This window comes from Lissotriton helveticus, chromosome 2_1, assembly GCF_964261635.1.
Source record: "Lissotriton helveticus chromosome 2_1, aLisHel1.1, whole genome shotgun sequence".
Classification (NCBI taxonomy): Eukaryota; Metazoa; Chordata; class Amphibia; order Caudata; family Salamandridae; genus Lissotriton; species Lissotriton helveticus.
This window is the reverse complement of record NC_136059.1, coordinates 1,164,743,203-1,165,031,560: the sequence shown is the minus strand read 5'-3', so window position 1 is coordinate 1,165,031,560 and position 288,358 is coordinate 1,164,743,203. Positions and strand designations below refer to the sequence as shown.

General features: G+C 45.1%; 1 protein-coding gene across 1 annotated transcript; it reads left to right on the top strand.

Annotated features, from left to right (window-relative positions):
* The first annotated feature begins 63,155 nt into the window (after positions 1 to 63,155).
* NPFFR2 (neuropeptide FF receptor 2) lies at positions 63,156 to 244,790 on the top strand. The gene is made up of 5 exons (XM_078677821.1): positions 63,156 to 63,257; positions 64,930 to 65,170; positions 68,406 to 68,738; positions 178,250 to 178,349; positions 243,848 to 244,790. The coding sequence occupies exons 1-5, from the start codon at positions 63,156 to 63,158 to the stop codon at positions 244,701 to 244,703; spliced, it is 1,632 nt and encodes a 543-aa protein (XP_078533947.1). The 3' UTR covers positions 244,704 to 244,790.
* The last annotated feature ends 43,568 nt before the right edge of the window (positions 244,791 to 288,358 follow it).

The following is a 288,358-nucleotide window of genomic DNA, read 5'->3' as shown; positions in this document are numbered from 1 at the left end:
GCTCTCCCATCTCCCTCTTTTACATGGGCTCACCCCGCCATACCTCTCTCTGAGTGTATCTCTCTGCCTCCCTCTAGCTCACTATTTACCACATCTTGCTCTATCAACCAGGATCTCTTCTCTACTTCTCTCCTCCTCTCGTTCAACCTCTCCTGTCTCTACAATACTTCTCTCACTTTATGTCTGTCTTGTTATACCTCATCTCTACCTCACCAATCATTAAATCTCCATACTTCTCTATATCTTACTTCTTTATCTGTTTACCTCATGTCTACTTCTGTCATCTCTCTCCACAACTCTCACCCTCTCTTTCTCTTTCTCATCCTCATATATCTTTATCTTATTCCCCTATCTACTTCACCTCACTTGTTTTACTTTGCCTTCTCTTTCTTCCTCTCTCTGCCTATCACTACACTTCTCCCTAACTAACATATCCCTTTATACTAACTCTCCATTTTGAACATTTGTATACCTCAACTATTTCTCACAAATAGACTTATCTGTACTTCATCTCCTACAACCTCACCACAACCGTATCTCTATATCCCTATGTATCTAGTACTTCTCTTTCTACTTCAACTATCTCTACCCAGCATGTTTCTGCCTTACCTGTATCTCTCAAGTGCACCTGTCGCTACCCCACCCTTCATGATCTAATCTCTCTAATACATTCTGTTCTTACTTCTCTGTGAGAAAGACATCCTTTTTGCCCTGATCACCCCCATTTGTTGACTGATCCTGGTGGTTACTGACTCTGACTGTGCCCTGGGCTTTGCTAATCATGTCCAGGGCCAGTTCTCTGTTTAAAACGTATATGATAATTAGGTTTAATTACTATTGTTACTGATAGCCTACCTTTATCTCACTAGCATATGGTAGGGCATGTAGGTTTAGAGGTCCAGTAGATTTAAAGCACTTAAGTGTGTACTGTTGTGGTGACTGCTGACATTTTAAAAGTAAGCCCTGCCTTGCGGGCTGGTTTTGAAATAAAACTAAGATCAAATTCAACTTTGGAATAAAGGTACTTCCGAAATATTAAAGTACCTTATTTTTACATATGTTACTCCTATGATCTGTCCTAGGTGCCCCAAGGGTAAGGTGCCATGTTCAAATAAGCAGGGAAATTACAAAATATGTTTTATATGCCCTGGGGAGCAAACAAACTGCCAAATTAATTTCCGCCAATTATAGTACATTAGCTCCATAAGCTAATATGGGATAACTTCATTTAACATTAATGAAGTGTATCTTTTGACAGGAGTGAGCTAAAATATCATTCAAAGTATCAAATTGATAGTTGCACTGAATCCAACAACTTGCCATGCTTGGATGTATTATAACTCCTATAGGAAAGCAGTACTAGAACTGCCTTCCTAAAGTTACCCAATTCAGCCGTGTAGCAACCTCTTCTTATTGACCAGAATGAGGTGTGAAGGGCCTCGGCTGGGACAAAGGAGACATCTAGTGGGAGGAGTTCTTCCGCAGCAGATGCCAGGACAGGAAAGGGACTAGGTAACCAAACTGGTCTTCAAAGGGAGAAAGACAATGAGGATTGGAACTAGGCCCACCACCCATTCCTGCACCCACAGCCAGGTGAGAGCCCTTGTAATTGAATTAGGAGAGGGGCTGTAAGAGAAGTGTAGGGAAAAGTTAGCCACACCAACGGGTTTGGGTTAGCCAGACCAAAACCTCCTGGAGAGATTGTCTCCATTTAGATTTTTCGGGAATAGTGCTTTTTGGGACAAGAAAATGCCACACGTCAAGGAAAGTGGGCATCACAAATGGTGTTACACCTCACCCAATTGGTCTGGGGTCCCCCCTTTTTGTCGGCCCAGAAACCTGGATACATATGGAAGAGCTGCACAGCAACTCAGATCCTTGCCTGGAAACAAGAAGAAAAAAACTGCTGAACCCATGGTCTACACCAAGAAGGACTGCACTCATAAGGACTGCATCTGCTGCACGCTCTGGGCTTCACAAAAGAGGACTTTGTTTTCCTTAAAAGTTTACGGAGCGGACTCCTTGAAAGTAACAGATACATAGGAGCTTCAAGAAGTCACCTGCATCAACTCCACCAAGGAGAGCCCACATGACCTGCTTCCAGTGGACGTTTAAGGATTTGATCAGGTACATTTAGGGCTTTGTAGTCCCCACTCTCCAAGGAGCAACTCAGAGCTTCTGGAACCGTGTCTGGTGTTGTGGATACTTCAAGCTAACATGGGATAACTTCATTTAACATTAATAAAGTGTATCTTTTGACAGGAGTGAGCTAAAATATCATTCAAAGTATCAAATCGATAGTTGCACTGAATCCAACAACTTGCCATGGTTGGATGTATTATGACTGTTATAGAAAAGCAGTACTAGAACTGGCTTCCTAAAGTTACCCAATTCAGCCGTGTAGCAGCCTCTTCCTATTGACCAGAATGAGGTGTGAAGTGGCCTCGGCTGAGACAAAGGAGACATCTGGTGGGAGGAGTTCTTCAGCAGCAGATGCCAGGACAGGAAAGGGACTAGGTAACCAAACTGGTCTTCAAAGGGGGAAAGACAGTGAGGACTGGAACTAGGCCCACCACCAATTCCTTCACCACCAGCCAGGTGGGAGCCCCCTGTAATTGAATTAGGAGAGGGGCTGTAAGAGAAGTGTAGGGAAAAGTTAGCCACATCTGTGGGTTTGGGTTAGCCAGACCTGAACCTCCTGGAGAGATTGTCTCCATTTAGATTTTTGGGGAATAGTGCTTTTTGGGACAAGAAAATGCCATACGTCAAGGGAAATGGGCATCACAAATGGTGGCACACTGCACCCCATTGGTCAGGAGTCCCCCCTTGTTGTTGGCCCAGAAACCTGGATACATATGGAAGAGCTGCCAAGCAACTCAGATCTTTGCCTGGAAACAAGAAGAAAAAAACTGCTGAACCCATGATCTACACTCATAAGGACTGCATCTGCTGCACACTTTGGGCTTCACAAAAGAGGACTTTGTTTTCCTTAAAAGTTTACGGAGCAGACTCCTTGAAAGTAACAGATACATAGGAGTTTCAAGAAGTCACCTGCATCAACTTCACCAAGGAGAGCCCCCATGTCCAGCTTCCAGTGGACGTTTAAGGATATGATCAGGTACATTTGGGGCTTTGTAGTCCCCACACTCCAAGGAGCAACTCAGAGCTTCTGGAACCGTGGCTGGTGTTGTGGATACTTTAAGACCACAAAAGGATCTTCTGGAAGAAGGTCCAGAAGTTTGGAATCATTTGGAGAATTGTTGTTAAAAAGCTCCATAAGTTGACCTATCTGTTGTCGAGGGTCAAGCCAGCGACGTCTAACTGGGACTTGGCCTGAACTTCAGGTTTGGCCCGCTTAAACCTCTGGAGCTTTTCGCCATCGATGATGAGAAACAAGACTTCCAGGAATCACTGAGGCCTCACGCTGAAGCCAACCGCCATCATCGAACCGCAACCCTGCCTGCTGAGGAGACTCACTCGACATCGAGAGAAAAAGAACTAGAAAAGGGACTTAGTGCAAAGGCATTTTGACCGGCCACCAACCACCCCATTGTATCTGGCCCATGCTTCATCGTGGTTGGTTGAAACTTTGACTAGGTCCCGGTCAAGTGCGACCAGATGTCCTGGGTTGGCGCTTTATTCTTTTTAGCACAAGAAGTACATTTTTACATTTAATCTCTAAAAAATTCCTATTTCCAGGTACCTACATTGGATTTTGGTTGTTTTGGTGTCATTTAATCCTAAAAATATTTCCTATTTTTATAAATTGGTTTTGGATTTTTATTGTGTAGTGTGTCTTACTTATTTACTGTATTGGTATTTTTAAATGCTTTACACAACTGTCTCCTATGTTAAGTCTGACTGCCCATGAGCCAAGATACTAAGGGTTGAGTAAGGATCAATTTATTGAGACTTGACTGGGCCTTATTTGTGATTGTGGTATTATTATTAGCTGCAGGTTCCTACCTTCACCGACTAATAAACCACCTTACAATATTCTCCATCTCTACCTCTCTACCCCACTCTCCACCTCAAATCTCTCCATCTCACATCAGTCATTATCTACAAATCACAGTTCTCTTTCCCTCTGCACTCCCTGTCTCTCCTCCATTACCTGCACCTCTGCCAACTTCGTCTCTTTACATCAACATCATGTCTCTCACTGTTTCTTCTTTTCTGTCTTCTCTCCACCTTTCCCCGACCCTTCTCTGTACTTTACTATTCTCTTTATTTACACCTTGCCCAGTCCAATTTTGCTCTCTAACTCACATCTCTTTCACTCACTGCTTACCCTTTCACTTTACCTTATCACTAATTGTCTACCTTATCTCTCCACTCTTTATATATCTTTACCCTTTGCCTCACCTATATTACTACCGTACTCATTTATTTCTACCACTCACTCTACCTGTTTCTGTTTATTTCAGCCTATAATTATCTCCTGTCTGCCTCATTGTTCTCTGTACCTCCTATGTTTGATTTCACCCTTCCTACCCCATCTCTTTTTCCACCTCTATTCATCTCTGTAACTCATCACTTATTATTTACCTATCTATCTTCGCCTCTAGCTCTAACTCATCTCTTTTTTACCTTACATCTCTCTCTACCTCACACATGTTACCCTATCTCTCCATATATTTTCCTGTTCTTAGCTCTCTACCTCACTTCAAATACTTATACTGGGGAGAAGATATACCCTTACGGCTAGAGCGGTCGACCTCGAAGCTGGTGAACCAGGTTCGAGTCGGGGCAAATCACCTAATCTCCCCATGCCTAACAAAAATTAATGTGTCCTCTTGTAACGAAACTGGTGCTCAGATAAAACGCTCTGATACCTGATGTCTTGGGTCTACTTCGCGCAATATAAAAGTCACATTTCTCTTTTTTACCAATGTCTCACTCTCTTCTTACCTCTTCCTCTTGCACCTCTCAGTGTGTTTCTAAATTCCACAGAAAATATTGTTGCAAAACAAAAAATTTAGCTCTGTGTGAAAAAAAAATACTTTATCAAAGTTTGTTCGAACTTTCTGTTATCACTGTGTGGCTGCCCAAGGGTGGGTTCCTTGAGCTTTCAGGTGATTTTACCTGCCCTGTTTCTTAAAGTTTAAAGTAGAATTCGGTATTTTTTGGCACCACCAGGGCTTGCTTCTGCTAAAAATTATTTACATGTTGAAAGTTGTTCTGTACAGAGGTTGCCCAAAATATGTCTTACCTGGAGCCCAGAAATCCTTAAGATGATACTCCCTTGAGAGTGTTTGTGATTCACAAAAACAAAAGCCACTCTGCTGTCCTAATGTCCCATCGCAAATCCTGAGCGGAGAATTTGTTCATGGCCAAGAGCAGAGTGAAGGAAAAATACATGTTTTGTCTCTATCTTGCGAAAGTAAATTTTTTTTGCAGCTTCTAATCGACAACTCCCTCCTTAGTAAATGCTTTATGCTGAAAACGATGCCAAATGGAGTCTGGTGGACAAAAAGGGTGAAGGCAACAACGTGTTGATGATTTAATATCATGGAAAGACGTTCCCACAGCATGTGCTTACTCTGCCGGCTGGTACAAACAATTTATGACACTGCATGAAATCCTGATGGAAGGAACCCATATGTCCTCTTATGAAGTGTCTTTGTTCTTTAAGGCGTTTTGACAACTAGCCCTCCTCCCGTGCTGTCACAGCATCGACCGAGACATTGGCACTTACCGCTTCCTTGTTTCAGACACTAATACTGGCGGATCTGGAGCTCAGTGTGGGGACACCAGCAGGTCGCAACTAATAACAAAATGTCTTTCTTGCCACTCGTTGTGGAATGCAGCAACAAAACATGAATCTGAAATTGGAATTAATTAACCTGTGCCTGCCTGCACACGAATAGTAACACAGTAACTGTGGCAAATAGGAATAACAGCCAGCATTTCATGTGTAAACATATAAGTAATATTATTTGACTGTAGCCGGGCATATTATCAAGACAGGCGATAAAATTATCGTCACTTTAGCAGCAGAAAACTGCCGCTAAAACGGCGATAATGGGCTTGATAATATGCTCTATGGAATTCCAATTGAAGCTCAGGTTAGATGTCCTTCACATTTAACATGGGCTTCAATTGGAATTCCATAGAGCATATTATCAAGCCCATTATCGCCGTTTTAGTGGCAGTTTTCTGCCGCTAAGGCGGCGATAATTTTATCGCCTGTCTTGATAATACGCCCCTGTAGCATTACTCTACACTTTAGTATTATGCATGTCTAAGAAAAAAGCATCATCAAAAATCAACCAAAAAGTGCATAATGCTGTTGGAAGTTATGGCTAGATATAATACATTGTGGTAATGACCGCAAAACTGTTACTGGAAAAACTGATTCCAGTATACTGTCCAGAAATAGGACCCGTGACAGAAACAGGAAGGCTTAGATTTAATAACGCAAGGTTAGCAAAAAATGCTTCAGTGAGGTGTACAAATCCAATACAAATGCTTCTGTCAGATTTACAAAGTCATGCATCTCGGCATGAGGTGCAAAACGTTACATTTCGCTGTGGTCGGCATTCCAAAGGGTGGAGCGTGGACGTTCCGCGCATCCACCCATGAATTTGACACAACTCCAGATCTACAAAGGGTTGTAATCCTGACACTGCGGGATAGATATGCCTCTCAGAGGATGGCACAACGGGAACAATCTTTTTGTCTCCTCATTATTTCCTTCTCTGTGCGTGATGCATCCTGAATCACTAACAGAAAGAGGAAAATGCCTCTAATGATTGTTTTTGTACGGAAAACTATCTGTTTATGCACGCAACAGAGACCCCCTTCACTATAGGGTAAGGGTGTCTGTGTTGGTGCTTGGCAGAGTGCGTCAGCGCAAAGAGAACAGAAATACTCCTTATCTTCCGTAATCTGAAGCATTTCTGCTTTCTCCCTTTCACGCTACGCAGCCCAGTATGTTATCTTGCTGCCCTGCATTGCATGAAAGCTAAGATGCATTGTGTGCAATAATAGTAAATATGCTCCAAACTGTACCACTGGCTGTCATAACAAATATTTGTGTGTTTGGAAAATGCTCTGCATTTTTCTGGAATATGCTGAATCTGATGGCATCAGATGGCACCAAAAAGGCAGGGGCAGTGGAAGTGACATCACATATCCTTTTACCTTTATGTCATCAAAGGAAGTGATGAGGTGTGAACTTTGGCTCTGAATCTTCCCAGGAAGAGATGTCAATTGACCTTATTGTGGATGACATCACATAATTGCCATTTATGCAGTTCCATAATACCTGTGTGATTAATATAACATAACACAAATATTTGTTTTAAATACACCTGTATTAGGACTAAAACAGGATATTTGAAGGTGGTGGGGTGTGTTAGACCTGGCACCATTGCCTCATGTGTTTTTGCTGGTGTTAGATGATTTGGGCATGGTGCCACTGCTGTCCAATGCCACAGTGCAAGTGCTCCCTACTGTAAATTAATGTATGGATTAGTGATTCCATGATTGACTGATTTGGTTTACTTTTCACCCCCTAGCAGAATAGTGCACTGAGTGTGCCCAGGGCTTGTAAATCCAAATGCTGCTGGTGGGCTTGAAGCACTGATTGTGCCACCCACAGAAGCATCCTTGTAAAATGTGTCTAAGGGCTGTCATTACAGAGCCTGTGTGCAGTCTGGTATTGTCATGCTGACTGGGCAAGTGCACCCACTTGCCAGTCCCTAAACCTTCCTTTTTCTTCATATCGGACACCCCTATGGTAAGCCCAAGGGCAGGGTGCATGGTAAGTATAAGGTTGGACAAGCCCTGATGTGTGTGGCATGTCCTAATAGTGAATTACAGCCATTTTCATTTTTCACTATTGCAAGGCTACCTTTTCTCCATAGGCCAGAATAGGCAGTTAGATTATTACATCTTATAATCCTAACTGATTCAGGGAACATGGAAGGAATTCGAGTTTAGTATGCCTGAACTCAGAATGATAAAATATATCTTTTAGTGAAGTTGGTTTTAACATTCTGTGTTTGAAAATACCACCTTTAGAAAGTAGGTATTTTCTTGTCTAGCTATCCAAAGCCTGCCTCTGCTAGGTTGTGTATTCCTTGTCTGGAGTTTGAGTGACAGGGCTGGGGGATTCCAAGAGACAGAATGAGTCAGCCCAGTGGTGAAGAGAGAGATCTGCATTTAGATGGGTGGGAGGAGTTGCACTTGGGACCTGAATAGGGCTTTGACTGCCTTCCACAATGCTGGCTCCACCTCCTGTGGTCTGGCTGATGTCTCTGCCCTGCATGTGAAAGAAGAGAAGGAATGATGTCAACAAACTGCTCCAGGGCTGTCCTTTCCCTCCACAATGCTGGCCCCACCTCATGTGGGGCGTCTGATGTCTCTGCCCTGCACTGTGAAAGGAAAGAAGGAGTCTTGTAAACAGAGTGCTCCAGAACTGGTTTGGACTGGGCAAAGGCCTCTTGCCCTCAGAGGACAAAGGATTTTGGGGTATAAATATTGGGACCCTGATCCCAAGAATTAAGATCACTTTTGACAACAAAAAGAATCCTCAGCTGAGGAGAGGAACCTGAAGAAACTGAGGAGAGACTATTCCTAAGCTGAAGTGCTGCTTAGGGGATTGGCCTGCAGTGGTTGCCTTACTGCCAAAGATAGGAGAAAGAACTTTGTATGCTTTACTTTCAACTTGCGAAGGATCTCCGAGGGCTTGGAAAAGAGCTTGCCTACTGCTGAAGTCTCAGGGACAACAGACTTCAACCCCCAGCTCCCCAGAGTTCTTTGGAAGTGCCTGCTGCTGTTTTTGGGCCTTCTAAGGGACTACATGTTGCAAAGAGCTGAAAGCGCGACTCAACGAGGAAGAAGCGTGTCACTGTCCCTTCTGCTGCCGTCGCATCTCTGAACAGGGGTATCGCCGCTGTAGCTGTCGTATTGCACCGCATCGAGAGAAGCGTCTCGCAACAAGGAGGAAGCGTGTCGCATCTCTAAAAAAGGGTATCGCCGCTGTAGCAGTCGTATTGCACCACATCGAGAGAAGTGTCTCGCAACGAGGAAGAAGCGTGTCTTCGTTGCTGCTGCCGTCGCATCTCTGAACAAGGGTGTCGCCGCTGTGGCTGTCGTATTGCACCGCATCGTGGATGTTGCCGCTGTAGTTGGCGCATTGTGCGGAAGCTTCTCGCAAACGTCGGAGAAGAGTGTCGCAGCTGAGGCTGTTGCCGTCGCATTGCTGAACAAGGGTGTCGCCACTGCAGTTGACACATCAAACCAAGACTTCTTGCATCATCAGAGAAGTGTGCCACATCTGTAAGATCTTCATGTCTTCATTTCTTTGCACCGGAACTTTGCCGCATTTCCATCGCTGCAACATTGCCTGTTGTGGAAGCGCAACGCATCGTAAGGTACATTGACGCAAAGTGTTGCATCTAAAGAACTGAACTGAACTAAGCTAAAACTACCATTTTTAAGTATAGTATTGTGGATTGTGTGTTTCTGTCCATCTGTAGTGTTGTCACTGGGTTACTGTATGTGGTCACAAATGCTTTACACACTGCCTCTGAGAGAAGCCTGTCTGCTTGTGGCAAGCTACCAAGGGGGTGAGCAGGGGTTATTTTAGGAGTGTACCTCCTTACTCTGACTAGAGGCAAGGGTCCCTATTTGTCACAAGTACCTACCTGTGCCAACTAGAGACCCCCATATCTAACAGGGTGCAATACTATGCTTGCCCCAAATTCTAGCGAGAGAAGCAAGTGAGATAGACTAATCTAGACAGGGTTGTGGGCAGGTTTTCTCCCTAAAAAAATTATGAATAAGGTGGGGTCAAATTTTGCTTTTTAAAGCAAATGTTTCTCAAACATTTGCTAAAAAAATATCATCTGTGAAGACATTTGTTAAATATGCAAGTAATTTAATAGTGTGCCAAGCAAATGACACCTTACACTCTCCAGGAAGTGCCCCCCTTCTTTGAAAAATGTGCTATTGATACCCCTGTATTGCAAAAGTATTCACTATTTTGGAAATCAGTTTTTTGTCATGGGCACCCCATATGCCATTAGTGCCACCTGTGCAAAAAATAACATACAATTTGCCAGTCCCGGAATTTTGCTATTAATTTTGTTTATATAACATCAGTAACCCTTATGTCAAGATTTAGCTCTGATATGCCCTGCATTGTGTCCTGGTTGCACTCCTGCTGTACCTCACAGCTAGATTCCTTATGCTAAGAATCACCTCCATTTTGTTAGGTCCAGCATTTTGCGATGTATGCCTCTTATGCAAAGAATTACCTCTAGTATGCCAGCACCAGAATTTTGCATCGGATGTCCCACATGTCAAGTATTATCTCTAGTATCCTAGTGCCATTTTCTCACTGGTGCCTGTAATGCTAACAATTGCCTCCAGGAAGCCACCGGCAGAATTTTACCATGGGTGGCTATAAAGGCTAAGGATGGCCATAGGTTTGCCAAAGCCAGAGATAGACTTGCAAGCATAACATCACATTCACCCACAAAGTAATTCTTCTTAATACATAACCTTTGCAGGTACAGTTGGCCTGGCAGCTGGGGCGCTCGATCTCGGACCTTGGGATCTGGGTTCGAGTCTCGATGACAATGCTAGACGGCCTGTGATTCTGGGCAAATCACTTAATTTCCCAGTGCCTAACAAATATGAATGTGTGTCCTCATGTAACGTAACTGGTGCTATGTAAAGCACTCTGATACCCGATTAGGATCAAGTTCGTGCTATATAAAACTGTGCAAAAAAACCTTCAAAGAGATTTTTGGACCCTAGGAATATTAGACAGACTGATATGAAACTTTGATAAAAACTGTGTCACGGGTAACCATAGTTTGTCTTGCTTAATAGGCAGTTGAACTGCTGTGTAGTTCCTACAAATACATAGGATCTGCACGTTTAGACAACATAAACTAAGGGATTGGTGTCCAGACTGATTCCAGACACCCCAAAGGATATGTCAGGCTTTAGACCTGCTAGCTCAAAGTGTCACCATAAGCCCCCTAACCTTTCCAAGGAGCGAATAGTTTCTAACAACTATTGAACATGAAAACCCTTGATCCTTCAGGGATCGAGAAAACAGTACAGTTCTTTTCACTTATTGAATCATGCTCACTTGGTCTCAAAGAAATACTCAGAATAAACAATTGGGGACGTTTTCAATAAGCATTTATTGAACCAGCGTCATACTAGTATAAAACGTGTGTGCTGCGACATTATACAGAAACAGATGTATAAAATTACAAGCACCAACAGAGTAAATAAAAGGTAGAATTCTACCATGGTGCTAAAACAGTGAATATATGCAGGCATATAGATACATGAAAGTAATCAAGCGTACTTCTAAGATGCCACCCTACCTAAGTGTACCTAATTGTACCTAGCATGTATATGGGTGTAAAATCACTTATAACCTAGGAAAGAGCCAACCCTGTTACCTCATGGGAGAGAATGAGGACCCCATCTTGGTCTTGAGTTGGACACCCTACAAGTGATGTCAGACTGCTGCGTGTTGTAGCATCTGCAGGTTGGGACCTTAGCATCTAGTGTCAGCATTAAAGCTTGTCCTCCACCTATCTAGTGTTAGTATCAGTCTTTTATACAATAAAGATAGCTCAGAGTTCCTTACACAATAGATATGTTGTGAGTATGATTATGCACATGATCCTAGAACAATACCTCCTATTATGCAAAGCAGTGCTTTCACCCTAGGATTTAAATGACCATGACTTTTTACACAGAGTGAGTTCATGCTGTTATGTACGTCACGTGCAGGGACTTTTCTAAGAATCCTCATGCATAATAAATGAGGCTAGTTTCCAAGAAACATATCTACATTTATTCAGCACATAACTGGGTAAAAGGTCAATGCTAGAACCGTTATGCAGAATAAGCTAGGACAAATGTAGGTAAAAGGTTTTGTAGCTACCTAGGCCTATATTGGGGAACACTGAGGTACATAGTAGAACTACAGTATTATTCTTTCTTTCTATTCGATTCTTCTTACAAAACATTTTCCACTGTGCTTTAAAGAAACCTTCTCTATGTTTCTAATTAGATGTAATGGCATTAGCACAAAGGCTAACTAATATGCCTTTAAATAAACTAATAGACCATGCATCACAAGTGTCATCCTAGAAAATATGTAGAATGGAAAATGCAAATGATTATTCACAGACTTTATTATCTTGAGCCCAAATACTTGACCAAATAAATATAAGATGATAATATGTAAAGAACTCAGGCATCTGGTCTCCTTAAGTAAAAGTTCATGACCAACATTTTTCATGCTGTGAAACTTTCATCCTACATAAAATGACCAGAGTCAAGAACAATCTATTACACATTAAAACTAACAACTGAGTTGTATTTGCAGCTCAGGAAACATATTGAATTTTGATCTAAATGGTATCCTGAGTTGACAATGTACACTTCAAATCATTCTTCCATTGTAGTCAAACTTTTGCTTTAATCTTAGGAATCTTTCGAAGCTTTAAGCAGTTTGTAAATGAAAGATGACTTTTCTTCAAAAATATGTACTGTGCCAATACATTTGGTGCAGTCTCTGTGTCAACGTCTTGAGCTTAATTTATTTCTAAGAATCACTGCATAGGAGCACTAAGGGGAATATGTACAAGGATTGGAAAAAAATATTGCTAACATTAATTAGCAGCAAGTTTTTTTTATTGCAGCGTACCGCTGCAAGCTATTTCCAAATTAGCGAAGTATGTACAAGCTGACGCTACGTGGCAATAGTTTCTCATGTCAGTGGAAATTTTGAACATTAACAACAGCGTCTCGGCAACACAAATCTTGCAGCTAATGTGAAAAAAGTGGTGGCAGGCCAGTCAGCGCGCAGAAACTGCAAGCAAATTAGAGAGACGCCACTTTTTTCAAGTTAGGCTGGAAAAGCAACTACAAAGCCTCCGCAAAGTATCACAAACTGAGAAAAAAAAGTGAAGAACCATGGATGAAGCTGGACCCAGTACTGCAGGAGAAAACAACCCCCCAAATAGCCAGGAGGCCCTGCCAGAGAGCCAGGAGAAGGGCAAAGGGAAGAGGAAGAGGAAAACTAGGTTCAGCCAGCAGGAAAACCAGGTCCTGATTGCAGAGGTGACAGAAAAACAACACCAGGTGTTTGTCAGCTCCACTGTGTCATTGGGGACCAAGTATGCAATATGGCAGTCCATCACAGCCAAGGTGAATGCTGTAGGAGATGTGAGGATGATAGTGACCAACTGCAAGAAGCCCTGGCATGATGCTAAGCACTATACCAAGGAGAAACTGTTGGTCAATTTCAATGGAGCACTGCAGACCGGAGGAGGGAGTCCAGCGCCACAGGAGGAGCTGGATGCATTGGAGGAAAAGGTGTCTGCAGTCATTGGCGAGGAGTCCGTGGTTGGAGTCCAGGGACAGGATACTGATGAATATGACCAGAAACATCAGTAACATGGTGAATAACAACCAGGGACTGGGGGTGGATGGGCCCAATGTCACTCATGCACAATAAAATATCTACCAGTGCACATCCACAATGACTGCAGATCTTATCACAGATACTCTTGTCCCTCGGGGTATAGACACATATCTCCCTAATCATCAAATATATTGCAAGACACCACACATGTTTGGGGTCATAGACTTGGAAACCTGCACAGAAAAGTAATTCTAAACATACCCAAGGATTCATATATGACCACAATATAAGGGCAACATGAAAGAGCAAAGGGGCACATTGCTTGGAGATGCGGCAGGTTGGCAAAATGTCCCTCTTGCAAGTGAGCATGCTACCACTAATGTCAGCACACATGCACCATTGTGCACGTCTGTCTGAGTAGTGTGAAAGAATGTGCATGTGCAGTTAGGTCCCCTTTATGCACATCTACAATCTGCAAATCAAGTCAGACACCCTTGCACTATGGTGCATGTGTGCTGACATCGGTGGTGGCATGCTCACTTGTGCACATAATCTGTCGCATTCACAGTACATCCTCATATTGTCATCATAGAGATGCAGCCCTTTGAAGGCAAATTGTATGTGCATGGTATTGAGGCAAGGGGGACATTTTGCCAGTCGGTCGCATCTCCAGGCAATGTGCCCCTTTCCTAGTTCATTAGATGCAACCCTGTGTACACCAAGAGAGAAAGCATGGAGTGAGTCTGCATACCATGAACACATGCATTGTCACAACATAGTGATCATGCAGCCTTCTGTCTAAAAGGTGCATATCCCACAATGCACCCATTCAGCACAGTTAAGCCAAAATGTTATGTCATACCATAAGCAGGGGGGACATGCCTTCAACAGTACAGTGCATGGACTACGCATATCAGGAATGTGTCACCATAATCTTTTACAATGTGTCTTGCTGTGTACCATTCTCAAAGAAGTAAAACGTCCATGTAAAGAAGTATGACAAGTCAAGTATTACACCAAGCAAGAAAATCAATTTAGCAACAAATAATGTCTAATAGAAAAATGGCACCATCACCCCTTAGCTCAAAAAGCCCTTCTATACTCTCAAGTTCAAACATGTGCCATACCTAAAATTGTACTATACATTATTTCTCATGTGACTTGCCCATTACACATTGATGTGCATGTAAACAAGTATTTTGGGAAAGTCAACAGTGTCAGTGAACACATATGCAGTCATGACTGTTATCATCTGCACACAAACACTAGCAGCAAACATTCTGAAATAGTACAGCATGTATAATCAATGTTTGCATCTGCATGCAATATTCACAAATACACATCACCCTGCCACTCACACATGATGTGGTGGGGGTGTAGGGTGATAGGGCCTGAGCAGCACTAATACGTCTTTTGGAATCCACAGCCCTGAAATCTAGGCCCACTTACAGACTACATGTGGTGTCAGCGTTGAGGGTAATGGGTGTTGTAACTTTCTGTTCAGCCTGCAACAACAATAGAAAGTCACCATGCTCCAGTCTCAAAACGGTTAGGCCAACAGGAGAGCAGCAAGCAATGCATGCATAGAAAAACATGCATGACGCCATGCACACAATAGAAATCACAAAACCCAAAGCTATTTGTATGTACATGTGCACTGCAATGAGCAGCACATAGAGAAAAAGCTAAATCATGGATGAATAATGCATTTCTCCTTGTTTCGCCATCTTAAGAACAGTTTTTACCTGGTCTTAATTTTTGTGTGGCCTCCTATGTGCGCCACCCTGGCTTGTACATACTGGGTAGTGTAAAAATGAATTGGCGTTGTAGTGGAACGCACACCGCAACCCCCACTGCCCACCCCTTATACGCTAAGCATAACATGAAAGAGGGCCACATGTACCAGGCAAAGGTAAGACACGTTAATTGGCTTAATGCTGTGTTGTACATAAGGAGCATCTTATTGCCAACACAACGTCAATATAGGTGACGTTGTTGTGGCGATAGGGGCTTGTGCATATGCCCCTATAAATGTAAATTGTCATGCTATCTTCTTGTACACTAATCCAATGCATGATCATACTATAAAACAAAGAATTGTGATATTGGGGCACACTGATAACTTTAGATATTGGTGATTGAACCAGCGGTCAGCTATCTTGGGTGAAAACGGGATATCTCCCCCTGGCCAATGGGGAGTGTGTTCAACAATGTTTGTAACACTAAGGGCTAATGCTTAGTGTCCCCCTGCTGCACTCCCTTGGGATGGTCCTGATGGACGTAAATGAATTTCACAAATAAATGTATCTTAGTTTTACACAAGTAATCCAGATGTATTAATCCTTGTAGTTCATCATCCTGATACTTCTCATAGATGAATATACATATTCAAACAAAATTCTAATTTCCACATATGGTTGAACTATCCCTTCATTTAATCCCAATGCATTTCGAGTCGTGAGACTCTTCATCAGGGGACAGTAATCCTACAAATGTAATAAGCTCAAGTCAAGATCAAGGCAAAAAGCCTTTAAGCCAGAACAGCATAAACAAAAATAGGATGTTTTCAAAAATACATTAGGTCATCGGGACCATCCCAAGGAAGTGCAACAGGGGGACACTAAGCATTAGCCCTTAGTACTACAAACATACTATGAAACACATATACAAACGCATCCCCCTTTACATTGCAGAGGGAGAAACATCACCTCCTGTACAACAGCCTGTCCCACTCTTCAATAATGAAGAAGCACCGACCACCACAGCTGTCTCCCAGGACCTTTAGGACCCACTTCTGGCATTTCAACGTCGTGTGGTAGAGGTCCAGCAGGAGATGGCTGGTCAGGTGCGGTTGGGGTTTTACTGCTTGGCTGCCAAATTAGATGGGTGGGTGTCTCAGTTCCATTCGGGATCACCTGCAGACCATCACAGACACCCACAGTCTGCTCAATGCTCTCCAGCATTTCATGGCTGACATCGCTGGAGTACTGATTCACAGACAAGAACAACTGTCCAGTCCGCTACATCAAGGTTGGGCACAGATGAATGCTGCTGCTGCTTCAACTTCCACATCTCCGCCCCCTGAAGTGTCAGTGCTTCACAGTGGAACTGACAATCTACCACCACGCACACCGGAGGCACATGACACATCAGAGGACGATGATGTTGCCGATGCTGAAATATTGCTAAGAAGAATGCAGTAGAATTCATCTATGCCAAATGGTCAGTTTTGCCTTGGATCTGTGCTTTGCATCATGCCCCGGAACATCATCTTCCAATGTCCACTGTGACACTTGGACCTCAATATGGACCGCCATAATTTGTGTTGTTCCCAAAGACACTGCAATCAGCCTGCTGACTGAACTCTACCTCTTCCTCTGGACATGTTCCACCCAAAGGACTCTGTCAGGCCCTCCACTGGGCATCTATGAAATGTGGGGGTTGTTTGACCAAGTACTGTGGCAGTCTTCACCAAAGCCAATGCACATGCAAATTAAAACCTTTAATTTACACAGATGTGTGTTTATCATGACCATTCAGGTATAGAAGTCTTCAAAAATGTTTGAGCACCGAATCCATCCAAATGTACACTGAGTGACATATGATAAATGTTCATGTTCAACTGTGTCACAGATCAGCAGTGAGATGACTGGGCATGTGAGATCTAGCTGTGCCCTCATTGATCAAATGTAACCTACTAGCAATATCCCAACATTGCCCTCCATACATGATGGCAATAGGCATGTGTGGTAATAGGTCTAAGTCTGTCGCATGCCACAAGTAGTGTCTCCCTTTAGCATTGAAAACAATTTGCAGATCTACTTACATGCTACGGAGTGGACAGAGATTGTTGTGATGGGGGTCATTGTATGCCATACTCCAAGATTGAGCACACCATATGCACATAGATAACGATTCGTTATGGCACATATCGCCCACCTCCTATTGGAATCACAATGTCTGTTTCAGTGAAGCTGTGTTGGCAATAGGGACTTAGCCTAAAGTGCAAATCCTCAGTCAGACACTTACTGTGGCTTAACAATGCCTTGGAAACAAGTAACCCTCTCCTGCTGTGCTCACTGTCAAAGGAGAGGGCAATGTGTCCAGGGATGTGTAGTGCACTGAACATAGCACATAGTCAGATGCCGTACCACCATTTGAAGTGTGGCATCACTACGAGGCAATGACAAAAGTAACAGCTGGGAAAAGTGGGTATGACACCGGCACTACATGGAGCAATGCTACTGCAGAACTGTGTTCTGCCTTGTGCCATGCACATTTCATCTGTAAATTTACAACATTGTGCATGGGCAGGAGGGGGAGCCTTCAGCCACTGGAACAACCAATTTTCATAATGATGACACACTTGCACTATGCAGCCAGTGTGCCTATGTCTGTGCATGTTAGATGGACTTAGCGCCAGGCTCTTGTGATTTGCATGGTGTGGACGTAATCTGTGGAAAACAGTGCATACATCCATCATCATCATGGACAAGAGTTGCAATGTCAATGTCTGTTCAAGGCCATTTCCTACATTGTGTTGTGAATGTGCAACAACGTGAAGTCCTACCCAGTGAGTCACACATAAGATGTTAAACTTCACAAAAGATTGTCCCTAGCCTAGGCCATAACTCCAACTTGCCACACTGTAATGCATTCAAGTATACTGTGATCAAATCAAAAGGATCCTGACACTATCTGTAAAGCTAAGTAACATGTCATGACCACACATACACATTCAAATGATTGCCCTGAGATTTAATAAGTTGGAAACAAGGTAAAAAGCAACCCTCCACTAAACCACTTCAGACATAAGTGCAAACAGAATTCGAAAACAGTATACATTTATAAAATTTAACAAAATTAACTGCCATAGACAGACACTAAGCACTACTACAATCTTAAATAACTATGACAAAGTGAATAATAACCTAAACTATCTAACATTACTAATACTAAACAAGCAACAACATATCTGAGACATCAACCCCCGTCTCAGCCTTAATGCAAATCAGAAGACAGGACAAATACATCTTATCTAAACATAAACTAACTACATAGATATCAAACACAAATATATATTTTGTTGTAGTTTTTTAATTGTTTTATAGGAACAAATACATCAACCCCACACCCAAAGGAAAAGGAAACTTATCCACAAATACTACAAGATGATAAATAAAAAACTATGCTAAAATCTAACACTATTACTACACTACAACTATACTACCTAACAAATAAAAAACGTACCTATCACTAACTAATATATAAAAATAACATTTGGGGAATGTAGAAAAGGGGTATTGGTCTCCATTGGCCAGTTCAAAATGGGACACCCAGGGCAGCCTTTATGTCCTGCAGGTGGGTGGACTGCTCCAACATCTCACGTTCCAAATGTGCCAACCTGATATTCATGTTCATGATTGTACGACGATGCCGCATAGTGAATGGGACCACCTGATCAGATCCTGCAACTGCCATTGTAGCTTGTCCTTGGGTCTGTGAGGGGGCAACTTATTGTGTTCCAGATCCTGAGGCTGCATCTTGTCTCGGTGTTCTTCCAGGGGGATGTGCAGATCCCTGCTCATGTTGGGACCCAAACCTGTCTCCAAAAGTGCCCGGTCTGGCCTGTGTCTCACTCTGGCTATGTCCTTGGCCTACATTGGGCAACAACTTCTGCCTACCAGCTGCACGGTCAGCTTGATACCTCCTTGACATGTTGCAGTATCCCTTGGCTACCTTGTTTATGTGGAGATACCAGTCCTTCCTGACCTTGAATGCATGGGCCTCCACTGGCACAATGTCTGTCACATAAGAGCAATGACCATATGTGAGTCATGAAGACTATGCCAAATCTCTCCATTTAACACAGAAACACTAGGTCAGTGAAACATGGGAACCTACACTCTAACAAAAGATTGTGAAGTTTAAAATTAACATGTACAATGCAATGTAGAAACAATGATCAGTTACAACATGCTGGCAACACTGACATGATAGTGCAGGGCATGTGACTGTTAGTGCCACAACCCAATGAGACTGTCAGGGGCATATGTACAAGCCCATGCCAATTACATACATAGGCCCACCTTTGCTAGTTGGTGGGTGAACGTGGCATTGAAAGCCTTGGCTTAAAGCGACGCCCTGGTAAATGTTTAAAGCTGTTAAACAGCATACATACAATAGTACTGTGCGGACCTGTGTCTGACACCGCACAGCCAGATAACCACTACCTACTTGTGCATAATATGCCACTCTTGTATAGTCATCTCAGTCAAGGATGTACCCGCATTCTATATCTGGTCATACTCATCACCAACTCCACTCACATGTCTCCTCTCCTGTCTGTTCACTCTGGAATCACCATGCACATGCTGTATTGACAGAGCACATTGATATTTATTGCATGGGTATGACTGACTAGGGATGTGCAAACATACATCAGGAAGACATATGAATTCCTTCATCTTCACTTACAAATTTTTACACCCTTCACAATTCCACAAAACCCTATCACACTGGAGTCAAAGTACATGTGATACACACACATACTGCATAGTACTAAGTACATGATTTGATCCAGACATTCATCACAGCTCACATTGACAACATTTAATGGGTATACTCACCAGTGGCGTGTGGGTCCCTGAAGGCGTTGATATCCCCCTGTGTGATGAGTGGTCTTCCAGCTGTGAGACATAAAACAAAACGTGTGTTGGTCACCAAAAAATTAATTCACACAGGTATCCTATTCATCATCCAATTTATCACCATCAATGTAAATGTTCTTTAACTGTACTTTTGCAGTTTATGTTACATACATGATTGTGTTGAGTTTGCTGTTATTCCCATAAGACATGAAAATGCAGAGTTAGGCCAAACAAGACAATCATGCTTGCACATTCACACATTTTGTACAGACGACTTGTTTGACACATTGCCAAGGCCCTATTTCCTCAACAAACATCATGTTCTCCATGCTCTTTTGACAATAGCATTGATGGAGATTGCACATGGGTGTGTCAAAACTATTGACGGTGTATATCACTTTTTAGATCTCATATGATACATTTTTTAAGTTTCATATCTCATAGAATGTTACTCTAGACAGAGGTACAAGGGCAGGGTACATAGTATGCTGCACCAATATGGAATGTTAGTGAAAAGCTGATCCTATCTCAGCAAAACTCAGAGAAAAGCATTATTCCTCATATTTCTTGCTTTTCACATGATTGGTGCCTTGTGCAGCACACATGTAATGATTAAAATGCATTGTATTGTTTATGTACTGTAGGGTCACACTTCTTGTACATGCACAATATTTTCCCTGCACGCAGACACACTTGCACTATGGTGCAAGTGTGCCTGGGTTGGCACTACATTTCAATTTTTTGCACCAGCGCTGGTGGAAATGCAAACCTGCATCATATGCTTGTAAACATAGTGCAGTGTTGCGTTTCTTCAGTGGAAAAGTTAGGCCTGAAGGCATGATGTAGAACGACTCACTCTGCAAATGTCTTGTACATAAACCCCATTGTTTTACCGACAGCATATTTTATTAGTAACAAAATTGTTCATTCAACTAATTTGATGTTGTACTTACCATCTTGTTGGCCAATGAGGACTCTAAGATGGTCCAACATGTCACCCTCACAGCCAACGCAATCCTGCTATTGATGCTTCCATTGTCGGACAGTCCTATCCACACCAAAGACCTGCTGCATCTGGCTCCCAGCATTCTCCCACCTCAACTTCTTCAAACATACCGCATAGCCCTGCAGGATTCGACCCCCACTTTCAATCATCAATGGCAGTTAGTACTTTACTAGCCAGAGGAAGGCCCCCAATGCCCCTTCCGAAATCCTGCCCTCCCTACCCGTACACACCATCTCCCAGCACACACCTAAACCCACCCCTAAAACATAAAAACCCAAATATATACCCCAACAACTATTAATAATTTAAAATACCCCTTGGACAAACACCCAACAACAAATAGTACTAGACACAAAACACAAGTAAGGACAACTACACAAGACTTCACAGGGACACTAGGGACAAATTATAGGACACAACTATACTCTCAAAACTAAATTCAGCAGCACACAAGACCAAAAACCTCCAACACTCTCCACAATCACTAGAAGTGTGCTGAAAAGTGAAAGTGAAAGTGCACAGTGCTCCTCCAGGCAACAGGATGCATGCTGACATCACTTCCAGTGTGTTTGTGGCCCTTTTTTTGACTTGCAATCATTTTCTGCAAGCAAATTGGCTTTTGCAGTAATATTTTGTGTTTTCACATGTATTTAGCTATATTTTTCTATTGCGGTTATGAAAAAATTATCGCGTTAGCGTCAATGCAGCAAAAATCTTTGCCTCAGATGAACTGTATTTGCTGTAATTTCCTCTCTGACCCCAAAACAATCCCTAAAATTCATCTCTAACCTCAAAACACACCCTAAAATTCATTTCTGAGCCCAGAACACACCCTAAAATTCATGTCTGACCCAAAACACACCCTACAAATCATCACTGACCCCAAAACACACCCTAAAATCCATCTCTGACCCCAAAAGACACCCTAAAGTTAATCTCTGACCCCAAACACATACAATTCAACATCAATACCTGCTCATTGTTTAACTTTCACTTGTTAGATGGATGTACACATGCAGAGTATGAACATGCACACAAGGTTTTTGTGTTGTGATATTTTATTGCAGAAAGTATGCTTATGTGCATTTTGTACAGTCAAGACTAAGAAAGGGTTGTCATATTTTTATTAGGGGTGGGCGGAATTTGAGAAGTCGCGCTACGCAAAGCTGCGCTAAATGGTAAAAAATCTCTGCGAGCATGCAAAAGTTCTGCGAACACACAGAATTTCTTGTTCTGCCCATTCGTGATGCTTTTTTTCCTGTTCGCGAAAGCTGTTTGCGTGCTTGCCGAGAAATATCTCGCAAACACGCATTTTGAAAGCACGAGCAAGCAAAAAATTCTGCGAAGCGTGGAATTTTTGGCAATTGCGCGTTCTCCATGGAACACGAAAATACCCAAATTCCGCGAAGGGAACAGAATTTACCGTCCAGGCCTAATTTTTCTAAGGTATGTGAAGAAATTGTGGATTATTCTGTCCCTTCATGCAGTTCCTGCAGCCATAGCTGGGGTGAGTGCAGCACCAGCCTCTTCTTCTTTGTCATCCTCAGGATTGTCCGGTTCATCCAGATCTTCAATCCATGGTGCATTGGTGCGGACACATATGATGTGCTTTCAGGGCTGTACAGCAGCCTGCCGTCTGAGATGACGAGGCACCTGAACCGTGACTTGAGCATGCAAAATGTTCTCTCCACAATGAGCCTGGTGCGTCCAAGTGCAACCTTGTAACATCTCAATGCCTGGGTATTTGATGTTCTGAGTGGTGTCATCAGCCATGGAAATAGTGCATATCCTTAATCACCTGTAACATAAAATGGAGAGATGTGTCCATTAGTATTTGTGCATGCTGTGTTTGCTGAGTTTCTATTTTTGTGTGTGTGGTTTGTGCTACTTAGGTAATTTAGCTGTGCCATGTGTAGCTTCAGACAATTGTCTAGTATCAATGCAAATTACATTGCCTTCCAGCTGCTTGTCCATCCTCCCTATGCTATGTTATGGTAGCGGCTGTGCATTACTCTGGTGCAACTAAGGCAGACAAAATGCAAGCAAATGTGCGTCCGTCTCTGACCCAACCACAACCAGTACCAGGGACCCTGGATCTCATAACGTCTACCTCTATGATTCATACGCCATCCTCGCACTCAACCCCAGAACGAAGTACAACAGACAACAGGCCACATTGAACACCACCCACGGCCAGTTATCCTGCCTCCACTGCCGCAAGACCTTCACCACCGCCACGGCTGCCAACACCGCCAATGCACTAAGATGCATCCTCATCACCATGCACTCTCTGCACAGACACACCATGGACATCTGGTACCTCCGGGACACACTCTCACCCAACATCACCTAATTATGGACAGCTGGACCACCAACTCCTCTGCCCCTGACATCACCCTCACAATCCCGGACAGACACAAGATCCAGAGAGAACACTGCCCCAAACACCCGGCAGGAGTCCTCACCATTGCACATGAAAAAGTCCCTCTGCCTCTCTACCTCCAGCAACACATTTGCCACCACTGAAGACATGCACTTCCAGGTCCAGTCCAGCCCAAACTTCACACAATGCGGCACACTTGCCTACCGACTCCCCGGACACATGGACCGCTTTGCCAACACCATCAATAACCTCTTCCCTCCCACACCATCACCTCCATGGACTACATACTCATTGGAGACCCGGACTTCCACCTCAACAACACCAACTCCACCAACTCCACTTCCCTCTGGATGAAGAGCTCGCCAACATGTGACTGAAACAACTCTTAACCACACTGACCCACAAGGCAGGACACACCCTTACCCCTTCTACGCAGGAGAATACAGCGTACACTTCAACCACACCACACAGCACCCATGGACCCACCACCACTGCATACACTTCCTCGCAAACAAACCAAGCCAGCCAAACCCGCACCTCATGCCAGGCAAAGGAACTGGAGCTGAGTCACTGATGAGCAAATGAAATCAACCCTCAACTGCAACAGCCCCAACGCTGCAGCAGACGCCAAAGACGCTGCCAGGGAATCCCACACATGGACCTTAAACTGCACAGACAAACTACTACAGACCGCACAGCAGCAAATCAGCATCGTTCACCACCAAACTCAAAGATTCCAGACACACCTCCAACCCCTGGAGAAACTACAAGACACATGTAAACTTCTAGACATACAAGAATACCATGTCCAGATACCACCAACGCATCGGTAACACTGAAAGGAGCTTCATCCATGGCATAATAGTTGCATACACCACCAATTCCAAAGACCTCTTCAACGTCATCCATGAATTCACCAAGACCACCAGATAAGCCACAGACAATGCTAACCTGGACATGTCTCTATCTGGATTTCCAAGCAACTACAGCACCGAGACTGCCCTACTCACTGCCACAGACAACATCCACACCCTCCTGGACCAAGGCCACACCACAGCCTTGACTGCCACAGACAACATCCACACCCTCCTGGACCAAGGCCACGCCACAGCCCTGATTCTACTTGACCTGTCAGCAGCATTCCACACCGTCTCCCACCGCTGACTAGCGGGCAGACTACATGACGCAGGCATAAAAGGAACCACCGTTGACTGTATATGATCATTCATCACTGGCAGAAGCAAAGGGACCAGACTGCCCCCCTTCTTCTCTGAACCCACAAATATTCACATGCGGAGTGCCCCAGGGATCATTGCTCAGCCCAACACTCTTCAATATCCACATGGCCCCCCTCACTGCCATCGTCTAACAGCACATCCTAGTATCCTACACCAAGGACACCCAGCTCATCCTCTCCCTCACCAAGGAGCCTGCCACCACCAGACTCAACTTCCAGGAAGGAATGCAGGAAGTTGCAAATTGGATGAGCAACATCTGCATGAGACTCTACGCAGAGAGGACATAAGTTGCCATCCTTGGAAACACCCCAGCTGCAAGTAACAGCACCTGATGGCACTACGCTCTCAGCAGACCCACAACTCACACAGACCATGCCAGAGACCTGAGCATCGTACTCAAATCATCCCTCTCCATGTACAAACAGGTCACCGCAGTCACATCCATTTATTTCAACACCCTCCGCATCCTCTGTAAGAGCTTGAAATAGATCCCTCCCAAATCCAAGAATACAGTCACCTACGCACTAATATCCATCAATCTGGAATAGAAGACACGCCCTCTGCGCCAGAATGGGACAGTCTCTGCTCCGCAAGCTCTTGACTATGCAGAACAGCGCCACCACACTGGGGCTTGTGTTCACACTATCTCATAGGTCCTGACTTTCTATGACACCTACTTGATTCCCACTTCGCCCAGCATTTGCAGCTGTGTGACAGAGAGGTAGGACCTTGGATAAAAGTTTGTCTACAAGGCTATCCCCCCGAGACCGCATTCCCTTGGGTTCTTGTATATGGTGGGTGGACATATTTCAAGGCATGTTGTATGACATTGTATGACATTTGCTACATGTGCATTCTCATATTTGTGTGCTACATGATTGTGGGCTTGATGTGTATGGTGTGTTCAGTTGGTTTCCAACAAGCAGTCCCTTTTCTTATGTGCCATTCTCAAACCGCTGGTTGATGATGGACTGCTGAAAGATACACACTCCCTGGAAACTTGGCTTTGACATTGGTGAACAAGCCACGGTTATTCATGATTGCCTCCACGTTCATGGAGTGTGTATGCTTCCTGTTCCAGTAAATGTGTGCAGTGTCCGCAGGAGGTACATGTAGGACATGGGTGCAGTCAATTTCCCCAAGCACATTGGGAAAGCCAGCAATGGCATAGATGCCTTGTTTGGTGTCAAGCTGTTCTTGCGTAGTGATGGGGAATCATATGTACTGTGGCATTAGGCTGATGATGGCATCCAAGACATTTGGGAGGAACCTTGAAAGGGATGACAGGGAAACTCCCCCAACTCTGGCAGTGGTTGGTTGGAAGCTACCTGAGGCCAACATGTGCAGCACTGCTAGAAGCTTTGTCTGCGGAGGGGTGTTGGTGCAACGCTGTATTGGTGCCTGCAGCCTGGGGTCTATCTGGGTAAATATGTGGAGGGTGGAGGACCTTTTTAGCCTGTAGTGGGCTATCACATGTTCTGGTGTCAGGTCTATCAGGGTGATGTGTTGTTGATTAGACCCACAGTCTTCTTTGGAGTTGCCTCTGTCGTTGTCCTGGGGCCTGGTATGGTGGTTTTTGAGGTCTTCTTGGTGCTCTGAGCAGCATGAGTAGGTTGTCTAATGTGGTTCTGGGCAAGTCTCCCTTATATCCTGTTTTGTTTTCCCCATTTTTAATACCACCCTTTTTCTGGTCTTAGAAACCAGCCGCTAACGGGCCTTAGCAGCTGTTTTTTTAACATATTGCTAGCCCTGGCGATCATTGTAAATATCGCGAAGTGGGGTTAGCGGCGGTTCTTACACGGAAACGCCTACCTTGCATCTCATTTTCGTTAGCTATTGCTAACAGAAGTGGCAAACGGAAAAATGGACAATATCGCCAGTAAACTGATGCTAACCAGGGTTAGCGGCAACTTGTAAATACAGCGATAAAATAAAAGCTGCCATAGCGTCAGAAAACTGATGCTACGACAGCGGTAACTCCTTGTACATATGACCCTAAGTTTCTTATATGGCTCTTCAAATGTATCTGGGAGATCATATTTTAACTGTAACCTTTGGTGTTCTAGGGCTAGATGTAGGTAATCTGATTTTACCGATTCTTAAATACCGAATTTTACCGATTCGGTATTCAAAAATCGGAAAATGAGATGTAGGGGAAAAATCTGTATTTTTTACTGAATCGGTAAAATTCGGTATCGGAAAATCGGAAATTACCGAATCGGTATTTACCGAATCGGTATTCCCAATGCATTCCTATGGGCCTTTTGGCCCATAGGAATGCATTGGGAATACCGATTCGGTAAATACCGATTCGGTAAATACCGAATCGGACAGCAAGCAAAAGTGAAACTTAACACAACAGCCAATCAGGTGCAACCACCCTCCCCCTTCCTAGCAGGAAGTGGCTACACAGGCAGCTGCAAGCAATTAGAAGGTTCTGGAGAGGCAGTTGGAGCAGAGAGACTGGGAGCAGCAGCAGACAGAGTTTGTGCACTTTCAAATTAAAACATGGCAAGCAGCAAGGACACAGAGCAGGCTGAAAGGAAAAGAAAGCTCAAATTCAGCAGCATGGAGCGACAGGTCCTTGTTGAGGAGGTGGTTAAGGTTCACCACAGACTTTTTGGGAAGCAGTCCTTAACAGTTCAAGAATCAGCAAAAAGGAAGATTTGGCTGGAAATCCTGGAGAAAGTAAATGCAGTGGGAGTGACCACCAGAGTCACTGAAGATTTAAAAAAGAGGTTCTATGACCTAAGGAGTCTCACAAAAAAAGAAATTGGCTGACCACCACAAACAGGCCTCCCAAACAGGTGGTGGAAAGAACACTGCACCCCCCCTCACCGACCTGGAGGAGATGGTAGCCACAACCCTGGAGCATGAAAGTGTCCATGGACTGGGAGAAGTGGACAGTTCGGCGAAAGCTGCAGCAAAAAAAGGTAAGATGCATGCACAGCAATCCCCCCTCACACCCTCATCCATCCCTCACCCCTTGCAGCTAAGTTACCCCAGTCCCAGGGTGTCTGTGCCAAACTGTAGCAATGCATCATGGTACACGTAGTCAGTGAATGAAAGAGCATATCACACAGCAGTGTAACCACAAAGTTATTCAACTGAATGCATACATAATGAAGGGCAGGCAGCATGTACTAAGTGCAATTACATATGTTTAATTGTAGTGGCAGTGAGACATTTGCACCCAGCTAATATGTGCTCATTGTCCACAGGTCACACATCCAGAAGGCAGTCTGAGGAGGCAGAAGGCACGGCACCCGAGAGGGATGACAGTCATGAGCCAGGAGGTCCCAGTGCTTCACAGGACACAGGTGTTCCGAGTGGGCAGGCACCTTCCCAAGAACCTGACGTCAGTGAGGAAATGCCGGCCTTCCCAATACCAACACAGTCCCCACTATTGCTATCATCACCTGAAATGCCAGCATCCCTGGAGGTAGAAACACCTGCTGCACACCCTAGCAGGAGGCATGTTGTTTCCCCACTGCTGGAAATGGAGACAACTGCTGGTGAAATGGTGGGTGAAGACTCACACAACTTGGCTGGAGCTGCCATCTCTGTCACACTGCAGCCCAGCACAGAGCCTGTACCAAGTACCACTAGAAGGCGCACAGTACAAGGAAGGAGTGTAGGTGCACGTGGGGAGGGGACCAGTGTCTTCCAAGGCCTGGAGGGATCCATGGTCAGGATTCAGAGGATGCAGTGCAAGGGCATCATGGCCTGTCAAAGACAAATGAGAAACCTCAACATCAACATAAATTGGCATGGGCATAAAAGAGCTGGTGGAAGTGAACAGGAGCATGGCAACAGGCATACAGCAACTGTGCACAAAACTGGACTCTGAAATTACTTCAAGGCGCAGGGACAAGCAGCGTGCAGAGAGAACTGAGAAATCCATACACCGCCTGGCAACAGCCACATCCCTGCTATGCAGACGTAGCATGAATAGTCAGGAAGTCCTGACTAATAACAGCAATCAGCTCACTAGGGGAATAGCCGGAATGACCGGTGCACTGGAGGCTCTACTCAATGCCCAGAGTGCACAAACTGCTGCCATTGATGTGCCGGACACTGAAGGTAGCACCAGTAGGAGCAGCACGCCAAGCGCCCATGTCGTAGAGACAAGGAGGAGCAGCAGGCGACAGGGTGAGGCTACAGGCCAAACGCCCAGTGAACAGGTTGAGCCACAAACACCTGCTAGTGCAAAGCGTGGCTGTAAATGAACAGTTGATAATATGGCCTACTGCCATTGGACATTCTAATCATGGTTCAAAAAGTTTAAGTTGCACATTTGTGCCATTTAAACCTGCCTAGTGACAATATACAACTGTGGTGGGTGGATTCAACACCTGTGTGTGTGCGTTTGCTCACTGTGAGCATTGCTGTGAAATGCTTACTGTTGCACTTTTGTTCTTTGACATACCTGGAAATATACAAAATTAAACAAAAGCTTGTGCTTTCAATATAGGTTTCAGTGTCATCACTCACTCAGAAATAGTTGCGTGTTATTTCCTCACGTCTGTATCTGCCATCACTTGGTGTTGACACTCCAGCAGGATGTGTTTCAGGCACAGCACTGTCGTCGTCATGATCCTCATAGTCTGACAACTCCACCTCAGTACCCCTCTTTACAGCGAGATTGTGCAACATAGCACAGGCAGCAATGATCTTACAGCAGGTGATGGGGGTATACTGCCTTGCACCTCCACTCTTGTGCAAGCATCTGAACCTGCTTTTCCAGATGCCAAATGTTCTCTCAACAACATTGTGTGTGCTCTTGTGTGCCCGGTTTTATCTCCTTTGGCTGGGTGTTGAGGGGTTGAGGTAGTGGATGAGTATGAAGGAGCGGAGGGCATATGCACTGTCTCCTAAAAGAAAATGGGTATGATTTATTCACATGCATACTTGTACTGCTTACTGCAATAGGTCTTATAGGGGTCGCACAACTGTGTCTTACCTAGGAGGTATCCTTCACCAAATTCACCTGCAGTCAGCCGTGCATAGATGCCACTGTTCTGAAGTATATAGGAGTCATGGGTACTCCCAGGGAATTTCGCCACAAGGTCAGTGATGGCGAACTTTGCATTGCAGATCACCTGCACATTGATGGTGTGGGTGGACTTCCTATTCCTGTAGATGTATTCTGTGGCAGCTGGGGGACAAATAGGAATGTGCGTGCCATCAATGCAGCCAGTGATATTGGGGAAATGTGCCATCTGGTAGAAGTCTGATTTTGTTTGGACCAGTTCAGCATGGGTTGCAGGAAATGATATGTAATGCTCCATCCTCTGTAACATTGCATCAAGGAATTTGTGGAAAAACCTTGACAGGCTGCTCTGGGTCACCCCACCTACCACAGCAACCACACTCTGATAGCTCCCAGAGGCAAGCAGGTGTAGGCTGCACAACACCTGCACATGGGGAGGAATAGCGTGTGCCCTTGGGGTAGTGTGATCCAACAGTGGGTGGAGGTCCCTGATGAGGGGTCAGTGATGGTGTCTGGGGCCAACCTGTACCTCTGGAGTATCGCTGCCTCTGTGAGCATGAACAGGGTTATCCTCTGTCTGTAGACCTGCTCCTCTCTCTGCCATTCCCTCTCCCCTTCCTCCTGTAGCCTTAGCCGTCTTGCAATCACATAAAATGCCGCCATTGGGCAAAAAGAATTGCATTTTGGGTCCATTTTTATAGGTTGCACCTGTTTACCACCTGATTCCAATCTATGGTAAATACCGACTCTTAAATACCGAATTTCAAGCAAATTCGGTATTTCAGAGCTTCCCTACATCTTAATATCCATTTTTACCACTTCTTATTTACCGAATCGGTAATTTACCGATTCCGTAACTTTACCGATTCGGTAAATATTACCGAATCGGTAAATTTACCGATTCGCAAACCTTTGCAATTCGGTAAATTTACCGATTCGGTAATATTTCCGATTCGGTATTTTACCGATTCGGTAACTTTACCGTATCGGTAAATTTACCGATTCCGATGATTTTTGATCTCCTACATGCCGAAAGCTAAATACCGGTCGGTAACGGCCGAAAATACCGATTTTCGTCCGTTACCGACTGGTAAAGGCCTTCCTACATCTGGCCCCAAGTGTGTTGTTGTGAACTAACTGCAATACCCACTATATTTCTGTAGCGCTTCAATATTATTAGTAAAGAACTTTATTCTGAATTTTGATCATGCTGTTGTACCAAGTATGGGTGTATACATACTTTCGGTTTGATAAGTTGTTTGTCACTAAAGGTTGGACTGAGAAGTGAGTGTGTTGAGTAATAGGAGAAAGTAAACACCTGGATTTTGTGTTATGGGTTTAATGTCTTTTGAAGAAATAAGGAAAGTTTAAAGATTTTACATATATAATATTCTTTATTTTATACTTGCTAACTTCTTTGCAGAAAACAATCTCCCAAATCTGCTTTAATCAAACTAATAGGGATGCTTAGTAAAATCTGGGAAACTTCAGCCTCTTAAGTATTTCTGAAAACATCCTTGTTTTAAAAAACAAAATGCTTTATACACATTTTGAGAACGTTCTATCTATTAAAACATTTTTTACAGGAGATATATTAGGCACTCTAAAAAGTTGAAAACTGACAGCTGGGAATAATATAATCTTGATAGTAACTAGTCTTCACCACACGAATACAAATAGAGAATCCCACTTTTTGGCTAATTCTGTGATCTTTAGATTTCATCTACATTGGAGTTCATTGTCCTGGCAGTAGAACTGGTATAACAAACTCCTAGATCTTGGAGCTATTCCATATTAAACCATGCAGTATAAGTTCCTCTTTAATGGAATATTTGCTTTCTGGCACAAATTGAGATTTTTCAACATTCAAATGATATCCCAAGAGAGTGGAAATGGCTTCCAATTTCTTAACAAATGCAGGATGCATATTCTCAGGACTGAAAACATATAAACAAAATGTCACACGAGATAAGATGCATACCTTACCTCGCTATATGCACATTTATAACCAAATATAAAGGTGGATATCTGTAATCTTTCTAATATTGTCTCCCAGACTGGAATAAGCAGCAACAAGTAAGGAGGGCATCCCTGTCTTGTTCCCCTGTTCAATTACTTTATGAAGAAGAGAGATTTACAGAAGGTGATGCTTTGTGAGAACTATATAGCAAATTAATAAGTTTTAAGGGTGTGTCTTCACTTTATTCATATCACTGAAGGTCTTTTATTATAAAATCACACCCACCCCAGTCAAAGGCCTTTTCTGCATTTAACGTAATAGTGACCGAGGAAGAAGTAAGATGCAATGCGATGCACCAGATATAACATTTAGAAGCACCATTTAATTATCTGAGATGTTGCATCTATTCTCATAACCTGACTGCTCTCGACTGAACAGATCTGTTATAAAACTCAATAACATTCAATGTAAGTATTTTTACATATATTATACATTCTAGATTTATAAAAGAGATGTCTGTTTTTTTTTTTTTACAACAGATCTCTTTCTGTATTTGGGTTTATCATGTCAGTGCCTCTGAGACATCAGACAAAGAGCTGGAAATTGTTTGACTGTATCCTTTGAGACATCTTACAAAAAAACACCTGGTGACAAGACAATAGCATTAGTTTCCTCTCCATGGCTGCTGAACATTCCTTAGTCAAGTCTGTAAATTGAAGGAAAATTATCATTATGTCTTTAGAACAAGAGCTCTCACCAGACAGGAAATGGCTATGACCAATACAATGAGCCTTGTTACACTAATATTAGAAGAGTCTAGCAGGTAAATGATTCCTAGTATTTTTGTCTTCTAGTTTGAGATGAAGTCAGAACGGTCACCACTTCTTCAATACCAACAAGTCAAAGCTTGATACTTCTGTTTCTTTTTTCTGAATGCTCAGTTTGACTTTTGAGAAAATCTTAATATTTACTCATGACTTACATATTTCCGATCACATTTGATCATCACCGAGTCTCTGTTCACATTAAAAAATCCTTCTGTCCTAGCTGGATTACATTTTCCAGTCTTTCATACCGTATTATTTATCTCAAATGCAGAGGGCTTAAGTGTTTTAATTTCCTCCACTAAATCTTCTAAAGTCATTGGTGGTTGTAGAATACTTCTGAAGTCTTTTGCCATATAATCTTTATGAAGCACCTCTATTGGAACAGACCCCAGACCCCAGAATTAGGAATCTCTATATCAGCACCAGTATGTGACTGCCCAAAGCAAAAAAAGGAGAATTCTTAGTCATGTTTTGGACCTCTTTCCATGGATAGCGAAAATACAAATCTTCAAGTCAACAATATGTCTGTCCCTCAGATATTTGTGCACATCGGTTTAATCACTATGCTAACATTGCTCTATAGCATCACATCTCCGAGCCAATAACAATTTAATGAAGATAAACCCAATGAAAAACAAAAAATAACCATATATTGCTGGTGAACGAAACAGAGTCATTGTAAAAGATTTGTCTACTTGAATGGCGCTAGACAAGGCTGAATGCATGAAAAGAACAAAATGAGAAAACCTTGAGTTTTCACATTTGTCTCCAATGTATTTCAGAAACACAAAATGGTGGGCTTGTTCAGGTAAGCTTAGAAGGAAACATGTAGTCCCATAATGAACTCTTTGAGTTCACAAACAGAGAAAAAAACATACATCAATTCCCCACAGCCGCTTTGCCGTCGGATCCCTTCTTCAATGGTTTGCGTTGCTTTCCAAATGTATATTTTTCTGAAACCCATTTAAAGATGTAGTTGAAGATGCACATGCATCTACAATGCCCTCTATAAATGGGCTCCAAATGAGATCAAAAATGGGTTAAATATGTCTGATGTGGGTGCCTGTACATTAATGGTGCTATTTTCAAATGCATTTCTAATGTTTTTACAAACTGACTCAAAGATGGCCACTGTCGATGCGTGCACAGCCAAGACAGCGACCTTACACAAAATAACATTGACAAAGCCAACAGGTTTCATTGCAAACCACTTTTGGCTTTGCCAATGCTTGTTACATAGTAGTTTCCGATTCCAGGTCCACTTCACTCTTGGTGGACTTTTTCCATATATTAACTCAACAACTAACTCAGTTGGGCCATGATGTGATAATAATCAAGAATAATGCTCAATTGAATAAACACATTAATATATTATGGAATGCAATAGGAAATAGGCACTCATGCATAAAGCTGTGAAGACATATGTGTAATAGGTACATTGAGGTGGGCCTCAATATTGATCCATCAACTCCTCTGCCAACTGCACAGTACACATCATTATCTTTATTGCTGTTCTCACTTTAGAGTTTCTATTCGAGCCTTAGAGCCCGACGTAGCAGGCTCTACCGGCAATTAAAGTCCTGCTCCAGCGTTAAAGGCCAAAGGTGAGGGCCTTTTAAAAGGGAGCGGACCTTTAATGGCCGGTAGAGCTCGCTACGGTGGGCTGTAGGGCTATTAGAACATTCCGCTCCTACAAGGCAGAATGCTCCGATTTGTAAAACAAAGGCCTCACTGGACCGAGGGGGATGAAATCCCCTTGGGCTTGGTGAGGCCTTTGTTAAACTTAGGAATATTGATGCTTGGGTCTTCTACAGCCATTAGAAGCCTGGAACACTCCACTGTTTTCAATGGAGCGCTCAACATTCCAATGTTCTAGTAGCAGTAGAGCAAGCCTATTTATTGCAACACACATGGTGAGGACGATTGCAATTGCTTGCAAATTTATAAGGGTTAGGGAATGTGGTTAATATGATAATCAAGCTATCACAATGGTAGATTGAACCATCATGTGAGCAATTACCTGGGACATAATAAGTCTCATTTGCAATTCCACAATAACCAATTTGTCTTAATTGTCTGAGTTTGATATGCAAATACCAGAATGTAAGCTATTCCCCTGATAGTGCCTACAAAAGTAGAAGCATAGACATTTCTAATTCATGGAAAAACTGTTCTTCATACTAAGCAGGGGCCAAGCGTCTTTCTTGAAAAACTATTCAATAAATCACTATTGGACAATGCAGTTCCTCTTACTCAGATTCAACAAAATATTTGCATTCCAGAAAAAAATCTTCAGATTAAAGATCTTCCCTTTTGCACTATCATAAATCTTGCTGTGGCTATTGTCTCGGAATAGGATGGACAAAGTAAGTTTCAGACGCTCCCTCAGACGGGCTCTGAGACTGGCCCATTGGCTCATAGTGAGCCATGCCTTAGAATTGCAACCCCAAGTCCTGTGAGACCTTCACATCATCTCTTACCTAAGTGAGTACTCTTTATTGTACAGTTAATTAAAACTCACAATTTTTTAAAACTCACAATATAAAAAGAGTAAAAATAACTTTCAAACTTTAAAATACATAGGTCAGCGTTATCTCACTTTGTGTGGTAGTGAATAAAATTCATGTTTCCAGTTTAGATTAGCGGTGTTATTATGTGAGCCGAAGTCCCAATGTGTTACTCGAGGTGCGCTCTCTGTCTGCTAGTCTATTTCATTTTGCTGATGCTTTAGTCTTCCAGCCACAGTATCAAAATATTTTGAGAGACGGCAGTTTAACTGGGTCTCTTGCGGGTTAAAACACAGTTTGACTGCCTGTCTACAAGTCATGATGCCCTTCTGATTCCATCTGGCTCGTAATAAAGCTCTCCTTTTATCCATTAAGCCTGGGCAAATACAAATTATGTGTATTAGATTTTCAGATCCTGCTCTACAGAGACAACAGGTCTGCTTTTCTTGTTTCCTTTTCCAAGGCGCCAGGTGAGGGAGAATTGGTAAGATACCAACAGCAGCTGAAAAAAAAAATGTATCTTCTGTTTAAAACCCCTGTTGTGGCTCAAGTGCTTTGTAATCATTCAACACTGTCCAGCCGTGTGCCCTCTTTGCTAGTGTTTCCTTGTCTTCTGTTAAGGATATCATTTTCTTTACTTTGGTTACAACCTTTTTAAAACTCTTATGTTCTGCTGGCGATTCCCACAGATCGGCCAGTTCAAGTCTCTCTAGTGATTCCAACAGATACTCTCTGGCTGGTGATTGCTCTCGTTGTAACAGCTCGGTACAAAGGTGGGCATTTAGGGTCCCTCGTTTCTGCGTTTCGGATCTTGTGCCAGCATTTTATGGAGGTGCCACTTCTTTCCGCTTTCCGCTTCTGAAGGCAAAATTCGAGGCGTATTTGGGCAGGTGATACATAGCTGGGTAGCTGAGAAATTGATCTATACGTTCTACTAATCACTTTATCTAGAAACAAGGTGTCTTTTCCGCGTGTTGGTTTGCTCCCATATGACAGCATGGGCTGTAAACGTGCTCTGATTACTTGTAGGAGCGGGTCAATTGTGCAATCTGGCAGAACTTTCTTCAGGGGCTTCTTCGCAAGATAGCTCATGGTGCCCTTTCGATGCAGGGTCTCCAATTGAGGTTTAAACGAGCCTCTGCTGTCGAGTAGTACCCCAAGGTACTTGTAGCTTGTTACCTGATCCAGTTTCCGCCCTTCCAAATACCAAGTGTTTTCCTAGTCTTATTGTAGTTCACGGTCATGGTTTTTGTTTTTGTTAAGTTGATGCTTAGTCCGTTGCGTTGCGAGAACGTGCTGGTAGTATTAAGAAGGTGCTGGAGGCCAACTGAAGTCCATCTTATTAGGACTAGGTCATCAGCATACAGGAGATTGGACAGCAAGATTTCTCCCAGTCGCGGGGCATGTGATTTAGTGTTGTCCAATTCCCCTGGTAGGTCTGCTAAAAAGAGATTAAACAGCATGGGGGCTAGGACGCACCCTTGTTTCAAGCCTTTAGAGGTGTTAATCCGCCTTGAGAGATGCGCCCCGTCTCCCAGCTTGATCTTGGCCCAGGTGTTGGGGTGAAGTGAGATCCGCTGTTTCAAGAGAGGTCTTGGTATCCCCCATTTTACCAGCTTTTGCCATAGTTTGGTCCGATCCACGTGGTCAAACGCTGCTCTGTAGTCTATAAAGCATAAAAATAGCGAGTTCTTTGCTGCTTTTGCCGCGTCTGTCAACAGGGTTAATGCCATGACATTAGTGGTGGTACCCTGTCCTCTACAGAATCCTGTTTGATTTACCGGGAATATTTGTTTTGATGATGCCCAAGATGTCAGTTCCTTCAGTACTAGACCAGCATAGTACTTTGCCTCTATGTCTATTAGGGCGATCAACCGGTAATTGCAAGGGTTACTCCTGTCGCCCTGCTTGTAGATTGGACTTATGATCGAGCCTTTCCAGGATGCCGGGATGCCGGGCTAGTTTCTTGAATGCCCATGAAGACTCCATGTCATGCTTGAACATTATTGGTGGTATCCTATTTGGGCCTGGTGCTCCTTCCGACTTGCCCTTCTGTATTTGTAGTTTTATCCGAGCTGCTGGTATGTTAATATTATTTTCTCTGCTGTTTGATGTTAATTTTGGGCTTGTATTTCCTGCTCCATCTTCGTTCTTTTGTTTATGCCGTTTCACATCCCATTTGATGTCTTTTCTAGTACCTTGTTCGGTCTTTCCTACGTTGATGTCCTTCTGATCCATCTCCGTTTTCCGTGGTTTCTCTTCAGTTGAGTTTCCCTCTTGTTTTTTTTGTTAAAGTGATTCTGTATCCGCTGATATACATATCTATATTTTAATAAAATGTTTTGAAATAAAAAAAGTGATTATGCAGATGATTTGCCCAATCTGCCTCTGCTATGTATGAGCTTATTCCATGGTGGCCTGGCCGTTGGAGACTATGAATTGTCTGCCAGAACTTGGCACTGTTTTTCAGTTTCGAATCGTACATTATTTTTGCCCAGAATTCGTCGTTCATCTGTCTTTTTTTCCCCAGATTACCTTTTTTAGCCCGTCTTTTAAATTACGTAACTCCTCTTGCAGGGCTTCATTTTGTGGTTGTGCTCGAAGTCGTTTTAGAATTTGTTTTATTTTTCGTTTGAGTTTTTTTGCCTCGGGAGTGCTTGTCTTTCCTGGTATGGGCCCCTGAGGTTTACCTTTGAAGGTCTTTGATTTAGTGGCGTGTTTAGTCCCAAGGGCCTTCGTATACTCCTCCCAGGCTTCAATTGGATTTGTGGCCAACTTGTCTTGGTGAACTAATTCCTTCGCACTTACGGATAGTTCTTCAATATTGTCTGGTTTGTACCTTATTCGTGTAAAATCCGAAGTGTATTCGGTCCCAGCACTTACCCTTGTTTCCATGAAGCTCCCTCTGGTTACGCTTAGCATAATTTCTTGTGGTAGATGGTCGCTTTGGTCATTTTCACCCAGACTAAATGATTTGATGATGTCAAACAAGGGGAGAGTTGCAAGTGTATAATCTAAATAAGAAGAGATTGTTTTGGAGTGATAAGTCGATGCTGGTGGGGTGTCCTCTTTGAATCGCCTGTTCAGCACCCTTAGGTTTAATTGCTCTAAATCCTTTAGTAGTTGAGTTGAGCACCTTGTTTGTTTGTTTGGTAGTGCTTGGGCTTGAGTTGGAATTCCCCAGGCTATATTAAGCTCCTGTGCTAGTTCGTCTTCAAGTGCGGTTCCGAAGAGGAAAAGGCCTCCTGCCAGGATCAAGTTCTCAACTTCTCTCTCTTCTATGATTCTTGCTGTTTCCTTGACCAGTTCTTTTGCACCTTTCAGTCTGTGCTTCGGATGTATATATGAATTGATTATAACAAGTGGATGATCCATCTTTCTGATTTTAATTGTTATGGCTATTGCCTGTATAGCACTTGGAGATGAGGTTTTAATCGTAATCTCTTCTGTTGTTCCTATAGTAAGAATTGAGGCAAAAATCATCAGACCGCATGAGCTGTGACCAAAGGTTGAGGTCCTAGTGGCTGGGACTGTTTGTGACGTGTATCCTTCTATGGCTATCTCATGCTCTTCCCAGGTTTCTTATAATAATATCAGGTCGAATGACCCTTAGGTAATTTAATGTTTCTGGATCATCCAGCTTGTTAGTCAGACCGTTGGCATTCCAGATGCATATTCTAAGATTAGTCGGAGCGGTATGTGGTAAGGTCTGAGCAGGTATCCCTTGTCATTGCCCGCCCCCGTTTGTTATTGTTTGCTGTATGTTGGCCATGGTGGGGACAGGTGATTGTGTTATTACCGTTTTGGTGGATGAGAGCCTTCCTTGTGGCCCTGGTGACTGACTAAGAGCGCCTTTTAGAATTGATGTTACTGTGTGAATATGTTCTTTTTTGCTCTCCTCTAAAAGGGGTGTTGGTTAGGCTAATCTCTTTCCTAGTTCTAGTTTTATTCCCCACTGAGAAAATGTATTAACTTCTCCTAGGATCCGATCAACCAACTCATTTGATATCCATGTTGTCTTTGTCGTTTCTGGTTTATGTGGGTCACGTGTAGATTGGAATTCGATTGCGAGCAGGTCTGTTGAGTTGATGGCTTCCAGTCCCTTAATTGAGTGGACAAGTTTTAATATGTTTCCTCTATTTAAGGTATCCACTCTTCCTCTAGATTTGTATTCTGGGACAGATAGTATAATGTCTGTTTCCTTTGTTGCGTTGGCCCTGGTTTCTTGGGCTGGGGTACCTTGTGATGTTCGACCCAGTTGGAGAGTTGGTTGTTGTTATTTTTGATTGTTGCGGCAGTTTCGGCTCCGTTGGATTCTTCGGTGCCTGCTCTAGGGCCGGCTGCTTCCCACTTTGTATCCTTTTCCTTGGCTGACTGTCTGTCCGTCTCCTTTCACTACTGCTTAAATCTTTTTCTGGCTCAGTTCTTTCCCATTGTTGCGTGCGTAGTGCCATTCTACCCCCCTTTTTCCCCGGGCTGTTCGCCTAAGAGATGTTTATGAAGACTTGAATCTTTAGAAAGTGAGGAGCAAAGCTAAAACGGGAGAAATTGCAGTGCTTAATTTGTAAAAATATAAGTGCCAGGGCATTTGTCAGGAGAACATTGAGGCTTGCACCACCCAGCGTTGCCAAAAGACAGCACCAATATAACTATGAACCATCACACCAGTACAATTTTGACGATTCAGATGATTTCAGGCCCATAAAAGCTATAAGAATGGTTTGGGCGGCAGGGATTATTATTGAATTAATAAAAACAACTTTTGTTATGTTCATTTCTAAATCAGACAAACAGCCCCACGATGTGGCTGACTGTCATAGATGCTAGTGATGACAATTAAGTGCTGGTGATGAGTATCAAAAATCACTGCCTCAAATTAAGCACTAGGGAGAATTAAACCACCTAAGAAGCATCAGTGCCGTGCACTTGAGAAATAGTCTTCCACTGATGCAGAATTTAATGAAGCCATATCGTTACTACATATACCTTTGAGTTTAGCATGGAAGTTGCTTCTCCATACGATCTGAAAGGTTAATGACATTTTGACTGTTTTAAACTCCTATCATTTGTGGCCTGAGAGTTATCAAATGTATTCAAGAAAGTAAGATCACTCACTTGGAGCTGATGAACACGTCCCAAGCAATCATCTGCATGAAGACTGAACATTAGGGCATACCTTGTGTACAAAAGCTATATAAGATAGCAGTAAATGGATTTGAGTAGAACATGTATTTCATCTACTGCCCACATTAGGTGCAGAGTCAGACAAAATATTTCCTGCTCCAGCCAGTCTCAGGCGGATAAATAAAATGCAAAAGGCATTAAGTAAGAGGAAATGGTTCCACAAAATACACAAAACAACCAGGAGTCACATTAGATTTGACTGTCATGAAAAATGAGATGGGCATTCGATTTGATTAAACATCATTATATTTCAAGAACTTTGATAATACTAACTCATTGATTGTGTAATTAGAGAGATATATAGCAAACAGTTTCTAGGCTTAGACTTCTGTTTCATTGAAAGGAAATATTCATAATCATATTTTTGATAATCTGTTTTCTGGCACTCTAAAACCCACCCATTATTGATATAGATGTGCTTTTTCAACTTTTTCAACTTTTCTCAAGCGCTTGTCGATTGAAAGAGGAGACAAAGGAGACTTATATTGACCAATCTCTGGCGCCTGATGCTCTCAATATTATTTTCTAATGGGAAGAGACAGCTTATTACACACGCTTGCAATGTGTAGTAATTAATGAAGGGAGGCAAACGTGAAAGTAAGTGTTTATTCAGAAGATCAACACTAACAGATGTCGTCAGCTGTCATTGCTTGTGCCGGGCTGCTATGTCAACATTCCATAGCGAGCGCCGGCTGTCACCAGGGCTGTACCATGTGCCAGGAAGGTAGGAGGGGGTTAACAAGGGATATGGGAAATACCATTTGCAGGTTACAACACATCATCCTCCCTATGAAAACTGACAACCTCAGGATGAAGGAAGCATGAGGAAAGAACAGCAATCCCCGGGGAGGGAAAGGAAAGACAAGAAATAAACAGGATACCTCCCTGTCCTGGCTATGTGGTTACATCAGGGGATGCACCCGGCTGGCGGGCCTGTCCAACAAGTTTCTACCTCATTTGGTAATGCCTATGCCTTCGGGGGGTGTTCCTCTGCCTGTCGCTCCTCCTGCCAGGCCCTGCATCTCCCCTGGAGCCCACGCCTTCAGATCTGGCTGGGTGATACCTGGTTTCTTCCCCACCCGCTGGTACTATCCTGTCATCGCTCCACAGTCTGCCATCCTCCATGACCACAGAGTTCTTGTTACGTATCCTAATGGTACTAGGGGCATAATACTTGTCTCCTCCCACTCTCAGTCTCTCTGGTTTCTTTACGCATACTCTTTGTCCTTGTTGGAATCCTCTCTCCTTAACTCCCCACTTCTTATCGTACCACTCCTTGTATTTGAGTTGATTGGTTTCAATTCTTCTTTTGATCTCCTGGGGATTGGTCCCCTCATCCTGTCTACGTCCCATCCAACTTGGTGTAAGTTTTGTGCCGGCCTTTCTTCCCCTCAGTAATTCAAAGGGCGTGCATCCGGTGGTAGACTTGGGCGTGGTATGATATGCCCACAGCATGTCTCTTATCGCTTCCTCCACGTTCTGTCCCGCTTGTTTGGCTAGTTGTATGCACTCCTTCATCATGCGGTTAACTCTCTCCACTTTGCCATTAGCTTTGGGGCAGTACAGAGGAGTGCGAATATGTGAAATTGAGCAGTCCTTGAGAAATTCCTTCATCTCCTCCGAGATTAATTGTACTCCATTATCGGTCACAAGTGTCTCGGGCACCCCTTCGCTAGCGAACACCTCCTTCATGAATTCGATGATTGTCCTGGTGTTCACATTGTGTACGATTTTGCAAGTCACCCAGCTGGAGAAGTAGTCCACCATGACTAAGAGATACCAGTCTTGGGGCCCTTTGCCATGGATGGGTCCAGCTATGTCAAAGCCCAACTTGTTCCACGGGACATCGGGTACTTCTACAGGTGACAGTGGTGCCCTTCTCACGATCTTAGATTTGTCACTTAAACTGCACGCATAGCAGTCGCGCACCTTGTCCTCCATCTCACTATCCATAGTGGGGAACCAGTAGTCAGTTCGAAGTCTAGCCTTGCACAGACTCCTTCCCAAGTGTCCTTCGTGAGCTAGTTCTACTATCTGGTTCCTTAAGGCTTCCGGAGGAATAAGTTTTCCAGATTTCAGTATGAAGTCTCCTTCCAATGACAAGTCTTCTCTTACATTCCAGTATGGCTGGATCTCCGTCTCCATGGCCTTGCATTTCTTCGGCCATCCCTTGAGTATATATTCTTTCACTTTCTTGAGTGTTTTGTCTTGCTCCATTTGCGTTTCCCACATGGTTTTCTCCACTGCTGCTAAACGCAATTCCAGGATAGATTCTCCCGGCTGTTCCTCTTCTGTTTCTTCCACTGTTGGAGCTCTTGACAGGAAATCAGCTACCTTGTTTTGTTGACCCGGTATGTAGGTTACTTTGAAATTGTAGGCTTGCAGACCCACTGCCCACTTAGCTATACGCGGTGTCATGCTCTCCATGTCTTTTTTCGTAAACAGTGAGACCAATGGCTTGTGGTCCGTCTGTATTTCAAATGGAGTACCCCAGATGAAGAATTTGTAGTGGCAAATAGCCCAATAGACTGCCAGGGCCTCTTTTTCAATAGTAGAATAATTTTTCTCTGAGGCGGTGAGGGTTCTAGATGCGAAAGCGACCACATTAGTTTTACTCCCTTCTCTTTGCGACAGAGTGGCCCCGATACCTCTATTGCTTGCATCTGTCGAGATGATTGTCACACCATTTGGGTCAAATTTTCCAATATATGGGGCCTCTATTATTGCCTTCTTTATGTCTTTCATGGCCGCCTCTTGCTCGCTGCCCCATTTGAAAACACTGTCCTTCTTGATCAAATCTCTCAAAGGCTGCGATACCATGGCAAAATCCTTTATGAACTTGGCCATATATTCCGCTAGCCCTAGAAAAGACAGAATGTCCTCTTTGTTCATGGGAGTGGGGGCATCTCTTACCGCCCTGACCAAATCATGTTTAGGCTTGATGCCCTCTTCTGATAGCGTATGCCCTAAGTAATCTACCGAATTTACTCCCAGCTTACATTTTGACGGTTTGGTGGTGAATCCTACTTCCCTCAGTTTTTCCAAAACCACCTACGTTTTCTCATTGTGTTCTTTTTCACCCTCTCCATATATCAGTATGTCATCTTGAAAGCAGAGCGTGTTTTCACAGTCTTTCAATACATGTTGCATGACTCTCTGGAAGGCCGCAGCCGCTGACGCCAACCCAAAAGGCATTCGCAGGAACTTGAAATTTCCAAACGGGGTGGTGAAGGCAGTGAGTAACTGAGACTCCGGATGGAGTTTGATCTGATAATAGGCGGAGGACAAATCCAGTACACTGAAGTACTTCGCTCCCTTGATGGTGCTCAGCATCTCGCCTATCCTGGGAAGTGGAAACCTGTCCACCAGAATGTTCGCGTTGAGGTCTCTCAGGTCCACACATAGCCTTATACTGTTCCCTCCATCTTTTGCCGCGATAACAATTGGAGCCAACCATGCTGAGCTTTCAATCTCCCTGATGACTCCCTGTCTGACCAGTCTCTTGAGTTCCTGCTGAAGAGGTTCTCTCATGCGCAAAGGTATGGATCGGGTTTTGTGCACTACTGGTTCCGCACCCTCCTTGAGAATGATCCGGTGCATATAGTTCTTGAAGACCCCTAAGTTGTCACTAAACACCTCTTTGAACTCCTCCGTGAGACTGCCTGCTATGCCCACGGGGTCAATCAACAGCACCTGTTCTTTGTTGTTTGGGTCTAATGTGATCCCTAATTGCTTCTGGTGCCTCCATCCCAGTAGTGTGGAGCCCCTAGAGGATACATACACCTTCCCAACAGTATGCCTATCCTTGAAGGATATTCTCATAGTCAACATGCCCTCAAGTGGGATTTTTCCCTTGTTGTACCCCCTGGGATTGATGTCGGGGGGCATTAACTTCACGGGATGATTGGCAAATTTTTCTTCAAAGACATTTTTGTCTACCAGGGTGTAAGGGGAGCATGAATCTGCATACATACTAAACATCACACCATCTAGAAACACATCACATTTAGGGTACGTGACCTCTTCATCATTATCCTCATCTTTAACTTGGAATATGTAAGCTTTCTCTCCTTCTACCCCTTGCGTGGACTCTTCCACAACATGTACAGCTTTGCCTGGAGTTTTACACACTTTGGAATAATGTCCCCATCTGTTGCACTTTCTGCATTGTACATTTCTAGCAGGACACTTCCAATTACTTGCTAAATGGTTAGGACTGCCACATTTAAAACACACCATTGCACCCTCCTTACTGCGAACTGCCTCTTTGTGCTTGTCCCCCAATTTACAAACAGTTTCTTGCTCTGCGCTAGACTTGTTTTCTACCCTCTCTTTGTTTGTTCCCTCGTGAGACTTAATTTCCCTAATGCACCTCGCAGTATGTTCTAGACCCTTGGCTATATTAATGGCCTCCTCCAGATTGGGGTTCTTGGTTAGCAATTCTTCTTGTGTCTTAGTGTCATTGGTGCATCTCACCAATTGGTCCCTGATAAGTGAGTCAGTGAGTTGCCCAAATTCGCATGTGGCAGACAACCCTCTCAGAGCTGCTATGTAATTACTCACTTTCTCCTCCCTTTTCTGCACCCTCTTGAAGAACTTGTGCCTCTCCATTACTACATTGATTTTTTCCTTGAAGTGAGCCCCCAGTTCCCTCAGAGTGCTCTCATATACATTTACACCTTCCTCTACTTCTTCCACCTCATCCTCCACTAATCTACCTGTTATGTCTTCATATATCTTCCTCCCATGTGTACCTAAGTTGTGGAGAAGTATATGCTGCTTGCGAAGGTTGGTGTAATTGCTCCCTCCAATAGCAATCAGATAAGATTTGAAAATGCCTTCCCACCTCCTCCATGGAATAACTGGTTCTCCTAGCTCATTGAGGAAAGGTGGGGGTTGGCTCATACCAGCTCCCGCCATAGCCATACAGTAACCTTACTTCGCTTAGTGTAGGCTAAATCTCAGATCACATAACAAAAAAATTGTTAAAACATGCAGGAAATACACAGACTTGTGGAATGACCAAATTGTAAAACACTCTTGGGCCCCCTTCCACTGCTTCCAACGTTATGTATGAAGTGAAAGTTTATAATTCGAAGAACTGGCAGTCCCCTTTTTACTTCCTCAGTTCAAGTTTCAACTACCTATGAGTCATTGAGTCTCCTCCTTTAGGCGGGAACTTCCTGTGTAAGCAGTTTCCCCTCACGAACGGTGCAGACCAAAAGCGGCTGCCAGGCACCCTCAGCGCGCCGGCACACAGTCGAACCTGCACACGATGGAGTTTTTTATCAAACAGCTTGCTGTTCCTGACGTGAGGAGAACCGGCGTGAATTTCATCAAAGAGCCCCCAGGTAACGCCTGCAATCACTGCGCGCGCGCCGCCTTCAGCGCGCCCCTTACTCAGACGACAATGTAAGTCGCTCCAGCTTCCATGCGTGAGGAGATCCAGCGAGGCTGATCACGTCGCGCTCCAAGGAGCTTCCCCCTGGGCAATCCCCGTCTTCGGGTATAACTTAAGCTCGCCACAGACTCCCTCTCACGTAAACAAGCGCTCACCGATCTGAGCCTCTGCGCCCTCAGTGCCCGACCAGACACCCGACAAGTACCAGTGCCGCTGGTGTCCACAACAGAGTCTAACTTTTACCAAGCACAAGCGAGGGTGGAATGCCCGGCACGGCACCCGACAGGAGTGAACTCACCCCGACTGTCTTTCTTCTTGTGCAGCGCAGCCCTGTTCTCAAAGCGCTTCTTACTTGGTATATTTTCACCGCTTCAGTGTAGACTCGTCTGAAGGTTCTATTCCCTCTCTCCTCACCGGCTCCGTTTGAGGTTCCTTTTCATCCTCACAGTAGACAGCAATCAAGTCATACCAGAGAGACGACATCCACTGTCCCTGGCACAGTGCTCCCAGTCCTCGTCGCCAGAAATGTAGTAATTAATGAAGGGAGGCAAACGTGAAAGTAAGTGTTTATTCAGAAGATCAACACTAACAGATGTCGTCAGCTGTCATTGCTTGTGCCGGGCTGCTATGTCAACATTCCATAGCGAGCGCCGGCTGTCACCAGGGCTGTACCATGTGCCAGGAAGGTAGGAGGGGGTTAACAAGGGATATGGGAAATACCATTTGCAGGTTACAACACAATGCTATACTGATTTTTACAGATATTTCACAGTTTTGAGTATTGTCTTTCATCAATTAGTCAATTTACAGTTTTGATAAAGGATTAACAACAGTCAACATCACACTATCATGGGACGTATTACACAAAGTGCCCGAAGGGTGCAATGGGCTTTTGCACTCACTTTGCGTGCCCCTGGGTCGCATTGGTACACATGCAGACGCTTGTGAGGACTCCTCTGTAATACAGATAGATATTGAGAGAGGGCCTTCCTTAATATGAATGGGAGTATGGCCCCATGTAAATGAGGGAATAACTTTGCGTATGCGCTGTATTATTGCTGCACCGTATAATCGACGTGAGCACAGACGCAAGCATGCCCTTAGTAAGAGCACTGAAAGTGCCCCACAAGAGGTGGCGCACAGTCAGAGCAACCCCTGAGGCAGCCCTTTCAAAAAATGGAATGGGGTCCCATAGCCCCCTAGTCAACCCCCAGCAGGCATCTGCAGTCACTCATTGCACCCAACCTGCAAGGAGATCTCTAATCCCTTTGGAAAGTACAGGCAGGTTGCACCTACAAAGAGAAACAGGGAGCAGCGTTTAAAAGCTGCTCCGTATTTCTCTTGAATGGGCAGCCCTGGCGGCACATTCTTCATAATAGGGCGCACTTTCCCTGCTTAGAGTCGGGCTATGGCGCAAACAGGAAAGGTGCACCCTTTCAGCAATACAGGCCCGGGTGTCAAAGGGGGGCGGTAAAATCAGTGATGCCTCACACAGAGGGTGAAGAGCCCAGATTTCACAGAATAAGCAGATTTTTGTCTCGCTCAGGCAACAACTTGCTGGTGAATGCACAGGTGTTCCTATTGATTGATTGCAAATGAGCCATCAACAGCATTGCAAAAGTGAACAATTCAAGCAATGCTGTTCTGGACCTGAAAGGCACAAAGCCAGCCCCGTTTGCCATAGCATCTAGAAAAGCTTGCATCTGTCAGTGTACCTCACTTTGTGTGAATATATGTGCACGTCAGACTGTGGCCATTCCTAATAGATCACTCTGAGGCAACAGCAATTTGCTTTTGTCAGAAATAGAGGCAGAATCCCTTATGATGACTCCACAATGGTAAGGAACTGAGGTGGTAACAAGTAGAAACACAGGCTGAAAAAAAGATGTTTTCCAAAAACATACACTAGCAACACCTTAACCTTGCATCAATATCCCCCTATAGAAATATCTACCTTCACCTTATCTCACTATCAAACATTTGCCCCAATACATGTTAGAACAGTATTAGAGTAGTGAATTAAGCCAGTCCTAATTTAGATGGCAAGTGATTTGACTGGTTAAAGAATATTTTGTATAAATATGTTTAGGTATAATTGAGATTGAGCTTATCCATATTTTGAATTGTTTTTCTGATAGAGAAAAAAAATCAAAGACTTTGACATGCAGAGAGTTTCACCCCCTCCTTGGGGACAGTTTGTATTTTCTTTCCTGTTTCCATCATGTCCCACCATTGTCAGGGGAAAAACAGATGTATTCCGGAAGGCCTGAATTACTTAGGGTGGGTCTTCTGCTCTGTTGACCCAGTGACCCATTGATGGATTGTGTTATTGAGACATGGGTTTCTGGTGATTAAACCTGCTGAGCCTCTATCCTCGGCCTAGCACTTCTCTCAACTCAGAAGAACGCCTGAAACTTCAAGGTCCATTGTGAATACTGAAATGTGCTTGTTGCAGCAATGCAGGTTACTGTAAGGCGAGACGGTGGCAGGTGATCCACTAGACTAAAAAGAAAAACCTCCTCTTGGCAATCCTATTCATGAGACAAATCTCTGCGTGAATTACAAGATCTTCAAACTTTATGATTTATATGGTCTGAAACTTCAGGGTGAAATACAAGCATAAGCAAAGCCTTAAGTAGTACAGAGTCAGAACAATATTTAAAACAACAGGTGGAGCACTAGGATATCAGGGAGTTAAATGTTAAGCTTGTAAGGGTCTAACACTTTGTGCCACTTTGCATTTCCAAGTGTTATTAGAGAGGATCAATACAAACGCCTGTAGGTTTTGATGCAAAGCCTGATATACTAGGATAGATTTTGCATCAAAAACTAACTCCTACTTGAAGCTGACATAAATGTTTTCAGCTCTCCGTAAATGTCATACATTGCATGTGTGCTGCAGTGCACAAAGTACATCCAATATGTAGGATCCTTCTGAAAGGGTATGCTTCCAGTACAAATTTCATGCTAGACCATATGCAGCATGGTTCAGTGCTGGGCCTTGCACAATGAATGCACCTTAGCCAGAGCACCGGTGCAGCGGATGACTGAAATAGCAAACTTCTGACATATGGCTCTGCACTGTTTTGGTCCTTTTGGACAAAGCAGTGCAGCACATTTGTTTGCTGCACTGCTTTGCATGATACATTTGTACATCTGAGGCTTCATCTTCAGTAAAGTGATACTGCATATTTCATGAATATCATATTGATCCTGTGTATTAAAACTGAGAAATAGCAACTCTTTCCCATTCTAACAGTAATTAGGATATTCCTACAGATAAAATGTCATTTTGTACAGATATTGGTTACTTTGGACGGTGGAGAACAGAGCTGTGAATGCTGTTTACTTCAAAGATTGAGAATATACAGTGAATGTACATGCAGATGTTTTGTTGAAGGCTGAAAGTGTGACTCATTGATACTCAGACACCAAAGTTTCAGGAGAAGTGTGGACAGAAATAGGATCATAATAGTTTTGCCAAGTAATGCCACTAGAGCAATGTGTTGGTGGTAGGCTGTTATTTTTGTACATACAACCTGTGGCTTCAGCATGACCTTCTATGGTATTTCTCACTCTGCATTTTGTCCCTAGGGTTTTAGTATCACAAAAAATATATTGTGTGGTACCCAGGACAACTATCAGTGACATTATTGAAAACATACTTTTTTTATTGGCATTTAATCTTATTCACAGTGTACATTATTGCACCACAAATCAATTGACAACACTCTTCTTAGTTTCAGTTACATCTCAGTCAAATTAGGCTGTATACACCCATGGGAAAGCACTTCCGCACATTACATAAACAATGTGGGAACACTTCAAAACATTATGGTGTGTTCCATCTTCGCTGCCACAAATTCGTAAATATTAAAAAAAACATGAACATTAACGCCCCCCCCCTTTCCTGTCCCGTCCCTTGGAGCAACATGTTTTATGACCGTATAATCACCCACAGTGCATCTTGTTATAGCTGCTAGAGCATTGGAATCTCCCGTTCTGGGCTAGTGTTACTCTTGTCTCTCTGGGTAGTGTTTCCCTGCTCAGCCTGTTGGGAGCTCTGGTCTTGGTCCCCCTGGAGATCTATTCAGAAAGAGGTCCACGCCATTCTGTCGTCATCTGCTTTTTCATCTTTTCTCGCAAATTTCATCGTAACTAACTCTGCCATTGCCCACTCCTTCATGTCTCTTAGACAATCTGCGTGTGTCAGTGGTTGGTGTTGCATCCATCTTAAAACTATCCGTCTTTTAGCTAATATCAATCCCAGATTCACAAATTTTCTACTTAATGCCTTATTTTTGGGTTTGGGTAGTAGGCTTAGTGGAACCAGTCTGACCTCCCTTGGTATAGTCCATCCCGCAGCCTCCCCCAAACGTGTCAAAACACTGTCCCAGTAGGGCTGGATCCTGGGGCACTGCCAGATCATATGTATAAAGTCTCCACCGCCAGCAGTGCACCTAGGACAGTTGTCAGTACAGTGTGTGTAGATTGCGTGAAGGGTGCGCGGAGTTAAGTACACCTGATGAATGACATTGTAGTGAAGTAGTTTAAATCTTGCATTAGCATTGACCTTATGGACCCCTTCATGTACCTTTCTCCATTTAGCCTCTGTCCGAGGAGTATTCATGATCATGTCCCATTTGTGTTGCAGTCCTAACGGCTCCTGTGGAACGTCATCCCATAGTGCTCGGTAGAGGTGAGAGATGAGACGGCTCCCCTGTGCCATATATAACACTGTCGCTAGTATATTAGTGAAGGGGGCTCAGAGGGGAAATTCGCCCACAGCACCCGGGCCACAGTTGAGATTTTTGTATATTGAAGGAACTGCCTTGTCCCCAGCTTGAACTCAGTTTGTACATCTTCTTGCGTTATGAATCGCCCCTCCATTTAAAGGTCTCCCAGAAATTGACAACTCCACCTCCTTCCAAAGTCGAATTGACATGGAGTCAGCAATCGCAGCGCAGGGTCGGATCTCCCACAAAGGCATGTCCGGCGTGTATGGAGCGGGCCTGACCACCCGTCTAACCGCACTCTCCCACATTTTTGCTACATGTCGTATTATATAAAGGTAGCCTTCGGGGACCGCTCCTCCCATCATCAGTAGCCCTGCAAGTGTAATCTTTCGATATGTCCCAACCAGAAGGGATTTTTCCTAATTTTCTTTGCCATCGAGCCAGTGAACCGCTTACTGGAGCTGGGAGGCCAAGTAAAGAAGCTCTAGCCTCAGAACCTCAAGTCCCCCTGTCCCCCAAGTTCTCTGCAATGTCTGCAAACTCACTCGCCTACATTTCCTGCTCCATAGAAGGTCTCCAAGCAGAACATCTAACATAGTAAAATAGGATCGCGGAATCATGTAAAAGGAATGCTGCAGCGTATATAAGCTGTACAATAGTATAATCATTTTAATGATCGCTATTCGCCCCATTAGCGAAAGAAGCAAGTCCGCCCAAAAGAGAATGGAGCCCTTCAGACCCTATACCACCCAATTGATATTAAGTTTATGGTAGTTATCGGTGGAGCCCGCTAGATAGATCCCCAAGCATCTCATCCCCTCTCCGTCCACGGTATAGCCAAGAGCGATCTCAATTCCGGGGTGACCTCCGCCATCCTGCCCATTGATAACAGTCTAGATTTTGCGGGGTTGACATGCAATCCCTAAATATTGCCAAACTTTCGCATTTCGTCTACAATTAACAGGACCGAATGCTCCGGCCGTCTCAGTTAAACCAACGTGCCGTCAGCATATAGCGATATCACATGATTAGTGTTTCCCAACAGTATATCCCAGGGATCCATAACTGTTCTCAGCCATATCGACATGGGTTCCATAGAAATGGCAATCAACAATGGTGATGGTGGGCATTCCTGCAGGGTCGAGTCGAGTGAAAACGTTTTGAGAATTTATTCGTTGGTCATATGATTTATAATGCAATTGAAAAATCTTTCAATACTGAGTAATCAGTAAGCATGAGCGCAAAATCCGCTCCGATCGCGGATTTTGCGGATTTTCGGTAAATCCGCGATCCGCGAACTCTCGCGAATTTACCGAAAATTCGCAATTCGCGAGCGGCGGATTCCTCGGTCAAAAGTTCAAGCCTTGCTGGTCTGTAACTAATTTACGATGGCGCCGGCAAGCTGCCAGCGCCATCCTAAAGTTACTTAATTAGCTTCAGCAGGAAGCTCTAATAGATAAGATAAAGCAGGGGCTCGAGCGCCTGCTTTATTTTACCAATTAGAGCTTCCTGTTGAAGCTAATTTAGTAACTATTTTAGGATGGCGCTGGCAGCTTGCTGGCGCCATCGTAAATTAGTTACAACAGGCACAAAACGGTGGTGTCTTCTTGAATAAATATGAAGGGCAGGGTTCATTCTGGCACGACGGTCCTGGCACAAAAATTACACCTCAACAGGAAGCACTTACAGATATCAATACAGCATGTGCCCTAGTTGAAGCTTTAATTCAGTGACTCATTCATCAGCCCAAAAACAATCCTGAGCGTTGTGGAGGCTGGGCAGGTGTGCCTTCTTCCCAAATATACCGTCGAAAATCAGCTGTGACGCTGGATACAGGCCTTTGCATCTTTGACCTTCACGAGCGCAATCCCCGTGCTGTTCTGTGACCAGGAGCTTCTGTCTCTACATCTGTTGCTCTGATCAGTCTCTGACCTTTTATACACACAAGAGGCATGTGCACTCGCATGGAAGCCCCGTCCGTTTGGCCCCGCCCACACACTCGAGGTGTGCACCGTCTTCCCGCCTCTTACCCACTATGATAGGTCACTCAAGGGACCCCTGCGCCCTTCGGCGCGATTGCATAGTAACACACACCTGGTCGCTGTTGACAACTCTCGGGCACTTTAGGTAGCTGTAGTGTAGTAAAAGCACTATACATTTACCCAACGAGGTAGCACTTACTGATTATCCAGTAGAAAGTACTCCAGTTGAGTAGAGGTATGGCACAAAACGGTGGCGTCTTCTTGAATAAATATGAAGGGCAGGGTTCAATCTGGCACGATGGTCCTGGCATGGAAGCCCCGCCCCCAAATCCGCCGATCCGCAAAATCCGCGGTTTGTGCGGATCCACGATCCGTGAATACGCAAATTCGTGAATCTTGGATCCGCAAAATCCGCCCATGCTTAGTAATCAGTCTGCATGATGCTCAAATTGTTCGGTCCAGTCATGGCTTTGAGAATATTTAGTATGGAGGATTATGGGAGATGTAGGCTGTCTTTAATGCGAGTGGATGATTTGATAGTATAACGAGGGGGACAGGTCCGAGAAATTAGTGAGGGAGTTTTCCATTTAAATAACGGGAAAAACAGCTGAAGGTAACGCTTCCAGTACCACAAGAGTAAAGGCAGACATCATGTTTGGCAGGTACGCATAGAGTGAAATATTGAGAGAATGGGAGGGAAATAACGAAGGACACGAAGGTACAGAGAAATTACATAATGAGGAAAGTCAAGATCAGGTTGCAAGGCAATAGGACGACAAAAAGTGGTGGGAATAGGGGAAAAGAGTAGTTGTCGAGGTATGTGAGACAGAGAGGCGTTTATACCCGCTGCGAGTGATGAATGTTTTAAGACCATCGGTGGAATGTAATTTAGTTGAGAGGAACCGGGCATTTGAATATATTAACACTGTTAGAATAGACGAGTATTGTGAGGGACAAATAGTATTCCCATTAGCAAGCAAACTGTATTGAAGTGAAAGTAACTTTTTGAAATTAATCTCTTTGAAAATATTGAAAAGCAAGTGATTGTAAACGTATGTTCTATTGTTTGTTTGTTGACAGTTTTCCCTGATGAAGGACCAATGTATGGGTCCGAAATGCATTGGATAAGAAATAAACTGCTCAAAAAGAAAACTAGGCTTCAGTACGTGTTTTGGGGAGAGAGGTTCTTTTGGCCCACCAAAGCATGAGAAACTTGGTAAATCTGCATTTCCTTGCTTGGGGATGAATTAAGGAGGACAATTAAACGAGAACAAGTAATAAAATGGAGAAACAAAGATGGGTTTAAAAATGAAGAAAAGCAAAATACAGAAGAAGAAAATGATGCAAAAGCAAAGTGAATAAAGGCTGTCGCCACTGGAGTGGGGCTAAAACTGAAGCCCCACATTCTGGATGTTCATGTTCGTCACATGCTGTGTGGGCTTGGCATGTCTAGCAGTGAGCACGCCGCACAATAAGATTATGTGAATAATAGTAAAACTTTTGGCGGAAGGACAGGTGTGCAACCCATAACTATGTTAAAACATTCCTGCAGGGTGCCTCGCTTTAATGCTATAGATCTCGACACTATTCCACCCACCCATTCTCTGGCCATGGGTGCCGCATAAAGTAACTAACCCCTCTGCAGGTATTGCACACCCACTCCCATCCGTCTCAAAACGTGCCACATATATGGCCATTCCACTGATTCAAATACATGTGTGATATATAGGGATGCAATTGCAGCGTCAGTTTCCAGCAAGGCAGGAGCGTGCCACACATGCGAAAGCTGTCTTAAATTATAGGTCGTGTTTTGCCCAGGTATGAACCCCGACTGATCGGGGTGAACCAAGCGTTTCATCAATGGTAGAAGACGCTCAGCCAGAATTCCACTCAATATTTTCACGTCAATGTTCAGTAACTATATCGGTCTATAGGAAGCTAGTAAATCAGGGTCTTTATCCTTTTAAGGATCATGACAACAAGTGCTTCACTCATGGTAGATGGGAGCTTACCCCTGACAATGCCTCATTGTAGGCCTACAGCGGTCTATGCACCAAGAGTGTTCCAAAGCTCTTGTAGAACTCCGCGGGCAGTCCATCGGAGCCCAGACTTTTGTCTGCCTTTAGGCGGCCGATAGGACCGTTTAATTTGTCTTTAGTAATCAGGGTACCCAGAGCGTCCTGCTCTTCCCTGGTAAGCTGGGGGAGCCCCAGCACATCCAAGAAGCTTACCATTAACCTCAGTTCTGGTTCAGGGCGGTTAGTGTGCACTTGTCCCAAGTGGGTCTCCAGAGCCCCTGTGATAGCATGTTGTTTGTATACTAGGGCCCCGGTTTCGTCCCTCATCTGTAATATCTGCGTAACACATGTTTCTTGTTTAACAAACCATGCCAAGAGCGTCCCAGTCCTATCACCATCCCTATAAAGTAATTGCCTACATGTTGTGTGAACATATTTTTCTAACCTCTGGAGGTCCGCCATAAGTGCTTCCTTGGCCTCGGTCCACTCTTTCAATTTTTGTGGGGCTGTGCTAATCTCGGCTTCCATTTGCCCCAGTTATAGACTCAAGGTGAGCGACGTCACTTTCCAACTGTGTTCGCATTCAGAATGTGGTCTTTATACACATGCCTCGGATCACTACTTTCATGGCCTCCCACTCCATAGCGCGGCTCAAGGCCGAACCCCAATTTTCCAGGAAGTAGTTACCTAGCTGCGTGTATATAGTGGCAACAAAGGGTAGATCCGTGAGTGCATCGTTGTTAAGCCGCCAGAGTGGTATGTCGGATCTTCCTCATCTGGTCCCTAATTCCAATAGAAACAAGGCATGGTCCGAGAGGTATGTTATCCCTCCCAAACTCCAACCCAAGTCTGATGACAAGAACCAGTAATCCAACCTACTGGAAGTCCATGTGGCCGGTGTATAGCATGAAAAGTGTCTCACTGCGGGTTGGCACTCCCTCCATATATCTTGCAATTGTAGCCCCTGTATCATCCCTTGTAATGCTGTGGTCATTCTTGCCTGAGTATGTAACTTTGGAGGGTCCCTATCCAAAGTTATCCAATGTAACTTTGTAGGGTGCCATCTAGTACACAGTTCATGTCCCCAGCCATTAGTAACGGAGCTCCCAGATAGGGGAAGGCCATCTGAAGGAGATCACTGAAAAAGGAGGTGTTATCATCGTTTGGAGCATATACATTAATTATACATATGTCTGACCCGTCTAGTCTCCCGTGTAAAATAACATATCTCCCTTCGGATCAATAACATGGTGTAGGTGCTGAAATGGAACCCCCGGTGCTATCTTTAAACATTTTATAGAATCTCCACAGGCATGTGTCTCCTGGAGACATGCCACCGCCACCTTATATCTTTTCAAATAGACAAATATTTGCCTACGTTTCTCAAGAGTGGCAATGCCTTGCACGTTCCATGTGATGAATTTACTCATGCTGGTTGCCCCAACACACTCCGTTTGCTGCTCCATCGTACATAATTTAACTTTGCACATAAAATTGTGATCATTACCAACAAGTGATACAGCACAATATTTTCACTAGTTTGAACTCTACAAAGGAGGGTCTGGTTATGTTCAAACAGAACTACCCCAACTCCTTCTCCACCTGGGCAATATCACATTCCCCACCCTTGCCATGTCTAGCCTGGTGTAGATATGTAGGTGTCGCCCAATTCCCCCGCTGCAACTCCCGAACTTATAACCTTAAAGTCATATAAAACAAAAAGGCTTTGTTGTCCTTCCCCTCCCGCTCATCCCATTTGAAATAAGTGGTTGGTTGGCTGTCGATGTGTGCGGGCATGCCTCCAACTCCAGTGACATGCACCAGCCTCTAGCGGGGGCTCGAGCCCCCGCCATCCGTTTCAAATCTGTGGTAAACTCAGTGGTAGAAGTGGGCGGGATCGGGAGGGCACGGCGTGCCCCTACTTTTAAAAATTCTTTCAGTCCGTTCCCCTACTTCTGTCATTCAAAAAATCGTCCCGGGACGGCAAGAATAGTCCAAATTACAAAACGATTATTCTTTCATCTTCCAGGGGCTGCTCGCACTTCTCTGTTGAACTCGAGAGGCTGCAGCAGCCCCTCCCTGAGCTCACACAGACCGAGGGCGGCCCATTGTCATTCCAATTGAGGCTGATTGAGGCTGATTAACCCTTTCGAATGACAATGCGCCGCCCTCTGCCTTTAGCATATCATGCTGAGTTGGTGATTACAGAGGAGCTTTCCCTAGACAGAGGACTGTCGGGAACTTGCCACCAACTCTGCGAAACCTGCATGATTATTTTTTGGTTAAGGTGGTAAGATGTATTTGTAAGAAGTTTGTGAGGAAAACAAACGCATGAAAAATTGTGACTTGTGTTTTTAGGCCTTAATGTCCGTGCCAACTTATGTTGTTTAAACTTGATACTCCTTTGTCCAGCTCCTTGAAGATGTCCATTCCTGCGAATATCATGAAGCAACCGGGGCCAGAAACTGTAGATCCACAGCCACACCGTGGCTTCAGCATACTCTATAGATTTTTCCGGACAATAATTCAGGGTTTTCCGGCACAGCGGCTTATTTAACATTCCAGGCCTGTTCTGTAATGTGATGTTAGTCTCTTGGTGTTTTGTCGTGATACTTGCTTATCGACTTGGATGCTTTGTGTACTTTTGCTTATTCAGGGCCTGTCATTTTTAACAGACAGCTCTGAACGCGGCATTTGTGGATATACCAGTATTTTGCAGTACAAAATTGTTTGGGGTGTTGGGGAATGTTCTAGTCTGCAATGAACTGGACATGTATTGCTCTGAACCAGAAAAGGCGACCAAGAGTTCATTTTGACTGAGTATCTCGGAGGTTCCCAGTTTTCTACAGCAAGTTATGGTGGTTTGAAGCATTTGTGATTTTGCGTGAATGTTCTCTTGAGTGAATGTGCTCTAAAGGCATGAATTTTCGTGGAAACGCCTGCCTGTAAAGACCCGTGCTAAGGGAATCATTTGCGCGCTGACCAAGTTACTTACATACATGAAGGTTGTTTACTTGCTGTCCCGTTAGTAGAGGTGATGGGGCGGGAGAGGTGACCGGGCAGGAGAGGCAACAGGGATGGAGAGGTGACAGGGGAGGAGAGGTGACGGAGCAGGAGAGGTGACGGGGCAGGAAAAGTGATGGGGCAGGAGAAGTGAAGGGGCAGGAGCGGTGATTAGGCATGTGCAGGAGCGGTAACCGAGCAGGAGCGGTGAACAGACAGGAGCAGTGAATCGATAGGGGAAGTGAACGGATAGGGGCAGTGAATGGATAGGGCAGTGAATGGATAGGGCAGTGAATGGATAGAGCAGTGAATGGATAGGGGCAGTGAATGGATAAGGACAGTGAATGGATAGGGGCAGTGAACGGATAGGGGCAGTGAACGGATAGGGGCAGCGAACGGGTAGGGGCAGCGAATGGATAGGGGCAGTGAACGGATAGGGGCAGCAAACGGATAGGGGCAGTGAACGGATAGGGCAGTGAATGGATAGGGGCAGTGAATGGATAGGGGCAGTGAATGGATAGGGGCAGTGAATGGATAGGGCAGTGAATGGATAGGGGCAGTGAATGGTTAGGGGCAGTGAACGGATAGGGGCAGTGAACGGATAGGGGCAGGAGAAGTGATGGGACAGGAGAAGTGATGGGGCAGGAGTGGTGATGGGGCAGGAGTGCTGACTGGACAGGAGCGGTGACCGGGCAGGAGCGGAGACCGGGCAGGGGAAATGACAGGGAAGGAGCGGTGACGGGGTAGAAGTGACTTGTACTTATGTTCCTTGCCTATTTATTTAGATACTATTGCATGACATTCACTGATGTGTCTGCAAAGCATACCCGTTGTCCCGAATTTGTGTGCTGAATTTTGACCCCTTGTCCTGAATTTTTACACTCACCATCCTGAATTTGCGCCCATGCCATTGTTCCTGCTTATATTTAGCACGCTTTACATAAACCTGTATTCCCTATGAGTATTTGCTTTTTCCTGAATTAAACCTCAAATAAACATGTTTATCCATTGTTTGAATTAAATAACGTTATAAGCTGTAACTGGTCAGTTAAAAAGGCTAAACGAACAAAAAATTGGTATGTTTTGCGATTTCTAGCCACACCCCTGACTCCGCCCACTGATCCAATCTTCGGTTATTCCCGCCCCCTGATTCGCCACCCACAGTTCCCCTACTTTTTATTCCCCACTTCGACCACTGGGTAAACTCTGTAATATACTAATGCCTCCTCCCCTGTCCTTAATAGTTCAGTCTTACCAATTATGCAGCGTACATATGTCGTGGGAGTTCGAGCAGTTCAAATACTTCAACACAGTCCCCCTCAAGCATCTGTGTCTTCACTCACATTATTGCTTGATGGGTGCCCCGGTGACGATGGTCGTGAATCTGGCACTACATCGGATGCCTGTAGCATACCATCAGAGCAGACCCAGATTCTGGTAGGGCTGTAGCTCTTAGCGGCGTTCTGTGACTGCCCTCGGCGCCGGCGTCCTCTTTACTGACTTCGAGTTCAAGGCTTCTTTGGCGTTATCGTGGAGGAAACCAGACAGGCCCCAGGTGAACCCCATGCGTCCAGCCAGTCCGTTGCTTCACCTGCTGAGAAAAAGAATAAGGTTTTGCCGCCACTCTCCATACCTAGTTCCGCCAGAAAGAAGAGACTGTATCCAAGGTTCAGGTCTCTCAGATGGCGCTTCATGGCTAAAAAGGAATGCCCTTGCTCCTGATCTCTCTGTGTATAGTCCGGGTAAATTGAAATCAGATGCCCCTCATACTGCAGCTGGCCTGTGTTGCGTGACAGCTGCAGCAGTAAGTCTCGATCCCGGAAATTAAGAAAGCGAGATATAATAGCTCTGGGAGGCGCCCCTGGCTTTGGGGGGGGTGTGGGGGGGATCAGCGCCCGGTGCGCTCTCTCCACTGTAAACTAGTGTGAAGGTTTCTTTGAAGCTAATATTCCGATCAGCCATTCCTCCAGGACTAGCTCTGTTGATGGGCCTTCTGCTTTCTCAGGGAATCCAATAAAGGGGAGATTGTTTTGTCGCGACTGTCCTTGGGCATCTTCGGCCTGTGCATCCAGTCATACCAGTTTCTGCTGCAAACTGATCACCGTTTCCTTGAGTGTGTGCCTCTCCGTTTGTAGCGTATCCACATTCTGCTCGGTGGTCGTTACTCATTCTGTGACTTTCCGCAGGTCGCAATGAAGCAGATTCAGATCAATAGCCACTGAGTCAATCTTGGTACGCAGTTCATCCTGTGTGGTGGAGATAGCTGATAGCACTTCCGCTATGTAAGGAGGCCAATCAGTGTTTTGCGCTGGTGGTTCAGGGTCTGTAGGTAGCATTGACATTGGGGCCCCTTGTTCCAATGGTAAAGGATGGGCATAATTGGAGATTTTGTTGGTCTGGGCTGTTTAGTTTCCTTTATCTTTTACCATGGTTGATGGGTAGCTGTGTGACAGCAGCGGGCAAGGACCCGAACAGCGTTTAACTTATGATGGTGTCCGTTGGCGATGACGTACCTATTACTCGTATTAAGCCGGGCAGTTTGTATTACAACTAATGTGCAGTTCAGGTTGTTTCCTGAGGCTTGGGTATTGTTTCCGTCGCTGATCACCGCTGGTGGAGAGGGGGTATCCACAACATATGCCCCGCACACTCTGTGGCCTTAGGCTATAAGCTCATGGCGTGTATGGCCGACCACAGTTCTCCCCCCTCTAGTAGCAGAGCCATTAGCGGTCCCAGTACTTTCATGTGTCCCAGTGCAGTGTCAGTATTTTCAGCAGCAGCTAGTCACACTGTCCCAGCAGGGTCACTGCAGCAAAGCGGTTAGCAGAATGCGTCTCTGGTGGCAAACTGTTGCCGAGATATCCCTGCTTACCGGTTTACCTGGAGTGTATCCGCGGTCTCAGGCCGTAGAGTGTGCATCCTAGAACAGGTCTCCGCACAAGGTCCTTCGCGGTCAGGCCGGGTCTCTGCAGCACAGTCCCCCTCCAACTGCGTCCGAGTGCACAGGGAAAGTGCCACTCAGCAATCAGGCTGCCAGGCACAAGCAGCACTTGCTCCCCGGACGTGTCAGTCGGGCGTTCACCAGTCTGCAGCGCAGCGGTCAGGGGGGGCACCCCCCAATCCTCCCAGTAGGTGTAGCAGGCCCAGACAGCGTATGTCCCCTTCAGCGCCGCCCACCAGCAGGAGTCCACCCGGGTCAACAGTAGCGGCTGGCGATCCACTTCAAGGTGCTCTACAGCGGGTCAGACAGACGATTTAGTTACGCTGATTCCCGTACTGGATCCTCCACTTAGGCCCCGGGGTCCACAAGATGGCCGTCTGGCTCCAGCCGCCGCAGTCGGAAACTCTCCGCATCTCCCGGCACAGCAGGTCAGTTCTCTAACGATGCACTCCCAGACAAAGAAAGGGGAGACTCGTATTTTACAGGCAGTAATGGGCTATTTACCACTGTCAGCATGCTTTTCGGATGCTGAGACAGCGGGAGTTCTCAGAGAACGCGACTACTACGCCATCTTGCTTGGCCACACCCCCATTGAAAACATACTTTGTTATGCTTTAGACAGCAAAGATTCTTCTGCAGTGTTTTAAGAAAAAAGCTAAACAATCATATACTACATACTTTATATACATTTCATGAGTCTGTGACCATCACTGTGAAAATGAACAAAAAACTTGTTGGGGCCTATTCATAAACTGCACTTTATCTTATAATGAGTAGTAGTACAATAGTGCTATTCACATACTATAATATGCTATTCATAAACCTACATGTGGCGATTTCCGCCTCAAGTAATTCTATGCTTTCTCCACCCGGTTGTGGAGGTCTTCACACACTGAGGTATACGTTTTAGTAGTAACTGTGGAACAAACCTATGGGAGTGACTGGAGAATGCTAAATACTTACTACTAAATTGGAGGTGATTAGAGAGAGGTGAGTAGGAGAGGCCCTGCTCTCAGCAAACCATGTGTGTCCACCACAAATGGCCTTTCGCTGTGCCTGGGGTTAGCCGTAGAGCCTGGCCTGTGCTCTTACCCTGTATCCATCACCTGTGGGTTGCCAACCTCTTCCACGCCTTGCCCTTGGCCTATGACCAAGTGTAGCGAGGGATTGGTCAAAGGCCTGGCCCTGTACCCAAAACCAACCCCCCACCCACGACGAACAGTCCCCCACCATGCACAGCCTTCAGCCGTACACAGCTTGGGGTTGGCTGCAGATGTCCAAACCCATTGTTGCTGGCCCACACCTACAGTCGCGCAACCCCCCACCCCCCCCCCACAAAAAGCCACCATGGATTTTCCATTTTCTTTTCTATTTTTTTATGCTACAGTGGTACTCCACAGTACCGTTCTACAAGTGGCAAACTGCAAGCTTCACTTTTTATTGCTTGCATGGTCCAAGTGGTATTTCTGTTGGACCTCACGAGGGGCCGCACTGTTTGCACTGAGTAGATGAGGACTAAATCTACTCCAAAGGCAAAGTGCCTTTGACAGCATAACAGGTTTAGGACCTTTATTCATGTTGGATATTACACATTGGAACAAAGGTCCTGATGTCACATCAAAGGTGCCACTAGAAATGGCCAGGAAACCACTGATTACCAATGTCGTACAAATAAAGCAATCCAAAAATTTGCAAAGATGGAAATGGTCCCCAGCTCTTATCTCTAGGCAAGGGGGATACTATTGATTCAAAACGGATCCATTATGGTCAGGAAGAGGGATACCACTGATCCACCATTGATCCAATATCTAGCCAGGTCTGGAAATATCAATCATCTGTCGCTGATCCGATATCTTATCCAGCAGGGCTTTTCCACTGATCCAGCATTGATCCATTATTTGCTCAGGCAAGGAAACATCACTAGCCACAAAGTAATGTACAAAGTTCCCCAGATCGGGTAGAGAGAGGGTAGAGTATGTCGATATGAAGTGTGTACAGAGAAAGAGAAAGGAAAGCCAAAGAGGGGAATCCCCTAGTTGGGACTAAAACCCTCACACACCTAGCAAGCTAGATGTCATGCTTCATCATATGGGTTTGCTCCTCGCTGAACTGGCGCTGCAATGTTCAGCTGGCACCCACAAGGGGGCTCTTTAACGGAGATCTTTAATCCCTGCCATATGGTGCATGCGGGTGTGCGGGGAAGAAAGGGGTGTAGTCGTGAGAGATGTGGTGAAACTAAAAAAGGTGGGTCAGTCCACAATGAAATTTATTGGAGTGGCTGGCGCCCTTGGTTAAAATAGTGGGAGGGGAGATAGTTGCTACTGGTAATGTTGGGCAAGATATCTACAACCCCCTGGTGTGGTCAACATGTTTCATGCCTACGCGGCATTTCATCAGGACCTAAGTGGGACGTACTACACAGTGAAAATAGTATAAATGATATAAAGGTTTAAAATTGGTCATACAACCTTATGCCATGAGGTCATAAAGGGGCAGGCAAGAGAATCCTGCTCAGTATGAGTGACCTAGAGAAAAATACATAACAAAACATAGTGAAGGTTTGTCTGTTTGTCAAACTCACAGGCCACACACTGAAAAGACATACTCGTATTTGAAAAACCCAAACCAATAGGTTAGAAAAATTCTTGCATTGACATTAAGCTGTGCCTGCTTAGTAGAGCACACAATCATTTATCATGCACAGATTAGTTTAGTGGTGAGAGGCTAAGGAACACTCAATTCATAGTTGGGGGGCACAATGTAAGTGATCTTACCCTAAGGGAGATCGTGAGATGCCCCGCAGTCTGCTCCAGTGGGACCTGCACGTAAAGGTCAGGAACCTGGGAGGGGAGCAAGACAGTGTTGATGACACACCGTCATCCATATCTTCCCATAATGAAGTTATTTGCATCATGGGTGTAAAGACTCGTAAGGAGGAAAAGACTCATGCGGAGGAAATCCAACCGACCGGCCATTGGTTTGCCTTCTGGAGCCTGAACCGATCAGAGGAGCTGGTGAGACAACCCCGCGGTCAAGACTGGCGAGCGGACCATGAAACAGCGAAAAGCGACCCCGCAAGCCCAACGGGCGTAAAGGTCAGAAATCACTGAGACGATGTGCCACACCACCATCGAGGCCACCGGGGACCAAGCCATGCTCGTGTTTAGTAGGAGGCATAAGGTAAACATGGGCGTGTAGGTAGCACTCCCAAAGCATGCGCAAAACCAACTACGGCCAAAGAGAGCGGAACGCACTGATTCAAAAAGTCGAGCCACTTACCCGGATAGCGTGCGGTCAGAGCCGCTAACACCTACCCCCACCGTCTGGTCAGGACAGAGCAGCTGGTCATCTGCCTGGTATCCGTGAGCGGTATTAGTAGCCCAAGTCTCGCCGAGTCCGCGTGGGGGCGGGGCCTCAGCAGGTATTCGCGCATGCGTCGCAGTGTGGAGCTTTTCAACCACTGAAGCAGTGCGGTCGGGATGATGACGGTACTGGTTAGCGGCCATATTGGAGGTAAAGAGTGCGTGAAGGGTCCGCTATATCAGGTTGGAAATAGTTTAGACAGAGTTCAGTCATATTTGGCTTGGTAATAGCGATGAATACGGAAAAGGAATTGCCGTATTTTGGATTTTATATAACACCGTGTGTGGACTGAACAAAGTGTCAAGGGAGGTATACATGCACAAAAAGGGTATCATCAGTAAGGCGGAGCCTCATCAGATATTCGCGCATATCTCACAATGTGAACCTATTCAACCACTAAAAAGGGCAGTCAGATGATGACGGTGCTACGTGGCGGCCATATTGGGGGTCAGAAGTGAATGAAAGGTCCGCTAAGTCAGGGTGGTGATTGATGGTCAACTTGTACATTCAGAATACAATCATATATGGTAATAGAGGTGGATACGGATGAGTAATTTCCGTATTAAGAGTTATGTATGACATCGTGTGTTGTTATTTGCTAATCAGGATGTCAAAGGAGGTATAATTGGCACAAAAGGAGTATCTTAAGCAGGGCCAAGATTAAAGATGTTAACGTGACAATACCGACCATGGCACACAATCATTCAACCCAACAATATCAAGGCGAAGACGATGTACCCATCTTTGTTCAATTCTGAACAGGGCTTGTTGTGAAATGTGGGGATGGGACTCCAAGACTACCCATCTTATGTTGTCTGCCTGATGACCATGCTGGGTGTAGTGGTGAGAAAGATACCCTCGTTTCTCCAGGACACTAGGGATGTGCTCCGTCTGATAGACAACATCAATGGGAGGGAGGGAGTTGACCTCCTCCTGACATTAGACGTAGAAGCGCTGTATACCAGCATCCCACAACAGGCTACGCTAGACGCAGTCGAGTCTACTTTACTAAAGGAAGAGTGGCACTCGCCTACGCCTGTTCATTTTATACTGGCATGTGCTACCATAGCATTAACCTAGAATTTCTTCCAGTACGGTACCCAGCTTTACCACCAAGTCAGCGGGACCTCGATGGGTTCGACATTTGCTCCTAGCCTAGCATGTATTTATATGGCTACCTTTGAAGAGGATGTCATCAACTCTCCTAATAACCCCTTCAGTGACAATCTGACTATGTGGCGAAGATATATAGACGATATCTTCGTACTATGGAGAGGTACCCGCATGCAATGTGAAGCTTTCTGTACTTGGATTAATCTACAGAATCCCTTTCTCAAGTTCACCAGTACCATTTCAGACACGGCCATTCCCTTCCTAGACCTGCACATTAGTCTTGGACCGGATGGGTTGAAGACTACTTTGTACCGCAAAGAGACGGATAGAAACAGCCTCCTTCTCTATGGGAGTCATCACCCAAGAGCCTTAAGGGACAATTTGCCTTTCGGGCAGTTCCTGCGAGTCCGCAGGAATTGCACTGAGAAGACTGACTTCAACCATGAAGCAAGTATCCTACAACACAAATTACAGGATAGGGGGTATCCTACACGACTGTTACGCGACTCTCGCAAACGAGCTGGTAACAACCACAGAGAGGCACTGTTGGAGTCTATTCCTAGAGAAGCTGACAATGCGATCACTTGTGTGACCTGTTTCACTAAACATTCCAGCCATATTAAGAAAATTATCAATAGTAATTGGCACATCTTGAACTCAAGTGATCTTGATATTCCACCACCTCGTTTTGCCTTTAAACGTACGGCTAATCTAAAAGACTCTCTCATACACACACGCCCAAAAAAACAGAACAGTACAAGTCAAACCACACTATGGGGCCAACCCCCAGTGACAGGGCACTTCCCGTGTGGTGGTTGCGTGGTTTGTTCTCAAACACGCACCATCAAGGAGATCACGCTCACAGAGACTTTCAAGTGGCAATTACGTAAACACACGAATTGTAACAGCACCAAGTGCATTTATCTCATCACTTGCCCCTGCAGCAAACATTACTTGGGGATGACCATGAGACCGGTCAAACTCCGTATCATGGAACACAAGAGTAACATCAGATGTCTGAAAACCCACACCAGGCTCTATGAGCACTACACCCAGCATGGTCATCAGGCAGACAACATAAGATGGGTAGTCTTGGAGTCCCATCCCCACATTTCACAACAAGCCCTGTTCAGAATTGAACAAAGATGGGTACATCGTCTTCGCCTTGATATTGTTGGGTTGAATGATTGTGTGCCATGGTCGGTATTGTCACGTTAACATCTTTAATCTTGGCCCTGCTTAAGATACTCCTTTTGTGCCAATTATACCTCCTTTGACATCCTGATTAGCAAATAACAACACACGATGTCATACATAACTCTTAATACGGAAATTACTCATCCGTATCCACCTCTATTACCATATATGATTGTATTCTGAATGTACAAGTTGACCATCAATCACCACCCTGACTTAGCGGACCTTTCATTCACTTCTGACCCCCAATATGGCCGCCACGTAGCACCGTCATCATCTGACTGCCCTTTTTAGTGGTTGAATAGGTTCACATTGTGAGATATGCGCGAATATCTGATGAGGCTCCGCCTTACTGATGATACCCTTTTTGTGCATGTATACCTCCCTTGACACTTTGTTCAGTCCACACACGGTGTTATATAAAATCCAAAATACGGCAATTCCTTTTCCGTATTCATCGCTATTACCAAGCCAAATATGACTGAACTCTGTCTAAACTATTTCCAACCTGATATAGCGGACCCTTCACGCACTCTTTACCTCCAATATGGCCGCTAACCAGTACCGTCATCATCCCGACCGCACTGCTTCAGTGGTTGAAAAGCTCCACACTGCGACGCATGCGCGAATACCTGCTGAGGCCCCGCCCCCACGCGGACTCGGCGAGACTTGGGCTACTAATACCGCTCACGGATACCAGGCAGATGACCAGCTGCTCTGTCCTGACCAGACGGTGGGGGTAGGTGTTAGCGGCTCTGACCGCACGCTATCCGGGTAAGTGGCTCGACTTTTTGAATCAGTGCGTTCCGCTCTCTTTGGCCGTAGTTGGTTTTGCGCATTCTTTGGGAGTGCTACCTACACGCCCATGTTTACCTTATGCCTCCTACTAAACACGAGCATGGCTTGGTCCCCGGTGGCCTCGATGGTGGTGTGGCACATCGTCTCAGTGATTTCTGACCTTTACGCCCGTTGGGCTTGCGGGGTCGCTTTTCGCTGTTTCATGGTCCGCTCGCCAGTCTTGACCGCGGGGTTGTCTCACCAGCTCCTCTGATCGGTTCAGGCTCCAGAAGGCAAACCAATGGCCGGTCGGTTGGATTTCCTCCGCATGAGTCTTTTCCTCCTTACGAGTCTTTACACCCATGATGCAAATAACTTCATTATGGGAAGATATGGATGACGGTGTGTCATCAACGCTGTCTTGCTCCCCTCCCAGGTTCCTGACCTTTACGTGCAGGTCCCACTGGAGCAGACTGCGGGGCATCTCACGATCTCCCTTAGGGTAAGATCACTTACATTGTGCCCCCCAACTATGAATTGAGTGTTCCTTAGCCTCTCACCACTAAACTAATCTGTGCATGATAAATGATTGTGTGCTCTACTAAGCAGGCACAGCTTAATGTCAATGCAAGAATTTTTCTAACCTATTGGTTTGGGTTTTTCAAATACGAGTATGTCTTTTCAGTGTGTGGCCTGTGAGTTTGACAAACAGACAAACCTTCACTATGTTTTGTTATGTATTTTTCTCTAGGTCACTCATACTGAGCAGGATTCTCTTGCCTGCCCCTTTATGACCTCATGGCATAAGGTTGTATGACCAATTTTAAACCTTTATATCATTTATACTATTTTCACTGTGTAGTACGTCCCACTTAGGTCCTGATGAAATGCCGCGTAGGCATGAAACATGTTGACCACACCAGGGGGTTGTAGATATCTTGCCCAACATTACCAGTAGCAACTATCTCCCCTCCCACTATTTTAACCAAGGGCGCCAGCCACTCCAATAAATTTCATTGTGGACTGACCCACCTTTTTTAGTTTCACCACATCTCTCACGACTACACCCCTTTCTTCCCCGCACACCCGCATGCACCATATGGCAGGGATTAAAGATCTCCGTTAAAGAGCCCCCTTGTGGGTGCCCGCTGAACATTGCAGCGCCAGTTCAGCGAGGAGCAAACCCATATGATGAAGCACGACATCTAGCTTGCTAGGTGTGTGAGGGTTTTAGTCCCAACTAGGGGATTCCCCTCTTTGGCTTTTCTTTCTCTTTCTCTGTACACACTTCATATCGACATACTCTACCCTCTCTCTACCCGATCTGGGGAACTTTGTACATTACTTTGTGGCTAATCTATCGGACACGTACACTGGACCCCTGAAAACATTGTCCTTCTTGGTTCCCTTTTGTTGTTACACAAGGAAACATCACTGACTCAAATTTGGTCCAATATCTGGTCAGGCAGGGGAAGACCACTGATCCACCATTATTGGAATATCCAGACTAGTACGAACATGGTCCTTAATTGAAAAAATGTGTGTGTACCTTTTATTGTTGTGTCTAGCAGAAGCTCGTTTGGATATTGATGTCCCAAAACAAGACATTAGAAAGAGAAAAAGTAAATGAGTTGTAATATAGAATGTTGATTCTGCATTATTCACTTGGGTATTTTCTAACATGCTTTCTCTTATCTATGTTTTATCTTTAGGGGACGAAATGGAAGCGTATTGGAACTCCAGTTCGTCAGTGCCATGGCCCCCCAGTTTAGCGTTTAATAGAAGTCATAATGCAAAAAATGAGGATGGAATATCCTATATCGATTTCTACCTGCATCAACCTTCTGTGGTGGCTGCCTTCATTATATCCTACCTCTTCATATTTGTGCTCTGTATGCTTGGGAATGGATTGGTGTGCTTCATTGTTCTGACCAGCAAGCACATGCGTACAGTTACCAACCTCTTCATCTTGAACCTTGCAATTAGCGACTTGCTGGTTGGAATTTTTTGTGTGCCAACAACACTTTTGGACAACATAATTGCAGGTATGTTGAAACAAGTTATTCCATTGGATTAATACTTACTGAAAAATGTGTAACTTAAAAAACTGCGATTTTTGTAAGTATGCTACAATTAGTTGGTGTTATTTGCTGTGACTTAGATGGCGAGTTTGCTAATAGCTAACAAAAACACATCTAGAGGGGTAATGAACTTTGATCATGTAAATGCAAAGCTTAGGTCAAGCACATTGGTGTAGCCATTACATTCAATATTCAGGTGTGCAGTGCCCTCCGGCACCATTCTTGGATGCCTCCTGTCATCTGCACTGTGTATTCATGCCATCGTCTCTTCTGGTGAGGTTGGTATTCTGCTACCATGACCCACCTTTACTATATTTTTGGGTGGATGCCAGGGAATTGCATAGGAGTGTGGATGCCATCCAGAGGCATAGTCAGATTGGGAAGGTGGGCAGTTTGGCATTGGGTGATGGGCTGGTGCCTAAGTGGAAAAGTGTGGTGCAGCGGCCAGGACAGCTGACTTCAGAGCACACAGTTCACGGGTTGATCCCTGGCTCCGGAGGCAGTTCAGCTCAGTACCATGTGACTCTGGGCAATAGCTTACTTAATTTCCACGATGGCCCCCAGCAACTTGAGACCCATAAGGGTGAGTAGTTTGCGCAAATATGGATTTTTTTCATGTGGGCAGTTTTTTAGGGACTCTGCTTCATTTCTCCTGTACCAGGCCATCACACTCAACCTATGGTGGGCGAGGGAGAAAGTGAGTCTGAAAATCAGCCTAACTTGGGCCAATTGTTGCTCTGGCCGTTGCGCCATTTTCACCTTGGCTGCCCATGGGACTGGCCCGACCCAGAAGCAGTGCCTATCCCCTGACACCTCCTTCTCCTCTGTGCCATCACAATCAGGCCATGTTGAGTGGTGGGGAGGGCGGTAGTGTGCCTGGGCCTTGTTAGAGGGCCAGGTGATTTTGTCGCCATTGCCCATCTGCACATCTACCCTTCCTGGACCAGCACCAGCCGGGTGCTTTTCCTTGACACCTCCCCTGAGAGGCCAGCACCCTGAGTTTTGGAGGACCGGAGAAAGGCTGTAGAGAAGCAGCCTCGACCTTGCTGGGGAGCAGGTGTTGCCACCCTGGCCCCAATATCTTCAGACCTAGCTGAAAGGGGGTTTATTTGCATAGGCCTAGCTTGGAAGCCACCTTGTCCACAGTAAACAGTAGAGAGGATGTGGCTTTATGGCCAATGCTGCCGACTTTGGAACTGGGGTACTGGGTTTGGCCCCGCCCTCAGCTGAACATCCAGTGATTCTGGGCAAAATATTAATTTCCCAAGGCCTCTAGTAAAACATAATTTGATCTTGTGTATTGTAACTGGTGCTCATATAAATCTCTCTAATACCCTTAGGCCGAGTTCACTCTATATAATACTGTAAAAAAAGGATATTTGTTCATGTTTTAAGATTCTGCTAAGGCCCACGTGATAATTAAAGAGACCTTTGTAAATAAAAACACCCATATTCTTGTTTAACATGGCCTTTCTGTCTTTCTTTATTTTAACTATCAGTCATGAATTAATAAGGCGGCTTTAGAACATATTTTAAAGTACTTTCACCTTATGTTTACTGTTTAAAATGTGTACTGATCAGAGGATAAAATACCGCTTTTGGGTGATTTTAGAGAAATGGGCAATCGGCAAACCTAGCCAGAACATGTGCTGTATCTCTTGGACCATTTTATTTCACCTCACCTGCCTGGCCAAAATGCAGTGCTTCTGATTTTCACCAATGCCACTGGTTCTATAGGCTTTGAAATACTTAAGTTACAAAACAAAAAATGAGTCCAAAGTAACCTATCCAAATGGTGCATCATGAAACTGCATGATCCGGGAATGTGGGCCCACTTTTTTCGAAGTGTGGGCCACTTTTTTCCGGAGGTGCCTGGGTCTAATTGTGATGCCAATCTAACCATGTCCCGAGGTCACCACTGATGCAGTGCATAATTTCCATTAATAGAGACGGTGGAGGCCTGGACCGTGGCAAACTGTGCTCACTAAGAACGGCACAGAATTCCTAATGGAACAACTTGGAATGTGTTCGGCTAACCCCAAGTAGTCTTATTCAGGGATACTCCCACTTACCACATACTAATGAAAACGTACAGTCCACCTTGCCTGGTCTCTAAATTTATAATGTAAACGGAAAAAAGACAACTGAAGTTTTAAGGTCAGCAGTACTTTTTATTTTCAAATTCTCAATTTGAGTATACGTCTACTTTGTTAAAAGGTACTATGCGCACCTGCTCCTTGATTAAGAATACAAGAGGCAGAAATCAACAGTGCATAGGTAAGGGACTAGGGGCCAGATGTAGGTAGGATTGATTTACCACTTCTTAAATACCGAATTTTACCGATTCGGTATTTAAGAAGTGGTAAATATGAAGGGGGGAGATGTAGGTATTTCCAGATGTGGAAATACCGAATCGTTAAGATTCGGTATTTACCGAATCTGGAAATACGAATCGGTATTTCCTATTGATTCCTATGGGCTGTGAAGCCCATAGGAATCAATGGGCAATACCGATTCTGTAATTACAGAATCGTTAAATACCGATTTTAGCAAGGGTGCAGGGGGGTGTCACTTTGACACCCTCTGGCACCCCAAAAATAGGCATGTGCGCCATGTGGCACACAGACATGCCCTAAGGGCATGTCTGTCTGTCACATGGCTAGGTGTGCATGCACACATGTGCATGCACACCTGAATTCGGTATTTTAACACCCAATTGGATTGGGTGTTAAAATACTGAATTTGTAGGGCCTTTGGGACTCTGAAGAGTCCCACCTACATATGGATTTACAGAATCGGTATATTTACCGATTCGGTAAAATACCGAAGTGGTAAATTTACCGAATCGGTAAATATACCGATTCTGTAAATTCTGACCCACCTACATCTCAAAAGCCAAATACCGGTCGGTAACGGCCGAATTCGGCCGTTACCGACCGGTATTTGGCTACCTACATCTGGCCCTAGGGGCCCGATGTAGGTAATTCTTATTTAGCACTTCTTAAATACCGAATTTTACCGATTCGGTATTTAAGAAGTGGTAAATATGAAGGGGGGAGATGTAGGTATTTCCAGATGTGTAAATATCGAATCTTTAAGATTCGGTATTTACCGAATCTGGAAATACTGAATCGGTATTTCCTATTGATTCCTATGGGCTGTGAAGCCCATAGGAATCAATGGGCAATACCGATTCTGTAATTACAGAATCGGTAAATACCGATTTGCACAAGGGTGCAGGGGGTGTCACTTTGACACCCTCTGGCACCCCCAAAACAGGCTCAGGTGCCATGTGGCAGGCATACATGCCCTAAGGGCAGGTCTGCCTGTCACATGGCATAGGTGTGCATGCACACATGTGCATGCACACCGGAATCGGTATTTTACCATCAAATTGGATTTGATGGTAAAATACCGATTCTGTAAGGCCTCTGGGACTCTGAAGAGTCCCACCTACATCTCGGTGCCTCAGAATCAGTAAATTTACCGATTTTTTATTTTACCGAATAGGTAAAATTATCGAATCGGTCATTTTACCGATTCGTTAAAATAATGCCCCCTACATACCTGTCACCCATATACCGGTCGGTAACGGCCGAAAATACCGATTTTCGGCCGTTAACGACCGACCTACATCTGGCCCTAAGGGTCAGATGTAGGTAATCCCAGTTTACCTACTCTTAAATACCGAATCATACCGATTCGGTATTTAAGAACAGGTAAATGGGATGTAAGTCATTTTTCTGTAAAAATTACGGAATCGGTAAGTTTCAGTGATTACCAAATCGGTATTTCCCGATTCGGTAATTGCAATTCATTCCTATGGGCCTAGAGGCCCATAAGAATGAATGTCAATTACCGAATCAGTAAATACTGATTCTGTAAAAGGGGGAAACATTGAAGGGTGGCAGGGTGTCACTTTGACACCCTGTTGCACCCCTCAATTGTGTATGGGTGCACATGTTGCAGACATACATGCCCTATAGGCATGTATGTCTGCAACATGGCACTGTTGGAAAAGCAAAAAAAATGCTTTTTCAAAGGTTTTCAATATTTACCACCAACTTCTAGTTGGTGGTAAATAACGAATCCTTAACTGAGGAATGCACTAACTTAAGTGCTCCCTACATCCTGGATTCGGTAATTTACCGAATCGGTATGTTAAGAATTCGATATTTTACCGAATCCTTAAATTACTGATTCGGTAAAATACTGAATCCTACAAAAAATGCCACCTACATCTGGAAAGCCCAATACCGGTCTGTAACGGCCGAAATTCAGTAATTTTGGCCGTTACCGACTGGCATTGGGCGACCTACATCTGGCCCTTAATGCTGCTGGTGTCTGACTGCATCCAAAAATAAATCATGCAAAATGGAAATATGGATACTGGTTGTCAATGAATGACATAAGACACGTAGAAGATCTTTGAGAAATGAGGGGCCAGATGTACGAACCTTTTTTGCACTTGCAAACGGGAGATTGACCCGTTTGCGACCGCAAAAAAGGCTAATGGCATGTGGAAACGCTATTTTACCAGTCACTGACTCGCAAAATAGCGTTTGCGATTCGAGCCATTAGGAAGGCGCGTCCCTTCCTAATAGCGAGACTCACTGCCATGTACTTTTGTTTTTGCGACTGAAAAACACAGTTCAAGTAGGTGTAAACCACTCGCAAATGGGAAGGGGTGTGAGAAAATATTTTTTAAGAGCAGGCTAGGGCCCTTAAAAAATGAAACTGATATATTTCATTTTTCTTTTTTAAATGCATCCCGTTTTCCTTTAAGGAAAATGGGCTGTATTTAAAAAAAACTGATTTATTGAAAAAGCAGTCCCAGACATGGTGGTCTGCTGACCCCAGCAGGCCACCATCCCTGGGAGTGCTAGCCATTCCAAATGGGGTCGGAAGTTGCGCTTGCCTCATGATGAGGCATGCAATTTGCTACCCAATTGGGAATCACTAACAGAGTCTCTGACACTGTTGCACATTGCAATTTGCGAGTCGCAAAATGCCAGCTTCGTACATCTGGCCCGAAAAGATGATTCAGACCTCATTACTTCAGATTCTGAAATCAATCTTTAATTTGAATTTGAGCTTGCAAGGAAAATTGTGATTCCAATCTCTATCCAGAAGCAGGCAGCAGAAGTGATCTTCATTTCATCTAGTGTAAATTACTGTACTTTCCCAGATTTAAAAAAAAAGCTTTTGGTAAGACTAAGGCCTGATTTAGAGTTTAGTGATGGGTACTCCAGCATGAATGTGAAAGATATCTGTCCACCTTATTATAAGTGCATTATATCAGAATGCAGTTGTAATATGGTGGACAGGATATCAGTCACTTTCTGATGGAGTGCCTGTCCCCAAACTTTAACCCCTTCGGTGTTGATGACGGCTCCCGGTCATCATGCGTCACGGTGGGCGTGTGCTGATGACGGCCGGGAGCCGTCATGACCACGCCCGCAATCGTAATGTCCAGCACAGGCGTGGAATTCCGGCCACAGCCAAGGTGTTAAATCAGGTCCTCAGAATCAGATCTTCGGGAGTGTTCAAGAAGGGATTAGCACTCTAGTTAGTATTGATGCTGCAAATACTTTCCAAGATTCTCTCCATCAAGTACCATTTCTGCCTCCTGGTGTGATCCATATATTTAGCAGGAGATTATGTTCAAGCTTTATAAACGTTGGTAGCTGTACATAAAGCTCTTTATAAAATACATAAACTAATAGAGAAACCTGTAAATGGGCCTGTATCTGTATTTCTTACTGCTGTGTTAGAGGCATTTGTTTGCTTGCAAATATCACTTCAATTCTTAAATGCACGATTACTGCACATACTTGGAGGAATGCTATCAGCTCTTGCAGTGTCAATTGCTCCAAGAAAGCAGTAATACATTTTTGTTCAGGAAAAAAACTAGTTACCCTCCCTCTGAAATGCGAGTAAAGGTCCACCTGAGCTGGGTAGACATAATTAACAAAAATAATTCAAATAATTGTAGAATAATATCAAACTATTTGATCTGTACATTAAGTAATGCATCCCAACAGAATCATTCAGTGGCTCTGTGCCTGTCACAGGGAGTTTTAGTTACTGTCTCTTAAGTCAAAAACTGCCCCAGCAGCCGCACCAGTTGTTTCTACTTTTAATGCTGAAAAAAGCAGAAATGTGTGAGATAAAAATATTACCATTATTCCTTTTGCATATTCTCTTCTCTCATTGGTCTTCCACATTTCCTTTTTATACCCTGCAATCTTCCTTTCTCTTACAGAGGTTGCATTTTCGCTTTGCTTCCTTTCTTTCTTGTTTCTCATATCTAGTTCAGATCTCTTACTTTTTGTGCAAATGGTTTGATATTGCTTGTATTCTTATTGATTTCACATGTCATTCTTATTAGAATTGTCCCTCAACTGGTTTTTTGATATGCTTTTCTAAAATTATGTTATGCCTTTGAAAATATTATCTTGGAATGTTAGAGGTTTACATTCACCAATCAAAAGACAGAGAGTATTATCCCACCTGGCCAAGCTCAACACAGATATAGCTTGTATACAGGAATCACATTTGTCGGCTGATGAATCTGCTAAATTGAAGAGGGGTTGGGTAGGCGAAGTTTATTTTTCGCCAGGTGATGGTAAGTGTAATGGAGTCTTGATTTTGTTTCGAAAATCTCTTCCAATTAAAGTAGTAACACATTCTGCAGACACTTCAGGTAGATGGGTGCTAGTGAATCTCACTCTAGATAACGTCCCTATTTCTATTTTGAATGTTTATGCTCCTACGAGTGGCGACGCCACTTTTTGGACCTCCCTTGCACCGCTTATCACTCAATACTACGTTGATAATTTCATCCTTGTGGGTGACTGCAATGAAGTTTTTGACCCATTTTTGGATAGACATTCAGTTAGTGCATACATTCCTCATAAGTCACAAAAATCTTTTACACAACTCATTACACAATACAAACTTACTGACGCATGGAGACTCTGCAATCCCACTTTGCGAGAATACACCTTCTTTTCACCCCCTCATCAAACTCAATCACGCTTGGATTATTTTTTTATCTCTCATCAACTTACCCAATCCCTTATTTCTTCTGACATTGGCTCCATCTTAATTTCTGATCATGCCCCAGTCTCCATTGTTTTAGATGTATTACAAAAACCTACTTCTATTAAAAAATGGCGTTTCAATAATGCTCTCCTTCTCGATGCACAGTTTGTTTCTTCTTTCACATCCTTTTTTCATGAATATTTTTTGTTCAATCACATGGATGAAGTTCCATTCCCTGTAGTTTGGGATGCTTTCAAAGCATCAGCTAGAGATTTCATCATTCACTATGTTTCTCGCAAACGGAAGAAAGCCCAACAAGCCACCAATGACCTCCTTTCTAAAATTAAAAAATTAGAGCACTTATATTACACTTCCAAATCCAAGGATTGTTTAAATGATCTTATCGCCACCAAAATTCAATTTAATAAAGATTCCACGTACAATGCCTCCAATTTCCTCTTAAAATCTAGCGCCAAGTTTTATGGTGGACAGAACAAGGCTGGGAAATTGCTGGCCAACTATCTAAAGGTAAAGCAGAACAAGGTCAATATTGAATCTATCTATAGCTGTGATGGGTCACTAAAACACAAAAGTGAAGATATCCTACAGGAGTTTTTGCATTTTTATGAAACATTGTATTCGTCTGAATCATCTTCTTCTGAACAAGACATTTCCCAATTTTTGTCCAAGATTTCCTCTCCTTTCGACACTCTTCCGGACCTTTCCTCTTTAGAATCAGACCTTACGCAGAAAGATCTCCTTCAAGCTCTTAACTCTCTCAAACATGGTAAAGCTCCAGGTCCCGACGGTTTCACTGTTGAATTCTTTTCCTGTTTCTCAAAACTACTTATTCCCAAATTACATACTCTTCTTTCCACTTTCCTTCAAACTGGTTCCGCTTCTGTCTCTTTCTCTGATGCCCTTATTTGCATTATCCCGAAACCAGGTAAAGATCCACAACATTGTAAAAACTATCGCCCTATTTCTTTAGTAAATATCGACTATAAGATTTTTTCAAAGGCTTTAGCATTGCGTTTAGAATATTTTTTACCCGAGCTTTTAGGGAAAGAGCAATCCGGTTTCGTTAAAGGTAGACTGCTGACGGATAATAATAGATTGTTTTTTGACATTCTCTCTAAGACCTCGCATAGCTCTCATCCCCTTGCAGCTATAGCCCTAGATGCAGAGAAAGCTTTTGATCGAGTTGAATGGCCATATTTGTTTAGTACTCTGAAGTGGTTTGGTTTTGGTCCAAAGATCTCCACCCTGATTTTGTTCCTTTATTCCTGCCCTAGAGCAGCAATTTCGGCAAACGGTACCTTATCTTCTTACTTTTCTCTTAATAGAGGGGTTAGACAGGGATGCCCACTTTCACCTTTTTTATTTAATCTTGCTTTAGAACCTTTCCTTTTGAGAATTTGTCAGAATGCTAATATACATGGTTTTAATTTCCACGACTCTGATATTAAGATGGCAGCATACGCTGACGATGTATTATTATTTCTCTCCCAACCAGACGCATCTCTCCCTGCTTTTTTGGATGAAGTTAACTCATTTGCACAAGTATCTGGCTACAAATTAAATAAGGATAAATGTGAAATTTTGCCACTTACCAAACTAACTCTCAAGGACGATTTCTCTGCTTCGGGCTTTACTTGGAGCCCTAACTCTATTAAATATTTGGGTCTCCATTTTACTTCTTCTCTTTCGGGCACAGTTACTAAGTGTATGGATGACTGTTTACAAAAATTGACTACTCTCACTAGCAAATGGCATCCTCTATATCTATCGTGGTGGGGGAGATTAGATACAATCAAGATGATGCTCTCTCCCATTGTGCTATTTACAATCTCTAACATACCGTTTTCTATCCCTTTGAAATGTTTCAAGAAAATTAACTCTATTTTATCTTCCTTTTTGTGGGGACATAAAAAGTGTCGTATGTCTTTGTCCAAATTAATGCGTTCTAAAAGAGAGGGTGGGGTAAACTTTCCGAATTTTGCCTTATATCATAAATCCTTTTTATTGAATCAAGTGTCGAACTGGATTACGGATTCCGCATCATCCTCTCCTCTCTGGTTGGCCTTAGAAAAATCTTTTATATCCCCCTTTTCTTTCAAAGAATATCTTATGTTTTCTCGTAAACCTCCATCTTTATCTACTCCTATTCTTAAGTATACCTCCAAAATCCTTCCTTCCTTTCCCGTTTCATCCTTTTTTGATCAACCTATTTGGCACAATACATCTATATTAATTAACAATAAGCCGATTTTTGGGAAATCCTGGAGATCACGTGGCCTTATCTGGGTGCATCAATTGTTTCACCAAAATCAGATCATCCCATTTGCATTAGCTGCTACTTCTTTCAATCTACCTCCCGCTTTTCGAGTTAGATATTCATTACTGTCACACGCATTACAACTTGCCTACGATGCTTCCCTTGCTGCACCTCCTCCATCAAACCACGTATCCTCCGATATGTCTTCACTGAGTTCTTTACTTCTTAAACAACCTAAAGCTTCAAAAATCTACGCTTTTCTTCAAACTCAGTCTTCATCTCGCACGAAAACCACAACTGAAGAAACCTGGGAAAAAGACCTAGAAGTCTCTTGGCCAATTGAGCTATGGGACAAATTATGGCTTAAGATTCGTAGATCTTCCAGAGCTGCTAATACTACTCAAACACTATTTTTTATTTATAATCGTTTATTATTTTCACCACTAGTTCTTAGTAAACAATACCCAGATTCTTCTGATAAGTGTTGGTCCTGCTCCTTACCATCTGCAGATCTTTTCCACATGCTTTTCAGTTGTCCCCTGGTTCATAATTTTTGGCAGCAAGTTTGGTCTCAAATTAACAAGATTTTTTCCTCTAATCACTCCTTCTCTTTATCTCACATTTTCTTAGGGAGTGTTTCCCCCATCTGGGATCATTGCACTTTCAGGGTTAGAATAATTGACTTATTGTTGGCAGTAGCTTTCCAGCAAATAACTAAAAATTGGAAGGATTTTACCAAAATATGTTATCAGGCTTGGTGGTATGCTGTTTGCTATAATCACAGGTTAGATACGACTTTTGTCTACCCCTTGGCTTTAGCTGCCAAGCGAAAAGAATTGTGGAGTCCAGTTACACTATTTTTTGATTTAAGTGCTCAGAGTTCTCTGCCTTTGTCCCCGTTACAACAAGAAGTTCCTAAACCTCCATAAATTCCTGTATTTTGTTAAACATATTAATATTATTTTCGCTTTTCTTGTAATTACAATGTATATTTAGTATATCTTTTATTACCTTATATCATACCAGTTGCCAATTTTGCTTATATTTATTCTTAATTTTTGATGTTTCTTTTTGTAGCTTATATTAATACCTTTAATTATCTTGATGTATACTTTTGCTTGTTATTTTCTTTGTCTTACTTTGTAAGCACATGTCATATTCTTTCAATAAAAATTTTCTGAACTTAAAAAAAAAAAAAAAAAATATTACCATTATGAATCATTATTCAGAAATAAGATGTATTTATGAAAAATCACCTCGTAAAAGTATATTTAGGGAGACTTGTGTTGTTGATTCGTCACAGGATTTTGCAATTGTAACACCCTAGTTTTGTAATCCAACTAAGGCACCAGGGGGCAGATTTACAAGAAAGAGATGCAACTATAGAGAAGAAGTCACTTTCCTTGCGCCACCCTAAAAAATGTTTGCGCCACCATGGATGCACCATATTTACAATACGGCGCACCATGGAGGAAGGATTGACAGATGCGTCAGAAATTCTGACGCATCTGTTGGGGCAAAGGTCATGCATTGCTGGAGTTGTGTCTCAAGCACGACACAACTCCAGTAATGCACCATGGTGCAAGGATGTCTGCGCCATGGGGAGATTGTTTTGGTGCAGGAACGGGCACCTTCGAGCACAAAAACAATCACTACAGGCATTTTCCTCTTTCAATGCACGCATTGAAAGAGGAAAAAACGAGGAGAAATGAAAACATTTCTCCTCGTTTCGTTTGGCTACGCCACCCTAGGGCTGACACATTTCCAGGTTTACGATTTCTCGTAAATTTGGAAATGCATCAGTGGACATGGGTGTTGCGTGGGATCACCCACAGCAACACCCATTTCCCGCTCTTAACATGCAAATTGTTGCGTGAACAGGGGCGATATTTACAAGCACGGGTTAAGTCAAGCAGGGTGACATTACCTGTGCATGTAAATATCCCTTAGCAGGCTGCGCCACTGGTGCTTCACGCAACTTGATGCACCAGCGGTGCATGGGGCTTGTAAATCTGCCCCTGTGTTTAATAAGCAAGCGCAGACATCTTCCCAATATACAAAGACTGCCCCTGGTATGAGATCATGAAAAAATGGGAATCTGCACTCACAAGTGGAAAAATTGGTTAGCAGAAACAGACTAATCAAGTTTACACAGCGTTCCCATTTTTTAATTTGGTTGTTGAGACTGGTCTGTATTTGTACTGATTTAGATTATTTGGAATCTCTTTTATGGTACCTGATTTCAAATTATTAACCATATTTTATATAGGAGTAGACCAGCAACTAAAACCACGTGCTGATGGATAGATGGTAGAGATGGAGTCGAATTAGTGTGATTTAAGAAATAAGTTGTAGCTTAAATCAAATCATGTGGCCAAAATATGTGAGAAAAACGAAAGCTTATCAGTACAATCCATTATTCACCTGTTGTGTTTTTTGCCCATGCAGACGTGAGAGGGTTGGCATTTAATGCTACAAACACTATGGGCCAGATGTAAGTAATCTCAATTTACCTATTCTTAAATACCGAATCATACCGGTTCGGTATTTAAAGAATAGGTAAATGAGATGTAGGTAATTTTTTGTTAAAAATTACCGAATCGGTAAGTTTCGGTAATTACCGGATCGGTATTTACCGATTCGGTAATTGCCATTCATTCCTATGGGCCTGGAGGCCCATAGGAATGAATGGCAATTACCGAATCTGTAAATACCAATTCGATAAAAGGGGGAAAATATTGAAGGGTGGCAGGGTGTCACTTTGACACCCTGTTGCACCCCTCAATTGTGTATGGTGCACATGTGGCACACATACATGCCCTAAGGGCATATATGTCTGCCACATCGCACTGTTGGAAAAGCAAAAAAAATGCTTTTCCAAAGGTTTTCATTATTTACCACCAACTTGTAGTTGGTGGTAAATAACGAATCCTTAACTGAGGAATGCACCAACGTGAGTGCTCCCTACATCCTGGATTCGGTGATTCACCGAATCGGTATGTTAAGAATTCGGTATTTTACCGAATCCTTAAATTACCAATTGGGTAAAATACCGAATCCTAAAAAAATGCCACCTATATCTAAAAAGCCCTAATACCGGTCGGTAACGGCCGAAATTCGGTAATTTCGGCCGTTACCGACCGGTATTGGGCGACCTACATCTGGCCCTATATATATAATCTAGAGATGTATAAGGGCAGATATTTATTTCCAGATGTTTGGGAAAAAATTCTGAGACATTATACATAGCTGAAGAATGTATAATAATATATGGTGATTCACAAACAGTTCAATTTACAGTATGATTGTAAGCATTTTCCTAATGGTATATGCCATTCTGCTCACTTCAGGAATATGTGTGAAGATTTTGCCAAAGTACAGAAGTTTGAGCAGAAGTCCTGATTGGGTTTGCCTTATCACTGGCTAATGTGAGGCAGTTGACTTAAAATTCTGTGTCAAATTAGGTATTTAGCTAGTACAATTTGATAAGGTAAAGGATAAGCAAACACTCGTTTGAACGGTATTCAAGGTTTAATAAACTACAGATTGCATTAATTTTTAATGAGACATCACCAGGGCAATTCACAAAGGTAAATTACACTTGTGAGTAATTTACACATGTAAGTTTACTCTTACAATCATTTCTGGTCACATTAATGTCTACAGATTTATAATGTTTCTTATTCACCTGATTACCAGTAAAAAACATAATATCTCCTAACTGTTGGTGATTTCACAGATATGCTTCATGTTCTGCATGTTGCAAAAGATTATACCGATTAGCACAACAGGGTTTACAGAAAATTGGCTCTAGATGTACCTCTCTGAATACCTTTCAATATGAAAAGTGTATAGGAAACTGTCACATTCAAAGAATGATGACATAAGTAATGCCATAGTGATGTAATCAATGACAGCATTGGGGATTTCATAAATTATGTCATCAATGATGTCATTTTACATTTCTTGAGTGATGAGTGATGTAATATCTGAGATCATAAGCAGTGTGTGGTTGGGCGGAAGTTACAGTTAGTTCACTGATCTATAGCTGGTGAATTCAGTCATTTTTTGGGATTTATAAATGTTAGCAATAATCTATTTCAACACTTCACTGTAACGTTATTTGAACCTTTGTTTTTTCCAATGAATTTCTGGGGTGTTTTTAATGAAAGGGAAAATCGATTACCATACATAATTATACACGTCATTTTAATTTTCTTTTTTTCAGTGAATTTCAGTTAAAATAAAAAACATTTTCAGGCAACACTCCAACTGTGCATGACATTCAGCCATGCACATCAATGGGGTTGGCTCAGACCCGTGCCCCATGGATAACCAACCCACAGCAGCCTACCCTCCCTGGTCAGTGTGCTTCCACTTCCTCTGCCCTCTTCCTGCCTGCACACTGTCACAATCTGCATGCACCTGCTGCCTCCCTCCTGCACTCCGTGTTATGTTTGCTGCCCCTGAATCCCTCTCATCTGCTCTTCGTTCATTGTCTGTGTGGTTCGTTTGCTTCCCAGCTTGCAGCCCCTACTCCCTTTCGTCTTGTCTATGTGCTGTGTGTTTGCCCCTGTACCCTCCCTTCTGCCTGTGTGGTCTGTAGTACTATCACTTCCTTTGATGCCTTGCATGCCTGGTCAGACTACTGCTCCGGCACCCTCCACCTGCCCCTCATTGTCTGTATGCATGCCCTGCCCTTGCCCTCCTATACTCCTTGGTCCACTGTAGAGCCTCTGCCCCTGCCAGTTGCCTTTCCTGTTCATCTTTCTGCCCATGCCCCCTTCCCCTGTCCTTCATTGTTCATGTGCATGTCCCTACCCAATCATTCCTGCACTCTGTGGTCCATTGTACTGCCACTGCCACTGCTCCTGCCCCTTCTTTTCTGCTTGCTGCCCCAGTGCCTTTCACCCCATCTTCTGTTGCCCAAGTGTTTTCTCCTGCCTTCTCCCTGCTTTCCTCCATTGTGCTGCTACTGCCCCAACTGCCTGCCTTGCATAGACAACTTGCTGCCTATCTCACCCCAGCGCTGCCACCTGTTGTCCGTGTGCATGCACCTTCCTCCTCCCTCCTGCCCTCTGTGGTCCATTGTTCTGCTCCTGTGCCTGCCACCAGGGTATATGGTCAACTTGCTTCCCCTGCCCAGTTCCCCTGTCTTTGCTCATGCTGCTGCCCCTCTCTCTTGCTTTCTGTGGTCTGTTGTGCTGCCACTGCACCTTCCGTCTGCCTTGTAGTGCCCTGCGGACTCATAATGAAGCAGCCCCTCTCTTGAAGCTGCACTAACATCCACCCAACACTGATCCATCACTTGTTTTACCAGTCAGATGACACTGCCAATAAAAGGTACCAGTGCAGGGGCTCATGGCCACTTACACCCTCCAGAACCATGCGTCTTTGCGTCATCTTTTTATTTAGCATGTGGACCTGGGGCCAACGACTTTATATTGGTGACGAGATGAACCAGACTGCACAAGTTACCTCAGCACCGGCCATCATGATAATGATATTCCCATCGATGGGAGAGACTGTGGCTGTCTCCCTTGTGATAAAGGAGGAGATAACATACTGACATGTGGCCTATCCTGGCCCTGACGAAGGCTTATACCTGGCTTGGCCACATCGCTGTTCTGGTCCACAGAGGGGAAGAAAACACCTGGTACTGTTTGCCTGCCTTGCATTCTGCTGTGAAATTGGGAGAGTGAGGTGCTGGGTGGAAGTAGTGACCGTTAGCTCACCTGCAGCGCTCAGTGAAGCCTGGGACACCTCCCTGCACCATTGACCAATGCCCACATCAGTGGCCTGTCGTCCGACTGCCTACGCCGTCTTTGGAAGGAGAAGAACGCAACATCACCTTCCCGGTGCATATAATAAACTGTAGCCTCAGCAAGTCAAACCCAGAAAACTGAGAAGACACTGCTATTATTTTCTTTTGTTTTAAGTCTGTTTACTGAGATTAGGCAAATAAAACATACATGTCGCTTTAGAGATAACGGTGAGGTGGCATCACTGGCTAAGCTGGACAATGAGTTAGGAGAGCATAATTCAACCCATCCGGGCAGCCCCCTCCCCACATAACATGGTAAGTAAGTATAAGGCATGACGCGGAGCCCTCCCAATTCTCAAAAAAGCAAAGCTGAAGGGCCCAAGTCCAAAAGGAGCATATGTGGGGAACCAGGGGATAGCTGCCAGTCCAGAGTCTTAACTTCCATTAGAAAGCTGACATAGCAAAGTAGCCGAGAATGCAACAGAGTCTAAGTTGACGTAACTCCCATATCAATGAAGCCCTCACCACTCAGAGGTTAACTACCTCACATCATGACATTATTGAGTGGTCTTTGCCTTATGTAAAAAAAAACAGAACGTACAGCAAAAGAGAAAGAGAGACAGAAGTCAGAAATGGGAAAAGTACAGAAAGAAGGAGAGTAAGTCAGCAAAAAAGGGGCCCATTTCAGGGGGAGGGGGGAGGGGGATCGAAGCCAGATGAGCCATGGGAGCCAGTGTTTACAGTGGGGCCAGTGGACCCAGAGGCAGGGGAACCCTACCGCTAGTTCAAGTATTTCAACCCGGGGACCCCGCCCTCCGGTCCTGGTAAAAGGGCTCCAGGGAGTCCTCACACAGTTGCAGGTCTCGTAGCCTGGGGGGCATCAGGTGAGAGTGCTCAGTTTTAGTAAAGTGTTGTATAAGGGGCTGCCAGAAATGCTCAAATCGGGTGTCTGTGTGATTAAGGCACGCAGCGAATAATTCTAAGGCCAAGATGTGCCACAACCGCAGGAACCAAGCAGCAATGGGGGGAGTGGGACCGCTTACCGTAGGCCGCAACGGACTGTCTCGCCGCCCCCAGTAAGGGAAGGATCAGATGCTATTCTGCGGAGGTCATAGCCCTCAGTGTGTCAAGTTTAATGCCCAAAATGGCTAGTGACTGGGCAGAAGGAACCGGGAACCCCAATACTTCTTTGATGTGGCTGAGGACCTCCTTCTAGTCATATCTTTTACCTGCACCTTGGCGCTACAGCCCACCAGCACAGGAATATTTGCCCACTCACAAAGGGCCCTCTCAGACTCAGCACAAGAGAAAGAGGGACAGAAGTTACACATGATACAGTCAGCCATGATGGTCCCTCTTCACCACTCCCAGCACTGGGCAAGAATGCACTCTACAAGCTGATACTCACAGGTCTGCATCAGGTCACATGCAAATTCCTCCGGCTTCAGAAGAGGAACCAGCACTTGAAGCCCAATTCCTCCTCAGAACCTGCCAGAGTATGCATCACAGCAGTTTCATCAGCTACAGTGACTCTATTGTGGCCTCAAAATGTCTCCTGCCCCACATGTGAGCGGTGGTACTGCACCCATGTGTCACATGCAGCAGTAGAAAGAAGAGTGGATGTGCATGCTGCGCACCAAATCATGCACCCACCCTCCATCGCTAGTACAGCTTGAGATAGATCAGCCACAGCATTACAGGACCCAACTCGCCACACAAACAAAAAGAGACCATAAATGAGAGGAGAGTGACAGACTTGTGCAATATCTGCATATGTGTGCATGAATGGCCTTTCCCTTGATTTACCTGCCAGAGGGACAGGCAAAAAGCTCCTGGGCTACCATCTCACAGGAAGGAAAGTACAAGGTCCTTGCATTAGCAACTAGCCCAATATTTCTGTCCCCAGCGGCATTGCTAGCAAAGAAGAGGAATAGGGGAGACCAGAATGAGCACACAACAAATCAAACTAGAGACATTGCCAAAGATGGATATTCACACACTAACGACAGTCAACTAGGCCATCTAGGTGAATCACAGGAGCAAGTCCACTCATCCAACATGGAAAACCTCCACTTCCAGATCCATAACAACCCTACCACCACCCTCCATGGCACCCTCGTCTACAGACCTCCCAGACCCCGCCACCACTTCGGCAAAGCCATAGCTGACTTCATCGCTCACCACGCTCTCGCCTCAATGGAATACATCCTCCTCGGGGACCTCAATTTCCACTGGGACAATCCTGACGACCAGAACACCTCATCTCTACTGGAGAACCTCACCACCATGAGACTCAAACAAACGGTTACCTCTCCAACCCACTCAGCAGGGCACACGCTTGACCCTGTTTTCTCCACTAGCAACAACCTCTTTGTTAGCCACACCTCCAAGCTACACTGGACCGACCACCACTGCATCCACTTCTACTTTACCCAACCCTCACCTCAGGTTAATGAAGAGCACATTCTTCCACTGCAAGATCAAGGAGATCTAAAACCGCTTCTCATCCCAAGACCCTCCCACTCCACCCACAACCATTGCACCCAATGGCTCCACACCCCAGCAGACCCCATCACTGCCCAACTCTCCGAGCTCATTGAAATGAACCACATCCTGGCCTCTCCCAATCAGGCTTCTGTAGCGCACTCCTCACCGCCACAGACAACATAAGCACCCTCCTTGACCGAGGTGAAACTGCAGCCCTCATCCTCCTGGACTTCTCGGCTGCCTTTGACACTGTCTCCCACCACACTTCTGCGCAAGCCTCCACATGCTGGCATCTGCAACAAAGCCCTAATATGGATTTGCTCCTTCCTCACTGTCCGAACACAGAGTCAGTTGTCCACTTTTTTACTTGGAAGCCATAAAGATCAGCTGCGATGTGCCTCAGTGCTCCTCCCTGAGCCCCACCCTCTTCAACATCTACATGACCCCACTTGCAGCCATTGCCAAAAGCCACAGACTCAACATTTTCCCCTACGCCAACTACACAGCTGATTCCCTCCCTCACTGACGAACCCACAGCTGCCTAGAGCAAATCCCACAGCGGGATGAAGGCAGTTGCCACCTGGATGAAGGACAGCTGCCTCAAGCTCTACTCAGACAAGACTGAAGTCCTCATTCTTGGCCCCACCCCCTCCACCTAGGGTGACTCCTGGTGGCCCACATTGCTCGGAACCCCCACACCCACAGACCACGCAAGACACCTCAGTATCATCCTGGACTCCTAGTTCTCAATGAACTGCCAAATCAACATTATCTCGTCCCCCTGCTTCCACATGCTCTGCCTGCTTCGGAAGATATTCAAGTGGATCCCCACTGAGACCAGGAAAATGGTCACCCATGCACTCATCAGCAGCAGACTTGACTATGACAATGCTCTCAACGCTGTCACTCCCCAGAAACTCCTAAAGGAACTGCAGAACATCCAGACTCATCCTGATCATCTCCCATCATAGCCACATCACTGGTCACTTGAGAGACCTCTACTGGCTCCTGGTCAACAAAATCATTACCTTCAAGCTCCTCATGCACACTTATAAAGCCCTCCACCCTGTCGGAACTGCAAACCTCAACCACCGCCTCTCCTCTTACACCCCTCCCCCCCCCGACATCTCCGCTCCGCCCAACTGGTTCTGGCTATCATCCCACAAATATGCAAGACCTCAGATGGAGGAAGATCCTTCTCCTACTTCACTGCAAAGACTTTGAACTCTTTGCATCTACATCTCAGGCAATCACTATCACTGCCTCAATTCAGGAAGGACATCGAGACCTGGCTCTTTGACTGAACCGCAGATTCCCCCCACATAGTGCCTTGAGACCATGGGTGAGTAATCATGCTTTCCAAGAAACCTGATAGATTGAAGGCCTACAATGCCATCCAGCCCAGACTAGACAGTAGAGGCTGGCCACAGAATACCCCAGAGACAGTCTGATGCCCTGGAAGGAGAGGCCCTGTACAAAGCTGCAGCCAGAGCACTACCAGAGAGTTCAAAAACAGTGTTTGGCTGCATGGCATGGAAGCACTCCCTGGCAGCCCTGCCACAAAATTGGCCATACCATGGGGATAAGCAGAGGGAAAGCCATCATAGAGTAAGTAGTTGAGGGGAACAAAGAGAAACAAAATAATGACTGTGGACACAGACTTCATGGGGCAGCAACAATGGGAAGCATCACGGTCCAACTGCCCGACTACCACCTACCAGTAGTAGGAGGCTATAGAAGCAAGGACTAACTCATTCCATCCTTAGCCCACAAATACAGCGGTAAAAGAGCAGCAAGTGGAAACCAGACTGCCACAGTTATGGCCTCACAGGGGGCCAGCTGTGACCCTAAAAGGATACGATAGTGTGGTACGGTCCAGCTAGGCCACAGCTTCAACAGAAACACCTTAGCATGCGGTGCTGCCAGATTGCCACAAGAGGGCAGTCAGAGAGGATGGTCAGGCACTGATTAATGGCATAGCATGGTATCTGTGACCTCAAAGCGCCATTGTGCTGGACGGTCCCCATCAGCCTTAAAAATCCCTTTCAGCCTTACTATGAAACTGCCGAAAGCCCTTTGCCCCTACAGATGAAAAGAGGATCAAAGAAGTCGAGCGGCAAGAGGGAGAAGAGGGCTCTGGCTCTACTTTCACACAACTGAGAAGTGGAGGCATCTTAGAAGGCACCTGTATCACGAGTTGCAACACACCAAGTGCCACCTACTAAAGAAATTGATTTTATATACCTCAGAGCCACCACTGTGCCTGCCCATGCCTGCCAAATGTAAATGACCCCAGGCTGGGAGAAGTGAAAGAAAACCAAAGCCAGACCAAAAGATGGTCTGAAGCACACAATGCCACTACTGTGGTCCTGACACTAATACCACATTGTCCCTCACCCTCGAGGCGCATTGTGTCACACCTCACAAACCATGCCTGATGTCAGCATTGCCTCAAGGCTCAAGTCCTGAACTATCCGGAGAAAGGAGGAAGAACCACAGTTCCCTACTTCCCATGGAGTAGGAGCTGTATGGAGGTCCCGGAAGAGGTAACACATGACACGTGGCCAGATGCTCATGAGCACTGGAGAAGAAGAGAAGGGGAATTGGATCAGCTAATTATCCTGATCATCACCAAGCCATAGCGCAACTCCCGAGTCTGATGGCCGGAGTCCATAGTCAGTCGACCTCTGAGAGGCCTTGTCGGTCAGTCGTGAAGATAGTGCACTCCAAAAGGAGTAGAGGCTTAAGCAACAATAACATAATTGGAAATAAGGTGCATGCCAAAGCACAAAGAACAAAGAGGAGAAGGAAGTGTGACCTGTCGGTTCACACTGGGAGACCTGATGACTGACCAAGCCCAGAATGAGGGAAGATCAAGAGTGGCCAGGTCTGGATGGCATGCCTGTGAGGACTCAAGCTGCTGATGGATCGCATCTATCCACACAAACAAGCCTCTGAGGTGACACGAGGATGACCTTGCAACAGCATAACAGGAAAACCGAGAGTAAAAGCTGAAAGCATGCATGAACCAAGGCTCTGTCCCATGCTGCCCAGCACAACCTTCCAAACACAGTAACCAGTATCTCAGCAACCCAGAGCATCTAGGCTTAAGGATGCAGATGCCTCTATGAAGAAAGACTATAATCACCTGGCCATTATCACTCTAAGTTCATGATGATCCAAGAAAAACGCCTGCGACCATCAAGGCAAGTCATTGTCACTTGTATTACAAGTTTACCAAATGGCTGGCAACTCCATCACACCTGTCCCTGTCTAGTGAGTCCCCACTAGCACCCATGGAGCTTCGAACAACATGAGTGGTGCCCAACATCACCATTATACCAACAAGGAAGAAATGCCAATCACACTCTGAAGAATCAATTGACCAGGAACTTCCTGCTCACCCCACCTCCATCCTGATGGTCGGAGCATGTCTTGACCATGACCCATCTGTGTCTGCTGTTGCACGAGTGACTAGGCAGTGGCTCCTCTGCAGTCTTGCAGCAGCCAGACACAGCAAAAATGCAACCCTAATGCAGACTAGTGGTAGGTGGTAAACTCTGCACCACTGATGGAGGTTCCAGAGTTTTTTCCATGCATGTGGAGCTCTGGAAAAAATATGCCACGTGGTCGAGTTTTTCTTACAAGTGGCTCACCAACATTAAGTTAGCAAGCACGAGTGAGAAAATCAAGAGCTAGGTCGAGTCCCAGTATGATTTCTCATTGCAGGTGGTCGTGGCAGGTCGCTACTGCTTACCTTGAGAAAGCTGCCACCATTGTTGAGAAAGCTGCTGCTCAAATAGAAAATCTACTTAAGCAGAAGAAGAAGCAGCACACTCTGGTGCACTATGTGGTGCTCTTAACGCTGATTATACAGCGTGGGACAAGCTCCCAGAACTAAAAATCAACATGAGCAGTACGACGTAGCGAAATTCTGTTGCTCCCAGAACTCTACACAATCTTGTTGAGTTTTTAGGTAACTCCACTAAATTCCATGAAGTGAAACTCCAAAAGTTCCACCCACCCCTAGCACATACCACGCACAGTCCTGTGACAGCCCATCCATGGAGTATCCTCAAGCGTGAAAGATGGACTTTATTCTGGTCCACCGACTGATTCCAGGCAGCAGCAGGACTTTAGAATGGAGTCTTCAACAGCATGCAGCATTCCAAGACAGTCTTCAAGGTGTCAAGCAACACTACCAACATAAGCTTTGATATTGACTCTAACAGCGCACTTGACACACCCTATTTGAACTGTTGTTATCAACCACAAATCATTAGTGGCTTCACCAGAGGGGATCAACTATGTACTATTGATGTGACTCTCACCAATGCACTGCCAGAGGGTCTTGGACTTCTTTGCACCAGTGTAAATAAATAAATATTACCGGATCTATTTTTTACTATAATCAATAAACGGGTAGCTCAATAAATAAGAGTCAAGATTCGAGGTAGCTGAAGTTGACAGGCTTTAATCAAGCATAAAGGACAGGAACAGGACAGCCTGTACAGGAATAGGATGGCAGGGCCCGACAGCTGTCGGGGGCTGGATCTGGGAATTGGCTAGCAAACTTTAATATCGGTGCACAATATATATATCAAAACAATTGCATTGCATTCAATACAGTAGGCGTAGCAGTAGGCGGAGTTTGTAGCAGTCGCGAAAGATAAGGGTGAAATGAGGTAACAAGAAGGCGTGTACAGGGCGTATACATAGACATGTGATGCAAACGTAACAGAATATGTCATAAACGGGGCGGAAACATGGAGGGGGCTACCTGAGCAGCTGGGACCTCTAACCTAGTGATGCGCGCAAACTGACAATGACGTGTTACTAGGGAGAACTGGGGGGCTATGACTTCTGCGCTAGAAGAGGAGACTAAAGTCTGGAGTGTCAGAGCGACATGTACCCAGGCATATCTAGTATCTGGTGTTTAGAGTACATGTTGATAGAATCCAAAAGTTATCAGAGTAAAGGCTAACAGACATTAAGACTGGTGCATACATAATTCTACATGTAGTGCGTGTGCGGGGAATATTCTATGAATATTAATACAGTATTTCTCTTACATGGAGACATAAAGGCTAGACCATGACGGAAACTATTGATGCGATTCAGTAGCTTAGGAATGCAGAGAAGGAGGGCTGGACTGATAACTAGAAACATAACCTACTCTTGGCAGACTGGGAGGCAGAGCCAGGCCGAGCCGGGCACTGCGAGGCATGAAAGTAAGCTAAGGGTCAGGGATACAGGTGGGGGCTGTATCGCTCCTCGGAGAGGGTTCAGAAAACAGGAGCTGAATCTGAGTCCGGGCCCTTTTGAGGCCTAGAAACGGGGATAATTCAATGAATTAACGTGCACACTGTAAAACGTGGCAACGTAGCTTCACATAGGCCTGATATTCGTTGTATTCACGAAAACTGGAAACTGGCATACTAGAGATGGACACAACTGTAATTGCGTCTTTAATCGATCATAGGGGATACATGCATATCGATCATGCACATATGACATGACATAGGGAACACGTAGGCACATATAACATGGCAAAATTTACTTTTCCACATTCCCTCCTTGTGCCCTACGTTTCCATCAGGAAACATCTATATTCATGATACCATCTATCATTTCATACAGCATCATTTGCTCGTCTCGAATTGTCTTGGAACGGGACTTAGGACTAGGGATACAAGAGGTAGCGCACATGCCGCAAATCGCAGGGCCACATTGTATACAGAGGCAGCAACTGAATATGATCATTACTGCAATACCCAGGAATGACAATACTTTCCATCCCCAGGCAGATATGATACTCCAGAGCCAACCGGACCATGTCCAGGTGCCTGGATTCTGGTGTAACTGATGGGCAATTTTATGAAGTCTGGTTATAGCTGAATAAACAGACGGCGCGTTATTAGGAATGAAAATGCAGCAACTAGATCCGATGACTCTACATGCTCCTCCTCTATCGGCCAGTATGACGTCAAGAACGAGACGATTTTGGAGCACGACAAATCTCATAGCAGATTGCTCTTCGGTTAAGTTACCTAGAGCAGAAGTAGTCTCATTCACTACTGCTTCAAGGGTTCTGGTTAACCTACGGATTGACTTACTATTCTGGACAGGGCCTATAAAGAAAAAGAAACCTCTATTGAAGTCTGTATACTGTTCTAGAGCAGTTTCAGTTTGATCGACAATTGGGGACTCAATCTCCCGTCTATGTCTGACGTGTACTAGATGTGTGTTTCTGTGATAATCAGATGGGGCTAGAAAAACTGCTGGCAGTAGGAAGGCAATGTAACATGTTCCATCCCAATCGAGGGGCAGACGAACATATGCGGTCAGACCACAAACAAAATAAGAATGACGTGAAGCTTTGAAAATAGATTTCCCACTGTCACTATACTCGACAGTAGTAGTACAATCACTATGTCCTACATGTACGGAACCATTATTTCTGACACATAATTCGCCTTTGACTGGTAGTACTGAAATAGCAGGCAAGTCTGGAGTAGTATCAGACTGAACATTCAGGACCATAAAATTCAAAGAATAATTACCTAAATTATAAACTTCATTTTCTAGATCTAACCCGGTTCTATGGGGGAGACCTTGCTTGTCTGGAAAACATGTTCTATTCAGAAGGGACATATCATTTGAAGATGACGTTAACATGGACCATGCTCCACACGAACCATTATGTGAAAACGGATAAGGAAAGAGTGGCAGAACTCCCTTCGGTGTCTGGAAAGGGGGGAGTCGACCACACACCCAACAATTAGTGGCATTGCTGGTCTGGTGTGAATAATGTAACATTCTTACAAATGTATTATTTCTCATAGCAAGACGATAGGATAACTCGTGAGGAGGCAGATCACTAAATGTGTGCTCTACTGTAGCATTAGAAAACTTATTTACATGAGAAATTGGAAAACATAAATGTAATGCATAACTTGTGCAGGTAACCATCAAACTTAGAAACAATATGAAACTTAGAAAAACGATACATCGGATAGAGTTTTGACTAACTCTCTCACTATGGGGGTCTATCTCATACATGTCAGATATCTGTCTAACCGTTTCACCCGAGAGGGACTTAGACAATTAAACTGGCTGACTTATTTTACTAGACCGGAGCTTTAACTTATACTCCTGTTGCGGAGTTTTCTCTAACAGAGGAACTTTCAGTTCAGGATTCAGATCAGTGTCTGGTTTCAGGCAGTCTTTCAGGCAGTCTTTAGAAATGTCCTTCGAAAATGTTTTTTCTCGAACTCCATGGAATTTCTTTATATGGGACAGATGGACCCACCCCTTGCGGCCTTCCAACTTCACGGCCGTATGGGTGGTCAGGAGGACAAGTCGCGGCTCCTTCCAACGAGGCTCCAGCGGACTTGAACGATCAAAGTTCCTTACAAGGACAAGGTCACCTGGAATGACCTCGTGCGGTTTCACTTCAGTATTGTCAGGAAATGCGGCGGCAACCTGTGAACGACAAGAGTGTAGGGCAGACATCAAGGAAGCTAGGTAATCTGTCAACATATTACTGGAAACATCTGTAATACTGCGGGGTCTAGGTGTACCCCACATGTTTGGGGGGCGGCCGAATATGACCTCATAAGGGGACAGACCTGATCTGGAGTGTGCGACCATTCGCATAAAGAATAAAGCAACTGGCAGGGCAACTAGCCAGTCTACACCTTTCTCTTTACATGTCTTGGCAATACGGATTTTCAGGGTCTGATTATGTCTCTCTACGAGACCGGCTGCTTCAGGATGGCGCACACAATGGAACTTCCACTGGTACCCTAACAAAAGGGAAACATGTTTCATTAACTCGGATGAGAATGGCTGGCCGTTATCAGAATACACGACCCTAGGGAGTCCATAACGGGGAAAGAATTCACGAACCAACTGCTTGGCAGTGGTCGCGGCTGTGTAATCTGGAACTGGATATGCTTCTGTCCACCTGGACAAAGCGCATACAACTACAAGGACATACTTGAAACCTCGACATCGCTCCATCTGAATATAATCCATCTGGAGGACTTCAAAAGGGTGGTCAGGAGGTTGGAATCCACCTTGTTCCACCGGGACACTTTTACCTGGATTGAATTGACAACATATCATACAAGTACGGACTTTCTGCTTGGCTGCAGCTCGTAAGTGCTTGTTGAACCAAAGGTTCTGAATACTGTCTAACATGGCTTTTTCTCCTAGGTGTGCTGGACTATGTGCGGTATTGATAATGACTTGAACCATAGAGTCGGGGAGAAACCATGTGGCTTTTCCCTTCGTCAACCATCCCTGATCTGTCTGGACCCCTCCTTGTTCGGACCATTTCTTGATTTCTTCAGGAGTAGTATGTAACTGTATGTCTATGACATCTTGTGTAGGGTCCTTAACTGTCATACAAGTAGTCTGTTCTGGAGTGGATGTCTGTGTCTTGTTAACTGGAATGTCTGGTGTCTGAGCTGTAAGCTTGGCTGTTCGGTCTGCTAGATCGTTACCTTGGGAAATGATGTCAGTAACTTTCGTATGTGCCTTGCACTTCATGATAGCGATAGCTGTCGGTAAATGTATTGCATCTAACAGAGCTTGAATGAGGAGACCATGCTGAATCTTTGTTCCATGAGAAGTCATGAAACCTCTCTCCTGCCAGAGCACTCCGAAGTCGTGTACAACTCCGAATGCGTAACGTGAATCTGTATATATGTTTACTTTCAGGTTCTTGGCACGTATGCAGGCTTGGGTCAGAGCAACTAGCTCTGCTGCTTGAGCAGACAGGGTGTCAATACGGTGTGTTTCAATAACTTCAGTGTCAGTAGTCACTGCATACGCGGCTACTAGTTCTCCTGTACTTGTTCTCATACATGAACCGTCCACATAAAGTGTCAGGTCGGGATTAGGTAATGCAATGTCTGTCAGGTCTTGTCTTGGCTTAGTCATAGTGTTAATGACTTCCACACAGTCATGTGTGGCAGGATTTGAAGTAACTGACGGTAACAGTGTAGCAGGATTTAGAGCGTTGCAGCGTCTGATTTCTATGTGTGGCTGGAACAGTGTCAGTTCATAACCTGTTAAACGTGCAATGGTCAAATGCTGAGTCTGTGTTCGGTTTAAAAGAACTTCCACGGAGTGTGGAACTTGTACTGTCAGGGAGTGTCCTAATACTATGGAATCACTTTGTCTGATAGCTAGAGCTGTAGCTGCAACTGACTTGAGGCACGCAGGCAAAGCCTGGGCTACTGGATCTAATGTGCTCGAAAAATAAGCACAGGGCTTGTACTGTCCTGCTTGATCTTGTGTGAGAACAGATAATGCAGTACCATCACGTTCTGTGACAAAAAGTGTAAAAGGCTTACTGTAGTTCGGTGTAGCTAGAACAGGTGCTTGGCATAAGGCTTTCTTTAATTCATTAAAACTAAGTGTATGTTCAGATGTCCAAGGGAGGACAGTCGATACGGCTGCCTCCTGTGTTGTTAACTGTATCAGTGGCTTTGCTAGAAATGCATACTGAGGAATCCATTGTCTGCAATAAGAAGTAAGGCCAATAAAAGCACGTACCTCCTTCTGTGTCTTGGGCTGTGGAAGACTCGCTATCAACTGGATACGGTCTGGTGTCAACTGCCTACCCCACTTGGACAGTAAGTGGCCTAAGTAGATCACTTGCTGGACACAGAATTGAAGCTTCGAAGGGGACACCTTGTGCCCATAAATGCTGTGGAACATTGGACAATCTTGGATCGAAATCACGTAATACATAGTGACCTTTAAAGTCACGCAAAAACAATCGTATTCCTTCTGGGGAGCAGCAAATAACTGCACCTAATTCTTTCAATGTTTTAATGCCTAACAAATTTTCTGGACATGATTTCGTAAGTAACAAATCAGTAGTTCGGGACAATGGACCAACTTCTAGAGTAACTGGCTTTGAAATCTCGTTAACAATAGGCTTTCCTGAAAATCCAAGGGAAACATTTCTAGAGCCTGAGAGCGGAGCCCCTGGAACCTCGTCATGACTGATAGTAGTCCTACTTGCCCCTGTATCAATCAAAAACTTTCTGTCTTTCCCTAATACTTGACTGTGTACATAGGGACCCTCTTGATCTACAGGTATCTCGATGAGAGGCAAGCCTACCTCCCTCTCTAGGCTGTTTCATGAATACTGTTGATACTCTGGATACTCTGTCTGGGCATACTGGTACATCTGCTGTGTAACATGTTGTGTTGCAGCAATAGGCTGCGGTGCTGGAACTGTCTGTTGTGCATTTTGTGGTGGCTGAGAAGTCTCTGAAACTTGTTCTTGTCTAGGCGGACGTGGTCTTTCTTTAGTCTTACCAGTTGCTATGTTGTGTTAAAGAAATGCACACTCGTTTATAAAATGACCTGGCTGTTTACAATAATTGCATGTCCCTTTAACGGGAGCTGCAGGATGACTGACTTGATTCAGACCCCTCTTCTGACTGTCTTGTGGAACAGATTGTGCAACTAGTACTTTCATTTTCGTGTCTTTCATACGTCTCCTTTTGTGTTCTTGCTCTTCCCTGATTCTATTCTGGTGATACTGGAGCATTTGGAGCATTTGTGACGGGGTACTAGCTTGCCAGGTACTTTCGACTTTCAAAACTCGATTTTTAACTTGTGGGCTTGAATTCTCGACTAGTTTAGTAACAAAAAGATGAGGGTATGACTCGCTACCTGTCTTCAAACCACTGTTAATAATAAAACATTTTTCAAATCTAGAATAAAAATCACTAGTATCTTCATCCTGTTTATGTTTGCATGCTGAGATTGCATCCCAATCTTCCTTTTTCGTGGCTAGTAACCTTGGCAAAACTTGAATCAATAACTCGGGCAATTCTTTACATTTGTCCCCAAGACCGGTACCTGGTACTCGTATTTTATCTTCAGCTTCTAGAGCTGTCCAATCAATCTTTTTCTCTCCCACCTCCCATTCCTTTTCCTTGAGTTTTTCATATACCCCTGCGGGCAACAGGACCTTTAACATTTTAATGATATCTGGATACGTGTATTCTCCCATACGGAGCATGTCTTTTAATTCTCGATGGAACCCTGCTGGATCTTTGTCGTGACAGGGAATTCATTTCTTCATCTCTAAGAGTTCCATCTTTGTGATAGGGGTGTAAACAAATACTCGTTGCATTTCACCACCCGTTGTCCTAACTGGGTGTACTTCTCGTAACGGGTGCTGTCTATCTATGTACAATGGTTTACTTTCTGGAGGTGAGACATGAACAAAATGCGGGTTCAGAAACGTTCTATATTTGTGGCGCTGTTCTAGAATGACACTAATTAAATCGGTACCTAAACCTTTCCATTTATACTGGAGTAACTCGTTCAGAACATCATGTAACGGACCTGGATCAGAATGTTGTCCCTCATACAATGTAATGAGGTACTGGATCATATACATACCCACCAGTCGCTGCTCAGCTGGGGGCAGTTTCAGAAACATTTGTGCCACTATTTCGTCTGGAAAAGTGGTAGAATCAGTAATCCATCGGACTGCTGATCGGGCTAATTCTTGTTCATGCATGGTACTAAGTTCACTATAATCGATTCGTGATTTCAGGATGTGATCGGTAGCTTGAAATACTTGTTCTAGAGAATCGTGTTCTGGTGCTGGAAGATGAAAGACTTTCTTGTGTTCTAGGCGTGAATGTCGGTCTGGAAATCTAGATTTACCTACATACGCTATTCTGGCGGTATTCTCGTCTTCTACTTCTTCAGTATCAGTGTTATCTTCTTTCTCGCTTACTTGTGCTGCTTTACGTTTCTCGTGTAACCTTATTATTTCCTTACGAATTTTCTTGTACATACTTTCTATACTACTGAGTGTCTTGTGTCTTCCCTCGGCTATATGATCACTCCACTTTGTCAGAACTCTCATTTCGCTCGGATCTTTAGTCGGATAATCTTGTTCCCTTATTAAACAATTGATTAGAAACTTTAATAGCATGAGCTGAGTCTCGGCTTTCCTTAGAGACATGATTTCGCCAATACTTTCTGGATCATCCCCTGTACGGATGAAACGATATATTCTGTCTAGATCTTCTTTCATATTCGGTAGGGTGTCCAAATACTCGGTCACCCGTCTTACGCGCAATGAATATATAACCATATTATCATCGCCTGGGACTGCATCATAACAGCATTCGGTAAGAGATCGCTTGATATCTGCAACGGACTGATGTTTGGGCGTACGCTGTAACGCACGTTCATGTAACTCGACTAACGTTACACGTTTGTGTGGCGGCGGGGTACCAGGAGGACCTCCCCCCGCGGCCCCTAAACTGGAATCGTCGACTGATACTCTTCGTGCTGGCAGAGTGACCGATGTAGTGGGTACTTGTATTATGGGCTGGACCGGGGGTACCGTAACAGGTGCTGTAACAGGTGCCCCGGTGACTGGAGGAACAGGAATTACATTATTTACAGGAGCTGGCGGAGCAGGATTCGCATATTCTGGGACTGTGTCGTCCAAATAGGACGAGAGAAAAATATCAGCTGCGGTCGGTTTGTGACGTAGCTTAATCGGAACTAATGGCGGCGGAAAATTACATGGTGCTTCCGGGGTTGCTTTTGGCAAGCCCTCGGCAAGAAGAGGATACATACCCTTAATGAGGGCATTTCTCTGTCTATCTGACTGTTCGGCTTTAACTCGTTCACCTACTTCGATTAATTCCCTTTCTTGGGCTCTTTCTGAGGATTCTCTACTTAATTCTGACTTTCTGACTTCTTTTTCGGTTCTTTTATGAGATTCTTTGCGCCATAACTCGATGGCGTCTCTCTGGGACTGTCTGGCTTTCTTTTTCCATAATACTTCTTCTACTCGCATGATGCACTCGGCATCCCACGTACCTGATACGGGCCATCTATACTTTTCCTCTAATTCCTTGGTGTACTCCACCCATAAGTCTAGATATAATATGGCACTTATGCCATGCTTATGATACATAAAATGACCTGGACTGTCCCTAGGCGGGACAGGAACTGCTTCCTCGAGCAGACCTTTTCTAGTTTTTAACTGACGTAACTTTGAGAACAGAGGCATAACCTTAGGCTGGAGTCTGGACACAATACAATACACGATAAACACAATAATTACTGTATGAAAACAAATCACTCATACCACGACATTAAAAACACATAAAACAACAGTTTGGACAGAATATTACCTGAAATACTGAAAACAGAACACATGAATTTCTCGAGAACAGAACTTACTAGAACAGAAACTTACTAGAATGACTAGATGCACTGCTAAAACAGTACGAAACTTACCGGTCCCATAAAGAGACACGTCAGGACCCGCATCCACCTAAGTGGACACTTCGTGTTGGATCTGCGTACCCAAACCCACGGACCAGAGACAAATATTTGACCCTGTCTAGATACTCCCCCAGCAACGGTACTCACCGGGCAGCAAGAACGGAAGGCCTCGGACTGGACTGGACTGCTACGACGACGGACGGACGAACTTCGGACTTCAGTTACAGGTGGGCCTCCGGATACCTCGGACCTTGGACTCTCGGCTTGGGCTCTGGTCGGGACTCGCCGCGTTCCTCCACGCCTCGTCTGGACGCTGGACCGCAACCTCCGTCTCCTCCGTGGGCCTGAGGGATACTTGAAGCAGAAATATCTGCACGTGCACGGTATGGTTCCGTCACGGCTGCAGAGGATCAGGGGGCCTGCGTGGCTTCTCCGGCGCGTGGGGAAAGGGCAAGTCCCTATTCGGGCGCCATTATGTGGTAAATAAATAAATATTACCGGATCTATTTTTTACTATAATCAATAAACGGGTAGCTCAATAAATAAGAGTCAAGATTCGAGGTAGCTGAAGTTGACAGGCTTTAATCAAGCATAAAGGACAGGAACAGGACAGCCTGTACAGGAATAGGATGGCAGGGCCCGACAGCTGTCGGGGGCTGGATCTGGGAATTGGCTAGCAAACTTTAATATCGGTGCACAATATATATATCAAAACAATTGCATTGCATTCAATACAGTAGGCGTAGCAGTAGGCGGAGTTTGTAGCAGTCGCGAAAGATAAGGGTGAAATGAGGTAACAAGAAGGCGTGTACAGGGCGTATACATAGACATGTGATGCAAACGTAACAGAATATGTCATAAACGGGGCGGAAACATGGAGGGGGCTACCTGAGCAGCTGGGACCTCTAACCTAGTGATGCGCGCAAACTGACAATGACGTGTTACTAGGGAGAACTGGGGGGCTATGACTTCTGCGCTAGAAGAGGAGACTAAAGTCTGGAGTGTCAGAGCGACATGTACCCAGGCATATCTAGTATCTGGTGTTTAGAGTACATGTTGATAGAATCCAAAAGTTATCAGAGTAAAGGCTAACAGACATTAAGACTGGTGCATACATAATTCTACATGTAGTGCGTGTGCGGGGAATATTCTATGAATATTAATACAGTATTTCTCTTACATGGAGACATAAAGGCTAGACCATGACGGAAACTATTGATGCGATTCAGTAGCTTAGGAATGCAGAGAAGGAGGGCTGGACTGATAACTAGAAACATAACCTACTCTTGGCAGACTGGGAGGCAGAGCCAGGCCGAGCCGGGCACTGCGAGGCATGAAAGTAAGCTAAGGGTCAGGGATACAGGTGGGGGCTGTATCGCTCCTCGGAGAGGGTTCAGAAAACAGGAGCTGAATCTGAGTCCGGGCCCTTTTGAGGCCTAGAAACGGGGATAATTCAATGAATTAACGTGCACACTGTAAAACGTGGCAACGTAGCTTCACATAGGCCTGATATTCGTTGTATTCACGAAAACTGGAAACTGGCATACTAGAGATGGACACAACTGTAATTGCGTCTTTAATCGATCATAGGGGATACATGCATATCGATCATGCACATATGACATAACATAGGGAACACGTAGGCACATATAACATGGCAAAATTTACTTTTCCACAAGTGTACGAGTCCTTGCTCACACCAGGTTAAACTATGAATGTGAGCAGAGATGTCCTGGTGCAGCAAATTGTATCCTTCCACATATCCACTGCTGTCCTGCTGATTGACTTTGGAGACTGATTGACTTCTGCGGTGTAGACCAAGGGTCTAGAAGAGCAGTCCTTTTTTCTGGAAGTGTTCTGAGGAGCTCCTGAAGCTCTCCCATATTTATCGTCCATTATGGGCTGGCAGGAAGAGGGCACCTTAACCAGTAGGGGTGAAGCTACCTCCATATGCTATGACCACTTGCAGTGAAGTGTGGCATATGACTGACTTGGAATGCACTCAGAGAGAAGTTCTCAACTTTATGTGTGTTTTTGGTTAACCTAATCCAGAGGGGTGGATAACATGACTGCACTCCCCTACAGCCCCTCTCCTAACCTACTTAGAGGGACTCCCATCTAGTTGGGGATCAAGTAAGTGGGGCTGGCCTGGCTTGTACGATACCTTTTCTCCTGTCTCTGATGTCCAGCTTATCTCCCCATCCTCCTTCCTCACCCTGGCTTCTCCAGGAAGCAGATCCCCCCCGACCAAATGGCTGTATACTTTCAGCACTAGCAGCCTGATTCATGTAGGTAAATTGCACTCGCAAAGGGCCAGATTCTGAGAATCTGGCCCTTTGCGAGTGCGATTTTTGCATTTGGTATTCATGATACCAAATGCAAAAATCGCTATGTAAGAATTCGCATATTTGCGTGGAATGGCATTTAAGGAATCTCTAATAGAGATTCCTCAAATGCTATTCATGACACTAAACAAAATAGCGATTTTGGACTTTTGGGGCCGCTATTTACCGACAGGTCGGACCTGTCGGTAAATAGCAAAAACTCAGAAAAATGCTTTTAAAAGCATTTTTCAAAGTTGCATGTAGCACACACACATGTCCTTTGGACATGTGTGTGCGCAACACCTGTCCAAAAGTGCATTTTAGGGGTGCTACAGGGCGTCCTTTGGACACTACTGGCACCCTTAAAATCGCTATCTTAGTTGCGAGTAGCAAATTGCTACTCGCAAATCCCCATTCATTCCTATGGGCCTCTTGGCCCATAGGAATGAATGGGGAGTATTTGCGAGTAGCAAATTGCTACTCGCAAATAAAGAACATGTAGGAATCGCTATTTAAGTAGCAATTCCTACATGAATGCCGTTTTGCGTGTCCTCAATAGCGAATCGCTATGATTCGCTATTAGGGACACGCAAAACGGCATGTACATGAATCAGGCTGTAGGTCTCTTCACACCTACTCAGGAAGCAGCTTGGCTCAGTCTGTCAAAGGCTGACCAACCAGAAGAGGCTTCTACAGGGCTGTTTTAGTTAACTTCAGGGTAGTAAGTTCTAAAAGAACTTTCCAGTATAGTTACATTAAATCCAACTTTGGCAAGTTGTTGGATTTAATGTGACCATTAATTTGAAATGCTGAATGGTATTGCTAGCTAGCTCCAATGCAAAGATCGACATTATTAAAATTAACAAAGTCTTCCCTATGTTAGCCTATGGGGCAAGCCGCACTAGAATAGGAAAAATGACTTAGGCAGTTTTTCCTTACTAGGGCATATAAAACATCTTTTAACTGTGTCCCTGCTTTTTTTAGCAATACACCCTACCCTTGGGGCCCCTAAGGCAGACCTTTGGGGTGACTTATAAGTCAATAAAAGGTCGTTTTGAACATTAGAAGTGTTTTAAGTTCCAAAGTTGAATTTAGACATGGTTTTAATTTAAAACCAGCCCACAAGACAGGTCTGCCTTTAAAAAGACACCAGACACAACAGCAGTGCAAACGTAAGTGCATTAAGTCCACTAGGGTCTCTAAACCTATGTGCCTTACCATATACTAGGAACTTACAGGTAGGATGTCTTTGCCGATCAGAATTATACCAATTACCTTTAGAGGACACAGTACTGGCCATGGGCCTGGTTAGCAGAGCCCAAAGCACATTCAGAGTCTGTCACCACCGGCATCAGTCAAATAAATAGGGGTGATCAGGGCACAAAGAATGACTTTACTACAATCCACATGGCACACTTTAGCTTTTGAGCTTTATATGCTACCAAATACCTGTTGTGTGCTGTTTCATTCCCTTCCTACATCTATTTGATGATGTCTGCTTTCTCTGTTCTATCCTTTTTGCTAGGGTTGGAGCTGAGAGTGAGAAAGGGCAAGACACTCAGGGTCATTACCTGATTGATTCATTTGACCAGGTGTTGTGGTCGAAATGTGACTCTGTTTATTATCTGATGATCTTGCTCCAGTATCAATCAACTGGTCTGTTATTGTTTTTTTTTTACACCTCTAACAATGATTTTGTAGGTTCGCTGTCAGAGAATATAGAAACATATATTATAAACATTCAAGGGGATTATCTAGTGATACTACTGGGAGACTTTAATATGAGACCTTTTCAGTTCTCTGCTGCCAGCATCTGTCGCATTGTGGACGTATCTGCAGACCCTCTTACCCACTGTGTTCACTGCCCTATTGTTGGCCAAACAATTTAATTTTCTCTTATGACTCCTTCAGTACAGAACCAGTTACCACACCCACTTATGTTGGGAAGGTTATCCCGACTCACATTGATTTTATTGTTTTTTCAGAGACACTGATGGAATGGGTGCTGGATTATAGCCTTGCTGACTCTCCATTGAGTGACCGTTTGCCCTTTCACTGCATGCCTCTCTCCTTGCCGTCAAGGCTGTAGTGAATTGTCCCCTCCCTCTAACATTTTCTAGGAATCGTGGGGTGATCAAGAGCTGGGCAAAGATCGATGAAACACCTTTTTAACTCAGTTTGTGGTTTCTTTGGTTCTGGATTTTTAAAAATGTCTAGTTGATGACTACAAGCAGGGTTGTGGGTAGGAGTTTCTGGAGAGTTTCAATAGAATTTGCAGCACTGCCTATGAACTATTTTTGGTCCTGGTTAAGTAAGGTACCAGACCGTCCACCAAATGGTTCAATCTTGAATGCACCAAGACATGTGACCAGCTGCTTGCTGCCCTAAAGAAGAACCCCAGAGATCAGTAAGTGGTTAGAAGTTGTAGATCTATATACAAAAGTACTCTCAGAGTAAGGAAGATTGCCATTAGAGAAGAATCTTTTTCTTCACCATTACAACCAAGCGAGCTAAGGGATATGAAGGCATTTTGGGCAGTAATTAATCACAACTATTTTGAAAAAATACAATAGCCCTGATACTGACACAGTGATCCTCCTTGACCTTTGGGACTCCCAATTTACAAAGCTTTATGAAGGCCCTGCCACAGAGACTTCAGATTGTTTTATTAACGGCCTAGCTGGGCTGTCCTTATGTGCCCCTGCACACTCAGTCTCTGATGATATCCTTGGCTGCCCCTGAGAAAGAATTGAGTGAGGTCCTGCTGGCAATAGCCCAGGCCCATATGAGAAACCTTCAGATATGTTTAAAGCTAATACTTCTTTAAGGGCCCACCTCTTAAACAATGTCCTTATTGTAGCATTAGTGACTGGCCTGCATGATGGTTGGTCCCATGCCATTATCATTCTGATATTCAAAAAGGGCTTGAAAGGTGACCCGCAATGCTACTGCCCCATATATTTGATTAGTTCAACTGTCAAAATGATGGTATGTATTTTGCTGGAACACCTCCAGACATGGGTAGACTCTCATTATGTGCTTTCAGAGGTCCAATTTGGCTTCCGTCCATGTCTAGGCACTGTGAAGCAGTACCTCAAGTTATACCTGTTTATGAGTAAATACGTGGTAGCTGGAAAGGGTAAGCTGTACCTGGCCTCTATGGACCTGAGTATGAATTTTGACTCTATAAACATGTCCAAGCTCTGGAGCATGTTGACTGATATGTGGTGCAAACATTACATTGTCAGTCTCCTTAGAGAGCTTCATAATATGGTCTGGGTGGCGAGACAACTTTAAACTTTAACCTGGTGAGAGGCATACATCAGGGCTGTGTTTTGGCCCTGTTTTTATTCTCGTTGTCTATAACTGGGCGGAAGGGGAATCTGCTTGAACTCAGGGAAAACTGTCCCCATATAGGTGACAACAGTGTTCACACGTTAATCTATGTCAACGATACTGTCCTATTGGCCTACGATGCCTGCTTGGTTACTTTTGTTAGTTTGTGACCAGATTAGAACTAAGGGCCAAAAGGCCAAGATGTAATGATCTTTGGTGCAAAGAAAAAGGACATCACCGCTATTCTAGTTAACAGCTCTAAGGTTAGCATTGTGCCGTAAATCTCCTGTTTAGGTATTCCCTTTGGCTTCTACTTAGCATGGGGACCCCTAAAACTAGTAGAGCTGCTGCTTTCTCCAAAACCATTGAGGCTCCCCTCAACTTTGCCGGCAGATAGGGCTATAAGCCAATCAAGGAACTTGTGGCCATCTATAAATCCAAATGCTTTGCTGTTGCCTTCTATGGGGCAGGGTTATTGGGCATTATTGATCAGCGGAGTCGGGAATAAATTGAGAATGGTTTTAATAAAAGGTTACTATCTGTCCCCAGAAGAACCAGCTCTTTCATATGCCACTCTAAGGCTCAGATTGGGTACGTAAATGATGTTTTAAGATTGCAACAGCTCCTCTTGTGGCTTAGAATATGGTCTAGGAGCCAGACTACATCCAACAGGGTCATGCTTGCTGACTGTCTGAAACTTGACCGAGCACTGACAATTCCCTGGATAAGGTATATGTCCGGAAGTTGCCTAAGTCTAGGTTGCAAATACCTGGTTAATTCTAGTAGTGGGGCAGTTGCCTCCCACACTTCTTTAAAGAAGACTTTTGTAGCTTGTTGAATGGAAGAGAGAATGTGGAGGGTGGCCGAAATTGCTACTCTCCAGGCGTATATGCAGATTTGCGTAAACAGTGGCATTGGGCCTTACCTAACATGGGTGTGTAATCAGCACCACAGGTCTTTGTTAGTCAGACTCAGACTATGCACTGTGCACTTTGAAGCTGTCGGTCCTCGTCAGGGCTCATATTTGCATAGCCCACTTGCCTGTCCCTGGGACGGTCCCTCACCACAAAGCACGATTCGCTTTATGTTCTTCTGTACTGAGAAAACACTACTTGTTACCTTTTTTAAAAGAAGTGAACATTTGATATTGCAAAGCAGCTTTTAATTATTCACAGGCTCTTCCCTCTGTGAAAATTAGTTTTTAAACTGACAATTTCATTCAATGTGCTATAAAGCAGAGGGCGACGCTGATTATGTAGTAATTGATGCACTTTTATTATCTGTTTGCATCCGTATAGATCTCTCACATTTTTATGATAATTTGTATTTGATGACTTTTTATTGTTTGTTTTATTGTAATCCGCTTGCAGTGCAAGCTTATTGCGGTTTTTATTATTCTGTTTAGATGTATTGCTTTTATACTGATATGGTCTAGCTAGACCGAATAAAGTTGTTTCTTAATCTGACTGTTTAAAGATTCCCAAAGCTCCTGGAATGATGTGTAAGCTCTTTGTTGTTGCACCTATCTGCATGTTACACTCTATTTGAACCTGAAGAAAGAATGTACACATTAGTAGGACAATATTCAATTACAATTGACAAAGAACTAGATTTAGCGGATGTTATCATATCTAAGATATTTTAGTTGATAGGGGGGTTAAAAGGCTAACATATAGAAGAATTCTCAAGCATAATGTCTCTCAAGATGGCAGCCATTTTCAACGAAGATACAGTAAGGCTATATGTAGTGGTAAGCTATTGTGGTGTGAGAATCTCAATAGCAAAAACTAACAGAATGAGTGACATGTGTACATCTGGCAGGGTTCACAGGCAATGCTCTCTTAAGGTGCACATTGTAGAGCACTTTTAAAACCTACAATTGCTAATTGGCTAATATTCATTGTCCATGCTTAATAGACTTTATAAATGATAACACTTGTTTAGCTATACCAGACAGGAAGAAAGGCTTGTAGTTCAAACCACTAATTTACAAAAAGTGAGCTCCTGAAAATTCATGAATAAGTCACAACTTATTCTAGAGAAAGACCTAACTATTTACAAAAGAATATTTGAGAATGAGTCATGGCAATTTCATGGTTTAAATCACACTTAAGACCTACTCACAGAAAAAACGTCTCTTCTCAGACTGTGTGAAGTCAAATTACTTTTGGGAGGACCTGGAGAATGAGGTCATCTGGTAAAGGTGCAAAGCCAATAGATGGAGGAACTGCTGGTGTTGGGCCAGTCAGTTGCAAAGTAGGATGTTCACTCAATCAATCAATCAAGACATTTATAGAGCGCACTACTCACCCGTAGGGTCTCAAGGCGCTAGGAGGGGGGGGTGCCGTTACTGCTCGAACAGCCAGGTCTTGAGCTTCTTCCTGAAGGAGAGGTGGTCTTGGGTCAGGCGCAGGTCGGTCGGGAGGGAGTTCCAGGTCTTGGCGGCCAGGTAGGAGAAGGACCTTCCTCCTGTTGTCGCTCTTCGGATGCGGGGGACGGCGGCGAGGGCGTGGCTGGTTGATCTGAGGTGGCGCTTGGGAGCGTAGAAGTTGATTCGGTTGTTGAGGTAGCTCGGGCCTTGGTCGTGTAGGGCTTTGTGTGCGTGGGTGAGGAGACGGAAGGTGATTCTTTTGTTGACGGGGAGCCAGTGCAGGTCTCTCAGATGTCCAGAGATGTGGCTGTTTCGTGGGATGTCGAGGATGAGTCTGGCTGAGGCGTTCTGGATCCGCTGGAGTCTCTTCTGGAGCTTGGCGGTGGTTCCGGCGTAGACGGCGTTGCCGTAGTCCAGTCGGCTGGTGACGAGGGCCTGGGTGACAGTCTTCCTGGTCTCGGTGGGGATCCACCAGAAGATCTTCTGTAGCATGCGCAGGATGTTGAAGCATGACGAGGAGACGGCGTTGACTTGTCTGGTCATGGAGAGGGATGAGTCCAGGATGAAGCCCAGGTTGCGTGCGTGGTCCGTCGGTTTGGGTGCGGTGCCCAGGGTGGGGGCCACCAGGAGTCGTCCCAGGCGGAGGGCGAGGAGCCCAGGATGAGGACCTCCGTCTTGTCTGAGTTCAGTTTCAGGCGGCTGGTCGTCATCCACTCGGCTACATCTCTCATCCCTTTGTGCAGGTTGGCTCTAGCGGCGGCGGGGTCGTTGGTCAGGGAGAGGATCAGCTGGGTGTGGTCGGCGTAGGAGATTATGTTGAGGTTGTGTTGGCGTGCGATGGCCGCGAGGGGGCTCATGTAGACGTTGAAGAGGGTGGGACTCAACGAGGATCCTTGAGGGACGCCGCAGATGACTTCGGTGGCCTCTGACTTGTACGGTGGTAGGCGGACTCTCTGTGTTCTTCCGTCGAGGAAGGAGGTGATCCATTCCAGTGCCTTCTCCTGGATTCCGATGTTGCCGAGGCGCTGCACTAGGGTGCCGTGGCAGACAGTGTTGAATGCCGCGGAGAGGTCCAGGAGGATGAGGGCCGCTGTTTCTCCGTTGTCCATCAGGATTCGGATGTCATCGGTGGCAGCGATGAGGGCGGTCTCGGTGCTGTGGTTGGCTCGGAAGCCAGACTGTGAGGGGTCGAGGGATCCATTCGTCTCGAGGAAGGTGGCCAGCTGTTTGTTGACGGTCTTTTCGATGACTTTGGCCGGGAACGGGAGGAGCGAGATGGGGCGGTAATTCTTGAGTTCGGTGGGGTCCGCTGTAGGTTTCTTGAGTAGAGCGCTGAGTTCTGCGTGCTTCCAGCTCTCAGGGAAGGTGGCGGTGTCGAAGGAGGTGTTGATAATGTCCCGCAGGTGGGGTGCGATGACAACGTCGACCTTGTTGAAGACGTGGTGAGGCAGGGGTCGGTCGGAGATCCGGAGTGGACGGAGTTAATTGTGCGGACGGTGTCTTCGGTGCTGATCGGAGTCCAGGCGCGGAGGGTGGTGGTGGGTGGCGTTGCTGCGGTTGTGGCGTGCGTCGGTTGGATGCTGAAGCTGTTGTGTATGTCCGCGATCTTGTTGTGGAAGTAGGAGGCGAGGGAGTTGCAGAGGTCTTGCGACGGGGTGATGTCGTTGTTTCCGGCGTTGGGGTTGGAGAGCTCTTTCACGATGTTGAAGAGTTCCTTGCAGTTGTGTGCGTTGTTGTCCAGCCTGTCCTTGTATGCATTTTTCTTGGTGGCGCGGATCAGTTGGTGGTGTTTCCGGGTGGCGAGCTTGAGGGTGGTCATGTTGTCCATTGTTGGTTCCCTTCTCCATCCTTTCTCGAGGGCTCGGCAGTTATTCTTGGAGCTCTTGAGTTCGTCGGTGAACCATGGGGCTTTTCTGCTGCCGGGTCTGCTGGGCGGGGTCCTCAGAGGGGCGAGTTCGTCCACGCAGTTGCTGATCCACTTCGTGAGGTTGTCGGCGGCCTGGCTGGGGTTCGCTGAGCCGGCAGGAGGGTGCTGGCTCAGGGTAAACATCGTTTACCACGATGTTTTCACAACGCAGTACCTTTAGCACGCATCCCTTACAACGCAAGTCGTTACCACGACTTGCGCTGGAGGGCGCTAAAGGATTAAAAATAGTTAATTTACTATCCCAACACCTTCCCTAGGGTCCACGGGGATTGGTGTTAGAATAGAAAATTAAACTATTCGAAATCCGCACCCCCAACGCAAGTCGTGGTAACGACTTGCGTTGTAAGGGATGCGTGGTAAAGGGATGCGTTGTGACGGTACGCGTTGTACCGTCATACATCCCTGGCTCAGGGAGGCGGTGAGCTGGTCGGCGGTGATCTTGTTCCAGCTTCTTCGGGCAACCTGTTGCTGGTGGTGGTGGATGGTCGTTCTTTTGAAGGTGAAGTGGACGCAGCTGTGGTCCGTCCAGTGGAGTCCTGTTGCGTGGCTGAAGGCGATGTCTTTGCTGGATGAGAAGACGGCGTCGAGTGTGTGTCCGGCGAGGTGGGTGGGGGTGGACACCAGCTGCTTGAGTCCGAGGTTGGCGAGGTTGTCGAGCAGGGTGATGGTGTTACGGTCGCTGTTGTTCTCCAGGTGGAAGTTGAGGTCCCCCAGGAGGATGTAGTCGGCGGAGGGGAGGGCATGCGGGCTGATGAAGTCGGCGATGTCCTCGCTGTATCGTGTGCGTGGTCCCGGGGGTTGGTAGATCAGGGTGCCTCTGAGGGTGGTCTTTGGGTCGGTGTGGATCTGGAAGTGCAGGTGTTCGGCGGTGGTTAGGGTGTCGTCGGTGTTGGTCGTGATGCAGATGGTGTCCCTGTGGATGATGGCGATGCCTCCTCCCATCTGGTTGGCGGTGCGGTCCCTCCGGGTGATCTTGTAGCCCTCTGGGATGGCGATGGCGATGTCGGGCGCTGAGGAGGCGTTCATCCATGTTTCCGTGAGGAAGGCGATGTCAGGGGCTGTGGTGTCGAGGAGGTTCCAGAGTTCGATGGCGTGTCTGTGGACGGAGCGGGTGTTGAGCAGGATTCACTCAACTAAAGACGTTGAATCAGTATTTCCAATGATGATTTGACTTTTTTTAAGTGGTTTAATGATAGGGTCAGGAAAGAGTTGTACATTTGAACGTACACTGAGAAACAGATTTTTCTTTCCCTGGTAAATAAGCCCTGAGGCATAAATGTACCCTCTTAAAGGGAGCAGAGAAGGATGCCCCCTCCCCTCTGGCATCGCCTCAGTGACGTATACGATCGAGCTGTCCCGCCCTGCGGGGTCCCGGGCCGAGCCACATACCTGGAGATGGTTATGGGTCCCGAGGTGAGCCTTACTGCAGCCAATTGAGCTGAATCTCCCCTGAGAACCTGCACTAAGTCCAAGCGCTCCCACTTCCAAGGAGGTGGGTTATTGACCACACAGAGAAGCCTGCTGCAGCAAACGCAGCGCAGAAATGTGGCATGGCAGAGGTTTGATCCACAAGTGCGACAACCCCCGCACATCATGAGACAGTCTTTTTGGACCTCCGTTTGATCAACGCCACAGGATTTTAATCAGGTACCGACCCACCCTACCACCCTCCCTCCCAATCCCCAGCCGCACGCCTAACATACAATTTCACTGAAGGCCACGCCAGTGATCAGTGCGGCCCTGACTTCCCCTCCAACAGAGGTGCAGGCTCATGCGCTGGATGTCTCCTCACAACCGCGCTCTCACGCTGAGGGGCATTGAGGATAACACGCGGAAAGACCGATGATAATGAACTGCCTCTTTTAAACACACTTTTTGATTTCACTGCTGCTGACCCATGGGAACCAAACACGTATGTGTGGTTGCCTAATTCAGCAGTGATTTGGGTGGACACACCTTGATTGAACAGTACAAGCCCCACCATTTTGTGCCTGAACAGATTAACTTCAAAATGGCAAACTTTATGGGTTAATTAAAGTAAGGACCACTCACCTCACACCACCACATGGACAAAGACAGAGGACTAATAGACACAGCACGCTACCAAACAGAAACAAAGGACCAAGCTCTATCTACCCCACACAGAAACAGACAGAGGACCATACCAAGGTAGTTATGATGCATGGAAAGAGGGCTATACCTAGGTAGTTCGGATGCATGGAAATAGTGATAGGACTAATCCCTAGATCTACTCCATCACTAGATAAGCAAGCAGCCATCTTGGAACAACTGATACATTAGCTAATCAATCCAGATCATACTCTTTGACCTCATTCCCCAGAACCCCTATCCCGTAAATGCTTGGATATTATTTCTTATAAATAAAAGCAACCGCTATGATCTATGACTAAAGGTTCCCAGATAATTATCTAGAATGAAACATAAGAAGCCATGCTAATCCCTTCATTATAAATACCAAGGACATCTTACCGCTAGGGGACTCACTAAGAGTAATGGAAAGAGGACTTATCCCAGGTGCCATTATCTCTAACAAAGAGAGAGGCCTACTACTCCTCATACTCTCCAAATAGATCTCATCTCGTTCTACCTCTCTGTTGGACCTGGCCCTTTTGGCAGGTTCACCCCTAGACTTTTTGCTTTTTTCCTAGCCTGTTTCTGGAACCTGGGTTGGTGATTTTAGGCCTCTGCGCACTTTTTCACTGTGGTACAGTGTAAAGTGCGTGTGCTCTCTGTGTATGTGTGGTGAGTGACCTGCCCTCCCATAGGAATGAATGGGTAATATGGATGCCCATGGTAGTTCCTGATGTGTGGGGAGTGCAGGGTCGAGTTTTATATGTGTGAACTCGTGAGATTGAATGCTGCGTAATGGTGTATGCGGCATGGTTGTGTCTAGTCTAGAAGTACCACTTTTAAGAAGTTGGCATATTTGTGTAGTGAGTCTGCTGGCACGTGATTGGCTGGTGAGCCTGGCCCAGGAGTGCCTGGGCCTGCTTGTGGATTGACTGTCTGGTTTGAGTGTGACAGGGGCTTCAGAGCCCCCAGATGGTTGTCTGAGTCAGCCGTGGATGAAAGGCAGCATCTGTGCCTGCCTGCCACAATGCTGGCTCCACCCCCCCGCTGGGCGACTGTCACCTCTGTCCCTGATACTGGAGGGACTTCCCTCTAAACCAGTCTAGCTGGTTCTTACACTGCCTACACAAAGACTTCAAAGACTTTTCTGTGTATAAGAAGGGGCTGTGTCCCCTTCCAAAATGTTCTTGTTTTCAACTTGAATCTGCCAGGGGCGTGCTGCTGCTGGGGCTCAGGGGAATCCAGCCCCTGGACTCCTGATGGATTTTCCTGCTGGGGGCTATGCTGCTCCCTCTCTGAGGTCCTGGACTGCTGAAGGACTTTTTAGTGGCTTCATTGTTGCCTTTAGCGCTGGGAGCGCTTTATCCTTGCACTAAGCGCCTGGGAGCGCTTTGATTTCCACTGGGACCTTGTTGGTCCTCTAGCGCTTGGTAGCGCTCTTATTTGTGTTCATCTAGTTAATTTACGGGTGCCACCACGTTTTTATTTAATTAACTGGAGCCGGAGCCCACCCGGCCTTTGATTCCCCTTCAACGCTGCTGCCCGGGGCTTGGAATCGCCGAAACCGAAGGAGTTGAGCCCTGATTGGCTCAGAGAGGCGAGCCCCCCTCAGCGTGCCGCGCTGTGATTGGCGGGCCGCGGGAGGCTCGCCCTGAAGGCCGCGCTGTGGTTGGTGCAGCGCTGGAGGCTGCACCGGCTAGCCGCGCTGGGATTGGCCAGCGCCTGGTGTCCCGAGAGGAGAAGATGGTGGCCGTTGCGGGGCTCCCGTGACCGAGAGGGAGCCCCGAGAGAAGGAGAAAAGCCTGCCTGCCTCGTTGTTGGTCTCCCGTGTGGAGAGGGAGACCGGAATTGCTGGGAGCAAGAGGAGCGGCATGAGGAGACGAGCGGAGGGGGCACGAGGCACATTGCCGGTGCCTGCCCCCACCGCGAGCAAAGGAGAGCCCAGCAGAGGAAGCCGCGTGTGAGGCAGAGCCCCCCTCGACCAGCCCGGTGAGTGTTTGAAGGGCTGGGGGTAGGCGGGGAGCTCTGCGGATGGCAGTGCCTGATCGAGGCAGCGGGCCGCTCCCCTCTTCTTCCCGCGATGTGTTTGAGAGCCCCGTAGGCTCTCTCGATGGCCGTGTCCTGCCCTCTATCTAGGGGGGCATAGTTGGTGCGAGCAGGGCGGCCCCGGTTGGCAGCGGGTCGCCCCAACGATGTCTAGAGCCCCGAGAGGCTCCCTGGGCGCATACTTAGTTTAGGAGCAGAGTGCTCCACGGGCATGGCGATCTTTTAGAGCCTATTTGGCTCCAGCCTAGGGGAGCATAATTGTTTTAGGGCCATGTGGCTTCCACGAGGGGCACCTTGGTGATTTAAGAGCCTAGATGGCTCCCAGGGGCCATGTGGGTATTTTCTAGAGCCTTGTGGCTCCCACGTTGGACACATTTGATTATGGAGGGCCAGTGAGAGCCCAAGCTGCCTTTTTGGTGGCCAGAGCCTGAGAGCTCCAACGATGGGGCGCAGTTTTGTTCAAGGGCCAGTGAGGCCCTGTCGCAGTTTGTCTCCAGCTGCCCAGCAATTAGTGGGCAGCTGCACCGTTTAGGCGCAAGATGGAGAGTGAGTCCCAGAGAGGGACAGAGATGGCACAGAGGTGCCCGGCCAGTCACAGCTGCGCAGCACTTAGTGCCAGCTGCAGCGTTTAGACCCTTGTGAGTGTCCCCAGGTGCCCAGCAAGTAGTGGGCACCTGCATCGTTTAGGCCCCTGAGATTGAGACTCAGGGCACCCTAGCCCCAACAAGGCCAGTTGGCCTAGGGACTGCCACAGGTGGTGGCTTATGTAAGGTTGTGCGCAATTGTATGTTTTTTTTTTATTCCTGCACCTCTAAATGTTTTTAGACATTATGTGACTTTTGCGCTATTGTATTGTTATGGTACCTCTGAATGTATTTTTATTGCATCATGTGCTTTATTCTTAACACCGCTGAATGTGTAGGTTTATGCATCATGTGTTTCCCTTTACTACTCCTCTGAATGTGTTTCATACATCATGGGTAATGTGTTCTTTCCTAGACCCCTAAATGCTGTGTGATACTTAGGTGGTTGTTCTTTTTAGTACAGGTGGTCCTAGTGAGGTCCTGGTCCCCTGCGTGACATTCTCCTAAGGTGTTTAGGGTTGCGTAGGAGGTACTTACCTGTTCCCAGTAGTTACTGGATGTGATATATAACTGTTACTTTGTGTTACAGTGATTTTATATACTTTTATTCTAATTTCTGACAAGTATTTCTATTTCTAAAAGTGTTGAGTCTGACAGTGGCCCATGTGGCCCTGTCTTGTAAATAATCCCTTATGAATGTTGCCCGTGCCAGTTGGCACAATGTATATGTGTGATTCTATCTGATATGTTTTGACAATACAAAAGTTATTTTAAAATAACCTTGTGTGGAGTTCCTTTTGTGGTGTGCCTAGTATGTTGTTGCTGTTGTGTGCTGGCGCAAATGCTTTACACATCGCCTCCGAGTTTAGCCTTGCTGCTCGTGCCAAGCTACCAAGGGGGTGAGCAGGGGTTATCTTGGCGTGTGACTTCCTTGCCCTGACTAGAATGGTGGTTTCTGCCTGGCTTTGGCGTCAGCCTTAGCCTACCAGAAATAGCCAGTTCTAACACTCTCTCACTATCTAACCCTATCACCCACATGCCTAACAATCCAAACACACACTATGGAGCCCATGAGCCTACACACCTACTCCATCAAATACCCCCCTAGCCTCTCAAAAAGGCGGCCAAAGGTTTCAAACATAGTCTACTAAAATTACACCCAGAAACCTCAATCTCTGACCCCTACTTCTCAAATAACACAGGACACATAACACATTACATTATCTTCTACACCAAAAGGAGAGCACAATGGCGGAAAGCCTTTCTCACCCTATTCTCAATTGCATCTACTAAGACAACTGCACACGGTCTTACATTATCTATCGTTGCCTCTCCGTTCTACAAAGCGACTGCTACAATTACCATTTATCATAACTGGATGATCCTTATGCAGGCATCAGACCATAATCTTAATGTACTGGACTACATCTTCCCGATCATCAAAGCGAAGGTTGCAAGACCCTTTCCCACCTCCTCAACAAACCACACTCCTAACCCTCTGACTGACTCCCTACCTGATTCATCATCTAGACATTCTCCCTCGGTATTCCATAGCACAAATACACCCACCCCAGGCCTAACCGACACCCCACTAAATGACATACATCTCCATTATCCCTGCACCCCCTAGGTCCATCACAATATCTACTACACCCACCTCACCTCACACTTGCATCACCTCGCCTCCAGCCTTCCCACATGCCCCCTCGCTCTCCATTGCCACTCCACAGCTCCACAACCACATCCTTGTCACCTCTTTAGATAGCTCACCCCTCCCCACCTCCCCCATTAACTCCATTCCAGATTCTGTTCCTATCTCCCCTTACACAGCTACTCCCGTGCAGTCCGCAGTCCCACCCTCTCCCCCTCCCTGCACTACGAATCTCACCGTCCCTCCTCCTACAGCCCACACCAATACCCCCTCACGTCCCCTCTCTACTCCCCCTTTCCAGTGATGTCCACTCTGCAACAATGCCACACAACAAATCACATACTCCTACAGCAGTCCCCTCTCCACCCCTCCGTTCCCACTACCACACTGAAAAACCATAATTCTTCGAACCAGCTCACATCACGCCCTGGGACACCTCACAGCTCTAACCCCTCCTCTATTAGCCACAGTCCAGGCTGTCAATATTACAACTCCTACATCTGACCCCAGACTAGATGAGCTAGTACCATCCTTACAACAAATAAAAGAGGACATCCAAACTCTTCATGACTTGAACTGTCCCTTCCACCTCTCTTATCTCCACTCTTGACCTGGGGGCTAGCTGGAGGCTGAGGCAGACGGTGTTTACCAGAAACACCGTGACTGGTGCTCTTGATGGAGCTTTAACGATGCCCCCTGGGTGAAAACCAAAACTGTCTGTACTTACTGCGGTGCCCAAGCAACTTTGGCTGATGCCCGGTGGAGCTGTCATTTGCAGCTATAGAGGAGTTTGGCTCTGGTTCACCCCTTGGCCGGCACCAACCCAGCCGGACATCGGACATCGTTTTCCTCGCCTCCCCATTGTGTTTTCCTACCTGCATTCCCAACCCGTTTGCTATTCTCCCTCAACCTCTTCACTCCCCATAAAATGTGTGTATGCGCTAATAATCTCACATTATTCTCATGTTTTTTCTTTTCTCCTATGTTTATACTTGTCTATGTAATTATGGAATCTGTAACTCACTGATCCTCTTATAAAGCGCTCTGATACCTCCGGATCTAGCCAGTGCTACATAAAACTTTGCAAATAAATTAAAACATTTTTTTTAAAAATCTGGCAACAAACCATGCCACAAGCGAAACCCATTCAGCGGCCATGCACTAGCTCCTTACCTGAGTTGTTCCCCAGATGGAAAACATTACCTTACCCCAATGCCTCATCCAGTCCGATCAGGGTAAAGAAAACCCTATCACCAAATGATCTTACATCCCTACTTCATTCCTACGAACCCCCTTCCCTACCCTCCATACCTGCGCACACGGAGAATACAAGGAAACTCCTTAATCCAACCCATCCATTCCAATGCCTCCAGAGTTACAAGACACACTCCCAGAGGTATTGTTGAAAACAACCTCAAAAGAGTACCCTTCTCCCACAACCAGAACACCACCCCGACCAAGTCCCGATAAAATGTATCCTACTAAACTGTAGATCGGCAGCACATCATGCTGCTGATATAGCTCACCTCATTATAACCAATGAACCCGAACTTATAATTTTAACAGAAACTTGGCTAAACGAATCATCCACGCCCATCTTAGAAATATTAGCACCCCCAAATAATCACATCACAAGACTAGATAGAACCGATAGGCTAGGTGGTGGTATTGCCTGCATCCATCTGAACAACCTCTCTGTGAACCGCTCCAACTCCCCAGTGTTCTCCTCCTGTGAATACCTCTGCCTGCACATCACTAGCAATAACAAGCCAATATGTTCACTACACTCTTTCTAACATCCTCCTGGTAACAACCTTACCCTCATCGAACACATGAGGGATATTCTAGCCACCAATGTCAGACAACAGAATATACAGATCTTCCTGGGGGACTTCAACCTCCTCTGGAATGATCCTGACGACCCAGAGGTCAATAGCCTCAAAGCTTTCCTATACGACCTTAACTTTTGCCAAATCTGTGACAGCCCCACCCACGAAAAAGGCTAGATCCTTGATCTAGTAATTTCCAAAGCAAACTCTACCCGGCTGGAATCGATTCTCCCTTGCGATTGGTCCGACCATACATAATTATTTTCCATATCAAAGAAGTAGTTAAACTACTCTCTGTCCAACCCATGAGAACCAAAATCTGGAAGAGGGACCTAGAAAACATCAATCCTGCCGATCTCGCATCCGCTAGTCACATCCTCAGGCCCCCACGGGATGGATTATTATGGGAGGGATGGATATGACCAATCACTACTTTCACTCTATGAACAGGGTACTTGACACCTAGGCTCCCATACAATTAAAGAGTCACCACAAAAAACTCAAACCCCTTGTATGATGGTAGACTAAATGAAGACAGAAGATCATTGAGAGCAGTTGAAAGACAATGGAGTACCGCCCCATCTGCTGCCCACCTCAAATTCCTAAGATGCACCGGAAATGCCTATTATAGAAAGATTAGACACTCAAAAGCTGATTTCATGTGCAAACAATTTGACTAAGCTAAGAATCGCCCCAAGAAACTGTTGTAAATAATCAAAGCTCAATCTAAGGGTGTCTCCCACTCCCCCAAAGCCAATCCTGATACTCTCCCCAATTGCGAGGATCTTACCTCCTTTTTCACAACAAAGTCTGAAACTTAAAGACAGACCTGCTTAGCGATCTATTATCCCTTACCAACCCACACACAATCTCCTCACTGACCAAACCAGGGACCCCGCTTAACTGCACTGCAAAGCTCGACCTCAAGAACAACGCATCCTAGACCGCCTTCAACCTCTACAGAGAAGAAACTATCTTAAACACGCTCACTACTTTGAATCCCTCCAATCATTCACAGACCCTCTCCTAGCATCCCACTTAAAGACCGTCATTCCACTGCTAGTGCCCCTATGGACTAGGATTATAAATACCGCTCTTCTGCTAGGAACCATCCCAGACATCCTCAAAGCTGGTCAGGTATCCCCCATCCTAAAGAAAGTATCAGCGGACCCATCAGACCCAGATAACTATCGACCAATATCCAACATAACGACCCTGGCCAAACTATTCGAATAATGTGTCCACATGCAGCTTAGTAACCGCATAGGCCACTTCAACCTGCTCAACCAATTCCAATCAGGCTTCCCATCAGGGCACAGTACCGAATCAGCCATGATCTACATAATAGATGAGCATTACAAATACTGAATCAAAACAAAGCCTGTTTGCTAATCCTACTTGACTTATCTTCAGCCTTCGATACCTTCAAACACGACAACCTACTTGACCTCTTGAAGCATAGAATGTGGCTATCTGGAAAGGTGTTAAACTGGTTCACTTCCTTCCTCCAAAATAAAACACAAAGGTTCAAGATCAACCAATCTTTTATCTAACCCCACCCCAGTCACTTTGGGAGTACACCAGGGATCTCCCCTCTCCCCAACACTCTTCAATCTGTTTATGGAACCAGTCACTGAGCTTCTCAACTCCGCCAATATCCAATATCACATGTACGCTGACGACACATAACTCTACATTAAGGTCCACTCTCTTGAAGACATCAAGTCCCTTAACTGAAAGCTCCAAAAAACACAGATCTGGCTAGCTCAGAACCATTTAAAACTAAACACACTAAAGACATAATTCCTCTTTATCGCTCCCCCCAACCAAACAACCATCATACGCGAGTGGATGAAGCACCTAACTGCACTCGACCGTCAACCTTTCCTCATCTATTCCGCTAAATCTCTAGGAATAAACCTGGATGATAAGCTCAATATGCACAAGCACATCAGCACTGCAACTAAAGGAGTAAACTTTCAGATAAACACCCTGCGAAAATTGAAATCCTTCATACCCGCAAATTACTTTAAACAGGCAGTTCAAACTCTCGTAATTCCCAGAGTTGACTATGGGAGTGTCGCTCTCTGTGGCCTTCCCAACTCAAGGACCGCTTCGCTAAGAGCTTCAATCAATACTGCAGCTAGACTCATTACAGGCACCAAAAGAAACTGCCACATTTCCCCTGACCCTCATGCCCTCAACTGGTTACCTTTTGAGGCAGAATCCATTTAAAAATCGCTTGTATGGCACATAAGGCATTGCATCACTAAACCCTGAGGTACCTCGCAGAGAAACTAGTACTATCGGGTGGTAACAGATCTTCCAGGAGTGCAGATAATTTTCTACTTAAATCACAACATTTCTCCAAGAAGAAAACATACAATCATACCTTCTCGGGAATGGCTCCCAGGATTTGGAATGGCTTACCCCCAGAAACAAGGCTTAATCCGTCCGCTGCTTTTTTAAAAAAAAGAAGTGAAATCGATTCTCATGTCCAAATTCGCTTGAACTTTTTCTTATACACTCTTGTAGATATGTGCTAATCTCTAATAGTTTCCTGTACTGTATTTACATAATTCATTGTATTTATATGTATATGTCATTCACCTATATTTGCCATGTAAAACGCTCTGATTCTCTCAAGGGTCTTGTTCGCGCTATACAAATCTGTCAAAATAAATAAATAAAATTAAAGAGATTTACTTTCATAATTTCATACTGGTATTGAGCAATATTAAATGAGCATTGTGTAATATTACACCATGCGCACATTGCACCAGTATTGTGTAATATTAGGTGTGAATAAATCTACCTACTGAGTCAGCGAGTTGCTTTCCATGGAATTGCCTTGGAAAATTGGTGAATACTTATAACCTCTGAGTTTTTGAGTATTACCAAATATTTGTAAGACACATTTTGATCCTCTATATGGTGTTTTGTTCATTTCAAGAGCAAAATTAAGTCTGTATTCAGACTGGAAATAGAAAGTAAACACCCTCAAATGTGAAAGGGGATTCTCTATGTGCAGAAATATTTACCCTTAAGGGAACAATAAACCAATCATTTTAAAGTACAAGTTATTTGTTTAAGTGTAGATGTACACTTCTTGCATTTACACATTCACAAATACATTTGCAGTGGATGAATCTGGAACTCATTAAATAATTCCAGACCTACTCCTGAGAAACTATGACTATCACAACTTTTTAGGACTACTACTGCAGCGAATCCCTAAAATGGCTGATATTCACTGCAAACATAGGCGTAGACATACATGAGTAATTTACATTTTTGTTTTGCAATCAGCCTTGATGTGATTACTGTTCCATACATATTGATTAGTGATTATTACCAAAGATATATGTGCTAAAAACATATCTTCATAGGGTGAGCACTGGCCAAGAACTCCTTTAGAATCCAGGCTGGCGATGTTGGGTCTGCTTCAGAAGAGAAACCAACAGGTGCATCTGATAGTGACACCTCTTACTTTTTGACAGACAAGTTGATCAGTCCAAAGAAGCAAACACATGCTCTCAAACCTTAAGAGCATTGCAGAATAGTCCACAGGGTGGCAATCACCATTTAACAGTGTCTGTCAGCAGATTTCAGCAGAAGACTCCAATTAAAATTAATTAGCAGTTCTGCCACTCTCTTCAACTTACATATGGGAGACAATGTGGCATGCCGAGTGGTCCCAGACACTGCAAAATGTATTGTTAATGAAATTAAGGGTTTCAACCGGCCACTAAATCCTAGAAATCATGCAATTTTCCAGACATGAGTGGGATGAGTATCTAGGAGGTAATCAGGAAAGTCCATCCATTCCTCCATATACTGCTTGTAATAAAGCACACCTTTAGATATGATACCTAAAACATTGCTTAATACAATTGTGGCAGTGCCATTTATTAATCCACAGATTTCACAGTTTGGAATCTCTACAATAAGATCATAAAACTATGGTGGCAATCTCAGATGGGCTTGTTACCACAGAGACAGAGGACAAGCACATCAACTGAGAGCTGATGCCTGTCCAATGAACAAGGAGACATGCTTGTTGCTGTTTGTTGGAGGGCTGGACTACAAACCGCAGGATCCTCCACTGTGACGGGATGGAGCCCCAAAGCCATTAGGTGCATTAAGCAGCCCCTATCTACAAGATGTGCATGGAGTGTGCCTAGGCACGTGCCTGGGTAAAGACCGGGCCAAGAGCAGGCCTGTTTGCACAGTCAGAGCCTGGAAGAGGCTGGGCTTGGTCACCCCTTGGAACTTTATCTCTAAGGTACTGTGGGGCTTGTGTTACTCCTACTCATGAATTTTAGAGTAATGATGTTGCTGATGATCTCACGCAGCCCAGGAGGAGAGAGGTTTCCTCCTGGTCTGTTCTCTGCATTAGAAAATATGTGGTATCTTGCCAGCTATTTGTGGTGTGGGTACAAGATTTTGTGATATTTTTCCATCATGGTTAAATGAAAAGCTACTGGTCAAGTGGTAACAGTACCTGCTAAAAATACAACTATCGATCGAATGTTGGAGAGGACAGTGGGTGTTATCAGTAATGAAATTGCTCTCACTGAAAGAAGGTTGTCTATGGGCTGTGGTGCTGTTTCCACCACTGACTAGGCTACTAGCTCTTCTGCCTTAACACTCATATTTCTAACATCCTGCCAGATCCAAGCTTTTTGCTGCTGCCAGCCACTAACACCACTAGCCCTCGATCTCTGACTACTTAGAGCAAGAAGTGGTGGATTAAGGTTTCTCATTTCAAAGAGTAAAGCTAAGGGGGGTGGGGTGGGTTGTGGCTACCATAGTGCTATTCAGATTATGACTAAGACTCTTGTGGATGATTGCTGTAATAATTTCTTTGTGATTCTTCAAGCAGAATTATCTCCGATAATGCACTGAAAGCTAATGAGAGTCAGCTTAAGGCCCTTTCACTCTTTAATAGGGAAGTTGCTTTCAGGAACCCTCTGTCCAGTCTAATCCAGGGCCAGTATTTGCACTCTGGAGATAATGTTGACATTGCTGTTCCATCTCCAAGTTTAGGTCCATTGGAAGGTGGCCATCTTAGTTTCATGCCACTTTCACAGGTTCATATTTTGGGAAATGGGAGGGCTTTCCAAATGAAAGCCCTTAGTAACTGTACCCTACCACCCACGGCACATCCATCTACCACCATCAATAATCACAGTCCAGCCATCACGGCTTGGAAACACATTGAGTTTTGGCATACGTTCACCTAAGACAGATATCACTAAACTGCCCCAGCAGACTGTCCCATTGTGGTAATTCTAATAGGTGGTCCTGAACTCTTGCATGGTTAAATTGAGCCCAGTGAACAACTTTCTAACAAGGTTTTGAATTGGATGTTTTTCTTTTTCAGCTACCAGGGGTTTCATTTGTTGCAGGGGGGGAGAACTGGAGCATCCCCCAAGAATTGCGAAGGGGATTGTTTGATCATAAATTTTAGATGTCCACAATTGTTTTACAGACTGTTGACCTATCTACCTGGGCAGCATCATAAAGCGAGCAAGATCTCAACAGCACCGTTGGGTTACTTTTATATACCTCATTCCGCTTTTGGCCATACCAATCCTCTATCCATCCCAGTACCCAGGGAGTCGTAAAGTTTACAAGACAGTCGCTTCAATACCAACTTGGAGCTCACTCTTCTCGCTGTTATCGATGGTGATGATGCTCTATCAAGTTGCATCCAAGGTTGGCTGACTTCACATTCCTTCTTTTGCGGTCTATGAAAAATCTGTTACTTTTTCTCCAGCCTCAGTGTTTAATCAATCTTGTCCGGAGAGGCACTTCTGTGCTCCTGCATCCTCCTACTTACTGATTAACTGAAGCATTGCGAGTATCAGTGGCAAGATAAGCATCCTTGACTGCATGTCGATCCTTAGCCGTTATGATATTAACCGTTTTCAAGAGACCTGGGTTGCACCCCCTTTATTATGTGAGAGATTTGCATGTTTCTCAGTTGTCTCCAATTCGTTGTCTCCAATTCTTCTCCTCATGGCTGTGAAAAAGGTGGTTTGTCAATTTGTATTAATTTATCACTGAATATTTCAGTGGTGGATTTGGATGCTCATTGTACTGCCTTCCAGGCTGTGTTAATCAAGGACCCTACTAGTTTCTTTTACTTTTTTTTTATTAACTTGTGTCAGAAATGGGTTTTCTGGTTGGCTAATGTTTGCGCCAAAGCCAGGCAGAAACCACCACTCTAGCCAGGGCAAGGGAGTTACACGGTAAAGATAACCCCTGGTCACCCCCTTGGTAGCTTAGCACAAGAAGTCAGGCTTATCACAGAGGCAATGTGTAAAGCGTTTGTGCAACACACACACACAGCAGCAACACACTAGGCACACCACAAAGAAAACTCCATACAAGGTTATATAAAAATAGCCTTTGTATTATCCAAAACACATTAGAATTATCATCACACATATACACTGTGCCAACTGGCACTAGGCAAGACTTACAGGGGAGTATATACACAGGACAGGGTCAATCGGGCCACTGTCAGACCATCACAAGCACAAGCAGTAAAAATATCACAACCAGTAACTACTGGCAAAATACTGTACTCAGCATTACCATGGGCGACATAAACACATTATGTCTGCATCACATTTAGGCATAAAACACATTGTGCATAAACCTCCTAAGCATAAACACATTACGCATTAGGCATCACAAGCATGAACACATTATGCAATAAAACGCAGGGCACCATAGTACACTAACCAGGTGCATACATCGCCTTAGGGCCTTCCGCCTTATCAGTACACCAATAAAGTGCACACCATACCTTAGCGTAATCACTGAACTGACCCCAGGCCAACTGGCATTTTGCTGGGCTCAAAATGCCCTCTGTCCAGAATGTCAGTGCATGAAGATAGGGCTTCTCAATTAGCCCTAGGGCTGCAAAAGCAGCAAAGCCATGGTGTGCAATGCGCTGGGGCAGGGGAGTGTATCTCACTCCCTTCTCATCACCAACCAAAATTCACCCAAAGTAAAATGACACTGGCACCACCGTGCCATGGAAGCCCCACTCTGGGACCCCTAAAATAACTTTGCCCAAATGTTGCAGCTGCCTTCTCTCTCTCGTGGTGCAGCAGTGGCAAACAAAATGAGCGCTGGCACCAATGGGGCCTCTGAAGATCCTCCTCCATCGGGACCTCTCATTGCAGCTGCTCGCTCACTACAGGGGCAGCTGTGTAATCACCCTTGGTCTGGTAGGGCCTCCTGAGCCCCCACTGTGACTTTCAAGGCCAAAAGATTGCCCTCACGGTGCAGCTGCCCGCCAGCGGTGGGTCAGCTGGGACGAAAGTGACACCGGCACCACGGTTCCTCAGGGAGCACCAACTCGGCTCCCCCTTCAGGCTCCACTCACCGGGGGCTTGCGCATAGACTCCTCTGGTCTCCTTCTCCGGTCGAGAAAAGGGGCACTGGCACAGTGCCTCGTCCAGCTCTACACGCAGCCAGGCTTCTCCTGGCTTCCGGAGCTCTCCTGACTTTTTTGGGGGGACCAGGAAGCCCTGGGAGGTGGGGGAGGCTCCCGTCCTCCTTCCAAAACCACTCTTGCAGCCACAACTCCGCCAACAACCAGGCACTGGTGCCTGACTTCCGGGTTGTGGAGGTAAAGAATAAGAGCCCACGCTCGGGTTCACATCGTCGGCTCCTTCTTTCTCGGCGGTGCAATGCAAGGTGGGCACCCACTTTAAAACTAAGCTCAAATGCGGGGTGGGCACCCACTTTTTAAATATGCATGAAAGCGGGTGGGCTCCCGCTCTGATTGGCAAGACGTGGGGTGGGCTCGCACACAGCAAACACAAAATGCGGGGTGGGCTCTCGCTTCTCTCGCATCCAGGCGGGGGAATCCCCACTTCAGGATTCCCTTGAAGTAAGTTGCAGCTCAGTGATGCAGAGATCACCCGCTCCTCTTCTCTATGGCCATACAAAGTTAGCACTAACGAGGTGCTAGAGTCCTTAAAGGTCAGAGAGCACAGCTGTGCCCAGGCAGGCCAGCACACAGGGCCCTCCAGCAGGGAGGCAGTCCCTGGTGGCGGTTCCTCCTGGGGCCCAGCAGCAGCACGTCCCTCAGTGAGCACAAGGGCAGCAAAAAATTTTCATGGGGTCACAGCTCCAATATTTATACCAACATTTGCTTTGTCTGCCCTGGCACAGGGCTTGGAGGAACCACCCTAAACTGGATCTGGGTGGTTTTGGAGCACTTTGTTGACAAGGCTCCTCTTCCTCTTTGTCGGATGGGGGCTCGTTATCAGACATTCCACAGGGTGGTGGAGCCAGCATTCACATAGGCAGGCACAGACTTATTCAGGGTCAGGGGACAACTCCTCCCACTACTCCAAATGCAGAGCCCCCATTCAGCCTAGCTCTGACTCAACCTGCCCCTCCTGGAGGCACACACACCTCACGAGCCCCTGTCACACCAAAGCCAGGCATGCAATCCACATCAGACAGGCAGACACATAGCACACAGAAATGCCAACTTCTAAAAGTGGCATTTCTAAAATAGGTATAATAAATCTGCGCATACCATTGCGTAGCATCACTATTCCAAATATACCAAACCTGACCACGCTGCTCCTCTCATATCAGGAATTACCAATGTAACACTTATCAGGGAATCCCCAATGCATTCCTATGGAAGGGCAGCCCCACAGCAGTGAGAAACCAAATTGGCTGTTTGTCCCTACCATAACATGTCACACACTTAAGGTACATGTCCTACCTTTTACCTACAATGCATTCTTCTCATAGGGCTAGCTAGGGCCTCCCCTATGGGTGACTGAAATGCAGTAAAAGGGGAGTCACAGACATGGCACACACTTTAAATGCCACATCACAGCGGCAGTATCACTGCACGCACTGGCCCTGCAATGGCGGAGACCTGAGGCAGAATTGAAGACTACTTTGGTGGGTGGCGCAATCAGCGCTGCTAGCCCACCAGTAGCATTTAATTTGCTGGCCTTGGTTATCTGAGATCCCACTTTACAAGGTACTGATAAGTAAATTAATTTGTGCCAAACTGGTGTAGACCATATTTATCACAGAGAGCACACACACTTTACACTGGACAGATGTGCTAAAGTGCCCAGAGTCCTAAAACCACCAACACCATGTCAGAAAAAAGACTAAGAGTAAGGCAAAAATTTCATGGATGAACCTGCAAAAAGGGCCAAGTCCAACAACTTCCATAACATTGAATTCTCTAATACAGTTTGTAGTAATGTCAAACAACTTTTCTCCTTCCTAGAGGAAGGTAAGGTTCCATGCCATGTGGGGGAGGCTCAACTAAATTGCATTATGTGTGGTGATTTAAATTCTAAGTTAAGGCTTAATACTGTGAGGTTGGATAATGCAACTGCAATTATGTTGAGGACACGGACAGCAGAGGCTATGAGTTAAGATCATATATAGCGTTGGGTGACTTTGTTAATGTTATACAACTTTTTTGACAAAGGGGTCCCTCTGTGCCAACTTTTAGGGGAAGATGTCGCCCATTTATGAAAGAATATAATTCTCTATGAGAAACGTGTCCTCTATTTTTTCTGAGGGATGCATGCTAGAAAATAATTTGGGCAACCATAATGCCTTGATGGTAGTACGGCTTTAGCCAATACCAAGAGTGGTTCTGCCTGAAAGACAGCTGCCCCCTTCATTGTCTTCCAACGATGGCTGTAGGTTATGTTGATTTCTTCTGGCACTGGCGCCGTTTCTTGCTCCCCTCATTCCAAAACATCTGGAGATTTTTCTCGCTTCTTTCTCACAGGATATAGGGGAGGGGACTATTTTGGCCCCTTTTGGGAATCTCATCGATTGTAATAAAGATAATGTAATGAAGACTGCTCCTGAGTGGCCTAGATGGTTTAGTACCGAATTCTCTATAGCTAACCATATCCTTAGTAAGATCCTGGCATCTATGCCCAAGATCCAAGCCGAAGTTATCATTGCACATAAACACTATAACAGTATATTTTTAAAAAGTAACTTGCTCAGGCTGGACTGGGAAATGCTGAAGGATGCTGCAGTTAATATGAATATCAGAACGTGCTGGAATATCATTAACAGATTTCGACAGAGGGCTGCCTAGATAAGAATGCTGTGTTAAAGCATCACATGCAGTGAATGGGCTTCCAATCTTTAGTCTCTTTATCAAGCAGAGGGGGCTGGGAGCTAAACCCAGCTATTAATGAGCAGCCTGGAGGGTGTTGCATGTTTGCTATTATCAAGCAAGGGCGATACATTATTGCCGCTTATATCGACAGGAAACTGCCGCTAAAGCGGCGATAATGGGCTTGATAATATGCCCTTGTGAATTCCCATAGAAGCCCAGGTTAACACCAGAACCTGAGCTTCTATGGGAATTCACAAGGGCTTATTATCAAGCCCATTATCGCCGCTTTAGCTGCAGTTTCCTGCCGATAAAAGCGGCGATAATGTATCGCCCTTTTTTGATAATATGGCCCTAAGTCCGTCAGAGAGGCTAAGGGACGAGATAGCCAAGATTTCTGTTAAGTTATATATTTAAATCAGAGGAATTAGTGTTACAGTCCTTTATTTAGATCTCCCTTTAACTAGGTGTGAAAGGTCACTCCTAGTCTGTTTCAGGGTTGGGTTCAGTATGGTGATTATTATGTTTCCCCTCCTGGTAGAGTGCATACAGTAGCCTGCCCGCGTGTCTGTCTGACGATGCGTTCTCCCAAATTTTATTGCGTTTTATGTTTTTCTGGACATTGTTTAGGATGATTTTTGATTTATATTTACAACCTTTTTTTAAGCATTTAACTTTCAAGCAGTGCAGACTATCGCTGCTTTATTTGCAACTTTTTACACCGGCACAGGTAAATGTGGTAGGGCAGCGCAGGGTGGGAGGAGGAAAGTCGACAGACAATGGAATAGGTATAGTTAAATAAATAAATAATATGTATTCCATGTCTGTTGACTTCCCCCTGCCTTGCCTTGCGTCGCCCAACTGCCCTTACCTGTGCTGGACGCCGCTGGATAACGCTGAGGTGTGCTTCCTTCCGTAATGCAGCAGTATAAGCTCATAGATCCATGGAAGGATAATTGGTTATTAGAATTTTCTCCATTGTTTTAACTTAGCCATTTTGCGGCTTTAATAATTTTTTGTAAATGTTTATTTGTATAGTTTGTTCACTGTGGTATTATCATAATTGTTGCTGCTGGGCGAGATCTGTAGCATTTTATGTGCTGTTGCCATTCCTTTTGACCTGCTTTGTAGTTTGTACACTACTTATCCATTTTTTAGTGCTTCCCGGAATTCAATTTTCTGGACTAATGAATGATGTCTTTTATTAATGTACGTTTATGAATTTATTTAAAATTGAATAAAGGCTTTTGCACTGAACTGAAATAAACAAAGGGCAAGATCTCTAATGAGGTGCATGCTCCCCTGTTGTGCTAGGCACACATGATGTTCCTTTGTGGTCAAGCATTCTAATGGCGAGAGCTCATTAGACAGTTTATAAACCGATCATGAATAGTGTGTACTACTGTTATATGATCAAGACCGACATCATTGGCTTCATACTGTGCTTTATATGTTTTAGTACTTAATCATACACTCAGATACTTAGTATTCCAGCAGCAAAGTGACAATAATGTAACACAACATAGTAGAGTTTTAAAAATAGTAGGTTATTTAACCCTAAGTACATGAATATATTCATCAAAGATTTGCGGTCCGGAGACCCTTCAAACTACAATATACATCGTTTTATTAAGGGGGCCCTCGGTGCAGCTGTGCAAAGGGAGAGCAGCAGCTCTGAGATGATGATGATCCACATCCAGATGCACATAATGGCTTCAGCTTCTTCTTAGTTCAATTGTAGTGCACAGAAATTGCTGTCTGTTGTAGAAATTGAAAGTGGTGTTTCTCAGGACAGGGATAGGCCAATATTTCTGCATAGACATGGGATTTACAACAGTGGAAAGGCTGCAAGTGGGTATATATTTCACAGTAATGTGTTTTGATTTGTAGGTGACAACATCACGTGTGTTTCCAGGGGAGCGATATTAGAGAGGTGAAAGAGTGATCGAGCTTTGTGTATTCACCAATTCTTCTGAAGCTTTTAAGACCCAATATGTACCACTGTACTTAGTGCTAAAAAACGAATGTGGTTAGTATGCACTTTGGTTAGAAGAACATCCAAACATCATGCAGGTTATGGTGGTGTATGGGGATGGGTTTCTGAATTATATAGACTATTTTCGAGATATTGAAAAACAAGATATGGTGTATTTACATTTTAAACATAACCGTACACCATTAGATTTCTGCATTGTTGGAAATTCTGTTGGTTTATTGCTAGGCACAGAAATGGAAATCTCAGATTTCTAGGATAGATGTGTGGACCTGCGAATTAGTCTGAGTGGTGAGGATTTTTTTTGCAAACATCCTATGCTCAAGTCCACAACTCGTAATGTATTTATGAATCAAGTATCAAACAGAATTGTCGCTGTAAGATATATGATAGCTTTTGTTTCTCGTTGACATTTGTACATATATTTGATTTGTAACACTTTACAGACTTGTGAAAGGAAGCTCAGGTTTTTCCATACATAATTTTATTTTGCCTATGTCAGACTATTAGCAACACCCAATGAAAATTTGTGAAACAGAAGCTCAAGTCCCTTATCATATTGGCTATACAACTAGTTATTCACATGGAGTCTGGACCATTTGTGGTTATGAAGAGCAATATTGTAAATGGGTAGGGATATACTATAATGTGAAAGAGTTAAGTATAATTAAACTATATAATTAACAGTGCCAATGCAAATATCCATTTTTCTGTCCGCAGCATTCTTTGCATAGTTATGGATTTGCTGCTTTTGCCACATAGTCCATCATCTGTTGCATAATCTGTACAATTTAACAAAAACATGTTTCTAGCTCAAACGGTTCAAAGACCATTCAAAGCGTGGCAAAACGTATTGCCATGCTGTGGTAGGCCCTTTACAAAGGTTGGGTGGTCACATTTCTGTTGATAATTGCTGTATTTGGTTGTTATTAAACTAGGACTAATGAGGTGAACCCTTTGCCTAGGTAGTGTTAACATATGTGAAATGTCAAAATTGTGTAGTATTGTCACAATAAACTAAAAATAAAGTAATTTTGTCACAAAATGTGCCCCATTATGCCACATAATGTTGCCTTTTCTTGCAGCATAATTTTGGCAACCCAGGCTCATATTTTGGACTTTCCCAGCGACATAATTCTAGTGGCCTCTTTAATTACAAACTTAAAAACAAAAACATCTGATCTATAATCTGGCTATTGACTGAGACCGAGCTCTTATAATTGGCTCTTAAAGGGTAAGAGATTTCTTTAAGAGATACCTATCTGGCTCTTGGTAATTTGGCTCAAGCAGAAAGGCCTTCTTTAGAAAATCCATGTTTTACTTGTGCAAGAACACCAACATTTCAAAATAGTTAAGTAATAAGGAACTAAACATTTACACTGAATTAGGGAAAACAATTGTAGGGATCAGGAATAATCGTGAAAGCAACCCTCCGTAAGACACAATGAAAGAGAGTACTGACAGAAAGAAAGAATTATTCATGCTTATATAGCGTTAATCTGTACAATTGTTAGAATGGGGTCTAACATGTTGTTTGTGTGGCAGTTTTTTTATTGTCATGCATGAGCACAAGAATGATGTTCTTTTCATGTTGCTGTGTTATGTTATGTTATGTTAAAATGGCTTTTATAGAGCGCACGGCTACTCAAAAAGAGTGTCCCGGCGCTTTTAATTAACGAAGGCTGCAGTAAAACTAACATAACACATTAAAAAGAGAAAATTACGGATACAGAGAAAAACAACACACACTGTGCTCATGTGGCCATACTTAAATATGCAGTGAAGCAAAGAGGAATGACAGGTAACTTTGCATATGCTGAAGCATTACCATTTTATTGTGGGAGATTGGTTCTCCCACATTAACAATCAACATAAAAGTTATTCTAGGGGGTATGATAGTCTAGGACATAGGCAACCTTTGTAGACTGACGGCAGTTGAGTAAAAGTTAGTTGTTTATCCCATATAAAAAGCTTAGAGTTGGTCTTTTGTGACACTATTGTGGACTCCAACATCATAGACAAAAGCTTTTTGTACAACAAACTGGCCAAACATGGCTGCTGATGTTGCATTAGTTCATAGAAACATGCCAACTTGTTTGGGTCTTCCACAGATAGATTTGCCCATCGTTGAGAAGAAGAACAGAAACATTGTTTCTGGTTGTCCAAAAGTCTCCAAACATTCCAGAGAAGTTCCAGGAACATAATTAAATAGGTTTAAGCTAAAGCAATGTTCCCCATGCTTTTAACTCAGGCCACCAGCAAAGTGTCCAGTTACAACTGTTTCTTGAGATTCAGCTGCAGCAGAAACAGCTTTGTCCACAGGCCATTTTTCCACTTCCCAGATGCATAGGAGAAAATTCCCAAATGCAGACTGAAAAATGTCCAGTTACAACTGATCCACCGGCTTTCCACTATCTTTTGGAAGGAATGCCTTTTCCAGCCTCAAAATAGACAATTTACAATATCAATTGACAATGTCCAGGCCCACTGTCCACATGGGGCAGCTATATTTCCTACCTCCAGGGCAGGTTTTCTTTTAAGACATGGGCAGCGACTTTTATCAGCTTGATTATAAATATTGAACTAGATCAAGATTATGTTTCTTGAGATTGAAGAAAAGCAATAAAAAAATCCACAGAAGATCTTTAGCAAAGTAACCCAGCTCAGGTTTCTAAGATATTCTTTCAAGTAAAAGCTGTCCTAGAGTCCCTTTCACCTTGGAAATGCCCACAAGCACCTCCTGGTGCACGTGACCCAATTAGGCATGAGGGACTAGCGCGCGGGATGGATGTATGACGTTACAACGCATACTTTTACAACGCCTACCTTTACAACGCATTTTTTACACCGCAACATCCATTACAACGCACACCATTACAACGCATACCATTACAACGAATACTTTAAAACTACCTTTACAACGCATTCCACTACAGCGCATAGTACATTTACAACGCATACCATTACAACGCATTACACTACATTGCATATAAGGTAAGTGTTGGATAGTGTAGGGGTTACAATTACTATTCTAACTCCAGGGGGTGCAACAGTAGGGTAAGTGTTGGATAGTGTAGGGGTTAAATTACTATTCTAACTCCAGGGGGTGCAACAGTAGGGTAAGTGTTGGATAGTAAGTTATACATTGTAATGGTATGCGTTGTAAAGACTGTGTTGTAATGGTATGCGTTGTAGTGGTGTGCGTTGTAGTGTCATGCGTTGTAATGACTGCGTTGTAAATGCATGCGTTGTAATGGATTTTGCGTTGTAAAAGTTTCGTTGTAATGGTAGTGCATTGTAAAAATTGCGTTGTAAACGTTGTATACCGCGCGGGATACTGGGATGTGTTGTCCCCACACGCTAGGGAACAATGGCGGCTCTCGGCGGCACTCAAGCAGCCTCACGAGTGCGGCGGCCCCCACGAAACTTCAGGCTCTCCTCGGGTAACAGCAGATAGGAAGATTGGGCTCTACAACTGGATTTCGGCAAGGAATGTTTTTAAAAGGCTCCTGCGCTGCGGTAGCCCTTTCGCTGTTCCAGAACCCCATATCTATATTTCAGGTATAGTGATTTGGCAATTGGTGGATTTACCTCGTACAACAATGGTTCGAACTGGGGGTTATCTTTAAGCAGGATAAATGATATGGTTAAAGATCCTAAACTGGTGTCATGTATCAGGTTAGTACCTAAATAGTTCCAGAATGATGATTTTACTATCTTGCTACATGCCCTAGTTAGATCTGAGGGATTGTCCCAATAATGTGATAATCCTATTTTTTTAAACCAGCTCGAGATATGTTTAAACCAGGGAATGCCTTTTAAAAGACCAAAATGCATTATCTCCTGTAGCCCCTTTTTATAGTGTACAAGCTCAACCGTAGACCAAATTCTTACCCAATATAAAAGGGGGCGTAGAGCAGCAAGACTATCAGTGGGCTTTAAGTTAATGTCAAAGAATACCCGGAGCATTGGGGTTCTATTAGGTAAGGACAGAAGCTTACAAATAAATTTGTTTTCTCCGATTTCGAAGCTACCTTTATATTGTTGACCCCCAAGTTCCGCCCCATACAAGACAGCTGACTGGACCTTGAATTTAAAAACCTCAATGGCAGGAGAAACAGCCTTAGAGGTGCTTCCACTATGTTTCTTAATGATGGGAGTACAGTTTTGGAGCAGAACTAGTCTATTTTTATCTAATTGTGGTTTCCAGGACAGTTTGGAGTCCAATGTAATTCCTAGATAATTGAAACTACTCACATATTCTAGTCTTTGGCCATTTAGCTCTAAATTCTATTTAAAAGCTTTGTTTGAATGAATAGACATATATTTAGTCTTAGTAGGGTTAATTTCAAGTCCCTTCTTGGTACAATACAGATGAAAGGAGTTTAGCAAATTTTGGAGGCCGCTGGGGGTTTGTGAAATTAGAATAGTGTCATCTGCAAAGAGTAGTGCAGGTATCACATCCCCGCCCAACTTGGGTGAATCGGTTTTACGTCCTTTCAGGGAAGAGGGTATTTCTTTTACATATAAAGTAAACAAGGTAGGTGCCAGCACGCTACCTTGTCGCACGCCTCGATTCACATGTATATCTCTCGTAAGTTCTCCCCTCGGTCCCCATCTCACTTTTGCATAATTCCCTTCATGCAATCTAATTATCTGGAATAGCAATTCGATTGGTACCCTTAGTTTCCTCAGGTGACCCCAAAGGCTACCCCTGGGAACCAAATCGAACGCAGCTCTCAGGTCCACGAAAGCTACATATAAAGTACCTTGCCTTAGCGTTATGTATTTCCAACAAAGGCATAAAAATCTGAAGACTTGGTCGATGGTACTGGTCTTCTTTCTAAACCCTGCTTGAAATTTTGTTAATAAATCAACCTCTTCGATCCAAGACAATAAGGGGCACAATATGTGTTTTGCAAATACTTTTTGTGGAATGTCAGTCAGATTGATAGGGCGATAATTCACCGGATCAAGTCTGTTTCCCTTTTTAAAAACTGTAACTATCTCTGCCCCCTTCCATGTGTTTGGTATCAAGTCGAAATTTGCTATCGCATTACAAAGCTGATTTATATATGGGCCCCAGATATTCAAGTCATGTTTTAAAAGATACTCACCCCCTAAAGTTTGGGGGGAACTCGATCGGCTTAGTGCTGGGGGCAGACATACAAAATATTCTCTTGCATTGGGGTACTTGGCAGGTTCCCAACCACACTGGATGGCTCCACAGGCTATGGCGCATCATAGGTATGGAAAAGATCTTGCTTACACTTGCCAACCAGGGCGCTTCCTTTAGGTGCCCTTATCTGTCTTTGCTCTCACAAGACTATCAGGAACAGACCTTCCCATAATACCTCTGCATCCTTCGACTACCAGAGATAGTCAAGCAGCCCTAACTGAATTAGCAATGAATAGTTGTGATAATGTTATGCTTTTAAAGATACAAAGTGAGTGGGTTGGGGATGGGATTTGTTTGCCATGAAAGATACTGATTGCATAGAAAAGTTTGCTTTGATGAGCGACCTTGCAAGGGGCCGGTATTGCTAAAATTGGCACTTTTGAAAATACTAATTAAAAGAATTGAACCATAATTGAACATAACTTTAAACACACACACACATATATATATATGTGTGTGTGTATGCAAAATTATCATTTCTGTTTTTCATAAATTCCCTGTACACTTTTAGTTAAGGATGTACTTGCTATTGCTGCTCTCTGTAAGCATGTGTTACACCCACTAGAAGCCAGTCTTCAAGAGACATATAGAGCATGGTGGCAAAGACCATATGGGTCGGAGCTATTGTGAGGCTGCAAACTGATTTAATATCGGACCATCAAAATGAATGCAGCCCTAGAGTGGCATAATGGTGGTGTGTGCTTTGTGCATGAAGTAAGTAGAGTGAGTCACTATTCAGGAGAGAAGGCAGGAATCTCTGTCTTGAGTACAGAAGACCACAACTGGTACATTGAGAATACTTTTCTTTTTACGATCTTCATAAAATGAGACATTTCATGTCTGTGTGAGAGTCAGGAAAATGTATGTCAAATCAACCCCGACCATCCTCTCCTATGGTACCTATACAGAGTATGGAAAGTGGTACTTGCACACCGAGTAAACTAAAATTCAGATGTATAGTAATCCGGTTGAGCATGCTAAGAAGGGTATCGCCCTCTGGTCCACGTGAGTATGAAACTAAGTACCAAATGCGTTCCCCCCACTGGGGAGACGTCCCCTTGATGCACAGCTTGTTAGTATCCAAAAAGCCCATCCAAAACTGGATGGGCATATGCTGTCAATGTGATTGAACAGGCCAATGATTTTGAAGCCGTGTCAGTAGCACCTTGGAATTTTTCAGATTAAAAAAATTCTGTTATGGAAGTTTGATGGCAATTATGTATAGGCACCAATTGTCTTGCCCTCACCGGGGAAACGCTCCCTTGATTCACAGCTTGCTAGTATCCAAAAAGCTGGATACATTGTTCTACATTCTGTCCATCAACTGTGTTTTTTGAAGTATTTATGCAGCACTTCAAACAATAATAAAGGAAAAATGCAACACAAGAAAAATCATACCCAAGTTAAAAAATAGAGTAAAATGCAATACAATATTTGAGACTAAACAACAAATATTCAATCAGTAGAACCAGAGATATGCAATTTTAAACAATTAAGTGAGAATAGTGTCATAAGCATAAAGTACCAATGGTTACCTGGTTGTACCAAACTGGGACAAAGTCACAAGCTCAGGCTGACCGCAATGGAGCATGGTCTGAATACAATGGAACTGTTAGTACTGCTGATGGACTACCTGAAATCCTGGTTGCAGAGTGTTGGGAGATGCCTCATTGAGGATGTGTTGCGCAGCAGGGGTGCCAATGAGCTGCGGGTGGGGAAGCGAGTTCTTCCTGCATCAAGGCTGTATCACATAACAGTGGTTCACCTTGAGCCATTGGCGAGGTTTGCAATGGGAGTCCCTGCATGGTCTTCTAGGATGCCATCGATGGAGACTTTCAATGTGAAGTCCTGTTTCAGGAATGCATCATGCAGGGGCAGTTCCCCTGGGCTACAGCATACAATGAGTGGTCCTGCATCAAGGATACATAGCACAGCCACGGTTCTGATACAAAGCTGTGGGGAGATGCCTTGCACTGTGTCGGTTCTGCCCAAGAGACCACAGCTGGGCTGACAGAGCACCTACGGGCAAAATTCTAGGGTTCAAGTTGGTTGGTGCCTTTTCTGTCTCAGAGGCTCTGATCAGGAGCCCGACCAACTAGGCCTTGGGGTCATTCTGGTGGTCCTGGTTTCAATATGTAGGTCCAATCCTTTTTTACTCAGGCAGCTGAGTAGTAGTACTTCTTACAGCAGAGCAGCACAGCAGTCCTTCTTAGTCTGTCACAGGTCCATAGATATATTGAATAGTTGGGTCTGACCATCGATATTTATACCTGGTCCCTACTTTGAAGTAGGAGAAGGTTCTGGAGGTTTGGCCCCCAAGAGGAGTTCAGAATTTCCTGCTTCCCTGTCCTGGTACCAGCTTGTTTCTTTGCACAATAGATTGATGTGAAACCTTTTGTGAGTGTGCTGAGGCAGAGTCTTTGTAATGTGCATATGTGGTAGGTGACAGATCCTCACCCTCATCAAGTCAGAGATGGCCATCCTGCTCTTTGTCTCATTGTCTAGGAGTAATACTCAAGGCCAACTGCCAGCTACACCTACTCATGTGACCCAGGAAACAAGCTGCAGGTGCCAAATTGGTAAGGCAAGTAAACGCCAACTTCCTTAAAATGGCATTTTCAGATTTGTGATTTCAAATCAGACTTTACCATTAAATAGAGTTTTGAATTACAATTATTTAGGCACCAAACTCGATGTTTCTACCATACTCCCAATTTAAAGCTACCACTTATTAAATGTAATACAATAACACTATATTATCCTACGGCAGATATAGGCCTCAAAGTAGGAAAAAATGAAATTAGACATTTTTCAATAGCAGGACATGTAAAGCGTAAAAGTACATGCCCACATTTTTAAATACACTGCACCCTCGCCACTGGGCTTCGTAGGGCCTACTCTAGAGTTGATTTATATATATTAAAAAGGAAGGTTTTGGCCTGGCAAAAGGTTTCTTTCCCAAGTCAAAATTGTTTTTTAAAACTACAGCCACAGACTCCAATGGCAAGCTGAGAAATGTTTTAACAGGCTACTTAATTGGGTGATAGAATTAGTGCTGTATTCCCACTAGTAACATTTAATTCACAGGCCCTGGGTACACGTACTACAACTTTACTGTGGACTTATAAGTAAATTAAATGTGCCAATTCAGTGTAAGACAATGCTACCATGTTTTTGGGCAGTGAGCACATACACTTTAGCACTGGTTAGCAGTGGTAATGTGCTGAGTTCTAAGGCCAGCAAAAACAAGATCAGCAAAAAAAAAAATGGAGGAGTAAGGCAAAATGTTTGGTTGAAGACCACCCTAAGGCTGACAGGTATAACAATTACATTTTACTTTATTTTTTTTAATTGGTGTGGGTAATCTCTTGTACTGTGTTTTCACTTTATTGCTTTATTACTGTTTGTGGGCTGCATAAATACTTAACAGAATGCCTGCAATATAAGCCTGCCTACTTTTGTGCCAAGCCACCCGAGGGGTTAAGCACAGGTTAATTTAAGGACACTTGTGGTTCATCCTGACAAGGATTGTCGTTTGTGCTTGTGAAGGGGTTGCTTCCCCCTCAATCAAAAATCCTTTTTTTACACTGCATCTGACACTTTTTGGAAAAATTGAAAGCTCTCATGTGCAAATAATTATTTAACCAGGAGTACAAAAAACCTTTATTGCCAGTGCCCTTTTGATTTGCTTTCGATGAAATCATCTGGTGCCGGCTTCTTCAACATGTAGCTTGCGAGCTACCGAAAAGCTTTCCAACTACTTCTAAGTAGATCCTCAGTGTGCAGCCTGACCTACTAAATTAGAAGCTTTTGGCTCAATTAATGTAGGTATCCCGGAATTGCAAATGTGATATTTAATTGCTCAATCATGCATTGTAGGGGAAACGTATTACTAATAATATTGCATTGATGCCAGGGAGCTGCAGCTATGGCTGTCATGTATTAACAATAGATAAGCATTGCAAGTCATAAAGCTTTTTTCACATTACTGCTAGCAACTATACCTGATGCAATGAAGTGATCACTGCTGGTATTTTTTCTCGGTGGCACTAATGTATTCTTGTTTGACTTGGCCACTGTTACCACACTAATAATATTAGTAGCTCTGCAATTATTTTCATCTACCATAAACAGCTCTTATTGCAGAGAAGGTTGGAGACCCAATAGTGTGTGTTTTAGCAAGAATTTATCTGCTGATATAGTTGAAACCCAACACTTTATTAAATTCGCTAACTCAAAACATATCAGATTTGAATTGGCAACTGAATAAGTTGAATGTTCAAGGATATGTACTGCAGTTTCTCCTATGTTCGTTTCCTAAATACTAAATTGATGCCATTTTGATAGTAAACTGAGCAGTTTTAACTTGCTCTGTTTTCCAATAGTTAAAATTGAAGATTCAGGCATTTCACTGTGCCCCAAATAGCATATAAATGTGCTTCCCTGCCCACATTGCAACTACCAGTGATTGATTATTTAAAAAAAAGAGAGGCGCACTGGCAGATAATGTTGCGAGCCAGCCGCGGCCCATGCATTTGATGTATCACTGTTGAAACCAGTGAAGCCATTTTTTCTTGAAATCACAAAATGATTAAAAAAAAACAGCATACATCAGTCCACTGTTACTATTGTATACTCAGGTGGGTGCTGTGGTGTATCAAACTTCAAAACCAGGAGACTACTGAGGTGTATCTTTCATTTCATGGACCATTAACTCCCTCAGATTCAAACTTTTCAGGTTTATCTCTCCCCCAAAAAAATAATAATAACTAAAGCTCGCAGAGCTGCAGCATTGGTAAACGGTAAGTCAACAAGAAATTACCTCCGTAGTATCGGCATCAAGAAAATCTTGTACATGAGAACAAAATACATAAAGCATTTGTTCTTCTCTAATGCACACATTCGCAAAATGTTTAACGTTTATTTAGAAATAAAAAAAACATTTTTTATGTAGAAACAAAATCTTCTCATGGAGCAGATCAAAATTAGATCAATTTCATGGATCACCATGGGGAGCAAAGTATAAGTGCATGGATTTTGTGATAAAAAAAAATCCACCAGTCTAAAATGATACATAGGGGCCAATTACAATACTGTCTCATGGTCGGAGCCTTTCTGACTGTATGTAATATGCCTGTGGGATTCCTTTCCAACCGCCTTATTATAATGGAGGTAGTCAGAAAGGAATCCTAATGGTCATCCTGGCTGGCTTCCGACAGGCGCTGAGAGCCAGTCTGCCAGTCTGAATGTGGCCAGTAAACCCAAGGGCGGCTCTTTCTGCCCTTGGGATTACGATGTTGGGTATTGGCAGCCTTTCAATGCCGGCCTTTCTGACACAGAAAGGCTGTCGGAACTCAACTTTGGGGGCCCGCAGCAGGGGCCCATTGGGTGCACGGCCTCCGTTTGGAGGCTAGTGCCCCGCCTGGCGATCACTGCACCGCATGGCAGGCGCCTTTTTGGTGCCTGGCCCGGGGTGCAGGGATGAACTTCACCTCCTATTTTACATTGGGAGCATGCATTTCGGTCAGTTTATGGCTGGAATACATGCTCCCATTGTAAAATATAGGAATGCGACCGAACGGTGTTCAGTCGCATCCTAATGGGCTGGTCAGGACCACCGACAGGCAGACTGGTTGGTCCCATAACCGAGACGATGTGGGCGGAGGCAACTCCGCCCGACATCGTGAACAGCCCCTTAGTGTACAGTAAGCATGGGCGGATTTTGCGGATCCACGATTCGCGGATTTGCGTATTCACGGATCGGCGGATTTGGGGCGGGGCTTCCATGCCAGGACCATCGTGCCAGATTGAACCCTGCCCTTCATATTTATTCAAGAAGACGCCACCGTTTTGTGCCATACCTCTACTCAACTGGAGTACTTTCTACTGGATAATCAGTAAGTGCTACCTCGTTGGGTAAATGTATAGTGCTTTTACTACACTACAGCTACCTAAAGTGCCAGAGAGTTGTCAACAGCGACCAGGTGTGTGTTACTATGCAATCGCGCCGAAGGGCGCAGGGGTCCCTTGAGTGAGCTATCATAGTGGGTAAATGGCGGGAAGACGGTGCACACCTCGAGTGTGTGGGCGGGGCCAAACGGACGGGGCTTCCATGCGAGTGCACATGCCTCTTGTGTGTATAAAAGGTCAGAGACCGATCAGAGCAGCAGATAAAGATACAGAAGCTCCTGGCCACAGGAACAGCACGAGGATTGCGCTCGTGAAAGTCAAGGATGCAAAGGCCTATGTCCAGCATCACAGCTGATTTTCGATGGTATATCTGGGAAGAAGGCACATCTGCCCAGCCTTGACAATGCTCACGATTGTTTTTGGGGCCGATGAATGAGTCACTGAATTTAAGCTTCAACTAGGGCACATGCTTAACTGATATCTGTAAGTGCTTGCGGTTTAATTTTTTTGCCAGGACCGTCGTGCCAGAATGAACCCTGCCCTTCATATTTATTCAAGAAGACGCCACCGTTTTGTGCCATACCTCTACTCAACTGGAGTACTTTCTACTGGATAATCAGTAAGTGCTACCTCGTTGGGTAAATGTATAGTGCTTTTACTACACTACAGCTACCTAAAGTGCCAGAGAGTTGTCAACAGCGACCAGGTGTGTGTTACTATGCAATCGCGCCGAAGGGCGCAGGGGTCCCTTGAGTGAGCTATAATAGTGGGTAAATGGCGGGAAGACGGTGCACACCTCGAGTGTGTGGGCGGGGCCAAACGGACGGGGCTTCCATGCGAGTGCACATGCCTCTTGTGTGTATAAAAGGTCAGAGACCGATCAGAGCAGCAGATAAAGATACAGAAGCTCCTGGCCACAGGAACAGCACGAGGATTGCGCTCGTGAAAGTCAAGGATGCAAAGGCCTATGTCCAGCATCACAGCTGATTTTCGATGGTATATCTGGGAAGAAGGCACATCTGCTCAGCCTTGACAACGCTCACGATTGTTTTTGGGGCCGATGAATGAGTCACTGAATTTAAGCTTCAACTAGGGCACATGCTTAACTGATATCTGTAAGTGCTTCCTGTTGAGGTGTAATTTTTGTGCCAGGACCGTCGTGCCAGAATGAACCCTGCCCTTCATATTTATTCAAGAAGACGCCACCGTTTTGTGCCTGTTGTAACTAATTTACGATGGCGCCGGCAAGCTGCCAGCGCCATCCTAAAATAGTTACTAAATTAGCTTCAACAGGAAGCTCTAATTGATAAAATAAAGCAGGCGCTCGAGCCCCTGCTTTATCTTATCTATTAGAGCTTCCTGTTGAAGCTAATTAAGTAACTATTTTAGGATGGCGCTGGCAGCTTGCCGGCGCCATCGTAAATTAGTTACAACAGACCAGCAAGGCTTGAACTTTTGACCGAGGAATCCGCCGCTCGCGGATTGCGAATTTTCGGTAAATTCGCGAGAGTTCGCGGATCGCGGATTTACCGAAAATCCGCAAAATCCGCGAGCGGAGCGGATTTAGCGCTCATGCTTAGTGTACAGTAGTGAGAAGCGCACAGAAAATGATACATCCAAATATACTAGATTCTAGATACACATATTAAAGTTTCATGAGTTGTTGTGCATCATGTGGGGAGAGTTCCGTAAGTGAGTATTTTTTTGTATCTTGGACATATGATCTGAAGTGTATAGTATGATGGTTTTGCCAAGAGGTGCCCTTGGGGGTCAGTAGAGAGTTTGTGAATCATGTCCCAAAGGCATATCTAATGGAGGCTCTAATTCCTCACATTAAATGTTGACGCACTTTAACCCTGTGATAGTTTAAGGAAGGTCAGTACAGGGACCCAAGTAGCAAATGATGAGGACAAAAAGATAGTCATTCGATTCATTGAGTTTTGTATAAAGACATGAGGTGTGAGTCACCTATGCCTGTGAATCACTCTTGGAATGCTAATGGAAATCCTACTGTGATTGCATTTATTGAATCTGTGGGTCTGGAAGGGCGACAAAAGACGAACGGTTGATGATTGGAGCAGTTTCAAGTTAATTCAGGGCGTTAACAGTCAGTAGGAACCCTTGCATGCAACTGGCTCACAAATAGGACAATGTGGGGAGTAAACTCTTAACAGTACGTTTCTTTTCTGGAGATGTTCTGTGATATTACGTTATATCCAAGGTTTAACTAGCCCTGGTGAAAGAAACTTTTTAACATGCAGAGACCCCACACTCACACTGCTGCCCTCCCATAGGCACATTGCTCATGCTGCACACACACCAGCATATGTCCTGGTCTGCACTCAAACAGGCACAACCTTCAACATGTAGACCATTTACCCTGCACACAGAAATGAAAATGTCAATCTGGCTTTCACGCAGGCACATCCCTCACAATGCACAATGCTATTCTGCACTCACAAAGGCACACTGCTCACACACAGGTACACTGCTCGTTTGGAGTGAGCAGAGTTTGAACAGATGGTGGCATAGGAGGCATAGGTTAAGTATTAGGTGTCTCGGTCATGAAGTGCAATTCAAAGCTCTTGAAGTAGGCTACACTGAAGCATGAAAGTCTACTGAGGTTATCTAATCTCCCATGAGCCCCACGTGGACCAGCATTGCAGACTATGTGAGTCACATTTTTGAATACTTTTGTGGGGAAGAGTCTTGACATAAAAAAAGGTCCCACTTGCCGTCTAGATAAATACAGCGGCTTTATTTCTGTAGTGCAAGCCTATGCTAAACTAAATAGAGGAATACATAAACAAACACAAAAGAAAAAAATGTGTATAATTGTGGAGGGCATGTTCTTTAATAAAAATATTAAAAAGTTAAGCTTTGCACTGGTCTGCCATCTTGGAATAGTAAAAAATGAGTATGTACAGTACCATTTCAAGATGTTGGTACGGTTTTGAAGCTTGCAGCTATGATGCTTGGCCCTCTGTATAAGAAAGTTGTGGTTCCACAACAATGACAGCAGAGGTCCTTCTCTAATCATTCAGTTAGCACTTGTCTGCATTTGCTGGTGAGCTGCAGGGGAATGAGCTAAAGGAAATATCTCATCAGGGGCGACTCATCTGGATACAGAGTAACACAGAGTAAGCAGGCAAAATACGGTTACTCATACTACCTGACATCCTAAAGTTCAGCGGTTGTCAACTGTTCTTAAGGGCTGAACTAATATGCAAATGACACTCTGTCTGGCGAATAAATTAAGTGGGCTTACCTAAAGCCCATATCATTTTAGCAAGAAAATAAGAGGCTGGTTAAACAGCTAAAACAGTCTTTTGGCCAGACATAAACCCAGTAGTGGTGGCTCCTCCACTAAGGCAGAGGAGCGTTGCCCCACTGCTCATAAGGAAAAATAAAATAATAATATTTTAACGTTATTATCATATGTAAGTAAGTAAGTAAAGTAAGCTTTATTCGGTTTTACAATTAAAATCATAAAAGCACTACAAAGACATTTATACATACAATGATTAAAAGGTATCGTATACATAATCAATACAAAGTAGACGCTCACTTAGGCATTGAGAAAATTTAATAGAAAACAGAATAAAAACCATAAAATACAAACATTTCAAAAGTGACAAGCGACTATGAACCACAGGGAGAAAATTTAACACAGAGTTTTTCTGTACCTTATTACCGTTTTTAAAAAACATGAGACGGCATAAATGATATGATCTCCTTCTAACTGTAACATTTTTTGATATGCTGGTCTACATTTTCGTAACCCCCACCGTTTTAAAAAGGGCATCAAAAATTGTTTTCGGGGGTTCGTATATAGTTTGCAAAAAAACATGATATGAATGTTAGATTGCACCGAGATGTTATCACAAGGGCAGATTAATTTGTTAGAGGACCAGTCATTAACATTGGGTAGGGTAACCATGCAGAAAAAAAATGCCCAGACGCAAGCGAGTCAACAACATTGGAAGGTATGGGCTCTGTACCAGCACGAGGTAGGTTTGCAAACCCTCAGTTGGTGTGATTTCCTGATAGTTTAATACTGTGCGCCTTGATTTTTCGCTGTTCCAGCTCGCAGTTTCTAGGTGAATAGTTATCATTTTTTCAAGGCTGATCTTGATAGTCCATCCAGGGTTCGAGGATTATCAAAGTACTCTGGGTGGCCCAGATCAGTAAACATGGATCTCACATAGGTTAACCATTTAACATTAGCTGCCCCATCTAAGGCCAGACAGTCTTCGATAAGATCTCTATTGAAACTGGCTTCATAGGTAACCCACACTTTATGCCAAAGCAAAATGGGGGACATCTTAATGATGTCATTGAGATGTGTGACTCCTACCTCGATATGTGACATATCCGTGGAGGTACTTTTGGCCACTCCCAAAAGATAGCAAATGAATCGATTTTCGCAACTCTGTAGGGAGTGGTCTTTCTCAATACCCCATATGCCCGCGCCATAGGTGGCCGTAGAGACGCATTTAGCCCGATAAATCTGGATCAGCTCCTTGATAGGCTTGCCGCCGGTTCCATCGGAAAAAACACGCAAGGCGCCTATTGTGCGGCTATAGGCCAGCTTCCTAGCGGCTATCGCTGGCTGCCAGCGGCACCGTCTATCGAACAGAACTCCTAGATAACAAAATGTATCTGTAGTTACGATTTTTTGATTATCTAGAAATATGGTACAAGGAGCTCTGTTAATCTTCCGGGTACAGGGCATCGTGAATGTTTTCGAGATGTTTACTCTGAGGCCTCTGTCCCTCATATAGCACGCAAAATTGGTAACCGCCCTTTGTAAACCAACTTTAGTCTGGGACATTATAGCCGCGTCGTCCGCATATAATAAAATAGGGACCGGTGAACCTTTAACAGTCGGATAATCATTAGGTAGGGTTGAAAGGTGCTGTCCGATTGAATTGATATAGTATGTGAAGAGCAGCGGGGCCAGGATACAGCCCTGTCTCACCCCTCTAGAAATCGGGAATTTCTCTGTGCATTCCCCCTGTTTACCGTACCTAACTCTTGCCCCTGCATCTTTATAGATCTCTTTAATAAAAGTAATGATGCGGCTATCAATGCCCAGTTCACCCAGTGTTGCCCATAACAATACATGGTCAACGCAGTCAAACGCGGAGCTGAGATCGATAAAAGTTATAAAAAGAGCTCCGCGTTTGACATGAGTATACTTAGAGACAAGGAGGGATAAGTTTAGGCACTGTTCAATTGTCCCTATTCCTTTTCTAAACTCATACTGTAAGTGGGAAACAACATTATGGTCTTCCTCCCAGAGTTGTATTCTCTTTAAGATAATTCTTCCAGCCACCTTCATTAGTCCGTCCAGTAAGGATATCGGCCTATAGCAGGTGGGATCATCCCTGTTACCTTTTTTAAATATAGGGACCACAATAGCATCAGTCCAGGTATCAATGAACCCACTCTGATTTCCCTTATTTAAAACATTTGTAAGCAGGGGGGCCCAGAAATCCAGCTCAGCTTTATAGACATCTACCGGCATACAATCTGGTCCTGCGGCTTTCCCTGTTGCACTTTCCCTAATGGCATCATGAACCTCCTCAATAGTGAATGATAAATCTATAGGGAATGAATGGGCTGGAGAATATTCTGAGCCGCAGTTATGTACTCCCTTTTCTGTGGGTTGACACACCCCTAATGTTGTTATACTGTCTCCAGGAATTGTGGGATTATACAACTGTCTAAAATGGCTTAACCACCTTTCACCCGTTATGGCTAAGTCCATAGTGTTAACACTATCTCTTGGCTGGTATAAAGATTTTGCCGCCCTCCAAAAGAGAGAACTGTTCTTCTGCCTTGATGCCTCCATCAATGATTCCCATGCTTCCTTTTTCAAAGTCAGCTTTCTTTCTTTAATAGATAATTTATATGCTCTCCTAGCCTCACGTATTGAGGCTGAATTTTTCGGTTTTAAGGACAGAGCACTTTTTAAATCTTTCAGTGCCTTAGTGCACTTTCCGTTGAACCACCCTTCGGACCTTTTGGTGTCTCCTTTAGGCGCTCGAACCAGCAGATTTTTAATGTAATGCTGTATTTTTGAAAAAGCAATCATTACGCTCTTTGGGTCATTGTGTTCCTCCAGACAAGCAACAACATCGGCAGCACATGATGTGAGCACATTCTGCAGGAACTCTCGGGGCTCAATTTTTTCCCATTTGACAACATATCCATTGGTTTTAGTTAGATTGATCTTATATGGGTAGGTACATACAGTCCCTTTCATACGATGAAGCTCTGTGACATTTACACCAATAATCAGTGGATAATGATCGCTCAATAGATCTTTCCCAACTTCCCAGGAGGTTATAAATCCTGAGTTGCCAGGGGTGATTAAGGCGAAATCAATTGTCGAATTACAGCCTCTGCCATTAAAAGTTGACTCGAATGGGACAGGTGGTGAACAAATCAGATTGACAAATGAAAAATCGAAATTAAAAACAATATCAATAAGGAGGGACCCCATCTTGGTGTGAGAAAAATGTATGGGACCATCCTCCCCATAATCTGAGAGACCACACAAGTCTGTTTCGGTAAACGAACAAATGGTGCAATTAAAATCCCCCACCCACACAATCCTTTTTTCCCCTACAAGGTCTTCAACAAATCGAGTAATGCAACTCATCATTTTTGCCATAGTGGGCTCCATCTCACTGCTTGACATGTTAATATAAAAATTCACTAATACAATATTCTGAGTAAGACCCCACTTGAATGATAATATTTGAAAGTGCTGACTAGAGAAAAATTGGTATACTTTAACATCCACAGTAGTTGAAACATAAATACAGAGTCCTCCCTTGTTGTGTCCCTGTGTTGATGGAATAGCCGGGGAATGGAAGGTCTGATATCCTAGCAAGCGTGCTTCCTCAAGAAGCCAAGTCTCTTGGAGGCAAAGTATGCCATGATTTTGGATGAAATCTAACCAGGGCTTGTGAGTAATTTTACTTCCAAGACCCGCCACATTCCACGAAAGCAGCGAGTGGAAAACCTTGCTAGGGTCAACTTGGTTGCATCCAAGTTTCTCCTTTGAATTAAGAACATGCAAGAAGGGTGCGTGTGGTGTGTCCGCTAATATCATGGGGATAGCGAGACTACGATCATTTATGGATGACTGGGAATGGTAAGGAACAGGGTTAGGATCCAGAGTAGAGCTCTTTATGTTTTCCCCAGATTTCTTGCTAGTCAATTGCTCCTCGAGTTTACTGGCTGGATCAGCTTGACCTATAGCACAGCCACGCGTCAAATACCTATCATGTGATTTTTCCCTGGTACATATTACATTGAGTCATTCATTCTCATCCAGTCCGGAGAGAGGATGGAATAAATTAGACAAAGGTATATCCCAAATATCCCTGGGATTATGGGTTTGGAAGTGATCCCTGGAATTATTATGCACATAGGAGTTGTTATAGTTGAACAATGGTTGGTTTGGGTACATTGGCGGAAAACAAAAATTATTATTATTGTTCCTACTATGAAAGTTGTGAGCAGCCGGGTTCACAAGTGAATCCGGTCTGTGGGATACGTAAGGTCTATACGTCTTAGGAGGATAGGGAGTAGGCATGGATTGGAAGAAAGGGGAATCATTTCCATTATGAAATCTTTGAGCTGGGTTCAAAGTTGGGTTTGGTCTGTATGGGCCTTCAAATCTCCATTTATTTGGGGGGAGATGATTTCTATTCATCATTGGTGGATTATTGTTATTTGAGGGCTTCATGAGAGCTTCTGGATAAAAGTAGCTCAAGTTATGCGTGGAAATTCCTCCCTCGCATCTCCCTGGAAACCAGTCACTTATATATGTGACCAGTCTGTGGTCTTTAAAATTGACAATGATCACATCCCCTTCGATGTCCTTTGGTCTAGATCCCACCCACTTACATCGCCTCACTGAGACTATGTCTCCATTTAAGTGCGTTGGGAGTGGTCTATTTTTTCGCAGCCAGTAAATAACCTTATTTTTAAGGCTGGAATAGTGTTCTGGGTTACCATCTGGCATGGTCGGAACTCCTGTAAGAACGATGACATAGTTTAGGGATTCCGGGGGCAGATCGGCAACATTTCTAGTTCTTATTCTAGTTGTTTGTATAAGACTACTTGGGGGTTCTTTTATGGTGTGACCTCTTTTTTGGGTACCTGTGTGGAAATGGGAATTTTCCTTATTTATGTTATCGATAAGTGTGGGAAGTTTAGTATCCGCCAATGGATTAGGTCTCACTGCGGCGGGCTTTTTAGTTAAGGTAGAAGTGGCAGTTTGTTGCTTGGGTAAGTCATTAGGAGGCTGTCTGACTAGCGGGTGCATACTACTTTGATCGCCAGGTTTGTGACATGGTGCTACCTTTTGCACTTGAAGAATCTGATCCATTTTCTCTCCTAACTTTTTGACCCTTTCAGTGAGTGGGAGTATCAAGGCCTTAATGAGGCAGTCAATATCATTTAATAGGCCTTCGTAACTTGGAACAGATATCGATTTGACAGTCAAATGCCTCATTGAGTCAGCATTCCCTACTTCTTTGGTAATCTTATGCGAGGAGTACATATTATTAATAGAAAGACTATTCCCCTTTTTGATTCCACCCTTCCTTCTTCTCTTTCTCGGTGGTGAGCCAAAGACACCATTAGATCCCTTAATAGGAGGTTTTTTAGATTTTTTGTCGAGTGTGGTAATCGGATGACAATCGGGCCCTAAGGGTGTAAATGTAGGGGAAGGTACATTTATATCGTGAAGGGGTGCTACATCATTAGATAAGGGAGTGCTTAAATCGATTAACTGATTTTGTGTTGACTCAGAAGAATTAAGGTCGTGAATGACTATGATGTCTTTTTGAGCAGGATAATTATTCTGAAATATGAGCGGGATACCATCTATACTAAGGGGCTCAGCATCAGGTTCTTTATAATTAATTAAATCTATTGCAGTACCTGTATCCACCTTCTGGGCGGGGAGTGGTCGCTGTTTTAACAACTCAATGGAGAGGCGGCGCCCAGCTCGCTTCTCTGCCAGCGTGATCTCCCTGTCGATTTCACTCTTCACTTTAGCAAAAAATGTGTCCAATGGGCCTAAAATGGGAGGCCCTACCGTACCCGATAGGGGATTCATTTCCAGTGAGGACATTTTGGGCGTATAACAAGAGTTCAAAGGAACGATGTGAAAAATAGCCTAAGAGTGAAGTCAATAGCAAACTCGACTAAGCATAAAGAGTCATATAGGACATAACAATCATTGATACATGTGTGATACTAATAGTATAGAGCTATGATCAATATCAAAAAGTAATGGCTATACCGCAGATCCGCTTTCGTAATGTAAGGGGGGTGGCCCAGCCCGGCCTCCTTAGGCCCCGGACGGCCACAGACGGTCCCGCCATTGTCCCGGGCTTCTCCCGGCGCTTTCCCGCGCAGCGGGGCCAGTCTGTTCAGTTTATAGGAATGGGGAGGAGCCTGCAGGGAGAGCGTCTCAGGTGTTGTGAATCGAGACGGGCGGGCGCTCCTGGGACTTGTAGTCCTGCGCCCACCCTCGCTCGCAACCCTGCTCCAACAAGCACCCCAAGTTGGTTGTTTGGGCGCTCGATAGGGTCCTCTTGGCAGCAATATTCAATTTAGGGCAATGGCACCGTCCCAGGCGAAGCGGGACCCGCGGAGCGGGTTCCGCGAGAGGTGGTGGTGGGAAGAGCAGTTCAAAACCAAACAGCTCGCAGTCCCAGCCTTAGCAGCCCAACAAAAAAAGAAATTCAGCGATGTCACAGATCCACACAGGTTTAACAGCAGAGATGATGGGGAGGAGCCTGCAGGGAGAGCGTCTCAGGTGTTGTGAATCGAGACGGGCGGGCGCTCCTGGGACTTGTAGTCCTGCGCCCACCCTCGCTCGCAGCCCTGCTCCAACAAGCGCCCCAAGTTGGTTGTTTGGGCGCTCGATAGGGTCCTCTTGGCAGCAATATTCAATTTAGGGCAATGGCACCGTCCCAGGCGAAGCGGGACCCACGGAGCGGGTTCCGCGAGAGGTGGTGGTGGGAAGAGCAGTTCAAAACCAAACAGCTCGCAGTCCCAGCCTTAGCAGCCCAACAAAAAAAAGAAATTATATTATCATATTATTTATCCTATTGCATTCAGTGGCAGGGGTGGAGTAGCTGGCCAGATTAGGGGAAGGAGTGGTTTGCACTCCGTAAGTGCTCATGATCTTGGGCCACTTTACATGTTTCCCACCAGACTCCATTGCACAGCCTGGTGAGAAACATGCACAGGCTCCCTGTTCCCATCTGATCACTGAACTGCGGTGCTCAGACCAATCACAACGCTTCATTGCAGTGTTGTGATTCGCTCAGGGGAGCCTGATGGCCCTGGGGCTTCCTGCTGCCTGCCAGCCGGGACTGGAGACAGGAAGAGGACAAGGACGGGGACAGAGGAGAGGCGGCGGTTAGTCATTCCAGGTATGTTTTTTTTCTTTTCTTTTAATTCTTCCCTGCCCCCGCACCCCACTAGCCTTGTCTGGTAGCAGCTGCTACTGTATAAAACACATGGAAATAGATCAAGCAAAGGAAGCAGCAGCACAGGGGCTCTTGACTCACATGCATAGGACATACATCACTGGTGAAGAGCATGACAATCTTCCCTGAAAGACATGAAACAAGTGAGGTAGTGCAGGACCATTGTATGTTCCCTCAAAGACATTGAACACGTGTGATACTGCAGACCCAGCCCATCCACACTTCTGCAGTGATAGTCAGTGTTAGCTTCCTTCAAAAACATGGAACAAATGTGGTATCTCTGGGCCAGTGCAATCTTCATTCAAAGACATGAAACAAGTGAAGTACTCGGGGCCAGCACAAACTTGCATCAAAGGCATGAAACAGGTGGGGTACTGCAGGGCCAGCCAGTTCAAACTTCCTTCAAAGACATGTAAAAATGTGCCATTGCAGGGCCACTGCAAGCTTTATTCAAAGACATGAAATGAGTTGCACTGGACAGCGCCATTTAACGCCTTCCTTAGAAACAACAGATAAGCAGTGTTGGACTTGGCCCTTTTGGCAGGTTCACCCCTAAACTTTTTGCTTTTAGATGTGACCTGGTATTAGTTGTTTTTGGCTTCTGCGCACTTTAATACTGTGTCCCAGTGTAAAGTGCATGCACAATCTGAGTGCCTGCGGTGAGATTGGCCTGCCCTCCCATAGACATGCAAGGGGAATATGTGTTTCCATGGTAGTTCCTGATGTGTGGGGAGTGCAGGGGCGAGTTTGGTATGTGCGCACTCGTGAGATTAAATGCTGCGCGACGGTGTGCGCAGATTTAATGTGTCTAGTGTAGAAGTGCCACTTATAGAAGTTGGCATGTCTGTGCAGTGAATGTGAATTGACTGTCTGGCTTGTGATTGGCTGGAGCAGGCTGGTGTGCTTGGCTCCAGGAGTCAGGATGGGTCTGCCCGGTCATGAATGGGGAGATCTGCATGTTGATGACAGGGAGGAGCTGCACCTGGGACCTGAATAGGGCTGTGCCTTCCCTCCACAATGCTGGCTCCCCCCCTGTGGTGAGTCTGATGTCCCTAGCCTGTCCTGTGAATAGGGAGAGGGGCTGAGTAAAACAAAGTGCTCAAGAACCAGTTGTAACTGGTTCTCCCCCTGCCCTACAGCTTTAGACAATGGAAATGTCTGTATAAGAAGGGGCTGTGACCCCATGTATTGGTTCTCTCTTGTTCCTGACTTGGGGTGCCTGCTGCTGCTGGGCACCAGGAGAAACCGCCACTAGGGACAGCCCCCCTGCTGGAGGGCCCTGTGAGCTGGCCCCTGGGCCCTGCCTCTGCCCCCCCTTCTTTCAAAGACTTTACTGGACTTTGCCTGTAGCGCCTGGTAGCCCTTTATTCCCACTTTCCTAAAAGAGTGCTTTGTGGTGTTTTCCAGGAGGGGCAGCACTTCTGGTCGTCAAAGCAGCACGAGGCTGCAATCCTCTTAGGTGGGGGACCCCCGGTGTGGAGTCATCCCCCCCCCCACGGTCAGGCTCGTTTGCGGCGTGGGTGCCCACCCTGCACTGCCTGCCACATATTTGCTGATTTTAAACTATCCCTAGCGGGTGCCCACCCCGCCAGGGACTTTATTCCTTGTTTTTGAAAGAAAGTCGGGAGCATACCCCGCTATATGCACCTGAAAACGCGGGTGCCTACCCTGCATTGGTGGTGACCTCTGCGTGTGGTGGCGTAGCGGGTGCCCACCCCGCCTGAGTGCCACTTTTTATTGTTATTTTTCGGGAGTCTACCCCATATTTCAGCCGCCGTAGGAGGTACAGAGGGCCGCCGCTCTGTCCGCGATGACTCGGAAGTTGTACCTCGCAGCCTGGGTTGCGGGAAGGGTTTGGGAGCGACCAGGAAGAGGAGCGCTCCAAGAACCAAGAAGCAACGGGAGCCTACCCCGCGCTCCTGAAAAGAAAAGAAGGGCAGCGTTTGCACCCAGGGCCCCCGAGAGTGAGGGAGAGCCCCGTGGTGCAGAGGGAGTGACGGAGCCTCCACAAGCAAAGACACCACCATCCCAGAGGAAGCAGAGGGGGCATGAGGCACATTGCCAGTGCCTGACCCCACCGCGGTGAGAGAGGAGACGGCTTCCTGAACAGGGCTCCCGTGTTGGGAGAGAGCCCTGCAGTCTCACGGAGAAAGGGCCTGTCCAGAGCCTCGAGCAGCAAGGAGTTTTGCCCAGGCGGGAGAGTTGGAGTGAGGCCTCCGCGCCCCCCTGTTGGGAAACATTGCAAGGGCTCCACAGAACACGCCGCATGCAGGGAGCAGTGCCAGAGGAGACCGAAGGAATCCCTTCCACAGCCGGTGAGTGGGGCGGTAGTCCTGGTGTTAGGGGGTGGGACGAGGCATACTTTTGTTGCTTGTCCCCTCCTTGCGTCCTAATCCATGCTCCCTCAGGCACAGTTGGTGCCAGTGCTTGTTTGTGGCCCTAATTCCCCCAGCTGCCTCGTCCGACAGTGGGCAGCTGCAACGTTTTGCCCCACTACCCTAGCAGCCCCACTGGGGGTTCAGTAGGCGCAGTGGCGCCAGCCCCATTCTCTTCCTCAGGGCCATTGTTCAGTTTAAGTCCCTGGGCAGGGGCTCACATTCTTCTACAGGGGGCACAGTGAATGCTCGTGCCCCTCTGGGTGATTCTACAGCTGCCCAGCAAGTAGTGGGCAGCTACCACGTTTAGGCCCTAAACTCTTGCGTATTCTTCTTTAGCTGCCTGCGCAGCCTGCCCTGACTTTTGGGACAAAGGGCGTTTGAGCCCCATTGAAGGTCAGTTGGCCTGGGGTCAGTATCCTATGTGATTTTGGCGCAAGGTGATGGCCTACTGTGTTTATGTTTATAAATGCCTAATGTGATTTGTGCGTAACGTGCAATGCCTTTATGCCTGCTTTAGACCTCTAACTGTGTGTGATGTATTTACTATGGGTACTGTATCGATCCCCCTATTTCTGACCCTTGTCTGGTTAATAATTAACTAGCAGCCATTCAACTGCACAAATACCCGTTATCTGATTAGCCATATAATGGCACAGAAGCCCGTTATCTGATTAGGTCATAGCGCATGCCATCTCATTAGGCAATTCAGAAAAGGGGGTGGTGATGAACAGAGTGTCTGAATTAAGCAGACCACTCTTACCCAGTCCAAAGATCAGGGCTTGATCCATCACGTTATTTAGCTCACTGCCCCATCCCAGCTCAGAACCTGGCTATATGCAAATTAGTCTGTCCCTGGCCCAGTGCATCATGGGAACAGGGCAGACCAAACTACCAAGCCAATTCTTCACCAGAAAGGAGACAAGCTACCGGGGACCGGTTTCTGGCATTTCAGCCTCGTCGGCCCGGCTTGCTTGAATCCTGATGGAGCAGTGAGCAAGGGACTCATGTCTGAGTATACCCTGCCACACCTATAGTGGCCAAAAACAATTCAGAAAAGGGGGTGGTGATGAACAGAGTGTCTGAATTAAGCAGACCACTCTTACCCAGTCCAAAGATCAGGGCTTGATCCATCACCGTTATTTAGCTCACTGCCCCATCCCAGCTCAGAACCTGGCTATATGCAAATTAGTCTGTCCCTGGCCCAGTGCATCATGGGAACAGGGCAGACCAAACTACCAAGCCAATTCTTCACCAGAAAGGAGACAAGCTACCGGGGACCGGTTTCTGGCATTTCAGCCTCGTCGGCCCGGCTTGCTTGAATCCTGATGGAGCAGTGAGCAAGGGACTCATGTCTGAGTATACCCTGCCACACCTATAGTGGCCAAAAACGATTCAGAAAAGGGGGTGGTGATGAACAGAGTGTCTGAATTAAGCAGACCACTCTTACCCAGTCCAAAGATCAGGGCTTGATCCATCACCGTTATTTAGCTCACTGCCCCATCCCAGCTCAGAACCTGGCTATATGCAAATTAGTCTGTCCCTGGCCCAGTGCATCATGGGAACAGGGCAGACCAAACTACCAAGCCAATTCTTCACCAGAAAGGAGACAAGCTACCGGGGACCGGTTTCTGGCATTTCAGCCTCGTCGGCCCGGCTTGCTTGAATCCTTATGGAGCAGTGAGCAAGGGACTCATGTCTGAGTATACCCTGCCACACCTATAGTGGCCAAAAACGATTCAGAAAAGGGGGTGGTGATGAACAGAGTGTCTGAATTAAGCAGACCACTCTTACCCAGTCCAAAGATCAGGGCTTGATCCATCACCGTTATTTAGCTCACTGCCCCATCCCAGCTCAGAACCTGGCTATATGCAAATTAGTCTGTCCCTGGCCCAGTGCATCATGGGAACAGGGCAGACCAAACTACCAAGCCAATTCTTCACCAGAAAGGAGACAAGCTACCGGGGACCGGTTTCTGGCATTTCAGCCTCGTCGGCCCGGCTTGCTTGAATCCTGATGGAGCAGTGAGCAAGGGACTCATGTCTGAGTATACCCTGCCACACCTATAGTGGCCAAAAACGATTCAGAAAAGGGGGTGGTGATGAACAGAGTGTCTGAATTAAGCAGACCACTCTTACCCAGTCCAAAGATCAGGGCTTGATCCATCACCGTTATTTAGCTCACTGCCCCATCCCAGCTCAGAACCTGGCTATATGCCCCGGAAGCTTGTTTCCTTCCCAGTGTAAGAATTGGCTTTTGTAGTCTGGTCTGCCCTGTTCCCATGATGCACTGGGCCAGGGACAGACTAATTTGCATACAGCCAGGTTCTGAAACTGGGATGGTGCAATGAGCTAAAAAACGGTGTTGGATCTAGCCCTGATCTCTTGACTGGGTGAGAGTACTCTGCTTAATTCAGAGACTCTGTCCATCACCACCCCTTGTTGTAAATAATTTTGTCCACCCTAAGCGTGGAAGGGTATACTCAGATGTGAGTCCCTTGCTCATTGCACCATCAGGATTCAAGCAAGCCGGGCCGAAGACGGTTGTAATGCCAGAAACCGGTCCCCGGAAGCTTGTTTCCTTCCCAGTGTAAGAATTGGCTTTTGTAGTCTGGTCTGCCCTGTTCCCATGATGCACTGGGCCAGGGACAGACTAATTTGCATACAGCCAGGTTCTGAAACTGGGATGGTGCAATGAGCTAAAAAACGGTGTTGGATCTAGCCCTGATCTCTTGACTGGGTGAGAGTACTCTGCTTAATTCAGAGACTCTGTCCATCACCACCCCTTGTTGTAAATAATTTTGTCCACCCTAAGCGTGGAAGGGTATACTCAGATGTGAGTCCCTTGCTCATTGCACCATCAGGATTCAAGCAAGCCGGGCCGAAGACGGCTGTAATGCCAGAAACCGGTCCCCGGAAGCTTGTTTCCTTCCCAGTGTAAGAATTGGCTTTTGTAGTCTGGTCTGCCCTGTTCCCATGATGCACTGGGCCAGGGACAGACTAATTTGCATACAGCCAGGTTCTGAAACTGGGATGGTGCAATGAGCTAAAAAACGGTGTTGGATCTAGCCCTGATCTCTTGACTGGGTGAGAGTACTCTGCTTAATTCAGAGACTCTGTCCATCACCACCCCTTGTTGTAAATAATCTCATTAGGCAAGCACTATTTCTCCAGCCCCCTAATAGGCATACGGAGTTCTCAAAACAAATCAAACCTACAGCGACCTGGGAAATCCCCGCAGCCATTGTTTTGATTTAGCCGAGAACTTCAGTAAAGAATGTGCGAACGACCAGTTCTTATGACATCCTTATTGACGTATTTATGTCCATCCTTACGTCAATCTCGGCACCTTTCAGGTATAAATAATACCGACATTGCCTTAGGCAAACACACGAGGTGGTGACAAGATTGGAGCAGCGAGACTTGCCGAGGAGCCCAGCTGACAGCGAAGCTCACAGACGCTGCCCCTCCTTTCTTACGCGCTGAGAAAGAGACGCTGCCTTTTCTCCTGCCGAGAAATCCAGCTCCGGCGCTTCCAGCCGCCCTTGCAGGCAGCTGGGATATCAAGCCCTGAGATAGAGATACCAGCCCTCCAGCCTTCTAAATCCCAGGTACTGAACTGAATAACCCCTTGCAGAGAATTCTTGAAGCAGACCCTTGGCAAAGCAAACTTAACTTAAACTGCTACTTATCTACTCCCGCCCACGTATTAGGCTTAGGTCAGGTACATTGGGGTAGGCGTAGTTAGAAGCACCAGTTGAGTACGATTAGTCAATGTATATATGTATGTATCTATTTTATCAATTTTAAGTATCATATGGCTAAGAAACCATATCAATGCTTTTACAGTATTATTTTATAATTCTGTTTTTACTGTATGCACTCTACTTAACAATAAGTATTGCAATAATAGCAATTCATTTCTCTTGTATGAGAAAAGAGACTGATCAATAAATAACATCTTTTATTGAACACGCCCCTCTCTTCCTTTTCTCTACAATCTGGTGAAACTAAGAATGCACTGAACTGACTGAGTAAAATAAGTTGTCTTTTGTTTTCACACGACTCTAGAGATACACTCTTGATTAGGGGAGAGCAAAGTTGTCATGTTCTATGGTTGTCAGAAACTAAATCCCTTCTTGCCTATCCAGGGAGGTTAAACTCCTCCTTGTCTATTCGAGAAAGTTTCTAGTGAACTCTGAGCTAGCTGGCAAACACTAAACTTTAAGTCTAATATCGTCAGTAGAAGACCTAGTTAACCTCTGCCCTACGTCTATACTATTGAAATATTATTCCAATGCGCAGAGCCTATTGGGATAATAGGAACTACACTACATGGCGCCCAACGGTTTGGATATGCGATAAATCTAACGTAAGACATTAGAGTAACTCAGTCGTGCTTTTTCACACAGACCCCTTTTTCCCCATAATACTCCAAAGTCGTCTGGAGTGGGTGAAAGGTTATATCCGCCAAACTTCGTAGGATGAGACTCCTAAGTATGGTTCTTGGTTTATTCAACGTTGAAGGATACACTGTTCCAAAATATTGTGCATCTAATCTTTGTTTCCATAGAAACCTGGTCTGCAAATAAACAAAATAACCTTCTTGACAGTAGAATGTCAGAAACTGAAGAAGAAAGGGAGACAGCTAGAATAGCAGCTCAACTCCTAGCGGATGACAATAGTCTCCTACAGCAAGACCCAGATGCAATACTCATCCCGGTCAACATAAGAAAATCTATAACTTTAAACTTATAGAAAATGGGCTGACACCGAGAGGTGGTACAGTCATATTCATAATTGAGGCACACGAATATCGGCAGACAGAGGTATTCTATTCATGGATAAACTTTCCAGCAGCAAACGCTGTAACAAAGGACTTCCACTATTATAAAATAGAGGAACCTCCTAATGAGTACACTCCTTTCGAGGAGGTGGAAATACCACTCAAATACCAAGAGCACCTGCTCTGGTTTAATGGCGCCCTAAAACATAATAATCACATCACCAGGCTCGGTCCACTAGGTAGACCAGTAGCAACGTGGCCGGTCCTAGCCGGATACACACCACATCCAGACATTGAAGAAATGCCTGCACCAGATCTTTTAGCACAGCTAAAACAATTAATTAAAATACATAGACAATTAGTCCAATATGTAATGCGGACTTCAACAGTCCAACCATCGATTAAAATTCCACAGCTGATCCCTCATCAGGGGAACACAAATAAAATTACACCACAGAACATACAGTCCTGTCTAGGTAAAGTACCCGCAAAACGGGAACAAATTCCATTCTGGTTAGCACAAAAAATCACTCAAATAGAGGCAGTGTTCCCTGATACCACCTCTGTTGAGAAACACAGAATTCTGACTATCTGTCTTCCAATGGGAATCGCACCACATGTGGAGGACTGTGACACTTGGGGTACAGTCTTTGCTTCCATTTACACAAAAACACATGGGGTCCCATCCATGTCAGTAATACCAGATGTGCTAAAACAAATTCAAGATGAATACGGTCCAGAACCTGCTTTAACTCTAGGTATGAAACTACTAAAAGACTTCAAGCAGGTCTCGGCAATATTATTAGCCAATATAAAGGGAGAAGCAGCAAATGTGGCGATCCGCCAGAGGTTGAAAGAGACAAAAATAGCAGATCAATCATTTGAAATTGCCAGAATCATAGAAAAATCCTATGAAGAACTAGGAAGAGATAGTTTGGGTGGAATACCTGTAAAACCCCAACTTATTGAAAGTCCTGAAAAGGTGTTTATTAAAAATAATCTAAACGATCAAAAGAAGAGCTGGGATGGAAAAAAACAATCCACTCCCAAAGAAAAAAGATTCCAGTCCAGAGGAAGGTCTCCTCGGCGGAGAGAAAGATCTCCGGACCAAGGACGCAAGTCTCCCCAAAGGGAGCCCTCTGTGAAAAAATACAACCTTAGATATAGGGATAATATAAAAAAAACCTGATAGATATCAAGATATTGATACACGTCCCTCTCAATCTTTTCAGACTTCCTCGCAGAAATCGGAAAGAAGAGGACGATCAGAACACAGGGAAGAGCACGTCAAGTCCAAAGACAAGGAACTTGCTCATCAAAATAAAAAATTACAGTTTCCAAAGAAGAAGGTAGCCAGTATTAAAGTAATCAACCATGCCGAGAATACTGAGGACACAGCTGAAAAACGGAGAATGGGCTCAGACAATGCTAGACAGCGCAGCAGAAGTGAGCATAGCTTGCAAGATCCTTATGAATCATCTGGAGACAGTGGACACGAATGAATCCTATGAAGAACTAGGAAGAGATAGTTTGGGTGGAATACCTGTAAAACCCCAACTTATTGAAAGTCCTGAAAAGGTGTTTATTAAAAATAATCTAAACGATCAAAAGAAGAGCTGGGATGGAAAAAAACAATCCACTCCCAAAGAAAAAAGATTCCAGTCCAGAGGAAGGTCTCCTCGGCGGAGAGAAAGATCTCCGGACCAAGGACGCAAGTCTCCCCAAAGGGAGCCCTCTGTGAAAAAATACAACCTTAGAAATAGGGATAATATAAAAAAAACCTGATAGATATCAAGATATTGATACACGTCCCTCTCAATCTTTTCAGACTTCCTCGCAGAAATCGGAAAGAAGAGGACGATCAGAACACAGGGAAGAGCACGTCAAGTCCAAAGACAAGGAACTTGCTCATCAAAATAAAAAATTACAGTTTCCAAAGAAGAAGGTAGCCAGTATTAAAGTAATCAACCATGCCGAGAATACTGAGGACACAGCTGAAAAACGGAGAATGGGCTCAGACAATGCTAGACAGCGCAGCAGAAGTGAGCATAGCTTGCAAGATCCTTATGAATCATCTGGAGACAGTGGACACGAATGAATACATTCAGGTGGAACTGCAGATACCAGAGTTAGCAAACCTCATAAAATATATGAAATAACATTGCGTATAGAGGGGGATAAGACTAGGAAAATAAGGGGTCTCTTTTGGGATAATCTCTCCAAGGGCTATGACATCCTTCTAGCTGAAAGAGACTGCCACCAGAGTTTGTCAGGGAGTGCCCTCATGGCGAAGAAATAATTATGCCTGCCTTCTCAAATCATATTCCAATTCATAAAAAATATACACTTGCAAGAAAGTGGGCAGTAGCCCAAGCTCCTGCATTATATAAAAACCATGTGGGATGGGATGAGGACTCTCCTCCTCACAAAATCCAGTTAAAATCACAACCTACTGCACAAAGGCAGTACCCAATTAAGCAAGAAGCTAAAAAACGGGTAAAAGAGATCCTAGATCAACTTGAATACCAGGGGGTGATTGAAACTTGCACCTCACAAATGAATAATCCTTTGTTTCCTGTCTCCAAACCAGATAATTCATATTGTCTTGTTTTGGACTACAGACACCTTAACTCATGTTGCAAAACCTTTGCAGTACAAAACTCGCATAGTGCTGCACTAATGAATAACATACTGCGCAAAAAATACAAAACAACATTAGACATCTCTAATGGATTGTTCTGTCAAAATATAGCACAAGAGAGCAGATATTTGACCGCGTTCTCAATAAATGGCGCGCAAAAAAAAAAAAAAAATCCTGTCGTTTACCCAGGGGTTCAAGAACAGCCCAGGATTATTCTCAGCAAGAGTAACAGAGTTACTACAAATATATGATGATGAGGCATTATCTTATGTCGATGACATCTATCTAACAGATGATGACTTGGATACTCACTTGAAGAGACTGAACACCATAATACTTGGGTTCGCAGCAGAGGGTTACAAATTCAACTTTAAAAAGTCAAGAATTGCCCATCTAACTGTCCTGTTTTTAGGATATGAACTATCAAGTGAAGGCAAAAGCCTGGATGACAATTTCCTAGAGAAATGTGCTGTAATCCAAGCACCTAGAACACTAAAAAACTTACGATCAATTCTAGGTTTCCTAAATTGATTGTGATGTATTTACTATGGGTACTGTATCGATCCCCCTATTTCTGACCCTTGTCTGGTTAATAATTAACTAGCAGCCATTCAACTGCACAAATACCCGTTATCTTATTAGCCATACAACGGCACAGAAGCCCGTTATCTGATTAGGTCATAGCGCATGCAATCTCATTAGGCAAGCACTATTTCTCCAGCCCCCTAATAGGCATACGGAGTTCTCAAAACAAATCAAACCTACAGCGACCTGGGTAATCCCTGCAGCCATTGTTTTGATTTAGCCGAGAACTTCAGTAAAGAATGTGCGAACGACCAGTTCTTATGACATCCTTATTGACGTATTTATGTCCATCCTTACGTCAATCTCGGCACCTTTCAGGTATAAATAATACCGACATTGCCTTAGGCAAACACACGAGGTGGTGACAAGATTGGAGCAGCGAGACTTGCCGAGGAGCCCAGCTGACAGCGAAGCCCACAGACGCTGCCCCTCCTTTCTGACGTTCTGAGAAAGAGACGCTGCCTTTTCTCCTGCCGAGAAATCCAACTCCGGCGCTTCCAGCCGCCCTTGCAGGCAGCTGGGATATCAAGCCCTGAGATAGAGATACCAGCCCTCCAGCCTTCTAAATCCCAGGTACTGAACTGAATAACCCCTTGCAGAGAATTCTTGAAGCAGACCCTTGGCAAAGCAAACTTAACTTAAACTGCTACTTATCTACTCCCGCCCACGTATTAGGCTTAGGTCAGGTACATTGGGGTAGGCGTAGTTAGAAGCACCAGTTGAGTACGATTAGTCAATGTATATATGTATGTATCTATTTTATCAATTTTAAGTATCATATGGCTAAGAAACCATATCAATGCTTTTACAGTATTATTTTATAATTCTGTTTTTACTGTATGCACTCTACTTAACAATAAGTATTGCAATAATAGCGATTCATTTCTCTTGTATGAGAAAAGAGACTGATCAATAAATAACATCTTTTATTGAACACGCCCGTCTCTTCCTTTTCTCTACAATCTGGTGAAACTAAGAATGCACTGAACTGACTGAGTAAAATAAGTTGTCTTTTGTTTTCACACGACTCTAGAGATACACTCTTGATTAGGGGAGAGCAAAGTTGTCATGTTCTATGGTTGTCAGAAACTAAATCCCTTCTTGTCTATCCAGGGAGGTTAAACTCCTCCTTGTCTATTCGAGAAAGTTTCTAGTGAACTCTGAGCTAGCTGGCAAACACTAAACTTTAAGTCTAATATCGTCAGTAGAAGACCTAGTTAACCTCTGTCCTACGTCTATACTATTGAAGATATTATTCCAATGCGCAGAGCCTATTAGGATAATAGGAACTACACTACATGTGTTTACATGATTAGGAGGGTGTTTTTCCTAGTTTAGTTTATGCTAGTGAGTTTATGTTTTCCTGCGTGATCTATGCCTAAAGTGATTAGGATTGCATAGTGTGTACCTACCTTTTACCAGTGGTTACTGGTTGTGTTCTACACTTGTTATTTGGTGCTACATTTATTCTACGTTCTAGAAGTGCTATTTCTACTAAGTGCTGATTCTGACAGTGGCCCACGTGGCCCTGTCATGTGTAAATAATTCCATGTAAATATTGCCTCATGCCAGTTGGCACAGTGTATCTGTGTGACTATGATCTAATGTGTTTATGGTAATACAAAGGCTATTTTCATATATAACCTTGTGTGGAGTTCCTTTTTGTGGTGTTCCTAGTGTGTTGCTGCTGTGTGTGTGTGTTGCGCAAAAGCTTTACACATTGCCTCCAGGATAAGCCTGACTGCTCGTGCCAAGCTACCAAGGGGGTGAGCAGGGGTTATCTTGGCGTGTAACTCCCTTGCCCTGACTAGAGTGGTGGTTTCTGCCTGGCTTTGACGCAAGCCTTAGCCAACCAGAAATCCCAGTTCTAACAAGCAGCATTTCAGATTTTGTATAAGTGTAAAGAACAGCACTAGAGTGTATGAATGTAAACTTGACTCACAGATGTAGCAAGATTTGCACAACAAAACAGGTATAGCACCAGCCAGGAGTATATGCTTCCCTCACACCCATAGAAAGAATGTAAGGATCCCTCACATGCACAGAACATGGACAGTATCTGCTGCCACAGTCCAAGTCTGTGTGTAAATACACACACAATGAGAAGCATTTGACACCTGTGCAAGTACCCCTCACATGCAGCAGAGGTACAAGATGGTCATCAGCAGAGCAAGCTAAAATATCCTCACATAAAAAATGTGTATCACAAGGCAGCAGCATCTAAACCTATTTCAGACACAGAATTCTCAGAGTAAAATATAGAGGTGAATGAGCCACTGAAGGCTCGAGCTAGATTCTCGAGGCCATATTTTCAAGAAAGGGCGATACATTATCGCCGCTTTTATCGGCAGGAAACTGCCACTAAAGCGGCGGTAATGGGCTTAATAATATGCCCTTGTGAATTCCCATAGAAGCCTAGGTTCTGGTGTTAACCTGGGCTTCTATGGGAATTCACAAGGGCATATTATCAAGCCCATTATCGCCGCTTTAGCGGCAGTTTCCTGCTGAAAAAAGCGGCGATAATGTATCGCCCTTTCTTGATAATATGGCCCTAGTTTCTGGTCCTGCTCAATGCCCTCTTGAGACCAAAATGAGTTGATCTTTCTTGTGGCTTCTCCCTACTACCCACACTCTAATCTCATGTAACAAGAATGATAGACAGAGCATTACACTTTGATGTCCAACAAGATCAAGAAAATGATACCAGCCTAGTGGCTGAATTATACATGTGAAACCAGGAAACCTACAGTCAAAAACTTGGTCAATTTGTGTGATCCTAGGCAAATATTTTATTTTTTCAGGCCTCCTATTTTTACATCATTATGTAGGAGAAAACCTTGAAATATGTAAGGATGTGTGTGGTACAAAAATGTTCTTGTGTTTTACTTAGTGGACTATATGGTTGTTTTATGCAAAATAAGAATATAATGCACATATAGGGTGTACGTGATAACTGACTTGCCTCTTAGGGCCAGAAGTACAAACATTAGGAATACCAATGTCCTAATTGCGATTCTCTCTGAATAACAATTAGGAAATCTGTATTCCAAATGTAGGAAACTCTTATGAGTTTCATTAGTGATTCCTAGTGGCTTGCAAACTGACCTACATCATGCATATTAATGGGGTAGGTCACAGTTTGTGATCCATTTGGAAATGCAGCCATCACAGGAATGGTGGCCTGCTCAGGTCAGCAGACCACCATATCTGTGATAGATTTTTATAAAGCAAGCTTTCATTAATGCTGTCCAGTTTCCTCAAAGGAAAACAAGATGCATTTTAATAGAATAACATTAAACTTTGCAGTTTCATTTTTCAACAGTAGGCAGTGGCCCCGCGGACTACAGCCTGCTGTTACAACATCTTTTTCAACATTCTCAAAAGGGAAGGGGTCCCAAGGGGACCCATTCCCCTTTGCAAATGGGTTACCACAAGTTTTAAACTGGTGGTAAAGTATTTCTGTTTTGCGACCAGATTTGGTCACAAAACATAAATACATACCATTCTAATTTGGTGTTTGAAAGGGAAGTTCCTTCCCAATACCAAATCAGTATTTGGTACCAAACGCAAATTGCCATTTGCATCGCAATTTGCCTTGTGTACATTGTGTAAAATGCTTTTTTGCTGTTGCATACAGCCCGATTCTGCAAATAGGGCCATTTGTGACTACAAAAAGGCTTTGTCCATCTGGACCATGGTTCACTAATGGTATGGTTGCGTGAGTGTGATGTGGGGGCATGAATGTTTTTAAGTTCATGTTTAAAAACTATCACATCTAATAAACATCTCTCGATGCAGTGATATAGCCTGATATACTAAGGTGAAATGCTTGTCAAAGAAATATATTTTGTTGAATTTTGAATACACTTTATCATATTTTTACATAATATTTGTTGCACAATTTCCATTCCAAATGTTTTCGTGGATTCAGCTTGTGCCTTCTGCTCTTCCAGCTAAGGCAGCATTTTAGAGTGAAGACAGAACATTAACTTGGCTCTCTGTCAGTGTTTTGGCTCGCCTACTCATACTACAGAGCTGTGTATAGCAGTTACTCGAGTATCCCCTCTCTCAGTATCTCACTCTGCGGAGCAATATCTTGATTTTTGAGATTCTGCCCAGTTTCTTATGGGTCTCATAAAGATACCTATTCCTATATCTGGTCTTAATAAGGAAGAATTGATCATTACTGACCCCAAGAAGTTGTTGCAAGGTTACCTGCGTATTTTTTGACATAACATGAAACAAACAACATGCAAAAATATGTATTTCCCAATGCAAGCACTCTGTCCTAAGTAAGTGTATGTTCTTTTACTAACTGCCATCATCTGCCCTCCACCTGTAATGGCTGAACTCAGTGAATACTGTGGCGGTCTTGTCTTCAGAAGCCACCCAGCAGCATGAACATCACTTCTTCTTTGACCCCTGCTGATGTCCGACAGCAGGGCTGAATGAGGCACTCTGCATTTACAAAAGTGAACATGTTTACTGCTCGGTCATGCCGTCTATGAGCGATGAGGCCTTTACGATGCCCCACAGGGGCTTCTGTAGATTCTACTGCTCGGAGTCTGACTTCTGCAGCTGTGTGAATTGAACAGAGCTAACAGCAAACTCCTAGTGCTGCTATAGCTGATGTGGCCATAGTAGGTAGTGGTGCTGGAAAGATTTTCAGACTGATGGTGCTGCCACCAATGAAACATCAGTGAAATCAAAGGTATTCTGAAAAATCCAAGCTTCACACAAAGTGTCCCAAATGAGCCACGCCCATTCAGAAACAGAGTAGTAAGTGTGTAGTAAGTGGCAGTTGTTACATTTAAGAGTACACTGTCACAAATATATTATTAAAGCATAGCGTGGTAGCCACTGTTATTTACAGACAGTACATTTTCATTGGAATTACCACTAAGTTTGCACATACATACCATTTCAATGGTAAAATTATATAGAGGGAAAACGATAATGTGTGGAAATTGGTTTTCAATGTTTAATTGTTTTTTGCGCATCACCAAGTAAAGTGGCTTGATTTGTTTTGGTCCTATTAAAACCTTGGTTTCCATCACACTTTAGAATGAGACAAAAATCACTTAATATTTGCTTTCCGAACTATATATTGCTTATTTTCATTTATAGGTATTTTTATTTTGTTGTGTGTTAGAAGAAAACAACATCCAACAGTCTTCCCTTTCACACGGCAAAACCAACGGGGATGATGGACGGAGTGTTGAACATTGCAAGCACTCACCCCCAGTCAACTGATCTGGTTTAATCCATCATCATACTTTAGCTCACTCCGCCACCCCAGGTCAGACATGGCCATATGCAAATCAGTCTTACCGTGTGCCTCATGGGAACAGTCCACCCCGAACTACCAAGCCATGTCTTCCCTGCACCGGAAACAAGCATCCTGGGACCAGTTTCTGGCTAATCAGTCATCATAAGCCAGGCTAGCTTGAATCCAATGACAAAGTGAGCAAGGGACCTACGTCTGGGCATACCCTGCCAATTTAGGGCGAGCAAAGCAAAACCAAAGGGGATGATAGACGGGGTGTTGAACATTGCAAGCACTCACCCCTAGTCAACTGATCTGGGTTTAATCCATCATCATTCTTTAGCTCACTCCGCTACCCTAGTTCAGACATGGCCTTATGCAAATCAGTCTGACCCTGTGCCTCAAGGGAACAGTCCAGCCCGAACTGCCAAGCCATGTCTTCCCTGGACTGGAAACAAGCATCCTTGGACCGACTTCTGGCCAATCAGCCATCATCAGCCAGGCTAGCTTGAATCCAGTGGCAAAGTGAGCAAGGGACCCACGTCTGGGCATACCCTGCCAACTTAGGGTGAACAAAGCAAAACCAAAGGGGATGATGGACGGAGTGTTGAACATTGCAAGCACTCACCCCCAGTCAACTGATCTGGGTTTAATCCATCATCATTCTTTAGCTCACTCCGCCACCCCAGTTCAGACATGGCCATATGCAAATCAGTCTGACCCTGTGCCTCATGGAAACAGTCCAGCTCGAACTGCCAAGCCATGTCTTCCCTGGACCGGAAACAAGCATCCTGGGACTGGCTTCTGGCTAATCAGCCGTCATCAGGCAGGCTAGTTTGAATCCAGTGGCAAAGTGAGCAAGGGACCCACGCCTGGGCATACCCTGCCAACTTAGGGCGAACAAAGCAAAACCAAAGGGGATGATGGACGGAGTGTTGAACATTGCAAGCATTCACCCCCAGTCAACTGATCTGGTTTAATCCATCATCATTCTATGGCTCACTCCGCCTCTCCAGTTCAGACATGGCCATATGCAAATCAGTCTGGCCCTGTGTCTCATGGGAACAGTCCAGCCCGAACTGCCAAGTCATGTCTTCTTTTGACCGGAAACAAGCATCATGGGACCGGTTTCTGGCTAATCAGCCACCATCAGCCAGGCTAGCTTGAATCCAGTGGCAAAGTGAGCACCGAACCCTGGTATGCGCATACCCTGCCAACTTAGGGTGAACAAAGCAAAACCAAAGGGGATGATGGACGGAGTGTTGAACATTGCAAGCATTCACCCCCAGTCAACTGATCTGGTTTAATCCATCATCATTCTATGGCTCACTCCGCCACTCCAGTTCAGACATGGCCATATGCAAATCAGTCTGGCCCTGTGTCTCATGGGAACAGTCCAGCCCGAACTGCCAAGCCATGTCTTCCCTTGACCGGAAACAAGCATCCTGGGACCGGTTTCTGGCTAATCAGCCGCCATCAGCCAGGCTAGCTTGAATCCAGTGGCAAAGTGAGCAACAAACCCACATCTGGGCAAACCCTTCCAACTTAGGGCGAGCAAAGCAAAACCAAAGGGGATGATGGACGGAGTGTTGAACATTGCAAGCATTCACCCCCAGTCAACTGATCTGGTTTAATCCATCATCATTCTATGGCTCCCTCCACCACTCCAGTTCAGACATGGCCATATGCAAATCAGTCTGGCCCTGTGTCTCATGGGAACAGTCCAGCCTGAACTGCCAAGCCATGTCTTCCCTTGACCGGAAACAAGCATCCTGGGACCGGTTTCTGGCTAATCAGCCGCCATCAGCCAGGCTAGCTTGAATCCAGTGGCAAAGTGAGCAACGGACCCACGTCTGGGCAAACCCTGCCAACTTAGGGTGAACAAAGCAAAACCAAATGGGATGATGGACGGAGTGTTGAACATTGCAAGCACTCATCCCCAGTCAACTGATCTGGGTTTCATCCATCATCATTCTTTAGCTCACTCCGCCACCCCATTTCAGACATGGACATATGCAAATCAGTCTGACCCTGTGCCTCATGGGAGCAGTCTAGCCCGAACTGCCAACCTATGTCTTACCTGGACGGGAAACCAACATCCTCTGTCTGGTTTCTGGCTAATCAGCCGTCATCAGCCAGCCTAGCTTGAATCCAGTGGCAAAATGAGCAAGGGTCATGACTGATTTGCATATGGTTAGGTCTAAACTAGGTGGCATGGTGAGCAAAAGAATTATGGATTTAACCCAGCTCTCTTGACTGGGGGTGAATGTTTTGATTTGTTCTGCATTCCGTCTATCAATTATGTGTCTTTTGCTTCCCTTTCACACCAGCAAGATTTTCACAGAGTTCACTTTACAAAATCTTCACGCATTGCAATAAGTGAAAGAAAAGTAAACACAAGACTCCATGTTAAAAGAATAAGCTACCAGAAAACTAGATTGACATTTGACCTCTGTCTTTGAATGCACAGCTAAAGTGACAAGGTAAAAACAAAGGACCATGTTTATCACTATGACGTAACAAAGCAAGACACCGTGCTGCCCTGCGCAAAAGAGAGAGTGCAGGAATGCACCATATTGATCATGGTGCATTCCTGCTCTCTGAATGCGCTGGTACACAAGCTACTGCCTAGTACTATTGGTGCAAAGGCGCCTGTGTTATAGGATTGTTTTTATGCAGGAAGACAAACCTTCCTGCAAAAAACAATCCTCTAAGGCTTTGTCCCCTCTTTGTATGTGTGCTGCAGAAAGCAGCACATGTAGAAAGAGGAAAGAACAAGGAGAAAAAAAGATATTTCTCCTCATTGCGCCTCCCTGATGCATTACCAGGTCTACCAGTATTGGTAAATATGGGAATGCTTCAGAATTCATGGGTGGATGCATGGAAAACTCATTCTCCACCCATGAAATGCCTCCTTGGGGCAGAGTAACGCAAGGCGGCGACTTGCGATGCCATGCAACTGTACTCCATATTTAGAAAACCATGCAGTGCCATGCAAGGTGACCTTGAGTGGCTTGGTAAATCTCATTATAGGTTTTGCGTCGCTCAGGATCCCCTTGCATGATACAAGGGTGACGGAAAACCACTCTATAAATATGCCGCAAAATGGAAAGTGATCTTTATTACGCGTTGTAGTTGAGCCCCCCTCTCACTCTGGGCCATGGTGCTTTGCACTTGCTGTAGCACTGGTAGCTATGCCTCTATTCAAAGTCATGTTAGATTAGAATTTAAATTACGAAGGCAAACAATTATGTTAAAAGGGCTTTATTTCTCAGTTTGCTATGTCTTTGTTCCACAGAAAATTAAACCTAAAACTCTCTGCGTATGGGGTTTTGGATAGTTGCTCAGACTCCTTGGACTGTTTTATGTCTGGTTCCTTAAAATGTATAAATTGGAACGTTTGATAGGGGAGCTCAATGGATAGTTATTTTTTTTAGATGCGATGACACTTAATCAGTAGATGAAGGAACCGTTATGAAGTATAGAATGGACCGAAGTTGTTAACAAGAAAGGAGCAAAATAAAATAAAACAATTGCTATGTACCATGTGCTATGTACCATGCACTCTACCATAATGCTTCAGTATGACAATATGTAGCCTGATCAATGGGAAATTAATAGGCTACAGACTTTTGCTCCAGCCAGTTTATAGATTGAGAACAGGAGGAGGGACAGCCAGGGGGGGTGTCCTATCAAAAGCAACAGGGTATTTTTGTGTTTGCCAGTGCCTGCAAGAGATTACACAGAGACACCTAGCCTACCTGCACTACCTACACCTCCTCCACCACCTCCACCACCTCTACCACCTGTACATTCGCCCAGAATACGAGCACAGTCCCAAACATTCTTACCACCAGCATTGCCTAGGCGTGTTAGTAGGCGAAAACCCAAGTAATAACAGTTAACTCTGTTTGTTCAAACTTTCACCATTTTTGCTTACTAAAAATAAATACACTTAATACAATAAAACATGTACCAACTTTTCATCTGTGTTGAATGTTTTATGTTGCATTTACCACTTGGGTTATTGGTATGTGGGTTATCTACTTTGTTCATTTTGAAAGTAAGGCATTTAAAAATGTGGTAAAAAAAAGAAAAATGGAAATTCTGAAGCAATCTTACAGGAATCCTGTGGATTCCTGCCATTATTTAACATATATATGAGTAGGGGACACCAGGAGGGCCCCCCTTCCCAGCCCACTTAAGGCTCCAGGGTCCCTATTCCCCAGGGCTGGGTATATTTAATGGGGGAGGGGGTACGTGGTCCCCCTCTCTGTGCCATTATGGCCCCAGGGACACAATCCATGGGGCCCAATTGAATTATTTAGGGGAGAGGGATGTGGCCTTCCTCTCCAAACTGTATTGGGCCCCGGTGACCCCATACCCTGGGGTGCAATGTATTTAGAAAGGGGAGTGAGGTTATGTGGCCCCCTTCCCTGAGTCTTAAAAGAAAAGGGAGGAGGTGCATGACCCCCCCTCCCTAAGCTGTATTCGGCCATGGGGACCCCATCCCCAAGGCCCAATGTATTTAAAAAGTGGAGGGAGGTCACGCGGCCCCAATCCTTGAGTCCTAAAAAGACCCCAGGGACCCCATCCCCCAGGGCAGCCTCACCTGCTGTTTCCTGGGGGGCCCATCCCCAGGACACAGTAGTTTCCCTGTCCACACTATAGCAGGCGGGGAAATATTTGTTTTCTCCCATCTGGTGGAAGCATTTTCAAATCTCCCGCCAAACTGGAGCAAACACTAAGGGCCTCATTTATGCAAGTCCTTAAAAATAAAATAGCCAAAGTGGCTATAGATTTAAGCATACTGTGTGCTGATCACCGAAATCTTATCACCAATGTCAACAACAATGAGGATGTTGTTGGTGTTAGGCACCCAACAGTGGAGATATTACATGGTCAGATTAACCAATATTTTAGAAAAGTGGAACTAGATCAGAGAGAGAAGATACAGATGGATGCAGCTGCAAAAATAATATTCATACAGATGGCTTGCTGGAAAAGGGATAGACATGTTAGGTTTCTTGGTTCAGTGACTGACAGTGAGGTGGCTCCACAAGACCTCTCACATTTCTATGCATTGGAAAGAACGCTTAGGCTGTCCCGTGAGGCCTATCCCCCTGGGGCACAGCCACACCAGTATTTGGCACACCTACTCCAATTTCAGGACTGAGATTTAATATTGAGGTGCTCCCAAACTGCTGGTAGATTGCAATTGAGAACATCTCTGTGGTAATTTTTCCTGACTTCACAAAAGGAATTCAACGATTGAGGGCATAATTGTTGGAGGTTGGAAAAGCTCTGACTGAGTCTGACCTTCGATATATGCTGCAATTTCGGGCCAGGCTCAATATCACTGAGGATGATGTTTAAAAATACGTTCCTAATGTGGAATGTGAGGAGACTGTGGCTCATACAAAAAAGTACAAAATACTAGCTTATCTGATATGTAGGGGTGTGGACGTGGTATTCCTGCAAGAAGCACGCTTGACAGAGGGAGAGGCGACTAGTCAGAAGAGGAGGTGGAGAGGCTAGATTTATGCAACTGGCTTCTCCTCATACTCTAGAGGTGTATTTATCTGAAATGAACTAGGAGTCCTGATAGAGCCCACAGTCATTCACATTGACAAAGATGGCAGATATGTATTAATGCAGGGAATACTAAATGGCATCTCAATCACATTGGGAGGCATCTATGCCCTGAATATGAGTCAAACACAGTTTGAGTCCTTATCCTTGCTGCTGTCACAGGCTGTGCAGGTCCAGCACGTGCAGAAAGGGGACTACAATTGTGTAGAGAATGTAACTTAGATTGGTTGGTGCCTCCACTTCCTGGTGTCCCATAATGAATCTGGCATAGGAATTCAGAGACTGGATAAGAAATTGGGAGTTGGGTGAGGAATAGGAAACAGAGAGAATATTTTTTGTACTCCCAAGTAAATGATCCACACATCTGCCTGGACAACATGATGTGCACTCTTGGCATGAATGAACATATTTCGCATATAGAGTATCTAGGCCGCACCCTATCAGAAAATGTAATACCAACCTGGATACCCTCAATTCCTCAAATAAAGGAACCAACATTTTGAGAACTTCTAGGAGACAAAATTGAGGAATATTTCTGAACTAATCATCAAACAACTGACCATCTCATGAGAATGATTAGGACGGATAAGAGATGCAGGGCTACACCTTCTACCGTTACTTTGGAATATCAGTATTACTTTCACTGTTAACTTATTTAAGCCTTCAATATAACATTTTGAGACTAGGAATACTAACATCCATCCCACGGTGCCAACGTACACCGACCACTATTATGAGACTGATGACTAGAGAGCACCACTCATTTTGTAAGATTTCTTCATACTTTGGAAATCAAATATTTAGGTATCAAACTAACTAACTAATTCCGCATTATCATTAGCAATTTCATTGAAGACTCCAACTACTTTATGATGTGTCTCCAAAACTTATACTAAGCCTTGAAAAAACCCATAGGGACAAAGCACGTGTTGGCGGTAGCATTTGGAAAGAAATACCTTGGTTGTAGCATTTGGAAATAAATAACATCATATTTTAATAGTGATGCATAATAAAAAGACTCCCAAAGGAAAATACGTTGGTTTAGACTTTTCTGTCTGAAAAATGATTTTCATGGTGTTCTCCAGTACCATATTGGATATCAATCAATCAATCAGTAACTTTGGAAAGTGATTCTTTTCACCCATGAGGGGAGCGAGGTGCTGTCAGGGTCCAGTTAGTTATCCGAATAGCCAGGTGTTCAGGGACTTTTGGAACTTTGAAATAGATGGGGAGATTCTTAGATGAAAGGGTAGGTCGATCCACGTCTTTGCTGCTATGTAGAAGAAGGAATGACCTCTGCATCTGCTAGGTCTGTTGTGGGGAGTGAGGGTTAGAAAAAGGGACGCAGAGTAGAGATTTTTGGAGGCTGATTGCAGTTCAGGCAGTGGTTCAAGTAGGGAGATAACCATTTGAGCACAAAGATACAGGATATCCATTTCAGTACCAAGTGGGATGCCTTTAACCTACTGGTAAAGAGCTACTGTATCAGGCAGTGGGAGTTAAGATAACATTGGAAGGGGAGCTGTCCAATTTGGAAGTCCATATATAGGAGCTGGAGCAGGAGCTCCCAGAGGATCCCTTACTGGCCCCAGATTGTCGCAGGAGAGGGAGAAATATGCAGCAGTATTGGAAAAGCTATGTGCTTTGCCCTATCACAAACGTTGAAACTCTTCTCACACACAGAGGGTCAGGGCAGACAGACTTCTGGCCTGGCTGACACAGCCTGAAGGGAGGTACAACGCTATCTTAATTAATTAATTCATGATTAAGAATGACGGGGGTGAGATTGTATGCATCAAACATGAAGAATATCAGGTTTTCACACAGCGTTACTGGGAGTTGCACAGAGAGCAGGCTTCAACCTTTCAGATGGAGGTAGCAGCTTTCTTGGATACGGTACTGCTTGTGCACTAAGAAGCTGAAGATTGAAAGGCTTTGGGAGAGCCTATAAAGAACCCTGCAATCAGAGAAGCTATTACGGAGCATGCATGAGGTAAATTGTTGGGGACAGATAAGTTGCCGGTTGAATTTTAACAGACCTACACAGTCCAACTATCAACAAGATTAGCTGAAATGTATGCAGAGGCAGGTTCTTTGCCTGCCACTGCTAGAGAGGATGTATTCGTATCTGCCCAATGCCCAGGGGTGATGCTTGAAGTAACTAAATGAACTTTAACTTGTGCCATTATGTTTTAACTGATATTTTAACATAACTAAATTATTTCATTCACCTGTAGTTTTTTCAGTGATTTTCTATAATTTTTTATGTAAAGTAAGATATAATTGCAATTCCTAACTATAACATCACTTTAGCCCTATTTAGTAAATTGTAATAGTTTTTTAAAATATATAATAAGATGTCCATCGCTGTTTGTGGCATGGGGTTGGCTGCAGGGCAGGGCATTCCCTGTGGCCAGGCCCAATGCCCAAACCCACATGTGTGCCCAACTCCTCGCAGGTGCCCAATCCTCTTTTGTTGTGCCACGGATCTGCCTATTTGCGCAGTAATTCTCCAAGGAGGGTGCACTGGGGCTTGCAGTCGATCCGTGGATTCATGGAACTCCTCAAAAAGATTTATTTTGTAAATTGACACCAGGGGGTCCATCTGGGATGCCCCCACATGGCCCAAGGGATCAGGGTAACCCTACCTTGCCTCTTATACCTTATTTTCTCTTATTTTGTAGGACTCAGCGACTGAGTCCTGAGTCCTAAAATGGCTGTCTTAACTTTTCCTTCAAGATGCGGTTAGCCAATCCCAATGTGTGCTGGACCTCGCAGATCCACTCCATTGGATTTGTAGTGGAAACAAGGCATTTAAATACATTTTGAGCTTTAATTTCTCTAATATATCTTAAAGGATTTACACCAAATCACAAAAAGCACACTTTGTGGATCAAGATCTAGTTTCCTGCCAAATCGTAGTGCAGTTGCATCCAGCCATTTTCACTTTATTGTTGTTCTATTGGAAAATTGCCTGGGGAAAACACATTTTTGGGCTCCACTTTTTCTCTGCTGCCGCTTGACAGGAGGAAGGTGAGGTGGATGATACTTTTTGAAAAGTTTCGTGAAGATTCATCAAACTGTGCTAAAGTTATTAACAAACCCAAAAAATCAATTTCCTATGGAAACTTGCAGCCTCATTCATCAAGCTAAATTGCACTCGCAAAGGGCAAGATTCTCAGAATCTTGCCTTTTGCGAGTGCAATTTTTGCATTTGGGATTCATCATCCCAAATGCAAAAATCGCTATTTAAGAATTCGCATATTTGCGAGGAATTGGATTTAAGGAATCTCTAATAGAGATTCCTTAAATGCAATTCATCAACCAATTAGAAATTGCGAAATTGCAATATTTGGTCGCAATTTACCACCAAGTCTGACTTGGTGGTAAATTGCGAAAATAGTGTAAAAAGCACTTAAGTGCATTTTTTTCTTTTGCATATTACACACACACATGTCCTTTGGACATGTGTGTGCGCAACACCTGTTCACATGTGCATTTAAGGGGTGCTACAGGGTGTCCTTTGGACACCCCTGGCACCCTTCAAATCGCTATCTTATTTGCGAGTAGCAAATTGCTAATCGCAAATAAGGAATACTCCCCATTCATAGGAATGAATGGGGAGTTTTTCCTTATTTGCGATTAGCAATTTGCTACTCGCAAATAAGGAATGTGTAGGAATCGCTATTTATTTAGCAATTCCTACATGAATACCGTTTTGCGAGTCCTTAATAGCGATTCGCTATGATTCCCTATTAGGGGCTCGCAAAACGGCCCCTTGATGAATCAGGCTGTTGGTCCTAACTATAAATACCCAGAGACCGTCACTGGATATATTTTAACTGAAAAAAGCAAAGGTTAAAGTGATACTAATTGTAATATTATGTTATTTTATTTTATGTTAAAAACCTTTGAAATTGAGTGAAAAAAACAAACATAAAAGTTATAGGGAATGTTTTAATTTGGTGAAAGTGTCAGATAAAAAAATGCCATTTTAAACTAACAAAACCACTGAAATTCACCTGTTATAGTTATCTCAAGAAACTATAACTCATTCCCTAAAGTAACTATAACTCACACCCCGGCCCTGCACATCACTGCCATCAATAATGTAATTTCAGATGTTGCAGTGATGTTATCAATGATGTCCTAGAACATGCCTGAGTGATGTAATATGCAAGGTAATTAGCAAAGCATGTCAAGGGCACAACTTATAGTTACTTAAGGGCACAAAATACATTCTGGGTGTTGTAGTTTTGCTGTCTACTTAAAAAATGTATTAAATACAAAATAGACAGCTGTGGGCTACTCCTCTGCACTGACAAGTAATTCCCTTATCATTCTCACAAAAAGAGTTGACCACCTCCCTGGGTCATACGTCCAAACCCAAATTACTAAATTATCGCAAATAGTGGAGGTAACATGTTACGGTCAGTTCTATATGCTACAATTCATTGAATGAGTCCAAAATTAAAGCTCCAAATGTTGTAGGAAGATGTTACAGAATTCAATTATTTATCGTTCTTGCTTCATAAAATGCAGCCAACGCATTCCGCTCATACCACACAAGCTTCATCAGGATTTATACAGTGAAATTAAAATCCAGACAAGTATTTTAGCCATCTATATGTCACTTAAAAACTGTTTGGGCAGTTTTGAATGGAGATGCGTCGTATCCAGAATGCCGAACAAGGCGTTGACATGTATAAGATGATGGACATTCTACTGGGGCTGTGTTGAAACAATATTGGTATCACTAAGGCTACCTGTGTGCAGGTACCAGGCTGTGCAGGATGGTAGTCTAACATGCACACGTGCACATACGTGTTCATGTGTAACCAGCCGAGTGCCCCTTACCCTAGCTGCGTCGCAACAGCCTTATTTCAAAAGGCGGACACTTGCGGTAAACATGCATAGTCCATTTGCCATGTGATTACTGTCGGTGCCTTTCTGTCTATCTTTCTGCACATCTGCTTGCCCATCTCTCTTATCTGTCTGTGGGTTCTCTTATCTCTCTATCTGTCATCCTGTTTGACTGCCCACCTGAATGCCACACCTCCACTCGTTTCTCCCTCCATCTCAGACCGTAAAGCTCGTCTGTACATCTTTATCTTTCCATCTGCCATTCTGTCCCTCTGTCAAACCAAGCCTGCCCTGCTGCCCTCTAGTGGCCTGGTTATTGGTCCATCCTTCTGTCCATCCACCTGTTTGCAAATGTATCCATCCATCTGTCTCTATCCATTTGTTGTTATTTCTGTCTAGCTGTCGTACACCTCAGCTATTAGACTTGTTACGCTTGCAACACTGTCTCTCTTGCTCCCCCTTTCTCTTTCCTTTTCACACAAGCACGTACCTGTTGTAGTATGTCAGTTGAGAAAAAACAGATCTATTTTTATAAGTACTCCTAATGTTTTAAACATGTATGTTCTTATGTCATAGGATGGCCCTTTGGAAGCACAGTCTGCACGCTGAGTGGGATGGTCCAAGGAATATCAGTCTCTGCGTCAGTTTTCACATTGGTGGCCATTGCAGTTGATAGGTAAGGCAATCAATTAATCAACAGGGATCTTTTTCGGCTAAATATAGCCATGAATGTTCATGACGATTAAAACTTCACAAATAAAACATTGCCACAATGCAAAGTATGAATCATGCCCAAAATGCACAAATGTGTCATAAAATATTAAGACAGTTCTTTAAATCAGCTCAGCATCTCTAACTCAGTCTAAAAAATAATATTTTCTAATTTTTAGTGCTCTTCAGATAAAATTAATTGTACCCAAACAAGTTATATCTAATGCAAACTGAGATAAAGCAATCAAGGCAAGCCAACTCTGTTTTATTTTTAAATGCCTAACAGCTATATTAACATATTGTTTCCTAACAGCAGTATATAAGGAACATACAGTTCCACGTGTCCTGTGTTATTGCTTGTCATGAGGACAGTGCATAATTTGTAAATAAATAAGTGCCAGGGCACTCATCAGGAGGCAGCTTGCACCAGCCCATTTCTCTTGTTAGCGCCGCCTAAAACAAAACCATCTACTAACCATGAATGGGGCGTGAGGACGTGGTGTAATGGCCAGAGCTGGTGACTTCGGAGCGCAGGAACCAGGTTCGAGTCTTGGCTGCGGTTCAACATCCTGTGATTCTGGGAAAATCACTCAATCTCCCCCTGAATATGAATATGTCCTTAACTAGTGCTCCTGAAAAGTGCCGGTGCGGAAAACATCAGCTCAAATTAGTCACTGTTTATAAGTTGCAGATTAGAGTGAGATGCAGTTTTCACTTATTTGTATTCCATTCTAACTGAAAATAAATATGGCCCAATAACACGTTATTTAGTGCCTTGCCACTGCACTAACAGACATACATTATTACAGGGCAAAGGTCAAGTTCAAGTTTTTACCACAGAAAGTTGAAAGGATGAAAACATTTTTTTTCTTCCTCACACCCTGGCTGTAACAATTACTTTACACAGGTATAAAATTGTCCTAATACCCATGTATCTCTTCAGTGCAATCTTACACCATTACATCTGGGTTTTAGTAAAATACCACCTTCCATATTCGCCTCTTGTGAGTCATGCCCCCCCCCCCCAATCTCAACTTTGGTAATAAATAGCATATCACTTGTTGCATATCTACTCCGCATATATGCACAAAACAAAGCACAGCAAAGAATTAGAGGCAACCGATCACTTTTTCATCCACATTTCAAGAATGGTGTGTACTACTTTTTCTCCGGTATCATCTATGTGCCAAACAGAGGGTGTGGGATTCTATCACAAAAGTAAAATGGTAATAAAATGCATTATGACAAGACCCCGGGATAAAAGGAGAATTTCCTAAATGTGAGGGCCTAGGGCACCTCTACATTCTGTCACCTTTTGCCCTCTCTGGACTGTAGCCCACCCCGAGCTGGGAGAGAACCTGGTGTAATCACAGAATGGGACTTCATGTGAACAGCCCCCATCAGGAACTGGTGGCGCCGAGTGCCCGCTAGCCAAGGTGCTTGGGCACGTGCGGCAGTGGGGTCAAAGGCTACTGAACAGATTCCTAGAATTCAGTTGCTGGCAGAATAATATGCTTTCTCATATCTATGCAAGATCATGCTAACAGAGAGACCAAGGGCCCGATGTAGGTAATTTCGATTTACCGACTCTTAAATACCGAATCATACCGATTCGGTATTTAAGAGTCGATAAATCGGAAGCAGGCAGATGTAGGTAATAAATTACCGATTCTGTACGATCCGGTATTTACCGAATCGGTAAATACCGAATTGGTATTTCCCATTGATTCCTATGGGCCTTGAAGCCCATAGGAATCAATGGGATTAACCGAATCGGTATTTACCGATTCGGTTAATACCGAATCCTGCAAGGGTGAATGGGGTGTCACTTTGACACCCTGTAGCACCCTAATTCCAGGCTTGTGTGTCATGTGGCACACATACATGCCCTAAGGGCATGTCTGTGTGTCACATGGCACAGGTGTACATGCACAGATGTGCATGTACACCTGAATTCAGTATTTTACCACCCAATTGTATTGGGTGATAAAATACTGAATTCTGAAGGCCTGTAGCACTGTAAACAGTGCTACCTACATCTGGGATTTACCGAATCGGTAAAATTACCGATTCGGTATTTTACAGAATCGGTAAATTTACCGATTAGGTAAATTTACCGATTCTGTAAAATAATGGCCCCTACATCTCAATCACCAAATACCGGCCGGTATCGGCCGAATTCGGCTGTTACCGACCGGTATTTGGTGACCTACATCAGGCCCCAAGTGCGGTGTCAGAAAAAACCATGAAACATTAACGTAGTCTGCCCGGCCCGAGATAGGAGAAGGCTGGTGAAGGGAAACAGGAGTGGGTGCAGGGCCTTTAAAGCTTAAACCCGTTTCCCCGGACTTAATCGCCGAGCGGGAGCCGGAGCTAACCACGCCGGTGACCTTCACAGACAGTGTCACGCGACCCAACACGCTCCCCACCAAAAGGCAGCGTTGCTACTTACTGTTACTGCTGCTGGTGGCAGGCAGCCGGGCACTGACTGGCCGGCCAGCCGGCCGGCCTGCCTGCCTTTAGTCAATAGGCGACCTAGGTCTGTGCATAGGCAGGCAACGCTTCCGTAGATTTTTTTCAAAGTGCCACGTCCCGGGCACACAGGCACAAACCGTCCTGCCAAGAGTCATCAACTACCCCGACGTCGAGTGCAGGCAGCAGCAGGCCTAGGTCGCCTATTGACTAAAGGCAGGCAGGCCGGCCGGCTGGCCGGCCAGTCAGTGCCCGGCTGCCCACCACCAGCAGCAGTAACAGTAAGTAGCAAAGCTGCCTTTTTTGATGGGGAGCGTGTTGGGTGGCGTGACACTGTCTGTGAAGGTCACCGGCGTGGTTAGCTCCGGCTCCCGCTCGGCGATTAAGTCCGGGGAAACGGGTTTAAGCTTTAAAGGCCCTGCACCCGCTCCTGTTGCCCTTCACCAGCCTTCTCCCGTCTTGGGCCGGGCAGACTACGTTAATGTTTTATGGTTTTTCTGACACCGCAGTTGGTCTCTCTGTTAGCACGATCTTGCATAGATATGAGAAAGCATATTATTCTGCCAGCAACTAAATTCTAGGAATCTGTTCAGTAGCCTTTGACCCCTCTGCCGCACGTGCCCAAGCACCTTGGCTAGCGGGCACTCGGTGCCAACAGTTCCTCATGGGGGCTGCTCACATGAAGTCCCATTCTGTGATTAGCCCAGGGTCTCTCCCAGTTCAGTGAAGCCGGAATAGACAGCTTTACTGAGTGGCCCAAGGCCTGCAAAAGCATCGCCTCGAGCCCCATGCCTCTGACAGTGTCCCCTTAAGCAGGGTGCTATTTAGGCCACCTGCTTGTTTCACAGACAGAAACTTACTTATTATCCTGGGGTCTCGTCATAATGCATTGTATTACCATTTTACTTTTGGGATAGAATCACACACCCTCTGTTTGGCACATAGATGATACCGTAGAAAAAGCAGTACACACCATTTTTGAAATGTGGATGAAAAAGTGATCGGTTGCCTCTAATTCTTTGCTGTGCTTTGTTTTGTGCATATATGCGGAGTAGATATGCAACAAGTGATATGCTATTTATTAGATTGGGGGGGGGGGGGCATGACTCACAAAAGGCGAATATGGAAGGTGGTATTTTACTAAAACCCAGATGTAATGGTGTAAGATTGCACTGAAGAGATACATGGGTATTAGGACAATTGTATACCTGCGTAAAGTAATTTTTACAGCCAGGGTGTGAGGAAGTAAAAAAATGTTATCATCCTTTCAACTTTCTGTGGTAAAAACTTGAATTTGACCTTTGCCCTGTAATAATGTATGTCTGTTAGTACAGTGGCAAGGCACTAAATAACGTGTGATTGGGCCGTATTTATTGTCAGTTTGAATGGCATACAAATAAGTGAAAACTGCATCTCACTCTAATCTGCAACTTATAAACAGTGACTAATTTGACCTGATGTTTTCAGTTGCTCCGCACCGGCACTTTTCAGGAGCACTAGTTAAGGACACATTCATATACAGGGGGAGATTGAGTGATTTGCCCAGAATCACAGGATGTTGAACCGCAGCCAAGACTCGAACCTGGTTCCTGCGCTCCGAAGTCGCCAGCTCTGGCCATTACACCACGTCCTCACCCCACTTTTATGGTTAGTAAATGGTTTTGTTTTAGGCGGCGCTAACAAGAGAAATAGGCTGGTGCAAGCTGCCTCCTGATGAGTGCCCCGGCACTTATTTTTTTTACAAATGAAGCACTGGATGGCCAGCTACACAAAGTATTCATGAAGGGAAAGGAATATACTAACCTTAAAGGTCATACGTCCCTATGAAAGAAAAGGCACAGTACTAATTCAATTTTGGTATGGGGTCCATTTTCATACAAGTGGGAGGAATCTGCCTGAACAGCGACCTGGATGTAAATGAGCAGAATTCTAGTCCCAGCATAGTTGCCCAAAAGGAAAAAAAAGGCAGCTGGCGTGTCTGTAGCAGCTTTCTGGTATCTTCGGTGTTGTTTACATGGTTTTCTCACATTACAGCTCGGTACACCTGCATTGGCAAGAAAAGTGGGCAGAACTCTGACACTGCCTCCTAAGCCAAATACCTTTCACCAGCTGAGTTCTGTCATTCATAGATCTGTCCAGTTTCTTGAATAGCCCCTGCTACTTTATATAAGAAAGTCTTGAAGTCAGAAGATCTACTTTATTAACTATTCATATGGCCTGATCTCTGACTCCAAGTTCCAATTTGGGTTGTGTTTACTTCCTCTGTCTGTCTGTATCAAATGTATACCACAGTATGAATTCCCTGTGGCACTACTGGCAGTTAGAAACAGATGAGTGATGAATGGAATGCTTGAATTATTCTGAGATACCGATGATGTCCACATTCCAGTCCGCCTTTTTTGTCCACTGTGCCATTTTTTACTGAGACCATCCGCAAGAAAAATCTGCATTGTTCCTGCCCTTGTAGGAAGAATATAGCCAGAGCGCAAAGCATGATCTCTTCGGATGACAACACAAGCAACCCTATACCTGTTTAGGATTTTGGGCCTGATCACTGAGGTACAGCTTCAGTCCAGTGACACTGCGCAATGGACCCTATCTGGACATGCAAATCTCACTTAGGTGATCTTACTTAGAACAACAAACAGTGGTGGGTAGAATGGTTGACTTCATCTCTGCAATTACTCGGAGAAACATTCTAGTGCTTTATTTTGTCCCCAGTATGAAGCTCTATACGGAGAAGAGCCATATGGTAATCAGTCTTCTTCTTGCTCCAAGAAAAAAGGTCCAGCCAGAACTACCAGGCAAGATGGAAACACACGCAACCCCAGACCAGTTTTTTCTTTTTGAGCCTCATCAGTGAAATGCAGCTTGAGTCCAATGCCACAGTGATCAATGGGCTCAGGTCACTTTGGGCTTAACAAAGACAAAAAAGTGAAATGTTGGATGCTTAAATCAGTCTTAGCCACTTGTATTTAATTGACTGCATATAGTGCTGAAAAGATACAAGCATCTGGGTCCTTTGGGATCCCTTTCTAGCTCCCTGTGCACACCTACATCTGTTAGACTGTGAAACAGTTGCAATAGAGCACTTGATTGGTACATTCACCCGGACACCTCCTTTGTTAGAGGGGGCTGAATGGCAGTTATGAGACCAAGTGGGGAGCAACAGCAGGGCCGGTATGGGGATTTGAGTCTTATCCCTCAATTCTATATTTTCCATTGATAGACATTTTTTATACTCTTTTGGACTTTGTTTGCCACATGGTCATGCTGTCTTCCTCAAACATGAGAGAGCAAGACAGCCCTGTGGCAGCCAGCAGCTTTTTCCAGACTTGAATGTGTAGGAATGGGTGTTGACGTATTCCCTCTGATGCCCTTGCTTGATTCATTATTCACTTTCCTTTTCTTTGTTTGTTTCCTTCAGAGCCTTGTGTTTGTGGCCTTCAAGCTGGGAGACTAGACCTTGGGTTGGACTCTGGACCCACATTAATACCAGGACGACTTCAACTGTATCTTAAACTCTACAGTTGATGACGTTTCTCAGATTATACTCATCACTTTTTTTGCTGTTTTGGGGTGGAACAGGACTGGTGTAAGCCGTATGAGCTGAGGTGGCGGTAGGTTCTCCGTCAGGTGTTTGGGACTGCCATGGTGGCTTGCCAGTTGTTCTTCTCGAGGTCCAGGCCCTCATGTCATGGAGAGGCAGGGTGAGTCAGCACTAGGCTGAATGGGACATCTACATTTGGAGAGGTGGGAGGAGAAGTCCCTGGTACCTGAATAGGTCTGTGCCTAGCCTGTACAATGCTGGACCCGCCCCCTCTGGTGTGTCTGATGGCAGAGCCCCCAAATCACAAAGGAGTGTGTGAGCACTGTACACAAAGTGCTCCACACCCCCCCAGAACCAGTTGCACTGGTTCCCCCAAGCCCTGGGCCAGCACAGACAAAGGAGAAATGTAGTATAAATGTTGGGGCTGTGACCTCATGAGCTGTGCTTGTGCATACTTGGGCTGGTGGGGACACTCTGCCAAGAGGAACCGCCGTGGGACCCACCTGCAGCTTCTTGATGGGTACCTGCATGCTGGACTGCCTGGCTGATCCCTGCTGGGGTGTCCCCAGCCCCAAGGGCGTTTAGTTCCTGCCTGCTGGATTCCTTGCCCAGCTTTACCACAGGAACTTTGAGGGGCTTAGCTCCTCGAGAGCACTATATTTTGTTTATTGGACCCCCAGAAGAGGGGACTCCAAGATTGCTCAAGAGGAGGAGGGTGCGTGCTTCGCAGTGCTGGGCTGCAACGTGTGCGCTGAGGGAATCCCGGGATAGGGGGAGCCCACCCCACGTTTTGCCAAAGGAACGGGTGCCCACCCCGCACTAGTGTTTATCTTAAAAGCAGGTACCCACCCCGCATCTAAGATTTGTTAGAAAGCGGGTGCCATCCCCGCATTATTGCCCCTGAGTATTGGGAGCCTATCCCGCATTTGAGCTTATCCAGCGGGAGCCCACCCTGCATGTGTGCGTGCTTGGCGGGAGCCTCCCCGCATTTGGTTCTTGAGGAGCGGGGGCCCACCCCACATTTGATGCGCGTAAAAAAACGGGTGGCCACCCCGCATTGTGCCGCCAAGAAAGAAGCCACCTAAAGGCATTGCCGGGCCGATGCCAATGCGACCCGGAAGCCTGGCGGCCTGTGCCTGGTGGTGGGCAGGGCTTCTTCCGAGCACACCAGTAAAAGCGGTCCGGGAAGAGGACGTTGCCTAGGCCGCCAATAAGAGCGCGGCCATGAGACAAGTCAGGCAAGTGAAGCCTGATCGTGGGTAGAACTCTAATCCCATTACGGGAGAGAGCCCTGCATGCTGCCCAGCACCGGAAGAAGGCTGCAGAGAGGGACAGGAGCTTCGTGGGCTCCATGCCGGAGTCCTGTGCAGCCGTCTCCCTGATATCGGTAAGGAAACAGAAAGAGCCTCCGCCGGGTCCTTGAGCAGAGGAGAGGAGTCCCCGAGCAGCACCGGTGAGTGGGGAGGGAAGCAGGCTTTGTTGGTGCTTATTCCCTTCTGTGAGGAGTTCCAAGAGAGCCCAGTGAGTGGAGCTGAGTTGAGCGCAGTGCTGCTCCCAAGGCACAGTGAGTGCCCATGTTTTTTTTTTTTTTCCAGCTGCACCGCCAGTTAGCGGCAGCTGCAACGTGGGGGCACATTTGTTAGAAAGTCCCAGTGGGGACTCAGGAGGCACTGTAGTGCCAGTACTTGTTTGCCACTTTCTACAGCTGCACCGCCCTGACTACGGGCAGCTGCAACGTTTGGGGGCACATTAGTTCTGAAGAGTCCTAGTGGGGGGATTTAGGGCAGAGGAGCGCCAGTGCCTGTTTTTTTTGCAGTTGTGCCGCCGTAGTTGGCAGCTGCAAAGTGGGGGCCATTTGGGCGGAAGAGTCCCAATGGGGACCCCGGAGGCACAGTTGTGCCAGTGCCATTTTTCTTTTATGGGGCATTTGGTTTCCTTTGACGACAAAGGAGCGAGATACACTCCTGCCCTCCCCCAGCGCATTGCGCGCACTTTGATTTTGCTGCATTAGCAGCCAAGCCCCGACATTTTGGACATAGGGCATTTCAGCCCCAGAGAGAAGGCCATTTGACCTGGGGTCAGTTTTGTGGTTGGTAGGGCACAAGGCCCTAATGTGATGCCCCTTACAAAATGTGTTTATGTTGATGATTTATGCACCATGTGTTGAGGCCTAATATTATGCACCATGATTTATTCATAATGAGTTTATGCTAGTGAGGCCTATTGCGTAATGTGTTTCTGCTTATGAGTTTATTGAATAATGTGTAAACGTTGGTGAGGCCTATTGCGTAATGTGTTTATGCTCATGAGGTTTGGGCCTAATATGTTTATGCACCATGACTGAAGCCTAATGTGTTTATGCCTAATGTCATGCTATGCTATTTTAGGATGGCATCTAATGCTAATGTGATAATGCTGAGGTTATTATTGTATCTGTAGTTAATGGTTATGTTTTATATTTACTTACCTGTTCTGATGGTTCTGACAGTGGCCTGATTGGCCCTGTCCTGTATATAATCCCCTGTGAATATCTCCTAGTGCCAGTTGGCACAGTGTAAATGTATGATTATGTTTCTAATGTTTTTTATGATAATTCAAAGGCTATTGTTTTATATAACCTTGTGTGGAGTTCCTTTTGTGGTGTGTCTAGTGTGTTGCTGCTGTGTGTGTGTTGCGCAAGCGCTTTACACATTGCCTCTGGGATAAGCCTGACTGCTCGTGCCAAGCTACCAAGAAGGTGAGCCAGGGTTATCTTCAGCATGTAACTCCCTTGCCCAGACTAGAGTGGTGATTTCTGCCTGGCTTAGGCGCAAGCCCTAGCCAACCAAAAATTCAATTTCTAACACCCCGTATAAAGGTTAGCTTCTGGTGGGATCCTTTAAAGAAAGCACAAACCTGCAGTGGTGAGTTTACAAGAAGCACCTTTTAGAACGTGTTTCATATGCAGCAGGATTTTACAAGCAGCACTGGACTCTGCTCTTCAACCAATGAAAGAGGGGAGCATCAAAGGCACACTTTCTTATGAACTGCCTGAGCCAAGAGCATGCTGGCAGCCGCCATCACTTCACTAGAGACGTGATACTTAGAAGCAGGACTTCTAAAGGCCAAGCTACGCTGTGCATGAATGGAGCCCAAATCTTGCCGTTAAGAGCCTCCAGGGCAGCAGTATATTGTGATACTTTGTCGCTGTCACTGTCCAGTGCTATCACATGCCCTGGCACTGACTGCTTTTCTAACCACCTACTGCTGCAGTGTCTTTGCACTGCCTCACTCTCACAACCTACCATATGCAGTTATGTGGTATGTATGCCCAGCGCAATAAACTCTTGCAGTGTCAACAGGCACAGCTAGTTCTCTGTGCCTTGCATTGCATAGTGTGCCAGCACTGCATTGCTCCCTGCCCAGTATATACTGAGCTTGTGTACACTGACATTGCCTTGTATATGCAGTGTGCTATGCATTACCTTACTCTCCCTACCCAGTGCAGGCAGTGCTGCAGTGTACTATTGTGCTGCTTCAGTATCACTGCTGAGTGCATGAACTGATTCAGAGTATGCTTGAACTACCTTTAATTTCCTTACTTTCTGCTTGCATTTTCATATGATCCTGCACCACCCTAGCCCCCTGAATGCCCCACAGCAATATATAATGACACTGACTCTCTTAACTGCCTCTTGCTGCACCGTACCCCGGCATGGACCAGCCGCCATGGTCCATTGATGCATTTTGTTCTGGACACTACTCACACATTGTTGCAGTAGGCCCATCTGCTAACTCCCTGTCAGTTCTCAGTGTGAGCAGTGCTGCCCCACCACTGCTGACACGCACAGGCATTGTCCCGTTCTTGTTGTCCATTGGCGCCCTGGCTGGGCACCAAAGGCCAAGAATTTGTCATTTGTCTAAACAATTTCCAGGCAGTATCAAAGACACATGCAAACTGGAGCAGTGGAGCAACAGACTTGATCTGCACTGCGGTGTAAGTGGCAGCCAGCCACACACACACAACGACACGGTTATACAAAGATAGTTACATAGAACAGACACACAGTGACGCTCAGGCTCCAGTTGTAATGTGCTGCCTTTGCCCTGTATTTTCAAACTCCTTCAGGGCAGGCATTCATGAGCTGGAACCTCCATTCTTGCGATTTCCAGTTCCCATAGATGTGAGCATCAAAAGCTGGAGCTATGTGGTTAATTATTGCCCGCAGCACAGACGCACTTGGAACAGTAGGGTGACCACCAGGAACTCTGAGGGTGGTAGTGCTGCATGCACCATGACACTCTCTCATTGCCTACTGCTGCAGTGAAACAGAGTACCCTGAAACTGTCCACCTCTGACTGGCCAGGGCTGCACTGATGCAATGTACTTTGACATGTCCTCTCTATTCTGTTCAACTCATGCACTGCTGCAGAATGAACGTTCTTCCTCACACTTTCTAAGGAGTCTACCTGTGTGCAAGTTGTGTGCTGTGGAACCAGAGCACTGTAATCAGGAGTCAGCCTCCTTCTACTGAGGTGTCCAAGGATCAGTCCTCAGCACTGGATGTCCCGCTTCTGAGCCAGAGGTCAGATCCTGTTTTTTAGCTCCACAGAGCGGACTGTGACTTGATTCCCGTCCTCATGCCCCAGTGTAAAACGATCTTCATGTCTCTCTGCTTGTAAAGGTCGAAGAAACTGAGCACAAGCCTGGCGCTAAAAATCACCATGGCCCAACAGAAGATATAAATCACAATATTCATCTAAGTCTACCCATTGATACCTCAAACAACACTCCAGGCAAAACATATCTGGCAATTTGCCCATACCAAATCTCCAAATGACAGATGAAAATCACAGAATAATAAAATGTGTGAGTCACCTTTTTTTATGCTAGGTTACCTGAATTCACAGAGCACATTTCGACTGGTTCATAGTTCTGTGGCACTTTATGAACCGCAATGCACTTTCTGCATAGTTCCATTTTTAGGTCAAGCCTAGAGGCAGTGCGCATGCGCTACTCTGCGAGGCATGATGTAATCCTTCTGTGGGCATTGAACACGCCCAGCTCTTTTTGATTGATTGGTTGGTCTGCCCTTAAACAGTCCATTGCTTTCGTTGGTGAACAGTGGAATTTGTACTGCCTTGTGTATGTTTTGTGCCTGCCCTGGCGGCCGCCCCTGCTACAAGGATCCTTCCAGTAGTGGGTATATGTTTTCTTTTAGTGCACGGCCTTTTCTTTATGCCGTTTCGTTTTGTGTCTGACTCGGCTCGTGCCAAACCCTTGCCTCTGGCCTTACCATTGTTTCACCGTCTCACACGAATTAAAGCGTCTAAGCTACGCACTGCAGACTGCACATAATGCTGTAAATCTAATGAAAATGTTTTACAAAGCTGCCTGCAAGCTCCTCTTGGCCCTGTAACAGTGGGCATCACAGCTTAAATCATGGAACCTTTCATACGGTTTTAAATTGAAAGAGAATGGTGGCCTACAAATCAAACATGTTACCCTGCAGTCTTGCTTTTTGCAAACAAGCCTTTTTGCCTACTTAGGTCAGGCGTTACCCTAATACACCTTTCGTGTGCCATGCTGTCTTATTTCTAAAATGCAGACGATTCAAAATGTGCCGTCCCTGCAGGTAAAAAAATGCATGACATCCCGCTGTGCACATTGCGCTCAGTTCACCAAAGATTCTTCTCTGGAGAAACTACTCAATATTTTTTTTTAGCACAGTCTGTGCACCCATTCTTTAAGAAATGTGCATGCCTCTACATAATCAATTCAGTAGGCAAAGTTACACAATACAGGTTTATTCGTTCACATTACTCTTTCAAAGAATTTGCACCGCCACACTGTTCAGTTTGTCGTTACACAAGACAAGTTCATTCACCCATCATTTCACTCTTTCATAGAGCGCATGCCTGTAGGTGAGTCAGTTTGCAGAGTTACACAATACATAATTCATTCATTTCACTCTTTCAAAGAACGTATGCCTTTGAGGGTGATGCAGTTTGCAAAGCTAAGTAATATAGGTTTATTCAGTGGCGCTCGCAGAGGGAGTGCTGCGGGGCGGCGGGGCGGTGGAGTGTCATGTTCTGTTTATGCACCGGGAGGTACATCACACACGGGACACAGTTTCGTCTCATATTCCTTTATTTGCATCGCTCATTACAGCGGGTTAGCATTTGGTCAGCACGTCCGTCTCCGTCTACGTCCCAGTCATTGTGTGTTCCCCTTCCTGTCCCCGTCACCGGATCTGGTGACTTGGTCACTCTGCCTGAGGCCCCACAGGGTCCTAATGCCCTACTGTCCATTGCCCAAACTGTCGGGCCACGACACCTCCCCCCTTGTTGCAAACAAAAGTTTGTGACACATTTACCATAGTCCTCATTCACAATTATATGGATGGGGGTGAACGAACGAGAGAGAGAGAGAGAGAGAGAGAGAGAGAGAGAGAGAGAGAGAGAGAGAGAGAGAGAGAGAGAGAGAGAGAGAGAGAGAGAGAGAGAGAGAGAGAGAGAGAGAGAGAGAGAGAGAGAGAGAGAGAGAGAGAACTTGTCATTCTACATTTCTTCATGAATCTAGTGTCTCCATCGCTTCCTTGTCCTCTATCTTCCACCGTCCATGTGGCTGCCGTTGTCGCTGCCATTTCTTCTTCCTCCGCCTTCTTTGTCCTTGAAATGCTATCTGTTTCTTGTTATTCGTTGTTGTTCGTAGGCAGCCGTTATCATCTATCCTTTCACTTTCGTCACCGCCAGTGACTCTTTGGAGAACTTGTTGTCTTATCATCTATATTATTTCTGTCTCAACACCTTTGGTCCTGGCCCTGAGGTGCCTCTTGCCTTTATTTCCTTGGTGGCGCTTGTCTCTGCTCATTGCATGTCTTTGTCCTTTCTTTTTTTTGCTGCTCTTTCTCCTGCGGTATGTCTTTTCGTGTTGCTCCTTTTTACCCCCTTTTTTTTTCTAGGCTCTCCTTGTCCTTTTAGCCTTTTCTAGGCTCTCCTTGTCCTTTTCTCTTGTGTCCCTTTTGTGTCCTTTTTTTTCCTTCTTCTTCTTCTTCTGTTATTCTCCTTTTCTTTTAGCCTTTTCTGGGCTCTCCTTGTCCTTTTAGCCTTTTCTAGGCTCTCCTTGTCCTTTTAGCCTTTTCTAGGCTCTCCTTGTCCTTTTCTCTTGTGTCCCTTTTGTGTCCTTTTTTCTTCTTCTTCTTCTGTTATTCTCCTTTTCTTTTAGCCTTTTCTAGGCTCTCCTTGTCCTTTTAGCCTTTTCTAGGCTCTCCTTGTCCTTTTCTCTTGTGTCCCTTTTGTGTCCCTTTTTTTTTTCTTCTTCTTCTGTTATTCTCCTTTTCTTCTTCTTCTTCTGTTATTCTCCTTTCCTTTTAGCCTTTTCTAGGCTCTCCTTGTCCTTTTCTCTTGTGTCCCTTTTGTGTCCTTTTTTTTTCTTCTTCTTCTGTTATTCTCCTTTTCTTTTAGCCTTTTCTAGGCTCTCCTTTTCTTTTTCCTGTTTCTTTGGTCCCTTCTTTCCTCGTTATTTTACTCCTCTTTCTTCTTTCTTCTTTTCTTTATTGCCTTGTAACTTCTCCTTTGCTCTTTCTTTGTCCTTGTGTAATCTTTGTCCTTTTGTTTCTCTTTGTTGTTCTGCTTTCTTTCCTTTTGTTTTCTTTCTTTTCTTTCTTGGGTCTCTTTTCTGTCTTTTATTTAGCCTTCTCTGGCTTCTTCCACTCTCTTGTTCTTCTTTCTTATATATGTATATATTCTTTCCTTCTTTCTCTTTCTCTATTTGTCCTTTTGTTATTCTCTGGTAATCTCTTTTCTTATTGCACCCTCATCTTCCTTTGCCTTATTGCTCTTTTGCCTTTTATTTATCCTTTATTCTTCAATCAAGACATTCATTTCCTTTGTCTCCCTTTTCAGACCTTTTCCGTGCTTATCTTCCTTTTCTTCTTTATCTTCTTTTTCTTCCTGTCTTTTCTTCTTGCTCGCGTTCTCCTTACTTCACCTTGTCTTATGTTCTTCTTCTTCTTTGCCCTTTGCCTGGCTTTGCAATGGCTGCTCTCCTTTTTCCTATGACCTTTCCTTGAATGTCCCCTTCAAATGTCCGCCGTCATTCTCACAATACTTTGGTCGTCTTTGTTCTTCCTTTTTTTATTATGCCTCTTTATTCTCCTTACTTTTTGCCTTTAATTTGTCTGTTTCTGGCTTCTGGGTGTACTTATTTTCTTCTCTTTTGTCTTCTTTTGCCCCTTGTTTTTCTTCTATGTTGTTTTTGTTGTGGGAGTCTTTAGTCCCTTTCTGCCTCTCTTTGCCTTTCTAACTCTTCGTGTTCTTTAATTGTCTCTTTTTCAATGTTGTCTCACTTCGCCTGGCCTTGAAATGGCAGCCCCGCTTTTTCTTATGGCCTATTTCTCCAATGTCCCATTTAAAATGGCCGCCGTTATCTCGCGAGATTTCGCGATCGAAATCTCGCTTTTCCTGACCTCACAATGGCCTCCTCATTCGTTTTCCCTTTTTTAATTGGCTCAGCCGCCTGACTTAGTGATGGCCGCCGAGACTCCTAAGCTCTCGCGGGACCTCGCGCCTTGTTTTCAAAGGCCCGCGCTTGGTCTTAGCGCTTACCGCTATCTGCTGCATCTTTCCACTGTCGCTGTCTGGTGGGCTCCCGCGTCGCTCTTCCCGTCTTCCATGTTGCTTGCTGGGCATCCAGGGTGAGCACCTTTATTCTTTTTTCCTCACGATGGTGTACGTGCTGGACACACTTTGATCCACGCGTCAATCCGTTTCTTTACCCTCGTCGCCAGTTGTCATGTTCTGTTTATGCACCGGGAGGTACATCACACACGGGACACAGTTTCGTCTCATATTCCTTTATTTGCATCGCTCATTACAGCGGGTTAGCATTTGGTCAGCTGCTGGTCAGCACGTCCGTCTCCGTCCCAGTCATTGTGTGTTCCCCTTCCTGTCCCCGTCACCGGATCTGGTGTCCGGTGACTTGGTCACTCTGCCTGAGGCCCCACAGGGTCCTAATGCCCTACTGTCCATTGCCCACACTGTTGGGTCACGACAGGGAGCAGCAGGGTGGGCGGTAGTGGACTCGGATATACGACGGAACTTAGTAAACGAAGTATATAAATAAATACAACTATTTACCTTACTCTTGCTGCATTGCCATCTCGGCGATGCAGTGAGCACAAGGTAAATAGTTTTCTTTATTTATTTACTTCGTTTACTCCGTGCTGTCGTATGTCCGACTCCACTACCTCCCCACCTTGCCCCTCCTCCACCTCACCGCCCTGCAGCACTCCCTCTGCGAGCCGCCACTGGGTTTATTCATTCACTATTCCATTCATTCGCCGCCCGCTCTTGTACATAGTTTCCATAAATTGCCTTTTTATCAGGTCAACATTGGATTTGACAGCCAGCACGGGGAAAGCTGGCAAGAAATGTACTCCTTGGCTAATCACTTATAAGGTCCCAAAGGCGAGACCTATTGACTACGCCAATGCTTGTTAAACTGTTACTCGAGCAGCAGCATGGGAGGTACCAGAGGAGATTGCTACCCCTAGCTAGGCCTAATGGTCTGCAACAAACAAGGTGATGGAAAGAATCAATGCTTGTATGAATCCCACCCACTAGCAGTCACTCGCCCTGCATTACAGGTCATCATTTTTGTGCATGATATCCATACATGACACCCATCAATACCCAACAATCTTTCTTTGCTCTCTCTGCCTCGCCCTCTTTTATTTATTGTGTGAATACATCCACAGGAGAACGGCTGTCCAGTCTGATTTCTGCTGTGACAAGGAAGTGCTGAGAGGGGTGAACTGGCTCCCTACAGAAAGGCCTTTGTAGTCGGGTTGAAGAAAAGAGCTCCCGTTGCTGTATAATGTTTTAATAATTGCAAAAGCTGAGCTGGTGGTTTGCTGTTGAACATTCGGCTTCAGTGTTATCTTGGCTCAGCATGCAGTCTCTGCTGGTTTGGATGCTCTGGTTGATGTCCGTGGTAGTGCAGCTTCAGCAATTACTGGGATTCCTGCTAGTGTCCAGCAAAGAGAGGGGTATATTATCAAGGGGTTTATCTCCGCTTTTTTGGCTTTAAAAGCCAAGAAAGCGGAGATAAAATTATCTCCCTATTACCAAGCTGTCGCTAACACCAGTTAGTGACAGCTAATAGGAGATAGCGACCATCTTGGGCCCCGCTTTGCATGTCAGTGATATTTATCACTAATGACATGCAAAGTGGGCGTGCCAAGATGTTAGCGACTGGAAACAGTCGCTAACATCGCTATCTCCTATTACCAACTTTTGGAGATATTCGCGCTAAGCGCGAATATCTCCAAAAGCTAACACCTGCCCTGAGCAGTTCTTCACCATGTTATCCAATGGGAGGTGGATAACATGGCTAAGAGCATTTGCTCGATAATGCATGAATATCGCTGACTTTTCAGCGATATTCATGCATTGCGGCCGTTTTTTATCGCATTTACGATAAACCTTGCTAATCTGCGATAAAAATCGCCGATGTGCGGCGATAATTTTTGTCTCTAAACAAGTTAGAGACAAAAATTATCGCTAGTTGTTGGTAATATACCCCAGAATTCTATGATTCCCACGTTCCCGAAAGCAGATGTCATCCATAAACCCAATCACTGCATAAGGACCTGAGTATAGTACAATATAAATAACAAATGGTCCCAGACTTATTAGAGAGCACCAAGTCAGGGGCTTTCAGAATTCAAATACACTTTGTTGCTTGAATGATCAGCACATGGTAATTAATACATAACAGAAAAACATTTTAAAATATGCACTAGGAAAGAAAAGACACCCACTATTTTTTGGTGGAAAACTTTGTTTTATATATTCTTAAATAGACAAAGGAGGTAAATGCATTACCGAATATATACCAAACGGAAGGTTGCTCAAAGAAAGGGGCGCATAGGAATTGTGCTTGTGTGTGAAGTAGATGAGAAAAAAAGAGACTTCAAAGTAAAGGTAATTAAACAGAAGCAATTTCAACAGTTTTACAATCAATACTGGTTATTAGTGAAACATACACCTGTGTATTATGGCCTGTCTGTATCTTTTTGTCATCATTATTTATACATTTACTAGTAAGCACAGAGAAGCATCATCTAGTGGTTGGACGGGGTAGTATAGTGTGATACAGGCACTGGGTTGGGGGTATGCGTCAACGTTTCGACCTGACTTATTGCATAGAGGGCAACTTTAAACCTCCACTTGTGGCAGTACAACGATTTGTCTTCAATTGGACTATGGTGGACGGGCAAGGTATTTTCTTATGGTTCACAAACACGATCACATTCAATTCTATCCAGCGTCGGTAGCAGTACCGAGCGCCACAAACAGTCGTTGTACATTGGACCAGATATGCTATCACTTTCTAATCAGTATGTTGCAAAAGTCAAGCGATATTGAACAGAAGTACCTGCACGCTTACAATGACATGTGTTGTAAGAACCGTACATCTCCATACTATTAATTGTATTTCAAGCTGTGTGATTTTCTAGCTTGTATGACATGAGCTTTTGAAATAAAGCTTATACAACAAGAGAATGGGGAACTGCACGATGAAAAACCCAGGGGACCCAGGCAGGCAATCGAAAAAAGGTGCCGGGAGAAGACCAACAGGACCAGGTGGGCAACCAAGCCAGACTACCGGGGAAACCAAACAACCGGACACTAAACATCCAGGCACCCCCAAGGACGAGGAAAGAAAAGGAACATGGGACAGTCACATCTGCCACCAGAAACAAAAGGAGCCAGCAAGCCAGGACAGCAGAGGAGGCCGCCACCAGTGCCCCTGCACAACACAGACCACAGGCCAGGAGAGCAGAGAAGGCAGCTAAGCCTACAGCACCTGGCAATCCCTAGCAGACTCCCAACCAGGAATGAACCAGGCTCAACGCTGCTGAACTTCTGAGAACAGATGAGAGCAGCAGAAAAAAAGCATGAGGGTGTTACCATGGGGTAGTCCCACCATGATTAAGGAGGAGACACCGAGCAGACAGTCTCGAATACGGGTCATACAATACCACCAACATCAAAGCCCTATTTCTCACAATGTTCCATCAAACCTCCTCCCAGGCATGCATCGATGCAATCAGGAGAATAATGCAACCCCATCAGGTGAACTGCTATTGCAGCCCAGTTCAGCCAGGTACACAGCAGCCAACTCCTTTTTTGGCCCTAGGAGTGCCCACCAGCGAAAAGGAAACCACGCACCCCTCCCTGCCACAGTGACATGACCTTCAGAGCAGTCTGCATGGGACAAGAATATGCTGTAGGCCCAGGCAGGCAGATGCAGCCAGTCATTATGAGGAAAACAGCAGGAGCATGGAGACGAGGCAAGAGGTTCAAGTTCAATGATAGCATGTCTAAATGGCTGGGGAGTCAGTCACCCCCACACAGCAGCAGCAAGCAGGGACAGCAAGCAAAGATTTCTCAACGTCACAAAGGCTCAGTCAAATCATAGGAGACCCCCACATGGGCCCTGCTCCCACAGGAGGAATCAATAGGGTTGTATTTGTGTGGCAATGAAATGAGAGGATACAGGCTCCCCGGTCCGGCCAAGAGTTCACAGGCCCCAGGGGAGGTTCAGTGTACATGTGAAGGGGCCTCAGTAACACAGCTCACTTCCCTTTACTTACAGGGTGTACCTTTGGTCTTGCACTCTGACCTGCCCTCCATACTGCGCTGTGCAGCAGGGTCATCACCTGCTCATTTGTTGTACAGCCTCTCTCCCGACTGGTAGGGGCCACAGTGGTTCTCAATCAGGAACAATTCCAGCGATTGATGTGCCTGCATTGTCGTTGATTGTCCTTCGCGGGACCTAGCACATTGCACTCCAGTGCCCCAAGTCCCAGACAGCCGGTTCCTCACGCACTGTGTGTGCCTGTGTCGACCTCTGCCAATTAGATGGTCAAGAACTCAGGACTGCATCCATCCCCCAGCCACGGAGGCTCAAACATGAGGCTGCTTCTGTTTCCCTTGTGCCCCAGTGTCTGGAAACGCAGATCACTGAGGGTAGGTCCAGGCCCTCGGCCACGCAGAGGTCCAACCTCATATGGAGGGACACCACTCCTTCAGTCGCAGGCGTCCTTGCAGTTCCCAGATACTGTCCGCTCGCAATCAGGCAGCTGTCAGCAGTGGTTGGGGCCCAGCCGCTAGGCCCAGAGCAGCGGGGCGGGTGCAGTTCCAGCGACCTTCACAGCTCCCAAAATACACCGCAAGATTCACCTATCCCATCGCTTCCCTGCCACGGGATCGGTAACAGTCGGTGACTGTGCTGGAACCAGGATGGGACAGGATGGCAGAGTGGTGTGAAGGAGCAGTCCTTTAAAAAAATATATTTTTATTGACATCACATAAGGGTAATATACAATAGTTCATAACATAAATTCAATTATATTCATAAAATCATCAAATAGAATAATAATCATAATCCTCCTAAGCGATTGATCAACCTAATCTGGGACATTCTAATTCCTAAATGGTAATACCTTCCTTATTGATCAGTAGTATCCTATATTGAGAGATCCATAGGGCCCCATATTTTCACATTCTTGACCATAGAGGCTGTGCCCCAAGTTTTAGCCAGAGCAAATTCCATGCCATAAGATGTTTTAATATTAGACCACCAGTCATAAATTGTTGGTGGTAGCGGAGAAACCCACACCCAATAGCCAGCCTAGCTGCTACCATCATGATGGAAAATAGTCGTGCTAGAGCAGGTTTATCTACCCTATACCCTAACATAATTTCCAAAGTAGTAAATGTAGGTCCTATTCCGAGTTTTCTATAAAACACTAGACCAATCTTCTGCCAGTAGAGATGTAATTTCGGACATTCTATAAACATATGTACTAAATTTGCAGCTTTGGTCCCACATTTAGGGCATATAGGGCCAGATGTAGGTCATCCAATACCGGTCGGTAACGGCCGAAATTACCGAATTTCGGCCGTTACCGACCGGTATTGGGCTTTTTAGATGTAGGTGGCATTTTTTAAGGATTCAGTATTTTACCGAATCAGTAATTTAAGGATTTGGTAAAATACCGAATTCCTAACATACCGATTCGGTAAATTACCAAATCCAGGATGTATAGAGCACTCAAGTTAGTGCATTCCTCAGTTAAGGATTCGTTATTTACCACCAACTACAAGTTGGTGGTAAATATTGAAAACCTTTGAAAAAGCATGTTTTTTGCTTTTCCAACAGTGCGATGTGGCATGTATGTGTGCCACATGTGCACTCATACACAATTGAGGGGTGCAACAGGGTTTCAAAATGCCACCCTGCAACCCTTCAATGTTTTCCCCTTTTACCGCATCGGTATTTACCGATTCAGTAATTGACATCTATTCCTATGGGCCTCCAATCCCATAGGAATCAATGGCAATTACCGAATCGGTAAATACAGATTCGGTAAATACCAAATCTTAACGATTCGGTCATTTTTACCGAATGTTTAGCTACATAGCATTTACCGATTCGTAAATACTGAATCAGTAAAATTCGGTATTTGCGAATCGGTAAATACTATTTACCTACATCTAGCCCTAAGTCTTTTCTCCTCCATTATTACCCCCTGCCCATCTACTAATCCTTTCAGGGTTATAATACAACATACCAATTGTGTGAAAATGTTGTAATTGCAGACCCACAGAATGGACTGAGACACCAATATTACCCAAAGCCTGTGCAATCATACCAGATGGCATTGCCAAATTTAGCGTTTAACTCCATTGTAATGCTAGCTTATCACATCCATCAGCTTTGAAACTTGTCAGCAGCTTATACATATTACCTATAAGAGATTTGGTTTTCTCTTCATACATAACATCCAAAATCAATGATATACTAATAAAATTAGGGTCAACTTTTCTCTGAAGATAATCCCTTATCTGCACATATTTAAATAGGAGGTTAGTAGGCAGTTTATATTGGCGTTGTAAAACTTCAAATGACTTAATTCCTCTGCCATCATACATGTCCCCCAGATATAATATCCCGTACTTAGACCATGATCTACCTCTGTAATCCTGAAAAATTTCTGGTAGTATTGGGTTCCCCCAAAGTGGAAGTTTAGTATGAATTACCGATAAAGTACTTTTGGCGGTCATAGCCAGCCATATAAAAACACAATCTCTAATGGTCTTGAATTTAACATGTTTAAAGTAATTCGGGTCGTTAATACGATTTAAAAAAAATTAAACTGTCGTCCCCCAAGATTAGTCTATATAAAGAGTCCCTCTGATCGATCCCTAGCAGAATACGGAAACGTCCAGCAAACGATGACAAAAATAATACCTAAAATCTGATAGCCCGAGACCCCCTTGTTTATAGGGTAATTTGAGCAAGTCGATAGCCCGACCGGCCTTTTTGAACCCCCAGATGAAACTGCTCAGGATACCGTCCAAATTTTTTTTTAAAAATTTAGAGAGACGTAAAGGAATGGACCTGAACAGATATAGAAATGTGGGTAGTATTTTCATCTTAATTAGATTACATCTCCCCATAAGCCCTACAGGGAGTTTATTCCATTTTTTAAAGAATTTACCAGTCTCGGTTAATAAAGGAATATAATTTAGAGATAATATTTGACCTATTTTGGCAGAAATTTTTACCCCCAAATATGGAGCTGAGGTACAACTTTCTAAAATCGGTGAACTGGTTTCAAAATTGAGAAGTACCTGTGTCTTCTTGATATTAAGTGTGTATCCTGAAACTGATCCAAATTTAATTGCCACTCTCTCAATAGCTTGGACAGCTTCTACAGGATTTGTAGAAAAAATTGCCAAATCGTCCGCATATGCTGTTGTTTTTAAGCTATTAAAGGTAGTTTTTAGTGATTTCATGTTTTTGTCAGATTGTAAAGCACGTATAAACGGCTCGATGTAAAGAGCAAATAACAGCGGTGAGAGAGGACAGCCCTGTCTTGTACCACATAAGATGTCAAATGGTATAGAGTATGCACCAGCCTATGAAAGTTTAACTCTAGGCTTACAATATAAGACACGGACCCACTGTCTGAACTGTCTCCCAAGACCAAATGCACTTCATGTAGCCCATAGAAATTCCCACCAACCTTGTCAAAAGCCTTTTCGGCATCTAAAAGAATCATACCGAGACCCACCCCCTCTTTTTCTGCATAATCAAATGCCCCAATCGCATTATTAACATGATATGTAGTATCGCTGCCTGGTATGAAACCGTGTTGAATGTCGGATACCAGACCTGCCATCATTGGGGCAAGGCGATTAGCTAAAATCTTTGAGAAAATCTTAGTATCTGTATTTATGAGGGAGATGGGTCAGTATGATCCGCAGTCCGTGGGAGTTTTACCCTTTTTAAGAAAAAAAACAATCTGGGTCAAGTTCCATGACTCCGGTATCTTATTATCTATACCAATATATTGGATAACTAGGCAGAGTTGTGCTACCAAGATGTTTTTAAACACCTTATAAAATTAAATTGTCAGAGAATCTACCCCTGCAGCTTTGCCTGAAGGTAATGAAGAGATTGCTATTCCTATTTCTGGAACTGAGATAGTACTATCTAATAAAACTGCCTGGTCCTCCCTCAAGGCCGAGAGATTACTCTCAGTAATATATTGGATTACATTTTCCTGTATCGACTGCAGCAGAGGCGAGTAAAGGTTCTGAGCCCTGGCTTCTGTAGATTGGAAGGCTAACAATTTACCAATATGTTTGCCATACTCATACTGATCCTGGCGGTGTTTATTATACTGCTCCGCAATTTTCTCACAAAACATTTTTCTCATCTCTGTTCGAGCATCTGGTAGAAGGAGCAGTAGTTGGTCCTGATCTTGATGGCCTTTTGTTATCGCCACAGCCTGTTTTTTTTCTCTACTTTGTAAATTCGAAATTAATTTATCCATGTCATTTTTTCTCTGTTTGTTTTGATGCCAGATATACTGTTTGGTCATTCCCGTAGCAAAAGCTTTCATGGCATCCCAATCAGTCAGAGTAGAAGCGGTCCCTACATTCAATTCAAAGAAAGTCTCTAACTGATGTTTCATATGCAAGACATAATTCTCGTCGGTTAGTAAATATCTAGGAAAAGAAAATGGCCTTAAACACTTATTTTCAAGAGTGACAACGAAAGGTAACAAGATGGGGTTATGCTCTGATGTCACTCGAGGACACATTTCAATATCTGACCCCTCTAGCAAATTTTCAGATGCCCAAACCATATCAATTCTTGAATAAGATTTGTGAGGGGCAGAGTAGTAAGTATAGCCTGGAATTAGTGGCTATAGCTGCCGCCAAACATCCTGGAGCGCCTGTAATCGGGCCATTTCAAGTACAGCTGCCCTAACTTTTCGCATTCTACTAAAGCCCCCTCTTCTAGTGGAATCAATATTGCAATCGATAACACAATTGAAGTCGCTCATTATCAGACGTTCCCCCTCCCAATTCAACAATTCTAAATTAAGAAAGTCAAACATCGCTGGATCATCTACATTAGGTCCGTATATTGACACAAGTACATATTTTTTGCTAGAGAGTTCGATGTGAGCTATTGACCAGCGGCCCTTTAGGTCAGACATTGACTTGATTATTTTACAGAGGAACCTCTTATCTCTTAATATAGCAGTCCCTTTTAAAGAAATAGTTTTAGAAGTGCAGACAATAAGTTCATATCCAAGATGTTTAAACAAATGGCGATCTTAATAGGCCAAATGAGTTTCAGTCATGTAAACCAAGTGCGGTTTGTATAATTTTAACTCTTTCTGCACCAGCTATCCTTTGCTAGCACTATTAAGACCAGACACATTCCATACCATACATTTTATCTTGGCCATTTCACATCACATTTTCCTTTCAAAATCCCCCTACCAGAAGAAATGACCCTACAAAAGAACAATAAAGAAACCAATACATGATGAATAGCTAACAAAGTCCTGCCATAACTAGATTTCCCCTTAGTGATGTCCTTTTTTGATTTTTGCACCCCTACCCCCACCCCCAAACCACCTCCACTTCTCCCTCTGACCTGAGAGGCCTTGGGGGCCTCACCACCCTCCCTGTTCCTAGTAGGAGGAATCCTCCCTTTACCTAGCTGCTGCTAGTTCGGCAGCCCTCCAGAGCCATCACCACAGGAAGTTGCCCCCACACCCGAGCATGTCAAGAAGAAGGAGGCGAAGAAAAAAAAGGAGAACAAAAAGAAAAGAAAAGGAGAAAAAAGACTGGAAGTAGAAAGTAAACATTGTCATTGCACAATCAGTTCCCAACATCATTTTTTCTGTGAAGCTTTCCAATTGCCACTTGGATATAGCTAGTTTGACTTTCATGGTCATCACTGAAGAAATAGGACCGACCATCTTTAAAGATCTGACGCTTGACTGCTACCTTTCTGTTGCTCTGGAACAAGCGCTGGGATGCTCTAGGGTAACTACGTGCTATACAAAATTTGAAATAAATAAATAAATAAATAAAATCTTCAAACGTGCCGGTTCCTGTAAATAGACTTGGGCCCCCAAAGCTTTGAGCGGGTTGATTAACTGTTGGAGCTGCCAACCTCTATCCATTCTAATTTTACAAAGATCCGACCTAGCGAAAAATGTAACAGATTCCACAGTAACTGGTGTGTTAGGTCTAGCTTTAAGAGAGACAGCCTGCCTCAATAAGAAATTCCAGAAAAATACTGAATTGATGAGAATAGCTGCTTTCCTGAATGCGTTTAACCATTGGTAGCCTATGTACTCTTTGCAATTGGGAATCCCAATCCCAATCAGACAAATCTGGGAATGCCCTCCGAAATAGCTGTACCAGATAGACTCGAGGGTCCGCCCCTCCCACTCCTGCGGGAATACCAAATATGCACCGATTATGGCGCCGTTGGCGATTTTCCATGTCTTCTAGCTTGAGTTGAAGAGTGAAATGTGAGTTGCCTGCTTCTGTACCATAAGACTAACAGTGTGCTCTGTCTCTCCCACTCTCTTCTGCAAATCTGATATATCGCTAGCCAGGCTAACAACTTTTGCTGTAACCTCCTGTAGTAACTGCGACATCTTATCTGTGTCTAATCTCGCCTGTGCGAAATGCTCTTGAGTTTCCATTCGCTGATCTTTCAGAAACTGCATTATTGAAGCAAGTGTCGGATCAGAGTCTGCCAAAGTATCCAGAAGCTGAATTGCTTCTAATGAGAGAGAGGCTGCAGTAGTAGATGTCTGCTGAACACCCATCTCCCTTTGTTTTCCAGTATGGCAGTCTCCCTTCTCCCCCTGTTTCACCGCAGGGCTATTACCCGCGGTTTTGCAAGTTGTATTGTCCTCATTAGGGCTATTGCCAGTTATCTGCGAAACCATACTTTTTACTCTTCCTTTTGCTTGGACCCACTTCTGTAGGGAACTGTTCTCTGAATTAAATTTTCCATATATACTGTTTTGAGATAAGTTTTGCTGAGAGTCACCCGGCCTCTGAGGAGTCTTCTTATTCTTGGTTTTAGTCTTAGTTCTCTTTCCTGGAGGGGTCTTAGTGGGTCTACCACCTGCTATTGAGATCGACGAGGCGGCATTAATTGCTGATATCTCATGTCTATGGGATGCCAGCTCTTCTCATTCCTCTAGAGCATTATCATGTTTTTTTGTCCCATCCTTATTGATATCGTCTCTAGCTGTAGCCCCCAAATCCCTACAGTTAAAATTACCGCCTCTTAACTGTATTAAAGACTGGATCATCACATCCCCCATATCTGGCGAGTTCATTGTTGTAGGAGTAACCTGGTTGCCCTCTGTAGATATATCAGTCTCTGATTCCATTTGTATCCCAACAGCCTTTTCAGCCACAGTATCAATGCTAGTCTCCAGGTTACTATGTATCCCAGGTTGTGCTACATTTTTAGACATACTTTTATTTAGCTGTACAGCCTCAAGCAGTATTTCTGACAGTTTGTTACTGTTATCCATGTGATTCATAGAGCCAGTTGTGAGCAGCTCGGAGGCTTTCCCTGTCTGGAAAAGTCGAAGTATAGGCTTACCGACAGTAGAGCCCCCAGTCTTGCTCCCACTGGCGGTAGTAGCCGTTGTAGAAGTAGCAGCTTCACTCAAGTCTTCGGTTTCAGTGTTGGCGCGAGCAGCTCGCGTCCCCCACAGAAGATTCTTCGGAGGAGCCATACCTCGTTGCGGGATTGTCGGAGCTGTAAGCGCCAGTGAGCCATATGTCAGCCCAAACCAGTTGCGCGCAGAGCGGCGTCCCAACAGCCAGCGCAGCAGCCTAAGCGACAACAGCCACATCTTTCTTCAGGGATACCGGTTACCAGAATGGGCACACAAGGCTTGAGTCTGCAGCTCCAGAACTCGAAAAAATAAGGTCCAAGTCAGAGTCCCAGAGTATCACAGGTCAGATTTGTTTGAAGTTTTGAATGTTAAAAAAAAATAAATCACTCTTGCTCCACCATGTCGCCACTATTTTTTCCTCTCATTAAGCGAAACCAGTGTACAGCCCGGGCAGGAAGGCATTCACTCCCTCGGCGTGCTCCGTGGCGGCGTCAGCCTGCCATCTTGCTCCATCTTCTCTGTCATCTTGAGTGGCCACGCTCCCAACTGCTCTGCTCCATACATAAAACAAACAATGCAATTTTATCTTGTCAACATTTTCAAGCATTACTATAACAAGGACATTATTTCAACAGTTGCCATCATCAGACACAAAGTGCTTATGGTGATTCTCTCAAACTAATTTTTGTCAGATGATGAGATGAGCAGTACTGTGGGGTTGAACACCATACTTACCCATAAATACTGATACAGTGTGGTAACACCCTTCCAGTACTATGGAATTACACATTAATCCCCACAGATTCGGGAATAGTCACGCATCCCACTTTTTGGGAGCAAATTACACACATTCTTCCATATGGATTATCACTTCTATTCATATCGGTACAGGGAGAGGAGTGGGATGATGTGAAAGGAGGCACGGGAAAGTGGAGGAATTGATCTGGTAGGATCTGACACGCTCTCCTGACGTACCATAAATAACATAAAGGCTATACTAACCAATAGCCCAATACCAGTTACCAAATAACCAGTCAGTTGGCAGTGTAGAACGTTCTATCGTTTATTAACCAAAATACTCTATAGAGGAGCCTCTCCCATCCTCACCCCTCACGGTGCGTGGAGAAGACTGCTGGCTTACACTCAAAACGAAACATATTTACTTTTAGGCTGGTACACGAAGTCACCGTACATGGAAAAACACTACTTGGCTCTTGGCCCTCGGAAAGGATCATATATGGCACACATGATTAGTACAAAGCTCTGCTTTAGTTATTATTGGGAAGGACAGGAGGGGTGACTCCCTTTTGTCTCGGTGCCTAGGAGTGCAGGCACGGTGCCTTCAGGAATGTGCTTATCGCACCCAAAGCCAGATGTGACCTTGAGTCCAAGCCCAGGGAGAGAATAGCGTGTATTCAGCTGTCCCTAGCAAATCAACTAAGCTAAGGCCTGACAACCATTGGAAGGTAACAGGTGATCACTGTTCGTGTCTAACGCAGACAGAAAAGATGGCATCTGTACAGTTTTTGGCCTACTTGATGGAAACAGAACACACAAACAGCATATACCCTTACTAACTAGCGAAAGAAGTTATAGATTAAGCACTATGCATACCTCTATACTGGGAATATATAGATACATCATGCTAACACAATATATATATATATACGACCCATACCACTAACTCCTGTGTCATAGTACTGAATCGGGAAAGGCGGTACAGGTCAGGCAATGCTGTTGCAGCCAAATCCTCATTCAATTAAATGGCCATAATTCCAAGTTAAAATCAGGCCCATTGTTCCCTGATGCGAAACATCTGGGCTAGTCTTGTTCGTGCTTCCAATGCTTATGCATGCTACAGACGTTTAATTTTTTTTCCCCTGAATCATCTAAGAGGGAATGTGTTTCATTTCTGAGACAGCTGTCTAATCTGCAAGATCCATCATGAAGTCAATTTTCGTGTCAGCTCTTTTTTCAGTTTTAGTTCTGTTAGTATTGTACAGCATTCCAGACATATCTTCCTCCTGCTTTCTGACTAAAAACAATTTTATGGCCAATAACATTTTTATGGATACAGAGAATAACTTGATTACTTTATGCCTCCTGTAATTTGCGATTTGCTATGAATTATTGTGGCTTAGTTTCTTGTTCACTTTCTATAACGAATATTTTTGAGATCTAAATATGGCTCCATAGTTTCTAACCTACTTTACTCTCAAATATTTAAATAGAAACAGTTCAGCATCCACATAATATAAAAGCACGTTCTCATTTGTTGTCCTTATTGATTTAGATGCCATCCTCAAAGCAATTTAAAAACAGAGTCTTAACTGCTAAGGATCCCTGAAATTGAAATAACTCTATTTCATATAAGTGTACCAGTCCCTATTAATCACTAGTGTAATTGGATAATTTTCCTTCTCCTGAGACCGCATATCATTAAAGTAAATTCCATATCCACAATGTAGTTGCATGTTTATATTATATTATATTATTTAAGTGCGCCCAACACATCTTTTATTTTTTGCGCTGCTTCCCTTCTCTTCACTGCCTTTCAGTCTACATTTAGAGGCTATTTTCCAGGCACTTGGCTCTGGTGCAAGGATGCATGACTCATCGGTTTGCATACTTTTTCGCATTGACTAATATTAAATAGAACACGCAGTATTCACCCCACTCTGAACTTTAATTGACCTCATGCTATTTTCGCTCTATTTCCGTCGAAATATACTTCTGCATCATTTCAAATACACATTTTAAACACACTCACCACCACCCACACACCCTGACCTAACAAGCATTGGCATTGCCAATAGGTCTCGCTTGTGGGACCTTATAAGTATTTAGTTTTGCAGCACAATATCCTTGTTGCACCAAGGATATTGTGCTGCAAAACTAAATACTTATAAGGTCCCACAAGCGAGACCTATTGGCTATGCCAATGCTTGTTTTTTTAATGTATTTGTATCTCGAACGGAAATGCTGATCGGAGATGTTACAGTCAGAACTTAAAGTTTCACATTTACTGCTTGACAGAACAGATAAAGGCGCAGAGGGGTGGAGGCTGGAGCGCGGAGGGAATACAAAAAAAATAGTGATCCGGGTGCACTTTGACCAAGTGATGTCTTTGGGAGATGGAATGCTTCGATGCCCTTTACTTAAAAAGAAAAGGAAACCAGCATTGGCATAGCCAATAGCGTTAATGACACCGACATTGTTTTCCCGTTCCCTCTCAACTTGGCTGCTGCCTCGTAATCTGACTCCTGCGTTTATGTGTAAAGGGGTGGAGCGGAGCCTGTGCAGACTTTCCAGCCAATCAACTGCGTGGGAGCTGTGGTTAAGAAAAAAATTTCAGCCTTGCCGGGTGTACTTTGCTTTTCACTAAAACAGAAATTAGAAGCATATGATTTGAAACTGCAGTTAAATGACAGCCCCGAACCGGAATGGAACTGACTTGGCAAACAGAGACTGGGCGAGCAGCAGATCTACAGTGTTTATGGCACACTGAGAGAGCAGTGTTTAAAACCCACACACACCCTTCCCCCGTGTGTCAGTCCTACACTTATTTTGAGAGCGTTTGTACACGTTTCGCTGGTGCTGGTGGCAGAGTCACAAGAGGGACACTTAAACGACCGTCTCCAGAATTAGCTTCGAATGCCTATCGGACATTTTGTCACATTGCGATGTACAGAACGGGGAATTTTGAAGGCGTTGAGGTTTGAAAAGTGCGTGCCATTTGTGAGCGAAAAGCGTATACTATCTCAAAACGTAAATGTATATTTAGATTGCAAAACCTATTTAACTCTCGCTATGAGAACGGTTCACAACTAAATCAAGCAAAAGCAAATGGTGGGGGCCTGAAGGAGGAGGGGGTGCGAGGGATGAGTGAGGATGGGGTAGCAGGGGAGGGAACACGGCCTGGGGGAAGCTGGCTGGGGAGGGGGAGGAGAAATCCAAGGAAGGCTGTGTGCCGGCCGGCCATCCAAGAGTAATTAGGGGAGGAGAAGCCGAGAAGCCGCAGAGCGCACGCTGGGCGAAGCCCTTTGATGTGCTGTGCGGCGGCCGTTAAAAAAATGCAATTAGGAGGGAGGGAGGCTGATGCGCGTTCGTGTTTGATCACGTGATTCACGTGAACGTAAACAAAACGCCAGCGGAAAGCCCTTAGTTTGACGAGGATTTTGGCTACTTGAATTCTCGCTCCGCTCGATGCGCTTGCGCGCATCGATAGGTCGCGAGACCTAAAAACATGTCTCCTCGGCCTTTTGGAAGAAAACAATTAAAACCATTAACAACTCTCCTTCTCTCTCCCTACAGTTAACACCACCAACAATATTACACCTCCCACAACTTCAATGGGCAATACTCACCCTCCTGCAGCACAATCTCTCTCCACCTCCAAAATAGATTATTTACACTGCCTACTGATGAATGATTAGTAGAAACAAAATTCCTGTAGGTAATCAGTTGCATAAATAACCAAGAAAAAATCATGGTCAAAGGTAGATCTGATCAACAACAGCACGCAAGAAGAAAGAAAATACAACCAAGGAAAATCATTTATTTGCAACAATGCATGTATTTTTGTATATTTCACCACAGTTGCATGAAGATATCTATGCACAATGGATTAAAGGTTGCTCCAAAAAGGGGGAACAAAGTGACACCAGTGCTCGTGTAGGGTGATATTCTGTCCGAAGAGTATTATCCAAGACACATTGCCCTTACTGTGAACATCTTCTTAGACCATCACTAGGACCTTCTGTGCGTTTTTTGTTGACATATATAAAAGATTGAAAGATATTTTTTAAAATCTCGTTTCTGGAAATCTTGTATTCTTAAAGACGTCACTGTACCAGCCACCTCTCATTATCGCTGGGGGGTTGACTACACATGAGATTTTCATCATTTCTGGACCTCGCGTATTGTGCTCCTTGGGAGCTTGCTGTTTGTCCTGTCTTATTATCTTTCAACGCCATTGGCCATAGTAGTTACATCGGTACGCCTCTGCCCACAACCTCCCCCCAACCAAATGACACACAGACAAGCATGTTGGGATGAAGAAGTTGCAGGTTTATTTGTAGTACAAATAACAGAATGGGTTAACTGACAGGCGACCCCCTGCACCCCGCAACCCCTTTTTGCAGGGCGCCTGAAGTTGAGCCAAAGAAGCGGACACCAGCGGCCATAGCCCGGTGTGGTACTTGGGAGGAAATCCTCCCACCGGCGGACCTATCGTCCACCCGCCCAGCCCTCCGGACAAGGGAGAGTCAACTCACACCTTCTCCATCCAGGTGGGGCGTTATCGGCAAGCCCCCGGTTGCTCAGGCTTACAACCGCCCTAAGGACTAACGGAGCGCCGTCGAAACCAAGTCCCAAAGAAGGGCCCCTTGGATTATGTATGACTCAGCACGGTGCGTTTCGCACTGGGGCTTCAGGTCCTGTTCCTGCGCCTGTCCTGTATGGGGATCGCCTTGTACCTCCTCCACAGCCCTGGGCATGGCACCCGCTGTGCCCAGAGCCCCCACTACCTAGCCCTTAGTGCTCTTCTATCTGCATCCGGCTGTTTCTAACGCCTCCCCTAGATCTAATAGGAATATTGCCATGCCTACTTTGGACAAATGTACCCCATCAGATTCCCAGCAGCCAATGGATTTAGCATGCAGCAAGCCGTGCCTGATGAAACCCACCCCTCGCTGTTCACTGAACTTGCGCATCGCTGCGTTTACGCGCCTACGGGTGACCTCTAGTGCCTCCTGCGATATTGCCCCATGCCAAATTGGTCTTGGTGATATTTCTGACCATAATATGTTGCATTGTCCCAATTCGCCGCTCATAATGCTCAAGTCTTTCCTCATTGTATCTAGCAAGCGCCTCTTCCCTAACGTTACCAGGTCGTTCCCCCCTAGGTGCACCACTAGGATGTTTGGCGATCGCCCGTTCTCCCTCAATAACCTACGCAGCGTCGATAGAAGTGCTACCCAATGCATCCCGGGGAAGCCAAACCAAGATATATTAGTGTTGGTGAAGCCATGCTTCCAGGTGTTTGCATACACCCATCTCGCCAGTCTCTTGACATAAGAGTGCCCCATCACCCATACCCCAAGATTATAGTTTATTTAACACTTCAAAGCACTGCAAAGTAAAACAACCACCAAGATGTGGCAACTGAAATTTGTAACACACATTGTATCCTATACTGCCATCTAAGCATGGCCTACGTATTTATTCTTCTTTGTTTACACTTTGTCAACCATAGTTCTTCTCTGTTTACACTTTGTCAACCATAGTTCTGCTAACCGGGCGTATTACACTCATTGGTCTCACATATCTCTTATAGCAGTTGGAGTCCCACCTACCTACTCTCCTAATCGCCTCGGCTGGGAGACCTTCCCTGAAGGCTGTGGTAGCCGCGCCTATCCTGAAAGAGTGGGAGCTGCACTTGGCCCCTTTTGTTGTGTAGCCTGCTAAGAATAGGCACCCTGCATCACATGTTCCACATGATACTTCGTGACCGGAGAGCCGTCCAAGTGTATCAGTAGTAACCCTTCTGTAAGTGGACGGCAGGACAGGAAAGCGGCCAGCAGAGCCACCGGGCAGTAGCTGTCGTTGCCCAGGCGCTGCAATGAAATGCTCCTACCCTTGCCTGCCTGGTCTGTCTTTGAGGATTGTAAGAAAATCTCTACCGATTCTGCTGTCAGCCGTACATCCTTCATCAACAGTGCCCTGGAGTTCATCTCTTTCTTTGAGCGAGCTACCAATTCACCTATCCTAAATGCTCTAAAAAATGCTAGGCTGAATGTCACTGCAAACAGGGCTGCTTCGTATACAGAGAGGGTGACCGTTGGAAGGGCGTCTATCATGTTTTTTAATGTCTCGTAGTCTATGGGGGCCCTAAGGTCTGCTTGTTTGGGCATCACTCTTGCCCAGCCTTTGAGCGCCGCCCTAGTTGCAAATAATGTGGTTGGGTCATTCTGACCTAACAGCAGGGCATGGTGCCCGATAGCAGACAGGTGACCGGCCATCCACGAGTGGCTCTTACCCTCATCTTTCGCCCAGACCATAAATGCCTGCACCCTTTCAACCTGTCTCGAGGCCTCCTGCTCCCAAGGGCCCATGATGTCGCAAAACGTTTTCACACAAGTCTGATATCTTCTCATAGTCCGGGGTGCCAGGGACATCTCGCCTAGTTCTCTAATGCGCTGCGCCACCGCAGCAGGTGCCATAGCTGAGCCGGGAAAGGGGTCATCTCTTCCCTCGCTCTCGGCCAGGCCTCTCGAAACCGCTGCCAATGAAAACAGGAAAGTGCGTCAGCAGCCGTATTTTGGACTCCTGGGATGTGCCTAGCCCTACATTCCACGTTATTGTACAGACATACTTTGACAAGTTCCCTAAGTAAGCATAACACAAGTGCACAAGAAGCGGACTGGGTGTTGATGGCCTGGACCACCGCCATGTTGTCGGACCACAGGACCACCCTTTTTGCAGTTAACAAGGCAGGCCAAAGGTGGAAGTCACTACGATTGGGAAGAGCTCCAATACCGTTATGTTGGCAGTTATATTCTTCTTCCTCCATGCATTGGGCCATTCCGCTGCGCACCACTCCCTGTCGAGGATCGCGCCAAAACTCTCCCTGCCCGACGCGTCAGTAAACAACGTCAGCTCCTGGCTGCTGGTCCAGGGATCCCTCCATATCACAAAGCCATTAAACTGTTCAAGGAAGTCGCTCCACAACTTAAGGTCTTCTTTGATCCCCAAGCTCAGCCTCACTTGATGGTGTCTGCGCTTTATTTTTGCTGCTGTCCTGGCTAACCTGCGCGCAAAGGCTCTACCCGCTGGGATCACTTTTGTGGTGAAGCTTAGTCTTCCATGAAGGCTTTGTATGTCGTCCAGTGACACCTTATCCTGACCAGTACCACTTTGATCTGAGCTGCCAGTTCGGAGACTTTGTCTGCTGGAAGCCTGGCCTCACCTGCTTTCGTGTCTATTTCTACGCCTAGGAAAACTAAAACCTGCGCTGGCCTCACAGTCTTCCCCGGAGCCAGTGGTACTCCCAGATACTTTGTCATTTCCTGAAATTTCGCCAGCACCTTCGCGCAGTCTAGTGTTTCCGCTCTGCATACAAAAAGGAAGTCATCCAGATAATGGGTCACGCTCTCAACCCCTCCCATCTCTTGAAGTAACCATTGCAGGAAGGTGCTAAAGGCCTCAAAGAATGCACATGAGATGGAGCAGCCCATGGGCATGCACTTGTCATAGTAATATTCATTGCCCAGCCTAAAACCCAGCAAGTTTTGGCTGCTGGGGTGCACTGGCAGGAGGTGAAAAGCCGACTCAATGTCAGCTTTCGCCAACCAGGCCCCCTTACCAGCTCTACGAACGAGGTCCATGGCCACATCGAATGAGCAATACGAGACTGAGCACACCCCTTCCTCTAAGTTGTGATTGACCGACTCACCTTCGGGGTAAGACAGATGGTGTATCAGCTTGAACGCCCCAGGCTCTTTTTTGGGCACTATCCCCAGGGGGGATACAATGAAGTTTTCGAGCGGTGGCTGTGAAAATGGGCCAGCAACCCTCACCAGCTCTAGCTCCTTAAAAACCTTTGCTTTCACCACATCAGGATTGTCCTTTGCTGATTTCAAGTTCTCTGCATCTCGAGCCACAGGCACCCCTACGTATGGTATAACAAAACCTTCCGCAAACCCTCCCAGGAGCAGTCTCCCGTCCAATCTGTTGGGATATTTATTCAGCAGGCCAATCAATCGGTCCAATATTATCGGTGAGGGCCCTTTCACTGCGCCTGGCCTTGACTCTAAAAGACTGGGGTGAGCAGCGCTTGGGCAGTACTGGGCTGGTGATGACTTGGCAGGCAAAGGAGTGGAGGGGGGTGGAATAAGGGCGGGGGGTATGTTTCTGGCGGCCCTGTGTTACTTATTCTGCCAGGACCCGCCCCTCCCCCCGTGATGACTACCTTGCTTGTGTCCTTTGGGTGTCCTGCATGCCCCTGCCTGGTGCTGCCCTCCATAGTTGCTGCATGTATGCGTAAACTTGCAGGATCTCCCCCAGTGGCAGTGCCCGCTGTTAAACAATCTGCACGATCCCGCTGATGACTTCCCGCCTCCCCTTCTTTGACCCCTCCCCCTTTGGCCCCCCCGAAAGGGCGGGATCCTTGGTTCTGCCTGGACAGTTGTGCTGCTCTTTTCATTTGACCCTACCTGCGCTTCTTGCCCTTTACTGTTCGTGGCTACGCCTTGGAGCGCCCTGGACCCCATATGGTCCATCCACAGCTGTACCTCTTTGTGATCCCAGCGCATCTTAGGAGACCTGGACATTTTCTTCCTGAATTCCCTATCGTACTCTAACCAACCTACACCTCCCCACTTCTTCGCTTCTTTATTAATTAGTCTCCCGTACTGGACTAAAGCTGGTCCCTGATCCGCAAACTTCTCCATGATAACAGAAGACAATATCGCAAATGCTTCCAACCATGCGTCAATGGTTTTTTCTGGCCAGGGCTGAAATTTAACCTTCTTCTCATCCTCTTTCAACCCTGCCCTGCGTACATCCGCACCTTGCTGCCCTAACATGAGTAATGAGAAAATATCTATGAACTCCCGTCTCCATATTAATTCTTTCGCTGCTAGCGGGACCTCCCAGGACAAGGAGGATCGACCTGACAACAACGGAGCCTCCAGCACCACTTCTTCCTCATCGCTTGGCAGCGCAGGGGAAACAGCTGGGATCGTGGGAGAAGGAATCGTTGTATTCGCAAGAGGCGTTGGCACCACCAAGGGGGGGGGGGACTGTGTTCAATGGCTGAGGTGCCGGTGTAGCTGGCTGTGCTGGAATAAGATGTGACATGTGAGGTGTGGCAGGTAACGTTGGTAGTGCTGGCACAGGCTAGAGGCAAGTTGGACAGGTCAGTGCCCTCCGGCCCCCCACCGGCCGCTCCAGATGGACCCGGAACTGAAGCACCGTTCCCCCACACATTGGAAGGGGCTACCCCCCCACTAGCGCCGGACGACACACTTTCCCTCATCTCCTTTATAAACACTTCCAAGGTGGACATGATCTTACCGAGATCGCTTCTAGTGGCGTATTCCACCGGTGGTTGCCTGGTATCAGGCAGGTTTGATGGACCAGGCACCTCATGTACCACTGCAGGCAAGTTTGAAGGACCAGGCAACTCATGCACTACTGCGACAGTTGTTTTTGCACCGCCTTTCATTTTCGACGGCGGCGGGAATTCTTTGTTCGTAGGAACCTTCAACCTTTTAGACGCTCTAGCGTGTCCCGCACCATTTGAGTCATCATCATCCAGCGCAATAATGTCATTGTTAACACAAGAGTTCACTGTGCTGCCCTTAAGTAAATCAGTCGCCCATGCCAGGCCGTTCGTTTCCACCAGTTGTAAGAAGATCGCCGCGTGTGCCGCTTGTGCGTCCGAAACCGACCCTGATCCTGCGCCAGCTGTTCTCCGTTCTGACATCTTGCCTGGCCTTATTCCCTGCAAGAGAAATAGTAGTAACCATCCGAGCGAATCTCCCGTGGATCCGTAGACCCATAACCTCATTCGAACTGCTGGCGTTCTATTGATCTTTTTCATACTTACTTTGACCTACACGGCCTCGGTTATAATTTGGACCTCACTATTCCACGAATACGGCGCGGCGACGTCGGCTGTTTGCCACGCTCCTGTATTGATGATATAAACATCATTTAAGTGTAGCCCCACCCATTGTCCCGAAAACACAGAAGACCCAGGGGGACCAGACCATAAACACCGGTCCCCCGGTCGCTGCCAGGGACCCCTCTTTTTCTTAATTTGCGCCCCCCCACACTTTTTATTTTTTTTTTTTTTTTTTTTTTACCTTCCGATTGAGGGGGGTGGCACCGTGCTCTCGCTGCTGTTAGTGGATTGTCAATTCCTGTTTGCCTGAAGGTGTGGAACACGCATTATACATGTAGCAAGGCGACGCACATGACTCAATGAATAGCGATAAAAACGCTTTATTTGGCACGTAACCTATCATTGTACCCCCGTCGCGCAGCCAAACAATTGCTAGCCTTGTCCGCTTGGCCTTGTTAACCCGGCGCGTGCCCCTTCAGAGTGTATCTAGGACTACCTAAGCAATGTAGTGATGTAGCCAGTGGGGCCTTAACATCTTAAAAATTCGGCTGCGTTAACCCCCCCGATATGTTTGAAGAGGGAGTGCAGCAAGCTGCACACAGGCTATGATAGGCGATGCCGGCCCGCAACACAAACGCTATGGTAGTCGACAATGGCCTGCACCACAACTGTAGCCCTCCCCGTGACAGTGGCACCCCTGCCTGAGTGAACGCCCCGCCATGGCCATTGACCCTCCACCATGGCCCCCATGGGTTGCACACAGTACTGTTCCAAAGCCCCGAGCCTGCCTGCTGCTGCTGGATTCCGTGCAGCGTGCAGCGAGGTCCCGTAACCAACCCCCTCGGGACATTGACGCGGTTAACAAAACCGCACCACCCGTCAAGCAGGCCCTTGCTTTACGAATATCGAATATTGCCACCAATCCCTTCGGGACATTGACGCGGTTAACAAAACCGCACCGCCCGTCAAGCAGGCCCTTGCTTTACGAATATCGAATATTGCCACCAATCCCTTCGGGACATTGACGCGGTCAACAAACCGCACCGCCCGTCAAGCAGGCCCATGCTTTACGAATATCACCAAAGCGTGGTAATTCATTCGCCCGGGATGTTACAGCGTACCCAGAGCGCCTGCCGTAAGTGCATGCCGACCGGGAGGTCAGCACCACGGTGATTTTAAAACATGGCGTGCCTCCGTCGCCATTGTCCATGACCGGAAGCGATATTCCGGCTCTGCCACCGTGAATGCTTGCCGGGCGGAAATGCCTGCCAACCGGAATTCAGCACCACGGTGATTTAAAAACATGGCGTGCCTCCGTCGCCGTCCGTGAGCAAAGGCTATATGCAAGACTTACTATTTTAAAACGTGTTAATTTCACAAAGGGCCTCTTAAAATAACACGGTGCACTTTACTGTTTAAAAGGGACATTTAAACTCTGGTCCCGCGTCTACACTTGCATGTATTTAACGGAGATACGACAAACCTAAGCGATCTACAATTATTCACACACAGTGGTAAATTAGGTGAACACTTTCCATGCGAATACAGCTCGCCAATATTATCCTGTCTGTCCACGGCCATAATGGAAGCCGGTAAGCTTGCCTGAAGCCGATCGCGGTTTTGCAGCTACCTCACGGAGAGACGACAAACCTAAGCGATCTACAATTATTCACACACAGTGGGAAATTAGGTGAACACTTTCCATGCAAATACAGCTCGCCAATATTATCCTGTCTGTCCCCGGCCATAATGGAAGCCGGTAAGCTTGCCTGAAGCCGATCGCGGTTTAGCAGCTACCGCACGTTGCGCTCCGTCTCCTCACCGCCCGGACTGCTCCGTCCTTGAGAGGCTTAAGACTAGTAGGAAAGCTACCGCACATTGCGCTCACCGCACGTTGCGCTCTGCCGCCGGTAATTGCGCCACTAAATCCTGAGTAAACATATTCGCGCCCGGCCCGTTCAAAGTGGCCGCGGAGAACTCAGGTCGCTCCCCTCGGCCCTTCACCGCTCTGGCTGCCCCTCACTCTTGGTATGGCCTGCTACCGCCAACGAGCACGCTCATAACCCGGCCATAACGTCTGCTCCACCCGCACACGCAGCCGGTCACCCCGTACAATCCGCCGCGCGGATTTGGCCCGGCTCGAGTCTTAAACCGGCCATAACCTTTGCTCCGTGCACGCTCGAAGCCAGTTCCCCCGTTCAGACCGCCACGTGGATGCGGCTTATATCTTAAAGCCCAGGATTACCCCGCACCGGCTGACAATCGACACACTCGGTGGCCCCGACCCGCAACAGCCCCCACACACACAATTCAAACGGATCTCAAGACTCCCCCGTGGCATAGCCACGGAGCCCTGTTGACTCGGGTTCAACCCAAGGACGGGGCCCGGGGGGAGGCCTCCTATCCGCTTACCTGAATGGGAGCTGAAAGCGCGGGCCTCGCGTCCGTCGGGGGAGGGTGAGAGGGGGGGCTGGGAGGCCTAATGACCCTAAGGCTGGCGAGAAGCAGCCTAAAGCACGACCGACTAGTGTGGGGGCAGCAGCAAGAGAGGGCGCGAGGAGGGAGGGGCTCCCACTATATCTTGTCCCAAGGGGGACGGCCTTTCTCTCAGTTGTCCCCGCCCCCAGCACCTCCCTCCACAGGAATGGGCAATCGGCTCCCCACGCCCTACTACGGGTCTGCCCTCCTAGGGGGGTCCCCTGCAGGGACCGCGGGCATCCTGCAATCATCTAAGAGCCCTGACAAGTTCCCTTTTGGCACAACTGGGAACGAAACATGTTGGCTGTGTGTCGGTTTTTAAGATTGACTGAATAAAAATAAGCATTTGTTTGGACTTACTGACTGCGTGTCTACTTTCTACAAGTGCACCTTCCATCTCTTTGTGAAAAATGTGAGGGATACACTGCTGTACTCGTAAAATGCAATAAAACATGCAATGCTACAGCAGCCTCTAAGCTGACTGCCCAAAACAAAATGAAAGAATGCTCATCCATGAGGAGTTCTGGAAGTTTCTTAGAACTCCATGGGTGCTTATTGCTTTGGTGCAGCCAATAAATATTGTTGACTTTTGCCCAAGATATTAGTGGCAGTTTGAAAAAGTCTCAGAGGATCTTCACCAGGATGTGGGGAGGGGGAACCTTTAGTCGCATGAAAAAAGGTGCAACAGTAGAGAAAGTGTTGGTCTTTGGAGGGGTACAAATTACTATTCCCACTCCAGTCTGTGAAAAAGCGTTGGATTTTGGAGGAATGAGATTGACTATTTCCGCACTAAACAGTGCAATAGCAGGCAAAGTGTTAAATTGCAAAGAGGTTGCCTTTACTATTACAACTGCAGTCTGAACAAGAGTAGGGAAAATAATTCACTTCAAACACATTGCATATTTAAGCAACACCATGAATGCAGAAAAATGAAAACTCTTAGGGGTCCATTAGGATGGCCTTAAGGGCGGGGGTCCCGACGCCAGCATTAGGATGTGCCCGCCACAGTGGCGGGCACATCCATCCTGCATTTCTAGCATTGTGGCGGGCGGTGCTCTCAGCGCCGCCCGCCACATTGCTAGAAATGCATTTCTGCATTTGCATTAACAAAGCGGCAGGCCCCGCGCGGAGCCTGCCTCTTTGTTAATGCAAATGAAGGGGGGTACCACAGGTACCCCCCCCCATGTGCAATACCCCCCTCCTTCACTCTGGGGAACCGCAGGGGGCCCCCAGAGTGAAGACCACATGCCTTTCGATGCCGCCACGGAAAGGCATCACCCTCAGCCAATCATAATATTGCTGGCGGTGTCTGCTTGACACCGCCACCATATTAATCATTTTCCGCCCCGGCCGCAATGTGACTGGGGCGGAAAAGTGGCGGGCGGTGTTTTGCTCCGCCATGGTCCCCCCCTCCATTCTAATATGGGGGGAATACAGGGAAGGATGGCGGGCGGATTGCCCCCGCCAGGCTAATGGACCCCTTAATATGAAAATTATTAAGTATCATATAGATATAGATAGATATATATATATATATATATATATATATATATATATATCTTCACAAGGTGCTCAGATTCGAAGCCGCACTCCGCTAGCAGGTTGGTTCACAAAACCTCTATATTTAAAAAATATGCAGCTTTCCATCTCGTTGTTTAATCTCCCAGCCTTACGCTTTCAAAGCCCTCGTGCTTCTCATCAGAGGCCACATTAGGAAAGTTGCTGCCACACCTCTGCTGCATACCTTTATTTGTTTTGATTGGCCTCCAGTGTGCCCTTGAACTCAAGTTCGTTTTTATAAAGTTTATAACGCATGCTGGAGTATGTAGTTATTTTAGCATTTATCACCCTCCAGTGGGTATCTTTCTTCCATGCCACATCCAAGATCAATTTAATCACCCTCCAGTGGGTCCCAAATGAAACTCTGCATGTCTTACAGTTCGTTACCTGCAGCGCCAATTTCAAGGGGATGTGGCCCCTCTATCAGACCTTTGTTGCTCCACAGGCGGTGCGTCGCTCCCACGGCCGGAGCCGCCGTGATATTTATGTCTTCACAATGTGCTCAGATTCAAAGCCGCACTCTGCTAGCAGGTTGGTCAGGGCCGGCTCTAGGCTCATGGTGGCCCTGTGCAGGGAGCGTAGGTGGGGGCCCCGGAAGAGGGGGTCCGGACGGGGCGGAGCTCAGGAAGGTGTTTTAATAATACGCCCAGAAAAGTCCTTAGATGATTATCACCCCTCGCCCTCTTGCGCTCGTCCTTTCTGCCTCGCCCTGTGCCCACTCAACGCTGCCCCCTCCATCTCGACTATATATGTCTCGCCCCTCTCTCCCTTGCTTCTCTCCAGTTTGTTTCCGTTTCTCCTGTGCATTTGGCCCCGTTCTCTACCTGGCCTCTCTTACTTCCACGTTCATGTTTTAATTACTCTCCCCATTGCACCCCACCCCGTCGGTTACCTTTCTCTCTTCCCCTTTCGTCCTGTTTCCCCACTTGTTTTCTTTCCACCCTTCTCATGTGTCTCCCCAGTTTCCCCTTATCCATCACTTGCCTTTCTCTCCCACGCGTCGCCTGTCCATGTCCTTCTAAATGTCTGCACCCACAGTTTCCTAGGGTTTCTTCCTCTCGCCTCACCACCAGCATCTCCAGTTCTGCCGTTACCCCATATATACAGTGCTTTAAAAGGGCCGGTACTGCCCGGTATGGAGTACCGGCACTTTTTTATTTTGAAAGGGGCACTACCGGTACCGTTTTAAAAGAAAAGCAATACTTTGCATTGGAGAGTACTGGCACTTCTCACAAAACAAGCAGATACTCTGGTACCTGCACTTCTATTTTTCCTTTTCAAGCACTGCATATATTTCCCTTTGTTTTATCAAGTCTTCTGCGTATTCATCTTCTTCCCTCCCATGACTTTCTCTCCAGTTTCATTCTGCCCCAGATCCAGTCCCCCCCACCCCTATCCACGTGTCTCTTGCTCCTCCGCATGTCTCGTCTACCCAGTGTTCTCTTCTCACCCACTCCATCCTGTCTGTTTCTCTCTCCTGGTCATCCCATGCGTACATCTCTGATTTCCTCCCGTTCTTTAACGTCACCCCGTCTTGTCTCTTCATCCACCTGTTCATCTTCCTAGTTCTTCTTCTCTGTTCATGCTCACCCTTCTCACGCTCCCTCTCACTGTCCCTTTTTCCTATCTTACCCCATTTCTCTCTGTCTTCTCACCTACTCGGCCCCGTTTTAGCTTCCCGCTGTTGAGACTCCTCGAGCCACTGTTTGTAACCCTCATCTCTACTGTATTTGTACACGTGTTTCAGATACACAAGTTTAGATAAAAAAATCCCAGTTATTTTAAAAACAGCCTGTGCGGCAACTGGCAGAACGCTTAGAAGTTAGAATGAAAATGGTGGTCAACTAAAAAACAGCAAGAGGCACAAAAATACAGATGAAATATACTCCTGGGAAGAGGAGCCTGATTGGAATTGCCCAGAACATATACCCGCCCCTCCCTCTGCTGGCTGTCAAGTTCAAGTTTCATTGTCTGTTCGACTCGAAGCCTGCACCGTCCCACATTGCACAACAGTGCCTGCCTGTAATATTCACAGATCGATTCAAATTTGAAATTAATTGTACGGTCAGTCTATATACCTGCAGTGCAAGCCCGCTGTCGTCCGCTGCCTGAGACCTGCTCAGTCTCTCACCGTCGTTCACTTCCAAATAGGGTCGGGGAACCGACGAACCGGAGTCGGACAGCCAGAGGTGTTCAATCTCTGTGAGGGTGGCCTGCGCGTTATAATGTTCTTTCTTTATTCTCGATGACGAGTGACGACGCACGCACGCACTCTCTCGTCTCGTGACCAGACCACCACTCGTGACCGGGCGTGACGCCGCGTTAGCTGCGCAGCAGGTAGTGAGTTGCGCACTGCGCACAGGAAGCGCGCGCCGCGGGGGCTGTCCCAGGTCACGTCATTGGTGCTAAGATTGACGGCCCTGGGACCCAAACTGCTGGCTGCACTCTGGGATTGGGAAAGTGAAACTAGTAACTACTAGCAGGTATTGGTAAAACAACAAAACAACGGCGCTGGCCGGCCGCTGCCATTGCTAGCCGCCGGAGCCGGAGGGGAGGCCGCCAAATCCTGCCAGGGGGCCGCCAGTGCCACGAACGGATCCTCGTCGTGGCGGCCCCTGGGGTTGGGCGGCCCTGTGCAGGTGCACAGTTTGCACATGCCTAGGGCCGGCCTTGGGTTGGTTCACAAAACCTCTTTATTTCAAAAACATGCAGCTTTCCCACTGGAGGGCTGTAAGGAGTGCGAAATGACTGCAAGTCCCAGCGTGCACTGAGAAGGCTAATGCAACAAATTTGCACACCAGAGGCCAATCATCAATAAAAGCAGCGTGCAGGGGAAGTTGCAGTGCACAGAAGTAAAGATGGTTCACGCTTACCTCTGATGAAGCGGAAAGAAGCTTCCCAAAATGCTTTAGGCCAATGGACACACAAGGGATGTGAAGCTGCTTGGCTAATTTAAATAAAGGTTGTTACCTACCTGCCTGAGGAGTGCGGACTTGTCTCTGAGCAAACTTGTGGAAACAATAAATCACGGCGGCTTCAGGCCGTGGAGTCGACGCACCACTCTGTTCAACAGAAGGGGCCTGCTTGGGGGGGAATCATTCCTCTGTGATCTGCGGGGCAGGATAATTATCGTAGCAGTCTCATCCGAGGCTCAATGGCGGGCTGTGAAATTGGTCCAGAAATGACGTATAAATATATATATATATATATATATATATTTATTTATTTAAAATTACCAATTATCAACTAATACATAATTGTTATTCAGTGATAAATTAATTAACTTCCCACCCTATCCCCCATAAACCCAACAATCCACTACAACACTATAAGTTACTATAAAACATTAAATAAACAATTCTAAATGACAAACTTACAAGCTACACTAAAAAAAATACCCTTTAGGTAAACCATAGTAGCACATGGAATTATTATATCAACTAAAACATTCAAATAAATAATTAATAAACAATATTTTTAACCACAAGACTATTGAAAATGATATCATAAACATCTATATTATTAAAAATGATATTAGTTACCTAAAAAATACTATTCTTGTCAACAATGTTTGTGCCTCGTGATATTTGTTTTTCACGATATTTATTTTGTGATATTTGTGCCTCAAGATATTTCAGATAATATTATCCTAATTGCGAGTGTATGCAAATGTGTGTCAAGACTCCCCTTTTAAGAAAGATGTCAACTTTAAATGAGAACATGTAAAATGGTGGTGTCCCTCCTCCGAGACTTATATAAGCACTTACTCAGAGAAAGATGGAACCTCCACTGGGCCTCTCTCTCCCTCTACCTTACCAAACAAAAGGCAGGGTGAAAGACCTTGACTGCAGAGGCTTCCCCATTCTCCTTCTACACATACTGCTATCATTCACTCATGTCAGCAATTTCTGAGGTTGTGCATGCTGGCTTGCTTGGCCCTGGCAGGTGCTCACATATTTGGACAGCTCAAGCTGTCATAAAATGCAGTGGAGCCGTTGGGGGATTTAGATTATGTGTGTCCCATAGCAAGTTTTTTAAGTTAGGATTTTTTGCCCTCAAGTTTTATAGCATTGTTCTCCTGTGTTTGTTATAAACCCAAACTGGAAGCAAGTGATAAGGCTTTAGTAAGATTTCTGAAGTAAGCCTTAAGACACAACCAACATCATTTTCATCCTTGTTTAGAGTTGGGCTATGATGACCTAATTAAATTAACCTCATAAGTCACTAAAACTCTCTCAAACTGTGGCTTTCACATGGATGTTGGTAAAGTTCCTCTTGCTGGAGCTGCATTTCTCTTTGAACCCCAAGGTCAGGTCATCAGACTGGGATGTAGAAAGTTATTTGAAATACTGAAATCTGAGGTTGTAGGAAGGCATGCCGGGAGTCGATGGATCATAGGGGAGCTGATATATCAATGAGTAAAAAAAAGGCATTAGTTAAGGATTTTGTCCCAAGTAGACCATACAAAAAATTACATTTAATCAGAGATACTACAATCCCAATGCACACTCATGGGAGACTTAGAGTGTTTACGTACACCACTCTCCTCGGGTTAGAAGTCTCAAATATGATTTATTTGATCATTGCCAGAATAGGGAACTGAAAGCAACCATGGCAAAAAGACCGAACCTAGCCCCACTCCCATCATTTCCTCATATAATCTCTCTCTTTCTACATCCATTTTCTCACTCCCTTCTTTCCCTCTCTCCTTTTTTCCCTCTCTGAACACTTTCTCTCTACCGTACCCCTCCCGCCCTCTCTCTGTCTTGAAGCCTTTCCATGCCTGCTGCAATTAACCTTTGGGGGCTGAGGAAAGTGACAAAGCCTCAAGGAGCAGCCCTGGCTTTCAAAACCATCCTCCTAGAGCTCCAGTCCACTGGGGATATGCCCAGTGGAATAAAGGGCCAGTCCATCCCTGTATTTGATAAAGAGCTAATGTGGAAAGGAGGAAGAAGACAGAACAGCATGAGCAAGAAAGCTACTGAAAAGAGCAAATAGAAAAATACCTTGAATGCAAAAAAATGCAAAATCTGTAGAGGATATTAAAAAGAACTAGTATTTAATGTTGTCATCACCAGTAATGCAAAAGAAATGATTGATGGACGGAATGCTGGACAATGCAAACATTCACCCCCAGGCACAAGGATCTGGGTTAAATCCATCATGATTTTGCTCACCACAACACCTCAGTTTGGACCCAGTCATATGCAAATCAGTCTTGAACCTGTTCCTTGTGGGAACAGTCTAGCCCGAACTGCAAAGCCAGGTCCTCCCGGGACTGGCAACAAGCATCCAGGGACAGGTTTCAGAGCATCACCCTTCATCAGCCACGCTAGCTTGAATCCAGTGCTGTAGTGCGCGGGGGACCCACGTCTGGGCATACCCTTCCCACTTAGGGTGACATATACAAAAGAAACAATTGATGGATGGAATGCTGGACAATACAGACATTCACCCCCAGTCACAATGATCTGGTTTAAATCTATCCTTCTTTTGCTTACTACACCACTCCAGTTTGGACCCAGCCATATGCAAATCAGTCTTGACCCGGTTCCTTGTGGGAACAGTCAAGCCCCAAATACCAAGCCAAGTCCTCCCGGGACCGAAAACAAGCATCCTGGGACCGGTTTCAGGACATCACCCTTCATCAGCCAGGCTAGCTTGAATCTAGTGGTGTAGTGAGCACAGGACCTACGTCTGGGCATACCCTTCCCACTTAGGGCGACATTCCTTCCCTCTACCTGTCATGCGGTACACGGCTAAAAGGTGACTTGCTGATCTGCACTGCATGACAAGTTCATAAATAGGCGCAGGGTGTTTCTAAGTAACATAGATTTCCCGCAGCCAGCATTGCCAATTGGATACTCCAGGCCTGGATTTCAAGGTGATAAAATGCATCAGGCAAAACCACTGAGATTTTTGCAGACAGTTTGCAGACATGTGGTGTGGGCTAGTAATCTTCATTTACAAGTACGCAGAAATAACACTCAATAACTGATTGTCCAGTCTACATTTTTCTTTATAAAAAGGAAGAGTATATTTATTACACCACTCATGACTATGCATCAATTTATAAATATACATAAGCTGTTGGAATTACTTTGTGACTTTGCATAACATTCCCACCCTTCCCGCGGGGAGGTCTAGTACCACCACTCCCATGTATGCACATCATCTTGCCCCCAAATGCAGTGGGTTGACCACAACCTGGAGTGAGAACCCTTCCCACTGGCTCCATCCCAGTGGCGGCCCATCCCATTATCTCACCAAGCATTTATAATGGGAACACCTGCCATAGTGACACATAACTCTGACTGAGCATCTCATTCTGACCATAGAGTATACACCCTTGAATCACAGTGGCGGACAGGGTTGTTGTTCAACTAATGCAGTAGCAAGAATACATGTCTAAGCATCCCTTAGAATGACAGACACTTTTCACATCTGATAACAGTTATAATACAATGCAATTAAAGCCACTAAAAGGCATTACAATTATAAACACAGGATTAAGCATTTACAATCCGGCACCCTAGCAGGAATGCCTATCAACATAACCCCAATTCGCTTATTATTTCACATATCACATGTGACTTCCAGTCACCAAAAGGAACAACTTTATGTACATGCACCACTTGTGTAATTACACTTTCCCACCTCAAGGGAATATCTCCATAAAGTAAATCCATGTTCCACCTTTCATACATCAGTGCAGTCCTAACCATCAGCTTCTAGCTAAAGAACAAAACTACAAACACTAGGTAGGCTTACAAAACATGAGTAACCTTTGAGGGGTTCTTTCCTTCAAGCCCCCCAGAGACTGAGGGTGGGGACTTTCCACTTTCGTGCTGGGGGAGTCTGCATTGCTCCTCCAGCTTCCCCAGCACCTTTTCTAACACATGGGCTTGACCCACTACTCCGGGGGGCACCATGTGCCAAAACAGACAGCCTTCCCCATGCCTTGCAAGGGATTATGGGGTATTTCGTGCTCAGCGCTTGAATAATAGAGCAGCTGCTCTCCCACTGCTCAGGGGAGAGCAGTGCTGCCCTTGCTGGTGGCCTCTCGCCACATCTGCACTTAGTTGGGGGCCTGGTCCCACCCAGACCCCTTTTGCACAGGTGAGGTGAAGAGCAGCTCGGGGAGCCCACCCCCGGCTGCTCATGCTGGCTCCCTTGTTGGCGCGGGTGTTGGTGTGTCAATTCTGGTCCGACTGCACAGAAGCTGCTGCTGGTCCCCCATCCTTCCTCTGGCTTTGGGGGAGTGCAATGGCACTCCCCCCTCCTTCCCGCTGACACCGGGGTCCGGAGTTGGGGGTCTCGGGACCCAGAATGTTTCACAGGAGCACGCACCCCAACTTAGTATTGGTCAGCACCCCGATTTGGGGGTCCCAGGCCCCCGGAATTCCTTTCTGGGGAGCGACTGCGCTCCCCAGCTTCCTGTTCATTGGTGACAGGGTAGGCTCCTGGCACCCCCTGGAGGAAGATTCATGGGCAGTGCACTGGCTCTCCCTGACTTTACTTCGTGGTAGGCACCTTTCCGGGGGCGCAAAGGTGCTCCCCTGCCTCTCCTTCTTCTGGGGGAAGCCCCCAGGACCTGACCCACCACGGGGGCACATCCAATACCAGCGGCGGAGCCCAACGCGCTACGTTGTCGGTCTCAGCAAATGGTCACAGGTAGCTTACCTTCTGGGAGGCATTTCTCGGCCCTGTGCGGCCGATTTTGACAATTGTGGCCTCTTCTTGCTCCTGGTGGCCAGCCCTAACCATCTGGATCACTCTTCACCACCCTCCTGGCCTGAAGGAGGTGGACTGAGCAAGGAGCTGTCTTCACTGGCTCCCTGCGCCAGCCTTTCACCTGGCTCTGCTTCTGGGCCTATCTTCTCCTTGCGCAGAGGCCCAGGCTTCTCCTCACTGGCCCTTGACTCCCTCAAAGGTACAGTCCAGAGTCCTGGGACAGTCAGTGGGTTCTTCCTTCCAATTGCCCTTGGTGCCAGGCTCTAGCACCAGTCTTCCTCAGCGAGTTCACACCTCAGAGAGAGCTCCTCTTCTTGTGCAAGATCGTTTAATAGAATTTGGAGGGGCTGAAAGAAAGGTACTTCTGCCCTATCCTGCAGCAACACATCACATCTCTACCACTGCTCCCTCCTTCCTACAAAGGTCTCTGGGATACTTTAAAATGGTGTTGTCCATGGGTCCCATGCCACATGTTCTTTTAAAAGCCCCTTCGCCCTTGCTGACTTAATGGCCCAGGCCCGGAGCAGGCCAGGTCGGGTCCCTGGCATTTGGTGACAGCTGCTGATGGATAACCCACTGCTTCACCCCCATCTCTCCCTCCTGGAGAGAAGACCTTCGCCCTTGAAATGCTTGCAGTGAAGGGTTAGGCCTCTGATGCTTCAGCTTGGGGAGGGACATAATTAATCCATCCTGGCAGACTCTGGTCATCAGCTGAGTCAGAGGAATATAACATTTCTGGATGACCCATGAGAAGTATAGATATGGCTGTGGACTCAGCAGAATACTTCTTTGTACATAACTTACATTGTACTTTGGTGCGTGTCTGGAATTTGTAGGCCCTACGGAAGTGAAACTACCCCATGTGGTCCCTCTCTTCATAGGACAGTAATGGAGTGTTCCTACAGTGAAATCAGTAAAACACACTGATTTTCCCTAACATGTGTCTCCCCACTTTATAAAGCCTATTCTATTTCACCACCCAACTCTGCATAATTCCAGCCCACCATTCTATCTGTACCTTCTCCTTGGCTGCGCACAACAAGAATCTCCCTGCGTAGTCCTTACACGGGTGCACACCCATTTGTACAGGTGTCTACATTACCCAGTCCAGGGCCCCTTACCCTGGCTGCAGCGCAGTGGCCTTCTCTCACAAGGTGGAGTCCGGTGCAAGGCACATGCAGTCTGTTTTATTATGAGTCCACTGTGGGTGAGTCCCTGCTTATGAGGCTCTCCCACAGTGAAAGCTAAAAAAATGAGGTGTTCAAAAAGTGGAAAATCCGGGTGACTCAGATGGTCAGAACTACCTTTTAACACCCTGCAACTCCTGATGGACAGAAACTGGTGCAGATGTACCTCTCGGAAGCGTGAATTCCCAGCCACTTGTCTCCCTACGCAATTTCCATCCATTCTGAACTGGGAGCCTTGATGGATTTTAGTGGCTTAATGTTTTCTCCAAAATATTCACGTACATATTTGCATCACTGAGTACAACAGGCTTCCTTTCATCCAGATTTTCACCTAAACTATTGAGATTCAAAGTCAACTTAGCAGCCAGGCCCAGGCATCACATAAAACAATCCTGGATAGTGTACACAAAGAGAGTGGCCCACTAACCCAAATGAATGGACGACCTGCAATAAAAGGAATCAGTAGATTATAATTATCAGTAATGCAGTGAGAAACCCTGTAGCACTCCAAATGTCAGGGATGACTCAAGGAATAAAATATGCTCCACTCTCCCTCGATGAATTTCCCAAATCAATAATTGTGCAAATCACTTCAGGGTCAAAGTTTAGGTCTCCTGCCAACTTAGAAATGTCTAATGTTTCAATCCATAATAAAGTGTACCATTAGAAGCACTGCACCTAAAGGATAATGCACATTACTGAATACAAATAAAATCGATTTCAATTATAATGCAATTGGCTCAAATGTTAAAAAGGCACAATTTCTCAAAATCTCAAAATCAATGAACATTTTCAGTCTAGCTAAGTAAGGGAAACAATGATACCAAAAAATAATTTTGGCAGCAAAATTACATGGCAAATGAAAGAGACTCAGCAAATTGCTTACTGACCACACAGTGATGTCTACGCATGGCTGCCTGAAGTTCTCGGAATACTGGCTGTGCATATTATCACTTACCTTTGCTGCCTCTTCCGACCTGCACACAGCACCATATCTTGAGTAAGGTGTGTGCGGAGCCTGTCATAGTGGTATAGCCCTCGCACCTCAGTTTCACCCCACCATGCACAGTGTTGTCATCAATAATGTAATTTCAGATATCATCAGTAGTGTTATTAATGATGTCATAGAATATATCATGAGTGATGTACTATGTGCCGTCATAAGCAGTGCATGGCGATGGTGCATAATATAATTGCTTGAGTTAATTATAACTGTTGAATTTCAGTCTTTTTTATGTTTAACGATATTTTTTAACTGACATTTTCACCTACCTATAATGTCATTTTAACCTTTGGTTTTCTTAGTGAATTTCTGAGGTGTAAAAAAAAATATAAAGTATGATATCATTACCATAATTAACTTTAACGTCACTTTAACCCTTGTTTTTTCAGTGAATTTCTAATTATTTTTAACGTAAAGTAAGATTTTATTACCACACCTAAATATGCTGATCTCCCGTTGTACACACCCTGTAGCTGTGCACGCCAGGTGATTGGCCACAGGCCGACCCTGAATTCACCCCTCCCGCCAACCACCACCATACATGGTCTTTAGTTGTGCGCAGTTGGGGGTTAGCCACAAGGCCTAATCTTCAGTTAGGCAGGCATCCACCCCACCACAAGTAGTCAACCCCTGTGTCCACCCATTGGGCAAGAGTCCAACCCACCTGCACAACCAGCCAATGAAAGCACTCGTCACAATATAAAGAGGCTTCATTTCAAATAATGCAACTCTACTGGCTTTCTCAAGCAGTCACAAAACCAGCATATAAATGGCAGGCTTATTGACTGTGTCAAGAGGTGACCACGTCAGTACACAAGTCAAGACTAATCGCTTTCTCTAGGAGTCACCACATCATTATGTGAAGACAAGCCTATTGGCTTTATACAGGTGTCATCAAATCCGTATATAAAGATAAGCCTACTGTCTTTGTCAAGTAGTAATCACATCAATCTATAAAACAAGATTATTAGCTTTGTCAAAGGGTAACAATAACCAAAAAAGGTCTACTGGCTTTGACAAGAGGTCACCCTTTTATTAAATGAAGACAAACGTATTGGCTTTGTCAAGGGATCATCACACTATCTTACCAAACAAGAATATTGGTTGTGTTAAAGGGTATACGCATAAATATACATGGCAAGTCTACTGGCTTTGTCAAGGAGTCATGACATTAATAAAGGAAGGTCAACCTATCAACAGTAAACAGTTTCAGAATGTTTATTTTGCACTACTCAGATCACATAATTCATACATAAGATCAGCCTCTAGGGATCTCTGCCATCCTCAGCTGAAGAACAAAAGCTAAAGCTCAATGAAAGATTAAAAACATGAATAACTATTCCTGGGGTCATGTTCTGTAGGGCCCAGGAAACACATGGTTACTGTTAATAAAATATTTCTTGGGGGCTCCTGCACTATCTGCATACCCAAAGACACTTTTCTAGCATGTTAGTGGTGTCCCCTCACAATTATGTGGCCCCACGAAGCAGAACAATTATGCAAATTAGCCCCTGAATGGATTTATGAGGTGCTCCGTGCTGGGAAGAGTGACTAATAAACGTCCATCTCCTGCCGCTCAATACTTTTGTTTCTACACTTATAATTTATTGGGTGCACTCTCTCCCGCAGGGCCCCCACTGTTTCTTTCAATGTTGGGGGCTACAAGGAGCATCCCAATACACACCGGGCTCCCACGACCAGCACCTTATTGGTGTGCCGACTCGTGAGCCTGCTGCACTTTTGTTTTTTTACAATTGTTTTTGCTGGGGGTTGCTGGTGGAGGCTCATAGCTCCAGTGGCTTTGGCAACTCCCATGTGGGGCACTGACACTGATTTGCTCCCACCCAGTGGGAGCCGCTTTTCTTTGTGCTCCCACTGAGTTGTAGTATTTTTCTATTCCCTGCCTGCCAGACTGCGGGCAGGTAGATATATTTATACTCCCACCCAGCAGGAGCCTTTCTGCTCCCACCCTATGGGAGCAATGACATTTTCCCTGCCCGCACTCTGGCAGACAGGAAACTAGAGGGGTTTATTTAGAAGCCCCTTGCACCGCCGGTGCATCACTTTTAATATGGCAAAATGTGACGTATTGGAGGCGCAAGGTGCTTGTAAATAAGCCCCATGGTGTCCTAGGGGATGATGTCCGCATGCCACTTGTATCCATCAGGCCCTGGGCCCCAACTCAAAAACCCAGTAAACAATACAATGAGCCCCAGCAGATGGGTCCCCAGGGCTATTGGGTGACTTGGGGAGAGGGGCACACCCACGCCCCTGCCCCTTTTTAAAATGAATTAACAATGCACCAACCCCACCCTGGCACTTGCCCTTCCCAGGTAGATGATCATTAAAAAGGGCCATAAAACCTTGGTACCACATGTTATAAAAGAAATTACATTTGGCTAAATGGTTGTCTGTCTGGGACACCCCCACCAGACGTAGAGAGTCCAGGAAGCCCTACCTGGCTCCATATATGTTTTTTTAATGTTTTTTTAAAGACAAGGGACTAAGGGCCGGATGTAGGTCGGTCGGTAACGGCCGAAAATCGGTATTTTCAGCCGTTACCGACCGGTATTAACGAAATGGTATGTAGGGCCACATATTTTACAGATTCGGTAAATTTACCGATCGGTAAATTTACCGAATCTGTAAAATACCGAATCGGTATTTTTACCTATTTGATAAATTTGATATGTAGGTGGGACTCTTCTGAGTCCCACAACCCTTACCGAATCTGTATTTTACCATCAAATATATTTGATGGTAAAATAACGATTCCGGTGTGCATGCACATGTGTGCATGCACACCTGTGCCATATGACAGGCAGACCTGCCCTTAGGGCAGGTATGCCTGCCACATGGCACCCGAGCCTCTTTTGGGGGTGCCAGAGGGTGTCAAAGTGACACCCCCTGCACCCTTGTGAAATTCGGTATTTACCGATTCGGTAAATACCGAATCGGTAATGCCCATTCATTCCTATGGGCTTCAAAGCCCATAGGAATGAATACGGATTACCGGTCGGTATTTACCGAATCGGTAAATACAGATTTTTACCGATTCGGTAAAAAAAACATCTGGATGCACCTACATGTCCCCCCTTCTTATTTACCGATTTTTAATTACCGAATCGGTAAAATTCGGTAATTAAAAATCGGTAAATAAGTCCTACCTACATCTGGCCCTTAGGGCCCGATGTAGGTGGCAAATACCGGTCGGAAACGGCCGAATTCGGCCGTTTCCGACCGGTATTTGGCATCTTGAGATGTAGGGGGCCAGATTTTACAGATTCTGTAAATTTACCGAATCAGTAAATTTACAGAATCTGTAAAATACCGAATCGGTATTTTTACCGATTCGGTAATTCCCAGATGTAGGTGGGACTCTTCTGAGTCCCAAAGGCCCTACAAATTCGGTATTTTACCACCCAATCCAATTGGGTGTTAAAATACCTAATTCAGGTGTGCATGCACATGTGTGCATGCACACCTAGCCATGTGACAGACAGACATGCCCTTAGGGCATGTCTGTGTGCCACATGGCGCACATGCCTATTTTTGGGGTGCCAGAGGGTGTCAAAGTGACACCCCCTGCACCCTTGCAAAATTAGGTATTTACCGATTCTGTAATTACAGAATCGGTATTGCCCATTGATTCCTATGGGCTTTAAGGCCCATAGGAATCAATGGGCAATTCCGATTCGGTATTTACAGATTCGGTAAATACCGAATCTTAACGATTCGGTATTTACAGAATCTGTAATACCTACATCTCCCCCATTCATATTTACCGACTCTTAAATACCGAATCGGTAAAATTCGGTATTTAAGAGTCGGTAAATATGATTTACCTACATCTGGCCCTAGGTTGCTGCGTCCTAAAATAGCTGCTGCAACATCTTTGTTGATGTTAACCGTAGCCAATCGGATCTAATCTTTCGATCTGTTGGGTCTGCAGATCCTCTGTGCCCTGAAATGTACATATATTTTTGTTGGACTTGAGTTCCGCCCATTAAGTACACCTGGATTTTTTGCTTTTTAGATCACCCAGTTTTGGGCTTTTTTACTGTGGGTCTCACTACATGTGTGTCACCCACATAAATCACATGGAAACGGACTGCACCTGTTTACCACCTGTGTCCGCCTTTTAAGATACGGCCGCTGTGAAGCAGCAATTGTAAGGGGCACTTGCCTGTGTACATGTGTGCGGGCTGTGCATGGGAGACTACCGTTGTGCACAGCCCTGTAACTGCACACAGGTACTTGGGCGCAATGGGGACTCTGCAGGATTAGATAATCACATGGGATAGGCTTTATAATGTCAGTGTACAGTAATAGGGAAAGTCAGTGTGATTTACTGTTTTGTCTATAGCGACACTCTATTATACACATAGGAAGAGAACTGCCTTAGAGTGCAGTTTTGCTCAATTTGGTCAACAGAGGCCATTGACATCTGGAATTGGGGTGTAACCTGTGTGGGAAAATCAAATATGTAACTTTCAAAATTAAAGGGTCGATTAGGATCGCGGACGGACTTGAGTCCGTCCGCGACCCCTGAGGAGGAGGGAACGTCCGCATGGGCTGCGGCGTTCCCTCCGATCTGATTAGGATGTGACCGCCAGGGTGGCGGTCACATCCTCTATCTCTAACATTGCGGCGGGTGCAGCTTCAAGCTGCACCCGCCCCAATGTAAAAAATGCATGCACAGCATTTCCGTGCACAAAGCGGCAGGCACCGCGCGGTGCCTGCTGCATTGTGCACGCAAATGCAGGGGGGTACCATAGGTACCCCCCATGTGCACCCACCACCACCCCTTCACCCAGGGGGCCCGCAACGGGCCCCCGAAGTGAAGGTCCGTATGCTTTTCCATGGCGGCAATGCCGCCGTGGAAAAGCATATTTACACACACATCATAATATGGCGGACGGTGTCTCATAGACACCGCCTGCCATGTTATGGCTTTTCCGCCGCGGTCGGCTCCGACCACGGCGGAAAAGCGGCGGACGGAATTCCAGACCCACCAGCCATCCTAATTTGGCGGTGGGTCTTTGGTGTCTCCGCCGCGGTTTTTCCGCATCCTCCAGGCCGGCGGACACTTCCGCCGGCCCGGAGGATGCGGAAAAACCGCCATCCTAATCGGCCCCTATATCTGTACGCTTTATGGGTCATCTAGAGTTTTATATTTCTCTGGCTCAGCTCAGGCTTTTTGTCACCTTGCTGTGCCCAGTTACTTCTCTCCAGCACCAGAGACAAAGTTCTCCTAAGGAGCAATCAATAGTACTTCACCCAGCTCCTGAGGATGAAAGAAGTAGGCAAAATGATCTGCATCAGTCACTCAACTGTCACACTGTACCAGGGATGGACCTGCCAAAGCCCACTGAGAACAGGAGAGTGCCCAGATGACTGGAGCAAACCTGGGGAGTAGGCGGGGGGGGGCTCACTTTGAACTATCGGTTTGCACGGCTCTGGCAGTAAAGTCTAGTGAGGGGCGGGGCTGAGTCCCGAGGGGCAGATATGACCACTGACTCCTGGATTACAATATTTTGAACTGTCCCAGCATGCTGTGAAGGAGGGTTGGGACAGGGGTGGAGAGGTGACATGGCCCCCTAGGATTGGCCAGGGCTTTCTGACCTCTGGAACGTTCCTCCCCCCCCATAAAAACGTGTGCACAAGGGGAGACTCTATTTTGCCTGTAAATTTTTCTACACATCACTGCTGGATTCTGGGACCACCATGGAGAACTGAAAGGAGGAACCCCATGACCCCCATTTAGGACTAAAGACTCTGCCCAGTTGACACCAGGACCACTAAGTCTCCCCAAGGGCCGGTGAGGCTGGCCTCCTTACCTCCCCTGTGGACTAGTTGGTGGAAAGCCCTGGACTTCTTCCGCCCAGAAACCAAGATCAGGAAGAGAGCTGGCACACGGAGCTTTGAAAACCAGATCCTTGAGGACTGCACCACTTTGGAGGTAGAGAGTTGCTGCAGATGCCCCTGGTGGACAGAGTTCACCACAAGGAGTAAAATAAGCCCAAGGACATCCAAATCCGTCCAACGGTTCCAAGCTATGGTATTTTAAAGTTTGACTAGCTTTCCCTGGCAACAAAGTGCATGGTGCTCCACCGCCATTTCCTCATTTATCACTGTGTGGGCCAGGGCCCATGGGTTGGTGCAAAGATATTTCATATTTATGCCCCAGGGAGGGGTTGTGCATGGTGCCCCCTCCCTTTACCCTTTCATGTGCCCAGGAAGCCCATTCCTCTGGCGCACTTCTTTTAAGGGTGCTGGGGCTCCATTCCTGACCCCGGCATGCTAAAATGATGGAGGGAGCATCATTGCTCTCCCCAGCCATGGACAGCCAACCCCACTCCCTGTGCCCATGTCTAGGGGGAGCAGGAGGCTGCCACAGACTCCAGCGGCAGGCAGATAGACACTTCCGGCTCCCATAGCAGCATGGGAGAGTATGGACCAAGCGCGGAGCCGGTGGGGCAGCCAGGGTTGGACTCTCTAGGCCACTCCCAACATGAACCATGTGCGGGGTACCCAGGTTTGACCGGGCACCCCTTAAAACAAGAAAAGAAAACCACAACCTAGGCTAAGCTGAAGAGCCAATAATAAGATATTCACTGCTCCTGAGGGAGCACCTCATAATGCACTGCGGGTCTGATTGTTTTTGCTTTATTCCGGTTGTCTCTCCCCTTGTGGTGGCCCCCAAACAATGGGTCACAACCAACAATATCAGGAAAGATGCAGCTTACCCCAGGATAGGTTTGAGTAGCGCCCCAACCTTAGTTTGATTTGATTTGATTTGATTATTTAATTTGTAGAGCGCACATATGCCCGAGGGCGTCTTTGCGTTAAAAATGACTTAAGACTGCCAGTAGTGGGAGAGGAGAGGTACGTCAGAAACATCGGGGGTTAGTTGAACAAAATTATTTTGAAAAGAGCCAAGTCTTTAGAGACTTTCGGAAAGATAGCAGTGATGAGCTATTTTTTATTGCTAATGGTATCTGATTCCAGGTCTTTGCTGTATGCAAAACAGAGCTTCTCCCCCCATCTAAGCTGATTAAATCTGGGGATCTTAAGTAGCATGGCACTGCTAGACCTGAGGGTCCTCGGTGGGTCATATTGTCTTAAATTTTGTTTCAGAAACTTGGGGCCTGAGCCCTGCAAGGCCTTATATGCCTGGTACACTGACTTAAATTGAGTTCTCTTCTCCATTGTTAGCCAATGGAGACAGCTCAGTCTGTGAGCCACCGACTCAAATCTGGGTATATCCAGGACTAGCCTGGCTGCCGCTTTCTGGAGGCGTAGAAGCCCCGCATACAGAGCGTTTCCATAGTCCAGTTTAGATAATGCAAGCATTGTTACAAGAGTTTTCCTGGTGTCTAAGGGGACAAACGGGAGCAGCTTTCTTATCAGCTTGAGAGTGTACCATACCAATGAAGAAAGCTTGTTGATCTGGGCCTTGAAATTTAATTTAGAGTCAAACATAAACCCCAGGTTCCGTACGCTATCCACCGGTGATGGACAGCAACCCAGACTATCAGGCCACCAGTCCGGTGACCAAATACTGTGTTCGGCCCCCAACAACAGAACCTTTGACTTATCACCGTTTAATTTTAGGCAGTTTGCCTGCATCCAGTGGCTGACCTGGCCCATACAAAGCCTAAGCCTCTCTGCTGTCTCGCCTGTGTTGTTCGAGATGGACACCACGATTAGGGTGTCGTCAGCGTAGGATATAGGGATAAAGCCCCAGTTCCTGATGATGCTTGCTAGAGGGGCCACATATACGTTAAAGAGAGTAAGGCTTGGTGACGAGCCCTGTGGTACCCCCCAGGGGGTTCTGAAGGATTTTGATGAGAATTCCCCTAGCTGAACCATGAAAGATCTTTCTCCCAAAATGGAGGCCATTAATGCAACTGCGGATGCATGCAAGCCTATTGCTGCTAGGCGGGTCAAGAGTATGCTGTGATTAACGGCGTCGAAGGCTGCCGACAGGTCTAACAGAATCAAGGCAGCCTTTCCCCCTGTATCCAGCACACTCCTGACCTCTTCTGCCGCAATAATCAGAGCAGTTTCTGTCCTGTGTTCCTCCCGGAACCCAAATTGTGAGACATCAAGTGCCTGAGAAGCCCTAATGAACCCGGAGAGTTGTGTGTTCAGATGCTTTTCTTAGATTTTAGCCGGGAAGGGGATTCTTGATATTGGTCTATAATTAGCAGGGACCGATGAGTCAAGGTTGGCTTTCTTCAGGAGTGGCCGTACAGAGGCATCTTTCCATGCCTTCGGGAAACAGTTTGCCTGTATTATTTTGGCAAGAAGTAGCTGGAGTTAATTGCTAAGCAGCTCCGAGAACAAATACAGTACCCTGGGTGGACATGGGTTCATTGGGCTCCCTGAGTTGGTTGTCAGTATGAGTTAGTGTACCTGCACTGTGGATGGGGCAGAAAACTGAAAATCTCCCCTGCTCACTTCTAAGCCCCTGTTTGATTTAAGATGTACATTTCCTGTTGGCAGGCAATTACTATTGAGAGGTTTGATAGATTCATAAATGAGTCTAACTTTGTCAATGAAGAACTGCCCCAGTTCATTACATAGATCTAAGCTACCTACTATGTTTTTGGGTGTTGGCTCTGTTAGTTTTTTTACTGTAGCAAAGAGTACTTTACTAAAGGGTTTGGCCTCCTCTATTTTTTTTACGAAATAGACCGCCTTTTCTTCTACTATGAGTTTTTTATACGTTGATAGTGACCTACAGTAGTTTGCTTTCTCCTTGTTATCATAGCTATGCCTCCATGTCCTTTCGGCCCATCTACATTTTTGTTTTTGTTTTCTTAGTTTCTCTGAAAACCATGGCTCTGAGATGTTTTTCCTTTTGGCGTTTTTCTTTGTTATGGGAGCGACTGAGAGAACTGCCGCTTTAATCCAATTATTTAATTGATCTATAGCTATGTCGATATCGTGTTTTAGTCTTGGAACAGCCATGCTGAGCTGTTCATGTAATTTAGCTATATCAATTTTGTCCCATTCCTGGTACGTAAAATGTCTCCCTTGAATAGCCCTAATGGTTTTAGTGTGTTCTATGGTTAGGGTAAATTTAACAACTTTGTGGTCTGACCATGGGACAGGGATGACTTCCCCAATATTGATTTTGGAGTTAGAGGAAAAAATCCCGTCCAGTGAATGACCAGCAGAGTGTGTTCCTTGATGGACTAGTTGGGTCAAGCCACAGCTTGCCATAGCTTCTGTAATAAGTATTGTATTTTTATCCAGGTGTATATTAAAGTCTCCTAGTATGGTGTAGTCCGCCCCAATTATACTGGATTCAAGAGCAGGGCCCAGTGATTGTGATATGTTTTTTTTTTTGCCTTAGGTGGTCTGTACAGCAAGAGGCAATCAAAGGTGTAATTTTTGGTGATGCGGATTTTAAAAGGAAGGGCCTCACAGTCTGGGGTGCTCCCTCCGGCCACGCAGCGCACCTGAAATTCATCTTTGCTGATAATAGCTATCCCTCCCCCACGTTTCCCCTGTCTGTCCACCCAGTGAATGGAGTAGCCTCCCGGGACTGCTAGCGCCAGATCAATGTCTGAGGACGTATCCGCCCAGGTCTCCGTGATGAACAATATATCGAGATCATGTGTATCGATCAGATTGGCTACTTCTGTGCTGTGTTTTACCAAGGATCTTGCATTTAGCAAGGCTGCCTTTATTAGTGTATTTGGTTTATTTCCGACCAGCGAGTGTTGCCTGTCTGCTGATCCACACGTGGTGTAGTTGAAGGTCAGTGAGCAGCTCGCGCAGTGTTTGGATTCTAACATACGGTTGAGGATAGCGCAGCTCTGGGTAGTCCACAAATCCATGAGTTCAGTGTTACTATAAACCATCCTGGGTTGATTATTATAATTTTGGTCAGGGGTTTTGGCCCTAGGCCCGGGCCAGGCGCGGACGGGCGCAGGTGGGCTTGCCTTAGGCGCGCCGCCGGCGTGCCCGCTGCACGCGTTCGCTGCGCGTCTGTATCAACATGGGATTTATGGTCGCTGGGCTCCAACAACTAGCCCACTCACCCCCGTAGCAGGCTTCCTACCGGAAGTGAGTGCGTGCTGAATGAGCCCTTCGCCCCCTCCGTACAATCGGCACTTGCCGTGACGGACCGGGGGCGTGGGCGTAGAAGCTGCTGCCTGAAACCAAAGCCCGTACTAACAGGTATGGCAATGGTGAATAAAGTTGCAAGTGCAATTTAAAAACCCAAAGGGTGTTTCTTAAAAAAGGTTTTAACAGCATCACTAATGCTGCAAGTGCAATTTTAAACCCAGCGGCTGTTTCTTTAGAGAGATTTTACCAGTGTCCAAAGCCTCGACCACCTCTGGGCGCGAGCTACGGCAGTCTAAAAATCATCAGACCCCGCGTCCGCTCTACCCGCCTCTATGTAGTCGCTGGGCTCCAACAACTAGCCCGCTCACCCCCATACCAGGCTTCCTACCGGAAGTGAGTGCGTGCTGAACGAGCCCTCCGCCCTCTCCGTACAATTGGCACTTGCCGTGATGGACTGGGGGGCATGGGCATAGAAGCTGCTGCCTGAAACCAAAGCCATTACTAACAGGGAAGGCAATGGTGAACAAAGTTGGAAGTGCGATTTAAAAACCCAAAGGGTGATTCTTAAAAAAGGTTTTACCAGCGTCAATAATGCTGCAAGTGCAATTTTAAACCCAACGGGTGTTTCTTTAGAGAGACTTTACCAGTGTCCAAAGCCTTGACCACCTCTGGGCACGAGCAACGGCAGTCTAAAAATCATCAGGACCCCAAAATATTCACCTTCCCAGGATTTGCATCCTGTTTGTAAACACTCCCAAGACTGGAGCTTTTGCTCTGCAGGTGTGAGTGTTTCCTAGGGCAATGTATATGGTTACAGTCCTTAGGGCCTGGAAGCCTGAAGGTGGTAAAAGAGAAATAAATGTTGTGAAGTGTTCCTCAAGGGTTCAGTGTATGGTTGCAATGCAGTGTCATTAAAATGCAATATTCTCTAGGGGCTGCTTTTCTAATTAAGTATTAATGGATAACAATGTATACAAAATGCACAATCAGATTTTACTCCTTAAAAATGCTTTATTGGTTTGTATAATAATTATTGCTCCCATTATATATGTTGTATTGGTATTAATAAGTTCATTCATGCAGGATAATATTTTTGATAATTGCATTTAAGTACAAGATGATGATCTTAACTTGTGGTTTGTTGATCTTGAATCTTGAAACCTGACAAAACAAATAGACTCACTTGATATGTTTGTGTGATCCTTGGCACTGGTATGGGGCTTCATTCCCCAGAGTGCGTCTCATTTCTAGGCAGGGCAGAAGACTACCTCACATGCTTATTAGTGCGGCCTGCTTCCTGCAGGGCAGTTTCCTCAGTTGATTGCCGTTAATTCCTAGATGGGGCAAAAGACTTCCTGACAGTCTCATTAGCATGGACCACTTCCCACAGCACCGGACGCGGCCAGGTTTTCACCCGGGCGAAGACCGGACCAAGCCTGGGCACCTCTTTGCCCATCATCACCGGAAGAGGCTGCACTGGGCTACCTCCCTTGGTTTTTTTGGATGCTGATCCTCAACTATCCTGGTGGATTTATTCTGACTGCACTATTTTGGTATAAGGGACTGTCCCTTTTGCTACTACTTAGTTAAGAGCCATGGACAAGAGTAAACTGGTTGGAGGGAAGAACAGCGCCTCTGCCAAACCCTAAATTGGCAATATGTTGTACTCATTTCTGGGCCAGGCAGTGAGCGTAGGTGCCCAGGAAATGTATTTGGCGGAGAGGAGCCTGTCCCTTGATTTGGTGGTGGGGCATAGCATCCTCACATAGAGTGGGTAACCACTGCTGTTAGGTTCCCTTGAGAAGTTGTTACTGTTCATCCACCCCTGAAGTCACTAGATAAGTTTTCCTGCCGACCATGGATAGTATGCTATCCTCGGATGTGCCTGCGAACATTAGTCCTTGCGAACCGTCAACCAGGAAGAAAAGGAAAACCAAGCAAGGACCCATCCCTGGCCACTCCAAGAAGCAAGTGTCCACTGCCCATTCCTCAAATAGCTCATGCAAACTAATGGGCCCAAGTCTACCACAGGCTGAGATGGGGCGCTAAATTTGGTTTGGGAAAACGCTATGGTTCAAGTCAAAGCCATGGTGACTTCTTTAATTGCCCCTCTAGTGTACAGGTTATGTGCCCAGGAAGAGGTCCTTGCGAGATTATCTTCTAAGTTAAAGCACCTTTGCAACCCCTTAGTTAATGTTCCTCCAACGCAGGGGTCAGACACATTAACACCAACTGTCTTGTAGAACAGAGCTCCTTGTTGCCCACTGAGACACCCACTCCTACATTGACCCTGCAACTCCAGTCCTGGTTGCAGGGTCAATGCCCATAACAAGCTATGGTTCAGTTGGTTTAGGAGAACAAAGGCAAGCTGGGGTCAGTTGCACAAATAGACCTCCTCCACAGAGCAAAGGTCACAACAAAGCTCACAGCATCATTCCAATCACTTCCAGCTGCACTTGACCCTGCCTCGTGACTGCTGTCTCTATGTGGTGGTCTTTGTTGGAATATCGCCACTAACCTTTGATAAGGGAGAATCAGACCTGGAAGTGAAGAATAAAGTCTGCCATTGGCTCGCACGGAACTTTGACCTTTCCATTTCCAAACGCATTTCGGAGCGCGCATTGCATCGCATTTTGCGATGCAGGTAACGCTACAAAATTCGTTTTATTAATTAAATTGTTTACTTACCTGCAATTATCCTTATGCCGGTTTTTAGCACCCTCCCCCCTGCCCCTCCACCTCCCCGCCTTCCTGCCCCACCGTAACTCCCTCCATGGGCCGCGGCTGCTCTGTGGTGGGGACCCTCTGGGTCATCCCTCACAGGTGCCTGGAGTCACACTGCCCCTGTATACCGCTTTTATCAAAAACATTTTGAGGACATTGGGACCGAGTCAGTAATTGTGGCCGCACATTTTTTTTCATCAGTAATGTCCAGATATAAGATTGCTCGGTACAGCATGAACTGGTACCCATCCCACGGTAACAAAATGACTGAAAGAAGAAAAATATTGCTTGGCCAATGAGAATGCTTTATTTTTTTAATTTTCAGTACCCCTGGACTACCGTGGGGCCAACTGACTGAACATACCTAACCTTCAAACCCAACCTGAGCACCTCTTTCAATGCTAAATTCTCAAAAATGGCTGAACTCATTTACACCAAATCACAAAACGCACCCTACCTGACGAAAGCTCCAACCTTTTGCCTAATATTGTTTTATTCCATTTACCTGTTAATCAACCTTACAATGGGAATTTACATTGCAAATCAACATTTTTGGGCCCACTCCTTTTTCTTATGACCCCCTCCATGCTTGATGGATCAACGCAAAGCTTTCCACATGGAATCCAAAGTGGATGACCGTTTTTGGGACGGTTTTGTGCAGATTTGTAAAATGGCCTCAAAGTTATTACCAAAACAAAAAATGCTCTGCCGGTTTAAACTCTAACTTAACTATAACAACACTGCTTTTTCAAGGTGCATAGATATGGAGTTAAGAATTTAACAACTTCAAAATTATACCTACTTATAGACACAGCTTTACAATATTGTGGTAGTCAATATTTTGTCTACTATGTTTTTCCAGGACCGTATTTAGAAAACGATTTTCTGCTAGAGTACATATTAAATGTCTATGTTTTTAACCTTTTGAAGTGATAGAATAGTACAGTTACTTTAAAAATTGGGGCCAGGTTTATTAAAGTGATGCATTGCCCTTGCATCACACAAGGTACCACAAGACCAAAGCAACTGTAAAGTCAGATTTACCAAGCCACAGCCTGGCGTGGCCTTTGAATGCTTGGTAAAACTGGAGTAACACAAGGCAGCACAAGTCACTGCCTTGCATTACTCTGCCCAAGGGAGGAGTTCCATGGGTGGAGCATGGGTCCTCCAATGCATCCACTCATGGATTCTGGTGCAATCCCAGATTTGCTATGAGTGGTAGACCTGGGAATGCATCAAAATGCTACACCTTCCAAAGGAAAGAGTAACGAGGAGACATTATTTCTCCTAATTTTTTCCACTTTCTACTTATGCTGTATTCTGCAGCATTCATAGAAAGAGGAGAATGCCTAAGAGCTAAGAGGATTGTTTTCCTGCACACAAACAATCCTGCCTGCAACACAAGCACTCTTGCACAATGACACAAGGGTGCCTGCATTGGCGCTAGGCAGCCAAAAGTGTGCCAGCGCAAAGAGATGCCGGAGCGCGCCATATAATGTTGAATATGGGTAATTCCTGTCCTCTTCCTTTCATGCAGCACAATGCAGAGCAGCAAGGTGTCTTGCTGTGTTGCGTTGTGTGAAATATTTATAAATATTTCCCTTAGTGTTTTTAGGTGCTGACATTACATGCTCACAGTCATTGACGAACCTTTCATCAGGCCCAAAAACAAACATGTTCTCTACCTTCATATAAAAAGAGGCTTTATCAGAATACCCTTAAAATAGAGTCTGGTGAGCAAACAAGAAAGGCTTAAAACTTTCATATTCTTCAATGGTGCACAAGGACCTGTTTCACAAAAATGTTGATTGTGTCATCTGGATGATTGAGCACATCTCAGTTAGCAAGCTGCAGAACGATGATGATTGCAGCTCATCCGAAGATAACTCAATTCTCTTTATATATTATGTGCAATATTTCATACCTGGCTGAAAATGTTACTTAACAATTGGTGTTAAATGCAGGCTCTTTGTTGTAGGTAAATAAGCAATATATTAACATTATGTTTCTCATTGCAGGTTTCGATGTATTGTGTACCCATTTAAGCAGAAACTTACCATAACCACAGCAATCGTGATCATTGCAGTGATCTGGGTTCTTGCGATTGCCATTATGTGCCCTTCTGCAGTCATGTCCCATGTGATAGAGGACAATAACTTTCGGGTAATCCTGGGATACCACAACCAAACTGGACCAATATACTGGTGCCGGGAAGATTGGCCAAATCCAGAAATGCGAAGAATCTATACAACTGTGCTTTTTGCCAACATCTACCTTGCTCCACTCTCCCTCATCGTTATCATGTATGCTCGTATTGGATTTGCTCTATTCAAGAGTGCTGGGCCATCTGGAAGCATGCGAGGCCAAGATCATCGCCAAGGTGTGCCCAAAAAGAAGCAGAAAGTAATCAAGATGCTGATCATCATCGCTCTGCTCTTCATTCTGTCATGGCTTCCACTGTGGACTTTGATGATGCTGTCCGACTATGCTAATCTAACAGTGGACCAGTCTCAGATCATCAATATTTACATCTACCCATTCGCGCACTGGTTGGCTTTTTTTAACAGTAGCGTCAACCCAATCATCTATGGCTTTTTTAATGAGAATTTCCGTCGTGGCTTTCAAGCAGCTTTCAAGCTTCACCTCTGCTTTGGGGAATTAGGGCACAGGCAGACCTACTCACACAGAGCCACTGGTAATGCCATTTTACCAACCAGAAACCATAGTCAAGTAGCACCAGATCGAGTTCCTCAAAACCCCAATCATGTAGAGAATCTTCTACAAAAAAGTACTGAAATGGCAGAGCAAAGCTTAAAGATGGAAGATCTAGAAAAGCTTTCCACTAATAATGGGACCCAGAAGGATCTGCCTTGAAGAATTTCTACAGAAATGTACAAACTATTTCACAAAATGAACCTTTTTTCATGGATAAGTTTCCATTTTCAAACTATCATAACAAAGACAAATAAATCAGAAACAAACATTATGAACCAGTCAGTCATTTGTTTTGTAATCCAAATATATATATAGATATGGTTTTGTAAATTGACATTTTTTTTATTGGTGAACATCAGTTACTCACTGTGTCTCATGTATTGAGAAGATGTTAACATGTACTGTGTGGTAAAAGTTTCCAACAAGGAATTTCCCCAACACTTAAATAATAAGGAATGCAAAGAGAGTAAAGTGCTACACCAGATTCCTTTCTGTAAAAACTGTGGTAACAAATCCCACAGGCGAAATAAAGTATAGAAAAAGGAGAGGTTTGGGAACGGGTATTATTCTGCCTGGTTCCCATGAAGGAAGTTGATACATACTGACAAGATAGGGGCCGATTAAGATGACAGTCGGACCGCAACCAATGGCTCGTCGGTTGCGGTTTGACCGCCATCTGCTGCTGTGGTCCGACTGATGAATTACAGTGTGTGCGGTCAAAGGCAGCAGGTGGAGGGACTGTCCGCGGTGCTTCCGATGGGCTCAAGGATCCTGTTGGTGCATCGGAAACCCTTCATAATCCTTTAGTGACGCCGGCTCTGCCATGAGGATTATAGTGTTGGTTTCCAACAGCCATTCCATGTCGGCCTTTCCGACATGGAAAGGCTGTCAGAAAGTGAAACAGGGGTGCCCTAGCTGGGCCTCCTTGTCTCCTGGCCCCCCGCTGTGGGATCTGAGGGGCACCTGTGGTGCCACCCTAAACATCCCTGCACTGTGTGGCAGGCAGCACACGTGCCTGCCACATGGTGCAGGGATGCTTGAAAACATAAATCTTTCAATGGAAGCTTGTGCTGCGGGCCATTTTCAGCCCACCGCACAAGCTTCCATTAAAAAATTTATGTTTTCGACCACCCTATGGGTGGTCGCATTCAAATACTGTGGTCTGGAGCACCAACCTAAGGTCGGGCAGTTCCCAATCGGCATGTCTGCCCGACATCGTAATAAGCCCCATAATATTTCAGGTGAATGTGGATGCCCCTAATACTTTAGACAGCTCACTGACAAAATATTGACCTCCCAAAATATCCCCATAACAAAACATTGTGACAAAATATCAGTGTAAAAAATATCATCATTTGGTGATGCAGAGCACACAACGAAATTCGTTTTATTTATTTATATGTTTAGTTACCTGTTAAAGTCCGTAATCCATACATTGCTACCCCCCACCCTGCCCCTCCCCCTCCCCACGTCACCGCCCTGCAGTTACACCTACTACCGCCCGCGGCTGCTCCAGTCACTTCAACAGTAGGGAAAGTGTTTGATTGTGGAGGGGTAAAATTGATTATCTCCACCCCAATGAGTGTAACATTGGGAAAACTGTGGATGGCAGAGGGGTAAAATTCACTAATCCCACTCCAGTCAGTACAAAAGTAGGGAAAGTGTTGGCTAATAGAGGTGTAACATTTACTATCCCGTCTCCAATCTGTGCAACAGTAGTGAAAGATTCGATAGTAGAGGGGTAAAATGTACTATTCCCACTCCAATAAGAGCAACAGTAGTGAAAGTGTTGAATAGTGGATGGGTCAAATTTACTCTTCCCACTCTAGTCAGTTCAACCTTAAAAACAAATAAAATAATTTAAAAAACAAAGTAAATAAAAAAAATATAGAAATATGTTGAAAATGAAATACAACTATATTTCATATAAAAAAATTTAAAAATAAAACCAAATTACAATGTTAAATACATATCGCAAATACCTACAAATATTATCAATAAAATACAAAAATAATTTTCATACAAATAATTTTTTCTATTTAGAAACTATTTAACATAAACCTTATTATTAACATACATTTTATGTAGTTACTTAACACCCTATAGCACCACAAAACTCACAACCTGCACCCAAAACTTAGGACCTGATTAGGATGATGGTGGGACCGCCACCGACGGGCTGTCGGTGGCGGTCCTACCGCCATTGTACCCATGTTTTCCGCCTGGCATATTACAGTGGCTGGCGGATGGTTGGTGGTCTGAAAAACCGACCACCGTGCATTCCAACGGGCTTCTTGAGCCGGCCGGTATGTCCGAGGGAGTTGTATTCCCTACAATGGTGGCAGTGCCTGCCAAGCACTGCCTGAGGGGTTGCAGTGTCCCATTTTGTCTGCCGTTTCGTGGCGGTTAACCAGCAATGAAAAGACAGATGTAAAGGGATTTGGGGTCCGGAGTGGGCCCCCTTCATCCCTGGCCCTCAGCTGTATGTTTTGGGGGGGGCACCTATGGTGCCCCCTACATATCCATGCAAAAACAACAGTTGATGGACAGAATGCAGAACAATGTCATACATTCACCCCAGTACAGAGATCTGGGCCTAAATCCATCGTTTTTTTGCTCACTATGCCATTCCAGTTTGAACCCAGCCATATGCAAATCAGTCTTGACCCTGTGCCTCATGGGAACAGTCCAGCCCGAACTGCCAAGCCAGGTCCTCCCTGGACTGGAAACAAGCATCCTAGGACCGGTTTTGGGGTTTCACCCCTCTTCAGCCAGGATAGCTCGATTCCAGTGGCATGGAGAGCACGGGACACACGTCTGAGCATACCCGTCCCACTCGGGTGACAAATGCAAAAACAACAGTTGATGGACAGAATGCAGAACAATGTCATACATTCACCCCAGTACAGAGATCTGGGCCTAAATCCATCGTTTTGTTGCTCACCATGCCATTCCAGTTTGAACCCAGCCATATGCAAATCAGTCTTGACCCTGTGCCTCATGGGAACAGTCCAGCCCGAACTGCCAAGCCAGGTCCTCCCTGGACTGGAAACAAGCATCCTAGGACCGGTTTCGGGGTTTCACCCCTCTTCAGCCAGGATAGCTTGATTCCAGTGGCGTGGAGAGCACGGGACTCATGTCTGAGCATACCGATGGATTACACCTAGATCTGTGACTGGGGTGAATGTTTTGCCATTGTGCAACCTTCCGTCCATCATCTTGTCTGTTTTGCTGTTCACCCTATGTGGGAAGGGTATGCCCAGACGTGAGTCTCGTGCTCACTACGCCACTGGAGTCAAGCTATCCTGGCTAAAGACGGCTGATAGCCAGAAACCGGTCCTAGGATGCTTGATTCTGTTCCAGAGAAGACATGGCTTGGTAGTTCGGTCTGGACTGTTCCCATGAGGCACAGGGTCAAGACTGATTTGCATATGGCCATGTCTGAACTGGGGTGGCTTGGTGAGCAAAATAACGATGGATTAAACCCAGATCTGTGACTGGGGGTGAATGTTTTGCCATTGTGCAACATTCCGTCCATCATCTTGTGTGTTTTGCTGTTCACCCTATGTGGGAAGGGTATGTCCAGACGTGGGTCCCGTGCTCACTACGCCACTGGAGTCAAGCTATCCTAGCTGAAGACGGCTGATAGCCAGAAACCGGTCCTAGGATGCTTGATTCTGGTCCAGAGAAGACATGGCTTGGTAGTTCGGTCTGTACTGTTCCCATGAGGCACAGGGTCAAGACTGATTTGCATATGGCCATGTCTGAACTGGGGTGGCTTGGTGAGCAAAATAACAATGGATTAAACCCAGATCTGTGACTGGGGGTGAATGTTTTGCCATTGTGCAACATTCCGTCCATCATCTTGTGTGTTTTGCCCTACATATCCATGCCACATAGTGCAGGGATATGTGTAGTGCCCCCATTTTGTACTGCGACATGAGCTTCAGTCAGCAGCATCTGCCGCAATAAAAATATAGACTTTGTGACCTCCGTGGTGGCGGTCGCAACCTAATTCCTATTTCATGACCGCCGACAGCCTGTCTAGCTTTCCCATTTACCAAAGGATTTCGGTCAGACGAAAGTCGAAATGCCATCCTAATCAGCCCCGAAATTTGTAAAAAATAATAATATTTTCACTATTAATATAAATATTTATTAACAAACGAATTATCATGAATTAAATATTACTTATTAATTAGTTATAATTAATGTACTTCCCAAAATACACCCCCTCAAAACACACAACACACTCATAAAATTTTACAAAACATTATTTACACAATTAACATAATTAATTATTAAACTATGAATTAATATTAATACAAATATATCATTATTTGCATACAATTAATGTACTTCCCACCTCATACCCCTACAAAACCCACATTCCACATCTGAAATCTAAAAACAAAAGAAATTGCAAAATTAACATAATTAGCAATTAGACAAATATTAATTAAAAACTAAATATTAATTCATTAAAATAATTAACTTCCCACACTTTACAGTTATAAACCACTCAACCCAACACCTAAAAAGCTTTAAAAATAATTATACAATTAAAGTAATTAATTTTCAATTAAATGACTAATAGTATTTAACAACTAATTATAAATTAATTAAAATGAATTTACTCCCCACCCTTTACCCCCAATAATCCCCACAACCAGCACCTATTTTTTTTACACAATTAACATAATTAACATAATTATCAATTAAGTTATATTAGTTAGCAATGAATTATTGATTAAAATAAATTACTTACCACCCTTCACCCCTACAAACCCCACAAACGGCACCTGAAAAATAAAATAATTACACAATGAATTATCAATTAATTAATATTACTTAACAACTAAATAGTAATTAATTAAAAATAAATTACTTCTCACACTTTACCCCATAAACCCCACAAACAGCACATAAAATGTACCCAAAAATGTAAAGAACAAAGAACACGGTTAAATAAATATTGAATAAATGTTATTAAATACAAATTAATCATTAATGTATTAAATATTAAATTACTTACCACCCTATACCCCTATAAACCCACAACCCACTAACAGAACTAAAAAATATATATTCAATTAAATGTAATAAATATTAAATATTTAATACATATATTGAAAAACAATAAGTATACAAAAAGTACATTGTATACATCTAAATATATATAAAAATACATAACAATAATTGAAAAACGATATTTTAAACAACTATGTTTTTGCTAACGCTATTAATAACTTCCATATTTAAAAAATTGATATCACCTACTTTAAAATCGGTACTCTTGACATTGATATTCTTGCTGACGATATTTCCATATAACGATATTTTAGACTCAATATTTTGCTATGGGGATATTATTTTTCGATACTTTGTCTGAATAACACTTTAAGCAACGAACATAATTTCTGAACAGCCTGTTCGCTTCCTCCACTGACCTCTTGATCACGGGTTAGAAATGTCTTCTCCTAGTAGATGTATTCACAAGGGGCTCCTCCAATGAAACTGCCTCAATTGCCTCACCCCCTTCGTTGCATTTGCTCTGACAATGTCAGAGTACCCCCAAAAGCTCTCAAACAAATTAGACCAGAAAAGGGGTGTTCTGATCGCTGGTGGTGTATCCTGGCTCTCTTACGGCTTGGCAATGCTGGTTTGAGTTAATTCTGGATTGACTTTTGAAACCCAAGGAGAAGGTAGATTTACATTGTACCTATGGCGTTTAGTTGTTTATACTTGTATCATAACTAACTTTTGTAAAAACATCACTGTTTTAGCGCATGCACATAAAGGGGAGACCCTTCCATGAAATATACACACCCATCAGTACCATCAAAGTCAACATGGCAACACTCAATTAACTCAAAGTATGGCTATCATCAAGCCCTGACTGGATCAATTGTCCAACAGGTGCACATGCTGGGGAAACACAGGGAAACCAACACAAGGGAAGGAGAGGAAGTGTGAAGAAAGAGAGGGGATCACAATACATAGACACCATTGCAATAGATACAGAATTCTGCACCAACACCTGCTTAATTAGTCTTTATTTGGAGCCTGCTGCTGGTGCTGCTGAATGAGAAGTAATCGAATGTCAAAGCTGCCTGTTTGCCTTTCTTTCTCTTCCTTCTTTCTCTGTGGGTGCAATGAGAAAACGCGGGGGGGGGGGGGTCGGTAGCTGCTGGCTCCACTCGTAATGAGGGTGTTTATGTTACTTGAACACATCCTGTGCACCTCTGTATTTAAACTGTTGCATTGTGAGTCAGCTGCACTGTTTCACACAACATCCTTGCAAAGGACTGTGTAGTTTTAATGTTTGCCTGACATGGAATGTTTTTGAATATGTAAGATTCATTACATCGCCCTCAACCAACAGGAAATCTAAAAAAAAATCCTCAAAATGCAGATATGAATGTATCAATGACAAATATTTCCAACTACCCTGTTTATTTGAACAGTTGTTATTTGTGTTTTTGTCACAGTATCTAGTTGATGGAATTTCCCTCTTAATATAAAAAAACTAATAGACACGTTTGAGGAAGGGTATGTTTGTGTTTGTGATCTTTACAATATGTTTAACTGTAATGCTTGAGGGCGCTGTAATCGCGTGTCAGGCACCGAGAAAGGTGGGAGAGGCCACATTTATAACAACATAGTGGTTTCTGTAAAAAGTTCACTCGAAGGTGTTAAAAAATGTTACAAGTTTTAGCAAACTCTGCATAGCAACGCCCCTTCAAATGAGTACAATAAATAAACCCGTTCATCTTTTGATAGAGCATTGGCCATGAGAAACTGTGGAGCTTTTTGATTGAACTAAACACACACAAGGGCTAGGAGGCATTTTGATAAAGGGAGAAAGTAACCAGGATCAATCTGCAACAGTAGAAAGATGTTTATACCTAAAGCGCTTAGAAGGCAGGAAACATAGCAGCTGTCCTTGTGGAGTAACATCCCCGTGGAGGTTTCATGGCGCTTCTGACTGTTAACGGATGTTATTATTACTAAGCTCAATGCCACTCAATTATCGAACTCAGAAGGATGAAAAGCTGTCACCTGGCAGCATAAATCAGGTATTTGAAGTGGTTTCATTAGTCCGCTGAGTCACCTGACCCAGCTGAGGTGACGTATAGTGGGTAGTTATTTGTAAACTTTTGCACAGGTACTCATTTGGTTGAAAGCAATGAACATCATTGCATCAATGTATTTATCATTACAAAATCCTGCGGGCTCAGTGCAAAATTGTGCAGCTCCCCGCCAGTGGCTGACAACCCTTAGTACATTTGCACCTTTATTTGTCTGATGTCACAGGGTGATCATTTCAAAAACTCTCAGGACAAGTGTGAGTTCGCTTCAAGGGGGTGGGGGGGGGGGGGGGGGGTGCTTGCGATTTGACCACTCTGTAATATTTAAATTTATTTTAGTACATGACACTCAAAGCACACGACCATGCAACATTTGGCATTAAATCCTCATAATGGGAACACTTTATGTAGGTTGTTTCGTTCGATCTCGGTTTAAAGCTGCTAAGGGCAAACATTTCCAACATTCATCACAGTGGAAAGAGAGTGAACTGTGAAACTGGAGAGTGACATAAATGTTTTTATGTTTTGCCTGATTTACTAACAAGTTGGAAGTGTACTCCGTACCCACATACTCTACACCTATTTTTTTGCATACCTTTGACTTTTACGAGGAGTTCTGTGAAGCTGTGGTATCTTTCTGGGAGAGCTTATTGATGTAAATATATACGTCTACAGAAATGGATGAATGTAGTAGGGTAGATGCACCACACAAACTCGGGAAAAGGGGGTTAAGATACTTTATTCCCCGGAGCGCCGGGAGCTGTGCCTGTTACTTTCCGTGGTCGGCGCCGAACACAAAATGGCCGCCTTCCGCTTCCTGTCCCATCATTTCCTGTTCCGCTCTCGGAACACTAGACCGTCACTACATATCTCCCCCCTTTATGCAATGATCAAACAACAACGAGTCCTTACTTTCAGTTCATCTCATAGTCCTTAAACTTCTCAGGTATCCTTACTGTCCTTCCCACTCTGGTTCTCACCACTTCACTGCTCCTTTCTTCTTCCGGTTCCCTTCTGTCTGACGTTCTCCCTGCACCTTCAGTTGCTCTGTCCATCACTTCCTCAATACATTCTTCCTTGCTCCTGCTCCTCGTACCTTCTCTCGTCCCACTTTCTTCCTCGCTGTCTTCCACTTGCTGCAACTCTTCTTCAACATTCTCGTTACTCCTTCCACTACGTTCTCTGTCTCCTTCGTCTCCTACTTGCTTTGCTCCTTCCACTTCCTCATCTTCCCACTTCAATATCTTACTGCATTTGGCCATTCTGTCCTGTGACCACACCTTGCCGTCACTGAGCAGGGCTGACCGGGCGTAGGGTTCCAGCACTTGTAATGGTGGCGAAAATATGCTTTCCCCTTTCTTCTTGAGGACTGCCAGTTTAATTCTCACCCAGTCTCCCTTTTCCAGTTCCACTCCTTGAACGTTGCGTCTCTTGTTAAAGTGTGTCGTATATACTTCTTGTGCCCTCTCGAGGTTTCTTCTGACCACAGCTGGTGACCACCTGCTTTGCACTACTAACTTCCTCCATGCCATGTTGTCCTTCGTGAAGGCTTCTCTTCCTCTCAACACCTTAAAAGGGCTGTATCCCTTGCTTCCCGGAGTGATACGATAGGCCCAGATCATCTTCTCCAATTCCTTCTCCCAGTCCATACCATCGTTAATTGCTGCTTGAACGGTGCCCATGATCACCCGGTTGAACCTTTCCACTTGACCGTTACCGGCGGGATGGTAGATGGGCACATGCTTGACCTCTATGCCATTCCTGGTCGTGAAGGCTATCCACTTTGCCGAGGTGAATTGCGGCCCATTATCACACGTGATTATCTTTGGGATGCCTTCTCTGACAAAGGTGGTGCGTAAGAAGCGCACCACTGCATCTGTGTCCACATTCTCCATTACCTCCACTTCCGGCCATTTGGAATATTTATCGATGAGGACTACCACATACTTCTGCGTTCCTTCTTTGTTGAGGATAGGACCCATTATGTCCACAGAAACCATTTCCCATGGTCCATCTGGTACTGGGAATTTCCCCAATGGAGGTCTTAACATGCTCTGTGATTTGTCCGCCTTGGCACAAGACTCACATCGCCGCACATGTCGCTCTATCTGCGCATCAATGGCCGGCCACCAGTACGCTTGCCTGGCAAGGGCTTTGGTCTTGGTGATTCCCTGGTGTCCTTCGTGCAGTAAGGCCATTAGATGATCCATTATGGCTCGTGGAGGAATCACTTTGTATCCTCTTAGCAGGAATATAGGGTTCTCTGCCAGCGATAATTCATCCCTTACTTCCCAGTACTTTCTTAGTTCTTCCTTCAGGTGTCTCTTTTCTGGCCATCCGTGGACCACGTATCCTTTGACGGCTTCCAAGTCCGTATCCTTCTCGTATGCTTCTTCCCACTCTTGGGCACTAATCACTTCCTCTGTATCCTGTATGGTGGCTACTACATACTCTTCCCACCTTTGTTTCTCACTGCTGTCCGCTTCTTCCATCGCTGCTGCTCTGCTCAGGAAGTCTGCCACTTTATTTTGTGGTCCTGGAATGTGTTCCACCTCGTATACAAAGTCTAAAAGTCTAAGAGTCATCTTAGCAATTCTAGGGGTCGCATGAGCATGTCCACTTGATGTCAGTACTCGGACCAAGGGCTTGTGGTCCGTTCTCACCAGGAATTTCGCTCCCCACAAGTACTGCCTAAACTTTTCCATCGCCCACACCACTGCCAGCATCTCCTTCTCTATGACGCTAAACTTCTCCTCATTGGGCGCGAGCGATCTTGAGGCAAAGCTGACCGTCGATGTCTCTCCGTCTTCTGCATGAGAACCGCTCCTAGGCCACGGTCACTGGCATCCGTGGTGAGGATGGACTCCGCACTTGGGACGAATCCCTTCAGGGGAATGGCAGTACTCATGTCCTGTTTGAGGGCTTCAAATTCCGCCTGTTCATCCTGGCTCCATACGAGTTTGTTCTTTTCCTTCAGGAGTTGGCGTAGGAGATGCGTTTTTGTGGCGAAATGAGGAATGAATTTACTGTAGTACTCGGCCATTCCCAAGAATGACCGAACATCTTCTTTCTTGTTTGGTGTGGGGGCATCCTGGATAGCCTTCATGTTTGCACTTTTAGGCTTTATTCCGTTGTCGCTCACCTCATGTCCCAGGTATGTGACGGATTGCACTCCGAACCTGCATTTTGCCCATTCCGCCGTCAGGCCATGTTCTTGCAGCGTCCGAAGTACTTTGTGAAGCCTCTCATTGTGGTCCTGTTTGGTTTTCCCCATTATCAAGATGTCGTCTTGAAAGAACTGCACGTTCTCTATATTCTTCAGCAACCTGTACATCGGCTTTTGGAAAACCGCTGCTGCAGAAGCTAGTCCGAATGGCATCCTCAAGAATTCGTAACAGCCGAAAGGCGTGATGAAGGATGTGAGATGGGTGCACGACGAATGTAGTCGTACTTGATGGTACGCTGACGACAAGTCTATAGTTGAAAACCATTTGATGTCTTTGGTCTTGGCAAGCATCTCATTTATACGGGGCAGGGGAAACTTGTTGATTACAATGTTTTTGTTCAGTTCCCTTAAATCAACACAGAGCCTTACTTTTCCATTTGGCTTCTGGGCTACAACCAGAGGGGATAGCCATTCGGCGCTCTCTATGGCTCTGATCACTCCTTCTTTTTCCAACCTGTCCAGCTCCGTTTGCACTGCTTCCCTGCTGCGGAGCGGGATGTTCCTCACCTTGTGTACCACTGGTGTGGCTCCTTCTCTGAGCTTTATGAGGTGTTTATACTTCGCCAAATCACCGATTTGTCCCTAAATACTTTGGGGTATGCTCTCTGCCATGACTCCTCGCCGTCTCGCTCTTCCCTGTCCATGAGCAGTATTTTCTCAATGCCCACCGGATTGAGTTGTATCCCTAGTGCTCCTTGGTCCTTCCAGCTCAATACTGAGGGGCCTTTCTCGGCTATGTATAATTTGCAGTCCGCTTGGCGACCTCTGAACTCGAATAGGAGGGGGCAATACCCCAACATGGGAATTCTTTGTCCCGTATATGTGACTGGCCTCAAATCCATTGGACGCAGTTTTTCCTCGATCTTGGGTGCGAACTTTTCTTCCCATACTTGTCGTTGTATGATGGAGATGGGTGCCCCACTGTCCGCTATCATTTCCAAGGGTATCCCTCCTATGTGCATATTCAGTCTGGGTTTGTCCGTTCCATCACCTTCCATTTCCAACACCTGTACGTCGATATACAAGAACTCCACCTGGTCATCTTCGTCTTCTTGATCGTCTGCCTCACCTCTTTGTTCTTGGTCAACATATCTAACCATCGTTCCTTTGGGTTTCCGGCGGCACACCTTTTCGTAGTGCCCGAACACGCTACAGTAAGCGCATTTCGCCCTGAACGCCGGGCACACTTTGTCATTACCCAGATGTGACGTGCTGCCACACCTGTAGCAGCTCGGTTTTCCACCTTTATTCGTCTTAATGTCCATCTGATTGTTGTTGTTGTTTGGTCTTCTACCGTCTTGATTCCTTTGTTGGTCTCTCTGCCTTGGTCGTTCACCCCTCGACGGCGCCATTATCCTGCAGACTGTTGGTGTCCCACTTGCTTCTTTCTTGGCTGCTTGCGCGCAGCGTCTCGACAGTTCGGCCTTTTTGACCATCGCCCATATTTCTTTGAGGGGAGCGTCTCCATTTACCCACAGCTTCTCTTGGACGTGGGAACTGGTGGTGTGCATGATAATTTGGTCCCTGATTAAGTCGTCATGTAGCGTGTCAAATTTGCACGTGAGGGCCAACTTTTGTAATGCTACGACATACTCGTCCACTGTTTCTCCATTCCTTTGTTTCCTTTGGAAGAAGTTGTATCTGTCTATCGCGACGCACACCACTGGCCTGTAGTGTGCGTCCAGATCCGCTATGGCGTGACTGAAAACGTCTGTGTCTGTAGCGCCCCTCTCGGCTTTGACGATGGTGTCGTAGACTCTGATCCCTTCCGGCCCCAAATTGTGCAACAATATTTTTTTTCTCCTCTTGCTTGAGAACGGAGTGTCCCCTTCTTCTTCTAGGGCTTCTAGATAGTTTAAGAAGTAACTTTTCCAGTCTTCCCACTTCATCTCCGGTTCACCGCACTTCGTCAGGAATGGTACTAGTTGGGTGAGGGAAGACGATTGGACCGCCATCTTGGCTGCACCTCTCTGATTCACCGGAACGGGGATCGTCCGACCTGGATGACTCCCCGGTGTGTGCTGCTCGGCTGTGTCCTCTACACTGCGCTCACTGCCGCTATCTTCACCTTTGTCTCCTTCAGAAGGACCCGGTGATGTACGTAGGCCGTTCCCTCTGGGTGGGTCCGACGAGCTAGGCACCTCTTTGCCCAACCGCTGCTCCGCCAGGATGCCGGGTGCCTTGTCGCTGCCAGGAAGGAGGCACCCACCGCGTGGCTCTGTGGCTTCCTTGGGCCCTGTTCTCTGCACCACACTCTGGTTGCACGTACCCCGTCCCTCACAGCGCACAATTTTGCTTCGGCTTACTGTCCGTTAGCTGTGTGTGGCCCTCTGCTGTGCTGGGGCGCCGGTGCGTTTTCACGCTCTTTCTCTGTGGCACCTTGGCTCCTCTGCCACGCTCCGGGTGAATTCCGATTTTTTTTCTTCTCTCTACGCGAGCCCGCGTAGTCTTCCCGCGTCGTGGGTGACGTGTGGGGTCTAAAGACCGACCCTCGTCGCCATTGTAGTAGGGTAGATGCACCACACAAACTCGGGAAAAGGGGGTTAAGATACTTTATTCCCCGGAGCGCCGGGAGCTGTGCCTGGTACTTTCCGCGGTCGGCGCCGAACACAAAATGGCCGCCTTCCGCTTCCTGTCCCATCATTTCCTGTTCCGCTCTCGGAACACTAGACCGTCACTACAATGAAGGTTTACAATTCCGCATAAGTAACTATAACACATACATTAATTTATGCTTGATAAAATTCCCTCTCCGGATTTGCACTTGTCCCCGTCATCAGTAAATCTCCAACTGAATCCAACGTACCCTAGAATACCCACTTCCCCAGGCCCTGTAAGCAGATTTGCTTATACATTAGATTGCATCGCATGGTGTAATTTTAAATGTGCATAAACCATTGAGATGTATTAACCAACACGTTGCTTTTGATAACCCCAAGTTCCATTTAAGTGTGTTTATATCCATCTGAAGCACATTTCTACTAGAAGATCACAGAGAGGGAGGAGACATGGAAGTGTGGTGGAGGGCAGGTTTAGGATGGAGAGGGAGAGATGAGATCACAGTGCTAAATACCGCTACATAAGTGGCAATATGCGCTGTAGAAAAGGCAACGTGACAGTATTGAGTGGAAAGGCATTCAATTGAAAAAGGTGGCTGACATCTTGAACGGGTTTGCTAAGGATAGAAAAGTAAGGCAATAACATATTAGAAATATATATAAGCACTTTACTGCTATCAGGTTTGTTAACGTATATGACTGTACCTAGATTCAATATGGAAATTAGAGCTGAAATAAGAACTGCAGTTTAAAACATGTCCGTGAGCACGAACGACAAAAACTCTGAAGGCATGTTGAAGGCTAAACAGAGAATTGATTGAAAGTGTTTGAGTCACCAAGGTTGCCCACTGAAGCACAATTATAAACAGGAGTATCTAACAATTCCGCATGTTGTCATTGCACCCCATCATGTTTAACAGTCTTCGGAAATAAAATGTGTATGAATTCAACGTCTCCGAATTATTTGTGAGTTTTACCTGTAACGTACATAAGTGTCAACTGCAAATGTGTTTGTGATTAATGCACTTCTAAATCGTTTTGTAAATGCTTTGCGACCCACATTTACCGCACTGATGATCAGATCGCCGATTTTGTAAGTTGCTGTGCTTTCCACATTATTATATTACACAACAAATATGGCCCTTCTGACATCAGGCATTTGGCCTACATACTAAAAGTGGTGAGGAAGTGCTGAGGACCGCGTCGAAGAAATCCACTTGTGCACAATGTAGATCAGATCAATTTGTACATAGGTACGGAGAAGGCCTCTTATTGGGAAACACCCACATTACAGACTTTGGCTTGACTTAAGCAATCATGACAAACATTTGTCTTTCACTTGAAAATAAAAATTAGTAATGAAATTAAACATGATCATCTTTATGAGCAGCTATATATTTGTAAGCGCTGACTGATTTTGGAACAGATTGGTTTATTTTCATTACCTTCTTTTTGATCTAATTCATTTGAGTTTATATATTTGGATTAATATTCATATTTTTTTGTTTTGCAGTAAAAACGTTTTAACTCGTGTCTTTTAGGTTACTGTACCATTTTACCCACACCCAACACAAGCTTAGACTAAACCTAAATCTGTCACCAGTGACAAACCCCCAGATGCATCAACAACCCAATTTGCGATTACTTAATAGCGAAAAATACCGATTCGCTATTAAGGAATTGCAAATTGGAATGCATCAAGAAATCACTTAAAAAATAGCGATTTCTTAGAATTCCTTAATTGCGAGTCGCAAATTGCGAGTCGCAATCAAGGACACCTCCCCATTCATTCCTATGGGCCTAGAGGCCCATAGGAATGAATGGGAAGACAATCTCAATTTACGAATCGCAATTAGCGATTCACAAATTGAGAGTGCGATTTCAAGGGTGCAGGGGTGTCCAAAGGACCCCTGAAATTGATATGTGCACATATGTTGCGCACACACATGCCCTTAGGGCATGTGTGTGCGCAACATGAAACTTTGCATTTTTCAAAGTTTTTGCAAATTACCATGAAGTTGTACTTCATGGTAATTTGCATGCCCTATTAGCGAATTCGCTATTTTAAAAACTTTCATGCATTGCATTTAAGGAATCTCAAATTGAGATTCCTTAAATGCAAATAATACCAATTTAGCAATTTCTAAAATTGCGACTTTTGCATTTGGGATGATGCATCCCAAATGCAAGAATACCGCTCGCAAAGGGCCAGATTCTCAGAATCTGGCCCTTTGCGAGCGGATTTTTGTTTGATGAATCTGGCCCAAAGTCTATAACTTAACTATACCCTAGTCCTAAATATGCGCCTAATTCTAACTTGAAGGACTCAACCAAATTCCTAAATATAAGCCTAAATCCAGCAGCAAATCGAAATGAAAGCCTATGACCCCGTAATGCTCATATGAATAAAATCAACCTAACTCCCTTAGAAAAACGGTCAGCCCTCAAGTTTTAATAAAAGTTATATGAATAACATTTTTTAAACTAAACTACTTATTTCCACAAACTTACGTCTTCACCGCAAACAACCAAGTCTAAAGATGTAAAAGCAATCCAAAGCCCTATTGCCACATACCATAAGCAAGAATGTAAGCACATGCATCAACGTTTTTTGCATTCGCAAACGGTGCGATTCGGAAAAATCGGCCGTTTGCGAATGCAAAATCCGTTTTTGGGATGCATCAAACTGTTGTGCATAATTCGCTATTTTTAGCATTTCTAATAATTGCGAATGCATTTAAGGAATCGCATTTGTGCGATTCCTTAAATGCAATGCATCATTTTTTTAAAAATAGCGAATTTGAAAATTGGAAGTGCAAATTAACACGAGGTTGACCCTCGTGTTAATTTGCGAAAATTGTTAAAAAAGCAAAAAAATGCATTTTTAAAACTTGCATGTTACAGACACACACGTCCATAGGACATGTGTGTGTGAAACATCCACTTAAAAATACATTTCAGGGGTGCAGGGGGGGGGGGTCCTTTGGACCCCCCCCCTGCACCCATGGAATGCATGAAGATTTTGCCAATTCTAAATTGCAAATTCGCAATGTCCATTGATTCCTATGGGCCTTTTGGGCCATAGGAATCAATGGGAAATGCGAATTACCAAATTAGAAGTCGCATAATATTAGTGATTCGGTAAAAAATGCAAATTTTACCGAATCGCTAATATTATTAGAAATTAATCATGCATCCCGTTTTGCGAATTCTAAATTGCGTTTCCCTATTTTTCGCAATTTAGCATTCGCAAACGGCCGGGATGATGCATGTGGGGGTAAGTCCCAAAGAAACCTTTAAACATACACTCTCGTGCCTTAGGGAATGCTGTAAAATTTGTCTTCTTGGGTGCCAAATTGCTCCCTCTCACACACTGGAGATGACTGAAACAAAGGACACTTTCTCTGTTTGGAGAAACCAAATCTGCTAGCAAGACACTTGAGTCTTATCCTGATTAAACAGGTAGATTCATCATAGTGGGGGTACATCTCCAGATCTCACATAATTAAAGTCCCTATTGATTTGATTTTATTATTTATAAAGTTAAAGGGCAACGTTAGCCCGGAGGGCGGAGTCGTCTTGGCGCTGCTCATGACAGGTAACTGTATGGCCCAACTAGGGTGACCAACTGGCATGGGTGCAAATTCGGGACGGTGAGTGTAAAAATTCAGGACAAAAATTAAGGACAGAAGGTCAAAATTCAGGACAAAACTTTGGGACAAAAGGTAAGTTTTACAGACACATCAGAGGAGATCACGCAATAATATATAAGTAAATAGACAACCAACATAAGTGCAGGTGAAAATAGGTTTATATTAGGTATTAGGTAAACATTGTTATTTTCAATGCCAAAAGCTCTAACTTGTACAAATGCGTGACCGATTGCATATGCCTGTTTTTTAAAAGTAACTGGACAATGTTACTTCCATCTAATGTGTTACATTTTTTTTCTTTACCTTCATGCCCAACACATTCCTTAATTGCCAAAACTGGCCCATTTTCATTCTATATGCTACAATCAGCCGGCAGACAGACGAACAATAGGCCCATCACAGTCTGTGGGAGGCTGGGGAGGGGCTGCTCTTGAGCACAGAGGAGTGCGAGACGGCCCAACAGGGAGCTCTCACAACACTGAGGCTTCTCAGAGGTGAGCAGTGCAGTTTGCTGTCACCCCCCAAGTTATGGACAAATGGTGTCCGTAAGAGGGATCGTCATGGACAACGGACGTGACTTCCAATTAACGGATGGTCCATAAAATTTACAGACAGTTGGTCACCCTAGACCCAACACCTATCCTCCGCCCCCATGGAGTTTTCTTCCACCACATGGGAGATATTTGAAATGTTTGCAAAACTTGTTTGAATCTGTTGAGGGTGTGGCATGGTGTGTAAGCGTGAGAGGGAGTGGCACGGCATGCAAGCGAGCATAGCATCATGGGAGCAGCGAGTCCGTAGGGAGTCTGGAATCCCCCGGAGTCCCCTGGACAGTGTTTGGACCATTGGTGGGGCAGTGGAACCTCAGGAGGATGAGAAGATTAGAGGGCTGGCTGATGACCCCAGCTGGCGGTTAGATGATGAAGACCTTGCCAGCCACCAGCCACATGGTCAGGGCAGAAGCACACCATCACCATCATTACTGCTGTCACAGCGGATAATTTCATCCCCGTGGTGCAGGCTTAAGCTGAGACCAGTAGGGACTCGGTGGTTCCTGGTAGTAGGTGGTGAGCAGCAGGCAATATTTGGAGTCAGTTAAGGTGGTGAGTTAGGGTAAGCATGCCTCCACTGCCATATGGCAATTTAGCCAACTTTATACACAATGGGACGCTTTACCTGTTTTGCCCTGGTGGGACTGCCTGTCCCAGGGCTCTCTGCATTCCTGCTCACCTGCTGGCTGAGGGAGGTGCCAAAAAACATCCTGCTAAAAAGCGCTCCCCGTGGTGCAGGATGCCTTGCCTGTTATACACTGGTGGAACTACTTTTTCCAGGGCTCTCTGTATTTCTGTACACCTGCTGGCTGGGGGAGGGGACGAAAATATTGCGCTAGAAAGCGCACCTTCTCTCCCTATGGCACAGGACGCGAGAGGGATGTGCCCAGGTAAAGACGGGTCCAAGAGTGGGCCAGTCTGCTCTTGTCCACAGCTGGCCTAGGCTGGGCTGGGCCACTCCTTTTTCACCCATGGTTTGAGAATCAACAAAGGGTGGGTAATATATTTTTCGAATATACTATGTCTGGCCTGCCCCAGCATAGTGTTGTATTGGCAGGGTGCTTTGAATGTAAAGCTGTGGTAAGCTTTCGGATCTGGTGGATCGCGGAGGTCTTTAGTGACTTCATATTAACCTCTGGTTTAGTACAACAATGGAGAATAAGACCTGCCAAGGGAGTCGTGTGCATCACCCATGCCTCCCAAAATAACCTCCATCGATAAGATGCTACATAGAATGATAGGGGTTGTGGCCACAGAGATGGAACTCACCGAGAGACGACTGTCTTTGAGATTAGACTCTTGGTGATATCCCTGGTTTGCACATTTTGCCTGCTAGCCCCAACAGGCTCATAGAGGAGGATCCAATGACTCACACCCATTCTACAAGTGCCCAGGGGGATTACATCAGTCCCCAAGTTGAGAGAAGGCCTGCCAGGGGTGCTGTTAAAAAGAAGCCTGCCCAATGTTGTGTGCTGAAATCTACCACATGTGCTCTCGGATCCAGGGAGGCTGAATTATCTCCAAGTGCCCCAAATAGCATACCAGAAGCTGAGCAACCCCTGATTTGACAAGGGCCATTCTGGAGAAGCTCATAATCATTATTCGTGAAGAACTGCGTCCTCTTTCGATGCAATTGGACTTATTGAAACAGGCTCATGGAGTGGCTGATCCTTCACGCTGCGGGGGTAAAATTGACCGTTTGGATGTAGGATGGCAGATTGTTAAAATTCCGACCACCGAGCCTGGGGGCAGTGTCATTGCAATCTGCAAAGTAGGCTGAGTCAAGACCAAAGGGCATGGAATTGAGGTTGCCGGCAGATAATTCTATCTGTAAAGTACATAGGGTGCCCCGAACAGGTCTCCAGGGCCATGGCAGCGAAGCTACCTGTCATATATTTACCCCTGCATGATGTTGCTATGTTGTGGTATAACCTGGAATCCAGCAATTAAATAGCAATTAGAGAGAATCACACGAAGAACTTAAAAACAAATGTTTATACTGGTTCGTGAGGCATAGATGTTTTCCGCTCTCCAGAGCGGGGACATTATTTTAACTTGCAGGTTTTGCTGGATTGGGAAAGGCCACATAAACAAATCTGGGGACTGCATTGTTATCAATTGTAGGGATTCAGAACTGTATCAGATTTGTTTTCTTGTGCTCTAGCCATGCCGCAACAGATCTTAGTTATGTCTATCCTTCCATTAGGTTATTTTTACGGACCTCCTTTAGGTAGACTACATTATTGTAATGCCGCCCCCGATCTTTATTCCTGAACCTGCTCCTCATCCATTCCATACATATGACTCACGTAGTTATGCTGTACCTGTATACAATAGATTTGAGGTTTTAGATGTGGTTGATTGAATCCCTGATACTGTGGACCCTATGACTCTCACGACCCTACAAGAAGACCTGCATCAGAATTGGTTGTTAGGAGAACCTGATGCCCCAGGTTGGGTGAGTCATCAAAGTGGGGTTGAACCACCAGTAGATTTGTCTACTGTAAGGCTGGGTTCTATTGTGGATAGAGAAGGGCTTGACAGAAGTCTTAACCTAACTCCTGTATTACCTTGTCTTGAGATCGAGCGTCTTTTTAGTATCGAGGAGCGATAAAAGGGGCAGAGGGTGGCAGCAAGGGCTGGTGTTTACCAGAGAGCTGTAGACATGAGCTGTGACTCTAGCCCTAATAATATGGGCTTCTCACCCAGGGTGGGTAAGCAAAAGCCAAAAGTGGACTGGGCTTCGCCAGTTGTCAAATTCCTGACAAATACCACTAAAGTTGCTTCCTGGAATGTGGCAGGCTTTAGGAACAAGCTAGATCGCAGTGACAGGGGGGCATTTATAGACAATTATGACATAGTGCTATTGCAGGAAACCTGTTCTACAGAGGAATTAAGATGCTCTGGTTACACTGCCTTCTTCTAACCTGCTGTGACTGGAGGGAGAGGTAAACCTTTAGGGTGTTGACAATATGGTTTGCCACCTACCTAGGATGTTCGGCAAGGGAGCACGAGACTGGGTCCCCTGACGTATTGTGTATTATTCTGGAATTCACCTCTCTAAGAACTCTAGTTTTGGTTAATGTATACATATGAACTGTCAGTAGGAGCCTTGAATCCCGATAGTGGAGCAATTATCAATCCTGTTATTCTCGCTCACTAGGCACGACTTTAAGATAATAAAAGGCAATTTTAACTGACAATTTGAGACATGGGGCATTACTTTGAGTGATGCCTTGGGAGAGAACATAGGCAGTAGGTTATACTAGCCATCACTATACCCCCCCTAAACAAAGTGGTTGCCTATAGCACTACAGATCTATGCTCTCTCACTAAACCAATCAATGTAAGCCTGTAATGGGCGTACAACGTCAGACAAACACAACCATCCCATGTTTAATCGGGCTGTAATTGATTATGTTCTTGCGGATGCAAAAATGTTGGCCTCGGTTTTAGATTTTGCCATTCTAACATGCCATGACAGCGATCATAATGTCTTGGCATTAGAGCTGCTATTTCAAGTAGGGGATATACATGGAAAGCACAGGGATCCTCTTGACCCTGGATTATGCATGTTGACGTCATGGAGACACATCCATTGGGCTAAAACAAAGGGTCACTGAATTCTATCTTCGCCATTTATAAAATTATGGCGACCACTAGATAAGACGTGAGCGCCTGTATGGAGGCATTAAATCTAGAAACCAGGAATAAGAAAATGGCTGGGACTCATTCACATTATGTAGCTGCACTGGGAGATCTCTTTTATCTTGATGTAAGGTCTAGAAAGAATAAACAGACCACCCCAACTTGGTATAATGGGCACTGTAAGAAAGCTACCTTAATACTAGCAATAACATGTTAGGATAAAGCCCAGATTTCAAGTGCTAGAACTAAGTATAAGGATGCTATTAAACAGGCCAACATAGACTGGAATATGATCGAATGGAAGTCTCTCTTAAAGGCACTCAAATCTAAAGATCTAAGGGTATTGTGGAATGTAGTCACTTTTGGTAACCAATAAGGGAAAAACAATCTAGAGCAAAATATTGCGACCGTAGTTTGGAATGGCCACTTTCGCTTACTATATGATGTCCAGGCTCGCCCAGAGGAAGAGGCGAATAAAAATGCATATCTGCAAACATCTGACTGGGGTCGAGACAGTACAATGGCCAATGAGAACTTCCCCCTTGTTTCCCTTGAGGAAGTATGTAAAGCCATTTTAAAGATAGCCCCCAGCAAGGCGCCCTCTATTGATAAGGTCCCTGGAGACTTATATCGTTCAGAACCTGAAGTATGGGGCCCCTACTTGCGAGTTGTCTTTAATGCCATACTGAGTGGTATTTCCATTTCTGAGACATGGGCCAGTGCGGAAATAATCCCCGTGTACAAAATAAGAGTCACAGCTTTTACTGGGGGTATATAGGCCCATTAGCCTTATAAACGTGATGCCGAAGGTCTTCGCTAGGGTTATCCTAGATTGGATGTCCATGATGCCCTCAGTACCCTAGAAGCAGGCTTCAAAAATCGAACTTCCACCATTGATCAGGTAATCTGCCTTCTATTCGTCTACTGGAAAATGGTGGCGCTCAAGGGTTGTAGTTAGTTTCTGATCTTGGTAGATCTAAAATCTGCTTATGACCTAGGCCTAGATGTAGGTAATTTCATTTTACCACTTCTTAAATACCGAATTTTACCGATTCGGTATTTAAGAAGTGGTAAAATAGAGGTATTACAGAATCGGTAAATACCGAATCGTTAAGATTCGGTATTTACCGATTCTGTAAATTCAGATTCGGTAATGCCCATTGATTCCTATGGGCATTGAAGCCCATAGGAATCAATGGGCATTACCGAATCGGTATTTACCGATACGGTAAATACCGATTCCAGCAAGGGTGCAGGGGGTGTCACTTTGACACCCTGTAGCACCCCAAATACAGGCATGTGTGCCATGTGGCACACAGACATGCCCTAAGGGCATGTCTGTCTGTCACATGGCATAGGTGTGCATGCACACATGTGCATGCACACCTGGATTCGGTATTTTACCACCCAATTGGATTGGGTGGTAAAATACCGAATCTGAAAGGCCTTTGGGACTCAGAAGAGTCCCACCTACATCTAGAAGTTACCGAATCTGTAAAAATACCGATTCGGTATTTTACCGATTCGGTAAATTTACCGATTCGGTAAAATTGGCCCCCTACATCCCAATAACCCATTTACCGGTCGGTAACGGCCGAAATCGGCCATTACCGGCCAGTAAATGGCCACCTACATCTGGCCCCTAGTTCCTAGGTCTAAACTCTGGTTTGTTATGTCTAATATGGGGTCCCCACTTATCTCTTTAACATTATTAGGAGTTTGCATAAGAAGAACTTTGCACAGGTTCAATATGTGAAACTTGGAGAGCTCTCTGAACCATTTCCAGTAACCAAGGGCATCTGACAGTGGTGTGTATTGGCTCCCACCCTTTTTTTGTTTTTACAATAATGGACTGGTTAATACCATGAATGGTGTTAGTGACAACCACGCTCCCAAGATCTGTTCTACTAAAACAGCTCGGATGTTCGCTGATGATACCCTACTTCTCTTAAAATCTCCCATGGGGATCCAAAGGACACCCGATGGCTCCAATACTTTTTGCACTGAGCGCGTCCTCGAGGTCAATGTTACTAAAACAAAATGTATAGTTTTTAACTCTGCATACCACCAGGACCATCCCTGTGCTGAATAGAGCTCCACTGGAGAGGGTCATCATATTTGAGTACTTGGGGATCACTCCCAATGAGCACATGGATTGGGCCTTTCATATAGGGAAACAGATGTTGAAATTTGCACAGAATAGAGGTGGCCTTGCCAAGGTTTACAGGTCATTTTCTTCCAAGCTTTTCAGTCCCTTTATGTAAATATACAAAACCCAAATCCTGGGAGCTATTACTTATTGGGCAGAACTATAGGGGCATAAGATCGTAAAAGACATTGTATTAGTAAAAAGATCATTTATTAGGGACCTAGGGAATCTTCCCTCTAGTACTCCCCTGACTCCACTCCGACTAGATCTAGGGCTGAGCCCCATTACGGAGGCTATCGCCCTAAGATCTCTCCACTTTTGGGGAAGAATCCGGTTGACCCCTGAGCTGACCCCATATAGGCAAGCATTAGAAGAACTTCTGGGGATAGCAGGGGATAAATGTTTACCCAAGCTATCTCATCTCAGGGTTACTCTCACTAGTATAGGATTGGCATCTATATGGTTAGACCCTTTAGCAGCCTCTTCTGTGACATCAAGGAGAAACTGGTGGGTTGCGACATGGCCTCTAGACTTTACTCCCTTACAATGAGTTCAACTGCAGGTATCCTAACTAGAACTTTTACACAAATCAAAGATGTTTATAGATATGAGAACTTTCTGGATGAGGTTTAGTCAGTACTATCCAGGAAGCTGAATTTGCAGTTCAGGCATGGTTCGCTTCCCTTGCACACCTTTACTAGAGAGTGTTCAAGGGAAACTGACCAGAAATGTCCCTCCTGTGGTGCAGCAGAAGAAACTGAGGCACACACCCACTTTTCTCTTTTGTCCAGCTTATAAAAGAGAAAGAAAAACGTGGATAGTGCAGGTTTGTAGGAACACAGGGATCCCCAACCATCTTGAGGCCCTTAGAATACTGAAATATGTTTCCCATCATGCAATAGTATTCACAGTATCCATATTTCTTTGATTTCATTAAGTTTTGGAAATAGGAATGGATAGCTAGGTTATATATATCTATGGCTCTCGATTTTGACATTAGGTTCTGGGGTCAAGAAAACAATTAATTACGTTTTAGGATCTCACAGTTTATAAGGTACATTCTCTCTGTCCCCCCAGTACCTCCACTTTCATTTGCCATGAGGAATTGGCTCTTAGCCATTTAGCAGATTTGGAAAAACTAGAGTAATCCTCCTGTGGCACAGAGTCTGGTGTAACGACCAGACAGAGCTGAATAGAGTGATTTTAAAAGATGTTTTACAGCTGGAAGAGGCCTACAGAATCCCTTGGATTAAATTTGTATTTGACTTTATGAGTGAGTTGGGACATCCCGTATATTTTACTACCCCACCATCAATGATGGATATCTCAAGAAAGTCATTAAAGAAAGTGGGTATTCAGCTCCTAGAAGCTAAAAGACTACACAGAGAATCTGCATCTAAAAAAACTGTTAGAAGTCATCAGCTGCTATGCAGCACTCTTGGAATGGAGCCCTATTTATCTTTTGTACCTGGAACTTTTGACAGATTCTGTTTAACGAGGTTAAGATTGGGTGTTATACATAGGTTGATGACATTCCCAAAAATGAACGATTGGTCTTGTACCCTTTCACAGCTTCTATTTGTAAATATTATGTTGTGTTTTTAACTTTGTGCTTTTATGACTGTTTTCTACAGCAGCCGAATAAAGCTTTCTTTGACCTTGATCTCACAGTTTAATCACCAAATGTTTTCACATTTCATATGGATTTTAATCTGTACATAATTGGCTTATGCCTTTAAATGTTCTGATGAATGGTTATGGTTTCGAAAAGTGAATAAATGAACAAAGCAAAGTATTGAACAGTAGGGCAAGAATTGCTAGGTTTCATGCTTTATCAATTATTGTTACCTATCATCATAGGGCACAATGTTATCCTATTTATTTCAGTGAGTACATTTGAGATCCCCACACAATAACTCAGATAATTCAGGTGACAGAGCAGATCCCTATTGAGCCCACTTCTAAGGTTTTTTTGGGAGGTTTGTGTTGCACGAACATCTGAGTATTGTGGTAGCTTTTGACAATTGATGTACTATGATTGTTTTACATATTTATATTGGAATGAGCTGAGATTTGTATTATTATGTTTTCATGTATACTCACTGTATTGTATTATGCCCTTTTTGCTTCATCAAACCGAAATAAAGTTGATTGATGATAATGATGATGATAAAATGTTTGTCTGGCCACACAGTCCTAGCACAAGTTTTGTTGATTTGAAATACATTGAATAGCCAGCTCTTATTTGAGAGCCCTTTGATGCATGACATTCATGCCAGCAGTACCAGAATCGACGAGAGGATACACCACAGTGGCTGAGGTGCCAGGGGCTCTTTCATCACAAAATCCCCTTCCCCTGCGTTATAAGTGAGGCAGAAGAATGAAAAGGTGGGATGCTCACATATTTACACCCTTTTCTAAATGAGGTCCTTAGACTAAACACAAAGACATGCCAAGGTAAAGATGAAAATGATAATATTTCAATAAAGTCACAAAGGGAACGCAAAATCTTGTGTGTAAAACACTGAAAAAAATAGCTACACAATCTCTTATAATTGAAATATAAAAACGTTCAGAGTGCAGATGGCAACAGTGCAATGTGATATGTAAATAAATTTAGAAATCATGCAGATTGAATTACTAGGTTCTGAGCTGCATCATGAATTCTATATTATCAGGAGCACTAAATTGAATCATATGCAACCATTGTTTGTTTATTCTATGAGTAACCCAGGTTCCTATTGGATATAAAGGTTAGTCTTGAGTCCTGTATTTTCTACAAATATATATGGTGAAGCACTAACTGTAAAGGCACTGTAGACCCATAAAGCTACTGGGCAGTTATAGTTAGATCTGCGTTTCCGTTGGAAATGCCATTTTTGGTTTGCTAATTACTTTGGTGCTGTTTCATGAATCTTCACAAAACATTCCAGGGCTCTTTTTTGGTTAATTCCTTCTTGTAAAGTTTCAGGGTGAACCTTCAAGGGTGCCCAGAAAAAGGGGGATCCAAAAACACACAAAAAAATCTATGTATTTTCAATAGACTTTCTTGGATCGCAATACTGCCAAAACTGCTGAACAGAATTACTCCAAATTTGGTGTAAATACGTTCAGTAGTTTTTAAGTCATTACGGTACAAACATAACTGAATATCTGATTGGTTGAGTTTGAGGAACACTCACAGGAGTGCTGCGAGCTGTACTTAAACATAAGAGTATTCTGATTGTCAAAGGCGGCTTTTCTTCCCTTGGGCCATCTCAGTCCAATGGGAGTGAGAGTCCAACAGGAGAGAGTGTTCTGATTGGCTGGCCGCAACATGAAAGAAAATGTTGCAGCAACTATTACAGAACTCTGGGGACTTAGTACTGTGTACTGAAAACATATGAAAATAAAGATATAAGGGAGAAAGGTAGGGATACCCTTCCCCCATGGCCATTGTTAGGGAACCCATAGAGACCCCCATAGGGCCGATTTTCTTTTGCCCCAACTTTCGCAGGATCATGTAAAAAAATAATGGCAGATGGCATTTAAAATAAAATTAAAACACCCCCCCCCCCGTGGTGGGCCTGGGTCAGGGGGTCAATAAATATAACTTTTTGGGTAGGAGGGCATGCATCGCGAACCCCTCCTCAAGCCAATTTTGGACCCAAGGACCCTATCCCCCAAGAATCGCAAAAAGATTCCCCGGTGGGCACACTTCACTGCAGTTCCATCTAGTACCTTGGGAAATGCAACAATACATAATACTGTCACACCAGATAAAAATCTAGATAGTGGGTGTATTGCCACTGATGCTGTTTTTTATATGGCCGGTTGACCCCAGTCACAGACTACTGGAAAATGACTAAAAACTGCATTTCCCAGATACCCCGGTTGACACCACTGCGCACTTTCACCACAATGCTCCATGATCATGTAGCGCCATCCCTCCGGGTTCAGAAACTTGCAATAAAAACACGGGTATAGTGAGGAGGTAAAACCGACATGGGCATTTCAGTGACGTTACAGGTTTCTCATGACACGCAAACCTTGGAGTGGTAAGATGGACCTTCCCCCCCAATTCCTGGACGGTAGATGGATTAAGGATACACTAACTATCTTCATTTGAACTCTATCAGAGCGTGACTACAAGGGCGTGTCCCCATAAATCATATATGATTATAATACACCCCAAGGAGAGTAAAAATCTAACCAGGATTACAGTCTAAGACTATTTTCCAATTACACCACATATACCATGTTTTCAATGTTACTAGGGGAATATCACATTATTCTTTCTTGTGATTTATGTTTGTTTTTGTATTTAATGACTGGATGAAGATGTATAATGTGCAAGAAGATGACATATTCACCCTATTTCATCAACATGCATGTAAGAAGAATGGGTGCACATGATTTGTAGATAATGTCTCCAACCTATTGAAATACGATTGGGCACACAAAGAACATGCATGACGTTGCATGTATTATGAGCATGTGTCTCAATAGTGTATGCTTCTGCACCAGGGACTCAGGAAGCCTCATTTCTTAATGTTTGCCTTAGGTCCTCTGTTGTGAGAACTGATGAGTGACAGACCCAACATCACAGAATACATTTTTGATATTAGATTAGAAAAGGAAATTCACCATTAGTCCTAATGAAAGCCCGGGACTCTAGATGGGCTGTGATGGAGGGCTGAAACATGTTCACTTATCAGTATGGTATATAGTAGTTACCCTCCCCTTAACCAACCCGAATTTTACTTTTGTAACCATACCAGTGGTGCCCAAAAAAATGGAAACCGGGGTGATCACAATGTATTTTAATATTTACTCTCCCCATTAGGATTAGACACATTATCCAAAGTGCTCAATGGAAGATGGCTGAGCCCACCCTGGATTGTAGGGACCAGGGTATGACCCAACGATGAAGCATGACACTAGTAAGGTGTGTGAGGGTCCAAAAGGAACCAAATTAGGATTCCTATAGGAGCGATAGACAAAGGTCATCATTTTATAATTAAGTTCATGGTTGTAGGATGCCTCTTGTAAGTTTGATTAGGGAGACAGTATCCTTTGGTCCCCATAATGGAATATTTTCTCTTTCTCCTCTCGCAATCGTCAGTGTGCTTTTTCGTGTATTGAAAACATCTGGAAGGGAGCGAGAGGGACTCCAAAAGGCCATATGAAACAACAATTTTTTCATGGGTACAACTCTACTTCAGCAAAACTCAGCAAGGTCCCCCGTGTGGTACTGCGGGACCACCATGGGAGACACATAATGCAAGCTTCAAAAACGGAAGCTTTCATGGTTTCAAAGAACAGGGGTGGTTGAAGTTTGTTGGTGGTACTGCAGGAGTAATGTGGAACAAAAAAAATATGACTGATGTGGGAATGGAGAGCCAATAGCGGTTTGGGGTCAGGGACCGGCCACAGGCCAGGCCCTTCATCCACACTGTGCCACACACTACCAAAAGCAGTGTGCAGCTGGAGATTAGCCATCCACAATGGGTTGGGGCAACCCCACGTGGGCTGAAGACCAAAGAACGTATACGGCAGGGGGTATACTGTCAATGGGGGTTTGGCTCAGGGCCTTTTATGGCTGGTATATCCTGCTGCAGTGGGCTAAAAGGGGATATAGGGGCATTCTGTCATCCCTTAGGTGGGCAAACCTGAAGTGCACATGACCTTCACCCTGGGTCAATCCCTACACGGACAATGAACCCCTCCCCCAGTTGACAACTACACACAGGCAGGCAAGGCATTGTTGCATACAGCCTTCCCCCTCTGCACAATCACTCATGAATAGTACTCTACCTCCAGATACGCAAAGTCACCTGAGGGGGCCAAACCCGTTGCATACAGTCCACCCCGCATGGGCAACCAACCACACAGGTAGGCAAGCCACTGTTGGGCCCAGTCTTTGCCATGTGCAAATCCTTTCATGGACTGCCCACTCTCTCCAGAAATCAAGGGGCTCATAGGTGGCCAAACCCCAAATGCATATGGTCTTTGCTTTGGGCCAAAGCATTTTCAGACAGCCAACCTATAGCGGGGAACCATCCATGCACAGATGGTCAGGACCCTGCTGTGCAGAATAACTGATCAGTGCACAACTCCTCAATGACTGCCTACACCCTTCAGACACCAAGTCCCATTTAGGTGACCAAACCAGGTTAGCAAGGAGAAAAGTTTTAATTTCTTTTCATTTTTCCATTTTGCATCTGTATTGCGTAGTACAGCACACACACAAAGTGGGAAAAGCCTTTAAGCACAGTTTTTGTACTGGAAGGCACATCTTTCAGTAAAAAACTATGCTTTACACAACACATACACGTTTGCACTATGACAAAAGGGTGTCTGCATTGGTACATGCCTAAAGTGTGATAGCACTGGGAGAGAGCAGGACAGTACTATTTCCTAGTAGATAAAGCACTGTTTTGCTCTCTCCAGGGGCACGCGATGTAGGACAGCAACTTTACTTGCTGCCCTGCCTTTCACAACTTCTCTGTAAATCTCGGCCTGTAGGCAAACTATTGCTGTCATTCGAATTGGAGTCTGTTTTTATATATGTTCGCTTTTAGGTTGACCTATAACAGTAGACAATGGCAGACTATAAGACTATATTAAATTAAAACAGAATATGTAGATCCAAAAGGAACCTTTAATTTAAAAAAAAATGTTTGTTCTTTTTAACTTTTTTAATATTCCTATTTACAGCGCCAGCCATGGGCTGTATTTACCATAAATACTTTCTAAAGGTAAACCATTAGCCCAGCAACTGCGCTCTATTTAGAAAAGAAATGCAACAAGTCTAAAAGCACAAAAATGCATTTTCAGATCATTCTGAAAGTACACCTCGTGTTTTTCACCAGTCCTGGAAATAGAAGGAAGTTTCTTTTGGAGCCCACAAATAGATGGGGTGAAGTTAGGAAAGGCGGAGTGATCAGGAGTTAAGTTACAAGAAGCAGAGTCGATGACAGGGCTTTAAGTGGGCAGGGTCCTGCTAAAGTAGGTGCAGAATCAGGTCCCTATCGGGCTCTCCATTTTAGCCTTCACAGCTTTTGATGTAACTTTTATTCTTTTGCAGTATTATATAGTGCAAACTCAACCCAAAAGTATGGGAGCTCCTTACATGTTTAATTATTTATTATTATTTTTTTGTGGTATGCATGAGGAGATTAATTGATTTGCCCAGAATCACAGGATGTTAAGCTGACCCGAGACTCAAAACCTATCTCCTAAGTCAGCAGCTCGAGTATTAAGCCACAATTTATACAACAAGAGCAGCAGCATTTTCAATACTTTGTACAAATTTATGCAACAAGCAACCATTGACAAAAGCCAATAGTCCTGGGTTCTTGTAGGTATGTTATTTGTATTATATCTCTGGATGCAATGACAGAAGCAGCAAAATATCAGTCGGGTGGCACAAAAAGAGACAAACACATTTTTAGGGTAATTGCTATTAAGGCACACCCTAATTGCATCAATCATGCCCCTTTGAGAGGCCCCCTAGTTTTTTTTATTCAACTTAAACGCCTGGTCTACACACACGGTCGGGTTCTTGTCAAACATAGCCTTGGCTGCAGTGCACAGAGAGCTTACTCTTGAGCACACAGAGGAAAACAATGTTATATTAGAGAAACTTGTAAAGCACAACTGTTACACTAGGGTGTCCTGGTGCTAGCTACATTCCTCAGAAGGAAACATCATTTATGACCACATTATCAATTAATCAAAAAAGCCAAGTTTTGAGGGCCTTCCTGAATACCGGTAAGTCAGAAATGCTCCTCAGGTGGAAGGGGTGGTAATTCCAAGCCTTCACTGCACAGGCAAAAAACTTCTGCCACCCCAACTGGCTTTTTTGTGCATGGTACAGCCATCAGTTTTGCTCCTATAGAGCGGAGTGGTCTTTTTGGCACATACCACTGGTATTGCCTCTTTAAATGATCTGGTCCTACGCCTTGTAGGGCTTTGTGTACCATACAGGGGTATTTAAACTGTACTTGTTTCTTGACGGGTTACCAGTTGAGTCTCCGGATTTCACAAGAGACCGATGAAAATTGTCTAGTGGCTGCGTTCTGCAGTAATTGGAGTTTGTGCAGAAAGCGTTCCTGAGTGCCCAGGTAAAGACTGTTACAATAGTGTAGCCTAGCCATGGTTAGTGATGTAATCACTGTCCGCTGACTCTCCTTGGGCAAAAAAGGCAGAATTGTTTTGCATGTTCCAAGGACATATGACGTGGCCGAGACTACTGCATTGACTTGGTCACCAAAATTGAGTCTGCCGTCTATAAAGACTCCCAAGTTTTTTTCTCTCTTAGTGGGTGTTGGGAGAGAACCCATAGAAACCGACCATCAGCTTGGGCACCAAAAGCTGGGATCATTCCCAAACTAGATAACCTCTGTTTTAGTGGAGTTGAGTTTCAGACAATTTTGAAACATCTACCTCCCCACTGCCGCCATAAAGTCATGGAATCATTTACCTATTCCATTTTCCTGCCCTGGAAGCAGCAACACCATAATTTGTGTGTCGTCAGTGTAGGAGGTGAGGCAAAAGCCAAAGGAGTCGATGAAGGGGACCAAGGAGGACACGTACACAATGAACAGTGTGGGGCTCCACAAGGCAGAGAAAAAGGCATGGAGCAAAATTCGCCAAAAGAGACAGTTTCCAATCTGTCTGAGAGGAAGAACTTCAGGAGTTTTCATGCTTTACCCTGGACTCTGCAATTCTGCAACCGGTCCATCAATAGATCATGATGGACCGCATCAAAGACTGCGGAAAGGTCCAACATACTCATAGCGGCCTTGCCTCCCTGATCCAGAGCTTCCCAGATCACTTCTGTAGATTTTAGGAGCGCAAATTCCGTGCTGTGCCCCTCCCTAAAACCATATTGGATAGGATCCAGGGCTTGAGCTTCTTTCAGTTAAGTACTCAATTGTGCGTTCATTTCTTTTTCGACCAGTTTAGCCGGGAGTGGGAGACGTGAGATGGGTCGGAAACTGTTCGCGTCCTTAGGGTCCATCTTAGGAGTTTTAAGCAGTGGTAATATTGACACAATTTTCTAAGTATGGGCGAAATGTGCGAATTCGCGTTCTGTGAATTCGCGCGATATCGAATTCGCAATCCGCAAAATCCACGAATTTGTGCGAATTTGCAGATTTTTGTTTTTTGCATGTTCTCGGGGCTTTTTGCGTGTTCGCGGGCCGCTTGCATGGCAAAGTTACCCATGCGGTCGTGTAAGGGCACAGCACCCTCTGGTTCACCACTGCCACCCTCTGGTTCATCACTGCCACCCTCTGGTTCATCACTGCCACCCTCTGGTTCACCACTGCCACCCTCTGGTTCACCCCTGGCACCCTGTGGTTCACCCCTGCCTCCCTCTGGTTCACCACTGCCACCCTCTGGTTCAGCACTGCCACTCTCTGGTTCACCCCTGCCACCCTCTGGTTCAGCACTGTCACCCTCTGGTTCACCACTGCCACCCTCTGGTTCACGACTGCCACCCTCTAGTTCATCACAGCACCTCTGGTTCACCGCTGCCACCCTCTGGTTAACCACTGTCACCCTCTGATTCAGCACTGCCACCCTCTGGTTCACCACTGCCACCCTCTGGTTCACCCCTGCCACCCTCTGGTTCACCACTGTCACCCTCTGGTTCATCACAGCACCCTCTGGTTCACTCCTGCCACCCTCTGGTTCAGCACTGTCACCCTCTGGTTCACCACTGCCACCCTCTGGTTCACGACTGCCACCCTCTGGTTCATCACAACACCTCTGGTTCACCACTGCCACCCTCTGGTTCAGCACTGCCACCCTCTGGTTCAGCACTGCCACCCTCTGGTTCACCACTGCCACTCTCTGGTTCACCACTGCCGCCCTCGGGTTCACCCATGCCACCCTCTGGTTCACCACTGCCACCCTCTGGTTCACCACTGCCACCCTCTGGTTCACCCCTGCCACCATCTGGTTCATCACTGCCACCCTCTGGTTCACCCCTGCCACCCTCTGGTTCACCCCTGCCACCCTCTGGTTCACCCCTGCCACCCTCTGGTTCAGCACTGCCACCCTCTGGTTCAGCACTGTCACCCTCTGGTTCACCCCTGCCACCCTCTGGTTCATCACTGCCACCCTCTGGTTCAGCACTGTCACCCTCTGGGTTACCCCTGCCACCCTCTGGTTCATCACTGTCACCCTCTGGTTCATCACTGCCACCCTCTGGTTCACCACTGCCACCCTCTACCGAGACCTTTTGTGACGCAGCGGCAGCACAAAAGATGCACCATGGTGCTGGGTATTAACAACGTGACGCATCTGAGAGATGCGTCACGTTGTAAAGCCCTGCGCAATCAGGAGGCGTTCCGGCGCAGGGGAGGGCGTTCATGCGCAAGAACGCCTCCTAAAAGTGGCTGAGTGAAATCTACAAGATTTCACTCAGTCACTTTTAGGCCAATGCTGCGTCAAAACCCTGCGCCTACTTGAAGCAGGCGCAAGGCTTGATGCAGCATTGGGGAGATAGAGCCCCCCGGAGCATTGCTGGAGCTGCGTCGCAAGCGCGACGCAGCTCCAGCAATGCGCTGCTTTTACGGCACAGATGCGTGACACATCTGTGCCGTTTTTGCCACATGGTGCGCCGCATTGTAAATGCGGCGCACCATGGGTGGCGGAGCTGCGGCGCACAATAACTGGCGCATCCCTGGGGATGCGCCAGTTATTGTAAATCTGCCCCTATACATTTAGCCAACGAGGGAGCACTTACTGATTAGACAGTAGAAAGTACTCCAGTTGAGTAGAGGTATTGCACAAAAAGGTGGCATCTTCGTGGACAAACACGCAGGGCGGGATTCATTCTGCCCCCTGTTAGACTCGTTTTTTGTGCCCTTCTGCCCTCTGTTAGACTCGTTTTTCCCTTGTTTTTCTGCCCTTCTGCTCCTGTTAGACTCATTTTTCCCTTGTTTTTCTGCCCTTCAGCCCTCTGTTAGACTCGTTTTTTGTGCCCTTCTGCCCTCTGTTATTCCCTTGTTTTTGTGCCCTTCTGCCCTCTGTTAGACTCGTTTTTTGTGCCCTTCTGCCCTCTGTTAGATAGTTTTTGTGTCTTTCTGCCCGCTAGACTCGTTTTTTGTGCTCTTCTGCCCTCTCTTAGACTCGTTTTTCCCTTGTTTTTCTGCCCTTCTGTCCTCTGTTAGACTGGTTTTTTGTGCCCTTCTGCCCTCTGTTAGACTCGCTTTTCCCTTGTTTTTCTGCCCTTCTGCCCTTTGTTAGACTGCTTTATGTGCCTTTCTGCCCTCTGCATCACCACATCATCACTCAGCGCTACCCCAGCATCACTCAGCACCACCACATTATCACTCAGCACCACCAAATTATCACTCAGCACCACCACAGCACCACTCAGCGCCACCACAGCATCACTCAGCACCACCACAGCATCACTCAGCACCACCACAGTACCACTCAGCACCACCACAGCACCACTCAGTGCCACCACAGCATCACTCAGCACCACCACAGCATCACTCAGCACCACCACATTATCACTCAGCACCACCAGAGCACCACTCAGCACCACCAAAGCATCACTCAGCACCACCACAGCATCACTCAGCACCACCACAGCACCACTCAGCACCACTACAGCATCACTCAGCACCACTCAGCGCCACCACAGCTTCACTCAGGGCCACCACATTATCACTCAGCACCACCACAGCACCACTCAGCACCACCACAGCATCACTCAGCACCACCACAGCACCTCTCAGCACCACCACAGCATCACTCAGCACCACCACAGCACCACTCAGCACCAGCACAGCATCACTCAGCACCACCACTGCATCACTCAGCACCACCACAGCACCAATCAGCAGCACCACAGCACCACTCAGCGCCACCACAGCATCACTCAGCACCACCACAGCATCACTCAGCACCACCACATTATCACTCAGCACCACCACAGCATCACTCAGCATCACCACAGCACCACTCAGCGCCACCCCAGCATCAATCTGGGCAACCATTCAACAACAACTGGTTCAAATATGTTCTCTCAATGTTTCAAACTTTATTACAAATGTCACAAAAACATGTTAATATTTCACTTCTGTTCTTGGATTTTCGTCACAATAAAATACACTCAACATAATCTTCACAAAAGTTATTTACAAAAGTTTAAGCTATTGCCATTATAAATTAAAATCACTTTTATTTAAGTATTAATTATTTTAAAAAATTAAAAGCCATTGTAATTTGTAATATCAATACAGCTAAGTCACGTAAATACAAAACATGTTGCATTACAAATGCTATAGGTGTCACATTTGCGAAAGTTATAACTATTGGCATTGTAAATGACAAAGCTATTAATTTAGCTATTTTAAAAAAAAATTGTCATTTACAAGACCAATAGCTCAAACTTTCCAAATGCGAGACCTATAGCATTGCAAATGCTTGTTTTTATATCTGTCAGTGCTTCCTGTTGAGGTTTAATTTTCGTGACAGGCGCCTCATTGCCTACTTGTAACTATTCTCTGACCCTGCTTCAAGGGTCGGAGCAGGGTCAGAGAATAGTTGCAAGTAGGCAACGAGGCACCAGGAAGCACTTACAGGCTTACAGCAGCAGGTGCCCAAGTTGAAGTTAATTTCTTTGTAACCCTTTTGTAAAAGGTTACAAAAAATTTGCTTCAACTTTTGCACCTACTGCTGTAACCCTGTAAGTGCTTGGCTGAAAATTCGTCCCCGCTAAATCGCGGGTTTTACCGCGATATCACGAGATTCGCGGATCGTGAAATCGCGGAAAATCCGCAAATTCCGCGAGCGGAACGAATTTTCAGCCCATGCTTACAATTTTCCAAGATTTAGGAAAATACCCATCTAGAAACATTGCGTTAATTAGTGAGGTAAGTGTCCTCACTATCGGTTCCGGGGCCAGTTTTAGCACCGTGACAGGACAGAGATTATAGGGGGATCCTGATTTTGTCAACATTAATAGATTATGAGTGTCCATAAAGGATAGAGGTGCAAACTTATCAAAACTAGACTTATGACCCTCTGTTGAGTCCACTGTCCTGACCATTGTTGGGCCTTTGAATGTTTAAAGGTAGCATCAACTTTTTCCCAAATAAACTTGGCAATTTTGTAGCATAATACCTGGCTCTTTAAGATATTTGCTGGGCGAGGGTGTGCCAGGTTAGTTACTGTTTTTAAGAGCTCTTTGGCCGAGTTTTTTGCTGCATTAATTTGGTTCAATTAGAGGGAACATTGTCCCACACCCTTTAGAAACAATCTCAAATTGTTTTGCTAATCACCGCTACTTGTTTGGTGTTTAACAGTACATATACTCAGAAGGCATAGAGACAAGCAAACACCAATGGCATTACTCACTGCACCTCTGAAAGGTTCACCATTGGAAGATGTTGATGTCATTGTGCTCCAAAGCAATTCTACAACATCACCATACCTTGCCTAACTTTAACATTTGTTGATGTATATATATGGTAGTTATAGTTAGGACAATGTTACCATAAGAAATTGATGTTTTTAGTTTGCTAGAACTTTGGCACCATTTGACAAATCTTCACAAAGCGTTCCAAAAAAACATCTCAGTGAAAAGGGAGGAGGCAAAACACAGTTTCCCCATGTAATCGTGCACAGCAACATTGAACAATGATACAGAAAAAAAAGAGATGGATGGAATCATGTCAGATTTGCCAGAAAGCTAGATCTTTACTCAGAAAGGGTGCCCTTTTTATTTGGTGTAAATCTATTCAGGAGTTTTCAGGACATTTGCTTTCAAAGAGATGCTGGGGTGCTTAAAAAAGGGGTTACAAATAGATATATCTGGACTTTTGGTGTCCAGAAGTGTTCTGATTGACCACTTTAAAGGGAACTAGTCAATCCTTTTTGGCTTGCCACAATCTGAACAATATGTTGCTTTGTCCTGAAAATCAATTGGAAAAATGCATATCAATGGACAGAGTGAGTACATCCTTACCCCAAGAGACGAGTGGGGATCCCAAAGCGACCACAACACGACTGACTTGTCAAAATCACAACATAGACAGCATGTTGTTGCAGCTATTGCAGGATTCGAGGTTATGGTCTGCATCGAATTGCATTGCAGTTAATGGTAGGTTTTGAGAAAGAATGAATGAATATTAGCCTTTTAAAGCACGGACTTTACCCAAAGGTGTCAAGGCCTGCAGATGGAGTCGACAGTCATAGGAAGCACAAAAAGTAGCCTAACATTTAGAGAGTCAAGAGCCATGTTTTTAGGGCCCTATGGAACAGAAAGTGAGTCTTATCCAGAGACAGATAGCGGGAGAAAATTCCAGAGCTTGGAGGCAGCAACAGAAAATGATCTCCCCTACCACCTGGCTCTCCTAAACCTGGCAGACCCCAGTTGTTTGGTAGGGACATACCATTGAAAGAGCCTTTTAATGTCTTCGGAGCCCACTTTATGAAGTGCCTTATGAACAAGGAGGAGGGCCTTAAATACAATTCTCTTTCCTAAAGGAAGCCAGTGGCTTACGAATAGATGCCAAAACAGGGTGGAATTTAGGAAGATCCATCACAAGTCTGGCTGCTGCATTCTGTGCAAACTGCAATGTATGGATGGATCCCTTATTGATGTACAGATAGAGGGCATTACAATAATCCAATCTGGACAGGACCAGGGCAACAGCTGCCTGCTTGCAAGAAGAAAAGGATCCTAATGATGCCAAAACAAGTGGAAACCGTTTTGTTGATCTGGGGGTCAAAAGAGAGAGAGCTGTCAACTATGACACCAAGATTCTTTGCTATTGGAGCTGGAGAGGGACATGAGCCGAGCATTTCAGGCCACCAAGAATGGGACCGTATAGATTGCTGACTACCAAAATTCAAGTCTTCTGTCCTATCACCATTGAGTCGGAGGTAGTTGTCTACCATCCAGGAGGCCACAGCCTGCATGCAGCTTTTGAAATTTGCTACAGACGCCTCAATGATAATGGTGATTGACACAATAATTTGTGTGTCATCCGTATAGGACAGAGCCTCCAACCTAAAAAATCTAATAACCTTGGATAAAGGGGTGACATAGATGTTGAATAAGGTTGGACTCAATGAGGTGCCCTGTGGGACTCCGCAGAAGGTGTGGGTGGCGTCAGAGGAGAAAAACCGAATTCAGGTGTGCATGCACATCTGTGCATGCACACCTGTGCAATGTGACACACAGACATGTCCTTAGGGCATGAATGTGTGCCACATGTCACACAAGCCTGTACTTGGGGTGCTAGAGGGTGTCAAAGTGACACCCCCTGCACCCTTGCAGGATTCGGTATTTACCGATTCTGTAAATACCAAATCTGTATTTCCCATTCATTCCTATGGGCTTCAAGGCCCATAGGAATCAATGGGAAATACTGATTCGGTATTTACAGAATCGGTAAATACCGACTCTTACAGAATCGGTAATTTTTTACCTACATCTGCCTCCTTCCAATTTACCGACTCTTAAATACCGATTCGGTATGAGTCGGTATTTAAGAGTCGGTAAATCGGAATTACCTACATCTGGCCCTTAGTGTCCTAATGAAATATTAGAGTTCAAACATTCAGAATTTATGACAGAAGTGTGGCACACCTCAAACCATCATGATAGATGCAAAGCTGAAAAATGTAAAGCACTTCCTTATGTAATAAACAAAATGAGGGGGTTTGTTTTCTCAAAGGAATTATGGTGAGTGCCATGGCAAACTATAAAGAGGGCACATTTTCTATGAATTCTCAAATCTATTTTTCATCCATGTCACTAAAACATTCTGACATGCACATTCAATCATGGTATTTTCAACACCACCATTTGACTGTCTGTTAACTCCCCAGTATGACACTGCAATTTCACACAGTGGTCAAATAAACAACTAGAGCACTAACCGTTGTATTTATAGCAAAAGTGTGCCACACCTGATGCCATCTTGTTGGAGTCAAAGCTGTAAATCATACAGAATTTCTGATAGAAAGGAACAAAATGAAGGGGTCTTTTTTGAGATAGAAATTATGGTCAGTGTTCTAGGAAGCTAAAATGATGACAAGCAGGTGACACGGGCAATGGCACGACAATGGACAACGCTGTTGTAATGCTGGTGACAGGTAGCGTCGTGATTGGCATAGGGGAACCCTTGTGCTGCCGGGAGCCTTGAAGAGAAGAAGATGGAGGAGAAGCTGTTGCCGTAATCAGGCAAGTGTTTAAAAAAAAGATGTATCCTCCCCCGCCTGCTCCACCACCCCGCTCCGTAGCAGCCGCCACTGTAGGGGCACACAAATGGACAATAGAGGACAGGGGGAGGGGGCAGAGGTAGCAAGCTGACCGCGGACAGTAGGCTAGAATGGGTAAAAGCAGCACAATGGACCATAGAGGGCATACATATTGAAAATGGAGAGAGGAGTGTGGGTGACAGGGGCAGCAAGCTGACCATGGAGGACAGGCCATCATGGGCAGGAGCAGTGCTCACCATGACGGGAAGGTGGAAGGAGGCAGGGGCACACAGACAGTGAACAGAGGGCAGGAGGGGGCGTCGACTGGGGCAGCATACTGACCATGGAGGCAGGTCGGCATGAGCAGGTTAGCACTATGGACCACAGAGGGCAGGAGGGAGGGGGAAGAGGCACATGAATGGAGGCCAGAGAGCAGCGGGGATGGGACAGAGGCAGGGGCAGCAAGTGAACCATGGAGGGCCAGCTGGCGGGGGAAGCACAATGGACAAAGAAGGAGAGGAGAGAGGGGGCAGGGGCGAACACTCACAGAGAACAGAGAGTATGGAGGATGAAACAGGGGCAGCAAGCTGACTACAGAGAGCAGGCAGAAAGGAGTAGTTACATGCAGATGAACAGACGGCAGTCAGTGGAGGGATAATGGCTGAGGCAGCAAGTTGACCACAGAAGGCACTCACAGATAGAATGGATTGCTGAGGAAGAGAATCAGAGGCAGCAAACTGACCATAGAGGGGAGGCCGGCAGGGGAAGCAAGCTGACCACAGAGAGCAGGCTGGATTATGCAGGGGCATGCAGATAGAGAACGGAGGGCTGGGTGTGGAAGGCAGAGGCAGAAAGCTGAATATGCAGGGCAGGCCGACTTAGTGAGGAGAAGCACAGTGGATCATGTAGGGCAGGAAGGAGAGGGCTGTAGCACACACATGCAGAATTGAGGGCCAGGGACGGGGTCAGGGGCAGGGTTAGCAAGCTGACTGCAGAGGGCAAGCCTGCATGGGCTGATGCAGCACAATGCACCACAGGAGGCAGGGGAATGCACACAGAGAGCTGTGATTAATGGGAAGTGACCTGTGCAGCAAGCTGATCATCGATGGCAGGCTGGCAGAGGCAGCAAGCTGACCACTGGGATATACAGATGATGAAAAGAGGGCAGTCATGAGCAGCATGCTGACCAATGAGGGCAGGCGGGCATGTGCACTGTTAGCAGAATGAATCAAAGAGAGCAGGGGAGGGGGGTAGAGGCATGCCAATGGAGATCTGAGAGGAAGAGCTAAGGACAGGGGCAGCAAACTTACCAGCGATTGGCCAGCCAGCATTGACAGGGGCAGCAAGCTGACTTTGGAAAGCAGACGGGAGTAGGCATGTGCATGCAGATGGAGATCACAGAGCACTCAGAAGGGGGAGGTGGAAGGGGGAGGTGGAAGGGGCAACATGCTCACCACAGAGGGGAGGCTGGCATAGGCATGGGCAGGATGATGACCACTTGGAGAAAGTGGGGTGGCATTTACATGCAGAGGGAGAAAAGAGGGCCAGGGTGGTGGCAGGGATGCCAAGCTTACCACAGTGGGCAGACTGGAATGGGCATGGGCAACAATTTGACCCCAGAGTGCAGAAGGGAGATGGGAGGGGCAGCAGACTGACCATTCAGAGCAGGCTGCCACGAGCTGGGGCAGCACAATGGACCATGGCGTGAGGGTGGGAACTCACACAGAAAACGGAGGGCAGATGGAGAGGAACAGGGGAGCAAACTGGCCATGGAGGGGAGATCAACATGAGCAGGGGCAGTAAGCTTGCCACAGAGAGCAGTCAGGGGTTGGTAGGGGCTCACAGACAAGCAATGGAGGGCCATGTCATTCTGTGCATGACCAAAAAGTGCAGCAAAGCTGATTCACTTGCTCAAGGTTGGCCAATCTCTGCACTTATAGTCTACAGCACGATCGCACGAAGGCATACACAGTTGGTTCAGTGCACAATTGTTTAAGAAAGGCTGAGAAAAAGACAGATGGGTGTTGGGCAGGCAGCCCATGGCTAATACCAACTGAACATTGCCTTCAGCTGGGTTTGGGTGTGAGGAATGTTAAGCATGGGGCCTAGCTGGAAACTAGGCACTGTGCCAACCCTTATTGCACATGGCTGATGTGTCCTACAAGACTTGGCTTTGTGGCAGCAGTCACAGTCTCAGCAACAGCACAACCCTCAATTTGACATCAACTATGTTCCCGTTCTTCTCCCACCCACTGGATAGTCACATTTACTATTTGTACTGAAATGCTGTGTGTTCTGTTCACCTGAGTGATGCAGTAGCAACCAGTGGCCTTTTCAAAAATGTACACTTAACTGTGTGAAAAAACTAGTGAGCAGCAGAATCCTCCAGAATGCTCCAACCTCCTGTGAAGCCTGCAGGTGCACCTGTTAAACAATCAAAACAAATTACTTTTGCCAGTAGGCACCTGCTGTAAGTTCCTGCTAATTAGCTTCAATCAACAGAACATTGCCTAAGGCTGTGTTGAACGTTCCATTACCCCGACAGGTGCCTTCCTGTCAATTAGCCTCAATCACGGAAATTAGCCTGGAGCAGTGTTGAATGTTCTGTGACCCTGGAAGATGCCTTCCTGCCAGTTAAAATCATGTGACTCATTTTCTAGCAACTCCCAGTGTTTTTCCCCTACACGTTCCCTGTAGGTAGGCGGGAGTTCTATAAATAGACTGCCTTAGCCCACTAGCATTGCTTGGTCTCCCTGCTGACCACTCACCTGTTTCCTGTGATTGGTTCCTCATCTGACCTCATTCCAGCTTCCCCTGTGATCAGCTGCAGTCTCCAGCTGCTGGCTGAACCATAGTCTCTGAAGAAGAAGAAGAAGAAAAAGATTAAAGAGAAAACAAGAACAACTCCATCTTCAACGTATTCTTGTTCACAATCGGTATTTTCATATATTTAAATGCTCTGAGCTCTGAAGCCTTCCTACACAATTTCACTGCAAGGCAGTAGTTTAAACTCAACATCTAGGGCCAGATGTAGGTAATCCCAGATTACCGATTCTTAAATAAGGAATCATACCGATTCGGTATTTAAGAACTGGCAATCGGGATGTAGGTAAGTTTACCGATTTAATTACCGAATCGGTATGATTCGGTAATTACCGAATTGGTATTTACCGATTCGGTAATTGCCATTCATTCCTAGGAATGAATGTCAATTACCGAATCGGTAAATACCGATTCGGTAATTGGGGGAAACATTGAAGGGTGGCAGGGTGTCACTTTGACACCCTGTTACACCCCTCAATTGTGCATGGGTGCACATGTTGCAGACATACATGCCCGTAGGGCATGTATGTCTTTAACATGGCACTGTTTAAAAAGCAAAAGAAATGCTTTTTCAAGGGTTTTCATTATTTACCACCAACTTCTAGTTGGTGATAAATAACGAATTCTAAACCCCTGTAGCACTGATTACAGTGCTACCTACATGTCAAAATACAGGTTCGGTAATTTTACAGATTCGGTATTTTACCGATTTGGTAAAATGACCGAATCTGTATTTTAACATGCCCCTACATCCCAAACTCCAAATACCGGTAGGTAATGGCCGAAATCGGCCGTTACCAACCGGTATTTGCCTTCCTACATCTGGCTCCTAATCTCCTCTCTGAGGACTCTGTAAGACCCCAGCTATTTTCTGAACAACCCTCAAATTTCTGCACTATAAATAGTGGGCTGTCCGTAAGGATTTTAATTAACCCTGGGCAAAGCAAAACGCTACACACGCGTATTTTGTGAAGTTTGCGCTACTTTGCACTACGCAAACTGTACGTAGCACAGTGCAAACACGGGTAGCGTAGTGTAGCGGTCATTTTTTGCTTGCTTGCAGTCCTCAACTTCAAGTTGGCGATCGCGAGCAAGCAAAATGACATCCCGGCGAGACTTTTTCCTCGTTCGCGATCAGCAACATCAAGTTGCCGATCGCGAGTGTGGGAAAAAAACCTCCTGCCGAGATCCTCAACGCGAGGAGGTCAGGTTTCTCATTGCGAGTGGTCGCGTATGCTCACGATGAGAAACTACCAGTCCGCATTGAGAAAGACCGGTTATAAAGCGCAGAATCAGAACTCATTTTTTATGAGTCTTAGGGCCATATTATCAAGTAAGGGCGATACATTATCACTGCTTTTATCGGCAGGAAACTGCCGCTAAAGCGCGATAATGGGCTTGATAATATGCCCTTGTGAATTCCCATAGAAGCCCAGGTTAACACCAGAACCTGGGATTCTATGGAAATTCACAAGGACATAATATCAAGCCCTTTATCGCCGCTTTAGCGGCAGTTTTCTGCCAATGAAAGCGGCGATAATGTATCGCCCTTTCTTGATTATATGGCCCAAAACGTCTGCTCAGACCTTTGCAAGGTTTCAACCTCCAGTTAAGTGTGTTCAGAAGACTCATTCATCGGAAGTACAATGCCCGGTAGATGCTGTTTAAGGTATGGTCACAAATAATGGGCTAAATAGTCCAATAGGGATAAAAAAACTAAAGATCGCGCACTCAGCCGCTCACCTATTCCCTTGTGCCTTACAGATACTCCTTAACCGGTGTGCCACAAGATCTGAGGTGGGCCCTTGCAAGGTTCACTTCAGTTGCCAATGAGGAGAACCACAGCATCTTGTCTTTCTAACCCCAACCACCTTTACCGGAGGGTCATGTGGTC

Bases quoted from the DNA above. Each gene is read 5' to 3' on its own strand.
- NPFFR2 (XM_078677821.1), top strand. From the start codon at position 63,156: ATGGGTGTAAAGACTCGTAAGGAGGAAAAGACTCATGCGGAGGAAATC. The intron at 63,258-64,929 runs GTGAGACAACCC...ATTAATCTACAG, and splicing joins TGAACCGATCAGAGGAGCTG to AATCCCTTTCTCAAGTTCAC. The intron at 178,350-243,847 runs GTAAGGCAATCA...TTCTCATTGCAG, and splicing joins GTGGCCATTGCAGTTGATAG to GTTTCGATGTATTGTGTACC.